General features: G+C 45.3%; 1 protein-coding gene across 1 annotated transcript; it reads right to left on the bottom strand.

The window, feature by feature from the left end:
- Positions 1 to 121,586: 121,586 nt before the first annotated feature.
- Positions 121,587 to 242,077, bottom strand: CLCF1 (cardiotrophin like cytokine factor 1). Its single transcript, XM_075347345.1, has 3 exons — positions 242,010 to 242,077; positions 238,797 to 238,960; positions 121,587 to 122,406 (listed from the first exon to the last, which is right to left on the bottom strand). The coding sequence occupies exons 1-3, from the start codon at positions 242,023 to 242,025 to the stop codon at positions 121,915 to 121,917; spliced, it is 672 nt and encodes a 223-aa protein (XP_075203460.1). The 5' UTR covers positions 242,026 to 242,077; the 3' UTR covers positions 121,587 to 121,914.
- Positions 242,078 to 288,358: the final 46,281 nt, after the last annotated feature.

The raw sequence follows: 288,358 nt of genomic DNA, 5'->3' as shown, positions 1-288,358 counted from the left end.
TAGCTTACTGCTCTTAGACATTGCACCACAGTTTAGCGACTCACATTGACCCCATATACTTTGTTAATTTTGTGCAAAATCTGTACAGCACTTTAATGGACATTAGATACAGTCTTTTTCTTAATATTGTCATCAACTATGGAGGAAGTTTTGCTTGGTCGTTCACTTCTCGGTTTGCCAGCTGTTCCGTAACTTTCTTTTTCTTTCTTTATTATACCTGACACTTGACTCTGAGAATAGCTGAATTCCATGATCCTCTTTTTGAATCTTACCTGACTTCACTCTCAGAATAATAAGCTTCCTGACATCTCGTGATATCTTTGTCTTTGTCTTTGCCATGTTTTATCCGAAAAACACACAAACGAAAACAAAATGTAGGCAAAATTAGACTAACCATGACAAAATAGGCAAAACACTTGGCCCAGCAAATGTGGAAAACGGACACATAAAGGGATAAAACAATCTAAAACATAATTTTCATTCTTAGAGCTGAAAACTATTTGTTCCATTTTACTAAAATCAACAGGTAAATGGCATCACAACAACCAGGCAGAAGTAATCACACTTTAAAAAAAAAAGCAAAACTTTTGGTTTCTACTGTAAATCCAAGTGCGTCTCAATAAATTAGAATATAATCAAAGTTAATTCATTTCAGTAATTCAATATAAAAAGGGTAACACATACTGTATATATGTATATATAGAGTCATTACAAACAGAGGGATCTAGTTAAAGTGTTTACTTCTGTTAATATTGATGATTATGGCTTACGACCAATGAAAACACAAAAGTCATTATCTCAGAAAAGAGAATATTATATAAGACCAACTGAAAAAATTATTTTAAACTCAGAAATGTTGGCGCCTACTGAAAAGTATGTACAGTAAATGCACTCAATACTTGGTCGGGGCTCCTTTTACATGAATTACTGCATCAATGTGGTGTGGCATTGTCATGGTCTTTCCTCTTTTGCAGTTTTGTGACAGATATTCTGGGTCAAAATTTCACTTTATCATGTGGTACTCTGCTAATTAAATGGATTCCCTTTCCTTTGGGGAGCAGAGGGTTAATGACTGTTTACCTTCCAGCAACTCCTGACTCCTGGTCAGGAGTTTCCGGTTGGGACCACTCCCAGGTTCTATAAATACCCTCTACTTCCACCAGAGTGCCGGTTATTTTCATTCATTTGAATCTTACACAGGAGGACAAAGAAGCTAGGATGATCCATCTCTGTGAGACTCGCTTTGTGGACTGCAGCATTGGTACTTGCTGCAGCATTTCTAGGTGTGTTGGTAGTACAGTATGGGTGTTACCCAGTAGTCTGTTGTTATGTTGTTGCCCCTTGAGCACTTTTAGTGGGTCCTTTGTGTGTGGTTGCCGTGTGTTCGAGTTGTTGTCGTGGTTACCTCAGTTTTGTCTTTGTTGGTGGGGTTGTTGACTTCTGTTCTTGTCCCTTCCCCCAGGTGGTGGGTTGTGGAGGTAGGTTTTACCATCAAGGACAGGGGACAGGACTTAGGTTGGGGACCCAGACCTCCCTACCTGTAAGGTGTTAGGGTGAGCCTAGGGGTGAGGTTTTCTGACTATTTGCCTTGTTTTGTCATTTTGCTTTAATCTGTTTTTTCTTCATTCGCCATCCTGTTCTGTTGCCCTCACCTTTGCCCTCAGTCAATATGGATTCCTCAGCTTTTATGTTCCCGCCCTGTTCCCTGCCAATTACCTGCTTAAGCCATCTCAGCTGATGGACCAGTGCTTCTGAATCCTGTTTGCAGTCTGCCTGTAACCTGGTCTCCTGAATTCTTTGGAAGAACTACTTTTCTGCCATCCTCTGTTTTGGATCCCTGGAACTCGTGTCGACACAGGAACCTTTCTGCTCTGCCATGGACATTTACAAGTACAGTAAGAGAGACTGAATTATACTTTGACACTTTTGCTGAACTTTGAGGATCCATTCCTGCTTAATTTGTTCCCAGCCTCTGCACCCTGCAACTGTTTAACCCTTCATGTTTTGTTCACTTACTTGTATGAAGTTATACAAGAACTGTTTAGCAAACCTGTGTCTCTGTGTATCCCTTGTACCCTTGCACTAGACTCTATACAAAGAGTATGTAACACCTTACAAGATTCAGAAGCCAAGAATAGAGTTTGCAGGGTCTGGAAATATGGAAGCCCGTATTAGCAATCTGTGTGAAGTGACAGACACAATTCTTACTAAGATACAGGCTTTAAAGACCAGCATTGCAAGTGTGCAGGATCGTAATGAACACAATCTGCAGGTTTTCGGATAAACCATTCGAGATTTATGGACACGGATTGAGGTCCTAGAGGGGCGACTCCAAGCACCATCTTCACCCCCTGTTTCTGGAATCCTCAAGTTGCCACCATTCCACTTTGGCGGTGAACGGGAAAAATTCAGGGCATTTATTAACCAATGTAAACTCACAGTTCCTCAGTGAGCGATCGAGAGTACTAACAATAATCATGCTGCTCACCAACAAGACTCTTGCATGGGCTAATCCTCTGAGACTGATGATGAATGTTTAAATAATCTGAATGATTTCATTTCAGCCATGGGTCAGGTGGTTGATGACCCGAACCGAGGTGCTAAAGCAGAAGCAGCCATGGTAACTTTGCGTTAAGGTAAACGTTCTGTAGCAGAGTATGCCTTGGAGTTCAGAAGATGGGCCCTCGACACCACTTGGGATAGCTCCGTCAAGAAGTCTGTCTTCCGGAAAGGATTGTCTTTTGTGATTAAGGACGAACTTGCTCGTGCAGATCCTCCCTCTGCCTTTGGATATTTCATCAATTTCTGCATTTGGATCAATGTCCGTCTTACTGAGCGCAGACAGGAGAGAGTATCTGAAAATTACCGTGTTAACAATCTCCTTCCTTCTTCTCCAGTTAAGGAGTCTCTTGGTAGGAGAACTCGAGACCCTGAACCTGAACCCATGCAGGTGGACTCTCTATAAAGACGGGTCAGTGATGCACGCAAGGACCATCGACTGTAGGTAAATGTATGTTTCTATTGCGGCAAGTCAGGGCCATTTCTCTACAAACTGCCCCAACCGATCCCGTAAGACTACCGCAGTGGTCGTACACTGTGAATGCTGTGAAAGGAGATCTGTAATATCTGAATCACGGGCTCCAGTGAGATCAGCAGCTATAGACATTGATTATTTGGACTTGAACTCTGTTATTTCTGATTCCGATTCCCACATCAATGCTGCAGTTTTTCAGGTTACCTCAGCTGAGTTGTATGAAGAACAATTCTCATATATTTCTTTCCATCAAGCTCTGGGTTAACACAGTCAGGGTTTCTAGCTCTGCTATCATTGATTCTGGAGCAAACGACAATTTTATGGACATTTCCTGTGCCCAGAAACATGGGATACGTTCTGTGAAGAAGGCTACTCCTGTACAGATGTAGACTGTGGATTGTTCACTGTTAACCTCTGGACCAGTGGATCAGGAGACAGAAGCCCCTAAAGGTTCTCCTGGGTAACAATCATCAAGAAGACTGTCTTTTATGCTCATCTCTTCTTCCCATTTTCCCATCATCCTAGGATTGCCATGTCTGCAGGCTCAGAACCCTACAATAAACTGGGAAACCAAGGAGCTGCATTTTCCAGAGAAGCAGAAGCAGATAAGTCCTAGGGTTTCAGTCTGCTCAGCCCCTAAGATACCCACACCAGTCTCCGAGCTACCAGCAATATACCGTGAGTATGCGGATGTGTGTGATAAGCGGAACGCTGACCAGCTTCCCCCCCACCATCCCTATGATTGTCCAATTGAACTTTTACCTGGTGCTGAGATACCCTTTGGCAAAATTTACTTTTAATTTATTTAATTGAAGGACTGTATAGATGATGATTTAGCCAGGGGCTTCATTCGCCACTCTTCATCTCCTGCAGGCGCCCCCACCGTTTTTGTGAAAAAGAAAAAAGGATCTCTCAGGTCCTGCATAGACTATATTGAGCTCAATAAGGTCACAATCAGAAACCGCTACCCACTGCCTTTGATCCCTGAATTATTACAGTTCGGCATGCAAAGATATTTTCTAAATTGGAACTCCCTGGGGCCTATAATTTGGTCCACATTCGACCTGGGGATGAATGGAAGACGGCATTCAGGTCACGCTATGAACATTTTGAATATCTAGTTATGCTGTTCGGCCTGTGTAACACCCCAGCTACCTTCCAACATCTAGTTAATGATATTTTCAGGGATCTCTTGGATACATTTGTGGTGATTTATCTAGACGATATTTTGATTTTTTTCTAACTTCACAGATGAACATCATAGACATGTGAGGATGGTATTGGAACCATCTTTATATCAAACTGGAAAAGTGTGAATTCCATCGGACAGAGATTCAATTTTTGGGGTACGTAATGTCTTCACAGGGAATAAGCATGGATGAAAGCAAGACTTAAGCCATCAAAGACTGGCCAGCTCTCAAGAATGTAAAGGAGGTTCAGCGCTTCATTGGGTTTGCCAATTTCTATCGGCGTTTCATCAGGAACTTTTCTGAGGTAGTGTCACCTATCACACAACTTACCCGTAAGAAGTCTACTTTCACCTGGACGCCTCAAGCCCAAGCAGCGTTTTCCATTTTGAAGAGTAAATTCACCTCAGCGCCTATCTTAGTGCATCCTAACCCTGAACTTGCCTTCATAGTAGAGGTGGATGCCTTGGACTGCGCCATCGGTGCCATACTCTCACAGAGGACAGGTGAGAAGAATGTTTTACATGCCTGTGGTTTCTTTTCCCAGTGGTTGTCTTCAGCGGAAAGGAACTATGACGTTGGAAATAGAGAATTGCTGGCCATTATGCTGCCTTCAAGGAATGGAGACACTTTCTTCAGGGAGCGGCACAGCAGATAATCGTCCTGACTGATCACCGCAATCTGGAATTTATCAGGTCGGCCAAATGCTTGACTCCTCGCCAGGCTCGTTGGAGCCTTTTCTTGAATCAATTTTGTTTTGTAGTCTCCTATAGGCCTGGGTCACGCAATGGGAAGGCTGATGCACTGTCTAGGATCTTCTCGACTGACACCATTCCATTCATGTCTCCTAAGACAATTCTTCCCGATTCCAGATTCCTGGGAGTGATTCATAATCAAGACTTACTCAATGACATCAAGGAGGCATATCATTCAGATTCCTTGCTAGCACGTCCATCTGATGAAGTAAGTTTGGTCTTCAAAAATGGTGTGTGGTTTCAAGGGCAACATATGTACATACCTGAGGCAGTCAGATTAAGAGTACTGCAACTCGTTCATGATTCAAAAATAGCTGGACACAGAGAAATTCTTAAGACTCAAGAGTTCCTTTCTCGTTTCTTTTGGTGGCCCACTTACAGAAGGGACGTTCAAAATTACGTTACTTCATATGAAGTCTGTGCAAGATTCAAGACACCACGTTCTTCACCTACAGGTTTATTACAGCCCCTACCTATTCCATCCCATCCATGGGGTTCCATTGCAATGGACTTTATTTTAGAATTGCCAACCTCTCAAGGGAAGAACACTATTTTGGTGATGGTGGACCGTTTAACGAAAGCAGCTCATTTTGTCCCCTATGTCGGCTTACCCACTGCAAAACAGACATCTGACCTAATCATTCAAAATGTGTTCCGTCTGCATGGAGTACCAGATGGTTATTTCTGATCGAGGGGTGCAATTCACTTCAACGTTCTGCCAGAATTTTTGTACAGCATTAGACATCAAAGTTAATCTTTCTTCTGCCTTTCACCCCCAGACAAATGGACAAACTGAGCGGACCAACCAGTTCTTGGAACAGTATCTCCGCTGTTTCATCTGCCATCTACAAGATGACTGGGTAGATCTACTCTCACTGGCTGAGTTTTCATATAACAACTCTCAGAGCGCCTCCACTAAACAGTCTCCTTTTTATGCTATGTAGAATAGACCTGGCTCAACCACCTTAGTTAGTTAGGTGCTCTGGAGAAAAATGACAGATCCTATATAAATGTACTCCGGCACACTAATGAATATATGAAAAAGAGTCCAATATGGTGCTCAAAATTTTTTTTTTTATTTTTTGTGTGTTCATATACTGTCTAATGTTTCAACCCAAACATCAAGAGAGCGACCAGGTGGGGCAAGAGGAAAACCGTACACACCCCATCATGTACAAACTCGCTCATAGGTATGACAAACTTGGTATTTAACATTTCCTCATATAATCTTTCTTTTACTGAGACACAGGTATTACAAAAAGGCCTTACATTTTGCCCCACCCCATCATTTGACACATTCCTATTGGACCAAGAGCTCAGACGCTTTTATAGGACTCTACGACTCAAAGTCCACTTTTCCACCAGGGATACTGACACGACATCTTCCATCACTAACACCGACCCTGGTACTATCTCACTACAGTATCTCAACCTTAGGCACCCCAGTAAATTCAACCCTCCCAAACATTACCACCCTATCGAGACATACATCTCATTGGTATCCAAAGATGTCGATATGACACTCAGGTCCATTGAAAAAGGAGACTATAGAGTGAAAAGCAATATTACATCAGAAGATAATAAGGCCATACGCGCATTAAAGAACAATACCAACATCATCATAAAACCAGCTGCCAAGGGGGAGCTATAGTTGTTCTTGACAAGACGTATTATATCTCTGAAATCCACACACAACTTGAGGATAGAACTACATATCTGCCCATCCCCAGGGATCCCACCAAGGAAATTCAGATCAAAATTAACGATATAGTTGATTACCATCTGCAACATAGAACCATTGACAACAAACTAGAGTTCTTGATTAAATCTGATCCGGTTACACCGGTTTTTTACACTCTGCCTAAAATTCATAAAAACCTGCAGTCACCCCCTGGCCGTCCTATTGTTGCGTCCACGGATTCCGTATTATCACCTTTGGCTATCACTATAGATAGGATACTAACACCATTGATTCCCACAATACCATCATATTTGAGAGACAAATCAGATTTCCTAAGTTGCTTGCGTCAACTATCGACCATTCCAACTAACTGCCTCCTCGTTACACTTGACGTGAATAGTCTCTACACTAGCATAGAGCACACTGATGGCATCAGAGCGGTGGATTGGTTTCTTGATCTAAAAGGTTCCTTCACCACAGCCCAACATTCTTTCTGCATGGACTTGATCCATTTAGTCTTGGACAATAATTTCTTCATCTTTGAAGACCAATTACCAATTACCAAGACCAAGACCAATACAGCGTAGGGGCACTGCCATGGGGTCCAACATGGCACCCCCTTATGCGAACATCTACATGGCGCATTTTGAGGCTATTCACATCTACGAGAATTCCCTATTGAAAAAACACTCTGTGTTATGGAGGAGGTTCATTGATGATATCTTTATGATATGGCACGGTGACTCCTCCTCCTTGAACGCATTCTTTCAAAAGATCAATACATATAGAACAGGCTTGACCTTCACTCTTCATCATGACCCCTGCTCTATCAATTTCCTTGATACCCTTGTCCAACTCTCACCTACAGGCCTGATAAACACGGACCTGTATGTGAAGCCGACTGACAGGAACAGCCTGCTTCACTTCACCAGTTGCCATCCAGCACACATTAAAAGAGCTCTTCCTATATCCCAACAAACGAGTGGAAAAAATTGTCTCCAATTCTGCACAATGGGAGCTAAGACTCCAGGAAATGGGTTCCAAGTTCATATCCAGAGGCAATCCAGTCCACATAGCTAATAACCGCACATCACAACAGAATACGGTACGGGCCAACACACCACGTATAGCGTGTGTGAACACTTATCATCCGTTTTCACCACTGATTAAGGGTATCATTACGAAACACTGGCCACTACTACAAACTTCATATCCCACAGTGTCTGAGTTCTCCCAACCTCCCTTATTCTGCTACAAAAGACCTAGGAACTTGAGAGACAATCTGGTCAGAGCTGACATTGGAACCTCCACCAGGACGTCATGTCAGACCTTCCTAGGGACCCCCAAAGTAGGCAACTACCCCTGCTTACATTGCCTACAATGCAACAACTTGACCCGGGGAAAAACGTTCACCCATCCACACACTGGCAAAATATTCCACATTCGTGACTACCTGACTTGTGACTCTTCATTTGTGGTGTACCTTATAACGTGTCCTTGTGGTCTCGGATATGTTGGAGAAACCACCCAACATATCCGAGACCGAATTAACAAGCACAAATCCACGATCCGCTGCCAGCAGATCTTACTACCCATCCCGCACCACTTTGTGACACATGGGCACACTGTAGCCCACCTCAAATACCAGATTATTGAACATGTACCTCCAATTAGAAGAGGTGGTAATAGAATCAGAATCCTCAAACAGCGAGAAGTCTTTTGGATACACACATTAAGAACCCTAGAACCTTATGGGTTAAATCGAGAATATGATGTGATTATATAAATTCTCTGCTTTACACCAATCACATTAATTGTGTCTTACATCCATTTATTTTGCAATTGACTTAATCTGTTTTTGTCTATAATCTTGTATGATATTTTGTTATGGAGCATGATATATGAAGACGCATTAATCCCAACTTTTTTTTTTCCCTGATTAGCAGATTATATTTTATATTTTTGCTTGTTTTTCCCATCTAATTCTTTTTTACCTTTCCCTAGGTTTCTATAGCCACCTGACAGCACCATTCCTCCAGCACGCCACCTAGCTATTACCGGCACCGTCATCCCTCACTCCATTACTATAGGTTTATATACAGTGAAGGCACCGCCCCATACAGGTCTCTCCAGCTACTCGCGACACTTACTCCTCACTGCGCGTGCACGGGGCCCCCTGCCCTAAGCGCGCTCACGTGGCGTGGCATCAATCACCTGGCGCTTCGCCCTGCTGGGCTTGCGGTGGTCATGGGGCTCAGCGCGCACGGGCCCAGGCCTCAAAACCAGATCGCACCACGCATGTGTGGGACGTTCGGCCTTCCGCGCATGTGTGGGGCGGTGCGCTGACATTGCGGCGTCCCGTTATACCACGCATGTGCGGGGCATTGCGTCCTACACGCATGCGCTCACATGCGGGTCACAGATGCGTTCCACTCCTAACAGGAAGTGGACACTCCCCCATCACCACTATATAAAAAGCCCACGGCCACCCATAGACTCGTCTCCTGATGCTCCTCCACAGGTCATCCATCTGCATAGGTATGTACTTAGGCCTCTTACACTTTGGGATTACACCCAGGTATATTTAACCCCTTCTATACCTTTGTCTCACCAGAGCCTTTGGCCAGCTCCACATATAGTGAATTTTCATGTAATGCCTAATAGGGAGGTATGTGGTTTTCCTTACAAATTGTACTACTTTTTGTACTCTTGGTGTTTAATGCTTCCTATATTTTTCATCTTCACCCATATATAGCTGTATCTGCTTTTGTCTCTGTTATCAGCCAGCACCACATAACCTTTGTGGATTCACCTCAAGGCTGATTTGAGTCTCATTTAAATGGCAATTAACTCTCATGCTATGCCCACTAGGGAGGTATGTGCCTATCCCGACAAAGCATACTTTTTGTACCCTTTGTGTTATTTAATGCTTCCTATATTTTCATCTCCACTCATATGTCGCGGGCGGAGGAGGTGCGCTGCGCTCACCCACTGCTCGGGTCCGGCACGGCTACTGCTGCTGCTGCTCGGTGGTGGCTCGAGCGGTGGGCCGGATCCCGGGGCCTCGAGCGGCGCTCCTCGCCCGTGAGTGAAAAGGGGATTTTGATTGTGGGGATTGGATATATTGTCCGTGACGCCACCCACGGTTGTGGTGATATTGGTGACACCACCGCTGCTCTAGACGGGGATCCCGGAAGCAGTGACAGGGAGCAGCTTTGATGGTAGTTCCCCCCTCCGTGGGTAGGGGGTTGGTTGTCCTGGGGCCCGGTGATGGGGTAGGTAGGGATGGATGGCAGGCGGGTTACAGGGTCTGGTGAGGTGCAGGGTCGCGGGGGCAGCGCTGTGCCAAACGGCACGGTGGTACTCACTCAGCCAATGATGAGGACACAGTTCTCGGTAAAACACACGGCTGGATGGACAGGTCCCACAGGTGGCTGCGGTGTTGTTTCTCCCAGCAGGTTGGTGGTGACTGCCTTTCCCTGCACCTGTGTACTTGTTTAGTTCCGATGGGTTCCCACCGGTAACCCGCTCCCCGGCTTGGATATGGGCCGGAGGAGCCCCTCTTACCCGCAGGCGCTGGCTCTGGGAAACGGTTGCCCTTGGCGGTGGCGGTGTCTCTCTCACACGGTTGGACTGTTGCCTTCTGTCGGGACTTGACTGCTAGGGAACCCAGGAGGTTCCCTTCGCTAACGGATTTGGCAACTTCACGGCGACTCCTAGCCTTGCCGGGGTCCGCAAGCCCCTGCCAGATGGTGCTGACTTCTCTTTGCGTACCGGTCCGGTACCGCCGGGCCAACGCCCGTCCACGGTCCTTACGGTAAACTCTGATAGGTCTCTCCTGCAGACGGTCACCACCATCTGCCAACCTTGCTGCTCCGTCCGGGCCACACACCCGGACTAACTTCAGTCTGCTCACTTGCCACTTCACTACTGCTCACTTGCTACTTGACTCCTCACACTTGCTCCTCCACAACTACACTGACTGTTTTTCCCTCCTCCAGGACTGTGAACTCCTCGGTGGGCGGAGACCAACCGCCTGGCTCCACCCCCTGGTGTGGACATCAGCCCCTGGAGGAAGGCAACAAGGGTTTTGTGTCTGACTTTGGTGTGCCTGCTGGGAGTGTGGGGTGTGTTGGTGTTACTCTCTGTGGCCCCTGGCTTGTCCAGGGCGCCATATTCCCCCTTAGTTAAATGCAGACCGTCCGCGGGCTGCCCGTCCATCACCGGTTTTATTTTCGCCAACTGAAAAATATAGAAAAACGGTAAAACATAATACAATTAAAATAACATCTTCCCACATCGGGAGGTACTCTTATTTAAACGTTACTAACGGTATGGCTTCCGCTCTCTCCCACCCAAGCAACCTGGCCCTGATGCTACCTCTAAGCAAACAGGCAGCACCCCTTGACCCCAGTGCTGCACAAGTTGCCCGAGCGGGTTCTGTCCTTTTCAGGGGACCCACGTCCATGGGGAACCCCTGAACCCCTCCAGAGGATCGCCACCGGTTCCGGTGGTGGCTGGGCCCCAGCCTGCTCCACTGCGGGCCCTTCCTCCAATCTGCCTCTCCGGAGGCAGTCACGGTTAAGCCAACAAAACATAATTATTTACAGGCCACAAGTTTGTGGTTGCCCTGCCAGTTCTCGGGCTTGTTCATAAAGAGTTCCTTATGTAGGGGTTTGTAAAGGGGGTCCCAACGGGGACCAGTTGCCCTTGGCGGTGGCGGTGTCTCCCTCACACGGTTGGACTGTTGCCTTCTGTCGGGACTTGACTGCTGGGGAACCCAGGAGGTTCCCTTTGCTAACGGATTTGGCAACTTCACGGCGACTCCTAGCCTTGCCGGGGTCCGCAAGCCCCTGCCAGATGGTGCTGACTTCTCTTTGCGTACCTGTCCGGTACCGCCGGGCCAACGCCCGTCCACGGTCCTTACGGTAAACTCCGATAGGTCTCTCCTGCAGACGGTCACCACCGTCTGCCAACCTTGCTGCTCCGTCCGGGCCACACACCCGGACTAACTTCAGTCTGCTCACTTGCCACTTCACTACTGCTCACTTGCTACTTGACTCCTCACACTTGCTCCTCCACAACTACACTGACTGATTTTCCCTCATCCAGGACTGTGAACTCCTCGGTGGGCGGAGACCAACCGCCTGGCTCCACCCCCTGGTGTGGACATCTGACTCGCCCACACCAGGGCTATGGGACACCCGGTGCCAGACCGGACTAGTCCGGGGTTCGTCAGTGGTGGCGGGGCCCGGCTCCGTGGCCCTGGTGGGTGTCAGTTAAATATGGCAGGCGACTTGGTGTGAATAAAGTTTATGTTTGTCGTGACGCCACCTGTGGTTTGCGGCTATTAAGCCGTCGCTGCTGTGTGAGGCCTCCGGGGTGATGATATGGCAGCAATGGTGGTACTGCTCCCCACAGGTGGAGCGGTGCCCCGGGGCACAGTTGGTGCTCGTGAGAGTCTATGGTGTTGTGTGCATAATACGGTGCAGGGCCGACAGGCAATGAAAGAAACAGGCACAAACAACAGTCTCTTTACCTTCTCCTCTTTTACTTCCCAAACGGTTAGTCCTCGGAGACCGTTACAGGTGGTAGAGGGCTCCGGACGGCCTGGAAGTAACTGAGATGTCGTTTTGGCCAGATGAGTATGAGGCCTACTCCTGTTCTTTTCTTTACTGGGATAGGACCCTGCTCTCTGGATTTAGCAATGGCCCTCTTGCTGCTGGGACCGGTGGTACGTCCCTTTCCCTCTGTGGTAGGCTGCGCAGGCCCTCTCTGGTGCTTCTCTGCTGGAGTCCGCACCGGGCCCTGGTGATACAGCTGTACCTTCAAGCTGTTTATGGGCCAGGTGCTTGCAGCTTTCCTGCCCTTCGGATTCGGCTACCAGGGAGTATTTTAGGCCCTGATGGCCACAGACTCCGATGTCCGAGTCTCTTCTGTGCCTCTCTGCTCCTCCTGCTTCCCTGGGCCAAGCTGCTCCAGCTCTAGTCCCCAGATCCACAGGACAGCACACTCTGCGTCTGCTTGCTATCACTTCTCTCTACAGACTGAACACTAACTCCTCCCTCAGGCCAGACTTAAGGAATGCTCCCTGGAACTCCAGGTTCAGAGCTCCCCTGCTGGCCTGAGGGAGAACTGCGTTGGATGTTAAACTTACTGGCCAATAGACCTCCCAATTACCTCCAGGCTCAGCATTAACCCTTTGGAGGGCAATGCTGTTGTGGTGACCAGGTCCTGGGGCGCCACACATCAGCCCCTGGAGGAAGGCAGCAAGGGTTTTGTGTCTGACTTTGGTGTGCCTGCTGGGAGTGTGGGGTGTGTTGGTGTTACTCTCTGTGGCCCCTGGCTTGTCCAGGGCGCCACACATACATAAGCTGTATCTTCTTTTGTCTCTGTTATCAGCCAGTACCATATGATTCTTGTGGCTTCTCCTTTTGGCTGGCTTGAATCTCATTTGCATGGTAATTATGATTCTGTATGTACCCCGTTGTCTCAATATGACATCTTTGTGCCAATCATGACCAATGCAGGGCAGCAAGCCACTTTTGCACAGCTCCCTTTTTCTTCCTTTTTCTTCCTTTTTCCACTGCATTGACTACAATTGACATATTATTCCACTCTCACATATGAGATCTCTAATATAACAACACACCTCTTCTTTTGTTTTTGCTTTAAGCATAATTGAACACGGACCTATACAGGTAGCTTCACATGTTAGTCATCTAGACATTGCAGTACTTCCAATTTTGCCATTTAAGGTACGCCCCCTTGAGGTATTCACACTTGGCTAGTCATATAGCATATCTTCATGTATTGATGATTGTACCATTCACTCCATAGATGGTCTTGGACCTCATCCCCACCACATTTCACAATAGATAAGGTGTGATACCGAACATTTGATATTAGATCAAATACCGCCACAGGTATGCCAAAAAAACAAAACACTTTTCCTCTCTTTCTCCATATTTTTTTCCCCAACATACTGACATATATTGATATTACTTTATATCTCATCATTCTAGTGATATGTGGACGCTAGAATTACTGTACTTATCTGATCCGCTTTGGGTGCTAATTTGAAAGTCATTCTTGTTATATATAGGTATGTCGTAATCTTCTGCTCTATTATATATCATGTTTTGTATCATCATGCTGGACACCACATATATGGGAGATTTTTACTTGTATTCCAATGGAAAGCTTCTTATACATGTTGAAATTATCCTGTTAACAGGATTTCTATGATCATAATATGTTTCCTTTCCTGTAACCATTCATGTATATTACATTGAAACTGACATTGTACTTTTTGTTGTTTTTTATTTTTTCTTTGTATATAAAAACTAGTCCTTGAAGAAAACCCCCACAGGGTTGAAACGTTGGACAGTATATGAACACACAAAAAATAAAAAAAAACTTTTGAGCACCATATTGGACTCTTTTTCATATTTGCACTAGTGTGCCTGAGTACATTTATATAGGTCCTTTTTATGCTAATCTGGGCTATCACCCTAATATTCTTCCTCGCCTTCCCATAGATTCGCCCTCCTTGCCAGCTGTGGCTGAAAGAATCTCTTCGCTACAGCAGAATCTTGATCTTCTAAGCAGCTGATAAGTTTCGTAAACCTGCACCAGCCTTCAAGGTAGGATAATTGGTCTGGCTATCAACCAGAAACCTTAAGTTGAGAATTCCATCATCTAAATTGAGACAAAAGTATGTTGGACCCTACAAGATCACTAAGATTGTAAGTGCTGTGGCTTGTCGTCTTCAACTGCCCAGAACTATGAGAATCCATCCTGTGTTTCACGTTTCTCTCCTAAAGGCAGCAGTGCCTAATACATTTCCTGGACGTTCTCCTTCCCCTCCTGATCCAGTGTTAATTGATGGTCAGGAAGAATTTGTAGTGGAGAAGATCGTGGACTCAAGGTTGCACAGAAATCAGCTACAATACCTGATTAAGTGGCAGGGCTACTCATCGGAAGACAACTTTTGGGAACCAGTCGACAACCTCAATACTCCCCGCTTACTCCGCCAGTTCCAACAGAGGTATCCAGACAAGCCTGATCTGGGGCCGTCCAGTGGCCGTCCCTAAGGGGGAGAAATGTGAGGTTTTCTGACTTTTTGCCTTGTTTTGTCATTTTGCTTTAATCTGTTTTTTCTTCATTCGCCATCTTGCTTCCTGTTCTGTTGCCCTCACCTTTGCCCTCAGTCAATATGGATTCCTCAGCTTCTATGTTCCCGCCCTGTTCCCTTCCAATTACCTGCTTAAGCCATCTCAGCTGATGGACCAGTGCTTCTGAATCCTGTTTGCAGTCTGCCTGTAACCTGGTCTCCTGAAGTCTTTGGAAGAACTACTTTTCTGCCATCCTCTGTTTTGGATCCCTGGAACTCGTGTCCACACAGGAACCCTTCTGCTCTGCCATGGACATTTACAAGTACAGTAAGAGAAACTGAATTATACTTTGACACTTCTGCTGAACTTTGAGGATTCATTCCTGCTTAATCTGTTCCCAGCCTCTGCACCCTGCAACTGTTTAACCCTTCATGTTTTGTGCTCTTACTTGTATGAAGTAATACAAGAACTGTTTAGCAAACCTGTGTCTCTGTGTTTCCCTTGTACCCTTGCACTAGACTCTATACAAACAGTATTTAACACCTTACAAGGGGCCTCAGCCTTAGGGCCAGTATAGGTTCTCTGGGTTCCCTCATCACCCATGACAGGTATGGAGGTGTGATGCCCCTGAACTAGTCAGGGTGTCACAGGGTATTGCACTCTCTTTATTCTGTTGTGCAGGACTCAACCCCTCTTGGTTCCGGGTTCCCAACTTATGGTACTGCCTCCATCCGCATCCAAATCCCAACCACACCTCACACCACTGTCCGACACACCAGTGGGCTGCTTAGCTGGAATAGGGCCGCCCACCTAGCGGTCAGGTAGGCTGGTGGGAGGGAAGTGAGTGAGAAGAGTGTTAGCCCTCAAAGTGAGTGGCTGAGGGAGTAGTGGCTCCCTGTATGTAGTTGGTTGGGTCGCAGACGGTGGTCTGGGCCTGATGGAGTCGGAGACTCAGGGTATTGAGGCTGGGTGCCTAGAGCCGGTCTTGGAGGACAGACAGCATCTCAAGCCTAATAACCGGGGGACCGAAAGCATGGCGGGGTACAGGACCCTAGGTCGGGGAGTAACTTCAGGCAACCTGGCAATTAGCCTGTGGAGAATACTGTCTTCATGTACTGTCCCCAAGAAGCCCAGAGATCGGTGGCACTAGCGCAACGAGGGGGATAGTGCTTTCCAATTGATGCAGCCTGTAAAAATCCCAATCGTGAGCCCCTGAGAGCATAGCTCCACTACCAACAAGTAGGGAGCAAGACCCGGATAGCTTTAAGCCAATGAGCCACCAAAGCATTCTAAAATTAGTGCACGGAGGCAGGCTCCGGACCATCCGGCAATACCAAAGGAGACGGACACTCGGACGGGCTCCCCCAAGAGGGCAGCGGCACCCAGAGACTTGGTTTACCTTTGTGTCAGAGTCTGCTTTGCGGTTGCAGCACTGCCAACACTACCTGAGTGAGTATGCTGTCCTCCCCTGCTTCCCATCTGCACCACGCTCCCCACCACCTCAATCATGCAGAGTCCCGGGGCCTCCCCTACCTGTGGAGGGAACGTCATCTGGCTGTCCCACTCCATCTCCCCCTGGTACTCCCATCGGCAGCGGCGGTACTCCCCTACCTTAAACCACTGGTGGCGTCACGAACTCTTATTCCCTGTAAATACCCCCTTTTCATTTGAAGTTGCCATGAGCCCCCGGGTCCGGAGACCCTCGAGCCACAGCAGCAACCCCCGGATCCGAGCGGTTCGACCGCTGCAGGGGTGGCACAGAGGCATTCAACCTGGGGAAATGCTGAGTTATGGAAGCCCAGGTTGTGGAAGCCCAGCTCATATGCATTCTTGGATTTGGTGTCTCTCATCTTCCTCTTAACAATACCCCATAGATTCTTTCAATGGGGTTTAGGTCAGGCGAGTTTGCTGGCCAATCGAGCACAGTGATACTTTGGTTATTAAACCAGGTATTGGTACTTCTGACAGTGTGGAGAGGTGCCAAGTCCTGCTGGAAAATCAAATTTCTATCTACAAAAAGCTTGTTGGCAGAGGGAAGCATGAAGTGCTCTAAAATTCCATGGTAGACGGCTGCACTAACTTTGTTTTTAATAAAACACAGTGGACCTACACCAGCAGATGACATGGCTCCCCAAACCATCACTGAATGTGGAAAATTCACACTAGACCTCAAGCAGCTTGGATTGTGTGCCTCTCCTCTCTTCCTCCAGACTCTGGAACCTTGATTTCCAAATGAAATGCAAAATTTACTTCTGAAGACAACACCTTGGACTACTGAGCAACAGTCCAGTTATATTTCTCCTTGTCCAGATTAGACACTTCTGACATTGTCTATTGGTCATGAGTGGCTTTACATAAGGAATGTGACAGTTGTAGCCCATGTCCAGGATACGTCTGAGTGTGGTGGCTCTTGAAGCACTGACTCCAGCAGCAGTCCACTCTTTGTGAATCTCCCTCAAATTTTTGAATGCTATCAAGGCTGCCATTATCTTGGTTGCTTGTGCACTTTTTCTACCACACTTTTTCCTTCCACTCAACTTTCCATTAATATGCTTAGATACAGCACTCTCTGAAAAGCCAGCTTCTTTAGCAATGACCTTTTGTGGCTTACCCTCCTTGTGGAGTGTGTCAATGACTGCCTTCTGGGCATCTGACAAGTAAGCAGTCTTCCGCATGATTGTGTAGCTTACTGAACCAGACTAAGGGACCATTTTAAATGATTAAGAAGCCTTTGCAGGTGTTTTGTGGGAATTGTTCTAATTTTCTGAGATTATGACTTTTGGGTTTTCATAGGTTGTAAGTAGAGCTGATCGAATGCCCAAAAATCCGGTACCGGCGGACCACTGCCAGATTTTAAAAAGAGTCTGATCCGCTCTGGAATCTGGTGCCCATATAAGTCAATGGGGACCGGAATCTGAAGGTTAAAAACATTTGTGGAGGGGATAGGGGGGTAGGAGCAAGCGCGATGTACTCACCGAGGTGCTGTCATGGCGGCACACTCCTTCCGGGTCACGCTTTTACCTTCCGGAGCCGACAATTCAATATTCATTGTTTTGCCCACCCAACAATGCGTGTAATTGGTTGCAGCTAGATGCGCCCCCACCCTGAGTGCCAGTGTGTCAGTTGACTGCAACCAATCACAGGCGCCAGGATGGCCGGTGGGCGGGGAAAGCAGTGCAAATGTCTACCGGTCAGCATGGTTGTAAAAAATAAACAATCGGCAGCACAGATATAGCGCGCGGCTGCAGCCCCAGCTGTCAGGCCGTATCTGTGCTGTGTATTCAGTGCCCAGAGTCACATGTGCGAGGCTTTGCCAGGTGATGCTATGGCAGACTCGCGCGAGTCATTCACATGTGTGATTGAGGTGAAACTGCATGCAGCGCTTTTTTTTTATTATTTAAATAAATAAATGAAAAAAAACGACGTACGGTTCCCCCTAATTTTCATCCCCAGCCATGATAACGCAGGCTGTGGGCTTGGTATTGCCGCATCTATTAGATGTGACAATCCTGGTGGATACCAGCTCTTCCCAGTGGCGTGATGCGGTTCCAATCGGGGTAATGAGAGGTTAAAAGCAGCGCACAGCTGCTACTAAACCCTAGGTTTGTGACGGCACAAGCGTCTATCAGATACCTGCATCACAAACCTGTAACTGAAAGTAAATAAACAAGACACAGAGAAAAATCCTTTATTTGGAATAAAATACAAACACGCCCTCCTTCACCTCTTAATTAACCCCCAACACAGCCCTCAAGCTTCGGTGTAATCCACACAACGTTCCATGACGACACATCCACCACTGCTACATCTCAGAGAGAGCAGCCATAGAGAAGACTGCCAGCTCTGAGTGTAGCCTATGACTGAGCCGAGACTGTCGAGCCGAGACTGAGCGATGACTGCAGCAGAGACTGTCACAGGCTAGGGGGCGTGTCAGCCTGCAACCAATCACAGATGAGAGGACAGCCGGTGGGCGGGGAAAACACGAAAAGCTGTGTGATTATGTGCACAGTACAGGAAGTGAAAGGGCGACCCAGAAGCAGTGTGCCGCCATGACAGCGAGTCTCGGTAAGTATTAAACTGACGCTGTTTTTTTTTGTTTTTTTTTTTTTTTTTTCTTATTTGCTGAATCCGGATCGGGCACCATGAATCCCATGCCCTGGTCCAGTACCTAGATATCATTGAAACCACGCGGATCCGGACTTTTACAGTCAGCCCTAGTTGTAAACCATATCATCAATATTAACAGATATAAATGTGACACCCCTGGACTATCGGGTCGTCACAGGGTATTGCACAATCTGCCCTCCCGTGCAGTATCCACCTCGTTCTTGGTTATTGGTCCACAACTATATGGTGTTGCCTACATCAGCTAATCAAATCCTAGCTACACTCTGCACCACACCCACCAAACACACCAGTGGACGACTTGAGTGGAATAAAGTCGCCCACCTGAGGGGTTGGACAGGGGAGGTCAGGAGTGTCAGGAGAGGGAGAGTGCATTGTAAGTGAAAGAGAGAGGAGGTCAGCAGCAGGGCTCCTAGGAAGCTATCTAGGTGGCAGACGGTGGTCTGGGCCTAGAGAAGCTTGACCCCCGGTCGCAGGGGATCGTGGCAAGGGGCACAGATCTGTCGAGGAGGACATCCGGCGGCCTTGCTCCATCACCGGGCTGGGACCAAGGCATGACGGGGTACGTGGACCCTAGGTCAGGGAGTAGCTTCAGGCAATCTGACAATTTACCCGACGAGAACGGAACCTTCAAGATCCGCTCTCCACCCACTCCAGAATCGGGGTACTAGTGCAACGAGGGGGACAGTCCAGAAAATCCCAAGCGTGAACCCTGAGAGCAAGCTCCCACACTTAGCCATAGTGGGGAGCGGGACCCGGCCAGTTCCATACTACCGGGACCAACAGAGAAGTAAACTTAGTGCCAGGAGGCAGGTCACGGATCACTTGGCAACACCACTGGGGACGGGACCCGAACTAAGCTCCCCTCAGCGGCAGCGATATCCAGAACTTTGGTTTATCCAGTTGTCTGTGTCAGCTTAATGGACTGAGTGAGTACGCAAGTGACCCCTCTTCACCCAACGGCATCCCCCTCAACTACTGAGTCCTGGGGTATTCCCCCTACCCTTGGAGGGTTGCAACACCTGGCTGCCGCATTCCATCATCCCCGGGTACTCCCCAACTGCAGCAGTGGTACTCCTAATTACCACACACCATGGGTGGCGTCACGAACTCTATCATCCCCTGTAAATATCTTCTTTCATTTGAGTGGCCGCACGACCCCCGGGTCCGGAGACTCTCGAGCCACTGCGGATCCGGATCCAAGCAGCTTGGCTGCTGAGGGGCGGCACACCCTCAAATTCCTGGCATCACGAACAGGATATGAGCAGGACCCATTTAGCTGGGTGACGTGCGCCTTAGAAGTCAAAACCGAGAGTCAAAATTCCTGTTTCCCGCCATTTCCGCCCTCTTACGTCATCTTTTGGCGCCAAAACGCTGCCTTCTCCACGAAAGCGTGCGAAACCAAAGCCCCGCCCTTCATCCTGAGAGTCAGCCCAGAAACGGAAGTTCCCAGAGGGCAACAGCACCAAAATGAGTGGTGAGCGAAAACCGAGGGGGCGTGACAGCATGTAGCAGTGGAAGAGAAGCAGGGACGCCAGAACTCTGCATAACGTTCCTGGACCCCGCAGAGAAAGATGGTGGAACGGAGCTGGTCACCGGAACGTGCTGTTCCCGGGACTGCAACCTGGATTGAGGAAGAGACGAGCAGCTTTGCAGAAGGATGCGAACACAGTTCCTGTTCATATTGGACCACTGGAGGGAAGAGATGAGGAGCCTGGCAGTGGCACTGCGAGCTCGTGAGATCGAAATCCCACGTGAAGAGAGGGTAAGTGGTTACCCAGTCCCTGATGATTGCCCTAATCCAGCCGATGCAGCTGAGTGATCCGGACCACCCCCGCTCCCGGCGAGCATTCCGCCGCCACCAACCCTGTCCTCGGCGGACGCCGAGCTTCCTGCCCCCACCATGGCAACGGAACCTTCAGCCCTCGTTTATGAAGACGCAGATGCAGAACCCCTGGTTCCGTCACCCGACCAGGTCACGACAGCGGTCACCCCGACACCGGCCCGACCAGACACGGCCGCATCACTGGGCCCGTCCTTAGAGGCGGAGCACCCGGACTCTGCAAATCCGGCTGCGGAGCAGTCTGTTCCTTCGTTCACAATGGTGGAGGTGGAGCCTGAAGAGCTGCCGATTCCACCACGCGGCATCCCAACGGCTGTTGGGACCGCAAAAAGCACAACTAAAGCCTATGCCAGCTAGGGAGTCGAGGTCGGACGCTGAGGCCCCTACTGGGAACGACACCAGCCAAAGCTGAAACTGGAGATGATAACCCAAGACCAGCGGCAACGGGAGATTGTTTCCCGTGCCCAGAGAGAGAAGGAGCATTTAAGGAAGGCCACCTTCTGTGTCAGAGGGCCATGGCACAAGGGCCATGTAAAGCGGTTTGACCCCGAAAAAGGGTGGGGTTTCCTCTGGGAAGCGAGCCTCTCGGAGTAGGTGTTTGTTGCTCGGAGAGATATAGAACAACATCTCCCGAGGGACCACCTGGGTCGTAACCTGGAGCCAGGAGAGGTGGTTACCTACACCCGGCATTGGAGTGAGCGGGGCTGGTATGCTCTGGATGTGAAGCGGCTCACTATGGTTAACGAGCAGGTTCTACCAGCCTCCACTGTGGACTACCAGCCTCCAAGTGAGCGGTACCAGTAATATGCGAATATAAACTGTTAGGTATCTGTGTTTCTTTTATTGTTTTACAAAGTTTGTTATTTTTCGTTTAGAGAAAATGTTAGGAAACAATAGTGTTTTTATCAACAAGGTTTGAATAAACAGAGAAAGTTACCTGATTGGAAAGAAGATTTTATAGTGTGTGCACCAAGTGCATGGACTTCGTTTTAATTATGCACCAATGTTTTACAGTAAAAATGGACCATGGTCATAGGACTGGTTGTGACCAACACTGACTTGTGTATTGGAAATAGTTGCACCTCCTGTGCCTACCAGAGTCGTCTTTTGCAACACCCGGGATCTTAACTTGGTCACGGACCCACAAATAGGTATGCAGCAGGTCAGGTTGTTTGGGTGGCGGGTTAATGGGATCTGGGAAATTGGGACTGGACTGTCGCAGGAAGAGGCTACAATGGAGCAGGTTGAACCTCCGCTACTAACCTAACCGGTAGCGTTCCACTGTTGGTTTGATGAACTCAAAATTATAGTAACTTTCAAGTGCCCAACTTCCCTAATGTGGGATGAATCTTGTAAATAAAAATGTTGTTGTTTTCTATTTTTGCAGTTTTGAAAAAAAAAAAAATAAACCTCTGATGTCTTGTAGCTCGAGGACGAGCTACGTTTAACCAAGGGGGAATGTGACGCCCCTGGACTATCAGGTCGTCACAGGGTATTGCACAATCTTCCCTCCCGTGCAGTATCCACCTCGTTCTTGGTTATGGGTCCCCAACTATATAGTGTTGTCTACATCAGCTAATCAAATCCTAGGTACACTCTGCACCACACCCACCAAACACACCAGTGGATGACTTGAGTGGAATAGAGTTGCCCACCTGGAGGGTTGGACAGGGGAGGTCAGGAGAGGGAGAGTGCGTTGGAAGTGAAAGAGAGAGGAGGTCAGCAGCAGGGCTCCTAGGAAGCTATCTAGGTGTCAGGCGGTGGTCTGGGCCTAGAGGAGGTGGACCCCCGGTTGCAGGGGATAGTGGCAAGGGGCATGGATCTGTTGAGGAGGACAGCCGGAGGCCTTGCACCATCACCGGGCTGGGACCAAGGCATGACGGGATACGTTGACACTAGGTCAGGGAGTAGCTTCAGGCAACCTGACAATTTACCCGACGAGAACGGAGCCTTCAAGATCTGCTCTCCACCCGCTCCAGAATCGGGGTACTAGTGCAACTAGGGGGATAGGACTTTCCACTCAAAACAGTCCAGAAAATCCCAAGCGTGAACCCTGAGAGTAAGCTCCCACACTTAGCCATAGTGGGGAGCGGGACCCGACCAGTTCCATACTACAGGGACCAACAGAGAAGTAAACTTAGTGCCAGGAGGCAGGTCATGGATCACCAGGCAACACCATTGGGGACGGGACCAAAAACTAAGCTCCCCTCAGCGGTAACGGTATCCAGAACTTTGGTTTATCCAGTTGTGTGCGTCAGCTTAATGGACTGAGTGAGTACGCAAGTGACCCCTCTTCACCCAACGGCATCCCCCTCAACCACTGAGTCCCGGGGTATTTCCCCCCCCCCTACCCGTGGAAGGTTACAACACCTGGCTGCCGACCAGAATTTTATACCCATAAAAATAACAACTTTGAAAATCTTTTAATTGATTATTTATAATCAACCAAAACATAAAACATACAGAAGTGCATGTAGTGTGAAGGTGCACACTGAGTGGCCAGGTGTAGGAAAGCTTATAGAGGGGTCTGAGGGTGGTATAGATGAAGTATTGATAATATGGACCAGGAAGGGTTATATCTGTCCCTGATCTGTGTCCTACCTACCAATGGGGCTTTAAGCACCCTAGATTTGTGGTGCCCCCATTCCACGGCGGCTCGCCCTCACTGTTCCTAACTACCTGATTGAATAACCACCACCAAGATACAAAAGTGCAATAAAATCAGTACATTATTGCCAGACACAGCAACATTTACACAGACAAAAAAATGAAGATTTCAAGCCACAGTATGTAGGAAGGATCAATGGTTATGTCCCAAGTTTTGGGACAATACAGTGTCAATGAGTCCGTACCGGCAGCATCCCCCCCCTACTCAAGTATTGAATAGATATAGTAGAAGAGGTAAACGATACTAAGGACTAACTATACTGTCCGTATATATGATAGGCACACAAAAACAGTTGTTTCTGTGTGTTTAGAGATATAAGGAGCAAAAGGAGCAAAAATAGACAAATATCAGTGCTCCACAAGGTATAATATCCTTATAAACCACCCTACCTCCTCTAACAGTATATCAATATAGTAGGAGGGGTTAGAAAAAATAATTATAATGTCCGTAAACTTGATAGACACAACAGGACAGTTTCTACTATGTATTATAGATACCATAAGGTATAAAACACGCCATAACCAGTGATCCATTGGGTATCCTACTTTTAGTTGGTAATCCTCCTGGGCTACTATATGATTAGTTACCAGGATTCTCCATTCTTAAATTCACATAGGGGTGCTGTGTCTGGTGTAGCATATAAATTCTCCCATCGTTCACCCAACGTGTTTCCCCCCACTAGTAACTGGGGTTAATCAGGGGAATTGAACTGTGGACAGCTGTTGCATTTAAAAGTTCATGCAATGCAACCTTAGAACAAATGAATGCCCGGTCACAATATCCAGTAGGGCTGATTCAGATAAGTGCAGGAGATAAGCAGCAGCACCAGAAGGGAACTCTTTTAAGGTGGTGTCACACACAGCGACGACGACAACGACGTCGCTGCTACGTCACCATTTTCTGTGACGTTGCAGCGACGTCGCTGTCGCTGTGTGTGACATCCAGCAACGAGCTGGCCCCTGCTGTGAGGTCGTTGCTGAATGTCCTGCTTCATTTTTTCGTTGTCGCTCTCCCACTGTGAAGCACACATCGCTGTGTGTGACAGTGAGAGAGCAACGAAATGAAGCGAGCAGGGAGCAGGAGCCAGCATCTGGCAGCTGCGGAAAGCTGTAACCACTGTAAACATCGGATAACCAAGGGAAGACCTTTCCCTGGTTACCCGATATTTACCTTCGTTACCAGCCTCCGCCGCTCTTGCTGCTAGTGCCGGCTCCTGCTCTGTGCACATGTAGCTGCAGTACACATCGGGTAATTAACCCTATGTGTACTGTAGCTAGGAGAGCAAGGAGCCAGTGTCGCGGGCGGAGGAGGGGACGCCGCGCTCTCCCTCTGCTCGGGTCGGGCTGCCGCTGCTGCTGCGGCCTCTGCTGCTCGGTGGCTCGAGCGATGTGCCGGATCCCGGGGACTCGAGCGGCGCTCCTCGCCCGTGAGTGAAAAGGGGGGGATTGGTTTTGGGGATTTATTGTCCGTGACGCCACCCACGGTTGTGGTGATTGTGTGGACACCACCGCTGCTCTGTATGGGGATCCCGGGGGTGATGGTATGGAGCAGCTAGATGTTGGCCCTCCCCTCCGTGGGTAGGGGGGTTGGTGGTCCCGGGGCCCGATGATGGAGAGTTAGGATGGTTGACAGGCGGGTTATGGGGCCTGTTGGGGCGCAGGGGCAGCGCTGTGCCGCACGGCACGGAGGTACTCACTCAGCCCAAGGATGATGACACAGTTCACGGTAAACAAGCGGCTGGTTGGACGGCTCCCTCGGACGGCTGCGGTGTTGATGTTCCCTGCAAGTTAGCGGTGACTGTCTCTTTCCTGCACCTAAATACGGTTGTGGTAGCAATGGATTCCCACCGGTAACCCGCTCCCCAGCTTGGATATGAGCCGGAGGAGCCCCTCTTTTGCCCGCAGGCGCTGGCCCTGAGAAACTGGTGCCCTGGCGGTGGCGGTGTCTCTCCAATATGGTTGGACGGTTGCCTTCAATCGGGACTTTGGCTGTTGGGAGACCCAGGAGGTCCCCTTTACTGACGGATTTGGCAAATTCACGGCGACTCCTAGCCTTGCCGGGATCCGAAAGGCCCCTGCCAATGGTGCTGGCTTCTCTTCATATACTGCTCTGGTACCGCCGGGCCACCACCCGTCCACGGTCCTTTCGGCAACCTCCGATCAGCCTCTCCTGCAAACGGTCACCGCCGTCTGCCAACCTTGCTGTCTCAGTTCGGGGCACACACCCGGACCAACTTCAGGCTCTTAACTGTCACTTTCTCTTCCACCTTAACGCCTCACTCTAGCTCCTCTACCACTTCACTGCCACTCTACAAACTCAACTCTCACTAATCTGCCTGGTTTTCCCGCCTCCAGGGCTGTGAACTCCTCGGTGGGCGGAGCCAACCGCCTGGCCCACCCCCTGGTGTGGACATCAGCCCCTGGAGGAAGGCAACAAGGGTTTTGTGTTCTGACCTTGGTGTTCCTGCAGGGAATGTGGGGTGTGTGGTGGTGTCATGACCTGTGACCCCTGGCTTGCCCAGGGCGTCACACCAGCGCTAAGCAGTGTGCGCGGCTCCCTGCTCTCTGCACTGTGACATGTAGCTGCAGTACACATCGGGTTAATTAACCCGATGTGTACTGTAGCTAGGAGAGCAAGGAGCCAGCGCTAAGCAGTGTGCGCGGCTCCCTGCTCTCTGCCCATGTAGCGACGTTATGATCGCTGCTGCGTCGCTGTGTTTGGCAGCTAAGCAGCGATCATAACAGCGACTTACAAGGTCACTGTTACGTCACAGAAAATGGTGACGTAACAGCGATGTCGTTGTCGCTGTCGCTATGTGTGAACCCAGCTTTAGAACGATTGAATGCCCAGTCACGATATCCCGTAGGGCTGGTTCAGATAAATGTAGGAGATAAAGTGTTCCCTGCTGCTGCTGTTGCTAACCAAAATCGGGGTACTAGCGCAATGAGGGGGATAGGACTTTCCACTCAAAACAGTCCAGAAAATGTCAAGCGTGAACCCTGAGAGCAAGCTCCCACACTTAGCCATAGTGGGGAGCGGGACCCGGCCAGTTTCATACTACCGGGACCAACAGAGAAGTAAACTTAGTGCCAGGAGGCAGGTCACGGATCACCAGGCAACACCATTGGGGACATGACTCGAACTAAGCTCCCCTCAGCGGCAACGGTATCTAGAACTTTGGTTTATCCAGTTGTCTGTGTCAGCTTAATGGACTGAGTGAGTACGCAAGTGACCCCTCTTCACCCAACAGGATCCCCCTCAACCACTGAGTCCCAGGGTATCCTCCCCCCCCCCCCCACCCGTGTAAGGTTACAACACCTGGCTGTCCCATTCCATCATCCCCGGGTACTCCCCAACTGCAGCAGTGGTACTCCTAATTATCACACACCACGGGTGGCGTCATGAACTCTATCATCCCCTGTAAATATCCCCCTTCATTTGAGTGGCCGCATGACCCCCTGGTCTGGAGACCCTCAAGCCACCGCGGATCTGGATCCGAGCAGTTCGGCTACTGACATGGGGGTGGGACATAAACACTTGAAATAGATCACTCCGTTTGTAGTGACTTTATATAATATATGCATTTCCACATAGTGGAAGACCAGCTTTACCATGCTCAGGGCTATGAGGTCCTTCATCTGAGCTCTATACCAGTTCCCGTCACCTGCATATTACGCTCCACAGAACTCTTCTCTCACTGGGCGACATCCTCTGATTTGTTCTCTTTGCAAAGCTCTTTAAGGGACACATTCTTTTTTTCAGACACTGTCCATCTCTCTGGTTGTAGATGTAACAGAAGAAGTCCACAGGGTTGTGCTGAGTGCACACCGACACTTCAGGCTCCTATCCTGAAGAATTAATCTAACAGAAAATATAGTGCCCATAGGTATACATCAATAGCATTATTGCTGCAGTCTCCTTAAAAAAACCTAAAAAAAACATTAGACCAAGCAGACATTGATAAATTAGTCACCACCATAGCATGTGCAAAATATCTTACTGTTCAACATGTGTTTTTTAGGGGGGTGTGGGTTGGGGTTGTCTATTTTCATTGGTATCTGAAATGCCTTGTTGTGGTCTGTTTTTTGTGGGACACTTACATCTGTATTTATACATACAGATGCATCTCAATAAATTACAATATCCTCCAATAGATCATTTATTTCAGTAATTCAATACAAAAAGTGAAATTCATATCTATATAAATAAAAATCTTATGTGTGTTTTGTAAAGATCTGCTTATCTCACAAATTTCCCAACCGATTGTCAAATTTTGACACAATGTGCCCTCGAGCCCCGCAAGTGTTTCGGTCTACTCATCGCAATCCACGCATCCACGCAACCGCGGAAAATTTCAACTGTTCACGGTAGACTAACAACCACACTCTATGGTTAGAACCATGGCGAAACAACGGCAACAGTATAGAGATGCAAAATGACGGTTATTTTCTCACTCACTCAATTGACAGATGATTGTCCAAAACATGACCGTCCCGTCACAGATTTTGTGTCTGTTACTGGAATGAAAAAAATGTTATATGCTGGGAGTGAGGCGACCGTCACGTCACAGATTTTGTTTCTGTGACTGGAATGGAAAAAAATGTATATGCTGGGAGCGAGGTGAAAACAATCGGTGTGCCCATTATTATCATACGAAATATTAATCAGCCAAAACTCTGCAACGGCAAGCAGCTTGTAGTCAAAAAATTGATGAGCAACATAATAGAAGCAACGATTTTGACGGACCCTTACAAAGGTGAAGATGTCCTCTTTCCTCAAATTCCCATTATTCTATCTGATATACCGTTTCAATTCAAGAGAGTGCAATTCCCTCTTTGATTGGCGTTTGCAATTACTATCAACAAAGCTCAGGGTCAATCTTTAGAATTGTGTGGTCTATATTCACATACAATTGTCCATCGCTGAAGCAATCCGTATGTTGCATGCTTTAGGGTTGGCAAACCAATCTTTTTATCTGATCAGCCGATGGTAAAACCAAAAATATTGTATACCTACAAGTGTTGGCAAATTAAACTCTTGCTGGAAACGTATCTTCTGTTTCACTTCTTATCCGTTAAACGAGAATGTGCCACAGCGAAGCGTGGTAGGGTACAGCTAGTATTATATAGAATCATTACACACAGAGTGATCAATTTTAAGTGTTTATTTCTGTTATTGTTGATGATTACGGCTTACAGCCAATGAAAACACAAGTCATTATCTCAGAAAATTAGAATATTATATAAGACCAACTGAAAAAATTATTTTAAGCTCAGAAATGTTGGCGTATGGAAAAGTATGTATAGTAAATGCACTCAATACTTGGTCATTTAATGGTACCATTTTTGTGCAGATTTTTTGTGCCGCTATGCCGTTAATCAATTAGATTAATTGATTTTGTATTTTGATAGATCGGGCATTTCTGAATGCGGCAATAACAAATGTGTATTTTTTATTTTTTTTTAACCCTTTAATTTTCAATGGGGCGAAAGGGGGGTGTTTTGAACTTTTAAGTGGTTTCTTTTTTTATTTTTTTAAATTTATTTATTTTTTTTATTTACTAGTCCCCATAGGACACTATAAGAATCAACAGTCTGATCACTCCTCCATTTCTGCTGATCACAGCTACACCACTGTGAACACCAGAAATGATCATCTCCTGTCACACAGCTCTCAGCTGGGTGAAACAGGAAGTGAGTCGTGTGAGCTACATGAGTCATCACATGACCCTGTGTGACCATGACAATCATCGGATCCACATGATCACATCATGTGACTTCCAGTGTTGGGGGTGGGTAAACTTTAATCGTGACCGCTATTATAATAGCACTGTCACATTTTGACAGCATCATTTACAAAGTTAACAGGTAGGGGCAGATCACGGATATGCTCATGCCTGCTAGGCACACATTTCAGCTGTACAAATCAGCTGACATGTGCGTGGATCCCCTCCGGCTGCCCACGTCAGCCGGGTCGGAATAACACTATGACCGCTGAGACATAATTTTACTGTCTGCAGTCTTTAAGGGGTTAAACCAGGTATTGGTACTTTTGGCAGTGTGGACAGGTGCCACATCCTGCTGGAAAATGAAATTTCCAACTCCAAAAAGTTTCTCCGCAGAGGCATGCATGAAGTGCTCAAAAATTTCCTGGTAGATGGCTGTGCTGACTTTGGTCTTGATAAAACACAGCTGACCTACACCAGCAGATGACATGGCTCCCCAAACCATCACTGATTGTGGAGACGTCACACTAGACCTTACGCAGCTTGGATTGTGTGCCTCTCCACTCTTCCTCCAGACTCTGGACCTTGATTTCCAAATGAAATGCAAAATTTACTTTCATCTGGAAACCACACCTTGGACCACTGAGCGATAATCCAGTTCTTTTTCGCCTTTGCCCAGGTAAGACGCTTTTGGCATTGTCTATTGGTCATGCATGGCTTGACACAAGGAATACGACATTTGTAGCTCATGTGCTGGATATGTCTGTGTGTGGTGGCTGTTGAAGCACTAACTCCAGTGTGGAGCCCAGGTCTGCATTACCTTCAGGGTCTTCAGGGACTCCACGTGGAGGGACAGTCTGGTCACAGGTAGGTTGTCTTCTTTAGGATCCGTGATGACACTCTCGGTATTGCAGTCAGGGTGACCGCCACTGCAGATTAAGGGATGCCTGGAGCTGATGTTGGCTGCAGCTAGACGTAGTGGCCTCACGAGAGTGAGGCTGGCCCCAGGGCCCAGTGTACAGTCATGGCCAAAAGTTTTGAGAATGCTACAAATATTAATTTTTACAAAGTCTACTGATTAAGTTTTTCCAATGGCAATTTGCATATATTCCAGAATGTCATATTGAGTGATCAGCTTAACAGCAATTACTTGCAAAGTCAATATTGGCTAAGAAAATGAACTTTAACCCCCAAAACACATTTCAACATCATTGCATTCCTGCCTTAAAAGGAGCAGCTAACATGGTTTTAGTGATTGTTCCATTAACACAGGTGTGGGTGTTGATGAGGACAGGGCTGGCGATCAATCAGTCATGCTTAAGTAAGAATGACACCACTGGACACTTTAAAAGGAGGCTGGTGCTTGGTATCATTGTTTCTCTTCAGTTAACCATGGTTATCTCTAAAGAAACACATGCAGCCATCATTGCTCTGCACAAAAATGGCCTAACAGGGAAGAGTATCGCAGCTACAAAGATTGCACCTCAGTCAACAATCTATCGCATCATCAAGAACTTCAAGGAGAGAGCTTCCATTGTTGCCAAAAAGGTTCCAGGGCGCCCAAGAAGGACCAGCAAACGCCAGGACCGTATCTTAAAACTGTTTCAGCTGCGGGATCGGACTACCAGCAGTGCCGAGCTAGCTCAGCAATGGCAGCAGGCTGGTGTGAGTGCTTCTGCACGCACTGTGAGGCGGAGACTCTTTGAGCAAGGCCTGGTTTCAAGAAGGGCAGCAAAGAAGCCACTTCTCTCCAGAAAAAACATCAGGGACCGACTGATATTCTGCAAAAGGTACAGGGAGTGGACTGCTGAGGACTGGGGTAAAGTCATTTTCTCAGATGAATCCCCTTTTCGATTGTTTGGGACATCTGGAAAACAGCTTATTAGGAGAAGAGGTGAGCACTACCACCAGTCTTGTCTCATGCCAACTGTTAAGCATCCTGAAACGATTCATGTGTGGGGTTGCTTCTCAGCCAAGGGAATCGGCTCACTCACAGTCTTGCCCAAAAACACAGCCATGAATAAAGAATGGTACCAGAATGTCCTCCAAGAGCAACTTCTCCCAACTGTCCAAGAGCAGTTTGGCGCCCAACAATGCCTTTTCCAGCATGATGGAGCACCTTGCCATAAAGCAAAGGTGATCACTAAATGGCTCATGGAACAAAACAGAGATTTTGGGTCCATGGCCTGGAAACTCCCCAGATCTTAATCCCATTGAGAACTTGTGGGCAATCATCAAGAGACGGGTGGACAAACAAAAACCAACAAATTCTGGCAAAATGCAAGCATTGCTTATGCAAGAATGGACAGCTATCAGTCAGGATTTGGTCCAGAAGTTGATTGAGAGCATGCCAGGGAGAATTGCAGAGGTCCTGAAGAAGGGTCAACACTGCAAATATTGACTTGCTGCATTAACTCATTCTGTCAATATAACCTTTTGGTACTCCTAATATGATTGCAATTATATTTCTGTATGTGATGTAAACATCAGACAAACACAATTAAAAACCAGAGGGCAACAGATCATGTGAAAATATAATTTTGGTGTCATTCTCAAAACTTTTGGCCATGACTGTAAGTGTGTGGAACCACAGGTCACAGAATGACTCACACACAACCAGAATATCTTTCAGGGTTTTCACTCACGTCAGGTGGCAGGTTGAGTAACTCAGGCGTAGCTGTAATGCACCAGTAGGGAACCAGGCTCCTTCAGGCTGACTTGTGAGGGTAGCTACTGACTCTCCTTCCTAGCCCTTGTGTTTTTGGGGTGACCCAGACTTGTAGTCCTACGGGGTCACCCAGGGAAGTTGCTGCTGCCTGTTCTCCCCTTCTTTCGGCCCGTCTGCTTGTAACCTGGACCAGGTCACTCCGGCTGCTTGCCTCTTGTGATCTATGGGGCCTCTCGTTGCTATGCGGCTCCGGACTCTGTGGTGTTATGGTGGAGGGTATGAAGTACCCCCACCTGCAGGTTTGGCAGGCCAACTGAATGGGACCCTGCGCTGGGGACCTGTAACCCCATGTGGCCTGGTCCTCTCCTGGCAGTCCCTGTACTCAGCCACCCCTTTGCACTCCAGCCTTGGGTGGATTTCGGGCGGCACTACCAGGTGACCGTTCTTCTCCGGCAGTAGCCACTGCCCTTGCGGTGTCTGACTAGTGATAGCCTGCAGGGTCTCCTCCTTGCGACTGCTCTCCCTGAGCTTCACTTCAGACTGGCTCACTACTTCCTGCCTACGCAACTTAGCAACCAGGCTCTCTACCACACCCCTTGACTAGAGATGAGGCCACACCCCCTCCTGGATTCCCCAGGGGTCCCTTCAAAGGTCAATGTGGGAGACCTGATTACTATGCGCCAGTGTAACCACACCTCGGTCAGCCTTCTGGATTACCTGTGTTGTACTGCCCCCAGCATGGGTGCAGTACTCAGTGGTGCCTGACCAGGTCAGGGGCGCCACATTATCAACAGCACGTCCTCGGGCTGCAAGACAAACATTTTAAAATGCATAAAACAGTAAAAACATTGTAAAAGCATCATAAAACACTATAAAACCACCAGGTACCACTTTTCACCCCCCCCACCCACAAGTCCGTTACCCACCCAAAACCCTCTCAGGAGGCAGGTCACCGATCCTTTTAGCAACCAGGTCTGGGCCATCTGTTTCCCCAGACCTTTCCTCCAATCTTACTTTCCTGTCGAGCCGTGCCTTCGGCCATTTCTGGCAGGATGTAGAAGCGGTTTTCTTGGTCTGGTGGTTAACAGGGTATACCCTGCCTTGTGGAGCCGCGCCTTCGGCCTCTTCTGGCAGGAATGTAGAGGCGGCATGCACAGTTGATGCAGACAGGGTACCCTCTTAGTGGTGGAGAGCCAGGCCCCATAAACAGGCGTGCTCCCTGGTCACAGGCGAGCCAGGCCTCTAAACAGGCAGGCTCTGGTGGTAACTACATACACTGCAAGAGTTTGTGGCTATAGCCAGTTCATAGCCTTACGGTTTGTATTTTTCAAAAGTGCACAATGCCAGGTGCAAAGTAGACTTGATAAACAGGGTTATCACCTTAGTCTATGTGGGCACATTTTTGAACTTTCTCTTTAAACGTTGCAAACTTTTCAAAACTTTAACTCTGCTGTACTTTTCTTGCTTTACATAGACTCTTCCTTCTTCTTAAGAACTGCTTATCTTCTAAGTCCCGTGCTGTAACATCTTGTCTGTGTCGACCTGGGGACTGCTGTATTGCTGTCTGTTTTGCTCGGGCGCGACGTTGTGCTCTGCTCGTGGGGCTCTTCTGTGCTGCGGGCTCCCAGGTTACATACATGCACGGTATTGTGATGGCCAGCGCGTCGTCTTCTGCGGGGGACGTCGGGCTCTCCTCATCCCAGCGGGAGTACGCCAGCATTTCTGGCTCTGGGCCCCTTTCAATCACACATGGTGCCGCATCCTCCTCTGATGGGGTCGACTCCTCAGCCTTCTGGCCTCCCCTCCCCCTTAAGTCTTCTGAGCACTCCTCTGGTGGCAGCGCTGGGGATAGGTTTCTCTCCTTGGACAGGGCGGTGGGCTTGTCTGAGCCGGGGCAGCTGCTGGGATCACTCCGTGTAACCGCCTGGGGATGACGTACTGGTCCACCAGGTCTTTTGGGAATCGTGCCTCCAGCTCTGCCTTGAATCTCAAGAACGCAGGGTCTTCTCCCGACGGGGACGCAGAACCTGGTTCTTCAGTCAGCGGCTGGGGTGTGGTGGCTGTCTCTGCCCTGCAGGCTGAAGCAGATGGCCTTGCGGCCTGGTCTTGGCGGGCCGGGCCTGGCGTGGCTGCGGCCTGGTCTTGGCGGGCCGAGCCTGGCGTGGCTGCGGCCTGGTCTTGGCGGGCCGAGCCTGGCGTGGCTGCGGCCTGGTCTTGGCGGGCCGAGCCTGGCGTGGCTGCGGCCTGGTCTTGGCGGGCCGGGCTGGGCGTTGCTGCTGCGGCCTGGTCTTGGCGGGCCGGGCTGGGCGTTGCTGCTGCGGCTTGGTCTTGGCGGGCCGGGCTGGGCGTCGCTGCTGCGGCCTGGTCTTGGCGGGCCGAGCTGGGCGTCGCTGCTGCGGCCTGGTCTTGGCGGGCCGGGCTGGGTGTCGCTGCTGCGGCCTGGTCTTGGCCGGCTGGGCGTCATCCCACCCGGCGTCTCTGCAGGGACCGCGGGTTTCGCAACGTTGGCCGTGGTGAGCTTCACATCCTGGGTTGCATCAGGGATCTTCACGGGCATGACAGCGTGGCGCGATGCGGGCATTGCAGTAACTGCAGGGTGGGACAGTGCCGGCGGGACTCTCACGAGGGCAGGGGCAACACTGAACTCACTAATTGGCAGCATCATCGGCGTCTGGGTGGTCGCCATCCGATGTGGCACTTGTCGCGCGGTCCACCTCTCATAGGCCCGAACCGCTGTAGCCATCTCCCGGAGCTCCGTGCGTCCTTCCCTGAGCTGTTGTACGATCCTGGCCTTCAGCCGGATGCAGAACTGGGCAAGCTCCCAGTCCCACCAGGCAGCGGAGCCTGGCTCTGGGTCTCTTTATGCAGTCGCCATGCTTCCTAGGTCGCTGCTCATCCAGTCCTCTCTTTGCATCTGCTAAGTTTCGTTTTCTGCAGACTGATAGCTTCCCGCCGTCCAGGGACAGATCCGCCTCTCATTCTCTCTTTCAAGGTCAGAACGCTTCAGGGGTTCTCTGGGTAACCTCTTCGTGGGCGGCTACTTCTTTCTGCACGGGCTGCTGTTGTTTCTTGGCGCGCTTTTCATGGTGGCAATATGGCGGCACTTCAAACTTTTTAAGCGGATCGCCAAGGCACATGGTCACCTGTCTTAACAGGTCTAGTCCTTATCCTGTTTGTGACGCCAAATGTGGAGCCCAGGTCTGCATTACCTTCAGGGACTCCACGTGGAGGGACAGTCTGGTCACAGGTAGGTTGTTTTCTTTAGGATTTGTGACGCCACTCTCGGTATTGTGGTCAGGGTGACTGCCACTGCAGATTAGTGGACGCCTGGGGCTGATATTGGCTGCAGCTAGATGTAGTGGCCTCCCGAGAGTGAGGCTGGCCCTAGGGCCCAGTGTAAGTGTGTGGAACCACAGGTCGCAGAATGACACACACACACACACACACACACACACACACACACACACACACACACACACACACACACACAATGTCTTTCAGGGTTTTTACTCATGTCAGGTGGCAGGGTGAGTAACCCGGGCGTAGCTGTGATGCACCAGTAGGGAACCAGGCTCCTTCAAGATGACTTGTGAGGGTAGCTACTGACTCGCCTTCCTATACCTTGTGTTTTTGGGGTGAGACAGACTTGTAGTCCTACGGGGTCACCCAGGTATGTTGCTGCTGTCTGTTTTCCCCTTCTTTCGGCCCGTCTGCTTGTAACCTGGACTAGGTCACTCTGGCTGCTTGCCTCTTGTGATCTATGGGGCCTCTCGTTGCTACGTGGCTCCGGACTCTGGGATGTTATGGTGGAGGGTATGAAGTACCTACACCTGCAGGTTTGGCAGGCCAACTGAATGGGACCCTGCGCTGGGGACCTGTAACCCCATGTGGCCTCGTCCTCTCCTGGCAGTCCCCGTACTCAGCCACCCCTTTGCACTCCAGCCTTGGGTGGATTTCGGGCGGCACTACCAGGGGACCGTTCTCCTCCGTCATTAGCCACTGCACCTGTGGTGTCTGACTAGTGACAGCCTGCAGGGTCTCCTCCTTGCGACTGCTCTCCCTGAGCTTCACTTCAGACTGGCTCACTACTTCCTCCCCTCTGTGCCTGCCCACACAACTTAGCAACCAGGCTCTCTACCACACCCCTTGAGTAGAGATGGAGGCCACGCCCCCTCCTGGATTCCCCAGGGGTCTTTTCAAAGGTCAATGTGGGAGACCTGATTACTATTCGCCTGTGTAACCACACCTGGGTCAGCCTTCTGGATTACCTGTGTTGTACTGCCCCCAGCATGGGTGCAGTACTCAGTGGTTCTTGACCAGGTCAGGGGCACCACACCAGCAGTAGTCCCCTCCTTGTGAATCTCCCCCAAAATTTTGAATAGCCTTTTTTTAACAATCCTATCAAGGCTGCGGTTATCCCGGTTGCTTGTGCAACTTTTTCACACTTTTTCCTTCCACTCAACTGTCCATTAAAGGGAATCTGTCACCACTTATTTGCCCTATAAGCTGAGGCCACCACCAGTGGGCTCTTATATACAGCATGTTAGAATGCTGTATATAAGAGCCCAGGCCGCTGTGTAGAACATAAACACTTTATAATACTCACCTAGAAGGTCGCTCCGATGCAGACTGGTCAGATGGGCATCTCCCCTTTTGGCCATCTTGGTCTTCCTTATTCTGAAGCCGCGGTGCATGACGCGTCTACGTCATACGTGCTGGCATTGAGGTCCTGCGCAGGCGCACTTTGATCAAAGTATTGTAGTTCGCCTGTGTGACGGGGTATGCAACAGAGCAGGCAGGGACACCAGGCCGATGAACAAGTCAACAAGATTTATTGAGGCAGGGAGCATAAAACATCCAATATCCAAATGGTTCTTTAGAGTCCACAATGAGTCTACACAAAGAAAACAGATCCGGGGCGCCACACAGCAATCCAATGCCAAGGAAAATGCAACAACAGTCCTTAGATGTGTTCCTTAAATCCAATAGCATGGCTGAGACAACACAATGCCACGTAGCAGCTGATTTTCAATGTCCCATAGTCCATACACAGGCACAAGGATCTGCCCTCAGCACAGATCCTTGCCTTTCTCCAACAAAGCATCAACTAACTCAAAATATGTGGCTGATTCTTTCACCTCACCTTTGATCCACCCCCTGGATATTTGATACATGAATGGACTAAAGGACCAGTCACACTAAACAACTTACCAGCGATCCCAACAACGATCCAACCTGACAGGGATCGCTGGTAAGTTGCTAGGAGGTTGCTGGTGAGATGTCACACTGCGACGCTCCAGCGATCCCACCAGCAACCTGACCTGGCAGGGATCGCTGGAGCGTCGATACACGAGTTGCTGGTGAGCTCACCAGCAACAAGTGACCAGCCCCCAGCCAGCAGCGCCGCGTGGAAGATGCTGCGCTTGGTAACTAAGGTAAATATCGGGTAACCAACCCGATATTTACCTTGGTTACCAGCGCACGCAGCTACACGTGCAGAGAACAGGGAGCCGCGCACACTGCTTAGCGCTGGCTCCCTGCTCTCCTAGCTACAGTACACATCGGGTTAATTACCCTATGTGTACTCTGCTACACGTGCAAGGAGCAGGAGCCGGCACTGACAGTGAGAGCGGCGGAGGCTGGTAACGAAGGTAAATATCGGGTAACCAAGGACAGGGCTTCTTGGTTACCCGATGTTTACCGTGGCTACCAGTGTCCGCAGAAGCCGGCTCCTGCTGCCTGCACATTTAGTTGTTGCTGTCTCGCTGTCACACACAGCGATCTATGCTTCACAGCGGGACAGCAACAACTAAAAAATGACCCAGGACATTCAGCAACAACCAACAACCTCACAGCAGGGGCCGGGTTGTTGCTGGATGTCACACACAGCAACATCACTAGCAACATCGCTGTTACGTCACAAAAGTTGTTCGTTAGCAGCGATGTTGCTAGCGATGTTGCTTAGTGTGACTGGGCCTTTAGACGTCCTGGCTCTGTTCTGTTTACCAAGTTGTGGATTGGAGAAGTCCCATGCTGAGAAGAACAAACAATCTCCCACCAGTAGTACATACAGCACATTCAAGGAGAGACAGACTATTACACCATGAGCACAGGCCGGGGAGGGACACGCTATTATAACCTGTGCAGGACGTCAATGCCGGCGCATGTGTATGTGTCGCGGGCGGAGGAGGTGCGCTGCGCTCACCCACTGCTCGGGTCCGGCTGCTTCTGCTACTGATGCTCGGTGGTGGCTCAAGCAGTGGGCCGGATCCTGGGGCCTCGAGCGGCGCTCCTCGCCCATGAGTGAAAAGGGGATTGATTTTGGGGATTTGATATTGTCCGTGACGCCACCCACGGTTGTGGTGAGGTTGTGACACCACCGCTGCTCTGGACGGGGATCCCGGGAGCGATGACAGGGAGCAGCTTGGATGTTGGTTCTCCCCAACCCGTCGGTAGGGGGGTTGGTTGTCCCGGGGCCCGGTGGGGGTTGGTTGTCCCGGGGCCCGGTGAGGGTTGGTAGGGAATGGATGGCAGGCGGGTTACAGGGTCTGGTGAGGTGCAGGGTCGCGGGGGCAGCGCTGTGCCGCACGGCACTCAGCCAATGATGAACACAAAGTCTCTGGTAAAACAAACGGCTGGATGGATGGGTCCCACAGACGGCTGCGGTGTTTCTCCTCCCGGCAAGTTGATGGTCACTGCCTTTCCCTGCACCTGTGTAGTGTGTACGGTTCCAATGGGTTCCCACCGGTAACCCGCTCCCCCAGCTTGGATGGGTGCTGAAGGAGCCCCTTTTGCCCGCAGGCTCTGGCCCTGGGAACTTTAGCCTTGGCGGTGACTGTGTTTCTCTTCACGGTTGAGCTGTCGCCTTCTGTCGGGACTTGACTGCTGGGAAACCCAGGAGGTTCCCTTCGCTAACGAATTTGACAAATTCAACGGCGACTCCTAGCTTTGTCGGGGTCCGTAAACCCTGCCGGATGGTGCTGGCTTCTCTTTGCTCGCCGGTCCGGTACCGCCGGGCCACCGCCCGTCCACGGTCCTTACGGTCTGCTCCAATCGGCCTCTCCTGCAGACGGTCACCACCGTCTGCCAACCTTGCTGTACCGTCCGGGCCACACACCCTGACCGACTTCAGACTGCTCCTCTACCACTTTACTTCCTCTCACTTTCTCCTCCAAACTACTCTGCACCCAACTGCTCTCCTTTTCCTGCCTCCAGGACTGTGTACTCCTCAGTGGGCGGGACCAACCGCCTGGCCCACCCCCTGGTGTGGACATCAGCCCCTGGAGGAAGGGAACAAGGATTTTTGTTTGGCTTAGGTGTGCCTAACCGGGGTGTGGGGTGTGTTGGTGGTGTTCTGTGACGACCTGGCTTGTCCAGGGCACCACATATGACGTAGACGTGTCATGCACCGCGGCTTCAGGGCTTCAAAATAAGGAAGACCAAGATGGCCAAAAGGGGAGGAGCCGGTCCCAGATAAAGGCGTCACCCATCCGATTGTTGTGCTTCTAGGTGAATATTATAAAGTGTTTATGTTCTACACAGCAGCCCGGGCTCTTATATACAGCATGTTAGAATGCTGTATGTAAGATCCCAGTGGTGCTGGCCGCAGCTTATAGTGCTAAAAAGTGGTGACAGGTTCCCTTTAATATGCTTGGATACAGCACTCTGTGAACAGCAAGCGTCTTTAGCAATGACCCTTTGTGGTTTACACACCTTGCGGAGTGTGTCAATGACTGCCTTCTGGGAAACTGTCAAGTCAGCAGTCTTTCGCATGATTGTGTAGTCTGCCGAACCAGACTACACAATGGTACATAGTGCACAGTGGTACATTAATAACAAAATTTATTAAAATAAACTTGCCCCTCTTTTTATGGGGAGGAAAAATATAAATAAATTAACCTAACAGAAAATGGACTAAATTATAAACCTAAGCCCAGCAACAAATACACAATGAGAAATCTATATCCTTCCCTTCCAGGAGAATGCCCACATATCTCTGGTCCCAGTAGGAGGGGGTATTCCCTTGGACCCACAATGCCGCTCCCTCCCCTAAATATGACCGGACCAAAACAGGGCTAGTTTCTACAGGGAAGCCATAAGTATCCTGTCTCCTGGATCACAATCTTAAGTCTATCCCAACCAATTAACCCTCCGAATTCCTGGTGTGGCCTATCTCAGCTGCGCAGTGAGGGCAAATACACATCAAATTCTCATAACAACTATAGCATTAAAACAACCGTACTTCAGTCCCTATCACAGGAGTCCGTTTATTAGCACTTCTTTTCGATCAGCAGTCTCTGCGGATGATCCAATCCGGATAGTTGGGTGCCCACTTCACCACGGACTCTGGCCTTTTGGATCTACGCACCGTGCAATCTGCGGTTGTCAACAGTGAAAACACAGTTCAGTCTTTGCTGACACACATCCATTAAAGAAAAGTTATTCTGATTAGTCCAAATACCTATCTACCCTTCAGTACAGGGGAATAAGAACAAGGTACCTTATCCTGGGTTGTAACATAGGGTACTTTGCCCTCTACAGACATTGTATCACTCCTCACAAGATGGCCGCCTTCTTCTGTTACTAACCCGCTCGTGGGCCTCTCCGCTGTCTCCACCGAATAGGGGTAGAAGTTGACTGTTCCAGGTGTCACCGTTCACAGGAGCACCAATTTGAATCCGTATGCAAGGGACCAGGATCGCTAGATCAGATCCTTCCCTTCCTTTTTCTTTCTGTTTTTCTCATGAGCTCACACGACGCACGTCCAGTCCCAGCTCCGTCTCCATAGCAACCACCAACTGCTCCCTTACATCAGCTTAAGTGACAAAGCGATGATGCATTAAAAGTATTTTACATACTACGCAACAAAGTTACATTTTCACTGCGCAACTCTTCTGTTAAATACATCACGGTTTATATAGAATTATTCATGCTTTGTTTTTCAACGCTTACTAAGTTTGGATCCATAGTGACTGTTACTGACACCTATGGCCCAGATGTAATCGTTACAGGTTTGAACAGACAACCTGAAATGTTTAGTTCTCTTCCCGCTATTAAAACTTTCCACTGTATTTATTGTTTACAGACCCTAAATGAATATGTTGATTCTGATCTCCACTTTACTTACACTGGCTTTGGCACTGGGATATATGCATCCAGTATTCAAACTCAAGTTGTGGATTTGTTCTCAAATGTATGAGATAGGGCCCTCTCAAATTTCTAGTAGAGGACCACCTGTGGGCCCTCCTAAGTGTATGAGTGAGGGCTGCCTGATGGCCCTCCAAAAATTATGGTTGAGGGCCACATGATGATTCTGCAGATATAGTGGAGGAGGAGGAAGAGGTGAAAAAAAATATGATCTACACACCCTATCTTGTGAGCTATGTGTCCATAGTTGGGGCAGAGGAGCTTGTGTGGCACCCCTGAGGCTCGGGTCGCCACTTGGGGTGTAGTGCTGATCATGGATCCAAGGGAGGTCGGTGCTAGTTTCATCAAACACAACCACATTCACACACAGGCTGCCCCTTCCCTACTGGTGACTGGGCTAGGGTCAAGTACCAAAGGGGTTGCCTACAGTGTGGCATTTACAGGATGCCATCACAACTGAGGCCTCAATCCACTAGCTTAGGACCTGGTTGTGGGGATGAGCGGCCACCAGGGGGAGTTAGGAGCAATTTAGAGGGTTCTCCAGCAGGAGTGACAGTGAGCGGATGTCTTTCCCGGTAGCTCCTGTGGGACATAGGAGTTTAACAGTCGTTGTGGAGGATACCGTGTCAGTTCCCCCGAGACCAGCACAGTTCAGGGTGCAGTACCCTAGTATGGTGCAATTCCACATTGCATCACCAGATTCTGTTGGACGAAGAGGTTCTATGCTTCTTCGACCACACAAGTTTCCAGAGCCAAGGGGCACCTAGTACTCGATCGCGGTCAGACTCAAAGGGATCCATGCTACTGGCATTGGGAACAGTACTCTACCTAGTACGGAAGGGACTCTAAGTGCTTCAGGCCACAGGGACCCGCACTACAAAGCGCAGTGAGGAAGGGTCCACAGACTACCGCACTGGTTCTGACCTCCCACGGATCTGGGATTGACCTGAGACCATAACGGTGGTGACTAGTACGACCGGGCTGGCAGCTGAAGTTGTGAGTAAACTACACCCTGAACCCGCAGACACTGTGTTGGCTTGTACTTACCGGCTTAAGCGTCAATGGCCATTAAAACCCTCATCATCCACCTTGGGCCCACTCCGCCTGTGAGGAGCAGCACCATCCTGGCTGCCATAGCACTTTCCCCGACGAGGAAATCTTCAGCGGCGACTACCCCTGACCACATACCACAGGTGGCGTCATGACAAACTTTTCCCCATTCACCTTGCTTTTCCCACCATTTCCTGTACACCTCGGGGCAACGGAACCGGACAAGGCCACCCATCACATCGCCTGACCCAACCCGCGGCTGCCTGGCGACGAGTAGGTGGACCACCTGCCTCGTGGGACGCTACACCTGTGTCATTGAAGGGAGAGATTTTTGGGCTGCATTTTTATACCTGCTGGTACAATAATGAACCAAACATCCTAATTTCAATCTAGTCTAGCGTGGATTAATACAGCTATTCATAAATTAAACAGGAGGTATGTGACCATGCCACACATACCACATGGCCAGATAAAGTACTAAAATGTTACTATTACATTTCCGGGTGAAAATTTTTCAGGTTTAAAAGGAATGAGAAAAACAAAACTAAAAACACTACGTGTGAACATAGGATAAATGGGAGGATTTGTTTACTCTTTTTTTTTATTTTGCCTTATATAGAAGTCCTTTTACAGGAAATAATGTTTCTGAACATTTTTTCTTGTAAAATGCAATTTAGATTTGGTTTTGGAGCTTTTATTGTCACTACGTAAAAGTGGGGTAATACTCTGACAATATTATTCCCAGAGACCAAATGTGAGTCAGAAATTAATCCGCACATCTTCCACATGCTGTTCCCAATCAGTTTCAGCACTTTTCAATTGCAGCATTTTTATAGCTCTCCCAGACATATGTCCAAAAATAGTCGAGCTTCCCATTGACTTGTATTAGGTTTGTTATTCGGTACAAATACACAAATAATTTCTACTATTTGGCACAAATAATTCAAACCCAAATATTTTACAATTTATCCATCACACTTGTCACCAGTGAACATGGCATTGCTTCTATTCACTATATACACACTCCTGTATATAATGGCACTGATGGGAATATTAATGTTATTATTATTGCATGTTTTATTATTGATTAGTATTGTAGTATATGATGACTATGTGGTGGTAATATGTGACCTGACCATGGTGCATCAGTTTTTCTTCCTTGTATGTGGTATTATTTGGTCACAATGTGGTGGTAACATGTGGTCTGATCATGGTGTGGCGGTATTTGTCCTTTATACAGTATATGGTACTATTCAGTCACTATGTAGTAGTAATTAGTGATGAGCGAGTAGTACCATACTCAGGTGCTTGATAGTGGACTCTTGGATGGGCTAGATTCCTGTACCAAGTATAATGGAAGTCAGTAGAGGACTCAAGCATTTTTACAGAAGATCTTCCAGAAAAATGCCCTAGTTTCCCATTGATTTCTATTATACTCGGTATAAGAGTCGAACCCAACTGAGCGTCTAATTGATAGTTACAGGTACCAAGCACTTGAGCATGGTAGTGTTCACTCATTGCTAATAGTAATATGTGGTTTGGTCACAGCATGCCAGTATTTGTCCTTTGCATGTGGTACTATACAGTTACTATGTGCTGGTAATATGTCGTCTGGTCACAATTCAGAGGTATTTTGCATATACTGCATTGGCTTGTGGCTGCTAAGGCTGGAAGTTAGATGCAGCAGACAGTTAAGGTGACAGATGGCTAGGTGCTCATCCTTTCCCATTTGAGCAGGGTTCCTTTAGTACTAATTTTCAAAACTTGTAGAAAACCCTTTAATACTACACACCATACTAAGAATTGACTGAAAGTGACTGGGACAATGTGGAATTGACAATAAGCAATAAGACTATACCTGAAGGAACAGGTGGGGTAAGAAGGGGAACGCTCTTTTACTTTTAGCTGCTGTTACTTTTATAATCAATCAGTGTTTATTAAAATTTAAGTGAAATACAGAAAACAAAGAAAGGGGATAAAAAATTGATGCATTGATAATAGAACATAACATACATATCATAATACTAGCTGTACTACCCGGCTTCGCCCGGGTTAATAACTTGTGTTAACAAAATAGAATGTATTAACAAAAATGTATTCTACACACAAAAAACACAAAACAAATAGATAGAAATGTAATTATTAAAAGGCAAAAACTAAGCTAATAGAAGCATTTCACAACATATATTTCAACACCACAGATATTCCACACAGATTTAACTAAATTGGCCAAGTAATGTGCTCCGTCTGCCTCTTTCCAGGTCTGTCTCTTTCCCCGTCTCTCTATCAAGGTCTGTGTCTTTCCCATCTATCTTTGTCTGTCTCTCTGGCTATCTCCTCCTTCCCTGTCTGCCTGTCTCTGTCCCTGTCTGCATGTCTGTCTGTCTCTTTCCCCATCTGTCTCTTTCCCCGTCTGTCTCTTTCCCCATCTGTCTCTTTCCCCATCTGTCTCTTTCCCCATCTGTCTCTTTCCCCATCTGTCTCTTTCCCCATCTGTCTCTTTCCCCATCTGTCTCTTTCCCCATCTGTCTCTTTCCCCATCTGTCTCTTTCCAGGTCTGTCTCTCTCTTTCACCGTTTGTCTCTGTCTGTCTCTTTCCCTGTCTGTCTCTCTTTATCCGTCTCCCCACCGACATCTTATTACCTCACATATAAGCTTCTTATACTATGAATGTCTTTTGTTCCTATAGCAACCACTCACAGCTCCTACTAATAACCTGTAGTTCCAGGCTCCATTTACTTTAATGAAGGCATGTTTTTTGGAGAGTAACTGTAAAGCACGGGGTTACATTTTCCTGTCAAAACATAGTCTATGACGTTCCCTGGGTCACATGAGGTGTCTGTGCAAAATTTTGTGATTGTAAATGCGACGGTTCAAGAATCTTAAGTAATAATATCCACCTGGCTCTCTAGAAGGAGGCAATGTAAATGAGACACTCCTCCTCTGGGGAACCACAAAGTCAGAGGATGTTGGGTGGAGGGAGGGGTGCGCAATTTGAGCAGAGTACGCGACAGGATTATGGGATAACTTAACATTTATTGTTGGGAGGATAGGGAATGTGCTACAATGACATTAGCCTGAAATGGAGTTCAGAAACATAGTTAGGATGAGTTACAAGATGTTTAATTTGTTTCCCTACACTGTCTACAGTTTTCATTGACCAAATTTCATAAAAATGTATAACATGAAGATTTAATAACGTAAAAATTCCAAAATTTGATCAGCTCACCTCAGCCAGAAAGAATCTCTCTGCACGGATCCTGGGGAGTAGACCAGGGGGTACACTTGTAAAGGCAGAAAGAAATCCAGCGATGTAGATTCTAAAACATCCAAGACTTTATTTTGTTTTGGGACTGACTCCTTTCTCAATGTGTGTGGTGAGTGTTATCACCTGGCATTTTAAATTCTATCCTGTGCACTAGTAACAGGAACCACCCTAGAATGTTAACCCTTCATAAGCTGTATCACAACCATTATAAAAAAAACCTTTTTAATAAAAAAAAAAAAAATCTTTACTTTTTTCAATTCCTTTTTTTTCTTTTCCTTATTTTTTTCTCCTTTTTTCCTATTTCTATTACTATTATAAGATATATATATATATATATATATATATATATATATATATATATATATATATATATATATATATATATATATACGCACAATATTTAAATGAGCTTTGATATACTAAATCTTTTTAAACACGATTATAGTCATCCCTATTTATATTATATCTTTTTAGATTTTTACATTTCTTATCCTTTTACACATGGTATGTTACATCGTGTCTGATATTCAGACCTGCTGGTGTTCGAGTATTTAATGTAAAAATCCACCATGCCTCTCTATTCAACAATTTACGTTTCCGATCCCCTCCTCTCATCGGGGTATCCGTTTTTTCAATCCCCATAATTTTGCAAGCCGAAACATCACCACCATGGCATAACGTAAAATGTCGTGATCCTGCAGAGCATTTCACCGACATTTTATTTTTAGCATCTAAAATATGTCTTCATATTGTAATTTTTAAAGCATTAGCTGTAGAACCTACATATTGCAATTTACATATCTCACATTCGATCAAATAGACTGTATATGCAGTATTACAATTAATGTAGTTATGTATCATATAATCTTTTCCCGTAGATAAAGATAGACATTTTTAGAGGGTTTTGAAACTCCATAGCATGTACATATATTATGGCCACACTTGTAATACCCTTGAACTTTAAGCCCGTTACTCCCATCTTCTCTATCTCCAGATATAAATAAAGTATAAACTAGGGGATAATGTTTGACCAATTATTGGTTCTCGACGTGCAATGAAATTAATTGGATCTTCATTTAAAATAGGTAAGTTCTTTAGAATGATTTTCTTAATTTCATTAAATTGTGGACTATTTGTTGATATAAAGGTTCATTTTAGTTCCTTGTTTTGTACCACTCTTGTAATTATTTTTAGGGAATTCTTCCAAAAGGACTTTCCTATCTTATGTAAAATCTTCTCTACTCTGTCACACAAACCCTTTGAATATTTTCTTTCCATTAGTCTTTTTTTCGCTTTCAAAAATTCCCCTTGTAATTGATTTTCCATACTTGTATTTCTTTTTATTCTAGTATATTCCCCTAGTATATTTTTGATCAAATGTCTCTGATGACATGAATTGGCTTGTAGCGTGGTATTCCTTGCAATAGATTTCCTATATGGTGAGATCTGTAATATTCCCTGTGATTTAGAAATACGATTGGAAACGAGGAGGAAACCTTGAAGAAAGATATGGAAAAACATACCAGCCACTCAGAATATGAGGATTTGAATAATAAATCGAGAAAAAACGTCTCTAAATTAGAGAATATCATTACAGAGAGAAAAAAGAAAAAAATTGAACGTGATATAAGAGACTATAATACAGGTGAAATCTATATTGGAAACGGAGAGTGAATAAAAGAAACCCAAAATCTATACTAAAACATTCTAAATCTCAAGAATACCGGAGAGTTGCGTTTTCAGATTCAGGAACGCAACCAGAGACCTCAGGGGGGTAAATTTCTATAAGGAAGAGGAGAAGAGGGGGGGAAGAAACATCACCCCTCACAGAAATCCACCCAAAAGGAAGAAATACAAGAGTAACCTGTAATCAATTTATCTTGTCAAATTATCTCAGAAGATCAAGTGAAATTATTATCCAAAGGATTACACAGCACAACAAATAAACACTTTTTGTCTGCTACTTGGCAAAAACCATGTGCGCTATACTAAATCGAATGCGCTGAATCCAAATCTGAAGTTAGTTTTTTTGTAGCACGTCAGGATATTAAGTTATTCCAATTTTTGTGAAAATTAAAATAAGCAATTAATAAAGATACAGAATCGTTATGTCCCACAGTTTCACAACATGTATTATCATTTTTATTGAAAAAGAAGTATAGGTAAATAAACAAAAAAAAAAAACTTTATTGAACACTGTCCAACAGTTGTCTGTAAATCTGGTGTCAGCACTCCCTATATATAGCCATAACTGGTTAATGCTGACATCAGCTCCCAGACATGTCTGGACATGTCTGGATAGGTCCTACATATAGCCATAACTGGTTAGTGCTGATATCAGCTCCCATACCTGTCTGGACATGCCCGGAATATCTTCAACAATGCCTGAATAGGCATATGGCCTTTTCTAAGTATAACTCAAAATCTGGACGTGCTGTGCAAATTCTGAGTTCATATTTGGAATCAGCATGTTCAAATTAGTAAAGAACACATGTTTTACCCTCAGTAGCAAAAACATTGTTGTGCTGTGTTATTGTTTGCACCAAAAATTGAATTTGATTTATATCAATCCTTATTGGATGTGAATAAGTTTGCAAGAACTTTGACTTTAAAATTCTATTTCCTAGATACAGATGAAGATCTGAAGGAAGAAACATCATTACAGAAATGGGAAAATTTACCTACATTGCAACAAATTATGTCATTCAAGGAACAATGTGGCCTTCTGGTTCTAAAAGAATTGGAAACCGAGACCCGTACTAAGGAGGGGGATGGAAATTCGATTGATTTTCAAGTTAGGAATCCCTACTTTTATCCTATACAGTCTCGTCCTAATATTCTGGATACATTCCAGGAGTTGGTAGAAAAAGATCTGGTTGAATTGAAGAAAAATACTGAGATTGAGGATAAGAGGGGGAATAACCTAACAAGAAATGAAAGAAAAGCATTACATGTGCTACATAAGAACCATACTTTAGTAATTAGAAAGGCAGACAAGGGAGGAGCTATAATTGTGATGGATGCAGGCTAATTCCATAAACTTAATATGGAAATATTGGGGGATGAAGTAGTGTACCAACAACTAAGTTGTAATCCTACAGTAACATTTCAGGGACAACTAAAAGATTTGTTAAATGAAGGTCTTTCACTAGGTGTTATTAATAATAAAAAAAAATTTGAATTTTTATATATTGAACATCTGATTAGACCAATATTTCACTCTTTTCCTAAAGCCCAAAAAAATGTGTTTCCTCCCCCAGTACGTCCAATAGTTGCAGGAATTGGTAGCCTCAGTGAGAACCTTAGTCAATGGGTAGATAGTCACATTCATCCCCTTCTAATAAATCTCTCTAGTATTTAATACTTAGGAATTTACATGAGTTTTTGAAAGAATATAGCGATTATTCACCAGAATTATGACAATTTCTCTGTATGGCCACAGAATTCCTATTGAAACATAATTTCTTTATATATAACAGTATTTTTTATCGACAAAAAAGTGGAGCCCAGATGAGGGAAGTTTTTCACCTGCCATTTCTAATGTCTTTATGTATTGCTGGGAAAGAGAATTTATTTTTTTCATTGGACAATCCGTTCCTTTCTCAGATCAATTGGTACGGGCGCTATTTGGACGACGTGCTGGTGGTCTGGGAAGGGGTACGAGTAAATATATCAGAATTTTTGAAGTATGTCAATAATAACAATAGTAATATTCTCTTTACCAGTGAGACACAGGAATTCGCCATTAACTTTTTGGACATTAATATTTCTAAATCACAGGGAATATTACAGATCTCCCCATATAGGAAATCTATTGCGAGGAATACCACGCTACAAGCCAATTCATGTCATCAGAGACATGTGATCAAAAATATCCCAGTAGGGGAATATACTAGAATAAAAAGAAATAAATAAAAGTATGGAAAATCAATTACAAGGGGATTTTTTTAAAGTGAGAAAAAGACTAATGGAAAGAAAATATTCAAGGGGTTTGTGTGACAGAGCAGAGAAGATTGTACATAATAAAGATAGGAAAGTACTTTTGGAAGAATTCTCTAAAAATAATGACAAGTGGTACAATACAAGGAACCAATAAACTAACCTTTTATATCAACAAATAGTCCACAATTTAATGAAATTAAGAATATCATTCTAAAGAACTTACCTATTTTAAATGACCCTCTAAAAAATGTCTATCTTTATCTATGGGAAAAGATTATATGATACATAACTATATTAATTGTAATACTGCATATACAGTCTATTTGATTGAATGTGAGATATGTAAATTGCAATATGTAGGTTCTACAACTAATGCTTTAAAAATCAGAATACGAAGACATCTTTTAGATGCTAAAAATAAAATGTCGGTGAAATGCTCTGCAGTATCACAACATTTTACGTTATGCCATGGTGGTGATGTTTCGGCTTGCAAAATTATGGGGATTGAAAAAACGGATACCCCGATGAGAGGAGGGGATCGGAAACGCAAATTGTTGAATAGAGAGGCATGGTGGATTTTTACATTAAATACTCGAACACCAGCAGGTCTGCATATCAGACATGATGTAAGATACCACTATGTGTAAAAGGATAAGAAATGTAAAAATCTAAAGATAAATAATATAAATAGGGATGACCATAATCGTGTTTAAAAAGATTTAGTATATTAAAGCTCATTTAAATATTGTATGTATGTATGTGTGTGTATGTGTGTGTGTGTGTGTGTGTGTGTGTGTGTGTGTGTGTGTGTGTGTGTGTGTGTGTGTGTGTATGTATGTATGTATGTGTATATATATATATATATATATTATAATAATATAAAAACACAACCTGGACATCAGTAGATGGCCAATTAAAGGAGTGACAAGGATAGTAGTAAAATACCAATCTTTATTTATTTGCATTAAAAACACTAAAATATAGCATAAAGGTACCGGGAGTAAATAGAGAGACACAGACAGTTAATATATTGAGTCCCAATAAATAATCAAAAGAATTATTTGTGTGAATCAGGGATATACACATCAAAGACACCAGGTGAATATATATTAACCCTGAGCCAAAAAACCACTCATTGAAGACAAGTGCGATTCTGTGGTTCTATCTGCGCTACTAATAGTGCATCAAAGAATAGTTAATCTTTACTAATTAGTACCCCATCCAAAGTCTCATGCCCATAATATGGAAATAAGTGAGTAAAAAAGGTATATGGATGTAAGATTCCTTACACAGGAACAAGGGCATAAATGTCTAATAAATGCATAAGAAGCGCAGAAGGAAAACACAGAAGCACAGGTCATTAACCATTCACAGTATGGAGAAGGCAAACAGGACAGTATAATAGACATTCAGATTACATCACCTGGGGACTGATGAACTGCTGTGACCCTCACACTCCGACACGTGTTTCGCAATAGCTTTTTCGAGGAGCGTGTCAGAGGTGAGGGGCGGGCTGGTTTAAAAAGGGCAGAGTGGCCAATGTGAGGACAGACCCCGATCACATGTTCTGATCGGAGCAGGAAGCGGCGTTAATCCAATTAGCGGCGCATAGCAACAATCACCACCACCGTGATGTCACAACCCACATGTTAGTGAGTCATGGCAACCACGGAACGCCATCTGACGCGACGAGAGGAAGCCAGCAGTCGGCATTGCAGTCATGCGCACTGGATTCTCGGCTGCACTTAGAAAACAGCGATGTAAGTTGCACAGAGAATTGCTTTAACTGTTGGATGTCTGGTATAGATAATTCCAAATACATGGGCACTACAGCCATTGTGACAGTTTACTTAAAGCCATACATATAAATAAATACAGTCAGATATTGTAGTGAATATAATCTACACTATATGTAATAAAACGCTACACATACAGTCCTATAGTGACTTCCAGGGAAATACCAATAAGTTACATAATAAATCATAATATGATAATACAGTACACCGGATGTCTTAAATATTAGTTTCTCCCTTCAGTCAATAGCCAGAAATATTTTTAACTATTTCATGCCTGACATAAGTATTTACAAATGGACAAGCACTAAGGCCATTATATCAGTCATTTAAGACCATGTATACAGGTATAGCAAATAAGATATTATAGTAAACTGCACCTAAATATAATTAGAGACTGCATGCACACCCTACGTCATTAAAAAATGTACATGGAAATTACATAATGCATCATAAATAGAATAACACAATAAGAACAACAATTATTTTTTCTTTATGGCCGTCACGAATGGCGTCCTAGATGGATATCCTCCTAGATGTAAAGATGACCCACTCCATAGATGGTAATAAACCAAGCAAAGGCAGCCTAATATACTGGAAAAAAACAGAAAATTAAAAACATATAAAACACAACCCACCACAAACACCAAACTAAAACCAGACATGTCAATATCGGGATGCATATAGAGAGATATATCAAAATCCAATATCAGTATGGATCCAGGACAACAGGCCCCACCGGAACAAAAACAATGATGTCATAAAAAAGCTGAAAACCCCATATTTTCATTAAGACCATTGGGAGTCAAAGTGCCCAGCCTATATATCCACTTGCTCTCGACTTGGGCAAGAAGCCTACCAAGGTCACCCCCTCTAGATCCCATAGACACCAAATCAATACCCTTTCCCTTCAAAAGGGTGGCATTACAGCCATGATACTTTTTAAAGTGTCTGGGAATAGTTTTTAACAAACCTTCATCAATAACACTTCGCCTTTTCTATATCCAAACAATGTTCACGGATTCTGATTTTTAACTCCCTCGTTGTTAAACCTATGTACGCTTTTTTTACAGGGGCACTCAATCCTGTAAATAACCCCTTTTGAGGAACACGTGATACGATGTCTAATGTTGAACTCACGTGATCCATCAAAATGATGAAATTTCTTGGCTTTAACAAGATTGGCGCACGCCTTGCATAGGCCACGGGAAAAAAAAGAAAGAAAGAATCCAAAATGGACGTTTCTAGATCTGCATCCAATCAATCCCTCAACGCTGTATCTGAAAGCATGGTGTCCACCAGTGGCTCGGAGGGTCCTAGAGATCCATCATACAACGGATATAAAGGAAAGCGTAAAGGATATGATATTTTCAATTCCAGGGATAAACGCAGGGATGGGCCACAGGTAATAAATCTTTCGCAACACAAGCTTTCAGATATTCAGACTTGTTTACTGGAGAAGGGATTAACTTTGTCCCCTTCTAATCCTTTAGACGCGTTCACGGCGTTGAAGGATGTTCACCTTTTTTCAAGAAAAATACTTCTTCAAAAATTACATCATAAGACACTGGCTCCTGATATTTTCACCACAAGGGAGGAGCAGGAGGCACTTTTGATTTTACAGTCATTGGAGGAGGAGAACTCGGGACATGAGGTTGGTAATTTCCCGTTGCAGCTTATGAACAAATGTAAAAAATTTCCAAGCCTGAATATTTGTCCGGCCTTGGAAGTTTTTACCAAACTTGTCTCAGAAGAGATTGAGGATTTAGCCGCCTTACCCTCACCTGCCCGTAATCTCAGCAGAGCTGAGTGGGCTGGTTTGAAGGAGTTACAATCTTGGCATGACATCTTAATCAAACCTGCTGATAAAGGCGGCAACCTTGTTATTTGGCCTTGTGACAGATATGAAATTGTTAGGTGATGTGAAATGCTACCGGAAATTGCCATATAATCCTACCTCATCATTCCATACTTCCTTAATTTTGATTCTTGAACAAGCCTATGAAAAAGGTATTATACCGAAAAAATTTCTTGACACTGTTAAACTCCACCCACGCCTCCCGGCATTATATCTGATTCCCAAAGTTCACAAAGATCCGACTAACCCCCCTGGCAGGCCCATAATATCAGGAAATGGTATCCTCATTGAATTGGTGTGTCAGGTTATTGATTATTATTTGAAGCCGTTGGTACGGGAGTTGCTGTCATATATCCAGGATACCACGGCCGCTCTGAGACGTCTTGATGGGATCCATCTGGAGCAGACCTGGGCAAGGGGCGGCCCGCGGGCCACATCCGGCCCGCCTGCTCTCTGTGACCGGCCCGCCCGTCTTAAGCCGGTGCAGTGGAGCCGGGCTGCAGCGTGCCGAGCAGGGAGAGATCCTGTGCAGGTCCGCACAGTCAGTGCAGGAGAAGGAGCAGCACAGCAGAGCAGACGGAATAATTCATCTTCCAGGACCTGCGGTGATGTCACGCCCATGTGACTGTGTGGGAGGAGACACAGGAGGCCGGGCAGAAAGCAAAGATAGTGAATCCTGAAGGAGATGTGGACACATGACTGGTAATAAGAAAAGAGGGGACATGAGGGGGAGGGGGGGCTGCAGGGTGAGTGCATATGTGGGAAAATGGAGCTGCAGGGTGAGTGGCATATGAGGGCTGCAGACTGACAGAAGGATGTGAAGGGGTGCAGAGTGTTTGAGAGGGGTAAGTTGGAGTACAGGCAGGGTGAGATATGTGGGCAGGGTGTGTGACATATGGGGGTGTAGTGTGTGTGATATGGGGGTGCAGGCTGTATGGAGAGCAGGGTGTGTGACATATGGAGGTGTAGTATATTACAGGTGTGCTATATGGAGGTGTATATGGGGGTATAGTGATGTAGTATATTACAGGTGTGCTATATGGAGGTGTAGTATATTACAGGTGTGCTCTATGGAGGTGTAGTATATTACAGGTGTGCTATATGGAGGTGTAGTATATTACAGGTGTGCTATATGGAGGTGTAGTATATTACAGGTGTGCTATATGGAGGTGTAGTATATTACAGGTGTGCTATATTGAGGTGTAGTATATTACAGGTGTAGTATATGGGGTGTAGTGATGTAGTACATTACAGGTGTATATAGGGGTGTAGTGATGTAGTATATTACAGGTGTGCTATATGGAGTTGTAGTATATTACAGGTGTGCTATATGGAGTTGTAGTATATTACAGGTGTGCTATATGGGATGTAGTGATGTAGTATATTACAGGTGTACTATATGGAGGTGTAGTATATTACAGGTGTAGTATATAGGGTGTAGTGATGTAGTATATTACAGGTGTAGTATATAGGGGTGTAATGATGTAGTATATCGGAGGTGTATTATATAGTGGTGTAGTATAATACAGGTGTATATGGGGGTGTAGTATATTACAGGTATATGGAGGGAGTGTAGTATAATACAGGTATAGTATATAGGGGTGTAATGATGTAGTATATCGGAGGTGTATTATATAGCGGTGTAGTATAATACAGGTGTATATGGGGGTGTAGTATATTACAGGTATATGGAGGGAGTGTAGTATAATACAGGTATAGTATATAGCGGTGTAGTGGTGTAGTTTATTACAGGTGTAGTATATGGAGGGGGTGTAGTGATGTAGTATATTGGGTAGAACTGAGGTAATTATATTAGTCCGGCCCTCTAAACCAATCCCAATTTCTCATGCGGCCCCATGGGAAAATTAATTGCCCACCCCTGATCTGGAGGATAACATGGTGATGGTGTCCGCTGACATCGAATCCCTGTATACCTCCATCAGACATCCGGATGGTCTGAGAACGGTTTCGTGGTACCTGGAATCGAGCAACATTGCACGACCAACGGCTGATTTATTTTTAATCTTATTAGAATTTATCCTGACACACAATGTTTTTACATTCAATGGGAAGGTCTACTTACAAACCCAGGGTACTGCCATGGGGGCGTGTTGCGCACCTTCCTATGCCAATCTTTTTTTGGGGGCATGGGAACGGCAGATCTTTGTGAGTGATAACAACTTGTGCACACATCAGGTCCTAAATTGGATCAGATATATAGATGATGTGTGGTTTATCTGGGAGGATGAGGTTGGAGGTCTACAGGAATTCATGCAGTGCTTGAATTGTAATGATCTTAACATTAAGCTTACCTTTGAATATGGCCGTAGAATCAATTTTTTGGATCTTAAAATTGTTGCATTACCGGATGGCCTCCTCTCTACACAAATTTTCCGTAAGCCTACGGCCACAAACTCTCTTCTCCTTGCCTCATCCGCCCACCCCAAGAGTACTATCAAAGGGATTCCTGTGGGACAGTTCCTCAGGGTCAGGAGAATTTGCTCTGATGATAGCAGTTTTCTGGCTCACTCGGAGGATCTGGCCGACAGGTTTGAATCCAGGGGTTATAGTCGGCGAATAATAAAAAATGGCTTTAAAAGAGCGGCAAGGTCAACTAGGAATTCCCTCCTCTTCTCTAACACACTAAAACCCAAAAGTAATCAAGTGGTGCGCCTCATCACCACGTATAACAAGTGGGATAAAATGAAAGCAATTATCCAAAAACATTGGAACATCTTGTTGACGGATTCTGTTTTGAAGAAAATTCTTCCACCTCGACCATATATGGTAGCCAAACGTGCCAAAAATTTGAAAGATGTACTGGTACACAGCCATTATGAACCGGCTCGGGCTGGCACTTCTAGCCAGGTGTTACCAGTTGTTTTTTTCCTCTGTGGCCTATGCAAGGCGTGCGCCAATCTTGTTAAAGCCAAGAAATTTCATAATTTTGATGGATCACATGAGTTCAACATTAGACATCGTATCACGTGTTCCTCAAAAGGGGTTATTTACAGGATTGAGTGCCCCTGTAAAAAAGCGTACATAGGTTTAACAACGAGGGAGTTAACAATCAGAATCCGTGAACATTGTTTGGATATAGAAAAGGCGAAAAGTGTTATTGATGAAGGTTTGTTAAAAACTATTCCCAGACACTTTAAAAAGTATCATGGCTGTAATGCCACCCTTTTGAAGGGAAAGGGTATTGATTTGGTGTCTATGGGATCTAGAGGGGGTGACCTTGGTAGGCTTCTTGCCCAAGTCGAGAGCAAGTGGATATATAGGCTGGGCACTTTGACTCCCAATGGTCTTAATGAAAATATGGGGTTTTCAGCTTTTTTATGACATCATTGTTTTTGTTCCGGTGGGGCCTGTTGTCCTGGATCCATACTGATATTGGATTTTGATATATCTCTCTATATGCATCCCGATATTGACATGTCTAGTTTTAGTTTGGTGTTTGTGGTGGGTTGTGTTTTATATGTTTTTAATTTTCTGTTTTATCCAGTATATTAGGCTGCCTTTGCTTGGTTTATTACCATCTATGGAGTGGGTCATCTTTACATCTAGGAGGATATCCATCTAGGACTCCTTTCGTGACGGCCATAAAGAAAAAAGAATTGTTCTTATTGTGTTATTCTATTTATGATGCATTATGTAATTTCCATGTACATTTTTTAATGACATTGTAGGGTGTGCATGCAGTCTCTAATTATATTTAGGTGCAGTTTACTATAATATCTGATTTGCTATACCTGTATACATGGTCTTAAATGACTGATATAATGGCCTTAGTGCTTGTCCATTTGTAAATACTTATGTCAGGCATGAAATAGTTAAAAATATTTCTGGCTATTGACTGAAGGGAGAAACTAATATTTAAGACATCCGGTGTACTGTATTATCATATTATGATTTATTATGTAACTTATTGGTATTTCCCTGGAAGTCACTATAGGACTGTATGTGTAGCGTTTTATTACATATAGTGTAGATTATATTCACTACAATATCTGACTGTATTTATTTATATGTATGGCTTTAAGTAAACTGTCACAATGGCTGTAGTGCCCATGTATTTGGAATTATCTATACCAGACATCCAACAGTTAAAGCAATTCTCTGTGCAACTTACATCGCTGTTTTCTAAGTGCAGCCGAGAATCCAGTGCGCATGACTGCAATGCCGACTGCTGGCTTCCTCTCGTCGCATCAGATGGCGTCCCGTGGTTGCCATGACTCACTAACATGTGGGTTGTGACATCACGGTCACGTGATCGCGGTGTTCTGGAGGCTCCTTTCATTCAGCGGTGGTGGTGATTGTTGCTATGCGCCGCTAATTGGATTAACGCCGCTTCCTGCTCCGATCAGAACATGTGATCGGGGTCTGTCCTCACATTGGCCACTCTGCCCTTTTTAAACCAGCCCGCCCCTCACCTCTGACACGCTCCTCGAAAAAGCTATTGCGAAACACGTGTCGGAGTGTGAGGGTCACAGCAGTTCATCAGTCCCCAGGTGATGTAATCTGAATGTCTATTATACTGTCCTGTTTGCCTTCTCCATACTGTGAATGGTTAATGACCTGTGCTTCTGTGTTTTCCTTCTGCGCTTCTTATGCATTTATTAGACATTTATGCCCTTGTTCCTGTGTAAGGAATCTTACATCCATATACCTTTTTTACTCACTTATTTCCAAATTATGGGCATGAGACTTTGGATGGGGTACTAATTAGTAAAGATTAACTATTCTTTGATGCACTATTAGTAGCGCAGATAGAACCACAGAATCGCACTTGTCTTCAATGAGTGGTTTTTTGGCTCAGGGTTAATATATATTCACCTGGTGTCTTTGATGTGTATATCCCTGATTCACACAAATAATTCTTTTGATTATTTATTGGGACTCAATATATTAACTGTCTGTGTCTCTCTATTTACTGCCGGTACCTTTATGCTATATTTTAGTGTTTTTAATGCAAATAAATAAAGATTGGTATTTTACTACTATCCTTGTCACTCCTTTAATTGGCCATCTACTGATGTCCAGGTTGTGTTTAAATTATGCTGGTTGGAGTGCTATGCGCTAATATATTTGGACATGTGGTTGCTAACTATATATAATTGCCTTATTCTGTCTGTCTGTCATGCTCCAAAATTGTGTACTTACGGTGACACAAAGCTGATTGGCCGCTGGGCTCGCCATGGCCCCGCCCCCCCACACGGATTGGTCTCTCGCCCCGGCTCTCGGCAGGCCCCGCCCCCCTCACGCAATGCACGCTCGCTCTGGCCCAACTGACACGGAGCTCCGACTCCCAGGTGAGTACACACACACACATCAGATCACACTCACTCTCACACACACCTCACACATCACATCCACACACTCACAACATCCTGGGATATCGCTTGCTTCTACACCGGCTCCGTCACGATCCCAGCAGCGCCAGACATAACCTTGTGATGCTGGGATCTTGACGGAGCCCGTGAACGCTGGTAACCATTATACACATCGGGTAACTAAGGTCCCTTGGTTACCCGATGTGTATCATAGTTACCAGTGTACACCGGCTCCGTCACGATCCCAGCAGAGCCAGACATAACCTGGTGATGCTGGGATCTTGACGGAGCCCGTGAACGCTGGTAACCATTATACACATCGGGTAACTAAGGTCCCTTGGTTACCCGATGTGTATCATAGTTACCAGTGTACACTGGCTCCGTCACGATCCCAGCAGCGCCAGACATAACCTTGCGATGCTGGGATCTTGACGGAGCCCGTGAACGCTGGTAACCATTATACACATCGGGTAACTAAGGTCCCTTGGTTACCCGATGTGTATCATAGTTACCAGTGTACACCGGCTCCCGGTACACATGTGCAGGGAGCCGGCATTATACTCCTCTCCCCCCAGGACTACTCCTCCTATTACAGTCCTCCTATTATACTCCTCTCTGAGTATAATAGGAGAACTATTATAGCATGGGGATGGAGCACAATGGGGAGTGCGCAGCATGGGGGATGTAGCACGATGGGGAGTGCGCAGCATGGGGGATGTAGCACGATGGGGAGTGTGCAGCATGGGGGATGTAGCACGATGGGGAGTGTGCAGCATGGGGGATGTAGCACGATGGGGAGTGCGCAGCATGGGGGATGTAGCACGATGGGGAGTGCGCAGCATGGGGGATGTAGCACGATGGGGAGGTGCGCAGCATGGGGGATGTAGCACGATGGGGAGTGCGCAGCATGGCGGATGTAGCACGATGGGGAGTGTGCAGCATGGGGGATGGAGCACGATGGCAGGTGCGCAGCATGGGGGATGGAGCACGATGGGGAGTGCGCAGCATGGGGGATGGAGCACGATGGGGGATGTAGCACGATGGGGGTGCGCAGCATGGGGGATGTAGCACGATGGGGAGTGCGCAGCATGGGGGATGTAGCACGATGGGGCATTGCGCAGCATGGGGGATGTAGCACGATGGGGGGGTGCGCAGCATGGGGGATGTAGCACGATGGGGGGTGCGCAGCATGGGGGATGGAGCATGATGGGGAGTGCGCAGCATGGAGGATGGAGCACGATGGGGAGTGCGCAGCATGGAGGATGGAGCACGATGGGGAGTGCGCAGCATGGGGGATGGAGCACGATGGGGGGTGCGCAGCATGGGGGATGGAGCACGATGGGGAATGCGCAGCATAGGGGATGGGGCATGATGGGGGGTGCGCAGCATGGGGGATGGAGCACGATGGGGAATGCGCAGCATAGGGGATGGGGCATGATGGGGGGGTGCGCAGCATGGGGGATGGAGCACGATGGGAGGTGCACACCTCCCCCTCAACACACACACACACACACACACACACACACACACACGGAACCACAAACACCGCCATACACAGACACCCACACACACAGACAACGCTGCACACACACAACACACAAACACCGCGGCATACATAAATATACGCACATACCGCACAACACACACATTGCACAAAACATACCTCCCCCCAAAACACACCACACCCACACAAACCGCGCAACACACACACACACACACAACGCGACAGACAAACAGCGCTCCACAGACAACGCAACACACATACAACACCGCTCTCACCCCCCCCGCCACACCCAGACAACACCCAGAACATGTACAGCGCCCTACACAAACACTTGGTAACTACACACAACAACATATACACAGAGACAACCGTGGCATAAATTTTGAATAAAACATAATCTTTATTATATCATATTAAAATTGATACAGCAAATGAGTCCTCAAAAGGGTTAGCTGGACTGCTGGGGTAGGTCAATAACCGTAATAGTGGATAGTTTACAATTTGATCACAATTACAGACTGGAAATATAATATAATGATTTGTACATAGGCACATACTATACTTTCCTATCAGTGCTGTTTAGTGATCATATATCCCACTAACAGTTTATTAATTGCGATCACAATTTCAATTATCATACATCTATGGTCATTGTGATGTAACCAGAGCTTCGCCCATGCGGCAAGGGGCACCTAGTAATCAAACGGCATTGCCATAACTTGTAAATTGTCCCCAACCGCCGCGACACTACTAGTACATCACAGCAGATCCATACAACCATTTATCCCGTATTGGTTAAACTGTTGGAATCGGGTTAGCAGTGGCAGCCCGTAAACAGTCTACACCATGTACCCTATGCAATTGGATCGATTCCAAAAGTAGCTATCAAGGATGCAACACAGTAAGTTATACATAAATTCAAGTCATAATTTCCCATTGATACTACTCCAAAATGATGTACTCAACCTCACAATAACCAGTTGCAACCATAGTGTCAAGTGTCAAGACTATATAATGGTTATGATATAACCTAAGCTTCGCCCATGTGGCTATATAGGATGCCACATGGGCGAAGCTTAGGTTATATCATAACCATTATATAGTCTTGACACTTGAAACCATGGTTGCAACTGGTTATTGTGAGGTTGAGTACATCATTTTGGAGTAATATCAATGGGAAATTATGACTTGAATTTATGTATAACTTACTGTGTTGCATCCTTGATAGCTACTTTTGGAATCGATCCAATTGCATAGGGTACATGGTGTAGACTGTTTACGGGCTGCCACTGCTAACCCGATTCCAACAGTTTAACCAATACGGGATAAATGGTTGTATGGATCTGCTGTGATGTACTAGTAGTGTCGCGGCGGTTGGGGACAATTTACAAGTTATGGCAATGCCGTTTGATTACTAGGTGCCCCTTGCCGCATGGGCGAAGCTCTGGTTACATCACAATGACCATAGATGTATGATAATTGAAATTGTGATCGCAATTAATAAACTGTTAGTGGGATATATGATCACTAAACAGCACTGATAGGAAAGTATAGTATGTGCCTATGTACAAATCATTATATTATATTTCCAGTCTGTAATTGTGATCAAATTGTAAACTATCCACTATTACGGTTATTGACCTACCCCAGCAGTCCAGCTAACCCTTTTGAGGACTCATTTGCTGTATCAATTTTAATATGATATAATAAAGATTATGTTTTATTCAAAATTTATGCCACGGTTGTCTCTGTGTATAAATATTATATAAGTGGTATTTTGGCACTTCAAAGGAGGTTGAGATATATATATATATATATATATATATATATATATATATATATATATATATATATATATATATATATATATATATATATATATATATATATATATATATATATATAATTATAATTATAATATGTGTGTATATATATCTTATAGTTCCTATTACTAGTGCACAGGATAGAATTTAAAACGCCAGGTGATAACACTCACCACTAGAGATGAGCGAACCGGTCGCGGTTCGGCTCGAGGTTGGTTCGCCGAACGGACCTCCCGTTCGAGTTCGGTTCGACGAACCGAACTCGAACTGCATAGGAAACAATGGCAGGCAATCACAAACACAGAAAAACACCTAGAAAACACCCTCAAAGGTGTCCTAAAGGTGACAAACAACTCAAACACATTGGAAAGTGACAAGGACATATACTCATGCGAAAACAAAACAGCTGGACAAGGAAAAAGAGGAGGACACACAGATATAGGCATGGCACGCCCTTCTAAAATCATGTAAAACACCGCAAGGTGACTCCAAGCGGAGTCTCCATTTTTTCCAAAAATTGGGCCACACACACACCCACCCCTTAAGTGGCAGCAGTTGTGCCCCAGTTGTACACTTCACAGCTACATTTGCATCAAGCACATTCAAAAATACGCCATTCTTATCCATCCCCAGGATGACACCGGGGTAGGTAGCAAAGTCTTTGCTGACCCATGACTTGTTCATCTTGGCTTCTTTTAAAAACAATGTAAGCAAGGGTTACTCCAAGCGGAGTCTCCCTTTTTTCCAAAAATTGGGCCACACAGACACCCACCCCATCAGTGGCAGCACTTGGGCCCTAGTTGCAAACAGGATGTTTTGATTTGCATCAAGCACATTCAAAAATACGCCATTCTTATCCGTCCCCAGGATGACACCGGGGTAGGTAGCAAAGTCTTTCCTGATCCCAGCTCTGTTCATCTTGGCTTCTTTTAAAAACACATCAAGCAAGGGTTACTCCAAGCGGAGTCTCCCTTTTTTTCCAAAAATTGGGCCACACAGACACCCACCCCATCAGTGGCAGCACTTGGGCCCTAGTTGCAAACAGGATGTTTTGATTTGCATCAAGCACATTCAAAAATACGCCATTCTTATCCGTCCCCAGGATGACACCGGGGTAGGTAGCAAAGTCTTTCCTGATCCCAGCTCTGTTCATCTTGGCTTCTTTTAAAAACACATCAAGCAAGGGTTACTCCAAGCGGAGTCTCCCTTTTTTTCCAAAAATTGGGCCACACAGACACCCACCCCATCAGTGGCAGCACTTGGGCCCTAGTTGCAAACAGGATGTTTTGATTTGCATCAAGCACATTCAAAAATACGCCATTCTTATCCGTCCCCAGGATGACACCGGGGTAGGTAGCAAAGTCTTTCCTGATCCCAGCTCTGTTCATCTTGGCTTCTTTTAAAAACACATCAAGCAAGGGTTACTCCAAGCGGAGTCTCCCTTTTTTTCCAAAAATTGGGCCACACAGACACCCACCCCATCAGTGGCAGCACTTGGGCCCTAGTTGCAAACAGGATGTTTTGATTTGCATCAAGCACATTCAAAAATACGCCATTCTTATCCGTCCCCAGGATGACACCGGGGTAGGTAGCAAAGTCTTTGCTGATCCCAGCTCTGTTCATCTTGGCTTCTTTTAAAAACACATCAAGCAAGGGTTACTCCAAGCGGAGTCTCCCTTTTTTTCCAAAAATTGGGCCACACAGACACCCACCCCATCAGTGGCAGCACTTGGGCCCTAGTTGCAAACAGGATGTTTTGATTTGCATCAAGCACATTCAAAAATACGCCATTCTTATCCGTCCCCAGGATGACACCGGGGTAGGTAGCAAAGTCTTTGCTGATCCCAGCTCTGTTCATCTTGGCTTCTTTTAAAAACACATCAAGCAAGGGTTACTCCAAGCGGAGTCTCCCTTTTTTCCAAAAATTGGGCCACACAGACACCCACCCCATCAGTGGCAGCACTTGGGCCCTAGTTGCAAACAGGATGTTTTGATTTGCATCAAGCACATTCCAAATCCACAAGCATTTACTCTCCCCAGGATGACACAGGGGTAGTAAATTCCTTCTGGATCCATGACTTGTTCATTTTGATGAACGTCAGTCTGTCCACATTGTCACTGGACAGACGCGTGCGCTTATCTGTCAGCACACACCCAGCAGCACTGAATACACGTTCAGAGACAACGCTGGCAGCTGGACACGACAAAATCTCCAAGGCGTAACTGGAGAGCTCTGGCCATTTTTCTGTTTGAAGCCCAAAAGGAGCAAGGCTCCAGTTGCACAGTCATGGCATCGATGTTCATTTGGAGATACTCCTGTATCATCCTCTCCAGCCGTTGAGTATGTGTCAGACTTGTTGTCTCTGGTGGCCTTGCAAAAGAGGGTCTAAAAAAATTATGAAAAGATTCCATAAAATTGCTGTTACCGGCACCAGATACGGTCCTACTGGTACGGGTAGACTGGTGAAGATGACGAGACCGTCCCATGTTTGTCAAGTTACAACTGGGAGATTCCCTCCCTGCACCTGCACGGTTGTTTGGTGGAAAAGCCGAGCTAAGATCGAGTAACAGCTTCTGCTGATACTCCTGCATACGTGCGTCCCTTTCTATGGCTGGAATTATGTCACAAAATTTGGACTTGTACCGGGGATCTAATAGTGTGGCAATCCAGTAGTCATCATCACTTCTAATTTTGACAATACGACTGTCATGTTGGAGGTAGTGCAACAAAAAGGCACTCATGTGTCTTGCGCAGCCATGCGGACCAAGTCCACGCTGTGTTTGTGGCATAGAGGTGCTACCCGTTCTTTCTTCCTCTGACATCTCCCCCCAACCTCTTTCAACTGAAATTTGACCAAGGTCTCCCTCATCCGCTGAGTCTTCCATGTCCATGGACAGTTCGTCCTCCATTTCTTCATGTTCTCCTGCACCTTGCTCAACATTTCGCCTGCTACTATGCGCCCTTGTCGATCCCTGTTCCCCATGGTCCCATGCCTGCTGCGTTGGTGATGATGAACGTCTGGACCTTGGTGATGTTGTTGTCCCTTGCACATATGAATCCTCCTGTAGTTCCTCCCCTTCATGTTGTCCCACCCCCTGACTCCGAATAGTGTTTAGCGTGTGCTCCAGCATGTAAATGACTGGAATCGTCATGCTGATAATGGCATTGTCAGAGCTAAACATATTCGTCGCCATGTCGAAACTGTGCAGAAGGGTGCATAGGTCCTTGATCTGAGACCACTCCATCAGGGTGATCTGCCCCACCTCTGCATCTCGTTGGCCCAGGCTATACGTCATGACGTATTGCACCAGGGCTCTGCGGTGCTGCCACAGTCGCTGTAACATGTGGAGAGTTGAATTCCAGCGTGTCGCCACATCGCATTTCAGGCGATGAACCGGCAGGCCGAAAGACTTCTGTAGCGATGCAAGTCGCTCAGCTGCGGCGCTTGAACGCCGGAAGTGAGCAGACAGTTTTCGTGCCCTGTTCAGAAGGCCATCTAGGCCGGGATAGTGTGTTAAAAATTGCTGCACGACAAGGTTCAACACGTGAGCCATACAAGGTACGTGTGTCACCTTGCCCAGGCGAAGGGCCGCACCCAGGTTTGCAGCATTGTCGCACACGGCCTTACCAGGCTGCAGGTTGAGTGGAGACAACCATTTATTAAACTCGGACCGCAGAGCTGACCACAACGCCTCAGCTGTGTGACTCTTATTACCAAGACATGTCAAGCTAAAGACCGCCTGATGCCGTTGCGCTCGGCTGCCAGCATAGTAATGAGGCGTGCGTGATTCCTTCTGCGCAGTGAGAACGCTGGTGGCCTGACCAGGCAGGCTTGGGGCGGAGGTGGAGGACCCAGATGAGGTGGAGGATGCAGAAGCTGTGGCGGAACTTGGACAGACAGAGGATTGACACACAAGTCGTGGGGACGGCAAGACTTGTGCAGCAGACCCTTCACCATCTATCACCATAGTTACCCAGTGCCCAGTCAGCGACATGTAACGTCCCTGTCCATGCTTACTGGTCCAAGTATCGGTGGTGAAATGCACCCGTTCACACACAGTTTCTCAAGGAAGCGGTGATGTTGTGTGCGACATGCTGGTGTAGCGCGGGCACACCTTTCTTAGAGAAGTAGTGGCGACTAGGCATCTGGTACTGGGGCACAGCGACAGACATAAGGTCTCTAAAATCCTGTGTGTCCACTAGGCGGAAAGGCAGCATTTCGGTAGCCAACAGCTTACAGAGGGATAGAGTCAACCTCTTAGCTTTGTCATGGGTCGGAGGAAGTGGCCTTTTATTTGACCACATCTGAGGGACAGAGATCTGGCTGCTGTGTGTAGACGGTGTTGAGTAGGGTGTCCCTGGAAAAATGCAGGTTTGTGAGGAAAGTGCAGGCGGAGACATGATGTTGCCTTCATCCAACGTTGGTGCTATCGATGTCTGAGAGAGCTGTACACACTCACTTGTTTCCCCTTCCAAACCAACTGACGACCTTACAAGCAAACTGCCTGTTGCGGTTACAGTGGTGGAAGTTTTGCGTGGAAAAACAGGTGTGACAGCTGTCCCCACAGTCCTAGAAGATGAAGAGCGCGCGGATGCACTGGAAGGGGCGGGCGGTGGATGGTTCGCTCCGCTAGCCGGCATTGCAGCACGGTGAGCTTCCCACCGGGACTTATGATATTTATTCATGTGACGATTCATGGAAGAAGTTGTCAAACTGCTGAGGTTTTGACCTCTACTAACAGAATCATGACAAATGTTACATATCACATGAGTTGGGCGATCTTTTTCGATGTGAAAAAAGGCCCAGGCTAGGCAAGGCTTAGAGGCCATGCGACCTGTTGATCCACCCCGAATAATGCTCATAGGCAGAGTGGTGGCTGAGGATGCAGTTGTAGACGTGCTACCAGTGCTCCGACTCTGTCCAGGAAGGCGCAAGGTAACTTCGTCGTCGGTTGCATCCTCCTCCACCGCCTCTGTTGACCTCCTCGAGTGCCTGACTGGGGGTTGACAGTAGGTGGGATCTAGAACGTCATCATCAATTGTTGTGTTCGCACTCCCCTCCCCCTCAGACCGAGCCTCTTCTTGCCCTGACCGAATATTTAAGTTGTCATCCCAATCGGGTATCTGCGTCTCATCTTCATCAGTATGTTCCTCATTGTCTATAACCACAGGTGTTACAGTTTGTGACAAAGGGTCAACATTATGCTCAGAAACTTGGTCCTCACGGCCTGAATCTGAGTCACAAAGGTTCTGGGCATCACTGCAGACCATTTCCTGTTCTGTACTCACTGTAGCTTGGGAGCAGACCTCTGATTCCCAGGCTATAGTGTGACTGAACAGCTCTGCAGACTCAGCCATCTCAGTTCCACCATACTGTGCAGGGCTGATGGAGACTTCAGAGCTGGGAGAAATCAAGTGTGATTGGGATGACAACTCAGAGGAATGGTGTTTTTTGGATGCGGTACTTGAAGTGGCTGAGAGGGCACTTGTTGGACCACTTGAGATCCATTCAAGCATTTTCCTTTTTTGCCCATCATCTACCTTTGTTCCTCTTGTTCGTGTCCGTAAAAAAGGGAGCACATCGGATTGTCCACAATAAGTAGTAGACATCTTACTTTTGCTAGTAGATGGTCTATCTTCAGCAGATGATAATGGAGCTTTGGCACCTTCCCCACTGACAAAACCTTTTTTGCCTTTTCCACCACGCCTCTTCCCCTTTCCACCAGCATCTGTCATTTTGCCACTCATGTTGATTGCGACAAGATTGTGGACTGAAAATGTGGTAGTAAAAATTGAGAGGTGGTGAAGATTGCAGTGGTGGTCTAGCTTTATTAACAGCAGAATAATAAAGAATAAATATCCCTGACAATGTAACTTAGTTATAATTCGTTGGAGTGTGCAACGCAGGCAGACGTGCTGCAAATGTCTTGTCTTGGCACTAGTGGGACTATAGCAAAGTCCAATAGCCACGTATAGGATGCCACTAGGTACACTGAGTGTGTGCTAGTATAATGGCTTAGTTATAATTAGTTGGAGTGTGCAACGCAGGCAGACGTGCTGCAAATGTTTTGGCACTAGTGGGACTATAGCAAAGTCCAATAGCCACGTATAGGATGCCACTAGGTACACTGAGTGTGTGCTAGTATAATGGCTTAGTTATAATTAGTTGGAGTGTGCAACGCAGGCAGACGTGCTGCAAATGTCTTGGCACTAGTGGGACTATAGCAAAGTCCAATATCCACGTATAGGATGCCACTAGGTTCACTGAGTGTGTGCTAGTATAATGGCTTAGTTATAATTAGTTGGAGTGTGCAACGCAGGCAGATGCGCTCTGCAAATGTCTTGGCACTAGTAGGACTATAGCAAAGTCCAATAGCCACGTATAGGATGCCACTAGGTACACTGAGTGTGTGCTAGTATAATGGCTTAGTTATAATTAGTTGGAGTGTGCAACGCAGGCAGACGTGCTGCAAATGTCTTGGCACTAGTGGGACTATAGCAAAGTCCAATAGCCACGTATAGGATGCCACTAGGTACACTGAGTGTGTGCTAGTATAATGGCTTAGTTATAATTAGTTGGAGTGTGCAACGCAGGCAGACGTGGTGTGTGCTAGTATAATGGCTTAGTTATAATTAGTTGGAGTGTGCAACGCAGGCAGACGTGCTGCAAATGTCTTGGCACTAGTGGGACTATAGCAAAGTCCAATATCCACGTATAGGATGCCACTAGGTTCACTGAGTGTGTGCTAGTATAATGGCTTAGTTATAATTAGTTGGAGTGTGCAACGCAGGCAGATGCGCTCTGCAAATGTCTTGGCACTAGTAGGACTATAGCAAAGTCCAATAGCCACGTATAGGATGCCACTAAAAAACACTTAGTGTGTGCAAGTATAATGGCTTAGTTATAATTAGTTGGAGTGTGCAACGCAGGCAGATGCGCTCTGCAAATGTCTTGGCACTAGTGGGACTATAGCAAAGTCCAATAGCCACGTATAGGATGCCACTAGGTACACTGAGTGTGTGCTAGTATAATGGCTTAGTTATAATTAGTTGGAGTGTGCAACGCAGGCAGACGTGCTGCAAATGTCTTGGCACTAGTGGGACTATAGCAAAGTCCAATAGCCACGTATAGGATGCCACTAGGTACACTGAGTGTGTGCTAGTATAATGGCTTAGTTATAATTAGTTGGAGTGTGCAACGCAGGCAGACGTGCTGCAAATGTCTTGGCACTAGTGGGACTATAGCAAAGTCCAATATCCACGTATAGGATGCCACTAGGTTCACTGAGTGTTTGCTAGTATAATGGCTTAGTTATAATTAGTTGGAGTGTGCAACGCAGGCAGATGCGCTCTGCAAATGTCTTGGCACTAGTAGGACTATAGCAAAGTCCAATAGCCACGTATAGGATGCCACTAGGTACACTGAGTGTGTGCTAGTATAATGGCTTAGTTATAATTAGTTGGAGTGTGCAACGCAGGCAGACGTGCTGCAAATGTCTTGGCACTAGTGGGACTATAGCAAAGTCCAATAGCCACGTATAGGATGCCACTAGGTACACTGAGTGTGTGCTAGTATAATGGCTTAGTTATAATTAGTTGGAGTGTGCAACGCAGGCAGACGTGCTGCAAATGTCTTGGCACTAGTGGGACTATAGCAAAGTCCAATAGCCACGTATAGGATGCCACTAGGTACACTGAGTGTGTGCTAGTATAATGGCTTAGTTATAATTAGTTGGAGTGTGCAACGCAGGCAGACGTGCTGCAAATGTCTTGGCACTAGTGGGACTATAGCAAAGTCCAATAGCCACGTATAGGATGCCACTAGGTACACTGAGTGTGTGCTAGTATAATGGCTTAGTTATAATTAGTTGGAGTGTGCAACGCAGGCAGACGTGCTGCAAATGTCTTTGCACTAGTGGGACTATAGCAAAGTCCAATAGCCACGTATAGGATGCCACTAGGTACACTGAGTGTGTGCTAGTATAATGGCTTAGTTATAATTTGTTGGAGTGTGCAACGCAGGCAGATGCGCTCTGCAAATGTCTTGGCACTAGTGGGACTATAGCAAAGTCCAATAGCCACGTATAGGATGCCACTAGGTACACTGAGTGTTTGCTAGTAAAATTGCTTAGTTTAAAAAAGTTGTAGTGTGCAATGCAGGCAGACGTGCTCTGCAAATGTCTTTGCACTAGTGGGACTATAGCAAAGTCCAATAGCCACAGATAGGATGCCACTAGGTACACTGAATGTTTGCTAGTATAATGGCTTACTTAGAATGAGTTGGAGTGTGCAGAGGACAAGAGGGTACAGTGGCAGGATTGTGGTGCTCTGGGTAGAGGAATGGAAGCCTGCCTTTCTATTCCCTCCTAATGGTGAAATGCAGGGAGGAAATCCCTGACCTGGGCTACACAGACGCTGTTGCTGTTTGCAGGACCTGTCACTTATGGCTCTCTGACCCTGCCGCTTTGAGCCCTTAAAAGGACTGCTAGAATGTGCTCTCCCTAAGCTGTCTAACGCTGTGTATGCAGCGCATACAGCTGTATCGGCTATAGGACTCAGGAGGACGGAGCTGCGACACTGATGTCTGACACCAAAGACGCAGAAGGCAGATAATGGCGTTCGTGAAGAAAATGTCCGGTTTTATAATGCAGGGACATGTGACATGCAGATCCTATCACACATGCCGTTGCTTCTCTGGCTCAAAGTCCACTTAGGTGTGTGTGTGTCTGTGATTGGCTGACATGCTGGCCCGCCCCACAAGACGCGCGCGCTTAGGGAAGGAAGACAAGAAAAAAAAAAAAAAAATGGCGATCGCCATTATAGAAACAGCAGTGATCTGAAGGCGCTGTTCACGCACACTATACACTGAAATGTGATAATAGTTTGATTCACAGAGTGACTTACACTATTACAGCAGAAACCAAGCTAGGATTTAGCTGTTTTTTGGCTGCTAGAACCGTTCTCGAACGTTTCTAGAACTATCGAGCTTTTGCAAAAAGCTCGAGTTCTAGTTCGATCTAGAACATGCCCCAAAATCACTCGAGCCGCGAACTGGAGAACCACGAACCACGAACCGCGCTCAACTCTACTCACCACACACATTGAGAAAGGAGTCAGTCCCAAACGGTGCTCTGTGCTCTCAGTGCTCTGAAGGACCGTTCAGTCATCTGTCCAGGTGACTAATTGCGGTAGCTTCTTTTTGGTGAGGTCCGTCAACGGCTTAGCAAGGGCACTATAGTTAGGAACGAACTTCCTATAGTACCCTGCCGTACCCAAGAAGGACATCACCTGATTCTTTGACTTGGGGGTAGGCCAGGAGGTGATGGCATCAACCTTCCCTGGCTCTGCTTTCAGGGTCCCGCCACCCACTCGGTGTCCGAGGTACTGTACCTCCATTATGCCAATCTGATACTTCCCTGGCTTTATAGTCAGACCAGCGCTTTGGATCCGCCTGAGCACCTGCTCCAGCTGCCCCAGGTGTTCCTCCCAAGTGGGACTAAAGATGGCAATGTAATCCAGGTAAGCAACTGCAAACCCTCCTAGTCCCTCAAGTAGCTGGTCGACCAATCGCTGAAAAGTGGCAGGAGCATTTCTCATGCCAAAGGGCATGACGAGGGATTCGTACAGCCCGAATGGGGTGATGAAGGCGGACCTTTCTTGTACTTCCTTGGACATAGGAATCTGCCAGTACCCTCGACTCAGGTCCATGATTGTCAGGTACCAGGCCCCGGCTAAGCAATCCAGTAGCTCATCGATGCGTGGCATTGGGTACACATCGGGTGCTGTGATTGCATTTAGCCTCCTGTAGTCCACACAAAACCGGGTTGTCCGGTCCTTTTTTGGAACCAAAAATACAGGCAAAGCCCATGCACTTTTGGACCTCTGGATCACTCCCAAGACTAGCATTTCATCGATCTCCCTTTTTATGTCCTTTTGTACCTCTAGGGAGACACGGTATGGGGGTTGACTGACAGGGGAATGACTCCCTGTGTCCACCTGGTGGGTGGCTAGGGATGTTTTCCCTGGGACATTCGTAAAGGTCATCAGGTAGGGCCGGAATACCTCCCGCAGCTGGGACTTTTGGTCCATGTATAGCTGTGGGTTGAATGCCGCCTCCTCGATAGACCCTCCATCCCGGGCCGAGGTGAGCAAGTCCACCAAGACTTCACTTTCGCCTTCCTTGGGAAGGCTACACACAGGAAGGGCAAAGGCTTCCCTGTCATGATGAGCTTTCATCATGTTGACGTGGAAGACCTTTTGCTTCTACCTGGCATGGTTGATGCTGAGCACGTAGTTTACGTCATTGAGGCGCTGATGCACAAGGTATGGACCCTCCCAGGCTGCCTGAAGCTTGTTTTGGGTCATTGGGACTAGGACCTTTTGACACGCTTCGTACACCCGCTCTCGAGCGTGTTGGTCGTACCATCGCTTCTAGCTGGCCTGGGCTTGCACCATATTCTCGTGCACCAGCCGTGTCATTGACTGCATTTTGTCACGGAGCCGAATGACATACTCTACAATGGACACTTCTGGGGAGTTCAGTTCCTCTTCCCAGGATTCCCTTACCAGACCAAGAGGCCCCCGGACTCGTCTGCCATACAGGAGCTCGAAGGGGGAAAACCCCATTGAGGCCTGTGGTACCTCTCTGTAGGCAAACAGCAGGTGTGAGAGATACCTCTCCCAGTCGCGTCCATGTGACTCAACCAGCATCTTAAGCATCTGCTTAAGGGTACCATTAAATCGCTCACACAAACCATTGGTCTGTGGGTGATAGGCGCTTGATACCAGATGCTGCACCTGCATTTTCTTACAGAGAGCCTCCATTAGATGAGACATGAACTGAGTCCCCTGGTCGGTAAGCATCTCCCTGGGAAATCCTACTCAGGAGAATACGGCCAGGAGGGCATCTGCCACCTTATCGGCCCTAACTGAGGACAGAGCCACTGCCTCCGGATACTGGGTAGCAAAGTCTACCACAGTAAGGATGAAATGTTTTCCAGAGCTGCTGGGGACGGCCAGAGGCCCGACGATGTCCACAGCGACCCTCTGGAAAGGCTCCTCTGTCACCGGAAAAGAGATCAGGGGAGCTTTGGGAGCAGGCCCTGACTTTCCCAGTCTTTGACATGTGATACAGGAGCGGCAGTAATTGGCAACATCTGTCCCCATTTTGGGCCAATAGAAGTGGTGAGACAGCCGGGCCTTGGTTTTGCTGACCCCCAAGTGTCTGACGAGTGGGATCTCATGGGCAATCTGCAGCAACTCACTCCTAAAGCGGTGAGGCACCTCCAGCTGTCTTTCCTTCAGCCACTCTTGTTGGGGGTTACAGGGAACAGTCTCCCGGTACAACCTCCCCTGGTCCCAGAATACCCTCTCCTTATTGGTCTCGGGGGAGGGCTTTTCTGCGAGGTCCCTTAACGTCTCTAGACTGGCATTGGTTTGTAGAGCCACCTGGAACTCTTGGCTAGAGGCAGCCAAAAGTGACGTTAAGGTTCCAACCTCACCGGGACCCTCTGGGACCTGCTCTGGGTCCGTAACCAGTTCCGTTATCCCTCTGGGTGAAGAGGATCAGAAGGCAAGGTTTCATTTGCATTCTGGGCACTCTGACTGCGGGTGACAGCACCGATGAAGGCTGTCTCCCTGGGGGATAACTCTTCCCCATCAGCCTGACCGGCTCTGGGTGCTACTTGCTCCTTATCCCGTAGTACCTTAGGAGCAGTGCCACCGGCTGTGTCCCTGTCCGCTGTGACACTGGTCAGCTGCATTTGACCACTTTCCTCGTGGTTCTCATGTCTGCCTCCATCTCTGTCAGCACAGACACTTACTACCTTGGGGTTGTCCTCAGCCACGTCACCCTGCAGCGTGGCATGGCTGAGTTCCCCTGTACAAACCTCCACTCTATTACCATGCACAACATTTGTAATCACATTCTGGGTATCCACGTTCGGGTCACATGACTTATCAACAACATTTGTATCACATGATTTAACAACATTTGCATCACATGACTTATCAACAACATTTGCATCACATGACTTATTGGATTATCGAGGATCATCAGGGAGAAATTGTGCAACCAATCGCCCCAGATCAGTCTCCAATAAAACATTGGTTGGTAGATGTCCAGACACCCCCACTTCCCTCCACCCTCTCCCAGCACCCCAGTCGAGGGAAACCCGGGCCATTGGGAAGGATTGGCGAACACCCCCAGCCACAGTGACAGTCAGGAGTTTTCCCGGGATAAAGTTTTCAGGAGGCACCAGTTCGGGGCAGATCAGTGTTCGGTCGGCCCCAGTGTCCTTGAGCCCCACAGTGGGGGTTCCGCCCATGGTGACAGCGTGTAGGTTTTCGCTGGTCCTACCACCTGTCTCCCCCACCAAAAGGACAGTTGCAGTGGGCCCTTGGGCCTTGGATGTGGGGTTCCTCTTCTGCCTCTCTGGGCAAGCAGAGCTGAGGTGTCCAGGCTAGTTGCAGGAAAAACACCTGCGAGTGTCAGAGGTGGGCTGGGCACTGGTGGATGACACAGGACCTACGGGAGGTCATCTGGTAGGGGTGGTCATAGTTGTCATCTTACCGCCTTTCCAGCTTGCTATGGACGGCTTCCGCACCCCCGATGCACGGTTGGCCTCATAGGCGTCAGCAATTTGGGCTGCTTTTGAGGCCTGCTTGGGTTCTCGGTCCATAACAAACTGTCGAACCTCCACAGGACAAAGATGTAGGATTTGGTCCTTTTACCATTAGGTCCCTTAGCTCCTCAAAGGTTGTAACGGACAGTCCTTGGATCCACTGGTCAAAGGTGGTTTGGAGCCCACCCACCAAATCACTGTAGCTGTCATGAGGTCCGTGCTGGAGGGTCCGGAATTTTTTTTGGTACACCACTGGAGTCAGCTGATACTTATATATTTAATCTGAAAATAGGCAGTGTTTTAAAAAATATACAAGAATTTACAAAAGGGAACAATACAAATACAGTATAGAAAGTTACATTAAAAATAAAAGGTATAAATGTGAAACTTACTAAGCTCATGCTATAGAAGTGACGTCCAAACTTAGGGAGAGGAGGGGCTCCAAGAGAAGAAGATGTTACTATCGGCCAGCATCACCCTTTCTGATGCCCTCCAACTGACTGACTCACCCCCCTCAAGGAACCAGTAGCTTTTATCCTTTAGCTAACCCCTCTTCTCTGTGACCTCATTTTACAGTCTCTTGTGGGCTGTGCTGAGATGGTTATACAGTTGCTTATTTCTGGGGTTTTTCATATCTTTGCCCCTGGGTCACATAGGTGCAAGATATTAGCGTCATATTTTATATCTCGATTTTGCATTTACATAGACACCAAACACAACGCCTCTAGTACGATTTTACTGGCCAATACTAATTTGTCGTGATAACGGCGATCTCCCCGTCAAGCGAAACGGTGCGCTGGGTTCAGCACAACACAGGGATTCTGGCAATATGTTTTTCATTTTTCTAGCATTAACGTAGCACTTAAAAACTGCTTTGGGAAGTTTTCCCTCCAACAGCACAAAGGATTGTCTTTCTCTACACTTCTTACTCTGTAGTTCTACCATCACCCAATCATAAATACCTAGGTTTCCAGGCCGATCAGATAATCGTCATGACGATCTGTGGCTGATGTCAGAGAGGAGGGGGGTGAAGACTCTTCAACAGTTTTACATGACACTACATATGACATCTTTCAGGTAGGCGGGGTCTGCAGATCTCGGGCCCAGGGCCCTATATGCACAGTCCATTTCCAAAGGGGTGTCATTGGGGACCCCTAATATTGAGTTAAAGAGGTGACGCAAGGTTTTGTGCAGCTCAGACGGGGTCACTGTTTCCGGTAAGCCCCTGACTCTTACATTGTTTCGTCGGCCCTTATTTTCAGCATCATCTAACATGTCAGCCAAATATTGTAGCTGGTAAGTATGGGCTGAAAGCTCAGAGCCGTGCAAATCCAATTTCACAGCCATAGCTGATGTAGAGGCCTCCGCCACCCCCACCCTTTCGCCTAAGTGCTGCACCTCATCTCTTAGGACCGTTAGCTCTGCTTTGTATGAGGTCTCCAGGCGTGTTACATATTACTCCATGTTCATTTTTGTTGGAATGCTCTGGATATATGCATTAAGACTTTGTATATCCAAGGATAGGGAATCCCCCACACTTGCAGAGGTAGATGCTCCCAGCCATACCATTCCATCTCCATTTGTGTATGGGCCTCTGTGTGATGGATTTGGCACTTCACTTATGCTTTCTTCACAAGAGGTCCCAGGGTTCTTATTTAGGTATGCTCCGTTACTTGAAGGGGCATTAGATGAGCAGGAGGGGGTGCTTGGGGACTAGGGACTTGTGACTAGTGCTATGTTATTTTGAGCCTGTATCCCGTTTCCCTCCCCCTCCATACCCTGTGCGCTCTCCATGGCGCCGGAATATTGGGTCTGGGACTGCCTTCCAGCTCCTCTTCCCTCCTCACCTTTTAGTGTGCACCCGTACGCTGCCCTCTGTCTTTCAACCTCTGCCTCTGATCCATCCAGCCACCCCTCCATCTGAGCTCACCGCACTCTCTGTAGCTGTGTACTCCAGCTTCTCCCCGTTCTGATTTCCAGCACCATCTTGCCAAGAGGTCTCTGTGGTGTCTCCGCTCACAGGTTCTCCCTCAGCGTCAGAGCTCCCCTCAGGTATGGCTGCCACCGCGATCTTGTTCTGTGTCCTCCTTCTTATCCCTCCCTCCTGCCAGTCTTGGGGTCTCTACTGCTGTTACGAACCGGCACCGCCATAGCCGCAAGCAGCCTGCTGCGGTTCCTGTTGTGCCCAGGCGCTGGCTGTCGTTCTTGGCCGTGCCTCGGGTCGTCCAGTTGGCTGCTCCTTCCACCACGTCTAAGTGTGGAGAGGCAGCTAGTGCGTATGCGTGCGCCGATTTACTACAGCCAGAGTCTAAGCCCGGTGTTTTGCCTAGTGAGCATGCTCAGCCTGATTGTGTTATGTCTGAGACTAAGTCCTCAGTTCAGGCTACTGAGCATGCTCCCACAATTAACCCTAACAGCCTCTTTGCACAGGTACTTGGACTTCGTGCTGTGTCTAAGTTCTGGGATGTGCCTACTTAGCATGCTCAAACTGATAGTCTGCTTTCTGAGCCTGTTGCTCAGGCTACTGAGCACGCTCAGGTACTTAGTGCATCAGAGGCTAGGTCTGGTAAGGACCTCACTGAGCATGTCCCTGAGGTGGCAGGCCCTGGTAGGGCAGAGGGTGTCAGGTGTCCTGATGACGTGGCAACTCCGGACTGGCTCGCAGAGGCCCGCCCCTATGATCTGGCACCTCACCATTGGTTGTCAGACTATGACTGGTGAAGTGTTTGGGGTGTGGCTGCCATGAGGTCATCAATGACGTGGCGGTTCCGGATAGGTCGCATGTGACGTCACTGATGACATGGCACTCTGCTCTTGGACCTTGGTGGTTCCACCCTGGGTTTGGGGCAGACCCAGGTTATAAAAGGGGCTGGAGACAACATGGAGGTGCGCAGTCTTCATTTAGAGTTCTTGGTGGCATAAGCCTTGTTGGAAGCGGTAGGTAGGGCTAGACTAATGGTGTCTGTCACGCCAAGATTCGTGGCTCAGCACATAAGGGTCAGGCGCCGTGCTTCCTTGCTACCGTTCCTGTTGTGCTAGAGCAGTCCAGTGGCATTAACTAGGCTGCGGCTGCTGCGTCACCTGTTCAGTTGTGCCTCCTACGCACACGGACAGAATATCTGTTGCGTCACCTGTCCGAGAGTGCCCTCTACGCACACGGACAGTGTACCTGCTGCGCCACCTGTCCGGTTGTGCCCTCTACGCGCATGGACAGCGCACCCCAGAACCCCTGTGAAGTTAACAGGGTGTTTCTGGATTGGGTGTGTGAACCCTATTATCCTTCTCGGCTTCCCAGTCAAATGCTACTGGTGTGACTACCTGGTGTGACGTGTCCTTTACACACGTGGCCAGTCGAGTGGTGGCTAGAAACGCTAATCGGAGGACCGCTCGGCCTGACGTATCTTACACACGTGGCCGACAGGGCGCTGTCGCAGCGGTCTTCTCGGTCAATGCTAACTGGTTACCATCCGGCCTGACGTGTTGTTACACACGTGGTCGGAGTAGCGTCCGCTCCACCGAAATGCTAACTGGGTTGTCGTCCGGTCTGACGTGTCCCTACACACGTGACCGGTTCCTTGAGTTATCTCAGAGCCATCCAGCTCTATAGTCTCTGCCTAACCCACAGGCTGCCAACAGCTCCATTACCATCTGGAGCACGGTGGGCCCCGACTGGCGATTGGGATATATACCCCTGGTCCTAATCTGCCAGTTCCCCCATAACAACTGCGGTCTGTTCCCGCTACTCCTCTCCTGGCCGGCCTGGCCCGACCAGAAAGCGATCCATACTTTCCTGTGGTGGTGGTCAGATCTGGGCACCGCTGCTGTATTTTTCTTTCTTGCACCCATGAATGATATTAGAGATGGTTGTCAGATGGGGCACTGTTATTTCACCGGCTCAGAATGGGAGCGAGACACTGACACGTCCTCACTCTCCCATGGCCAAGCTCCGCCCTGCTGTTACTTTTTATATAAATAGAGTTGTAGTAAAGTGCATCAAAATGGTGTGGCTAACAAAATAAGTATGGTATTCAAATGGGCATTTTTTTAAAAAAATAATCGTGTTGTGGCACCCTGGACAAGCCAGGGGCCACAGGTAACAACACACACACACCCCCACCCCCAGCAGTTCACAGCAGACATCCCCAGTGAGACTTGATTTCTTCCTCGGGTTCAGACAGACACACCAGGTGGGCGGAGTCAGGCAGATGGGCACGCCCACCGAGGAGTTTAGCTGGCCTGAGGCAGGAAAACAAGGGGAGACAAGTCCAGGAGAGGAAGAGAGAGGAGGTCTGCAGAGAGGCAGACGCAGACTGGGGCCTAAGTTGGAGCCTAGGTCCCTCGTGTAGCCAGTCAGGCAGACGGTAGTGGCCGTCTGCGGGAGCCGGGAAGACAGTCTGGTGGAAGCGTAGGTAGCCGGGGCTGGGCGTTTGTTTGACCAGAGACACTGTGTGAATTACTGACTGAGTGAGTACCACTGTGCCGTGCGGCACAGCGCTGCCCCCGCGACCCTGCACCTCACCAGGCCCCGCAACCCGCCTGCCATCCATCCATCCCTTTCCATCACCGGGCCCCGGGACAACCAACCCCCTACCCACGGAGGGGAGAACCAACATCCAAGCTGCTCCCTGTCATCGCTCCCGGGATCCCTGTCCAGAGCAGCGGTGGTGTCATAACCTCACCACAACCGTGGGTGGCGTCACGGACAATATCCAATCCCCACAATCAAAATCCCCTTTTCACTCACGGGCGAGGAGCGCTGCTCGAGTCCCCAGGTCCGGCCCACCGCTCGAGCCAGCAAGCAAGCAAGCCGCAGCAGTAGTGCCGGACCTGAGCAGTGGGTGAGCGCCGCGCGCCTCCTCCGCCCGTGACAACTTGGCGTCACGAACAGGATCTTACCGCTCTGCCGTCTGGTAGAGGTGCGCATTGTGACCGCCGGAGGTGTCCGGCCGAAAATTTTGAGAAGCCACAATCTTGGGCGCGAAAAATTCCCGCTCAGGCGTCTCCTCGAGCAGTGGAGACGCGAAGGCCTAAACCCCGCCCCTGTAGAGGAGGAGCCGGAAAAAGACTAAGGGGGACGGATGGCGTCTCGCCGCATGTGAACCGCGGCTGTGGAAGCAGGGATGCCAGGACTCTGCCAGTATTTGGTTCCTGGAGCACCGCTGCACGAGATGTCCCGTCCGTCCGGCACCACTGATGACGACGGCCCCGGCAGTCCGCCCGGCCGCAACGGCAGCGAAGTACCCATCCCGTTAACTAATCTGGGCAGCCTGGTTCTGGACTGGGGTCAAGGGGTGCTGCCCATTTCTTAGGGGCAGCATCAGGGCCAGGTTGTTTGGGTGGGTAACTGAAGGACCCGTTCCGTTGCCGTTATTAAAAGTGTTTATTGTTGTTGCAATGGTTGAAGTGATGTTCCTCCCGTTGTGGGAAGATTGAAAAAAAAAAATGCATGTGTGAAAATGTTTAAAAATGCTTTATTCTTTTCCAGTTCGTGAAAAATAAAACCGGTGATGGACGGGCAGCCCACGGACGGTCTGCATTTTACTAAGGGGGAATGTGGTGCCCTGGACAAGCCAGGGGCCACAGGTAACAACACACACACACACCCACCCCCAGCAGTTCACAGCAGACATCCCCAGTGAGACTTGATTTCTTCCTCGGGTTCAGACAGACGCACCAGGTGGGCGGAGTCAGGCAGATGGGCACGCCCACTGAGGAGTTTAGCTGGCCTGAGGCAGGAAAACAAGGGGAGACAAGTCCAGGAGAGGAAGAGAGAGGAGGTCTGCAGAGAGGCAGACGCAGACTGGGGCCTAGGTTGGAGCCTAGGTCCCTTGTGTAGCCAGTCAGGCAGACAGTAGTGGCCGTCTGCGGGAGCCGGGAAGACAGTCTGGTGGAACCGTAGGTAGCCGGGGCTGGGCGGTGGCCCACCGGTACTGAATCGGGGAGCCAGCTGGAAACCAGAGCGTAGGAGGAGCGTACACGAAGGGGCAGGAAAGGACCAATCAGGGGTCAGGGGAAAAACACTGCAGCCGCCTGTGGGACCCGTCCATCCAGCCGTTTGTTTGACCAGAGACACTGTGTGAATTACTGGCTGAGTGAGTACCACCGTGCCGTGCGGCACAGCGCTGACCCTGCACCTCACCAGGCCCCGTAACCCGCCTGCCATCCATCCATCCCTTTCCATCACCGGCCCCGGGGCAACCAACCTTCTACCCACAGAGGGGAGAACCAACATCCAAGCTGCTCCCTGTCATCACTCCCGGGATCCCCGTCCAGAGCAGCGGTGGTGTCACAACCTCACCACAACCGTGGGTGGCGTCACGGACAATATCCAATCCCCACAATCAAAATCCCCTTTTCACTCACGGGCGAGGAGCGCCGCTTGAGTCCCCGGATCCGGCCCACCGCTCGAGCCAGCGAGCAAGCAAGCCGCAGCAGCAGCACCGGACCCGAGCAGTGGGTGAGTGCCGCGCGCCTCCTCCGCCCGCGACAGTGGTCTCCTAACAAAAACAGAGAATATGTTGTTAAAAATTTCAAACCCTCCCCTGCATGGAGGTGATGCACAGGGGAGAAAAAATAGCCCAAAGCGAGTGTCACTGATGTATGTCACTGATCAACGGCTTAGCGGCTGCAGGATGCATGCCCAGAAGTGATGCATAGGGTAAAAAAAATCAACAGGAAAAAAAATTCCTAATCCAAAAATGAGCACGGATACTTAACAGTGATGTGTGTCACTGATCAGCAGCTGGGAAACACATGGTGGTCTTGCACAGGGAAAAAAAATGACAAAAACGAGCGATCAAGTACTGATTAGCGCTAGCCTGAACACAAGGGTTTGGGGAAGGAGTAGGGAGAGTGAAAGGGTGGAACAGGGGGGTGAGATGGATTGGAGTGGATTAGAAAAAAGCAAGAGACAGGAACAAGTCAGGAACGTCTTCAATCTTCTATTCTTTGGGTCTTCAATCAGCAGCAGTAGTAGAAGTGGTGGCACAACCTAAAATAGTCTGTGCCACTACAGGTTCCAAACAAGACGGCAGTTGATCAACACAATGAACGTTCTGCACACGTCTCCCACCTCGAACGAGGTAGAGCAGAACTGTCATTAAGAGGTCAAACTGCCCTCCGGTTCACTGAATGAACGATCGGATAATGACGTCCAATCGCACTAATCAGAAATGAGGCTGCTGACGCTGCTGTTCCATAGCACCATTATATGATGTGTGCTGGTATAGCACTGATTAAAGCTGGACATCAATGTTTCAAGCAATTTCTTTTGTCGAAACATTAAAACTGCTGTGATTGTCTGTTCAGAATTGAACAGCAGCTGGGGCGTGGCCTTGGCTTAAGCATGTAAGACATGTGTGACACCCTGGCAAAACCAGGCAGTCACAGATAGGTCCCTACACAACACCATCCCCCACTTAGGAAACACACAGACGACCTGAAACCCTAGTCACCCCCCCTTAGGGAAAGATAGACACACCAGTGGTCATGACCAGGCTGTTGGACACGCCCACCCAGGGGTTTAGACAGCCCGGGGCGGGAAAACAAGCAGTCTAGTTTGGAGAGGAGTGTGGGCTGGAGCTAAGTGTAGCTCCAGCATTAAAAGTTCAAGTTGAACGGTACCAGGGTAGGAGCCCTGGTGCCTTTGGCTAGGAGGCAAACGGTGGTCTCCGTCAGCAGGAGATGGGAAGACTGGTCCGCAGAACCGAGGTGGACCGGGACAGGGTTGTAGCCCGCCGGTACCGACACGGGGAACCGACCCAGAAACTGGAGCACAAAGGGGGGTACTCGGACCCTGAAGCCAGGACCGGAAACAAGCGGCCTGGTTAATTAACCGATTGAGGCCAGGACTAGAGGTTCTGTGCCACCCAAAGTCCCTTTATAGAGGACAACAACCCACCAATAGGGATAAGAGGTCACCGCCAGGGCCCATAGATCCCACGGGCCAGCGTCTGCGTGCACGGCTCCTTAGGCACATCCAGCCAGGAGCGGACTCCTGAGTTTCAGACTAGGAAATCCATCTACACAAAGTCAGTGCAGAGGAAAAGGATAGAGACCACCAGCCTGGGTGGGAGACCCGAATGCAACCGGCCGCGGCACCGGCCACCAGCACCTTGGTTTACCAGAGACTTGTGTGATTTATTGACTGTGAGTAAACAAGCATTCGCCCGCCGTCGCTATACCCTGCACGAGACACTGGGCCCCGGGGCAACCATTCCTAGCCACGGAGTGGTTAACACCTAGCTGTCGCTACATCTCCCCCAAGTGCCCCATAACAGCAGCAGGGGTGTCCCAGCTCACCACACACTGTGGGTGGCATCACGAACTTAATACGGCCTAGCCCGTACATCTACGTCCCCCCCATTTATTCAGCATGTCCGCGAGACCCCCGGGTCCGGAGACCCTCGAGCCAGCAACCCAGAAGGCCCAGATCCTGGCAGCGACGGCTGCTGGCACGGGGGCGGCACACATGAAGTGCTTGGGATCCCAGATAAACATCCTAAAAGCAATGGATTATTGATCCCCCGTGGGCTTCAAACCATTCACCTAAGCAGTGGATCTATTTAAGATCATCAACAGATCAATTTTAATCCATTTAAACTAAATTTATTGGACTGAAATTACCACAGACACTGTACCTGAGGTGAAGAACAGGGCCCTCCCTCACAGCTGTGCTGCTGACAGGATTTATTATTATTATTATTATTTATTTATTTATAGAGCACCATTAATTCCATGGTGCTGTACATGAGAAGGGGGTTACATACAAAATACATATACAAGTTACAGTAGATAGACTAGTACAGAGGGAAGAGGACCCTACCCCTGCGGGCTTACATTCTATAGGATTATGGGGAAGAGACAATAGGTGGGGTGTAGGTCAGGCGGCAGCTCCGCACGGTGATAGGGCGGCAGCTCCGCACGGTGGTCGGGCGGCAGCTCCGCACGGTGGTTGGGCGGCAGCCAGTTCATTGTAGATTGTAACAGAGAGCAAAAGAGAAGGGTGTTTGATACTGCGCCAAAGGATCACAGGAACAGATGTTTAGATTAATGCATCTTTATTTCATCCAGGTCTACGCGTTTCCGGAGCCACTGCCCCCTTCCTCAGGACCGTCAGGAAAGACAAAACATCAAAAAGATTTGATGTTTTGTCTTTCCTGACGGTCCTGAGGAAGGGGGCAGTGGCTCCGGAAACGCGTAGACCTGGATGAAATAAAGATGCATTAATCTAAACATCTGTTCCTGTGATCCTTTGGCGCAGTATCAAACACCCTTCTCTTTTGCTCTCTGTTATCTGCCAATTGGGTGGCTGCAGCCTTGGATCAGATTCTACATGCGAATACAGTTGTTGTGACTCTCACAACGACATCTGGTGAGTAGTTTCACCCTCCTCCCACCCCTTATATACTGGGGTAAGACCCTATATGCGCTTTTCTCTCCACAGATTTCTTATCTCCATTGTAGATTGTAGGCATTTCTGAACAGGTGGGTTTTCAGGTTCTGTTTGAAGTTTGCAAGGGTAGGGGATAGTCTGACGTGTTGAGGCAGCGAGTTCCAGGAGACTGGGGATGCTCGGGAGAAGTTTTGGAGTCGGTTGCGTGAGGAGCGAATGAGAGAGGAGGAGAGAAGGAGATCTTGGGAGGACCAGAGGTGACGTGTTGGAGTGTAGTGGGAGATTAGTTCGGAGATATACGGAGGAGAAAGATTATGCACAGCTTTGTAGGTCAGTCTAAGTAGTTTGAATTGGATACGGTGGAAGATTGGGAGCCAGTGGAGGGACATGCAGAGGGGAGAAGCGGGGTAGTATTGAGGAGAGAGGTGGATCAGTCAGGCAGCAGAGTTAAGGATGGACTGGAGAGGGGCGAGAGCGTGTTGGCAGGGAGACCACAGAGGAGGATGTTACAGTAGTCGAGGCGGGAGATTATGAGGGCATGCACTAGCATTTTAGTAGATTGCGAATTGAGGAAAGGGCGGATTCTGGAAATATTTTTGAGTTGAAGACAGCAGGAGGTGGTAAGGGATTGGATGTGTGGTATGAAGGATAAGGCAGAGTCAAAGGTCACTCCGAGGCAGTGAACTTTGGGTACTGGCGAGAGCATGGTGTTATTTATTGTAATAGATCAGGTGGAGAGTGTAGGTGAGACGGAGGAAAGTTGATTAGTTCAGTTTTGGCCACATTGAGCTTTAGGAAGCGAGAGGAGAAGGAGGATATAGCAGATAGACATTTCGGGATTTTGGACAGCAGAGATGTGGCATCTGGGCCAGAGAGGTAGATCTGGGTGTCGTCGGCATATAGGTGGTATTGGAAGCCATGGGAGTTTGAGTTGTCCCAGGCCAAATGTGTAGATAGAAAAAAGTAAGGGTCCTAGGACAGAGCCTTGAGGGACGCCAACAGAGAGATGGCGGGATGAAGAGGTTGTGTGAGAGAGAGACACTGAAAGTGCGATTTGAGAGGTATGAAGAGATCCAAGAGAGGGCAAGATCTCTGACACCAAGGGAAGAGAGGGTCTGTAATAGGAGGGAGTGGTCAACGGTATCGAAGGCTGAGGACAGGTCTAGAAGTAGGAGTATGGAGAAGTGCTTGTTCGCTTTGGCAGTAAGCAAGTCATTCGTAATTTTAGTCAGGGCAGTTTCAGTAGAATGATGTGGACGGAAGCCGGACTGTAGGTTGTCTACAAGAGAGAGTTAGAGGAGAGGTGGGAGGAAAGTTCAGCATGGACATGCTGTTCCAGGAGTTTTGAGGCAAGTGGGAGTAGTGATATGGGGCGATAGCTGGTAGTAGAGGTTGGATTGAGGGAAGGTTTCTTTAGGATAGGTGTGACTGTTGCATGTTTGAAGGCAGAGAGGAAGGTTCCAGTCGTTAAAGATAGGTTGAAGAGATGGGTTAAGGCTGGAATAAGGATGGTGGTGAGGTTGGGGAGGAGGTGGGATGGCATGGGGTCAAGTGCGCAGGTGGTGAGGTGCGCTTTTGAGAGAAGTCGTGCAAGCTCTCCTTCGATGATGGTGGGGAGGAAGTTTATGGGAGAGGGGCAGTGGTCAGTTATATGAAGGGGTTGTGGTGGCTGAGCAGAGAAGACTTGCCTTATTAGGTCGATTTTTTTTCTTGGAAATAAGTGGCAAAGTCTTCTGCAGAAATGAGGGAGGTTGGAGGGGGCAGTGGTGGGCGAAGGAGTGAGTTGAAAGTGTTGAATAACTGTTTGGGGTTGTGTGTTAGAGAGGATATGAGGTTTCTGAAGTAATCGTGTTTAGCGGAGGTGAGGACTGAACGAAATGTGTGAATTGCATTTTTGAATGTGGTGAAGTCTTCCTGGGAGTGCGTTTTCTTCCACCGCCGCTCTGCAGCCCTAGACCTTTGCCGAAGTTTTTTAGTGAGGTTGTTGTGCCAGGGCTGTCTATTGATTTGTCTCACTCTGCCATGCACAAGGGGAGCGACTGAATCAATAGCTGATGTGAGAGTGGTGTTGTAGAAAGTGGTGGCACTGTCTGTGTCGTGGAGGGACGGTATGGAGGACAGTGGAAGGATAGAGTCGGCGAGGGTGTGCATGTTGAGGTGTGCAAGGTTTCTGCAGGGATGTGCTAGGTGCTGGACAGGGGGGGCAGGTGAGGAGGACAGGGCGGAAAAGGTCAGAAGATGGTGGTCAGATAGGGGGAGGGGGGAAGTTGTGAGGTCAGAAAGGGGACAGAGGCGGGTGAAGATAAGGTCTAGTGTGTGTCCATCTTTGTGGGTGGAAGAGGTGGACCACTGAGTTAAGCCAAAAGACGAAGCAAGGGAGAGGAGTTTGGAAGCAGCTGATTGGCGGGTGTCAGTGGGGATGTTGAAGTCACCCATGATGATGGTGGGAATGTCAGCAGAGAGAAAGTGTAGAAGCCAGGCAGAGAAGTGGTCGAGGAAGGCAGTGGTAGCGCCCGGGGGTCTGTATATAACAGCCACTTGGAGGTTGGAGGGAGAATAGATTCGGACAGAGTGCACTTCAAAGGAAGGCAGGACAAGGGAGGGTAGAGGTGGGATTGTGGTGAAGCTGCAGTTGTTAGAAAGAAGGAGGCCAACTTCTCCACCTTGTCTATTGCCAGGGCGAGGAGTGTGGGAGAAGTGCAGGCCACCGTAGCATAGTGCAGCTGGGGAGGCAGAGTTGGATGGTGTCAGCCATGTTTCGGTGAGGCCCAGAAAGGATAGATTGCTGGAGGTAAAGAGATCATGAATGATGTGCAGTTTATTACACACTGAACGGGCGTTCCAAAGCGCACCAGAGAGGGGGGGCGGCGGAGTGGGTGAAAGTGGAATAGTTTTTATGTTGGATAGATTGCGGTAGTTACTAGTATGTGGACAGTGGTAGGTGAGTGATAAAGAGGGGTGTACCATCCGTGGGGGGCCAGGATTGGGGGCTATGTCACCAGCAGTGAGAAGGAGTAGAGAAAGTGAGAGCAGGTGGGAGAAGGAGAGTGGACGGCATGGTTTGCGTGATATTAGGAGCGATCTGAGGTTCAGGAGTAGGTCAGCAGATGAGGACAGATGAGAAGGCAGGAGGGAAGGGGAGATGAATATTTGTTTAGAGGGTGCTGGGGTGTGGGGATAGCGAAGGAGAGTAAGGAGGAGAGGGGCAAGGACTGTGAGGGCATAGGTGAACATGGTGGGAGTAATGTGGTAAGTATGGGATTTAACAAATAAATTGTGTCAGTGGTAAACTTAATTAGAAAGAGCTAAATTTTACCTTCTGGTCACTTCTGGTTCATTTCTGGTATATTTCTGACACTTATGAGGCACTTATCCAGAGGCACGCACAGGATGTGGAGATCTAAATGATGAGAAAAATTTTACTGTGATACTAACTCACCCTCATCTATAACTTCAACCTTTACCTCAAATTTTTACATCTTAGTCATCAATTAATTAATTACATCATAAAAAGATAATTAAATCTAGACATTAACCTCTTACCTCAGGTCCCACAGCACCGCTGATAATACACATAACTGTCCTGACAGAAAGGACTAGTGTCTCACTTAAAACCAAATAAAATGTCCCCAATTTTCTGGAAATTTCACCCCAATTCCTCACATTAATTACATCTGTGACAAAAATATCATCTAACACTTACACACCATTAGGCTATGTGCCCACGTGGCGTATTTTCATGCAGTTACGCTGCGATCTGCACCGCAGCGTAACTGCATGCGTCCTGCGTCCCCTGCACAATCTATGAAGATTGTGTATGAGACATGCCCACTTGGCGTATTAGAACACAGCGCTTCGGCTGCTGCCCAAAGCGCTGCGTTCTAAGAAGTGACATGTCACTTCTTTCGTGCGCTTTGCATGCTGTCTATAGGGAGAGGCAGTATTCAGAGCGCATGAATTTTGCAGGCACCAGGCGCTTCAGAACGGAGCTTTTCAGCTGCGCTCTGAAGCGGATCTTGTACGCTGCGGTGCAGAGCGCACACGTGGGCACATAGCCTTACTGTGGGGTGCATTTTCTGTCAGTGTCTGTGTAAATAGTGTGGGACCAGAAGTATATACCTGCATGGAAGGTGCAGCTGCTCCTGCCCTGTATTATTAAAAGACTTCTGCTCCTAAGCTAAAAGCATTATAAACTCCTACAGTCCACCAGTGTCCATATGTATATCTAAGCATCAGTGCTCCCTAATTCTGTGACTAGACCTACCGATGTCCCTCTCTGTCTGATCGTTGCTCCTTCTCTGACGCCAGCACCATTCTGCCTATAGTTTGCAATTCTAGTGAAGGAAAGGAGGCCTTCTGCAATACAACAAGCAATTACATACTAATCCAAAGATTCGACTTGTGCCCTATTTTAACCTCTTTATTTCTTCTCAGCCAGATCCTCTTACAAAATTTCAATTGACTGCCCAACCCATGGATAAGGATTTTTTCTACAACCTTTTTACCGCATTCAAAGATTCGGTGAAGGCTGATATAATTTCTCTGCAGATTGATATAGACAAAAAACTTAACGAGGTTACATCAACTATTGAATCCATGGCACTTAGGACTGAATGTACGGAGGCAGAGGTGGCGAATTTAACAAAATCTACAAAAAACATTACCAAAGACCAGGACAAACTGAAAGCAGAAATTAAAGTTCTCCAAGACAAAGTTGATTGACTTGGAAGAAAGAAATAGACGCAATAATATTAAAATTTGAGGCATCCTAGACTCGATCAAAAATGAGGAGCTTAAAAAGTACATCAAAGATTTTATGAAGTTGGCAATTCCAAGTCTTTCAGAACTAGACCTACTAATAGACCATGCACATCGACTACCTAAACCAAATTTCTTGAGCCCAGACATCTCCAGAGATGTAATTCTCAAAATACATTTCTACCATACAAAATAACAACTTATGACTTACCTAAATAAAAACAAAACATTACCATTACCATTGAGCGATTAAAGATCTTTGCAGACTTGGCACACAAAACTCTGAATCAAAGAAAATAATTGGGGAAAATTACAGAAATTCTTCGTCTGAAGATGATAAACTATAGATGGGGCTTTCCAACAAAAATTCTTTATCAACATCAAGGGAAAACTAATGTCATACAAAGCGTTGAGGATGGCCTTAAGAAGCTAAAAGAACAAAATATCCACATAACTTAACACAGGATTTACCGAATAACCTTTTAAATAAGGTACAGCATGCATCCAATTTCATAATCTACAATGGATATAAATGGGATGGCATAAACTTTCGCTCCAATAGAGATGGTGCTCTTTTACACTGTAATCACCATCCATGGACTATTCATGAAACTGTTTACAAGTTATTATAAGTTTATCTGTTGTTTGTTTGTCCTAGCCTTCTTTTTCTCTCTAGGTCATGCATTCGGATCACAAAATTTGCATGTCCTATTCATCAATATTTTAAATATTCAATATCTTTCCCACCTGAGAGTTTAACAGCAGTAAAAATGATAAAATGAGTGTTAATTTTATGTCTTTAAATGTTAATGGTCTTAATAGCCCCAATGAGAGATTCATGACTTGTAAGCTGATAAAAGAATGTAGGGTAGATATTGTAGGCATACAGGAAACAAAATTCTCACCTGTCAATACTCCCAAATTTACTAATAGAGATTTCCCACACATATTTTTAGCCTCAAATACAAAAGGTGTGAGCATTATAATAAAAAACTCGGTGACATTTGAATAATTAACAGTCCTGTCAGATGAACATGGTAGATTTATTATATTAGTGTGTAAAATAAATAATATCTTTACAATTGTTAACTTATATGCACCAAATACTTTTTTGGATAAACTACTGAAGAGAATTAGAGAATACCAGAAAGGTGAGTTGGTAGTCTTTGGAGACTTCAATGTTGTGCCTCACGGAAAATTGGAGTCTGCAACCCATACAAGAATGTTTTCACAAAATTTAGATCCATGGTTAGCAAGAGAAGAATTCTTTGATGTGTTTGTGTGTCTTAACTCTTCTTCGGTAGAATGCGCCCATTATTCAGATAGGCATAAATCTTTTGCACAAATTGACCTAGTTATTACAAATTTAACATCTTTAACCAAGTTTAAAACAATTGCAATAGAACCAAGGTCATGGTCAGATCATTCACCAATCATTTTTAGTTTTAAACTAGGACCACCCATTAGACAAGACAGACTTTGGAGAGCTAATACATATTTATTCCAGCATCCTTTATACAGGGATGAAATTGAAAAAAACATTACTAATTATTTTCAAGATAATGCCACAGAAGAGGTCTCATCACTGTTTGGAATGCCCATTAGGCAGTGTTGAGAGGCAAATTCATGGAACTGAATATTAGGCTTAAAAGAAAAAACAAAGAAAAAATAATAGCCATCACGAACAAAATTAGAGAATTAGAAATAAAACAACAGGAAAAAACAACTCCAGAAATCCACTCAGACATTTTAAAACAAAGAATAGAATTGATAAGTATATACTGTATACAGTATATCTCATCTGAACCCTCTATCCTGGTACATCTCTAACCCTGCGTGCTGTATTTCCATGTGTCCTGCAGTATAGCTCATCTGAACCCTCTATCCTGGTACATCTCTAACCCTGCGTGCTGTATTTCCATGTGTCCTGCAGTATATCTCATCTGAACCCTCTATCCTGGTACATCTCTAACCCTGCGTGCTGTATTTCCATGTGTCCTGCAGTATAGCTCATCTGAACCCTCTATCCTGGTACATCTCTAACCCTGCGTGCTGTATTTCCATGTGTCCTGCAGTATAGCTCATCTGAACCCTCTATCCTGGTACATCTCTAACCCTGCGTGCTGTATTTCCATGTATCCTGCAGTATATCTCATCTGAACCCTCTATCCTGGTACATCTCTAACCCTGCGTGCTGTATTTCCATGTGTCCTGCAGTATAGCTCATCTGAACCCTCTATCCTGGTACATCTCTAACCATGCGTGCTGTATTTCCATGTGTCCTGCAGTATAGCTCATCTGAACCCTCTATCCTGGTACATCTCTAACCCTGCGTGCTGTATTTCCATGTGTCCTGCAGTATATCTCCATACCTCCCAACCGTCCCGGATACAGCGGGAGAGCCCCGATTTTATACTCCAGTCCTGTTCTCACGCCCGGGAGCTCTGTAATCCCGCAGTGTAGTGAGAGGCAGCTGCCATGCCCCCGCACTCTGCCAACCACGCCCCCTCCGGATGCAGGCCACAATCTCTGGATGCCTTCCATGGCATCTATGCTGATGGCCACGCCCCTTTGCTGTCGTCCATGCCCCCTCTGAATGCTGGACACATACACTCCTCGGGATGCCTTCCTTGTCCCCTCCTGCTGCTCGCTCTATGCTGGCCACGCCCCCTTTGCCTGCCTCTTCTGCCCAGGATCCTCACATGTGACCGGCTCTCCACAGCGGCTGCTTCACATTGTTCTGCAACTGAAGTAAGAACAGCAGCAGGGAGAGAGCAGTGTGCCTACAGAAGGGGGGAGCAGTGTGAGTGCAGGAGGACAGTGCAGTGTGCCTACAGGAGGGGGGAGCAGTGTGAGTGCAGGAGGACAGTGCAGTGTGCCTACAGGAGGGGGGAGCAGTGTGAGTGCAGGAGGACAGTGCAGTGTGCCTACAGGAGGGGGGAGCAGTGTGAGTGCAGGAGGACAGTGCAGTGTGCCTACAGGAGGGGGGAGCAGTATGAGTGCAGGAGAACAGTGCAGTGTGCCTACAGAAGGGGGGAGCAGTGTGAGTGCAGGAGGACAGTGCAGAGTGAGTGCAGGAGGGGGGAGCAAGGGAGAGTCCAGCACTTGTGTCTTCGCAGGTCCCCCTGTACCTGCAATAGAAAAAGCAGAAACAGAGGGGACTCAGAGAAAGCAGCCAGAGGAGCCCTCAGTGCCCCCCAGTGCTGTCATCCTGTGCCCTCAGTGCCCCCCAGTGCTGCCATCCTATGCCCTCAGTGCCCCCCAGTGCTTCCATCCTGTGCCCTCAGCGCCCCCCCAGTGCTGCCAGCCAGTGTGCTCAGCACCCTCCCCCCCCAGTACTGCCAGCCTGTGCCCTCAGTGCCCCGCCAGCCTGTGCCCTCAGCGCCCGCCCGCAGTGCTGCCAGCCTGTGCCCTCAGCGCCCGCCCGCAGTGCTGCCAGCCTGTGCCCTCAGCGCCCCCCCTGCAGTGCTGCCAGCTTATGCCCTCAGCACCCTCCAGTGCAGCCAGCTTGGGCCCTCAGCGTCTTCCAGCGCTGACAGCCTGTGCGCTAAGCATCCCTAGGGACAGTATGTATGCCCCACAGGCCACCACTGTCAGTATGTAGGCTCCACAGGCCCCAGTAATGTGTGTGTGCCCCCACTGACCCCAGTAATGTGTATGCCCCCCCACTGACCCCAGTAATGTTTATGCCCCTAGTAATGTGTATGACCCCAGTAATATACCACCCGAGTAACATGGATGCCCCCAGTGATGTCTATGCACCCCCAGTAATGTGTATACCCCCTGGTGACCCCAGTAACATATATGCCCCACTCGGTGCTGTCTATACCCCCTGTGCTGTATTTGCCCCCAGCCATCACGCAGTGCGGCCTGCACAGCCACATACCCTAGAGGAGCTGAACGAAGACAAGCGGGGGAGGGGAGTAAGGCTGCTGCCGGCTTCCCCATATTAATACCTCTAATGTGTCTGTGTGTATGATGTGTGTATGACTATGTGTAGATTTACATCTGTTTATGTGAATTTTGTGAATTGTTCTTCAAATATATGTGTGTACTAGCTGTACTATCGTCGGTCAGTCTCTCTCCCTCCCTCTCTCTCTGTCTGTCGGTCGGTCTCCCCCCTCTCTCATACTCACAGCTCACGGGCGTCTCGCTGCACGGCGTTCACACTGCTCCGGCGGCTTTTCCTCTTTTGAAAATGCCAGCCGCTCATTATTCCATCTCATATTCTCTGGTTTCCCCGCCCACCAGCACCTATGATTGGTTACAGTCAGACATGCCCGCAGGCTGAGTGACAGCTGTCTCACTGCAACCAATTACAGCCGCCGGTGGGCAGGTCTATATTGTGGAGTAAAATAAATAAATAAATAATTAAAAAAAAAAAAGCGTGCGGTCCCCCCCCAATTTTGATACCAGCCAGGGTAAAGCCACACGGCTGAAGGCTAGTATTCTCAGGATGGGGAGCTCCACATTATGGAGAGCCCCTCAGCCTAACAATATCAGCCAGCAACCGCGCGGAATTGCTGAATCCATTAGATGTGCCAGTCCCGGGACTCTACCTGGCTCCTTCCAAATTGACCTGGTGCGATGGCAATCAGGGTAATAAGGAGTTAATGGCAGCCCATAGCTGCCACTAAGTCCTAGGTTAATCATGGCAGGCGTCTCCCCGAGATACCTTCCATGATTAATCTGTAAGTTAAAGAAAATAAACACATACACCCGAAAAAACCCTTTATTTGGAATAAAAGACAAAAAAACACCCTCTTTCACCACTTTATTAATCCCCAAATACCCCTCCAGGTCCGACGTAATCCACATGAGGTTCCGCGACGCATCCAGCTCTGCTACATGAAGCTGACAGGAGCGGCCACAGACCAGACCGCTCTCTATCAGCTCCACGCAGCAACTGAAGTGAGAAGCACGATCAGCGATGAAGTCACTCAGGTTACCGGCGGCCACCGCTGGATGCTCAAACTGTTATAGCAAGTTGCCCGAGTGACTGAAGTGAGCAGCGCGATCAGCGATGACATCACAGGTGAGTTGCGGTCTCAGATGGAGGACTCCAGCTGGCCGCGGGTAACCTGAGTGACGGCATCGCTGACCGCGCTGCTCACTTCAGTCACTCAGGGGATTTGCGGTCACCGGTGAGTCCTTCACGGGTGACCGCTAACCAGGACGCGACACACAGACCGAGCCGCGGGATGACAATGAAGTCGAGTGAAATTCATCCGAGTTCATTCTCATCGTGCAACTTTGTCTGTGTCTGCTGTCAGCGGGCATGTAGCAGAGCTGAATTGACGGGGGAATGCACTGCCAAAAATGCATACAAAACACATGGAAAATGCATTCAAAAGGCATGCGTTTTGGATGCATTTTTTTTGGGACAAACACAGTGTTTACATTTGTCCAGTCTGCCAGAGGGTGCGTTCTTTTCTGCACTGTGCACATACCAAGCTGAGGTCACACTGGCATATCACATGTGATGCAATATGCTAATGACCCTCGGCTCCTGCTGTGCTATGAGCGTGAGCCTTTACACTGTGATCTGATCCTGCCGTCGGATCACAGCTGAGGGGGAGAGGGAGGGATTAAGGATGTCAGGCGTTCAGTTGGGATGAGCCCTGGGCCTTGCTGTCTTTTTAAAGGCTTATTATATAGAAAACCCCGGCACACAAAAGGTGAAACTTGAAATAACTTTTATTCAGTTTTTATTCAGTTTTTTAAGTTGACGTTTCGGCAAAATTTGCCTTTTTCAAAACTAAAGAAATAAACATATATACAATTATTAGTACCATAAATACATAGAATATTATTAATCATATTCATATAAATCATGATAACATCATATATACCTAATAAAGTCATGGAAGTATATATATCTTGTGAAGAATGTCTTGAGACTTGACAAGGATATTTATCTAAAATAAAGGCCCATATATTAGAAACAAACACAAAAAGATTTTTCATTGAATATAGAGGAAATTTCCATATATATATACACATGTCAAGATCTCCCTTGTGGGACAAGAATAAAACAAGGAATACCAGAAAAGTACATCCATATGTAACAATAAACTGATTGGATTACCTTAAATGGCATAAATAAGAAATCCTAGTGAGGATATAGGAAGCAGATGCCACAATAAAGGTAAACTGAAAAGTAAAGACATAGCGGTCAAACAAGGAAAAAAGGCAATTCCCATAGAAAAACAATTCCCATAGAGAGACAAAGCGCCAAACCATTACCTGTACCCTGGGAGATCAGTGGTGGAGTGGAACGAAACAGAGCCGCAGTGAGGTTTAAATACCTAGTGAGGGCGGGCCAACCAAATTGATTAATCCACGGAGGAACGCATGATGACACGCAAGCTAGCGCATGCGCGATGAGTGACCCGGATAGAAGCTCCATGTTAAACGAAGAAACCTAATATTTATATTCATATATAGTACGCCTTAGTGTTTGATGTAATCTTGCCAATGTTATTTACAGTTTTTTCTAATTAGTAATTATATGGTTACTGTTACTTATATTTCCTTTTTTGTTTCTTTTTAGACACGATGAGGTTTCTTCGTTTAACATGGAGCTTCTATCCGGGTCACCCCGTCTCACCACTCTCTTTTTTCTAATTCACGCATGCGCGCACTTCCGTGTTGCTTGCGTCTCATCATGCGCTCCATTTCACTGGTTCTTTTGCTATTGCGCATGCGCGTACTTCCGCATTCATCGCGCATGCGCTAGCTTGCGTGTCATCATGCGTTCCTCCGTGGATTAATCAATTTGGTTGGCCCGCCCTCACTAGGTATTTAAACCTCACTGCGGCTCTGTTTCGTTCCACTCCACCACTGATCTCCCAGGGTACAGGTAATGGTTTGGCGCTTTGTCTCTCTATGGGAATTGTTTTTCTATGGGAATTGCCTTTTTTCCTTGTTTGACCGCTATGTCTTTACTTTTCAGTTTACCTTTATTGTGGCATCTGCTTCCTATATCCTCACTAGGATTTCTTATTTATGCCATTTAAGGTAATCCAATCAGTTTATTGTTACATATGGATGTACTTTTCTGGTATTCCTTGTTTTATTCTTGTCCCACAAGGGAGATCTTGACATGTGTATATATATATGGAAATTTCCTCTATATTCAATGAAAAATCTTTTTGTGTTTGTTTCTAATATATGGGCCTTTATTTTAGATAAATATCCTTGTCAAGTCTCAAGACATTCTTCACAAGATATATATACTTCCATGACTTTATTAGGTATATATGATGTTATCATGATTTATATGAATATGATTAATAATATTCTATGTATTTATGGTACTAATAATTGTATATATGTTTATTTCTTTAGTTTTGAAAAAGGCAAATTTTGCCGAAACGTCAACTTAAAAAACTGAATAAAAACTGAATAAAAGTTATTTCAAGTTTCACCTTTTGTGTGCCGGGGTTTTCTATATAATTTTATACGTGCAATTTCCCCTGAGCACCTTTACTCAGTGAGCCGGACTTTCACTCAATGTCTTTTTAAAGGCGACTGGATCAGCGTACGAGAGCACCCACTGACCCCGTGTCTCCACAGGAGAGCACCCACTGACCCCGTGTCTGACCCCGTGTCTCCACAATTGGAAGAATCAGAACAGTAAGTCGCCCGTATTCACTAATTCCTCCCATTAACCAAAAGCACAGTATTACAAATATTTTATCTAAAAGAGCGGTTCTGTCATGAAGTCTGCAGTTTTGTACATGGGGCAGATTTAGGGGAAAGATCTGCTTTAAAACAGAATTTTGTGGTCTAAAATATTCTAGTTTAAAAGTAACACGGCCAAGTTTGCATTTATATTTTAATTTACTACTTAGAAATAAATCCTATGTATATTTTTTTAATTGTTTCTAAAACAATGATTGTCACTGCTGACTGGGCGTGGTTAGAGGCGTGGTCATGGGCATTTTTTGTCCCTCTTTACATTCTTTCAAAGTTGGGAGGTATGTATCTCAACTGAACCCTCTATCCTGGTACATCTATAACCCTGCGTGCTGTATTTCCATGTGTCCTGCAGTATATCTAATCTGAACCCTCTATCCTGGTACATCTATAACCCTGCGTGCTGTAACCTTTGCTATGTCACCTTTACATTAAGTTTGATACTCACTGATGTATGACAAGTTTCCTCTTTGAAAATGTTATCTGGTGGTGGAAGGTGTGACTTGTGCAGTCTGGAGTCAGGCTGGATGTAAAATGTTCTGTTCCCTTTGATTCACTAATTACTCCCTGGTGTGATTACCTTTTGTTAATTTCCCTTAACAAGCAGGCCTCCCACAATCCCCCTTACCTATTCCTCTTGCTCTCCCTATATATTTGGGGCTTTCATAAGGGGTGCACACGTGCAAGGTGCTGCATGTGTGCCATCTATTGCAAAGTGCCAGTGTTGCTAAGTGCCTGGCAGTTATTTCAATGGCAGTTAGTCAGGGCAGGAGGCAGGTAAACTACTCTTTGACACCGTCTGTTTCCACCTTGACTATTATTCCTATCTCCATCATTCTATGTGCCTTTACTGTCCACTTTCACCGCCCTGTCCCACCCTCTATCACCACTCATCCACATCAGCCCCTCTCTCCTCCCCTCTCCTATGTATGGCTCCCAGGCTCTTTTCACCTATTTAATAAATCTCAATCCCTCATGCTCCAGGGTCTTACACAAAAAGCCATGCCACAAGTTCAAAAACCATCTGATCTTTCTCGTTCTACTACTACTTCTTTCAGGTGATATCTCTCCAAATCCCGGTCCACCCCATACTAACTTTACCCCCTCCCCCACCTCCCATAGAAACCCTGATAATATTATTAACATTCCCTGTACACCCTCACTTCCCTCTTTAAATTGTGCTCTCTGGAATCCACGGTCTGTATGTAACAAGCTTTCTTACATCCACAATCTCTTTCTCAATAACTCTCTTAACCTTCTAGCCCTCACTGAAACTTGGATTCTGGATTCTGACACTACTTCCCCTGCCGCCATTTCTCACGGTGGTTTACATTTTTCCCATTCACCAAGACCTGAAAACAGACATGGTGGTGGAGTCGGTTTACTTCTGTCCCCACTATGCACTTTCCAGGTCATCCCCCCCAGCTCCATCACTCTCATTCCCATCCTTTGAGGTCCACACTCTCAGGCTCTTCCATCCACTGTCCCTCAGAGTGGCGGTCATATACCGTCCACCTGGCTCACCCACCCAGTTTCTTGACCACTTTTCAGCTTGGCTGCCGCACTTCATGTCCTCAGAATTACCAACCCTTATCCTAGGAGATTTTAACATACCCATAAACAGCCCCTCCTCCCCATCTGCATCCCAGCTTCTATCTCTCACCAGCTCCCTTGGCCTCTCACAGTTCTCATCCACTGAGACACATGAAGATGGTAACACCCTTGACCTGGTCTTTATCCGCCTCTGCTCAATCTCTGACTTTGACATCTCACCTCTTCCCCTCTCTGACCACAACATCCTCTCCTTCAAGCTCACAAAATCTCGCCCACCCCAGCACACTCCCACCTATCACACATTGAGAAACCTACAGGCCATTGACTCTCAAACACTTACAGACTCTCTACACTCAACACTGTCCCCTATCTCCTCACTTTCCTGTCCTGATCTGGCTGTAAAGCACTACAATGACATACTCAGGAGTACACTAGATCAAGTAGCGCCCCTCACCTTCAGAAAGACCAAACACAGAGTAAAACAGCCCTGGCTCACATCCCAAACTCTATTTCTTCAGCGATGCTCCAGGAGTGCTGAAAGCCTATGGAGGAAAACTCGCACACCAGAAAACTTCATCCACTACAAGTTCACTAAACTTCATGTTAAGGACCTACAACTCTTCCCTTCACCTTGCCAAACAGACCTACTTCACCACCCTTATCTCCTCACTAGCCAACAATCCAAAAAAGCTCTTCAACACCTTTCACTCCCTCCTCAGTCCCAAAGTACAGACCCCTATCACAGACCTTCATGCTGATGACCTGGCCATGTATTTCACACAGAAAATAGAAAACATCCGCAGAGAGATCAGCTCCCAGCCACCAAGCGTTGTGAATCCCATCCCTCCCCTTATCCCATCCAGCTCACTTGCCACATTTGACCCAGTCACAGAGGAGGAAGTCTCCAGGCTCCTCTCTTCTTCTCATCCCACCACTTGCCCTACTGATCCCTTCCCTCACCTCTACTCCAGTCCCTCTCTCCGGTTGTCACCACTCACCTAACTAAAATCTTCAATCTCTCTGTCTCTTCTGGTATCTTCCGTTCCTCCCTCAAACACTCTATTATTACTCCATTATTAAAAAAACCTTCTCTTGATCCATTCTGCACAAGCAACTACAGACCAGTCTCCAATCTCCCCTTCATCTCCAAACTCTTTGAGCGCCTGGTCTACTCTCGTCTCACCCGCTACCTCTCCTCTCACTCTCTTCTAGATCCTTTACAGTCTGGCTTCCGCCCTTTACACACAACAGAAACTGACCTTGTCAAAGTGACCAATGACCTTTTGACAGCAAAACGTAACAATGACCACTCTCTGCTTATCCTTCTTGACCTCTCTGCCGCCTTCGACACTGTTGACCACCATCTCCTTCTCTCTATGCTCCATTCTATCGGCCTAAAGTACACTGTTCTCTCCTGGTACTCTTCCTATCTTTCTGGCCGTTCATTCAGTGTATCATTTGCTGGCTCCACATCTTCTCCTCTTCCTCTCACTGTTGGGGTCCCTCAAGGTTCAGTCCTCAGCCCTCTTCTTTTCTCCCTCTACACTGCCCCAATTGGAAAGGCCATCAGCAGATTTGGCTTTCAGTATCATCTTTATGCTGATGACACACAGCTATACACCTCATCCCCTGAGCTCACCCCCGCTGTACTACAGAACACAAGCGACTGCCTGACTGCAGTTTGCAATATCATGTCTGCTCTCTATCTTTTTCTTTTTCCTCCGTCCTCCAACCTTCCTAAACCTGACATCTCCCTCTCTGTGTGTGACACCACAATAACTCCTAGGCAGCAAGGCCGCTGTCTGGGTATTACACTTGACACTGATCTCTCCTTCACCTCCCACATACAATCTCTTGCCCGCACCTGCCGCTTGCACCTCAAGAACATCTCTAGACTCCGCCCCTTTCTCACAATGGAAACGACAAAAACCCTCACTGTGGCCCTGATCCACTCTCGCCTTGACTACTGTAACTCTCTATTAATTGGTCACCCCCTAACTAGACTCTCCCCTCTACAGTCCATCCTTAATTCAGCAGCCAGGGTCACCTATCTGGCTAACCGCTACTCGGATGCCTCTGCTCTATGCCAGTCATTGCACTGGCTGCCCATATATCATAGGATCCAATTCAAACTGCATGTTCTCACCCACAAAGCTCTCCACAGTGTGGCACCCCCCTATATCTCCACCCTCCTCTCTGTCTATCACCCCACCCATTCTCTACGCTCTGCAAATGACTTTTGACTAACATCCACACTAATTCGAACCTCCCACTCCCGGATCCAAGACTTCTTCCGAGCTGCACCAACCCTCTGGAACGCTCTACCCCAAGAAGATAGGACAAATCATAACTTACTCAGCTTCAGGCGCACCCTAAAGACGCAGCTTTTTAGGGCGGCCTATCACACTCCCTAATCAGATTCGTTTCACATAGTCCCTCTACAACTTCTCACAACATAACTCCACATCAGACTCCATGGCACCCAAATGCATCTCAAGGCTCTGGCCAACTAGTCCAGGAAACCATCCCCCATTTCCGTGAGATGGCTGGATTGTCATTGTAAATAAGCACTTGTACCTTGCCCTCCCCCCCATATCTCATTGTAGTTTGTAAGCTCTCACGAGCAGGGTTGTTTTTCTTTTCTTTTTTTTCCCTCTAAATATTGTATTTTCTGTAACTGTTACTTGTTTGTATATTATCCTCCTGAATTGTAAAGCGCTGCGGAATATGTTGGCGCTATAGAAATAAAGATTATTATTATTATTATAAAATTACTCAAAGGGTCAAAACAAACCACTACCATCAAATAACAAGCCTTCTAAAATGTTTGCAACTAAAATCAAACAACAAAGAAACAAAATTAGAATCTTACAAGTTAAAAATAATCTAAACCAAACATGTAAACATCCAAAAGACATAGCAGAAGCTTTTGTCCAATACTACTTGAAATTATACAACCTAAAGAGTGACCCTAATTTGTTAGATCCAACTGAGGACCTAATCAATAAGTTCCTAGACTCCCTGCAACTCCCTTCACTCTCCAAAACTGACTTGGAGTACTAAAACTTGCCATATACAGAAATGGAGGTTGCAAACACAATTAAATCATTAAAGCTAGGGAAATCACCAGGCCCAGATGGATTTCAAAATGATTATTATAAACATTTTGCCCAACTACTTTTGCCTCACCTAACAAAGCTTTCAAACAAAGCAGCTCTGGAAGGCTTGGTTCCTAAGGAAATGCTAGAGCCACGGTTATAGTCCTACCAAAAGGGAAAGGCGACCATGATGATTTAGCAAACTATAGGCCAATATCCCTATTAAACACTGATACAAAAATTCTGGCAAAATTAATAGCCTCAAGAATTCAGACTTATATCCCTGATCTAGTTAACTTTGATCAGGTTGGTTTTATCAAAGGAAGACACACCTCAGATGCAACCTGGAAAGTAATCAATATTATGAAACATATAGAAAATAATAAATTTCCCTCAGTAGTTCTTGCTCTGGATGCCGAACAGGCTTTTGATAGGGTAGACTGGGGTTTTTTATTTGCCACCCAAAGAAATTTGGGTTTAGAGACCAAATACTAAACTGCATCACAGCATTATACACGTCACCATCAGCGAGAATTTATACAAACAATCAACTATCTGACAGTTTCCCCCTCTCAAATGGCACCAGACAAGGGTGTCCCTTGTCTCCAAGTCTATTTGCCTTATTGATAGAGCCATTGGCAGAGGGTATAAGACTCAATGGGAAAATTAAAGGGATAAGTCTTAATAAGAGGCAATACAAATCTACATTGATGATATTCTTATCACTATTTCGGACCCACTGAATTCAACCAGAAATTTGATAAAAACCTTAAAAAATGTTTCTATGGTCTCCTTGTACAAAGTGAATGAACCAAAGTCACAAATCTTAGGACTTTGTCTTGATGAAGAATTGCAGGAGATCATGCAAAAGGAATTATCATTTAACTGGGAGAAAATACAAGTTTCGTATCCAGGTCTATCTAACGAAACCTGTCAAGGATATTATTCAAATGACTATGGCAAACCTATACAAAACAATTCAGCAAGACGTTTTGAAAATTAAAAAAAACAGAGCTGTCTTGGATGGGGAAAATATTAGCTTTCAAAATGTTCATTTTACCCAAATTCTTATATATAATTAGGTCAATCCTTTTAATCAGCCCAAAGAAAACGTTTCAAAAGTTTCAAAAAATTCTAACAGCCTTTGTTTGGAACAACAACAAACCAAGAGTGGCAAAAAATATATTGGTGAAACATAAAAAGAGAGGAGGTTTGGGCCTCCCAAATCTCTTTGCCTATTACCATGCTAGTATACTCAAAATGAGCCAAAGATGGCTGCAGGAAAATGACAGATCTTCATGGTTGAAAATCGAAAAGTTCTTGAATAAAAACAAATCTCTACAAGCCTTAATTATCTCACATTTAATAGTTAAAAAGAAACCTGTTCCCAAAAATAAATTATTAAAAACCACTATTCTATCATGGAAATACTTGTTAAACCTGCTTGATAAGATTCAGGATAAAACGTCTTTAAAATATATACCACTAGAAGTCTTGGATCTTATTGGACCAGGATTTAACCTTAGGGAGTGGAAAAAACAAGGAATTGGTAATCTTATTGGAATCATAGAAGAGGATATTTTAGCCCCTTTTCAGACAATACAGTCTAAGTATAAAATCCCCAACTCAGAAATTATAAACTGGGAAAATATTAATCACTATTTAATAAAAGAGAAAACTACTTTTACACTCCCTATAGACATAACCAACCTCCTAAATAATCCCTCAAGTCTTTTATTCTGGAAAACAAATATAATATATAATAAAATTAATGAGGACATGGGAATTAACAAAGGCACGAACATAACAGGATGGGAAAATGAGCTCAATATTATACTTGACAAGGATCAGCTTTGGAAAGCGTTAGAAATAACTTACTCAAATTCGCTTTGTATCACTCTCCAAGAGACTCATTACAAGGTACTTTCAAGGTGGTATCTTACTCCCTATAAATTAAACATAATAAACCCCAATTGTTCATCTGACTGTTGGAGAAATTGCGGCGAGATAGGTAATCTGTTGCACATATTTTGGTCCTGTAAGGAACTTGACCTTCTTTGGAGGGACATCATAAATTTAATTTTAAGACTTACTAAACTAAATATTAGTTTAACCCCTCAGTTAGTCCTTTTCTCAATAGGTTTGGATCAAGTCCCAGTCAAATTCAGACATATAATTTGCCACATCTTGTTAACAACCAAACTAGCCATCGCTTCATAATGGAAACAAACTCATGTGCCTTCCATAAATGATATCATATATTCGTACGTGTTATGCAAGGACACTCTGTCTAACTTTGCAATAAGAGGAAAACAAATAGGAAAATATAACATAAGATGGAAACCCTGGACTGATATCTTCACGAGTCCATTGCAACTAAAAAACATCTAGAATGATTGTTCTCTTTTCTTAAGTAATTAAGCATGGGAAAATTTTTTAGTAAAACTTAGTAAATTGTTTTAAAATGTGATCATTATGTAAACTGTTCATTCCTTTCCCCTTACTGTCCCCCCCCTTTTTTTCCCCAAAATCTTTCCGAGGTTTTCCCAATAAAGTTAACTTTCTTAAACCTTCCCCCCCTCCTTAAATGTTGGTTCATAAACTTTGAAAATCAAATAAAAACACTTTATACAGGATTGAACAGCAAATGACAGCGATTGTAGTTGCGAGGGAGCAGCGAAATCCTCTGCGGTGATGAGTCCTGGTGCCCTTCTATCAGCTACATCAGGCATTTTCATGGATTGCCATGTCTTCAGACATGGTTCCACATGATCACCATGAGCTACCTATTAGTGATGGGCAAGTAGTAAAATTCCCAGGTGCTCGTTACTCAATCCGAGAAATTTCTAACTCTCGGGTGCTCATCTCGAGTAACGAGCATAATGGAAGTCAATGAAAAATGAGCATTTTTCGGCAGACACCCCAGGAAGTCTGAGGGAGGCCTGGAAATTACTGAAATGGATTCAAACACCTTTGAAAGGGAATAGGAATAGCACGGGGAAGATGCCTGGATGCATCTCTGAATCCCAAGATGCTGCTGAAACAATGTTATCAGAGTATTACGCCACTTTTACGGACTAAAAATAAAACATACAAAACCGAAGCTAAACTGGATTTCAGTAGGAAAAATGTTAAGGAACTTTCTTTCCTGGATAAGGACTTGTACATAAAGCAAAATAAAGAAAGAAACAGCCTCCACTTTATGCTCTATGCACTGTGAAGCAGTAAAGGGGATGGTGATTAATTGGAGCTATATCCCTCCTAGTGTGTGGTCTGTGAACTGGTGAGCAGCAGTGAAGAGATTAATCCTGGCCTGAATCTTTTCTTCTAGGTCAGGTTCTGTGATGCACAGGTGCGTAATTAGGACAGCATAAAAAGGCAGCCAGAACTCCTGTGTGTGGGTGGTTGGGCTGGAGACTTTTGTTGGGAAATCTTTGGACTGGTAAGTAGTATTGAGCGGATCCAAACTGTAAAAGTCCGGATCCGCACGGTTTCAGTGTCCGATCCGGGTCCAATCTGGACCCGGGAATCCGGCTGCACGATCCGGATCTTTTTTTTTTCCTCTCTTTCTCTCTCTTTCTCTCATCATAATCAGCATCACCATCCTGCTTCTGTGTCTACTGAAATGCTGGTTGCTCATGAGGAAGCTTTGCATGTGGACTTTGTGGAGATGGTGTAAATACGCAGGATGTTATGTACTTGCATATCTTGACTGCTTGCCCTGGAATTGTTGCCGTTTAAGCTTGTGGACTCTGAGGCTTTCCGCAACCTGACGGCAGCAGCTTTCCTGCAGTATTAAGTACCCAGCCGCCAATGTATTTCCCGGTGTGCTGTCCCCACTTACACATGCACTTCTCCCATAATATCACCCATATCCTGACTGATGCAGTTAGTTTGCATCATCAGTATACCTATAGAAGACTGTAAAGCAATATCCCCTGACTATATGTCTCTAATCCAAAACTATCCCTTGTCTAACAGCTATCCCTACATGGAATGCGGCTAATAGGAACATTAATAGGGAAAAAATAGATGTAGGCCTGAAAAGGACTTTTGGTTTTAGGGTGCAGTAGGAAGGTTTGTAAGGCTAGAATCCCTGACTACAGTCTTCTAATACATTATCCCTTCTCCATCAACTTGTCCTACACGAAATACAGGTAAGACCGTTATTATTAGAGCATAGAATAGATTTTTAGGTAGCACCAGCAACGTCTGTGAGGCTGAAATCCCTGCCTACAGGCCTTTAATACACTATCCATTCTCCATCAACTTGGCCTACAAACTAAATGCAGCTAAGAGCAGTATTATTAGAGAATAAAATTGAATTTTAATGTAGCTGCAGCAAGCTCTGTAAGGCTAGAATCCCTGCCAACATGCCTCTAATACACCATCCTTTCTCCATCAGTTTTCCGTACACTAAATAAGGCTTAGAGCAGTATTATTAGAGAATAGAAAAGAGCTTTTTAGGTAGCAGCAGCAAGATATTTGTAAGACTAGAATGCTTGCCTACATGCCTCTAATACACTATTCCTACTCCGTCAGCTTTCCCTACACTAAATGCAGCTAAGAGTGGTATTAGAGTGTAGAATAGATTTTTTACTCATGAGAGAATCTTCGTGGGGTGGTTTTGAGATAAGGGGTTGATATGCAGTACAGGCCAAAAGTTTTTACACACCTTCTCATTCAAAGAGTTTTCTTTATTTTCATGACTCTGAAAATTTGAAAATTGAAAATTGAAGGCATCAAAATTATGAATTAACACATGTGGAATGAGATACTTAACAAAAAAGTGTGAAACAACTGAAAATATGTCTTATATTCTAGGTTCTTCAAAGTAACCACTTTTTGATTTGATTATTTCTTTGCACACTCTTGCCATTCTCTTGATGAGCTTCAAGAGGTAGTCACCGGAAATGGTCTTACAACAGTCTTGAAGGAGTTCTCAGAGATGCTTAGCACTTGCTGGCCCTTTTACCTTCACTCTGCGGTCCAGCTCACCCCAAACCATCTCGATTGGGTTCAGGTCTGGTGACTGTGGAGGCCAGGTCATCTGGCGTAGCACCACATCACTCTCCTTCTTAGTCAAATAGCCCTTACACAGCCTGGAGGTGCGTTGGGATCATTGTCCTGTTGAAAAATTAATGATAGTCCAACGAAACTCAAACCGGATGGAATAGCATGCCGCTGCAAGATGCTGTGGTAGCCATGCTGGTTCAGTATGCCGTCAATTTTGAATAAATCCCCAACATTGTCACCAGCAAAACACCCCCACACTATCACACCTCCCCCTCCATGCTTCACGGTGGGAAACAGGCATGTAGAGTCCATCCGTTCACCTTTTCTGCCTCGCACAAAGACACGGTGGTTGGATCCAAAAGATCTCAAATTTGGACTCATCAGACCAAAGCATAATCTAATGTCCATTCCTTGTGTTCTTTAGCACAAACAAGTCTCTTCAGCTTGTTGCCTGTCCTTAGCAGTTCTTTCCTAGCACCTACTTTACCATGAAGTCCTGCTGCACAAATTCTCCTCTTAACAGTTGTTCTAGAGATGTGTCTGCTGCTAGACCTCTGTGTGGCATTGACCTGGTCTCTAGCTTGAGCTGCTGTTAACCTGCGATTTCGGAGGCTGGTGACTCAGATAAACTTATCCTCCGCAGCAGAAGTGACTTTTGGTCTTCCTTTCCTGGGGCGGTCCTCATGTGAGCCAGTTTCTTTGTAGCGTTTGATGGTTTTTGCCATTGCACTTGGGGACACTCTCAAAGTTTTCGCAATTTTTCGGACTGACTGACCTTCATTTTTTAAAGTAATGATGACCACTCGTTTTTCTTTGCTTAGCTGCTATTTTCTTGCCATAATACAAAGTCTAACAGTCTATTCAGTAGGACTATCAGTTGTGTATCTACCAGACTTCTGCACAACACAACTGATGGTCCCAACCCCATTTATAAGGCAAGAAATCCCACTTATTAAACCTGACAGGGCACACCTGTGAACTGAAAACCATTTCCGGTGACTACCTCTTGAAGCTCATCAAGAGAATGCCAAGAGTGTGCAAAGAAGTAATCAAAGCAAAAGGTGGCTACTTTGAAAAACCTAGAATAAAAGACATATTTTCAGTTTCCCCACTTTTTTGTTAAGTATTTCATTCCACATGTGTTAATTCATAGTTTTGATTCCTTCAATGTGAATCTACAAATTTCAGAGTCATGAAAATAATGAAAACTCTTTGAATGAGAAGGTGTATCCAAACTTTTGGTATGTACTGTTCATGCTGTTGGCAGTTTTGAGACACCATTGTGCAGTAAAAACATTTGATGTCATATCATGTCCAAACTGGAGCAGTTGATAGCCTGCATCAGAAGCTGGCAGCTCAGCAAGGATCTACTTGGATACAACAACAGATTATATAATAATATAATATTTATTCATTTATATAGCGCTGTTAATTCCACAGTGCTTGCTATATTGAGTGCTACAAGTACCCCTTCTTCCACAAGAGCACCAAAGACACGGCGTTCTAAATTCCCTACAAGGCTTAGCCCCTCTTCATCACCTGTTTCTCAGCAGAGATGGTGCAGTGTCTCCCTACCTACTTGAAAAGAGGCTAACTAGGAAGGTAGTGAAGTCCAAGTCCTGCAGTCGGTGGGTGGTGCAGAAGTCTGCCATGAGGGAGAAAATCATGCCGGGAGGGCAGCTACCAGGGCACAGAGGAGAAGCTCGGGGAGGAAAAAAGTGGCTGGAATGAAGATCCCGTCAGAGAGGAGCCAAGGGGGTCGCAAGCATACTCCAGACAGGAGGGGCAGAAGTCTTTTGGTGAGTACTTCCTAGCATCTTTGATCTGGCAGTCGTGAGATGTTAGATCAAGCAGATAGGAGAAGAAGGGTCATGGCTGTGACAACGGCAGGCTACAGACAGTTTTCATCTATGTAGGCTGAGTCTCCTTGTAATCAGGCTCGAGCTTTAAGAAGTGACAGGAGTGATTTTTCAGCGCCATCTGCTGAACGGTTATTGAATATTAGCATTGCAAGAAAGACAGATGCTGCTGCTTTATCACCATCTGCTGGTGGAGTCGAGCAGCATACTGGTGTTTCTTCTGTTCTCTTTCCTGTACAGGTGGATAGTTCCGGAGGTGCATGGCCTGACTAGGTTTTATGGCAGGCACTTTGACATTTCTTTGAGGGATGCTGGACAGACGGCTCCATCAGTACTATGCGGTGGGTGCTCTTTTCGTGAGTCACTATCTTGCTTGAGTCCAGAAGTACAATCAACATTTTCAGATTTAGCAAAGGGGTAGCTAGGCCTACAATGTAATATACAACAAGCTAACATGTTTGGAGGTTTTCTTGCCAGTTTTTAGGAGCATTTGATAATATTTTGGGTTGCAGCTTATGGGGCCCACTAGTGTTTGGATGGCTAGCAAATAAGCAGTCGGGTACAGTGGGGTCACACAATGTCAGTCTGGCACTGAGGTATCAAGTGGTCCCACTAGGGAGGCAGGAGTTCAGACAGAGAAGGAAGATGGGGTTAATAAAGCATTACCGGTTTCAGATTTAGTGAAAGATAGTACATATGTTTGTTTTGAAGGAAATTTGGGGCTCCTGCTGCCTGCACATTTAGTTGTTGCTGTCTCGCTGTCACACACAGCGATCTGTGCTTCACAGCGGGACAGCAACAACTAAAAAATGGCCCAGGACATTCAGCAACAACCAACGACCTCACAGCAGGGGCCAGGTTGTTGCTGGATGTCACACACAGCAACATCGCTAGCAACGTCACAAACGTTGTTCGTTAGCAGCGATGTTGCTAGCGATGTTGCTTAGTGTGACGGGGCCTTAACACCTCAGCAGTTTTCTCAACCCAAATTGAATGATTTAGTAAGAGATTTGGGACTTTCAAAGAAATCATCTGAGTTATTAGCCTCTAGGCTTCAAGAAAAGAATGTACTTCACCGATCAGCTAAAGTATCCCATTTCAGGAAACGTGAACACATTTTTGTGGACTTTTTTTCTAAAGGCAAAAACTTTGTTTTCTGTCATATCAGTAGTCTTCTCAGGCAGCTAGATGTTACCACTTACAGTCCAACAGAATGGAGGCTATTTCTACTATCCTTTTTTTCTTCTTGTAATTAACATGTTTATAACATTTTGGGGAATTTATTTTAATGTTGTTGACATTTTTTTTTTCAGTAGATACCTTTCCTAGCTTGATTTAATTTTTCATTTCGTATTGAGATCTTTATATTCCTGAGCTATTTCTGTATTCTCAGCCTTCAAGAATTTGAATGCCCTTTGTTTTTGTCTTATTTTTACTTTGTACAGTCTTATTTATCAATAGTGGATTCTTTTTATTCCTTGACATTTTATTATCAGAGGGTATAAGTATTCCACAAGAGTCTAGAAGTATATCCTTAAACTTTCCCCATTTATGTTCAGTATCCCCAGTTACCATGACTTTGTCCCTATCTACACAATTAAGGTTTTCCCTTAATTTGTTGAAATCAACTTTCCTAAAATTCCAGGTTTTAGCATTCCCCCTTTGAAATGTTCTATTGAATATTACATTAAAGCTTACCATATTATGATCGCTGGTGCCCAAGTGCTCCCGGTCCTGTAGATCTGAAATTGTATCCGGTCTATTTGACAGGACCAGATCTAGCAAATTATCTCCCCTGGACGGTTCATCTGCCATCTGAGAGAGGTAATTTTCTTGAATAGAAGATAAGAACTTGCAGCTTTTAGCACAACCAGAAGATAATATGTGCCACTGAATGTCTGGATAGTTAAAATCCCCCATAATAAGAACCCAATTAATATTAATTAATATTATTATTTGTTGCCTTTTTATTTGTTGCAGCATTTCACCCTGTACCTGCTCAGCTAGTTTAGGAGGCTTATAGCAAACTCCAATTAGCGCTTTACATCATTGCCCTCCTCATTATCAATTAACATTTCACTATGAAAATTTAGTACAAATTAAAGGGAACCTATCATCTGATTCATACTGTCCAAACAACGGACCTTTGGAGCACAATTGCAGCCAGGTATATTTTTCTCTGCAAAACCCTGACATCTCAGAGAAAATATATTTTATAGATCGGCCAGAGACCAGACTAGTCCAGCGCCACCGCTGGCTGACTCTTCCCAGTGCTGTGGCAAGTTATAGCAAGGTCACTCCTTCATGTATAAATGAGACCTGTCATTGACCTCTAGCATCACTGGGAAAAGTTGGCAGAAGGCGACACCTGACTAATCTCATCTCTGCATCTTTAAAGTTTACTGTCTTAGGCTAGGTTCACATTTCCGTCAATTTGTATCAGTCACAATCCGCGGCTCTGGTAAACAATGGAATCCGTTTGGTGGATTCCGTTGTTCCCATGGACTTGTATGAGCGGCTGATTGTGACTGATGATGCTGCGTTGCAATCTCCGCCCGACTGATCAGTCGTGGAACGACTGACCGCCGGGCGGCAGGAACGCAGCCTGTAACATTTTTTGAGCAGCGCAATCCATAGGATTTCGCTGCGCATGCTCTCTCTGGCTCCCTGCACACTTAACCAGTGTACACATCGGGTTACTAAGCAAAGTGCTTTGCTTAGTTACCCGATATTTACCCTGGCTACGTGTGCAGGGAGCCTGACACTTCCCCGCTCGGCTCCACCCCCTCCCGCATTCGGCATGTACACACACACACACACACTCACCTGACGTCCTCAGCGCCATGGTCCCGCTCGGCTCCACCCACCCCGCACTCGACTCCACCCACCCCGCCCGCGCACATTCTCCACGGCCGAACGATCAGCTGATCACCCGGCGGCCGGCTGCTGTGAGTGATCGGCTGATCACCCGGCGGCCGGCTGCTGTGAGCGATCGGCTGATCACCCGGCGGCTGGCTGCTGTCAGCGATCGGCCAATCACCCAGGGGCCGGCTGCTGTGAGCGATCAGCTGATCGCTCTCATTAGCCGGCCGCCGGGAGATCATCTGTTCGCTCTCAAAAGCCGGCCGGCTATTGTGAACGATCAGCTGATCGCTCTCTCTTTTACAACGGAGTCCGACAATGAATTCTAATTCTTGTCATCCGTTGTACTACGCATCAGTCACAAGCGTCAAGCAACGCATGTGACTGATGCAAAACAACAGAAATGTGAACCTAGCCATAGACAAGCTGAAGTGTTTCTGAGAAATATGTACCAATAGTGAAGCCAGTGACTGATTCATGTTGCTCTAGGTGTGGGCAGCATGAATCAGATGACAGGTTCCCTTTAAGTATAGTTTCTGATAAATGACTTATTTGATTTTACCCACAGTCATTTTCCAACAAGATGGATCATGTGTACTGAAATTAGGATCTACCAGGGATTCCGATGATTCTAAGGGTGAGCAAATATCTCATCATTTGTACATAGCCAGCTATAGAGCCAAACTGGTTGTAATTTGCCCTATTTCCATGTAAAGTGTTTTCAGCATGTGCAGACAACACAATCAGTGCCTTGACTACAGTCTCTATGGTACGGTTTACAGAACCACCCTGATTGCTGCTTTGTCATTGCCGCTTCAGGCTGTTGCCGTAACAGGTCAATCACCATACATCAAGGTTGTTGTTCTATCAATTACATCATGGGCTTGATTTAATCTGTTCCAAGGGAACTTGGCTGGGTTTCAGAAACTTGACACTGGGTGGAGATTCCGTTAAGGAATGAGAAGGGCATGATTTCATTTTCTGCCTCAAATATTCATACGGTTTAATCCACACAGGTGTATACCTTACACTCCCGAAAAAAATACTGCCAGACTTACACGACCACAAAGTAAAGAATAATCAGTTTATTAAACACTCAGCCTGAGACACTTGCTGTGCCTGTATTCATACCACTAGTACTGGTGTGTTGAGTACATTATTTATACATTCGAAAACATATGTATAACTCTAAGACTTACCTCTATAATGTATGGTATGTTGTCACGTGACACAAATGTTTGGATGCCAATACAACAGATAATGAGAATGAACCATTTTAGATATATATACACAGTCCGACCTCCCTATAGGCATATGGGGGCGCTGAACAGGTGCCACCATTAGGTGCACCCCGTTTACATATGTACCAAGGGCAAAGTCATTAAGAAGCAGTCTTATACCTGTAAGTATAGTATCTCTTTGGATACCTCAATAAATACAAGGAGAAAATAAATAACATTTCAACAGTAATAAATAAATATGTACATACAATTTATATATATATATATATATATATATAATATATATATATATATATATATATATATATATATATATATATATATGTGAAAATGAGGGCTCATACACAACACCGATATACAATAAACAAGTGGCATATGGATGTGGCAACACAGGTATCTGTCTATACGCCCTCTGCATCTGCGGAGCAGGCCACAGGATGATCCTTTGGTTAAGCTACAGAAATAAGTGACCATAATCTTTGTCACCCATTATTTGGGTGCGGTAGATTAGGCTTTACTTCACCCATCACTTAAGGATTTTTTTTTTTTCTTAGGAGAAAATGCTGAAATATTTCACTGGACCATTCTTACATGTTCTACTATGTTCCTTTTCTCCATTTTTTAGCTTAAAAAATGCCTTATTTGTGAAGATGGCAGTCTAGACATCATTATAGGCACTTTTTGTGAATTATGCTCTGATTACTTTTTACAATATGATTGATAGAATTTCTCCCTGTTTGGTGATGATCATTGCATAGCTGTATTAGGACCTACCAATGACAGGCCATCTGTCACCTTGAAGCTGATAACTGTGTTAAATAGTACCTTAGGCTCTGTTCACACTTGCATTCGATGAGTCTAGTTGATGCTTAAATTTGATTCAAGGATAAATAGCCTAATGTACTGGTTGGAAAAGACAACATAGCTAGTCATCTTTGAATGATGTAGAATTATCCCAAATTGTTCATTTTAAACCTCCAAACCAATAATTACTATATTTTTTTTTTTTTTTTTATAAAGAAAGGTTTCAATGAGATTTTTGGATTAAACCCTTTATAGTTTGATCAAGTAAAAAAAAATAAAATCTGCAAAAAAAATAGATTCCTGTAGAAAGATGAACTCATAGATGAGATGCTAAGCATTTATGATTGTGCCACAATATTGTACCCTGTACCCATAAATTGTCCCTCAACACAGAAGAGATTAAGCTGGTCCGTGAGAACTGCAGTAGGACTGTATTCCGCCTGGCGATTTACATATATGGCCTAAATGTTCAGCTCTTCCAAATCACCATACTAGATACTGCTTTCTATAAGATAATGAAAATAAACGACGTACAGATAATCCCACAAAAAAAAATAGAATATTTGTACTTACAACTATGTACACATTATACACGTGTATACTGTATATCATGTTCTTAGAAATGACGCTTGAAGATGGCTGCAATGGAACAATGGAATGACTCACAATGTCCATCTCAGATATAGGAGGGGGAGGGGGGACAGTTGTATCTTTATCACAACCAAAACCCTCAAAACTCCCAACAGAGATGGGCCCAGCATTATGCATGAGTAAGATGTAACTGCTCTACTGACCACTGTCTGAGTGTAACGAAACGCGTCAGGAGGTCCAGGAGCTTTGATGACTGAGGTCAGAGAGTTGCCACTAAGGAGGGTATGGTGAGGCGGTAATATCTGAGCCTCCCCCTCTGCTTTATGGTGACCTTTTTCTTTTGCTGCTTATTATGCATATCATTCCTATGGTTGTTATTGTCATCTCTGTTGGGAATTTCTAGGGGATTTGGTTGTGATTAAAGATACAACTGTCACCCCCCCCTCCTATATCTGAGATGGACATTTTGAGTACTTAATTAATCATAGGATACATTCTATGTGTATAGCTGTTTATTTGTCCTTATCATTTTTATAGGGGCATGTTCTCACTCATACATGGTTCCAGCCTACAGACCATCTTTTTCCAGCAAATAGGCTTTGAGTGGGATAGTTTGTTTAGGCTATACTCATGAATGTGTTTTTCTCTGTTATGTGTGCTTTGAATTAAGCTATATCTCCCCCTGAATTCGTTTGGGAGGTTTATGACCACATAAAAACAGTTTATTGATAACTGTAATTGGGGTTTCCTTTCCCCTGGTTATGACTCTTATGTGAATTCTTTTTGGGACATCGCCTGTTTCTTTACAGGCTTATTTGTTGTTTGTCAGTGTACGTTTTATTATTCATTAATAAAAATTACATTTGGCACGCACATATCAGTATTGCCCTGCTATTTCTATCAAAAATTTTAGGTAATTTTACACCATCTTAATTTTCTTGCTAATTTATTTTATCTGTGGGAATCATGGGGAATCAGAAAGGGTTGTCCTAGTAGTGAACAGCCCCTTTAAAAAGGACCAACATCCAGGATTTTCATATATAAACTAAAGCCAGTGCTATACTGGTGTTATCATGCTGATTTCTGAAATATAGGCAAGTAAAGTTTGTGAAATGCACTGTTATTGATGAGAGTTGCTATGGAATATCAAATAGGTGTGTCGGGTTTTGCTACCTATTCCCGCCCCTGTCAGGCTGACAGCCTGTCCTCCCCCCACCTGTCCTTCCTCCCTCCTTCTTACCTGTGTAATAACAGACAGGGGGAGGAAGGACAGGCAGCACACAGGGGCAGTAATAACTAACCAACCCACCTATTCCGTTGCACCTCTCATCGAATAACAGTGCATTTCACAAACTTTACTTGCCTGTATTTCAGAAACTATACATCCGATCTCAAAGCTAAAGGTATGCTTAGAATCGGCATGATAGCGCCAGTATAGCACTAACTTTAGTTTATATAGGAAAATCCTGGTTGCTGGTCCTCTTTAACGCTGCGCTTGCTATATAAGTAGACTCATACTACAATAATGAAAGCTAGATTCTAAATGGTTGTTATGAGTCCCAGTGTTTCCATATATGATCATAATATGCTAGAAGAGAACAGGAACCAAGAGTGTTGTCACACAAGGCCTTTAAGTATTGAACAATATACATCAGAGATATTATCATTTCTGACTTAACGTTAAATATTGTTGAAATCAGTCTGTATGATATTTCTTACTGCTTCTTTAAAGAGAACCTGTCACCAGGTTTTCCAACTATAAACTAAAGCCTCCACCTTTACCTGATCTATTACCGCAGTCCATTACCCTGTAGAGAAGACACCAACTCATCATGTATTGTGAAAAAACTACTTTTTATAAGTCTACTGTACTATATGTTAAAACCTCTTACCAACATTAGACGAACTGGTTACATCCTAGATATTGTCGGTGTAATCACCGCCGGCTCCTGCGGTGGTGTTCCCCGATTTGATCAGAAGACATTTGTGGCTCTGTAATCCACACTCGCCTGTTAACCCCTTAAATCGTGCTGTCAAAATGTGCTGTGGTGGGGAAATTGCCTTTCTCCGCCGCCATCGGAGGCCCCGTGACACGATCACGGGGAGCCGGTGGTTGCCATGGTAGCACAGGGTCATGTGATGACTCCTGTTGATATCATGACGTAGTTCCTGTTACAGCTGACAGAGCGCTGGCTGTAACAGCAATGCAGCATTTCACCTGATCAGAACTGTACAGCTCTGGTCAGCAGAAGTGAACAAGGGATCAGATCCTTATAGTAGGACTAGTAAAATAAAATAAAAAATTAAAAAAACATTTAAAGAATTAAAAAAATGAAAAAACCTAAAAGTTAAAATCACTCCCCATTCACCCCATTGAAAATTAAATGGTTAAAAAATAAAAAATATACACATTTTTGTGTCGCTGCATTCAAAAATGCACGATCAATGAACATATGAAATCAATTAACTTGATCAGTAAACGGAATAGTGGCAAAAAAGTTCCAAACGACAAAATTACATTTTTTTAGTCTTCGCAAAATTTTGCGCAAAATGCAATAACAGGCTATCAAAACATAGCATCTGCGCAAACATGGTACCGTTAAAAACGTCAGCTCGAGATGCAAAAAAAAAGCCATCACGGAGCCCCATATCCCAAAAAATTGGAACGCTATGGGTCGCAGAAAATGGCATAAAAAGTGAACCTCATTTTTTGGACAAATTTGATATTTTTATAATCCTTTAGATAAAAGTAAACCTACACATGGTTAGCATCTACGAACTTGAACCGACTTGAGGCATCACACCAACACATCAGTTTTACCATATAGGGAACACGGTGAATAAAATACCACAAAAGCAATCGTGCAATCGCAAATATTTTTGCAATTTTGCTTCCATTTAATAGTACAACTTTTCCCGCAAAACATCAAGCCCTCATAGGGCAAGATTGATGTAAAAATAAAAAAGTTATGGCTCTCGGAAGAAGGGGAGCAAAAAACGAAAACGAAAAACTGCAAATCTCCCGGGGGTGAAGGAGTTAATTTTGTATGGTCTGGTTTGATGGGCATCGTTAGTCTGTGTTCTGCACATCCTCAGCACTTTTCTCTGCGCTCAACCTGCTGTGAATGATGCCCTATGTCATCCATGGAACATTGCGAATCTTGCACCTGTGCAGTTTCAGCATGGGCCTACAAGGCGCACTTTGCTCTACCCTACTAATGGTAATGCAAAGACCTGTAATGTGCTGGTGCTGACTTCACTTACTAGGACCAGGGCAGAGCAATATGCGCCTGTGCAGGCCTGCGCTTCAACTGTGAGGGTGCAAATGTGACGCCCTGGACCCCAGGGGTCACAGGTCATTACACTCACCACATACACCCCCACACTAGAAAGGTACCATCAGTCAACTACAAAGACCTGATTGCCTCCCTCAGAGTCAGACAGGCACACCAGGTGGGCGGAGTCAGGCGGAAAGACACGCCCACCCAGGAGTCTGCTGGCCTGAGGCAGGAAAACAGTAGAAAGTCCAGTTCAGTACAGTGGAGTGGAGAGTAGTGGAGTACAATTCTGCTTGGGGCCTGGGCTGGAGCCTAGGACCCCAGATCAGTCAGGCAGGCAGACGGCAGTGGCCGCCTGCAGGAGACCGGGAATACAACCGGTGGAACCGTGAGGGACCGGGACAGGGTAGTGGCCCACCGGAACCGAACCGGGGAGCCAACAGGATACCGGAGCACCAGACAGGGTACTCAGACCCCGAACTAGGCTATACGCCACCACCATAGTCAGATTAACTGATTGCGGTCTGGACCTCAGGGGTTCATTCCCACCAAAGTCCCGATTGAAGGCAACAGCCCAACCCATCCGGATAAGAGCCACCGCCAGAGGCCAGAGATCCAAGGGCCAGCGTCTGCGGGCAAAAGGGGCTCCTACGACACATACACGCCGGGGAGTGGACTACCAGTGCCCAGGCACAGTGGTCACACTACAAACACAAGTGCAGGAGAAAGGCGGACATTGCCAACCTGACTAGGAAGCTGCAGCCGGCTGCGGGCCCCGTTCATACCTCCGTTTGGTTTACCAGTGACTCTGTGTGGTTTAATCGTGCGTACACCAGTGCCATCCGGCCCTGCGCCCTGCACCCCGGCCCTCGCACAACCGGGCCCCGGACCAACATCCCCTACCCACGGAGGGGTCAACACCTAGCTGCGCCACTACACCGCTCCCGGGAGTCCCCGTACCTTCACCGCAGTGGTGGTGTCCACCATCACCACAACCCGTGGGTGGCGTCACGAACAATCATCCCAAAACCAAACACCCGCATTCCCCCGCGCGTAGCGCCAAACCCCCTTGCAGAGCGACGTGACCCCCGGGTCCATGACTGGCTCAAGCCACACCTGCAGTGCGAGCACGGACCCGAGCGGCTCAGCGGTCGCAGCCGAGGCCGCGGGGCGGTACACAAGATTTGCAGAGATCTATGAATGATATAGGATATCCACATCAGTAAATGCAGGAAAAAGGCAACTTTGCCAATGGCAGAGACGCAGACCGAAGACCATAGTGCCCATCTGATGAGCATATGACACGGGTAAATATTAAAAGATATGTTTTTGGATATGTACAGGGAGTTTGGGGATTATACACAGATTGATGGACTGTGGTAATAGACCAGTTAAAGGTGGTGGCTATAGTTTATATTGGGGCAACCTGGTAACAGATTTCTCTTAAATAAAATGTTTCATTATATAAATAAGACGTGAATTGGTTCTCTGGTTTACACCCATCAGTTCCATCCCTGCATGCAAGTGCAGTAAACAGACAACCAATCATATTAAATTGGTGCTGTTATGTTTATTTTATAATATTCATAGCACCTACTGTAACAGGCAACACTTAGTATCCACTTTAAAAATTCTGTACTAGTTGGAAGGATTGCCTTGAAATAGTGATCACAAATTGTTACCCGTCTTGTTCCATTAATAATGAACTATTTTGTGTGAGGATTTATGACTTTAAAGAGGTTGAACATTGATGGCCTATCCTTAAGTGGGCTTTACACGCTACAATATCGTTAATGAATTATCGTCGGCGTCTTGGTGTTTGTGACGCACATCTGGCGTCATTAACGAGATTGCAGCGTGTGACACTTATGAGCGACCTTAAACGATCGCAAAAGCAGTCAAAATCGTTTGCCGCGGAGAAGTCGTCCTGAAATAAAAAATCGTTTTCTGCTTATTAGTGATGTTGTTCCTCATTCCTGCGGCAGCACACATCGCTGTGTGTGACACCGCAGGAGCGACGAACATCTCACCGGCCTCCACCGGCTATGTGGAAGGAAGGAGGTGGGCAGGATGTTATGTCCCGCTCATCTCTACCCCTCCGCTTCTATTGGACGCCTGCCGTGTGACGTCGCTGTGACGCTGAACGAACCGCCCCCTTAGAAAGGAGGCGGTTCGCCGGCCAGAGCGATGTTGCAGAGCAGGTATGTACATGTGACGCTGCCGTAGCGATAATGTTCGCTACGGCAGCGATCACCACATATCGGCCGTACGAAAGGGGCGGGTGCTATCGTGCTCGACATTGCCAGCAAATTATAGCGATGTCGCAGCATGTAAAGCCCGCTTTAGTGTCTGATCGACCGGGGTCTGACAACCTGTATCCCCGCCAATCAGCTCTTCTCGGTGCTGCCACTGGCAGCAGATTGCCAGAAATGCACAGTTCCGGAGCTGCCCCATCAACTGATAGCGGCCACAGCCAGGTACTGCACATCTATTTCCAATTCAAATCAATAGGAGGTGGATGTGCAGTACCTTGCTGCCAACACTATCAGAAGATAGCACAGCTCAGGACCTGAGATTTTCTGGCTACCTGCTACAGCCGCCAGGACCGAGAATAGCTGATCGGTGGGGGTATGGGGTGATGGACCAATCAGACATTGATGACCTATCCAAAGGATAGGCCATCAATGTTAAAGTAGTGGACAACCTCTTTAAGAATTAAATTTCCTTACAGCACCATCAGAAGCAAACTTAGGTGTTACAAACTACTCATTCAAATCAGTGGGGTTTTTTTGTCTTCGTAAAACAGAAAAAGACAAGGAGAGAGATGCTCTTTGTAACCAATCTCCACTCTCACCAGGAGATAAGGATTAAAACAAAGGACTCCCTCCATTAACTCAGAATTCCATGTTAAAGTAAACTGGCCAACCCCATTAATAAAGTTCTTGATAGTGAAGAAGAGGTGCCATGTGTCACATCTGTCCAAATCAATGAATAAGTCAACAGCTTTTTATTACACAGTTCACCTATTGAAATTTTGTACAGCAGAGCACCTTGGCTTTGGCTGCAAATTAGAGATGAGCGGATTAGTCAAAATTCAAATTTGTGTGTTTGCATGGTTTTTCCCAGGAATTTTGATTTGCGGAGATGTTATTCTTTGCAAATTTAATGTCCCTTAAAGTTCCTTTTTATGTCTTTATAAACCCCCACAGAATAATAAATGTAATATGTATAAATTTATAAAAAATAAAATTAAAAAATCCTTATTCTCATCTCATTGCTCATCTATCTGTCCCCTCGGCTCATCACGGTTACCTGTCCAGTCCCCATTGCATTCTTTTCCATACCAAGGGTGCAAAGTTCCCTGGGCCTTTCATACAGAGCCAGGACTTCCGGCCCTGACGCCTGGGAGGGTTCTGCACAAGCATGATGTCATGATGCCACAACATGAGCCATGACCTTGTATGTACATGTAGGATCTCAGTATGAACAGGATCAGAAGGAGTAACAAACACAAGATGGGTGACGGTGAGGAGTGGAGGGGCCAGAGAGGCAAGTGGTAAGGTGGGTGTAAGATTTTTTCTATTTTTTTTTAACCTTTTTATCACCCTTTTTAGTTCAGAAAAATGATGGCCAAAATCTGTCACTTTGCTGAATTCACGACTAAAGGCCCCGTGACATGCAGTGATATCGTTAGCGATATCGCTGGTGAAAGCACCCGCCCCCGTCGTTTGTGCGTCACGCACAAATCGCTGCTCGTGGCACACAAAATCGTTAGGAGCCGTCACACGGACTTACCTGCCTAGCGATGTCGCTGTTGCCGGCGAAGCGCCTCCTTTCTAAGGGGTCGGTTCGTGCGGCGTCACAGCGGTGTCACTAAGCGGCCGCGCAATAGAAGCGGAGGGGCGAAGATGAGCGGCCGTAACATCCCACCCACCTCCTTCCTTCCTCATTGCCGGCGGTCGCAGGTAAGCTGTAGTTCGTCGTTCCTGAGGTGTCACACGCAGCGATGTGTGCTGCTTTGGGAATGACAAACAACCTCCGTCCTGCAACAATCAACGATTTTTTGAAAATGAACGACGTGTCAATGATCAACGATAAGGTGAGTATTTTTGATCGTTAACGGCCGTTCGTTGGTGTCACACGCAACGACGTCGCTAACAATGCCAGATGTGTGTCACGGAATCCGTGATCCCGGCGATATATCGTTAGATACGACGTTGCATGTAACGGGGCCTTAAGGAATCTACTAAAAATCTGCATTTTGCTGAATATGTGGTTTTTGTAAAGTTTGGCTACAATTCAATACCACTCAAATTTATTAGGTTATCTCTACTGCCAATGCTTCTTTCTATGTTTATGGTGAAGAACATTGCTTGTATGTAGTTATCAGAAGGTAATTATTTTGCCTTGTTTGAAATATCCTCTAGTGAAGAATCTACCAATGTTTTTGATGCCATGTTGGCTCACTGATTATGACAATCAGCAACTGGTACTTTTGAAATTAAGGTTACATTGAGTCGTGTTTTTCTAATACAATATTGTCATAGATTTTCAAAACTAAACTGAGGATACTAATCCCAACATCTGTCTAAAACATAAAGCTATCTCATAAAAGATTGCTTGTTAAAGCTTTTTAACCATAAATAATAAAAATGTGCACAGGTGCATGACTCCACCATCTTTCTTCAGTGCCTTTGTTTCTCTAAGTTGGGTCATGGATAAGGTTTCCATCATTTTGATGAACATCTTCCTCCTCTGCCTCTTTTATGCATTCTTAGGGGCACTTTGCACACTGCGACATCGCAGGTGCGATGTCGGTGGGGTCAAATTGAAAATGACGCACTTCCGGCATCGCATGCGACATCGCAGTGTGTAAAGGCTGGATGATACGATTAACGAGCGCAAAAGCGTCGTAATCGTATCATCGGTGCAGCGTCGGCGTAATCCATGATTACGCTGACGCGACGGTCCGATGTTGTTCCTCGCTCCTGCGGCAGCACACATCGCTGTGTGTGAAGTCGCAGGAGCGAGGAACGTCTCCTACCGGCCTCACTGCGGCTTCCGTAGGATATGCGGAAGGAAGGAGGTGGGCAGGATGTTTACATCCTGCTCATCTCCGCCCCTCCGCTCTGATTGGCCGCCTGCCGTGTGACGTCGCAGTGACGCCGCACGACCCGCCCCCTTAACAAGGAGGCGGGTCGCCGGCCACAGGGACGTCGCACGGCAGGTGAGTGTGTGTGTGAAGCTGGCGTAGCGATAACTTTCGCTACGCCAGCTATCACCACATATCGCTGCTGCGACGGGGGCGGGGACTATCGCACTCGGCATCGCAGCATCGGCCTGCGATGTCTTAGTGTGCAAACCCCGCCTTAGTTGTTGACAAGATACAAATGTAGGCTCTTTAGAGTTTAAGCTTCCATGTTTGCATAGTTATGACCTCATTTTCTATGACATGCTGTGTCTGGTGGATTTTAAATGTTCAATCTTTTGTCTCATTGACAAGGAAGCTAAGTGCCCAAGGACTATATTACTGAACTTATCAGAAAGTACATTATTGTCACACAATAAAACCATAAATTCATTCTGTGCTTTTGTTCCATCAGTCCCATATCTTCAAAAGCCACGGGATTCCATTCGAAAGGCCACAACTGCTGGTACTTTCCTTTTTAATCGATTAAAGTCCTTTGCTGACCTCCAAAGCCAAATTTGCAGCTCTTTGAGTAGCCAAAAGTCCTCCATCTTGCGTAGAAAGTCATTACCCTTCCCAAAGCCTAAACCTGGAGGAGAAGAAGAAGTGGCAAGTTCAGGTGGGGGATTGTAGCCAAGTGAAGACATTACCCCAGCAATGCTAACAACAAGGCCCTGTAAACTTGTACAGAAGCGGCCCAAGCTCCTTCGTAGCTCAGTTCGTGCTACTTCGCTATCAATGGAACGCAAATAGCAAAGTAGAACACTGTATGCCCGGTGGTTTTCTGCCAATCGCAGACTGTCATTCAGATTCCGCCACATGTGAAGGTCTACTGAAGCACTAGGAATAGTTTCTGGTCCTATAGCACGTGGAGGGTTAAAATCAGGATCGTTGAAAGGCGGACCCAGGTAATTTAGCTGAAGGAAGAAGAAAGAAAACATCATAAAATGTAGAAGACCAAGATCACGGGCTGAACTATAAATTTGTTGTCTTGACAATTGATTAAAATATATGTAAAATGAGTTATGATTTTTTCACTTACCTTGCCAACCACAGTGGATATAAAAATGTAAACATTGATATTAAAATGCCAGGTTTTTGTCATATAAAAATTTCATACCAAGAAGAATCATTTCATAACTTTTTAACCTCTAATGTAACCAATAATATGAACAACTCCATTGAGAAACAAACTAAAATCATTTTGAGGGGGGGGGGAATAAAAATAAAATACGTGTAAACACCATCTTATAATTGGGTACGGTTATGTTCAAAATTAGCCAATAACTTTTAAACTCATGTTAAATAGTAGTCAGTACACAGCTGTCTTCATTTACAATGGTTCTGATTAACCCCACATAACGTTTAGCTGTTCTAGTAGGATTTTCTGAAATTTTATTAGTTGAATTTTACAACAAATGCCATGGCCTGTAAACAGCTTGCATCAAAGCAAAGGGATCTTATTGTTGAATGTTATCAGTCTGAAGAAAGATACAAAAAATGTCCAAGGCATTAAATATACTATGGAACACTGTCGTCAAGAAGTGGCTTAAATTTTGCACAACAACGACATTACCTAGTACTGGACAACCCTCAAAAATTGATGAAAACACAAGAAAAAAAATGGTCCCGGAGCAACCAAGAGGCCTACAGCAACATTAAAGGAGTAGCAGTAATTTATGGTAAGTACTGGTTGGGTACTGCATTTGACAATGATCTCCCATATTCTTCATATGTCTGGCTTGCCAGTTAGGGTGGCAAGAAAAAAACTTTTCTTACAAAGAAAAGCATCCAATTTTGGCTACATTTCGCCAAATGCAGATGCCTTCTGGTGGATAAATCTTCTTTTATCCATTTTGCTTGGCTATGAGGAGAATGCTGCCCAGAAGATAACACTGCCTTCACCCTTTATTATTCCACTAGCTGTACTACCCGGCTTCGCCCAGGTTAATAACTGCTGTTAACAAAATAGAATGTATTAACAAAAATTTATTCTGCACACAAAAACCACAAAACAAATAGATAAAAATCTAATTATTAAAAGGCAAAAACTAAGCTAATAGAAGCATTTCACAACATATATTTCAACACCACTGATATTTCACACAGATTAAACTAAATTGGCCAAGTAATGTGCTCTGTCTGTCTCTTTCCAGGTCTGTCTCTTTCCCCGTCTCTTTCCCCGTCTGTCTCTTTTCAGGAGTCTCTTCCCAGGTCTGCATCTTTCCTCGTCTGCCTCTTTCCCCATCTGTTTCTTTCCCCGTCTGTCTCTTTCTCCGTCTGCCTGTCTCTGTCTGTCTCTTTCTTTGTCTGTCTCTATCTGTCATTTTTCTTTCCCCATCTGTCTCTTTCCCAGGTCTATCTCTTTCCCTGTCTGTCTTTCCGTCTCTTTGTCTGTGTCTTTTCCTGTCTGTCTCTTTCCCTGTCTGCCTACGTCTGTCTATATTTCTCTGTCTCTTTCCCCATCTGTCTCTATCAAGGTCTGTGTCTTTCCCCATCTATCTTTGTCTGTCTCTCTGTCTCCTCCTTCCCTGTCTGTCTGTCTCTTTCCCCATCTGTCTCTTTCCCGGTCTGTCTCTTTTCAGCTCTGTCTCTTTCCAGGTCTGTCTCTATCTGTCTCTTTCACCATTTGTCTCTGTCTATCTCTTTCCCTGTCAGTCTCTATCTCTCTGTCTCTTTCCCTGTCTGTCTCTCTCTGTCTCTGTCTATTTCGCTCTGTCTCTCTCTATCCATCTCCCCCCGACATCTTATTACCTCACATATAAGCTTCTTATACTATGAATGTCTTTTGTTCCTATAGCAACCAATCACAGCTCCCATTAATAATCTGTAGTTCCAGGCTCCATTTACTTTAATGAAGGCATGTTTTTTGGAGAGTAACTGTAAAGCGCGGGGTTAAATTTTCCTGTCCAAACATAGTCTATGACGTTCCCTGGGTCACATGAGGTGTCTGTGCAAAATTTTGTGATTGTAAATGCGACGGTGCGGATACACTTTTCGTTTCACTTTTTCCCCATTATAAAGAAAGGGGCAAAATTGATTGCTAAATTGGAGCGCATGGGGTTAAAATTTCACCTCACAATATAGCCTATGACGCTCTCGGGGTCCAGACTTGTGAGTGTGCAAAATTTTGTGGCTGTAGCTGCGACGGTGCAGATGCCAATCCCGGACACACACACACACACACACACACACACACACACACACACACACACACACACACACACACACACACACACACACACACACACACACACACACACACACACACACACACACACACACACACACACAGCTTTATATATTAGATGTATGACCTCCCACAGCGTTACTATATTCCTTTGACATCTGGTTTTCATCTTTAAATCTCGCACCTGCACATTGCCAGTGCCATGATTATTCTTTGGTGTTCCACAGAAAAGGTACAGCCCCAACATCCTTCTTCCCAACCTGCAGAGTAAGCATGTTATTTCACCTGTGTGCACCTTTTCTGCGTGTGGAAAACAGCGGCAGTGGAAGTAACTCAACTGTGCCTGCGCAGAAGCAACATGAAGCCAATGCCCAGAGAATGGTGGAGCCAATGCGTAGGCGTGAGATTACAAGATGAAAGCCCAATGTCACAGGGGCACAGTGACACTACAAGTGACAATACAAAGGATAGTGAAGTGCAGAGGCAGCATTATTATCTGGTCAATGTCCTTCTAATAGGCTGGAAGAACTCATACATAAACAGATAAAAGAGGATTTATCCACAAGGCATCTGATATGAGGCTGTATAACTTATGCCCATATTTCTAGGTTACATAGCTCAAAAATGGTGACATATGCCCTTTAACAAATCCATTTTTGCCATCAGTATTACATTATGTTAGAAAAAGCATTTTGAACAACACTTGTGCACATTAAACACACATTCAATCAAGCCTAGATGGGAGAGGTTGCCACAAAATAGCAGGACACTTACCCACTAAAAAAAAGATTCCAAGGAGGCTTGGAGATTATTTTGCATGTGGTGAGGTAGATGTCCAAGGTAATTTTTCTACGGCATTCTAACTTATATATTTAGAAAGGTCTTCCTGGTCCCTATGTAGAACTGACAGCAGTTTAGGTGGGTCACAGCTCTGACAGGTTCTTATTTGTAGGGTCTGTGTTCTGCTAGTGTTAGCTTTGATACAATCTCAGGGAGACTGGCGGGCACGTTCCCCCACTATACATACCTATTAATCTGGGAGGTGAAACATGTCTTGTCCTGTCAGCTTATGTAATATACTGCTGTTTACTTATTTATTTCCATGTTATATAAGTAGCTGGCAATGTATATATCACTCCGAGCCACTAATTCGCCAATCAGGCCTCAGGGGAGTTATGGTCTGTCCTTGACAGTTTAAAGAAAAATGTAAAGGAGGAAAGGAAAATGAGTAGGAGCGCAAGAGTGGAAGTGACCTTGAGGAGCTAAATATTTGTGAATGTGTGTGTATATGCAGAAGTAAGTGTTTATGTCAGCATGTGCATAGCTACATGGATCCAATGACACCTTGCATCTACCTTGTATATACATAGTGGCTAATTGTTGCCTCGGGGGAGTGTGTAGCTGTGTAACGGTATCTATGTGTATGCACAATGTATATGGAGATCTACACAATTAGCGGTCATGTTTATGAATTCACATTCCTGAAACAAATAAACACTAGGCTAAGTCTCATCACACAGACCGCACTGGTTCACCAGCAGTACAAATAGGAGTCTTGTGCTGGCAAACTGGTTTGTGGTTTCAGTAGAAAATCAAGGCTCTTTTAGGCCCTAGGCACAGGATCATTTATGGGCCGCAAAGTTTACTTTCCATTCTGATTCCATACTTGTTAGCAAAAATTTGACATCAGGTCTTAAAGGTGTATTTCCATCATCAAGATCCTATCTTAATATGTAGTAGGTATAGTAATAATACTAATATTAGTAAATATCTCCAATTAGAAATGTAGTGTAGTTCTTCTGATTCATTATGTCACTTACCTCATGTGCACAGCATTACAGGACCTTAGGTATCCATGGTATCCATGATTACAACCACAAATATAGCATCACTTAGTTAGTTGCTAGTGGTCGTAACCATGGGTACCTAAGGCCCTGCAATTCCCTGCACATGAGGTAAGTTACAGTGAAGGAGAAGAACTATACTACATTTCTAATTGGAGGTGTTTTCTAATATTATATTATACCTGCTACATATTAGGATAGGATCTTGGAGATTGGAATATCCCTTAAACAAAGGGCCATGCTCCAAAAGCAAAACTACATTTAAAGCTCCATTGTAACTTTTAAAAAGTTTTTCAGTTTTGATCCGGGTTCTGAAAACTTCTGAATACTTCAGATAAGGGGGATCGTGACAGGGAAGTCATGTGTTACTGTAAGGGGTAGCAAGAGGGATAAAAGTATCAGATGAAAATTTGAAGTTGAACTTCAAAAACAATTCTCCCTTTTATCATGTAGCATAATTTGTGCAACTTATTATTATTATTATTGTTATTATTATTCTAAGATTTATTGATTAAAATTAACTTTGAAATTAACTTTATTTGTCAAAAAACAAACTTTAAGGAACTAGAATACAAAGTATAAATGCACACACTGCAGATTTGATTACAGAAATGTCTGTGATTGTGAATTGCTTCCATTCATCTGAATGGGGTTGTTGCATATGACTGAAACTGTTGCAGAACAGAAATCAATATCTGCCACCAGAACAGCTTCATTCAAGTGAATGGACCATACGTGAATGCACCATAGTACATCAACATGTTTGTTAAAGTGTATGTGTCTACCTAGTCCAAACGTTTCCGTTCATTTCCATTGCCATAACTTTTTTACTACCACTATTGCTCAGTTCTTCATTGGCCTTACCTGGTATCTCCCCCACAAAATACATTTGATCAATTCATGGTTTAACAGTTCTTATAAACTAAGTGCTAATGAGTTCATGTGATAAAGGGCATAAAAATACTAATGGAATAAATTAAAGGGGTTGTGCCATGAACAAACTTCATGTTTAATCAACAGATCTTGGAATAATAATAGTTTTGACAATTGGATGTGTTTGAAAAAATATTCATGAGCCGAGTAAATCCTATACATGTGTCTATGCTATGTACTGTGTAATGGCTGTGTCTGACCGTACAGGAAGATTGTCTGATTATACCACATCTCCTGGGGTGGGGAGGAAGTAAAAAAGGGTACAAACATTACAGCATGGGATTGGAAATTATTCTTTCTTTGAGGTAAAACATTTTTTATAAAACAGACAGGGAAATGTTGTACCTCACAAAAAGAATCAGCTGCGATCCCAGGCTGTGCTATTATATACTTTCTTTTGCATCCTCCCCTGCGCAGGAGATGTGGTGTGATCAGACCATGTTCCTTTACAGTCAGGCACATCCATTACACAGTATATAGCAAGGGCACATTTATAAAAATATCTCAGCACAGAAACATTTTTTTTAAACACATCCAATTATAATAAATTATTATTATTACAGCAAGATCTATTGATTAAAGTCAACTTTAAACTAAACTTTGTTCTTGGGAACATCCCTTTAAGTATAATAAAAGGACAGAGAACTTGTGTGTGTGTGTGTATATATAGATATATATACATGTGTGTGTATATATATATATATATATATATATATATATACACACACATCTCCTACAAGTGAGATGAACAAACACATTGTGAATTTAGTACATTTTGCTGCTCTTTCAGGAAAAAGTAAAAAACAAGCAGGAAAGAGCCAGAAATAAATGAAAATGATATATGCTAACAGGTACTCTGATGTGGTTTTCCATCTACCAGAAGATTGACGGCAGACATACATAGCATTTATAAACATTCATAATAGAGCAGACAAATGTATATTCCTTTTATGACTAAGAGTCGTTGAGTTTCACCAATGATTTTCAAACTTTCCGTTCATTTCCATGTAACATTCCAGATCATTGCACAACAAGAATCCCATAAGTAAGGACAAAATTTGCATTACGGATATGCAATAATTTTAGACATAACTTTAGAATTACTTTAAAAAGATAGAGATAATGAGTGGTGGAAATTCAAGTTTTCCCCAGAACGCATTCAGTTTAATGACTGCTGGAAACTTCTCATTGTTGGCATGTCTTACTATCATGCCTCGGGTTCGGGACTTTATCCAGTGACCTTGTGCTGCTTGGTCAGATTCCTTCCTGCTGAGCCACAGTGTGGGCAGTCTCTATCCACATGCTGATTGCCTTTTACCTTTCTTCTATCCTTTTGGCTTGCGGTTATCAGGTATTCTTACTTGCTGATTTCTCTGTTCTATCACAACTTGGGTGGGGCTCTTTATACCCTCCTGATACTAGCCTTCTCTCAGGTTATATTTCTATGTGCATTACTGCTAAGTAGTTCTAGTTCTGCAGCTAAGGGATTTAAGCAGAGTCAATTTTGTTTTCTCTGTGTTTTCTCATTTGGCTTTCCTACACCTATCTTTTGTTTTCTGTTAAGTTGTTAGTAGTTTACCCTTGCTTTCATGTATTATTTCTCCTTTTCCTGCTTGTGCGTGTGTTTTATATTTTTTCACTTTAGTTCCCTACCTATCTCTAAAAGCCTTTCCTATCTTGGTTTATAGTGCTTAGCAACCTCCCCTCTGGTTCCTCATGAGGTATGAGGAACAACTCGAAGGCCTTTAAGGCAGACAGGTTTGAGTAGTGCAGATAGGGCTATTCCAGCCTGTGCAGGGGTCATTTGAGGCTGTGCAGGAATCAGTAGGGTGCAGGTGTGACTGCATTAAGATATACTTTATTTCCTCTTTTACCCATGTTGCAATGCTTACGTGCATAACATTATAGCTATCCCACTCCATTAGTGCGTCCTGAGGCGTCATTATGGAGCCATAATAGATATCTTGGCTGAATAACTATGGGCCTTGTCTCTGGATGCAGCAGCACACACTTTCTGCTGCTACAGAGGATTTGGTCCATCAGAACGAAACAGCTGAATCAATAGTAACATTTCTGGTCGGTGACCAAAGTAAATTTTCTAATTTATTTTTGCCTCATGCAAATTGTACTTTTGCCTCCGTCCTTCTTCCTCTGGGGTGACAGTCAATGAGGGGGCATTGTTTTGTCCCTGCTCTGTGGGGATTCTAAAGCTTGGCAATTCTTTTTGTCTGAGGACTCGCCATTATTTTTCTTCTGTAGAATAATTTTTCTCGTCTTTTGGTCTTATCTAAGTTGATCCTGACAAAGTCAAAGTTGCTGAATCTAAGATCCTAATTCAGGGAAACCGTAGAGTTGAGGACTTCGGCTCACAATTTAGACATTGGGTAAAGGAGCCCTCTTGGAATCACCCTGCTGTTCAGAATCAGCTCTGTAAAGGCCTTTCTGGACAGATTAGGGGCATCATGGCTTACAGTACCTGCCCGCTGTTTCTGGAAGAAGCAATGTCACTGGCTGCTATTTTAGATAGATGCCTAAGAGATATAGACACATATAAAGGCGCATAAATAGCATATTTTTCCTTATCAGTAAACACTGATGAACATATGCAAATTGGTGCTTGAAGAGTGCCTAGAGAGGGAACTGTGCTTGGACCATCTGCCTGTTTTTGTCTATACAGTGGTTATTCTGGTGATGTCATGATTCAATAATTCAAATATAATAATGGATTTCTCAAAATAAAAAAAAAGAGACTCTAAAGGTGTATGGATGCAGCTTCTAAGAGTCTAAGATTGTCTCTCATACATCTGTTTTTATTTCTTACAGGTGTCCCTGGGGACTAAATCTGTTTTTTTATTGTTACTTCTGCGTTTGTAGATTCAGGCTCTGCCTTCAATCTTATTCACTGTGATTTTGCTATAGACTGATTACTGGGAGGGGCTGGGGAGGACCCAGCGGTCATTGTACACATTGGCACAAATGACAAAGTTAGAGGTAGGTGGAAGGTCCTTAAAGATGATTTCAGGGAATTAGGTTGTAAGCTTAAAGCATGGACCTCAAAGGTGGTATTTTCGGAAATACTACCTGTGCCACGAGCCACACCAGAGAGGCAAAGAGAGATCAGGGAGGTTAACAGGTGGCTCAGGAATTGGTGTAGGAAAGAGGGTTTTGGGTTCCTGGAGAATTGGGCCGACTTTTCAGTTGGCTACAGATTCTATGCTAGGGATGGGCTGCATCTTAATGGGGAAGGTGCAGCTCTGCTGGGGCAGAAAATGGCTAGAAGGTTGGAGGAGTGTTTAAACTAGGAATGGGGGGGCGAGGGTATTCACTTTATAGAAGGGGAATGTAGTGCAGATAGTGACCAGGGCACAAGTAATGAAATTGGGGGTGGTACGGGGGGAAGGGTTAGGACACTTAATACAGTAAGCAGGAATACAGGTACAGAGCCATATGTAACGTGCATGTACACTAATGCCCGAAGCCTCACAAATAAGGTGGAGGAATTAGAATTAATATTGTTGGAAGAAAATTATGATATAGTGGGGATATCAGAGACATGGCTGGATGAGAGCTATGACTGGGCTGTTAATTTACAGGGTTATAGCCTATTCAGGAATGACCGTACAAATAAGCGAGGGGGAGGTGTGTGTCTATATGTAAAATCATCCTTAAAACCCATCCTGCGTGACAACATATGTGAGGGTACTGAGAATGTAGAGTCCCTATGGGTGGAGATAAGGGGGGGGAGAATGAATAATAAAATACTGATAGGGGTGTGTTATAAGACGCCGAATATTATGGAAGAGGTAGAGAATCTCCTCATAAAGCAAATTGATAAAGCAGCGAGTCTCGGAGAGGTAATTATTATGGGGGACTTTAACTATCCTGATATAAATTGGGGAACAGAAACTTGCAGTTCCAGCAAAGGAAATAGATTTTTGATAACAATGAAAGATAATTACCTTTCACAAATGGTACAGGACCCCACAAGAGGGGGAGCACTACTAGACCTTGTACTAACCAATAGGCCAGACCGCATATCAATTATACAAGTTGGGGGTTACTTGGGGAATAGTGATCACAAAATAATAAGTTTTCATGTATTCTTTAGTAAGATGTCTAGTAGAGGGGCTACAAGGACACTAAACTTCAGGAAAGCAAATTTTAAACGGTTAAGAGATGATCTTAGTGCAATAAACTGGGATGATGTACTAAGTAATAAAAGTACACAAAGCAAATGGGAGACTTTTATGAGCATCCTGAATAGGGCTTGTGCAGAAAATATACCCTATGGGAGCAAACATGCTAGAAATAGGAGGAAACCCCTATGGCTAAATAGAGCTGTAAGGGAAGCAATAAAAGAAAAACAGAAAGCCTTAAAAGAATTAAAGAGGGTAGGTAGTGATGAGGCATTATATAATTATAGAAAATTAAATAAAATATGTAAAAAGCAAATTAAGTTAGCTAAGTTTGAGACAGAGAGACTCATTGCGAGAGAAAGTAAAAATAATCCTAAAATATTCTTTAACTACATAAACAGTAAAAAACTGAAAAGCGATAGTGTTGGCCCCCTTAAAAATAGTCTTGGTGAAATGGTGGAAGGGGATGAGGGTAAAGCCAACCTGCTGAATGACTATTTTTCTACAGTTTTTATACAAGAAAATGCCATGGCAGATGACATGACCAGTGATACCATAAATTCACCCTTGAATATTACCTGCTTAACCCAGCAGGAAGTACGCCGCCGCCTCGAAATCACTAAGGTTGACAAATCTCCGGGCCCGGATGGCATACACCCCAGAGTACTACAGGAATTGAGTTCTGTGATAGATAGACCATTATTTTTAATCTTCTCAGATTCCTTAATAACAGGGTCGGTACCGCAGGACTGGCGCATAGCAAATGTGGTGCCAATATTCAAAAAGGGGACAAAAACTGAGCCGGGAAATTATAGGCCGGTAAGTTTAACCTCTACGGTTGGTAAAATCCTTGAGGGTTTCTTGAGAGATGCTATACTGGAGTATCTCAAGAAAAATAACCTTATGACAGAGTATCAACATGGGTTTATGAGGGATCAATCCTGTCAAACTAATTTGATCAGCTTCTATGAAGAGGTAAGTTCAAGTCTGGACCAGGGAAATGCAGTGGATGTTGTGTATATGGACTTTTCAAAAGCTTTTGATACGGTGCCACACAAAAGGTTGGTACATAAAATGAGAATAATGGGGATAGGGGAAAATATGTGTAACTGGGTTAAAAACTGGCTCAGTGATAGGAAACAAAGGGTGGTTATTAATGGTACGTACTCGGACTGGGTCTCAGTTCATAGTGGGGTACCACAGGGGTCAGTATTGGGCCCGCTTCTTTTCAACATATTTATAAATGACCTTGTTGGGGGCATGCGGAGTAGAATTTCAATATTTGCAGATGATACTAAACTCTGCAGGGTAATCAATACAGAGGAGGATAATTTTATATTACAGGGAGATTTATGTAAATTGGAGGATTGGGCTGAGAAGTGGCAATTGAAGTTTAATGTAGATAAATGTAAGGTCATGCACTTGGGTAGAGGAAATAACATTTATGATTATGTACTTAATTATAGAACACTGGGTAAAACAGACACAGAAAAAGACTTGGGTGTATGGGTGGATGGTAAACTTCACTTTAGTGGACAGTGTCAGGCAGCTGCTGCCAGGGCTAATAAAATAATGGGATGTATTAAAAGAGGTATAAGTGTTCATGAAAAAAATATAGTTCTACCTCTGTACAAGTCACTAGTGCGACCGCACTTAGAATACTGTGTACAATTCTGGTCACCGATATATAAGAAGGACATAGCTGAACTGGAGAGGGTGCAGAGAAGAGCCACCAAGATTATTAGAGGAATGGGTGGGCTGCAATACGAAGACAGGTTATTAAACTTGGGGTTATTTAGTTTGGAAAAACGAAGGCTTAGGGGGGATCTAATCACAATGTATAAATATATGAGGGGACAGTACAGAGACCTTTCCAAAGATCTTTTTACACCTAGGCCTGCGACTGGAACACGGGGGCATCCGCTACGTCTTGAGGAAAGAAGGTTTAATCATAATCACAGACGAGGATTCTTTACTGTACGAGCAGTGAGACTATGGAACTCTCTGCTGCATGATGTTGTAATGAGTGATTCACTACTAACATTTAAGCAGAGCCTGGATGCCTTTCTTGAAAAATTTAATATTACCAGTTATGTATATTAGATTTTATGACAGGGTATTGATCCAGGGAACTAGTCTGATTGCCGGATGTGGAGTCAGGAAGGAAATTTGTTCCCCATTGGAACTTGTTTGCCACATTGGGGTTTTTTTTGCCTTCCTCTGGATCAACATGTTAGGCTACGGGTTGAACTAGATGGACTTAGAGTCTCCCTTCAACCTTAAAAATTATGATGATACTATGATTATGATGATACTGTGGTTACAATGTCTCTACTTTCGGTCTTCCCATTCATGTTTCAGCGACTAATAATTGTCACTTTTTGCAAAATTATTTTACTTCTAAAGTTGAGAATGTATTTATGAAGGTTGCATCATTACACTCGGAATCCATTTCATTCATGATTTTTCCTTCTTTATCTGCTAAAGCAGTGTTAGGCGGGCTTTGCACGCTGCGACATCAGTAACAATGTGTTACCGATGCTGCAGCGATCGTCCCGCCCCCGTCGCACGTTCGATATATAGTGAAAGCTGCCGTAGCGATTATTATCGCTACGGCAGCTTTACACACACATACCTGCCGTGCGACGTCCCTCTGGCCGGCGACCCGCCTCCTTCCTTAGGGGGCGGGTCGTGCGGCGTCACAGTGACGTCACACGGCAGGCGGCCAATTGAAGCGGAGGGGCGGAGATGAGCAGGATGTAAACATCCCGCCCACCTCCGTCCTTCTCATTGCAGCAGCCGGCGGCAGGTAAGGTGAAGTTCCTCGCTCCTGCGGCTTCATACACAGCAATGTATGCTGCCGCAGGAGCGAGGAACAACATCGCACCTGTCGCTGCACCGGCATTATGGAAATGTCGGAGGCTGCAGCGATGATACGATAACGACGCTTTTGCGCTCGTTCATCGTATCAAAAAGGATTTGCACGTTGCGATATCGACTGCGACGCCGGATGTGCGTCACTTTCGATTTGACCCCACCGACATCGCACGTGCAATGTCGCAACGTGCAAAGCCCGCCTTAGGCTTGCCCTAGTTAGTTAAGCACAATCCTACTAGCAATTGGGAGACCCATGGGATTAGGTCCTGGGGTGACTCTTGGTTTTTCTGGATGTCTATAGGGATCCTTTGCTTATGTGAGTTTTCATAAGAAGCAAAATTCATTCAGGACTTCGATTTATGTTTTTAGCAAGACTGAGTGTGATTTTCTTCCTCCGCATAGGACATATTGACTTCATACCTGGTGCTAAAATGCCTATATTTTATTAGTTTAACCTCTCTCTTCCTTGGAGAAAGGAAGGCTTTGAAAGAATATATTCAAAAGAGTCTAGCCAAGGGTCACACCCAGCTTTCCTCCTCAGTCACCTTAAGATTCTTTTTTCAAAAAGTAAGATAGAGAATATCATCCAGGCTTGGATTTGAGAAAGATAAATAAGATCACGATCAGTAATCTTTATCCTTTACCCCTAAGGGGTGCTTCACACACAGCGAGCTCGCTGCCGAGATCGCTGCTGAGTCACGCTTTTTGTGACGCAGCAGTGACCTCATTAGCGATCTCGCTGTGTGTGACACTGAGCAGCGATCTGGCCCCTGCTGCGAGATCGCTGCTCGTTACACACAGCCCTGGTTCGTTTTCTTCAAAGGCGCTCTCCCACTGTGACACACAGATCGCTGTGTGTGACAGCGAGAGAGCGACAAATGAAGCGAGCAGGGAGCAGGAGCCGGCATCTGGCAGCTGCGGTAAGCTGTAACCAAGATAAACATCGGGTAACCAAGGTGGTTACCCGATATTTACCTTAGTTACCAGCCTCCGCCGCTCTCACGCTGCCTGTGCTGCCGGCTCCAGCTCTCTGCACATGTAGCTACTGTACACATTGGGTTAATTAACCCGATGTGTACTGTAGCTAGGAGAGCAAGGAGCCAGCGCTCAGTGTGCGCGGCTCCCTGCTCCCTGCACACACAGCTAAGCGGTGTGCGCTGGTAACTAATGTAAACATGGAATTAATGGTGCTCTATAAATAAATAATAATAATAAAATAATAATAATAATAAACATCGGGTAACCATACCCGATGTTTACCTTAGTTACCAGTGTCCGCAGCTTCCAGACGCCGGCTCCGTGCAAGCGCAGCGTCGCTTGCACGTCGCTGCTGGCTGGGGGCTGGTCACTGGTCGCTGGTGAGATCTACCTGTTTGACAGCTCACCAGCGACCATGTAGCGATGCAGCAGCGATCCTGACCAAGTCAGATCGCTGGTCGGATCGTGAGGTACCCTAATACCTAACCTATCTAATCAACTATCTGGAGCTAAATGCTTTTATAAGCTTGACTTCAAAGAGGCATAGATCCTCATACATGTTCAGCAGGGTGATGAGTGGAAAACCGCTTTCAATATGCCTGAAGGTCATTTTCAAAATTTGGTGATGCCCTTCGGTTGACCAATGCTCCATTGCTTTTTCAAAACTTTATAAATTATGTTTTGCTCTCTGGTGGGTAGATTTCTGGTGATTTATGCAGATGACATATTGATTTACTCGCATTCTTGGTTGGAGCACCATAAGCATGTTCAAGAGGTCCTTCAAATTCTACGTGACAACCATTTATTTGCTGAACTGCAGAAATGTCAATTTGAGATTCAGCAGGTAAACTTCTTAGGACATTTGGTCTCTGCATTGGGGTTTCAGATGGAACCCGTTAAGGTACAGGCAGTCCTTTGTGTGCAACCGAGAAACCTTAAAACATTGCAGGGGTTCTTAGGCTTTGCAAATTATTATAGGAAGTTCATTAATGATTTCTCAGTCATAGTCATGCTTTTAACTGATATGACCAAGAAGGGAACAGATTTCTCCTCCTGGTCTACCAAGGCTGTAAATGCATTTTCTGCACTCATGACAGCTTTCTCTAAGGCTTCTGTTTTCAGTCAACCCGAGGTCAATGTGCCTTTCTTGGTCAAGGTAGACGCTTGTTCAGTGGGGATGAGGGCTGTTCATTCACAAAGAAAAGATGGGCACCTTTATCCCTGTGCTTTTTATTCTCAAAAGTTTGCTGAAGCTGAGTCTAACTATGATATAAGTGAAAATGAACTTCTGGTGCGTAAAATTGCTTTTCAGGAATGAAAACATTGGTTGGAGGGAGCTAGAGATAAGGTAGCAATTCTAATGGATCATAAAAACTTGCTGTATGTTGACACCACAAAATGCTTAAACACTAGACCTTTTTTTGCCCAATTTGATTTTACTGTGACGGCCACCAAGTGACATCTCCCCAGCAATACACCGCCCGGGACTGAGAACCCCATAGCCCTGGGTGACACACTTACACCGACGATGCCAGACACTTATCTTAGCTAGAGGTTTAATGCTACTTAGTTGAGTTACATAGGAGAGTGATAGTTTAGAACAGGGACGTGAAGTGTAGGGAAAGGTGTGTGTGCCACAAATCGGCACATTTCATGATAGAAAATAGAGATTGGTACTTGTAGTGCCTGCTAAAGAGTTGCCAGTGAAGTATGTTTATAGGTATTGCTATGTATTACTGCCTGCTCAAAAGTATGTAAACACATTTATAGGTATTACTAGTTAGCAGAGCCTGGCCTAAAAAGTTGCTAGGGAAGTATGTAAAAAGTGGTTCTTGACAATTTTAATTTCCATCTCAAAATTACGCAAACACATTTATAGGTATTGCTAGTTAGCAGTGCATGGCCTAAAAAGTTGCCAGGGGAAATATTTAAAAAGTAGTTCTTGTCAATTTTAATTGCATGCTCAAAATTACGCAAACACATTAATGGGTATTGTTAGTTAGCAGTGCCTGGCTTAAAACGTTGCTAGGGAAGTATGTAAAAACATTTTCAGGCCAATTTTAATTTCCTGCTCAAAATTACGCAAACAGATTTATAGATATTGCTAGTTAGCCGTGTCTGGACTAAAACGTTGCTAGGGAAGTATGTAAAAAGTGGTTCTTGACAATTTTTGTTGCCTGCTGAAAAATACACAAACACATTTATAGGCATTGCTAGTTAGCCATGTGTGGCTTAAAAAGTTGCTAGGGAAGTATGTAAAAAGTGGTTCTTGCCAATTTTTATTGCCAGCTCAAAATTATGCAAACACATTTACAGGTATTGCTATGGCCTGCTATAAATTTTCTAGGCAACTAGCTAAAAAAAATTGTTCTTGGCAATTTAATTCCTTTCTCAAAATTCCGCAGTGAAACACATTTATAGGCATTTATATTAGTGCCTGCTGAAAATTTGCTATTGAACAAGATAAAAAGGTGAAACACATTTGAAGGTAGTGGGACTTTCTAGTGCCTTCACAGTATTGCCAACTCAAGCAATAAATAAATAATTTGACCTTTGTGTCAGGTGTCTGACGTGTGGTAGTAGGTTTGCGAAACATTTGTTTGAAAGAGAAAGGGTACAAAAACCATGAGTGGTAAATCACGACAAAGTTGTTGTGGAAAGGCTAATAAGCGGGGTGTCCGAGGTGTACATGTGGGAAGGTCTTTTAGTCAAAGGTCTAGTGAGCAAACACTGACTCATCCTATCCAAAGAGAAATGAGAACAACTTCGTACTACTGTACGATATAGACCCACCCACCAGCAGTTGTCATTGGTTGCAGTCAGACAACTGTCACTCAGCGTGGAGGCACATCTAACTGTAACTAATCACAGACGGGGGAGGAGTGAATATGTATGAGCCTAATGAGTGGCTGGCTCGGGAAGATCAAAGAGCTGCCATGGGAGCAGTCTAACATCCGTGACGATGATCGGTGAGTATGTAGCGCTTGCTCCTACCCCTTTGCCCCAGATTCGGTTCCTCATAGACTTTATATGGGGACCAGTATCTGGCCAGATACCCTGGACTGCATGTAACTCTCCTTCTGTTTTTTTGCAGCTCGCAAAAAAACCGGAAGTCACACGGATGACACACGGACCATATATGGAACAGAACGGGAAGGATGTGGTTGTCACACGAATGCCACATTGACCTCAGAAACAGAACGGTCGTGTGAATGAGCCCTTAGGCATGTTCATGGTGTTGCCAATGTGGTCTCCAGACCAATCCTTGACTATCATCAGTTCTAAAACTAAAGTGGACACATCACTAAAGAGGATTGACCTCTATTCAAGCCCCCATGGAGTCTTACCCAGCACCATGATAGTGGTGGCATGAGGTCAATGAAACATCTGTGGACGTCTGGCTAGTAGACCAATGTTTTGCCAATGCCTTCTGATCACTTGTGTACACATTGTTAGACATGATATATCAAGCCTATGATGTCAAATTTCACGTGCAATGGAGAATGGAGCAACTTGTTGCCAGTTTTCTAATATGACAAAACCATATGGGCAACACCATAAAGATGCATTCACATGGGAATATTACACTGGTCCTACTTCATAATTCTGGTATGTGGTGACATAATTTATGTTAGTATACCAAAAATAAAAACTAGAGTGACATGATCAAACAATGGAATAGCCTGGTGTTCCATTGTTTTGATCATGTCCCAAAGGTAAAGCCATTCCTCAAAGTGGCCCAGGAGTAAAGATGAGCAGATCCGTTGAAGTTCAGTTCGGCTTTTCAGCCAGACTTTATAGAAAGTTCGGTTTGGGACCTGGACTTGACCTGAATCCCAATGGAAGTCACTAATTGGGCAGTTCAAGTCGTAGCACACATGCAGCCAGTCATAAGCAGAACCCCGGGTGAGTGGGCAAGTTTTTTTTTTTTTTCTACATTTAATAACTCTGTTGTTACCCCCAGTGTGAGCCGTTCAAACACTGCAAGCGGCTTACACTGCACTGAGCACTGAGCCTTCCCGAGCACATCAATGCTCACTCTTGTGGTCAGCATAAGTAAAGCACCTGAACTCTGCGCTATTTCTTTTGGCAAAGTCTGTGTTCTGTACGAACCCCAAACATCGAACTACAGGTTTACTCATCTTTACCTAGGAGCCATTTTTAAACATAATGCTTGTTAATGCTATAATACCATGGACTGCAGCTTCTCCAGACTTGTCTCCCATCAAGGACATCTTGGACATCATTGGTTGAATATTGTAAAAGGATCTACCTGAGAATCTTGATGATTTGCGTACCCAAATGCATTCAGTGTGGCAGAGCATTCCTAAGAAAACCATTTACAACCTCATTGATAGCATGCCAATGTATGTAATTATGTGTATTTCTGCTCAAGGTGGACAAGTTGTACTTTTAGGCCCTGTGCGCACTGGAAAACGGAATTTTCTTAAGAAAATTCCGCAGGGTCTGAAAGATTACCGCACCTGCGGTAAAAAAACGCGGCAAACCGCACCCGAAAACCGCATGTGGTTTGCCACGGTTTGCTGCGGTTTTACCGCAGTATTGTTCGTTGTATTGCTGAGGTTTTGCCGCATGCGGGTTGTTACATGTGCTTTAATGCATTCAATGCAATAAAGCACATTGAAAAAAAAGAAAAAAAAAAAGTAATTTCCTTCTGAGATAGAATAGCGGACAAATAAATAGACAGATAGAAGAATAGATAGAAGGATAGATAGAGTCCCTGTGAGCACACGCTGCATTTCTCCCGAGCGGTAATGTGAGTTCACATTACCGGCCGTGGGAAATGACGGATAATTACCTCTGCTGTCTCACTGCGAGGCTGCATTCAGCGCTGTCTCAGGCCTAAAACACACATCCTTGATAACCACGCACGTGTAATACGGGCCGTTTTTCATGTCCGTAATCCGTTTTTTGGTCCGTAAATAATGCACGTGTGGTGGCTGTGTCCGGCGTATGGTAACCACGTGTGCGTGTGGAATGGCCGTGTGTGCGTGTGAAACTTAACTGATATGTGTGTGTGTGTTGTCCGTGTGAAATGTCCGTGTGTGATGTTAAATGTCGTTGATACATGCTGGCTGACAGCAGACAGAGTCGCGCGCTGAGAATGAACTCGGGTGAACTTCACCCGACTTCATTGTCATGCCGCAGCTCTGTCTGTGTGCCGTGTACTGATTAGCGGTCACCTGTGAAGGATTCACTGGTGACCGCTAATCCCCCGAGTGACTGAAGTGTCCCCCCTCTCTCATACTCACTGTTCCCCGATCACCGGCGCTGCACGGCGTTCACACTGCTCCGGCGGCTTTTTCTAATTTGAAAAAGCCGGCCGCTCATTAAACAATCTCGTATTCCCTGCTTTCCCCGCCCACCGGCGCCTATGATTGGTTGCAGTGAGACACGCCCCCACGCTGAGTGACAGGTGTCTCACTGCACCCAATCACAGCAGCCGGTGGGCGTGACACTATGGAGTATAGAAATAAATAAATAAATAATTAAAAAAAACGGCGTGCGGTCCCCCCAATTCCAACCCCCAATACCAGCCAGATAAAGCCATACAGCTGCAGGCTGGTATTCTCAGGATGGGGAGCCCCACGTTATGGGGAGCGCCCCAGCCTAACAATATCAGCCAGCAGACGCCCAGAATTGCCGCATACATTAGATGCGACAGTTCTGGAACTGTACCCGGCTCTTCCCGATTTGCCCTGGTGCGTTGGCAAATCGGGATAATAAGGAGTTAATGGCAGCCCATAGCTGCCACTAAATCCTAGATTAATCATGTCAGGCATCTTCCTGAGATACCTTCCATGATTAATCTGTAAGTTACAGTAAATAGACACACACACACCTGAAAAAATCCTTTATTAGAAATAAAAAACACTAACAAATTCCCTCATTACCAATTTATTAACCCCAACAAAGCCCTCCATGCCCAGCGTAATCCACGGACCTCCAGCGTCGCATCCAGCTCTGCTGCATGAAGGTGACAGGAGCAGCAGAATACACTGCCGCTCCTGTCAGCTCCACGCAGCTAATGAGGTGAGTAGCGCAATCAGCTGAGCTGTTAGTGAGGTTACCCGCGGCCACCGCTGGATCCAGCGGCGGCCGTGAGTTACGTGAGTGAGACACCTGTCACTCAGCGTGGGGGCGTGTCTCACTGCAACCAATCATAGGCGCCGGTGGGCGGGGAAAGCAGGGAATACGAGATTGTTTAATGAGCGACCAGCTTTTTCAAATTAGAAAAAGCCGCCCTAGCAGTGTGAACGCCGTGCAGCGCCTGTGATCGGGGATCAGTGAGTATGAGAGAGGGGGGGACACTTCAGTCACTCGGGGGATTAGCGGTCACCGGTAAATCCTTCACAGGTGACCGCTAATCAGTACACGGCACACAGACAGAGCAGCGGCATGACAATGAAGTCGGGTGAAGTTCACCTGAGTTCATTCTCATCCCGCTACTCTGTCTTCCGACATGTAGTAACGACATTTTGCATCACACACGGACATTTCTAACGGACAACATAACCACACATCCGTGCAAGAAACGTTTTATTTGGACTCCCATAGGCTAACATTATGTCCGTGTGTGCGTGCTCCATTCCAAAAACTGACATGCTTCCGTACCAAATGGAGCTAAAAACGTGGAACGCACACGAACACACGGAATAACAAATAACACGCACATGTGTCTTTTAACATAGAACAACATATGTGAACGTTTGGGCGTATCTCCAGTATGTACGGAAACGGACCAAACACGCACATTTTCAACGGATGTGTGTTGCGGGCCTCAGTGTCAGTCGCGGCTGGATGCAAGCATTGCAGGACGTGGATTACGTCAGAGCTTTGTTTTGGGAGGGGTTAATAAAATGGTGAACCAGGGGCTTTTTTGTGTTTTATTTAAAATAAAGGATTTTCGGTGTGTGTTTTATTACTTTACTTACGGGTTGATCATGTCAGCTGTCTCATAGACGCTGCCATGATCAATAAGAGAAGTAGAAAAATTGTGTCTTCAGCTCACCTGCCACCCGGACTGCTCAGCCTTGCGGGTGCCTGGGATCCTTCGGTCTATCCCAACCGGTAATCAGCACGTAAAGAAAAGGAGGATGATCCGGCACAACTTCTCCTTGTATTAAAACATCCAAGACTTTATTAAGATGTCTTAATAAAGTCTTGGATGTTTTAATACAAGGAGAAGTTGTGCCGGATCATCCTCCTTTTCTTTACGTGCTGCCATGATCAAGCCTGGACTTAGTGGTGGCGATCCGCTGTCATTTAACTCACTATTACCTGGATAGCCACCGCATCACGGCATATGGAAGAGCCGGGGACACTCCGGTCCTGCCGTATAATGCATGGACGGTAAAAATACGGCGGAGCTCACGTGTTTTTTTTTGCTATATGTCCGTTTGCTTTCTATGTGTATTCTACGTGTATTCTATATGTCTGTGTGTGAGTATGATGTGTGTGTATTCTATGTCTGTGTCTGTGATCTGTGTGTGATGTGTTTGTGTTTACTCTCTGCTCTGCTTCCTCTTCCTGTCATAATGACATCACTTCCCTGCAAACCGCAGGCAGCAATGTACATTACCGCAGGTAATGTGCGAAATACCGGAGGGAATAACGCAGGAAAACGCAATGAACCGCACAGAATTTGCTGCCTGCGTTATTCCCTGTGGGATTTTACGATTACATGGCAGTCAATGGAGTGAAATCCCGCAGCGACGTGCGGAAAAGAAGTGACATGCAATTTTTTTTGCTGCGGGAATCCCGCAGCAAAACATGCAGCTGTCAAAATCCGCATAGTGCGCACAGCATTTTTTTCCCCATAGGTTTTGCTGGTGAATCACTGCAGAGATGTTATAAATATTACATGCAGAGAAACATGCAGCAAATCTGCAGGAAATCTGCGGCAAAAAACGGCAAGTGCGCACAGGGCCTAAAATGACATAATTCACTTTACCAAATAATGTACTGAAAAATGTGGGAAAAATTTCAAGTGTGATGAATGGTGGTCTAAAATCTATGCAATTGCGGCAGTGCCTTTTGGAGGTTTATTTTTACAGGTTACAAATAACCTGGCAACATGATTATCTAGGTCAGTACTAACATAGCAATAATACGTTTCTATAAGATTTTTTTAATTTAAGTGATGAAAAAAATCCAGAAATTTGTTAACCAAAAAAAGACCTGTAACGTTTTTACTTCTCTGTAAATTGAGTGGTGTGCGTCATTGCTTATTACATGACAAGTTGATGTAGTACCAATTTGTGGTAAATACAAAGGCTGATCACTGTTTATTGTACTTTTAAGGGCTCTCACACATAAAAAATCTGGTCCGGTTTGGCTCCTGAAAAGTTGGGTATCCTTTTGTCATGCTTGTGCCTGCAAGTGTGTGATTTTTTTTCTCACCTAGCATTGGTATGACATCCGTATGCTGCCATCAGCGGCCCCGTGTCACAATCACGGGGCACCAATGGATTGCCATGGCAATGTGTGGTCAGATGATGACCCCTGTTGCTGCCATGACGTGTTTGCTGTGAATGCCGACAGAGTGCTGGCACTCACAGTAAGGAAGGCGTCACACTTGTGATTGACCCACATGTGACTCATGCGAGTCTCGCAGTGCATCACCCAACACGGCAGCTGCTCTGGACAGGAGCGGGTCACCTTCATGTATTTGGGGGTTTTGCTGCATCCTGCTAGTGCATTAGTTCCTTGGCCTGGGCAGGTTATAACTGCTGCCCTCTATTTGCTGTAAGTAAATGCTACATTTTTGGAGGAGATTTTATCCCTCTTTTTGTTGCTTTTTTATTTAGATATCGGTATAGGGACCCACAAACATGAGGACCCATGAAGTGGGTTTTGGGCTACCGTATTTTGGCCATAATAACAACCAATGCCTCATAATATATTTTATATATGTTTTTGCACATAACAGGATGCAGCCAGGCCCCTTAATGTTAGGCCTTGTATATTGGAGTTCCCGTCCCTGTATGGTATACTTAGATAGTACTGACGCAGCCTGCCTGTTCGAATAGTATGGACGTAACTAATAGGCTGCTAACCAGTTACTGTGCACTTACATGTGTGAACGTCGCTCTATACAAGCCACTTGTGTGCAATTTCATCATCCAGCAATCGCCCTCTCCATGAATTGGAAGTGTGTGATTTGCTTTGTTTGCACCTGTGATGCCTCCACCTCTTTGGGGGTTTTGCTGCATCCTGCTAGTGCATTAGTTCCTTGGCCTAGGCAGATTATAACAGCTGCCCTCAATTTGCTCTAAGTAAATGTTGAATTTTTGGAGCAGCTTTTATCCCTCTTTTTGTTGCTTTTTTATATCATATAGTACAATAAATAAATTTGAAAAAAAACCAGCATGCTGTCCCCCCAATTTTGATACCAGCCAAGATAAAGCCTCACAGCTGCTGGCTGGTATTCTCAGTCTGGGGAGACCCACGTCATTGGGAGCCCCCCGCAGCTGGCCGGAATTGCTGTATCCATTAGATGTGACAGTCCCAGGACTTTACCCGACTCATCCTGTTGCCCTGGTGCGGTGGCAAATGGGGTAATATATGTGGTTGATACCAGATATGTAATGTCACCTGACATCAAGCCTAGAGGTTAATGGTATCACGGCATCTATCAGATACCTGACATCATAACCAGTCAGTAATAAAAAAAATAGGTGTCAAACGTATTTTTTTTAAAAAACACTCTCCAACACATTCCCTCTTTCACCAATTTATTGGAAAGAAAAAACAAATCCGGGTCCCACGACGATCCATACTCACTGTCCCAGTCAATGAAGAACACGTTCCACAATCGTTGGGAAAGAAGTGCTTTGACCTAAGCTAACATCATGAGGTCAGACCAAGGTCACTGCAGGGCATGACCAGCGCTGACTTCAGGAGGTTAGCTAGGTACATTACCTGGGTGATGAAGTCTGCTGCACTCCTGACATCAGTGCTCGTCACTGAGTTTAATGACTGCCGCTTTCACAAGAGAAGTATCGCGAGTGGCCTGTGACGTCACCACTAGTCACAGTCTCAGGCCTCCCGTGAGAGGTGATCTAATAATGCGGCAGGCATAGAAGTCAGTTACAAGCGCTGACGTCAGGAGTGCAGGACTTCATCATCGCAGGTAATGAACTTTACTAACTTCCTGACGGCAATGCTCATCATCCCCATCGTCAGTGCGGGTAGCTACTGACACTGCAGTGCAGGCAGATGCTGACACACTGCAGTGCGATCAGCCATGGGGCTAATGCGGGAGCGGGACACAGACTGCAGGGGCACCTGATGAAAGTCCCACAGAAGTGCTTCTGTGTGGCTTTCGGGGATTTTGCGAACCCATTGACTTGTATTGAGTCACGGTCCGGTATTACAGAACCTAATAGGACATGTTCCATAATAACGGAACGTACATACGGCATCTGATGTGTTCTTTTGTAGAATCAGATGCACACGGAAGTGCTTTCGTGTGCCATCCGATCCTATACAAGAGACAATGAATAGATGTTCCTGTCAGTAGGTCCACAAAATAAAAGGAACTGACCAGGACAAACTGAACGGTCGTCTGTATGAGCCCTTAATGATGGAATAAGAAAGTGTTCCAAGAGACATTTTTTTTTCTCATGCTACTGTGAGCAACCTACATGGTTTAAATATGCTACTATGGTCTGCAATATCTCCAGACTTGTCTCCCATCAAGCACATCTGCAATGTGATTGGTAGGCAATTGCAAAGGCAGCTCCATGCAGCTTATACTTGATACTGAATAAATCGAGATGTTTAGAAAAAATGTTTAATTTTTTTTTCAGTATTAACATGTAATTAACTTGTCTATTGATCCTGTGATTTCCATAATTCCAAGACTTTTCTTTCTTTGATTTGTAATTTCACTATTGAGGAGTTTACCAATGATATGGCTTTTGGAAGGCAGGATAAAAAAAAACTAAAATTGTCTGCAGTGGGAAGGGCTTAAAGTAAAGAGCAGTGTGAGTGACAGCAAGTCTTCTGGAAAATGGAGAAATTCAGTGACGTAAGATTAAGTCTGTTTACACAGACTGACCAGCGGCACAATCTGACAGCACATCAGTAAACATTAACAATCAGCAGTTATTTGAATGCCTGACAGGGAGACCAATGTAAAAGATGCACACTGAGTGGTCTATGCTTGATAACTCAGTGCAGATAGGCTGCCATAGTTCTGTTTACACAGGACGACGCACAGCTGAGAACAATGATATTTTATGCTGCAAAAAAAAAATATTCCATTGAATGTGTTTTGCTCGTTCATCAGGTGATCGACAGCCTGTTTTCACAAGAAGATAATTGTGAAACGAGCCTTGTTAACAACGCTCGTACATAATTATCTTACAGAGTAAATGCCCTTTTAGGCCTCCTTCACACGTCCGTGTCTCCGGTACGTGTTTGGTCCATGTCCTCACGTACCGGAGACACGTGCACAGGTAGACCCATTAAAATCAATGGGTCTGCACTCAAATGCGTGTTTTGCCATGGACCGTGTGTCCGTGTGGAGCATACGTGTGCCCGTGTGCTCCACACGTAGACATGTCTGTTTTTCTCCGGCATCACGGGTGTCACATGGAACACAAACGGACCACACGGATGTGTTCCATGTGACACGCACCGGAGAAAACACACGTGTCTGAGAAAAAAATAAAAAAACTTTACTCACCTTCTCTAGCCCTGCTGTCTCTGCCATTGCTGTCACTTGCTTCCGACTGCCGCTCATTATGCTGATTGCACATTCACTTCACTGCAGCTGGAAGCAGCAGCAGCGGGGAGTCGGCAGGACCAGAGACCGAAGATCGGCACCACGGACAGCAACGCCAGGAACAGATGAGCAGAAAGTTCCCGTTCTTCATGTGTTATCACGGATAACACACGGAGAACACACGTGTGCCATAAACAAGGCTCATGGAAGGCAATACGCATCTTTGACACGTCCGTGAAAAACGTGCGTGATTTTCACGGACGTGTGAAAGAGGCCTTAGTGAGAGGCACATGAAGATTGAAATGAGCACAGCTAAAGTGTAGAGCTGGTACTTAAGGAAAGGCCCCAAGAGAAGCATCAATGGAGCAGAACTGCAAGAAAGGAATTCAGAGACTGCAGTGGATTTGAGTGTAATACCTTTTAAAAGGAACGTGTCAAGTGAAAAAAATGCTATTAACCTGCATATATAGAGTTATTCTGCAAGTTAATAGCGTTTGAAACTTGCCCCGTGCCATAACATTAAACCCCACTTCCGGGAGGAAATTAACTTTAACTCCTTAACGATGGAGCCAATTAAGACCTTCATGAACAGGCCCAATTTTACAATTCTGACCACTGTCACTTTATGAGGTTACAACTCTGGAATGTTTAAACAGATCCCAGTGATTTCGTGACAAATTGTACTTTATGTTAGTGGTAAATGTAGGGCAATATTTTTTGTGTTTGTGAAAAAATTTGACATTTGGTAAAAATTTTGAAAATTTAACAATTTTCAAATCTTGAATTGTTAGGCCCTTAATTCAGACAGTTATATCACACAAAATAGTTCATAAATAACATTCCCACATGTCTACTTTACATCAGTGCAATTTTTTTAAACATCATTTTTTTTGGTAGGAAGTTAAAAGGATTAAAACTTTAGCAGCAATTTCTCATTTTTCCTGCAAAATTTACAAAGCTAATTTTTTTAGGTATCACATCACATTAATTTTTTTATCTCTACTGGCTAACACGGTAGAAAGATATATTTTACTTGTATCACATTTGAAGTGACTTTGAGAGACCTAGGTGACAGAAAATACCCAAAAGTGACACCATTCTAAAAACTACAGTCCTCAAAGAACTCAAAATCACACACAAGAAGTTCATTTACCCTTTACCCTTCAGGTGCTTTGCAAGAATGAATGCAAAGTGAAATGAAAAAAAAATACATTTTACATAAAAAATGTTCCTTAAGCCCCAATTTATTCACTTTTACAAGAAATAGCAAAACAAAATGGACCCTAAAATTTGATACCCAGTTTCTTATGAGTGTGCTGATACCCCACATGTTGTCAGAAATGTTTGTTTCCCAAGGAAAAGAGCACCATTTGAATTTCAAAACACAAATTTAAATGCAGGCAGCATGTCGCATTTGCAGGGTCTGTAAGGTACTTAACCCCATAGCGACAGCCTAACGTCTCAAGACGTCGGAAAAACAGGGTACTTATTCTGTTCCGACGTCTTGAGACGTCAGGCCGGAAAAAGCTTGTAGCGCCCCCCAGTGCCGAAAATCTCCCCCAAGATTATGAATCGGGGTGTTTTTTTTGGACCCCGATAATGTGATCGCCGGTATACACCGTATACCGACGTACACATAAAAAAAAAAAAAATGACAAATAATACTGATTTCTTTCTCATCTGACATGATCAAACATGTCAGATGAGAAAGAAATATAAGCCCCTAGTGCCCCCAAAGCCCCCGGTACCAGAGAAATCAACCCTTACCACCCCCACCCCCACCGGACATCCAAAATGGCGCCGACGCGCGCCGAAAACTGCCGCCGCCGCCGGCTTTGCATTCATTTCCCTCCGATCTGAAGTGATCAAACATTTCAGATCGGAGGGAAATGTCCTCCCCCTGATCCCTCCACCGGTACACCGGAGCTGTCTGGTCCCCCGGAGCACCCTCCGGTTCTCCAGAGCCCCCCTCCGGAGCATGCAAGATAGTGCCGACGCGCGCTGAAAACTGCTGCTGCCGTCGCCGGTGCATTCATTTCCCTCTGATCTGAAATGATGAAACATTTCAGATCGGAGGGAAATGTCCTACCCCTGATCCCTCCACCGGTACACCGGAGCTGTCTGGTCCCCCGGAGCCCCCTCCGGTTCTCCAGAGCCCTCCCTGCGGTCCACCAGGGTCCTATCCGCTATTCCCGGTATCTCCCACCCGATCTGGGATCCCCCGTTCCCCCACCGCCCCTGCACAGTACCTCAATAAAGAGTCGTTGAACCCCCCGGTCCCCCGTGGCCCCCCTTCCTCCCTTCTCCGGGAAAATGGCGGGCGCATGCGCAGTGTGCTTGGCATAATCTGCCTCCTGCACCCGGCAACAAAAAAAAAAAAATCTGATTGGCTGTTGTGATTTGAATACTGTGATAGATCCTATCACAGTAGTCAAATTCCCAATATTTGATAAATATGGCAGCATTTAGGTCTGCCTTTCTCCTCTCTCCCTTGTAGTTGATCTGGGAGAGAAGAGAGAGAGACTACGTGCTGCCATATAGAGAGAAAAAGTTATAAATCTACAACATTTCTGATAATCAATTCCCAATTTTCTGATCACCTCCCCGTGATCATCCCCCCCTCCGTCATTCCGTCATCCCTTCCGTTCCCCTAATCAATATTTTTTTTTTATAATCATTATAAATCTTTTTTAGGGTTAGGGTTATAAAAAAAGAATAAAAAAAAATAAAATACTAGTGTTAGATTAGGTTCAGGTTTATTTTTTGTTAGGCAGGGATACATAAAAAAAAAAACCCCAAAAAAACATGGCCCGCAGGATGTTTACGGCAGAGCAAGCGTACTCACTGCTTGCCTCTGGCAGTTCTGGGTCGGAGACCGAATCAGCCTATCAGCCTCAGAAAGAGAGGTGTTTTCGGATAGCGGTGACGATTCGGCTTCCTCCATGGGGTGCCACACCCCGCTAGTTGCCGCTGCTGAAGCGTCAGGAGCAGGACCTAGTTCTGCAGTCCCCCATCCTCCCTGGTATCCCAACCCGTCCTTTACCCCACAAATTCCCCCTTTCATAGGAGACCCTGGCATCAAAATAAATGTCACCAATTTTGCCCCACTGGATTTTTTCCAAATTTTTGTTACCCAGCATGTGCTTGAGCTCATCACCCACCCCACCAACTTGTACGCCCGTCAATATATTGCCCAAAAGCCGACATCTGTCCATTCCCGGTCCTGGATCAGCACAAGCATCTCGGAAATCAAAAAATTTTTAGGCATTACCCTCAACATGGGAATAGGGAAAAACCCAGTTTACGCTCCTATTGGGCAACTAAATCTGTCCACGCCACCCCTGTATTTGCAGCCGTAATGCCCAGAACCCGATATGAGACCCTATTGAGATTCCTCCATTTTAGTGATAATTCTCAAGTCCCCCCAAGAACTGACCCCAATTATGACCACCTTAATAAATTGAAACCCCTAATATCCCTCCTGAAAGAGTCCTTCCTAACTTCCTACAGCCCAGAGGAGAATGTTTCGGTTGACGAGTCCCTAATGAGTTACAAGGGCCGTCTCTCATTCCGTCAGTTTATTCCCTCCAAAAGAGCCAAGTATGGCAAAAAATTATATAAAGTGTGCGAAAGCACCAGCGGGTACACGTGTAACTTTATCATTTATGAGGGTAGGGACCGCCAAATAAGCCCACCCAACTGTCCCCAGACAATTAGCATCCCAGGAAAAATTGTCTGGGAGCTAATGACGCCATTTCTTGGTAAAGGTTACCACGTGTACACCGACAGCTACTACACCAGTATCCCCCTATACAAATCCCTCCATGCTGCAAATACAGGGGCCTGTGGAACAATAAGGAAAAACCGTGTTGGTTTGCCGGCACAGTTAGTGTCCAGACGTCTAGAGAAGGGGGCGTCATGCGCACTGGCAAGTGACAAACTGCTTGCTGTAAAGTGGAATGACCGCAAGGACGTCTACATGCTCACCACCCTGCATGAGGACACCACTGTGTCGGTCAGAGAGAGGGGAGCCACCAGGGACAAACAAAAACCCTTCTGTGTGACACAATACAACAGGTTTATGGGTGGCGTGGTCCTGTCTGACCAGGTGCTCCAACCATACCTGGTAAAGCGGAAAATGAGGACCTGGTACAAAAAGGTAGCAATCTACCTACAACAGTTTTGTACTGTATAAAAAATCACAAGGGGCCCTCACAATTCTGCAATACCAGGAAAAAATTATTGAGTCCCTCATGTTTGATTCAGCGGCACCAGAGGCAGCCTTTGAGTCAGAAAATGCCCGGAGACTAACAGAACGGCATGCGTCTCATGCCTCCTACTCCCACCCAAAACCGTCCTAAAAAAAGGTGCCGGGTCTGCAGCAAACGGGGCAGTAGGAGCGAATCTAGATATTACTGTCCCATGTGCCCTTCCCAGCCAGGACTTTGTGTTACCCCTTGCTTCGAAATCTACCACAAATCTCACAATTATTAGACATCATACACTATTCCCAAATTGTGTGGTAGGGTTTTTCTTTCACATTTATATTTTCTATGTAGTGAGCCCCTGTGTTACTTGTCAAATAAAATTTACTATTTTTATCAGTAAAACACATTTTACCCCATTTCACAAATAATTCCAGGACTTGATCACTCACATACCGAAGTGTTATGCAGCCTGCTGCCATTGCTGAGCTAGCTCGGCACTGTTGGTAGTCCGATCCCGCAGCTGAAACAGTTTTAAGATACGGTCCTGGCGTTTGCTGGTCCTTCTTGGGCGCCCTGGAGCCTTTTTGGCAACAATGGAAGCTCTATCCTTGAAGTTCTTGATGATGCGATAGATTATTGACTGAGGTGCAATCTTTGTAGCTGCGATACTCTTCCCTGTTAGGCCATTTTTGTGCAGAGCAATGATGGCTGCACGTGTTTCTTTAGAGATAACCATGGTTAACTGAAGAGAAACAATGATACCAAGCACTAGCCTCGTTTTAAAGAGTCCAGTGGTGTCATTCTTACTTAATCATGACTGATTGATCGCCAGCCCTGTCCTCATCAACACCAACACCTGTGTTAATGGAACAATCACTAAAACAATGTTAGCTGCTCCTTTTAAGGCAGGAATGCAATGATGTTGAAATGTGTTTTGGGGGTTGAAGTTCATTTTCTTAGCCAATATTGACTTTGCAAGTAATTGCTGTTAAGCTGATCACTCTTTATGACATTCTGGAGTATATGCAAATTGACATTAGAAAAACTTAAGCAGCAGACTTTGTAAAAATCATTATTTGTAGCATTCTCAAAACTTTTGACTGTAGATAGAAGCCTTGAGGCCTAGATGACAGAAAATACCCAAAAGTTACACCATTCTAAAAACTGCACCGCTCAAAGTACTCAAAACTACATTCAAGAAGTTTATTAACCCTTTAGGTGCTTCACAGGAACTAAAGCAATGTGGAATGAAAAAAGCAAAAAATAAAATTTTACCTAAAAATGTTGCTTTACCCCAAATGTAATCAATTTTAGAAGAAATAACAAAACAAAATGGACCCCAAAACTTGTTACCCACTTTCTCATGATACCCCATATGTGTAAACAAGACCCCTCAAGGCTTCTATCTAGGGGTATAGTGAGCATTTTGGACCCACAGGTACTTCACAGATTTTGATAACGTTACGTTGTCATATTGAAAATTTTCATTTTTTTCTCAAAATTGTTGCTTTAGCATTCATTTTCTTACTTTTTCAAGAGGTAATTCCAAAAATTGGACCCCAACATTTGTTACCCACTTTCTTATGAGCGCGCTGATACCCCACATGTGGTCAGAAACCTCTATTTGGACAAATGGGAGGGCTGGGAACACAAGGAGCAATATTTGAAGTTTGGAAAGAAAATTTGGCTGAAATAGATTGCGGGCACCATGTTGCATTTACATGTCCGCTAAGGTACCTAAACAGCAGAAACCCCTCACAAGTGATGCCATTCTTGAAACTAGACCCCTCTCAAAATCACTTCAAATATGATGTGGTCCCTAAAAAAATGGTTTTGTAAATTTTGATGTAAAAATGAGAAATTGCTGATGAACTTTGAACCCTTCTAACTTCCTAACAAAAAATATTTTTTTTTCCAAAATTGTGCTGATGTAAAGTAGACAAGTGGGAAATGTTATTTATTAACTATTTTGTGTCACAGAACTCTCTGGTTTAACGGTAAAAAAATTCAAAAGTTGAAAATTTCAAATTTTCAAAAATTTTGCCAAAATTCATTTTTTTTCACAAATAAACGCAAAAAATGGTGTCCAAAATTTGGTACTAAAATGAAGTCCATTATGTCACGAAAAAACAATCTCAAAATCACTGGGATCCGTTGAAGCGTTCCAGAGCTATAACCTGATAAAGTGACACTGGTCAGAATTGCAAAATTTGGTCTGGTCATCAAGGTGAAAATTAGCTCCGTTACTAAGGGGTTATACTCCAGAAATCCCCCACAATTAAATCAATTTTGGAAACTAGACCCCCTCACGGATTTTATCCAGGGGTATAAGGAGCATTTTGAACCCACAGGTATTTCAGAAAATGTGATAACATTAGGATTTAGGATGTCATATTGAAAAAAAAATTTTATTCACAAAAAATGTTGCTCTAGCACCCCATTTCTCACTTTTACTAGAGGTTTTACCACGTTTGTTACCCACTTTAATACGAGCGTGGGGATACCTCACATGTAGTAAAAAGGTTCTATTTGAACAAACAGTAGGGCTTGGAACGGAATAAACAATATTTGAGTTTTGGAAAGCAAATTTGGCTGAAATATATTGCAAGCACCATGTTGCATTTGCAGGACCCCTGAGGCACCTAAACAGCAGAAACCCCACAATTGACCCCCATATTGGAAAGTAGACCCATAAATGAAGTTATTTAGAGGTGTGCTTAGAATTTTGAAACCATAGATGTTTCACAGAACTTTTTAAAATGTGGATATGGAAATGATAGTTATTTTTTTTTTCAGCTAAAATGTTATTTCAGTCCAAATTTGTAATTTTGACAATGGATAATAGGAGAAAACAGTTCCATAATTTTATACAAAGTTTCTCCCAAACACGATAACCCATGCATAGGCAAAAATTATGGCATGCCTTGGAAAGCAAACAGCACTATTTGATTTTTGTAACACAAAATTGTGACAATGTGTTGCATTGATAAATCCCCTGAGCCACATGTTATAATGAATTCATCTGTTGGTGTGGGGTGTATTTTTAACCTACAAATTACTCAGAATTTTATTGGATTGGGCAGTGAAAATGGAAAGCATAGGGTTTTTTCGCAAAACCTTTACTTCAGCATCAAAATTTTCATTCACACAGAGGGTAAGAGAAAAAAATAGACAAGACCATTTGTTCGGCGATATTTACCGAACGTGGCAGTACCACACATGTGGATGTACATTACTATTTGAGTAGACAGAGGGAATCAGATGGCAAAGACCTTGATATTTAGAATGCAGATTCTGTTTGAATAGATTGTGGCCTCCATAATCCGAGCCCCTGAGATGTCAGTTCAGCAGAAACCCACAATTGACTCCATAGTGCAAACATCACTGTGTAAGGAATTCATCTAGGAGTGTAGTGAGTATTTTGAACCTACAGATGCCTCTCCTGTTCTCCTGAATTTATAACATTGATTTGTTTTAGGACCAACATACTCTGAGAACTGTAACATTTTTAATTTGTTCCCAAATGAGCCATATTAGGGCTTGTTTTTTTACAGAATGGTTAGATGTTTTCATTTCTACTCTTTTTTTTTTTTTTTTTTACATATAACTTTTCAATTGCTTTTTATTCACTTTTTTATGTGTCAGTATGATGAAAAAAATGGAACTTTTGGCATTTTTTAATTTTAATATTTTTACGGTATTCGTCATACGGAATAAATAGCATGACATTTTTATACATTGACACATCAATACTAATTATGTGTACGTTTCTTAGTTTGTCTAGTTTTTAATGACGAGTAGGATTTCCTTGATTTGTGTGCACTTTTTTATGTCTGTCAGTGGTCATTGTCACTGTCAATCAGTGTGTATGAGGGCGTGGTTACACTCCGTACGCAGCGGCTCCGCAGTGACTGAAACATGAACACTACCGGGAGGAAAAAGATTAATTTCCTCCCAACGGCAGAGTTCAATGTGCAGGCACCAGGCAGGTTTCGAACGCTATTAACTTTCAGATTAACCCCATATTTGCAGGTTAACTGCATTTTTATATGTGACAAGTTCCCGTTAACATGGAATGGCACCTATTGGTGCTGACATGGTGAGGGTGCTTAGAGATAACAGTCCAAATCTTGACTCATTGAAGTAAGTGAGAGAGACAGTAGTTGCTCTAGCTGGATTGCTAGGAATGTCAAGGAGTGACATGCAGGTGTCGGATCTGCATCATTGTGAAATTAAGCTGAACGAACCATGTGCCGCCATGTGTAAACATGAAGCTGAAACCACTAGTATTGTCAGATGTAAAGAATATCAAGAATTGTCTTGTTGTCTTTTATGTCTGCTCACTGCTGAAAGTGAGAAATGGATTTTGACTCTGGATACTTTGGTCCCCAGGTGACTCAGTGAGTCCGTAAGCTATTCCCCATTTTTGTGAGCTCATATGCATATGTGTGGGTATCCACACATATATGCAAATTTTAAGAATATTTTGATTGATTGGTCTCTGTCTGAATTTGTGGTGCTGGTCTCTCCCTCTCATCTGTGTCCGTTTATTTGTAACCATTTTATATGTCTATCTTGGTCCCCTAATGACACTGCATTTATTTATTTGTTTTCCTATTCACAGGCAATAATAATGTGCACTAATATTGAGATTCAAACGAAAAATAAAGAAAGGATAAACATTGAATAGAAAATGAAAGATTACAATGTACGGAGAAGAAATATATTATGAATCCTGTATACAGCGGCACATTTGTAATTCAGTTTATTATGTATTGGTACTTGAGTTGAGCGCGGTTCGTGGTTCGAGGTTCTCCAGTTCTAGGCTCGAGTGATTTTGGGGCCTGTTCTAGATCGAACTAGAACTCGAGCTTTTTGCAAAAGCTCGATAGTTCTAGAAACGTTCGAGAACGGTTCTAGCATAAAAAAAACAGCTAATTCCTAGCTTGGTTTCCGCTGTAATAGTGTAAGTCACTCTGTGAATCAAACTATTATCACATTTCAGTGTATAGTGTGAGTGAACAGCGCCTTCAGATCACTGCTGTTTCTATAATGGCGATCGCCATTTTTTTTTTTTTCCCTTGTCTTCCTTCCCTAAGCGCGCGCGTGTAGTGGGGCGGGCCAGCATGTCAGCCAATCCCAGACACACACACAGCTAAGTGGACTTTTAGCCAGAGAAGCAACGGCATGTGTGATAGGATGTCCATGTCACATGTCCCTGCATTATAAAACCGGACATTTTCCTCCAGGATGCCATTATCTCTTCTGCGTCTTTGGTGTCAGACATCACTGTCGCAGCTCCGTCCTCCTCAGTCCTATCGCCGATACAGCTGTATGCGCTCCATACACAGCGTTAGACAGCATACGGATAGCACTTTCTATCAGTCCTTTTAAGGGCTCAAACCGGTAGGGTCAGAGCCATAGGTGACAGGTCCTGAAAACAGAGACAGCGTCTGTGTAGCCAAGGTCAGGGATTTCATCGCTGCATTTCACCATTAGGAGGGAATAGAAAGGCAGGCTTCCATTCCTCTACCCAGAGCCCCACAATCCTGGCACTGTACCCTCCTGTCCTCTGCACACTCCAACTCTTTTTAACTAAGCCATTATGCTAGCAAACAGTCAGTTTACCTAGTGGCATCCTAAACGTGGCTATTGTACTTTTGTCTAGTCACACTATTGCAAAGATATTTGCATCACGTCTGCCTGCATTGCACACTCCAACTCTTTTTAACTAAGCCATTATGCTAGCAAACAGTCAGTGTACCTAGTGGCATCCTAAACGTGGCTATTGGACTTTTGTGTAGTCACAGTAGTGCAAAGATATTTGCAGCACGTCTGCCTGCATTGCACACTTCAACTCTTTTTAACTAAGCCATTATACTAGCAAACAGTCAGTGTACCTAGTGGCATCCTAAACGTGGCTATGGTACTTTTGTCTATTCACACTTTTGTAAAGATATTTGCAGCACGTCTGCCTGCATTGCACACTCAAACTCTTTTTAACTAAGCCATTATACTAGCAAACAGTCAGTGTACCTAGTGGCATCCTAAACGTGGCTATTGTACTTTTGTCTATTCACACTATTGTAAAGATATTTGCAGCACGTCTGCCTGCATTGCACACTCCAACTCTTTTTAACTAAGCCATTATACTAGCAAACAGTCAGTGTACCTAGTGGCATCCTAAACGTGGCTATTGTACTTTTGTCTATTCACACTTTTGTAAAGATATTTGCAGCACGTCTGCCTGCATTGCACACTCAAACTCTTTTTAACTAAGCCATTATACTAGCAAACAGTCAGTGTACCTAGTGGCATCCTAAACGTGGCTATTGTACTTTTGTCTATTCACACTATTGTAAAGATATTTGCAGCACGTCTGCCTGCATTGCACACTCCAACTCTTTTTAACTAAGCCATTATACTAGCAAACAGTCAGTGTACCTAGTGGCATCCTAAACGTGGCTATGGTACTTTTGTCTATTCACACTATTGTAAAGATATTTGCAGCACGTCTGCCTGCATTGCACACTCCAACTCTTTTTAACTAAGCCATTATACTAGCAAACAGTCAGTGTACCTAGTGGCATCCTAAACGTGGTTATTGTACTTTTGTCTATTCAAACTATTGTAAAGATATTTGCAGCACGTCTGCCTGCATTGCACACTCCAACTCTTTTTAACTAAGCCATTATACTAGCAAACAGTCAGTGTACCTAGTGGCATCCTAAACGTGGCTATTGTACTTTTGTCTATTCACACTATTGTAAAGATATTTGCAGCACGTCTGCCTGCATTGCACACTCAAACTCTTTTTAACTAAGCCATTATACTAGCAAACAGTCAGTGTACCTAGTGGCATCCTAAACGTGGCTATTGTACTTTTGTCTATTCACACTATTGTAAAGATATTTGCAGGACGTCTGCCTGCATTGCACACTCAAATTCTTTTTAACTAAGCCATTATAATAGCAAACAGTCAGTGTACCTAGTGGCATCCTAAACGTGGCTATTGTACTTTTGTCTATTCACACTATTGTAAAGATATTTGCAGCACGTCTGCCTGCATTGCACACTCAAACTCTTTTTAACTAAGCCATTATACTAGCAAACAGTCAGTGTACCTAGTGGCATCCTAAACGTGGCTATTGTACTTTTGTCTATTCACACTTTTGTAAAGATATTTGCAGCACGTCTGCCTTCATTGCACACTCAAACTCTTTTTAACTAAGCCATTATACTAGCAAACAGTCAGTGTACCTAGTGGCATCCTAAACGTGGCTATTGTACTTTTGTCTATTCACACTTTTGTAAAGATATTTGCAGCACGTCTGCCTGCATTGCACACTCAAACTCTTTTTAACTAAGCCATTATACTAGCAAACAGTCAGTGTACCTAGTGGCATCCTAAACGTGGCTATTGTACTTTTGTCTATTCACACTATTGTAAAGATATTTGCAGCACGTCTGCCTGCATTGCACACTCCAACTCTTTTTAACTAAGCCATTATACTAGCAAACAGTCAGTGTACCTAGTGGCATCCTAAACGTGGCTATTGTACTTTTGTCTATTCACACTATTGTAAAGATATTTGCAGCACGTCTGCCTGCATTGCACACTCAAACTCTTTTTAACTAAGCCATTATACTAGCAAACAGTCAGTGTACCTAGTGGCATCCTAAACGTGGCTATTGTACTTTTGTCTATTCACACTATTGTAAAGATATTTGCAGCACGTCTGCCTGCATTGCACACTCCAACTCTTTTTAACTAAGCCATTATACTAGCAAACAGTCAGTGTACCTAGTGGCATCCTAAACGTGGCTATTGTACTTTTGTCTATTCACACTATTGTAAAGATATTTGCAGCACGTCTGCCTGCATTGCACACTCAAACTCTTTTTAACTAAGCCATTATACTAGCAAACAGTCAGTGTACCTAGTGGCATCCTAAACGTGGCTATTGTACTTTTGTCTATTCACACTATTGTAAAAATATTTGCAGCACGTCTGCCTGCATTGCACACTCCAACTCTTTTTAACTAAGCCATTATACTAGCAAACAGTCAGTGTACCTAGTGGCATCCTAAACGTGGCTATTGTACTTTTGTCTATTCACACTATTGTAAAGATATTTGCAGCACGTCTGCCTGCATTGCACACTCCAACTCTTTTTAACTAAGCCATTATACTAGCAAACAGTCAGTGTACCTAGTGGCATCCTAAACGTGGCTATTGTACTTTTGTCTATTCACACTTTTGTAAAGATATTTGCAGCACGTCTGCCTGCATTGCACACTCCAACTCTTTTTAACTAAGCCATTATACTAGCAAACAGTCAGTGTACCTAGTGGCATCCTAAACGTGGCTATTGTACTTTTGTCTATTCACACTATTGTAAAGATATTTGCAGCACGTCTGCCTGCATTGCACACTCAAACTCTTTTTAACTAAGCCATTATACTAGCAAACAGTCAGTGTACCTAGTGGCATCCTAAACGTGGCTATTGGACTTTTGTCTATTCACACTATTGTAAAGATATTTGCAGCACGTCTGCCTGCATTGCACACTTAAACTCTTTTTAACTAAGCCATTATACTAGCAAACAGTCAGTGTACCTAGTGGCATCCTAAACGTGGCTATTGTACTTTTGTCTATTCACACTATTGTAAAGATATGTGCAGCATGTCTGCCTGCATTGCACACTCCAACTCTTTTTAACTAAGCCATTATACTAGCAAACAGTCAGTGTACCTAGTGGCATCCTAAACGTGGCTATTGTACTTTTGTCTATTCACACTTTTGTAAAGATATTTGCAGCACGTCTGCCTGCATTGCACACTCAAACTCTTTTTAACTAAGCCATTATACTAGCAAACAGTCAGTGTACCTAGTGGCATCCTAAACGTGGCTATTGTACTTTTGTCTATTCACACTATTTTAAAGATATTTGCAGCACGTCTGCCTGCATTGCACACTCCAACTCTTTTTAACTAAGCCATTATACTAGCAAACAGTCAGTGTACCTAGTTGCATCCTAAACGTGGCTATTGGACTTTTGTCTAGTCACACTAGTGCAAATCTATGTGCAGCACCTCTGCATGACACCCTCCTGCTCTGTTTTTAATAAGCTATAATGATAGCAAAAAATACTGCCATTTAGTGGCATCATAGAACTGGCTGTTGTATTCCATTAGTGCCCCACTGGTGCCAAGCTATTTCTAGCACCTCTGCATGACACCCTCATGCACATTTTGCTACGCTAATGTTATAGCAAACTCATGGAATTCATTGCTGCATTTGATAATTCGGAGGGATAGAAAGTCAGGCTTCCTTTAGCTTTTCCTTCTGTTCATAGACAGCATCTCCAAGAGCAATTTCCCCTCCACGTCTAAGTGTGGAGAGGCAGCTAGTGCGCATGCGTGTGCCGATTTACCCCAGCTGCAGCCTAATTACAGTGTTTCGCCTAGTGAGTATGCTCAGCCTGACTGTGCTATTCATGACGCTAAGTCTTCATTTCGGGATACAGCGCATGCTCCCACACTAAGTGTGAAAAGCCTCTTTGCACAGGTGCTTCCATTCCGTGCCGGGTCTAAGTCCTGTTTTGTGCCTAGACACCATGCTAAAGCTGATAGTCTTTTTTCAGAGACTGTATTTCATGCTACTGAGCATGCTCAGGCACTTACTGCATTAGAGACTAGGTCCGGTAATGAACTCTTTGGCCCTGCCCCTGATGTGGGGGGGCACATATAGACCACAGGGCATCAGGTGTCCTCCCAAATGGCTTGCAGAGGCCCACCCCTATGACTTGTCACCGCATTATTGATGGTCAGACGATGACTGGTGAGGTGTTTGGGTCATGGCAGCCATGAGGTCATCATTGAAGTTGCGGTTCCAAATAGGACGCTAGTTATGCCACTCATGACGTGTCACTCTACTTTTGTCTCCAGGAGGTGCATTGTGGTTCACCCTGGTTTGGGGCGAACCCAGGTTATAAAAGGGGCTGGAGCCAACAAGGAGGTGCGCAGTCTTCTATTATGCTCCGAAAGAGCACACCTCCATGTGTTGAACCCATTGCGGCTTTAGGCCAGAGGTAGGCAAGGATAGGGTGTCGATGCAGGCCACCACCACAGTTGGTAACGCAGAACGGTTAAGACCAGCTCCTGTCCTACCAGTCCTGCTTGTGCAGCCCAGTGGCATTAACAGGCCTGCTGCTGCTGATGCGCCTGCTGTCCACAGGTGTGCCCCTACGCACACGGTCAGTGTACTCAATGGCCCCTGTGTTGTTAACAGGGAGTTCCTGGGCTGGGTGGGCATGTGGACCCTGTGACGCTAACAGGGCTCACAGTCTCCAGATCCGAATGGCGTCTAACTCGGTTCAGGCTACTATTAGTTTCATAGCCACACAGCTCTGTATCCTCCACCAAACCTTCCAGTTGCCAACCTCTCCTTTTCCAACTGGGAGCACGGTGGACACTGACTGCTGATGGGGATATATACCTTTCTCTTTCTTTTCTTATTAATTTTCGTTATATAGCGGTAACATAGTATATACCCCTTTATCCAAATCTGCCAGTCCCACTGTAACAGATGGTGTTTCTTCAGCAAATGTTACTGTTGCTTAACCACCAAATCCACGGACCAAAACTTTTTTCCCCTTTCCAACACACCTGTTCCCCTTTCCACCAGCATCTGTCCTTTTTCAACTCATTTTGGTATATGACCAAAAGTGCAACTCTGCAGGGACACCGTACTCAACGCCATCTCAGCACAGCAGCCAGCCCTCGGTCCCTCAGATGTGGACAAGTAAAAGACCATTTCCTCCTATCCATGACAAAGCGTTGAGATTCACTCTGTGCAGCACTGGTGTTTAGTGGAAAAGTAGATCTAAGATTGCGTACCACATTCTGCAGATACTCCTGTATACGTGCGTCCATTTCTATGGCAGGAATTATTTTGCCAAATTTTGTCTTGTACCGGGGATGTAACAGTGTGGCAACCCAGTATTCTGGATTACTTTGAATTCGTACAATCCGAGGGTCATGTTGTAGGTAGTGCAGCAAGAAGCCGCTCATGTGTCTTGTGCATCCAGGAGGACCAAGTCCTTGGTGTGTTGGTGGCAGAGAGGTGAGAATCGTGCCTCCTTCCTCTGCCCTCTCCCCACAACCTCGCACAACCGAAATGTGAGCAAGCTCTCACTCATCTGCTGAGTCTTCCATGCCCATCGCCAGTTCGTCCTCCATTTCTTCATGGGCTCCTGCACCTTCCTCAACACTTTTTGCTGATACTATGCGCCCTTGTTAATCCCTCTCCCTCACCATGACTGCCGCATAGGTGCCGCTGACCATCTGGACCTCGTAGATCTTGTTATCCCTTCCGCATATGACTCCTCCTGTACTTCCTCCCCTTCCTCTTGTCCCAACACCTGACTCCGAATAATAATTACAGTGTGCTCCATCATGTAGATGACCAGAATTGTCACGCTGAGAATGACATTGCCAGTGCTAAACATCTTCGTCGACATTTGTAAACTGTGTAGCAGGGTGCATAGGTCCTTGATCTGACACCACTCCAGCAGCGTGATCTGCACCACCTCTGGATCAAGTTATCCCAGGCTATATGTCATAACGTATTGCAGCAGGGTTCGGCGGTGCTGTCACAAACGCTGCAACATGTGCAGATTCAAATTCCTGCGTGTGGGCACATCGCATTTCAGGCGTTTAACCACCAGACCTAAAGACTTCTGTAGCGACGAAAGTTGTTGAGCTGCTGTGTGCGCACGATGGAAGTGAGCACATAGCGAGCGTGCACGCTGCACAAGGCCATGTAGGCCGTGATGATGTTTTAAAAATTGCTGGAGAATTAGGTTCAACACGTGAGCCATACAAGGCACGTGTGTCACATTGCCCTGACGATGGCCCGCAGCCAGGTTTGCATCATTGCCGCACACGGCTGTTAAGTCACCAACGGAGTCCACTCCGTCAATTTGTACTCCGGTCGCCAGGTGACAACGTGTTCCTTTCATGAATAGTGCTGATGATGGGAGAGGAGTCGATGCCAGCGGCGCAGGTGGACGCAGGTTATGCTCACCCACTGGGCTGCATTACCTTGACAGATGCAGAATCTCTGGCTGAATGTAGCTGGTGGGTATCTCACAGATGAAATACCATCATTCAGCTACAACCAATGGGAAGACACCACACCCTTTTTTATGCCCATCCTGTCTGCAGACCACTGCCAGACATAGCTATGACCTCTGGTTACTTTTACCCCCAGTTCAGTTTTATGATTTTGTGTGCTTGTTACCTGACTACTTTTCCTGCTTGCTGTTTATGTACCTTGTTGGCCGATCCGCATTTCACCTCTGCTTGTTTTCTGATTAAGTCCTGGCCGTCCCATTCTGTTCCTGTTCCTCAATTAATGTTTTGACCCTGCCTGACTACTATTCTCTGGAACTGCAGCCTTCCACAGGTATTAATCACCTTGGGCCCTGTGCAATTCCTAATCCCTGTATAGGGGTTAAAGGGTTTCAGGGTTCTAGGGGTCCTGCTTGGTGAGTGGCTTCCCTCTAGCCTATCATTAACAGCCCATCTGAGTGTGTGGATCAAGGAAGGCGTTACACCGTGCTCTCTGCAGAAGGCCATGTGGGCCAGGATAGTGCTTTAAAAATTGCTGGACAACCAGGTTCAACACGTGAACCACACAAGGCATGTGTGTCACATTGTCACAGCGAAGGGCCGCACCCATGTTTGCATCATTGTCGCACCCGGCCTTCCCTGGCTGCTGGTTGAGTGGAGACAACCATTGATGAAACTCGGTATCCAGAGCTAACCGTCCACAACTTCTCAGCGGTGTGACTCACATTTCCCATACATTTCAAAGTAAAACTTTGACCGCCTGATGGCATTGAGCTCTGCTGCCAGCATAGTAAGGAGGTGTGTGGTAGTCCTTGTGCGCAGTTACAAGGAAGGGTGGCCTGACCACACAGGGTTTGCGCCAAGGTGGAGGACCCACACGAGGTTGAAGAGGCAGAAGCAGTGTATTAACTTCTACATACAGAAGAAGGATTGAAACAACTCGTGGGGACGGCAAGACTTGTACAGCAGACCCTTCTCCATCTCTCACCATAGTTTGCCAGTGCCCAGTCAGTGACATGTAATGACCCTGTCTATGCTTACTGGTCCAAGTATCTGTGTTGAAATGCACCCTGTCGCACACAGAGTTTCTCAAGGAAGTGGTGATGTTGTGTGCGACATGCTGGTGTAGCGCGGGCATGCTTTTCTTGGAGAAGCAGTGGTGATTGGGCATCTGGTACTGGGGCACAGCGACAGACATAAGGTCTCTAAAATCCTGTGTGTCCACTAGGCGGAAAGGCAGCATTTCGGTAGCCAACAGCTTACAGAGGGATAGAGTCAACTTCTTAGCTTTGTCATGGGTCGCAGGAAGTGGCCTTTTATTTGACCACATCTGAGGGACAGAGATCTGGCTGCTGTGTGTAGACGGTGTTGAGTAGGGTGTCCCTGGAAAAATGCAGGTTTGTGAGGAAAGTGCAGGCGGAGACATGATGTTGCCTTCATCCAACGTTGGTGCTATCGATGTCTGAGAGAGCTGTACACACTCACTTGTTTCCCCTTCCAAACCAACTGACGACCAACCAAGCAAACTGCCTGTTGCGGTTACAGTGGTGGAAGTTGTGGGTGGAAAAACAGGTGTGACAGCTGTCCCCACAGTCCTAGAAGATGACGAGCGCGCGGATGCACTGGAAGGGGCAGGCAGTGGATGGTTCGCTCCGCTAGGCCGCATTGCAGCACGGTGAGTTTCCCACCGGGCCATATGATATTTATTCATGTGACGATTCATGGAAGAAGTTGTCAAACTGCTGAGGTTTTGACAGTATCTCTACTAAGAGAACCATGACAAATTTTACAGATCACATAATTTGGGCGATCTTTTTCTATGTCAAAAAAGGACCAGGCTAGGCAAGGCTTAGAGGCCATGCGACCTGTTGATCCACCCCGAATAATGCTCAGAGGCAGAGTGGTGGCTGAGGATGCAGTTGTAGACGTGCTACCAGTGCTCCGACTGTGACCAGGAAGGCGCAAGGTAACTTCGTCATCGGTTGCATCCTCCTCCACCGCCTCTGTTGACCTCCTCGAGTGTCTGACTGTGGGTTGACAGTAGGTGGGATCTAGAACTTCATCATCAATTGTTGTGTTTGCACTCCCCTCCCCCTCAGACCGAGCCTCTTCTTGCCCTGACCGAATATTTAAGTTGTCATCCCAATCGGGTATCTGCGTCTCATCTTCATCAGTATGTTCCTCATTGTCTATAACCACAGGTGTTGGAAAGGCAGCATTTTGGTAGCCAACAGTTTGCAGATGCTGAAAGTCAACCTCCAAGCCATGTCATGCCCTTCTAAAAGCATGTAAAACACAGCGAGGGGACTCCAACCACAGTCTCCCTCGTTTCCACTAACTGGGCCACACACACCCCACTTGACTGGCATCAGTTGACCCCCATTTTCAAGATGAAAAAGATGCTTTGCATGAAGCACTCTCAAAAATACGCGTGCCTTTGCCGTCCCCTGGCTGACCCAGGGGAAGAAAAGTCCTCTGAGAGCCATGACTTGTTCATCTTGGTTCTTTTAGAAACACAGCGAGGGGACTCCAACCAGAGTCTCCCTCGTTTCCACTAACTGGGCCACACACACCCCACTTGACTGGCATCGGTTGAGCCCCCTTTTGAAAAAGAAAAAGATGCTTTGCATGAAGCACTCTCAAAAATACGCGTGCCTTTGCCATCCCCTGGCTGACCCAGGGGAAGAAAAGTCCTCTGAGAGCCATGACTTGTTCATCTTGGTTCTTTTAGAAACACAGCGAGGGGACTCCAACCACAGTGTCCCTCGTTGCCACTAATTGGGCCACGCACACCCCACTTGACTGACATCAGTTGATGCCCCTTTTCAAAATGAAAAAGATGCTTTGCATGAAGCACTCTCAAAAATACGCGTGCCTTTCCCGTCCCCTGGCTGACCCAGGGGAAGAAAAGTCCTCTGAGAGCCATGACTTGTTCATCTTGGTTCTTTTAGAAACACAGCGAGGGGACTCCAACCACAGTCTTCCTCGTTGCCACTAATTGGGCCACACACACCCCACTTGACTGGCATCAGTTGACCCCCATTTTCAAGATGAAAAAGATGCTTTGCATGAAGCACTCTCAAAAATACGCGTGCCTTTGCCGTCCCCTGGCTGACCCAGGGGAAGAAAAGTCCTCTGAGAGCCATGACTTGTTCATCTTGGTTCTTTTAGAAACACAGCGAGGGGACTCCAACCACAGTCTCCCTCGTTGCCACTAATTGGGCCACACACCCCCCACTTGACTGGCATCAGTTGACCCCCATTTTCAAGATGAAAAAGATGCTATGCATGAAGCACTCTCAAAAATACGCTTGCCTTTGCCGTCCCCTGGCTGACCCAGGGGAAGAAAAGTCCTCTGAGAGCCATGACTTGTTCATCTTGGTTCTTTTAGAAACACAGCGAGGGGACTCCAACCACAGTCTCCCTCGTTGCCACTAATTGGGCCACACACACCCCACTTGACTGGCATCAGTTGACCCCCATTTTCAAGATGAAAAAGATGTTTTGCATGAAGCACTCTCAAAAATACGCGTGCCTTTGCCGTCCCCTGGCTGACCCAGGGGAAGAAAAGTCCTCTGAGAGCCATGACTTGTTCATCTTGGTTCTTTTAGAAACACAGCGAGGGGACTCCAACCACAGTCTCCCTCGTTGCCACTAATTGGGCCACACACACCCCACTTGACTGACATCAGTTGATGCCCCTTTTCAAAATGAAAAAGATGCTTTGCATGAAGCACTCTCAAAAATACGCGTGCCTTTCCCGTCCCCTGGCTGACCCAGGGGAAGAAAAGTCCTCTGAAAGCCATGACTTGTTCATCTTGGTTCTTTTAGAAACACAGCGAGGGGACTCCAACCACAGTCTCCCTCGTTGCCACTAATTGGGCCACACACACCCCACTTGACTGACATCAGTTGATGCCCCTTTTCAAAATGAAAAAGATGCTTTGCATGAAGCACTCTCAAAAATACGCGTGCCTTTGCCGTCCCCTGGCTGACCCAGGGGAAGAAAAGTCCTCTGAGAGCCATGACTTGTTCATCTTGGTTCTTTTAGAAACACAGCGAGGGGACTCCAACCACAGTCTCCCTCGTTGCCACTAATTGGGCCACACACACCCCACTTGACTGGCATCAGTTGACCCCCATTTTCAAGATGAAAAAGATGCTTTGCATGAAGCACTCTCAAAAATACGCGTGCCTTTGCCGTCCCCTGGCTGACCCAGGGGAAGAAAAGTCCTCTGAGAGCCATGACTTGTTCATCTTGGTTCTTTTAGAAACACAGCGAGGGGACTCCAACCACAGTCTCCCTCGTTGCCACTAATTGGGCCACACACACCCCACTTGACTGGCATCAGTTGACCCCCATTTTCAAGATGAAAAAGATGTTTTGCATGAAGCACTCTCAAAAATACGCGCGCCTTTGCCGTCCCCTGGCTGGCCCAGGGGAAGAAAAGTCCTCTGAGAGCCATGACTTGTTCATCTTGGTTCTTTTAGAAACACAGCGAGGGGACTCCAACCACAGTCTCCCTCGTTTCCACTAACTGGGCCACACACACCCCACTTGCCTGGCATCGGTTGAGCCCCCTTTTGAAAAAGAAAAAGATGCTTTGCATGAAGCACTCTCAAAAATACGCGTGCCTTTCCCGTCCCCTGGCTGACCCAAGGGAAGAAAAGTCCTCTGAGAGCCATGATTTGTTCATTTTGGTTCTTTTAGAAACACAGCGAGGGGACTCCAACCACAGTCTCCCTCGTTGCCACTAATTGGGCCACACACACCCCTCTTGACTGACATCAGTTGATGCCCCTTTTCAAAATGAAAAAGATGCTTTGCATGAAGCACTCTCAAAAATACGCTTGCCTTTCGCCTCCCCTGGCTGACCCAGGGGAAGAAAAGTCCTCTGAGAGCCATGTCCACATTGTCAGTGGACAGACACGTGTGCTTATCTGCCAGCAGACCCCCAGCAGCACTGAAGACAGGTTTCAAGAGAACGCTGGCTGCAGGACACGACAAGATCCCCAAGGCGTACGTGGAGAGCTCAGGCAATTTATCCAGATTGGAAGCCTAAAATGAGCAGGGCTCAAGTTGCACAATAATGGAATCGATGTTTCCTTGCATATACTCATATATCTGTGTGTCCTCCTCTTTTTCCTTGTCCAGCTCTTTTGTTTTCGCATGAGTATATGTCCTTGTCACTTTCCCATGTGTTGTGAGTTGTTTGTCACCTTTTGGACACCTTTGAGGGTGTTTTCTAGGTGTTTTTCTGTGTTTGTGATTGCCTGCCATAGTTTCCTATGCAGTTCGAGTTCGGTTCGTCGAACGTTCGACGAGCCGAACTCGAACGGGACCTCCGTTCGGCGAACCGATTTCGAGCCGAACCGGGACCGGTTCGCTCATCTCTAATTGGTACAGAGGATTCTTATATTTTTATATTACATTCTGCATTACCTGGTTGTCTCTGCGTGAACGTGGCGACTCTGGGACTTGTGCTGCTTTGCGTGACTGCTGCCGTCTAGACGTCTCGTGCCTGCGCGGGAACCATGGTGACGCGTCCTTGCTCCCGCGCATGCACGATGATGACGTGACGGCTTACGTCTTGCGGGACTTGATGGACGTGTTAGTGCGAGTGCCATTCCGAGACGTCCGGGTACTTCTGAGAGTTACCGCTGCTACTTAAACCCGGTGTATCGGGGATACAAGTATGATGCCTCTCCCCTGATGAAGATTTACCACTAATATATCGAAACGTACATTGGGCGTTTACTCTGAGGTCCTCCAGTGACCGGTCTTCATATTTAACCTACCATCGTTACTGGTAGATATTTCACCCTCGTCACTATGTCTGCATGTCTTAATTTTTCATATGGGATTTTGTGATGCCATGATTACTATGGATACACTCCAATATGGAGTTATTATATGGTGATATTGTCCCATGTTGTGATTCCTATAATATGTATTTTGAATCATGAATCTCTATAGTGATATACATGAGGGGCCTGGTTTTAGTATTTTAACATGTTTTTATTGTTAACGGATGTTCAACTTGTGTTTCAATAAACCTTTTGTATCAATTTGCACTATAAAAACTCTATGTTCTTTTTTTATATTATATTTAATATTTGTATTTCTAATGTTTATTAGTGGTCATGTTCTCTTTGAAGTTTATCTCCCTGTAATGTATTGATAGCTAAGCTATATATAGAGATAAGCGAACCTAAAAGCCCCGTCACACACAACGAGATCGCTAATGAGATCGCTAACAAGATCGTTGCTACGTCACCGTTTCCGTGATGCTGCAGAAATCTCGTTATGTGTGACACCTACCAGCGATGAGGCCCCTGCTGTGAGATCGCTAGTCGTTGCTGAATGGTTGGGACCATTTTCTTCAAAGGCGATGTCCTGCTGGGCAGGATGCATCGCTGTGTTTGACGCCTACCAATGACCTCCTATACAGTCCCAACGCCCGCCGAGATCATTATACAGGTCGCTGATCGTTACTGCATCGTTGGTAAGATCTGACTGTGTGACATCTCACTAGCGACCTCCCAGCGACTTACCAGCGATCCTTATCAGGTCACATCGTTTTCATGATCGCTGGTAAGTCGTTAAATGTGACGGGGGCATTAGGCTCGGAGCTCGGGGTTTGGGCTTGAAAAATGACATGAAAATCAGCCAGGTGAGTATCGCACTGTGCTCGGGTCTGCGTGATGGCCTGCATTGTGCGTATTGCAAGTACTGTTTCTTCAGCTCAAATTAGGCTTACATTCAGCATACTAAGATGTGTAGTTCACAAACAATTAAATAAAAAAAATAACACTGCCCACACACCTCCAGAAGTGTTTTTCTATGGGCCAAAAGCAAAACACTTCCTTTGGTGTGTGGGCAGTGTTATTTGTTTTTAAAATTCTCCCTAAACTACACATCTTAGTATGCTGAATGAAAGCCTAATTTGAGCTGAATAAACAGTACCTGCAGCATGCACAATGCAGGACATCACTCAGACACGAGCACAGATCGATAGTCACCAGGCTGATTTTCACATAATTTTCTGAGCCCAAACCCCAAGCTCCAGTAAAGGTCAAAACCTAACTCTGCTGTTATGTAGCATAGCTGCTTTGCATTTATTGATTGTACCACCAATTCTGAGTCAGTTTAATAAAGGTCTATAAGAGAGCGAAACGTCACTGACTGTCACACTTTTTGTTTTTGGATAAAAATAAAATGTAATGTCTTTTTGATTTATCCTTCTGTAAGGCTATGTGCCCACGTTGCGTTCTGTCCCTGCAGAAATTTCTGCAGCGATTTGAACAGCACATGTGCGCTTCAAATCGCTGCAGAAATAGTCCGAACTGAAAAGACGATTTCATGCGCTATGGATGCAGCCTCTCCCATAGACAGAGCGGGGGCTGCATGCAAAGCGCACGAAATAAGTGACATATCACTTCTTAGAACGCAGCGCTTTGGCAGCAGCCGAAGCGCTGCGTTCTAATACACCACGTGGGCATGGATAATGCACAATCTTCATAGATTGTGCTGGGGACGCAGGACGCATGCAGATCGCAGCGTAACTGCATGAAAATACGCCACGTGGGCACATAGCCCAAGCCGTATCTTCTTTACTACATTTGTATGGATTGGGATCCTGTCCGTGCACCAACACATACAAGAGGAGTGACGTTTTTCATTTCATACTATAAAGTCTGCAACAGTCAGCTTGGCATCTGAAGCAGTCTGCTGCTGGCCAGAGGAAAAAAGTCTGAACATTTAGTTGAAAGTCTGAGCAGTTTTGGAGTTGGGAAGAAGCCATCAAATCTGGAGCATACTGGCCATTGGTGTGGAGTCTAAACTACAGTTGAGAAAAATCCTGACACTGATGGCCCTAAAGTGAGAGCTTGGCATTCATCTGTTGGACACTTATCTGCTGGACATTTATCTGCACAGGTGACCTTGCTCTGTGAATATACTTTGTGGACTGTTTTGTTTCTGGTTGTTTGCTGAAGGTTTATGTTGCATATTAAACCATCCTGTTTTGCACCAAGCAACTTGGTGCTTGTGCTTACCTCCAGTGCTGCCATAGTGAGTGAATCCCTACAATCTCTACATTTTATCAGATGATGTACAAGACAAAATTATATTGTGGTATTTTGCTAGCCAGAAACAAATACCGTATGTTTCGGACTATAAGACGCACCTGACCATAAGACGCACCCTGGATTTAGAGGAGGAAAATAGGAAAATAAAATTTTAACCAAAAAATATGGTCATGACACACTGTTATGGGGCGAGGATCTGCTGCTGATACTGTTATGGGGGTAATGTCCCCAAATTCTCTACTAAGGTACCCCATTCTGGTAAGGATCCTCCTGCCTTGTATATGATCCTGCTCATATACCCCCATCGTGCTCATAATATACCCCCCTTCCATCTTGCTCATAATATACCCCCCATCCATCCTGCTCATAATATAACCCCCATCCATCCTGCTCATGATATACCCCCATCCATCCGGTTCATGATATACCCCCATCCATCCTGCTCATGATATACCCCCATCCATCCTGCTCATGAAATACCCCCATCCTGGTATATGGCCTGTATCCTGTGGCACAGAAAAAAAAATAAACGTTTATACTTACGTTTCCTCACTCCCTGAAGCACCGATCTCTGCCTCAGCTGCAGCGCCGCTGTGTGGAGCCGTCACCGTGTGTGGAGCCGTCACCGTTGTCTGCAGCATCGCGAATCGATGTCTTCCTGTCTGAGCCCGGTCAGCTAATCTGGTGGACACTAGCGGTGCGCACAGCGATGACGTCCAGTGTCCAGATCAGCTGACCGGCACAGACAGGAAGACATCGCGCGATGCTGCAGGGGGACGGCTCCACACACGGTGACGGGTGAGTGTACTTATTCACTGCTCCCCGCGCTGATAATGATGCACGGGGGGGCAGTGAATACAGCCGCACATGATCACCTTAGTCTGTAGTTGCCAGGGGTGATAATGACCGGCTGTTAATTATGCGTGCACCCCCCTGCCCATCACCCCACCCACCTGTCAGCGCCGGTTTTGCTGAGAGATGATGGGCGGGAGGATGGGCCACCAGCATATGTAATGAGCGGGCCCACGTGGTCACGGCAGGCGCTGCTGCTGCCTGCTCGTGCCCCCGATGGCCTGCTCTACCGCAGCACCCTCATTCCCGGCCGCAGCCCTATAGTCAGACCATAAGACGCACCCCCCACTTTCCCCCAACATTTGGAGGAAAAAAAGTGCGTCTTATGGTCCGAAAAATACAGTAGATGTAAATACTTTTATGCACAAAAATGAACATAAGTATTCTAGGAATGATACAAGTGCATCTCAATAAATTAGAAGATCATTAAAAAGTTAATTTATTTCAGTAATTCAATACAAATGGGAAACATATATTATATAGAGTGATTACAAACAGAGCGATCTATTTCAAGTGTTTATTTCTGTTAATTTCTGCCAATGAAAATCCAAAAGTCATTGTCTCAGAAAATTAGAATAATTACCAGGAAACACTTGAAGAGGCTTCATAAGCATTTAAAATGGTCCCTTAGTCTGGTTCAGTAGACCAGTAAACCACAAAATGTCATTACTAAAGAAGCTGGCTGTTCTCAGAGTGCTGAATCCAAGCAAATTAATGAAAAGTTGAGTGGAAGGAAAAAGTGTGGTAGAAAAAGGTGCACAAGCAACCAGGATAAATGCAGCCTTGTTAAGATTGTTAAGTAAAGGCCACAAGTTTCACAAGGAGTGTCGTGCTGCTGGAGTCAGTGCGTCAAGAGCCCTCACACAGACGTATCCAGTAAATGGGCTCCAACTGTTGCATTCCTTGTGTTAAGCCACTCATGACTAATAGTCAATGCCACAAGTGTCTTACCTGGACCAAGGAGAAAAACAAACTGTTGCTCAGTGGTCCAAGGTGTTGTTTTCTGATGAAAGTAAATTTTGCATTTCATTTTAAAATCAGGGTCCCAGAGTCTGGAGGAAGAGTGGAGAGGCCACAATCCAAGCTGCTTGAGCTCTAATGTGAAGTTTCCACAATCAGTGATGGTTTGGGGAGCCATGTCATCTGCTAGTGTAGGTCCACTGTGTTTTATCAAGATCAACGTCAGCGCAGCCGTCTACAAGAAAATTTCAGAGCACTTCATGCTTCCCTCTGCCAACAAGATTTTTTAAGATGGAAATTTAATTTTCTAGCAGGACTTGGCACCTGTCCACACTGCCAAAAGTACCAATACCTGGTTTATTAATCACAGTATCACTGTGCTTGATTGACCAGTACTCACTTGACCTAAACCCTATAGAGAATATATGGGGTATTGTTAAGAGGAAGATGAGAGACACCAGACCCAACAATACATATAAGCTGAAGGCTGCTATCAAAGCAACCTGGGCTTCCATAACACCTCAGCAGTGCCACAGGCTGATCGACTCCATGACACGCCGCATTGATGCAGTGATTCATGCAAAAGGAGCCCCGACCAAGTACTTAGTGCATTTACTGTACAGACTTTTCAGTAGGCGCCAACATTTCTGAGTTTGAAATCATTTTTAAAGTTGCTCTTATATAATACTCTAATTTTCTGAGATAATGACGTTTGGGTTTTCATTGGCTGTAAGCCATAATCATCAACAATAAAAGAAATAAACACTTGAACAGATCACTCTGTAATGACTCTATATATATATATATATATAATAAACACATGAAATAGATCACTCTGTGTGTAATGATTCTATATGATATACAGTATGTTTTTTCCTTTTAGCATTGTATTACTGAAATAAATTAAGTTTTTGATGGTATTCTAATTTATTGAGATGCACTTTATTGAAAAAAATAAATTGCAAGCTTTCAGAGCACAAAGGCTCCTTCATCAGACAGGTTTACAAATGAATTAGTGACAAAGGCACAACATTTAACTGATATTACAACAGATGCACAAATGTCCTGTTGTAACATCACATAAATATTGTGCCTTTGTCTCTAAATCATTTGCAAACCTGCCTGACTAAGGAGCATTTGTGCTCTGAAAGCTCTCAGATACCTTTATTGGCTAACCAGAAGAAATATCACTCCTGGAACACTTTTGTCATCCATTTTATCAGGAACTATTTTCAATACAAGGAAGCCATTCTGCTGTGCTCAGGTCTGTGCACTATGCTCTTTGCCACAATTTGCACTTGCTAAACTTCTCACATACGTTTATGAGTTCCATTGAAGTGCACTATATGAATAAAAGTATTGGGACACCTACACATTACATTTACAGAAGTCTTTCTAACATACCATACTAAATTCATAGATATTAGTATGGAGTTGGCTCCCCTTTTGCAGATAAAACCATTTCCACTCTTCTGGGAAGGCTTTCTAAGATATTTTGGCGTGCAGAATGTTGGCCACTCATCCAGAAGAGGATTGATAACTAGGGATGAGCGTAACCGAGTTTGGGTACTGTTAGTATGCTAATGAGGTTGGATGTAAGGCTGCAGCACAGCCAATTAACTAGCTTTATTGCATGTGGAAGATACCTGTTCGCTGCTGTGAATAATAAAAAAAACTTAAGTAGGCTCCCACCTATTTTTGATATCCAGAGGGCTTGGTTCTGGTTATCAAAAATAGATGGAATCCCAAACCGTTTTTAAAATTATTTTCAAAATTATTCTCAGAATGGGGCTTCATATGTCACTGCTGGTCAGTGACAGCCTGCAATTTCTCAAACTCGTGAGAAATTCCGGGTCTGCCGCTGACTGGGAATGAGCTATGGAGCCTTGTTACATAGTTACTTAGGTTGAAAAAAGACCTAGGTTTATCTACAGTAGTTCAACCTTCCTCCACCATTTCTACATTTGGTCACAAAGTCATTTATAACCAACAATGTTGTGTGTATTGAGGAAATCATCCAGCCCTTTTTTAAAAGCTGTTATAGTATCTGCCATTACTACCTCTTGTGGTAGGGCATTCCACAGTCTGACTGCTCTAACTGTAAAGAACCCTTTCCTATTTAGCTGTCGGAATTGCTTTTCTTCCACTCGCAGTGAGTGCCCCCTGGTCCTTAGTATTGTCTTTGGAAGAAATAAGTCATGTGCCAGTCCTTTAGATTGACCACACGTGTATTTATACATATAAATGAGATCTCCTCTGAGACGTCTTTTTTCTAAGCTAAACATATCTAACTTTTTCAACCTGTCATCATATGGGAGGCCTTCTATTCCATTCCTTGTAGTAGTCTAGTTGCCCTCCTTTGAACTGACTCTAACTTCTGAATGTCCTTTTTAAAATGTGGAGCCCAAAACTGGATCCCATATTCCAGATGTGGCCTTACAAGTGATTTATAGAGGGGTAACAATACGTTGGGATCACGGGATCTAATCTCTCTTTTTATACACCCTAAAATCTTGTTTGCTTTAGCAGCTGCTGCTTGACATTGAGTGCTGCTGCTCAGCTTATTTGTAATGAGAATACCCAAGTCCTTCTCCTGTTCTGAAGTCCCGAGCTTACTTCCATTTAATGTATACGCAGTTATAGGATTACTCCGTCCTAGGTGCATTACTTTACATTTATCAAAAAAATTGTTTAAAAGAACAGAGAGTCCTCAGTGGTTGATACCTTTTAATGGCTAACTGAAAAGATGGTAATAATTGCAAGCTTTCGAGACTACTCAGGTCTCTTCATCAGGCATGGTATAACACAAAATCTGAAGAGTCACGTATTTATACACAACAGGACTTAGAATTTTTTTTTTTTTTTTTTTTTTTTTACTGCACTATTCTAAGTCCTGTTGTGTATAAATACGTGACTCTTCAGATTTTGTGTTATACCATGCCTGATGAAGAGACCTGAGTAGTCTCGAAAGCTTGCAATTATTACCATCTTTTCAGTTAGCCATTAAAAGGTATCAACCACTGAGGACTCTCTGTTCTTTTAAACAATTTTTTTATCTCTACTGGCTAACACGGTACAAAGATATATTTTACATTTATCAACATTAAATCTCATTTGCCAAGTATCTGCCCATTCTGACATCTTATCCAGATCTTTTTGTAATATTGTACTATCAAGCTCAGTTTTTAATATCCTACATAGTTTGGTGTCATCAGCAAAGACTGACACTTTACTATCAATCCCATCCACAAGGTCATTAATAAAGAGATTAAAAAGAATTGGTCCTAGCACAGATCCCTGCGGCACCCCACTGCTGACTATGGCCCATTTAGAGAATGTACCATTTATGACTACTCTTTGTTTCCTATCTTTTAGCCAATTCCTTACCCAGTTGCATATAGTTTCCCCTAGTCCTTGCTTCTGAAGCTTTAGTATAAGGCTATTATGTGGTACAGTATCAAATGCCTTTGCAAAGTCCAAATAAATCACATCAGCTGCATTACCAATATCCAGGTTTGCACTTACCCCCTCATAGAACCCCAACAGGTTGGTTAGACACGACTTATCTTTCATGAATGCATGCTGTTGGACAGTTATTATATTATTTTCTGCAATATATTTTTGCATGTCATCCCTTAAAATGCCCTCAAAAACTTTGCATACTACGGATGTCAGGCTTACTGGACGGTAGTTGCCTGGATCTACCCTCTTACCTTTCTTAAATATCGGTACCACATCAGCAATCCTCCAATCCTGAAGCACCAACCCTGTTACAAGAGAATCTAAAAAGATGAGATACAACGGTCTGTCGATTACGGAGCTCAATTCCATCAATATTCGTGGATGAATGCCATCTGGCCCTGGGGATTTGTCAATGTTTAATTTACTCAGACGTAGGCATACTTCATCTTGTGTTAAATGAATTATATCGGGTGGTGAACTTTGATTTTTCACTTGTTGAATGATCCCTGGTACAGTCAGTTCCTTGGTGAATACAGATGAGAAATGCCTATTTAATATCTCAGTCTTTTGTTTGTCCTCTATAACTAACATGTTATTATATTTTAAGGGGCCGATACTATTCTTTGTTTTCCTTTTGGCATTAATGTATTTATAAAAGATTTTGGGATTTATTTTAATGTCATTGGCGATTTTTGTTTCAGTAGCTAGTTTTGCTTGTTTGATTTATTTTTTACATTTCCTATTGATATCTTTATACTTCTGAAATGCTATTTCTGTATTCTCAGCCTTTAAGATTTTAAACGCCCTTTGTTTTTGTTTTATTATACTTTGTACAGTCTTATTTATCCATAGTGGTTTCTTTTTATTCCTGGACATTTTATTACCAGAGGGTATAAGTTTTTTACAGGACTCTAGTAGTATATCCTTAAACTTTCCCCATTTATGTTCAGTATCCCCAGTCATCATGACTTTGTCCCAATCTACACATTTAAGCTCTTCCCTTAATTTGTTGAAATCAGCTTTCCTAAAATTCCAGGTTTTAGCATTTCCCCTTTGAAATGTTCTATTGAATATTATGTTGAAGCTTACCATATTATGATTGCTGGTGCCCAAGTGCTCCCGGACCTGTAGATCTGAAATTGTATCCGGTCTATTTGACAGGACCAGATCTAGCAGAAAGTTGAAGTCCCCGTTGGGACCCACCTGCAAGTCACCGTTGGGACCTATGTTTACGGTAGCGGACCAGCTACTGAAGCGCCTGTTCGTTCTGTTGGGACTCTTGTTGCCCCCTGTTTGTTTCACATGAGATATCATGAACATGGCTGAGAACTATCAAGCCACCCAAAAATTTTGGGCTTGTAAATAGTGCCCTTATTGCCCTTCCCGCAACTGCCGGTCTACAGAGAGGCGGGTTGGAGGGAGGACCCGCAGCAGAGCAGGCTGGGGTCCGGTCACCACAGGAACCGGTGACCATCCTCCGAGTCAGGGGTCCCCTAGACGTGGGGCATCTGAGTGACTGCTGGGTGCGAAGCACCGTACCCGTTCCCGCTTGGGTTGCCTGGCCAAGTTCCTGATCTGGACTGGGGAAAAGGGGTGCTGCCCACTTCTTAGAGGCAGCATCAAGGCTAGGTTGCTTGGGTGGGGAAGCGGAAGGACATGGACCCGTTTCTATTAAAAATAAATGTTTTGCAACGTTAAAGTGATGTGCCTTCTGTAAGGGAAGAAAAGAAATCTTGTTTGACTATGTAAATATGTTATTATGAATGTTTATGTGTTTTTACCTTTTTGCAGTTAACAACAAAATAAACCGGTGATGGACAGGCAGCCCGCGGACGGTCTGCATTAAACCAAGGGGGAATGTGACGCCCTGGACTATCCAGGTCGTCCCAGGTAGACACAACAACACTACACACCCCCCCTTCCCAGTTAGGTAACAGCAGTCAAACTAAAAGCCTTGTCACCACCCTCCAGGTTTGATGTCCACACCAGGGGGGGTGGAGCCAGGTGGTTGGCTCCACCCACCGAGGAGTTCACAGGCCTCGAGGCGGGAAAAACAGTGAGTCTGAGTCAAGTTCAAGTCCAGAAGCACACCTGTGCTCAGGCCTGCCAAGGACTGCTCCGGTGGCTGGGTTGGAGCCCAGTCACCATTGGCAAGGAGGCAGACAGTAGTAGCCGCCTGCAGGAGACCGGGAATACGACCGGTGGAACCGTAAGGGACCGGGACAGGGTAATGGCCCGCCAGAACCGAAACGGGGAACCAACTGGATACCGGAGCACCAGGCAGGGTACTCAGACCCCGAACTAGGCTATAAGCCACCACCATAGTCAAATTAACTGATTGCGGTCTGGATCTCAGGGGTTCATTCCCACCTAAGTCCCGATTGAAGGCAACAGCCCAACCATTCCGGATAAGTGCCACTGCCAAGGGCCAGAGATCCAAAGGGACAGCGTCTGCGGGCAAACGGGCTCCTACGACAGATACATGCCGGGGAGCGGACTACCAGTGCCTAGGCACAGGAGTAAAGATTCACATATAAAGGTGCAGGAGAAAGGTGGACATTACCAACCTAACCTGGGAAAAGCTGCAGCCGGCTGCGGGCCCCGTTCATCACTCCGTTTGGTTTACCAGCGACTCCAGTGTCTTGTGTCAGAGTGAGTACACCAGTGCCACGAGGCACCGTGCCGCGCTGCACCGCAACACTACGCCCTGCACCCGGGCCCCGGCCCACCGGACCCCGGGACCAACATCCCCTACCTACGGAGGGGTCAACACCTAGTTGCACCACTACACCGCTCCCGGGGGCCCCCACACCTTCACCGCAGCGGTGGTGTCCACAATCACCACAATCCATGGGTGGCGTCACGAAGTATCACCTCAAGTCCAAACACCCCAAATCCCCGCGTGTAGCGCCAACTCCCTTGCAGAGTGACGTGACCCCCGGGTCCGTGAGAGGCTCGAGCCACCACCCGCAGTACAAGCACGGATCCGAGCGGCTCGGCGGTCGCAGCCGAGCCCGCGGGGCGGTACACAAGCCTGAGGCAATTCTTGTAAGTTAATCTTAATAAAGATTTTTTCTATATTTTCATATATATGCCAAATTGGTTATTTGGTTATGGTAGTAATAAATGGGATCTTGCTCTTTCTGTTTAACTGAGGTTGTGCTTTCTTCATCTTTTTATAACTTGTAGACTATATGGGTAGAGAAGTGTATCCTATACAGTGCCTTGCGAAAGTATTCGGCCCCCTTGCATTTTTCAACTTTTTCCCACATTTCAGGCTTCAAGCATAAAGATAAAAATTTTAAATTTTATGGTGCAGAATCAACAACAAGTAGGACACAATTGTGAAGGTGAACGATATTTATTGCTTATTTTAAATTTTTGTAAAAAATAAAAAAACGAAAATTGGGGCGTGCAAGATTATTCGGCCCCTTTAAGTTAATACTTTGTAGCACCAGCTTTTGCTGCAATTACAGCTGCAAGTGACTTGGGGTATGTCTCTATCAGTTTTGCACATCGAGAGACTGAAATTCTTGTCCATTCTTCCTTTGCAAATAGCTGGAGCTGAGTGAGGTTGGATGGAGAGCGTTTGTGAACAGCAGTTTTCAGCTCTTTCCACAGATTCTCGATTGGATTCAGATCTGGACTTTGACCTGGCCATTCTAACACAATTGTAGATTTTTCTTTATGTTTTGGATCATTGTGTTGTTGAAATACAAATCTCCGTCCCAGTCTGAGGTCTTTTGCAGACTCCATCAGGTTTTCTTCAAGAATGGTCCTGTATTTGGCTCCATCCATCTTCCCATTAATTTTAACCATCTTCCCTGTCCCTGCTGAAGCAAAGCAGGGCCAAACCATGATGCTGCCACCACCATGTTTGACAGTGGGGATGGTGTGTTCAAGGTGATGAGCTTTGTTGCTTTTAAGCCAAACATATCGTTTGGCATTGTGCCCAAAAAGTTCGATTTTGGTTTCATCTGGCCAGAGCACCTTCTTCCACATGTTTGGTGTGTCTCCCAGTTGGCTTGTGGCAAACTTTAAATCACACTTTTTATAGATATCTTTGAGAAATGGCTTTCTCCTTGCCACTCTTTCATAATGGCCAGATTTGTGCCGTGTACGACTGATTGTTGTCCTATGGACAGACTCTCCCACCTCAGCTGTAGATCTCTGCAGTTCATCCAGAGTGATCATGGGCCTCTTGGCTGCATCTCTGATCAGTCTTCTCTTTGTTTGACATGAAAGTTTGGATGGACGGCCGAGTCTTGGTAGATTTGTAGTGGTATGATATTCCCTCCATTTCAATATGATCACTTACACAGTGCTTCTTAGGATGTTTAAAGTTTTGGAAATCTTTTTGTAACCAAATCCGGCTTTAAACTTCTCCACAACAGTATCACGGACTTGCCTGTTGTGTTCCTTGGTCTTCATGATGCGCTCTGTGCTTTAAACAGAACCCTGAGACTATCACAGAGCAGGTGCATTTATATGGAGACTTGATTACACACAGGTGGCTCATATTTATCATCATCAGTCATTTAGGACAACAGTGGATCATTCAGAGAGCCTCAATGACCTTCTGGAGTGAGTTTGCTGCACTGAAAGTAAAGGGGCCAAATAATATTGCAAGCCCCAATTTTCAGTTATCTTTTATAAAAATTTTAAATAAGCAATAAATATTGTTCACATTCACAATTGAAAAATTCAAGGGGGCCGAATACTTTGGCAAAGCACTGTATTACTGAGGCTGTATGATGAATTCATTCACTCTTGAATAATGGAGTGTGTTTACTTTCTATTTTACATAGTGTGAATTGGTGGGACCCACATGTTGTCTTATGTTGTTTTATGTATCAACTTCTAGGCATATCCATTGATTTTGGTATCCTGATTGATAAGATTTTATATTGCTATCTGGGGTGCTCGGTGAGTTTCCTTTCAACCCCCTCCTTTTTTTTTTTTATATATTTATTGACATTGAATATGTTACTAAGGGTGTGTTGCCTAATTACCACTTTTTTGCATTTTATCTAGTCTCATAATCTGTTTTTTTGTTCAGAAAAAAATCTTTTTCTTGGCTCACTGACAAATACATCTAATTACCAAAGATTTATCAACAGGTATTTTCTCCGTCCCATTAGTTTCACAGTTACTCACTTATATACATATGTAACCGTCTTTCACTAATTTTGCGAAACTATAATAGTCCACAAGCTACTTGGCTATTCACCCTTTTGTAAAAAACACTGAGATACATGCATTTCTTTTCTTTATCTAAATATTGTATTATCTAGATCCACTTTTGTTATATAAAAATGTCATGAATATAACTTTGCTTATTTTTCTGTTTATTGTATTTTATAGACAGCTTATTGAAAAAGGCCTATGATGTAAATAGTCGAAACGTTTTGTTCAATTCTCGATTACCAAAGGATCTTTTTGTTGTGAATAAAGTGATACAGAATTTTTACACGAAAAATCTTGTTTTTTCCTTTTTGAGTGCCGAAGTATGTGAGACTGTTTAGAGGATGCAGAACCACAGGTGGGAAAGAGTGATGCTTATGGACTATATTGTGATGTTGAGCTGGGTGGTGGTGGAACAAGTAGGACTAGCGAGGACAGGAATAACTGAGATGGAAGGAGTAGAGAGACTGTTTATGGAGATACTCTGTGTCGCTGAATAAACGAGCAAAAAGTTACCTGCGCACTATCTCATGTACAGTGAAGGAAATAATTATTTGATCCCTTTCTGATTTTGTAAGTTTTCCTACTGACAAAGACATGAACAGTCTATAATTTTAAGGGTAGGTTAATTTTAACAGTGAGAGATAGAATATCCACATGGTAGCCTATGGCCTGCAAGGGTATACCGCCCTCATAACACAAGTCCACACACTCAGCCAGGACCCCAACTTTCATATAGTGTGCCGGGGCATAAGAGAACTTACACTTCACCCACGACTAATGCTCTATGCCACGCTACAATGCTATTAACCTTATAAAGCAGTATTATTGATACTATTAGTTTTCCAGAAAATTTTGATTTCCTCCAACTTTATGTAGGATTAAATTTATCATAGAGACTCCATTTGGGGAAATGTATGTGGGGTGTGGCTTGGGCCTGTATGCTTTGAAATGCCAGGGTTGAATTTCAGTCCCAATCTGACCCTGGGAAATAGAACAAGTGGAATCCCTTATAAGGAGAATATTACTAGTCAAAAATCTCCAAATATAATTGAATCAGCTGAAAATCCACCAATCTAAATAGATAAAACTGCAAATCATAAGAAAATAATTATGGAGGAATTCTTAAACCACCAAATTATTCAGTAAGCAGAGACCTGCGGTTCTGAATAATGACACTACATTTTTCATAATATTAAAACGCAAATATAGACAGTAAAGATTAAAACTGAGAGAATCATTGCAAAAGAAACAAAGTTCTTATACTACAAAAAGAATAAGAAACTTAAAAAAAACAGTGTTGGCACTCTCAGAAATAATGTGGATTAGTGGAGGAAGATGAAAGTCCTGTTCAATAAATGGTGTCTTTTCTTCCGCAAATGCACCAGACAATCCAATCACAGACTAGTAAATTAACTAATTTAAGTGCTGTCCCCCTAAAAAAATATAATAGGGAGTCATGGTCTGTCTATGCCCTGGGGGACAAATGTAGAATAACTGCGGCTATCCTTTAAGTTCTACAGCTAATATAACTCTCCCCTAGGGCAGCCACTTTATATCAAATAAGGGCAAGAGCAGTAGGGAACCTTTACCTAGCAACTGAGATACTCCGGTGTTTTAAGCAAAATCGCACAAGCACAGCAGGAAGGACATATAACCTATTACTGCTGTAATTCCCATGCCTCTCTAACAGTACAGAGACACAAAGATTAAGAGATACCTGCTTGCAACCAAGGCTTAAATGAACTGTAAAATATCACCAGCACCAGTCCAAGGAAGGAAGGGGTATTTAAGTGGCAAGAGATTACTGATGATTAGCTAGGTGGAAGTGAGCTCCTGCTGGGTCCAAAAGGGAGAGATATGACAATCCAACAGGAAAGCTACCTATTCTAATGAATACTGACAGCAGGAATAGTGGAAAGTCAGGGAGTATTTTGCTCAGCCAAACGCTGTGACCTTCTATGGCCAAAAACCACATGACTGTCTCTCACCCGTGACACACCCGTGGCAGCCGATGCAGACAGCACATGACTCTAGAGTATTCAACTAGTTAACGTTTGAATTCTCTTTGTGACTCTGTGGCCAATCTGCAATCAAGAACCCTGAAATCAAGAACTCTGCTGCAAACCCAACTGTACTACATTTTAAGTCAACTCTGATAAACCTATAAGCCAGCTCTGTAATTAAGGACTCTGTTACAAACCCAGCTCTATTTTATTGGCTTTCTAACTCTTCTATTGTGCCTTGCTACAAATCCAGCTCTGCTACATCATTGGGTAAGCTTTGCAGAAGCCCCTTTCCAGTTCTTCAAAAAGCACTCTGCTGCAAACACATCTTTCATATATTGCTGTGTTAAGTCTGTTTTTCTTTTGTACCTTGCTGCAAACACAGCTTTATTGCATTGATGAGTCTACTGTGCTATGTCACTGTGACATTCATGCCTTGGAAATGACTTCAAACTCAGCTCTGATACATCTGTACCTATCCTCTAAGTTATCTGTTATATAGCTGGTCCAGCTCTGTGCTTGAGCTCTGCTATATCACTGTGCCAGCTAGACTACCCCGAGTCATCACCCGCTATATTAATAAGACTAGCAATTTGTTTTGTGGATTCCAACTTTGCTATGTCTGCTGACATTTCTTCTGCTTAGTTACTCCAATTGCAGTATCTACGTCTTCCTCTTCGGATCTGCTTTGCTGCTCTAGCGCCATCTGTCTGTGCTGCAGTAGAACTACCGTTCCAAACTCAGGGCTTTGTGGATCCACTATAACTCTCCAAAGCTTCAAGTGAAAAAAGGTGGTCTATTTACCCATTAAATACAATATTTTAGCTCTACTAGTGACTTTTTTCATGCTTTGCGTTAACCATACCTTTTTTCTGATATAATTGAGTGCTACCAGTTTCGTATTGGCTATACAGGGTGTACTTTTTTCCTAATTGTTATGTTTTGTTATAGGTATATGATGATAACCCTTGAGTCCAGTCTACCATTTTTGCTTTTGTATATTTAGACTTTTGTACATCCATCCTGACTTTCATTTCAGAGGCACTTATTGAAATCTTGGAGGATATCGTGTTATTGTTTTTTGACTGAAACTCTTTTTTGAGCTCATAATGACCTCAAACTTTAGAACAGGGGTGTCAAACTCAAGCCCTGCGGGCCACATCTATCCCGCCACATCATTTTATGTGGCCTGCGAGCTGGGTTGCCAGTAAAACACGGAAGCTTTTCCCTACCATCCATAGTGTCCAACACAAAAAAGCACCAGCCATGATTTTTAAAAAAAAATTCTGCCAGCTTGTACTGTATATGAGGCTGCCATGCACGGTACAAACCAAAAATGCTACAATGTATGGGCTTCTTGTAGGTGTGACATCATTTCCGTCATGTGTTGTCAGCATCACTTTTGGTCCGCAGTGCAGTGCACCATTCTAAAGAAAAGAGCTGACCCGGGCCGCTCGGGTGCCACTCTCCTTCGCCAAGGAGCTTCTCTGTTCAAACATTACTTCTGGCATGGGTGCACGACACTTACTTGCTGCTTAGACCTAGTGCTTATCACCCCTGCTGCCAGTTGTCGATGCCATCGAGTAGTAAGATATAGCGCCCTGGAAAACCAGATAGTTGCACACATAGGCCCCCTTATAACACCAATCCCACGAAGGGTTAAACCAGATGACCTGAAACCCTAGTCACCCCCCTCAGAGAAGGAGAGACACACCAGTGGGCGGGACCAGGTGGTAAGGGAACGCCCACCTAGGGGTCTGGAGAGCCCGAGGCAGGAAAACAAGAAGATCAGTTAAGGTGGAGTTTAAGTGAGGAGGTGAAAGTCTGACAGGTGCCAGGGTCGGGGCCCTGTCACCTCTGGTAGGTGGCAGACGGTAGCTGAAGTCTGCAGGAAACGGGAAGACAGCTGCCGGAGATCCGAGGTGGACCGGGACAGGGTTGGAGCCCGCCGGTACTGACACTGGAGAACTGACCCGGAAACCGTGTGCACAGAGGGGGTACTTGGACCCTGAAGCCAGGACCGGCACCGACGGCCTAGCTAATTAACCAATTGAGGGCAGGATTATAGGTCCTGTCCCAACCTAAGTCCCGAAAAGCAGACAACCACCCACAGAGAGGGATAGGGCAACCGCCAGGGCCCATAGATCCCAAGGGTCAGCATCAGATGGGTACGGCTCCCAACCAAAGAACCGGGGGCGGACTCCCGTGTTTCACATCGGGAAGTTCTTTCTACAAAACACTGAGTGCAGAGGAGAGAGACTTTAACTACCGATCCGGGTGTGGGACCAGATACACCCGTCTGCGGCAGCCGGCCACCATCTCCTTGGTTTACCACAGGACTTGTGTGCTTTATTCGACCATGAGTAACATCCCCGGCCTGGCCGGGTGCGCCGGCCCCTGCACTCACCATCCTCAACATAGAGACACTGGGCCCCGGGACATCCATCCCTACCCACGGAGGGGTTAACATCCAGCTGCCAGCCCAACGTCCCTGGGAGCCCCACAAAGGCAGCGGTGGTGCTACATTTCACCACACACGGTTGGTGGCGTCACAGACATTACACAACCAATCCCGTATAAATACGTCCCCTTTTATTCGGAGTGCCCGCGATACCCCCGGGTCCGGAGAACCCCTCGAGCCGTACCGCAGATCCGGATCCGAGCAGCACCGGCTGCTGGCACGGGGGAGGCACAAAGACATGCAACACCACAGTTCTTTTGGTCAAACAATTTTGTTTATTTTAAATTTTCCTGGAATTATGGTACACATGACCTTCCTCTCTCTCTGTGGGGTAGTACTCTTCGTTCTATTACCCGCTATTTCGGTCCTAGCCCTCAATACTCCGAGGTCTGCTCCTCCTCCCCCCTAATACCACACACCTTCATCCTCTTCTGAGCCCCATCTCTAGCCAAACAACTCACTATGCCTGTCAGAGTGAGCCGTAGGCTCTGGACCTCCAGAGGTTATCTCGGGGTTCCCTTGAGAAAACACACATTAAAGCTGCACACCTATAACCAAATAATGAAAGATGGTGCTCCATGCTAGTAAAGAACATGCATAAACAGAGAGAACAGACTAAGCATGAATATCAGCACACCAAATCAATATAAAAAAAGAATCATTATTGCAAGTATAAGTGCAAAAAAAGCCACCAAGTAAAAAAATCTTTAAAAACAAGGGCTGAATAAATGGCAACAAAGTGCTAAAGCCATGAATCAGTAAATATAACAAGGAACATTCAATGAAGGTCTAAATGCAGAGTCATAAAGATGTATTTGACTAAAGTAGTATGCAAAGCATATACAGTTAGGTCCAGAAATATTTGGACAGTGACACAATTTTCGCGAGTTGGGCTCTGCATGCTACCACATTGGATTTGAAATGAAATCTCTACAACAGAATTCAAGTGCAGATTGTAACGTTTAATTTGAAGGTTTGAACAAAAATATCTGATAGAAATTGTAGGAATTGTACACATTTCTTTACAAACACTCCACATTTTAGGAGGTCAAAAGTAATTGGACAAATAAACCAAACCCAAACAAAATATTTTTATTTTCAATATTTTGTTGCGAATCCTTTGGAGGCAATCACTGCCTTAAGTCTGGAACCCATGGACATCACCAAACGCTGGGTTTCCTCCTTTTTAATGCTTTGCCAGGCCTTTACAGCCGCAGCCTTCAGGTCTTGCTTGTTTGTAGGTCTTTCCGTCTTAAGTCTGGATTTGAGCAAGTGAAATGCATGCTCAATTGGGTTAAGATCTGGTGATTGACTTGGCCATTGCAGAATGTTCCACTTTTTTGCACTCATGAACTCCTGGGTAGCTTTGGCTGTATGCTTGGGGTCATTGTCCATCTGTACTATGAAGCGCCGTCCGATCAACTTTGCGGCATTTGGCTGAATCTGGGCTGAAAGTTTATCCCGGTACACTTCAGAATTCATCCGGCTACTCTTGTCTGCTGTTATGTCATCAATAAACACAAGTGACCCAGTGCCATTGAAAGCCATGCATGCCCATGCCATCACGTTGCCTCCACCATGTTTTACAGAGGATGTGGTGTGCCTTGGATCATGTGCCGTTCCCTTTCTTCTCCAAACTTTTTTCTTCCCATCATTCTGGTACAGGTTGATCTTTGTCTCATCTGTCCATAGAATACTTTTCCAGAACTGAGCTGGCTTCATGAGGTGTTTTTCAGCAAATTTAACTCTGGCCTGTCTATTTTTGGAATTGATGAATGGTTTGCATCTAGATGTGAACCCTTTGTATTTACTTTCATGGAGTCTTCTCTTTACTGTTGACTTAGAGACAGATTCACCTACTTCACTGAGAGTGTTCTGGACTTCAGTTGATGTTGTGAACGGGTTCTTATTCACCAAAGAAAGTATGCGGCGATCATCCACCACTGTTGTCATCCGTGGACGCCCAGGCCTTTTTGAGTTCCCAAGCTCACCAGTCAATTCCTTTTTTCTCAGAATGTACCCGACTGTTGATTTTGCTACTCCAAGCATGTCTGCTATCTCTCTGATGGATTTTTTCTTTTTTTTCAGCCTTAGGATGTTCTGCTTCACCTCAATTGAGAGTTCCTTAGACCACATGTTGTCTGGTCACAGCAACAGCTTCCAAATGCAAAACCACACACCTGTAATTAACCCCAGACCTTTTAACTACTTCATTGATTACAGGTTAACGAGGGAGACGCCTTCAGAGTTAATTGCAGCCCTTAGAGTCCCTTGTCCAATTACTTTTGGTCCCTTGAAAAAGAGGAGGCTATGCATTACAGAGCTATGATTCCTAAACCCTTTCTCCGATTTGGATGTGAAAACTCTCATATTGCAGCTGGGAGTGTGCACTTTCAGCCCATATTATATATATAATTGTATTTCTGAACATGTTTTGGTAAACAGCTAAAATAACAAAACTTGTGTCACTGTCCAAATATTTCTGAACCTAACTGTAAATATATTAAATAGTCAGCAAGCAGAGCAACAGTGATACATAATCCCTGTAATAGGGAATCACATGCAAGCAAGATTGAAAACACACACAGAAAAATATAAAGTAGTATAAAATGTATACAAATATAACTTCAATATTACCAAAGAGGTCCTCAACTGCAGATAACAACCATGATAAATGTCTACAGCATAAAAAACTGATCATAGGGAAGCATATCCCACTCGTATCGCCGCACGAAGGCAGCTTTGTCAGGGAGGGATTACTGTGGTGCGATTTAGGGGATATAATACAGCGGGATCGCTTTGGTGTGATTTGGGAAGGTTATAATATGGAGTATGCATGTGGTGGGTTTTGGAGGTTGTACTATGCTGGCGATGCCTGTGGTGGTATTTTAGGGTCTATAATGCTATGGGGATACCTATATAGGGATTTGGGGGGGGGGTGCAATCCTGTAGGGATGTCTGTCTTGGGATTTGTGGGGAATACAAAGCTGTCAGGACTCCTGTGGTGGAATATGTTGGGGTGTAAGATGCTGGGGGTTGCCTATATTATGATTTTGTGGGTCTGTATACTCTGGATATGCCTGCTGTGGAATTTTGGGGGTCTATAATTCCTGTCATGGGATTTGGGGTATGTGCAATTCAGGGGGGGGGAATGCTTTTGCTGGGAAATTATGGGGTATGTGATTCAGGGTTTAGGCCTGTGGTGGTATTTTAAGGGTTGTGTAATGCTGGAGGATGACTGGGTTTTTTGGGTATATAATGCCTGTGGTGGGATTTATACCCCATGGACAGCACCTTTAGCCCTACAACCCAAGGACAACACACTTTGCCCTACAAATCAGAGACAATTCCTTTAGCCCAACAACTCAGCTCTTAAATAGCCCTACTACCCTAGCCCTTGTTCCAGGGAGAACTCTCATACAGCCCTAGTACCCAGGGACAGCTGTCGTATAGCACTACTATCCAGGGACAGCTCTCGTATAGCGCCTAACCAGTTTGTCCATTGCAGTTCATGCTCATACCGTGCTGCATGGAGATCTGCATGAGCTCTTACAATTAGGTTCACAAAGCCAACAATCTTGGAATAGTCTCAAAGCCAATTAGCAATAGTACATTACATATCCCTATTAAACATTTCTTTTGTACTTCAATGAAAATCGCCCGGGTAGACAGATAAGTACCAAAAATAAGGGGGACACAATGTGATGTGAGGTAGTTATAAACCTTCTGAGGCTGGGGCATTAGGGTAAGTGCCAATTAATATTGGATTATCATTTCCCTATTAATTCCCTGTTGTAGCCCCTGCCTACCAACGGAGGGTATGACACCCTAACTTATCTGGGCGCCCCAGTTCTACGTCGGCTATCCCTCACTCACTCCTGGATCACCCTAGCAACATAGAAACACCAAATACACACAATGGTGACAAATATTAATTATTCTGGAGTGGGGTTATTGTGTCTCTTATACAGAGACTACTTGCTAATGTTCATGCATAACAGTAAAAAACTGTCACCTTAAAAGCTATATCTCAGGTCCCAGTCCTCTGTTAAAGAGACCAAATTATAATGCCTTTTCACAGCCTTTGATTGCTGTATACTTTACACAGGGACAAAAAAGCAAAGGTAAACATACATATATAATACCCTGGCGATAAAGTGACTGGGTCCGTACTGGTAGTGACAGAAACCACATCAGCTCAAAATGCTTCCCCTTAACTCCAGAAAAATGTAATATACATCATAAAGCCAGATAAGCATATTAGTCATAATAAACCATAAAGAAGAATCACTTCTCTTGAGATGAGTGCTATAAGCACGGCCTCGACGTGTTTTCCCGCCCCTTTTCGGATCATCAGGAGGCCCGGGGGACAATAAGACAAGAGGAAGATTCAGGTAGGGATTCTGGTAGGGAATTAGTAGGGAAATGATAATCCAATATCAATTGGCACTTACCCTGCTGCCCCAGCCTCAGAAGGTTTATGGCTACCTCACATCACATTGTGTCCCACTTATTTTTGGTACCTATCTGTCTACCCAGGCGATTTTAATTGAATTAATAAAGAAATGTTGTATAGGGATATGTAATGTAGTATTGTTAATTAGCTCTTACAATTACAAGCGGCCCTTTGAAGGTGACCATAATGCTGATGTGGCCCTTGGTGAAAATGAGTTTGACACCCCTGCTTTAGAAAATACTTCCTAAGATTAGGTTGCTTTGTTCTTCTGATGAAGTTTGATATCTTAAATTCAGTTGCCACTTTTTAACTTACAAGGGCATCTCAACATATTAGAATATCATCCAAAATTTCATTTACTTTAGTAATGCAATACAAAAAAGGCAAGCACATATATTATATAAAGCCATTACAAACAGAGGGATCTATTTCAAGTGTTTATGTCTGTTAATGTTGATGATTATCGCTTACAGCCAATGAAAAATCAAAAGTCATTATATAATATTATATAAGACCAACTGAAAAAATTACTTTAAACTCTGAAATGTTGGCCAACTGAAAAGTATGTAAAGTAAATGCACTCAATACTTTGTTAGGGCTCCTTTTGCATGAATTATTGCATCAATGCGGCGTGGCATGGAGGTGATCAGCCTGTGGCACTGCTGAGGTGTTATAGAAGCCCAGGTTGCTTTGATAGCAGCCTTCAGCTTGTCTGCATTGCTGGGTCTGGTGTCTCTGATCTTCCTCTTGACAACGCCCCATAGATGCTCAATGGGGTTTAGGTCAGGTGAGTTTGCTGGCCAATCAAGCATAGTGATACTGTGGTTATTAAACCAGGTATTGGTACTTTTGACAGAGTGGGCAGGTGCCAAGTCCTGCTGGAAAATGACATTTCCATCTCCAAAAAGCTTGTCAGCAGAGGGAGGCCTGAAGATCTCTACAATTTCTTGATAGATGACTACGCTGACTTTGATCTTGATAAAACACAGTGGACCTACACCAGCAGATGACATGGCTCCCCAAACCATCACTGATTGTGGAGACTTCACACTAGACCTCAGCAGCTTGGATTGTGGCCTCTCCACTCTTCCTCCAGACTCTGGGACCTTGATTTCCAAATGAAATATAAAATTTACTTTCATCTGAAAACAGCACCTTGGACCACTGAGCAACATTCTAGTTATTTTTCTCCTTGACCCAAGTAAGACACTTGTGGCATTGTCTATTGGTCATGAGTGGCTTGACACAAGGAATGCGACAGTTGTAGCCCATGTCTTAAATAAGTATTTGTGGGGGCTCTTGAAGCACTGACTCTAGCAGCAATCCATTCCTTGTGAATCTCCCCCAAAGTTTTGAATGGCCTTTTCTTAACAATCCTGTCAAGACTGCGGTTATCCAGGTTGCATGTGCACCTTTTTCTACCACATTTTTTCCTTCAACTCAACTTTCCATTAATATGCTTAGATACAGCACTCGGTTAACAGCTAGCATCTTTAGCAATCACCTTTTGTGGCCTACCCTCCATCTGGACATCTGTCAAGTCGGCAGTCTTCCCCATGATTGTGAAGCCTACTGAACCAGACTAAGGGACCATTTTAAATGGTTAGGAAGCCTTTGCATGTGTTTTGTGGTAATTAGTCTAATTTTCTAAGATAATGACTTTTAGGTTATTGGCTGTAGCTATAATCATCAACGTTAACACAAATAAACACTTGAAATAGATCCCTCTGTTTCTAATGACTCTGTATAATATATGTGTTTCCCTTTTTGTATTGAATTACTGAAATAAATTAACTTTTTGATGATATTCTAATTTATTGAGATACACTTGTAGGTTAAGGGGGTTGCTACCTTTATTTCAAGTGTTGATGAGTTTCATTACATTTTCTACTATTCCAATTTTATATTCTCTAGCCATTTTTTTTTCCTTTCACTATCTTGTTTATTCTTCCTCTCATTCCTTTTTTACTTCCATCTACATTCCTTTTTCTGTATCATCTCTTAGACTTCCATATTCTAACGTGTACGCTCTAAAAATTACTTCACTAGCTTCCACAAGCTCAATATTCCAAGGCTCAATAACCCCAAGAGACACGCTTAAATACTTTAAAGCATGCGTAAAATAGTATTCTTATTTTGTACTTAAAAGGAACCTGTCACCCGATTTATACCCTATAAACTGCAGTCACCACCAGTAAACTCAGCAATATAGAAAACTTGATATAAGTGCCTAGGCCGCTGTGTATAACATAAAAAACAGCTTTTATTATACTCACCTGTGAGGTTGTCCGGTCCAATCAGCATTGCTGGTCTCGGTCCGGTCCGATCGGCGTTACTGGTCTCGGTCCAGCGACTCCTCTCTGCTTGTGATCACTGTCCTCCTTCCCTGCACCATGTGGATGATGAGTCCTACGTCAACCACACAGAGTCCTCCATTGCGTTCCTGAGCATGCACACTTCTCTCTGCCTTGCTGCAGGCAGAGCAAAGTACTGTAATAAGCAGGTGGGGGAAAGGTCAAAGATGCATGTGCACTACAATACTTAAATCACATGGATTTAAGTTTTGAAAAGCAGCCAGTCTAGTATAACATAATCCATTTTGGTCTTAAGTTCAGAACTTCATCAGTTAGAACATACTGCATGTTCTAACTGATAAAGGTCTGAACTTAAGACCAAAATGGATTATGTTATACTAGACTGGCTGCTTTTCAAATTATAAATCAGTTTGATTCACCATATTGGAGTTCATGGTTAAACTGATACATACCTCCCAACCGTCCCGGATACAGCCGGACAGCCCCGATTTTATAGTCCAGTCCCGTTCTCACGCCCGGGAGCTCTGTAATCCCGCAGTGTAGTGAGAGGCAGCTGCCACGCCCCCGCACTCTGCCGACCACGCCCCCTCCGGATGCAGACCACAATCTCTGGATGCCTTCCATGGCATCTATGCTGCTGGGCACGCCGCTTTGCTGTCGTCCACGTCCCCTCTGAATGCTGGACACATACACTCCTCGGGATGTCTTCCTTGTCTCCTCCTGCTGCTCGCTCTATGCTGGCCACCCCCCCTTTGCCTGCCTCTTCTGCCCAGGATCCTCACATATGACCGGCTCTCCACAGCGGCTGCTTCGTTTGTTCTGCAACTGAGGTAAGAGCAGCAGCAGGGAGGGAGCAGTGTGAGTGCAAGAGGATAGTGCAGAGTGAGTGCAGGAAGGGAGAGCAGAGTGAGTGCAGGAGGGGAGAGCAGAGTGAGTGCAGGAGGACAGTGCAGAGTGAGTGCAGGAGGGGAGAGCAGAGTGAGTGCAGGAGGGGAGAGCAGAGTGAGTGCAGGAGGGTAGAGCAGAGTGAGTGCAGGAGGGTAGAGCAGAGTGAGTGCAGGAGGACAGTGCAGAGTGAGTGCAGAAGGACAGTGCAGAGTGAGTGCACGAGGACAGTGCAGAGTGAGTGCAGAAGGACAGTGCAGAGTGAGTGTAGGAGGACAGTGCAGAGTGAGTGCAGGAGGACAGTGCAGAGTGAGTGCAGGAGGACAGTGCAGAGTGAGTGCAGGAGGACAGTGCAGAGTGAGTGCAGGAGGACAGTGCAGAGTGAGTGCAGGAGGACAGTGCAGAGTGAGTGCACGAGGACAGTGCAGAGTGAGTGCAGGAGGACAGTGCAGAGTGAGTGCAGGAGGACAGTGCAGACTTGTCTTCTCTGGCCCCCCTGTACCTGCAATAGAAAAAAGCAGAAACAGAGGGGACTCAGAGAAAGCAGCCAGAGGAGCCCTCAGTGCCCCCCCAGTGCTGCCATCCTGTGCCTTCAGTGCTGCCATCCTGTGCCCTCAGTTCCCCCAGTGCTGCCAGCCTGTGCGCTCAACACCCTCCCCCCCAGTACTGCCAGCCTGTGCCCTCAGCGCCCCGCCGCAGTGCTGCCAGCCTGTGCTCTCAGCGCCCCCCCCCGCAGTGCTGCCAGCTTATGCCCTCAGCACCCTCCAGTGCTGCCAGCTTGGGCCCTGAGCGTCTTCCACCGCTGCCAGCCTGTGCCCTAAGCATCCCTAGGGCCAGTATGTATGCCCCACAGGCCACCACTGTCAGTATGTAGGCTCCACAGGCCCTAGTAATGTGTATGCCCCCCCACTGACCCCAGTAATGTTTATGCCCCTTAGTAATGTGTATGCCCCCCCCCACGGACCCCAGTAATGTGTATGCCCCCTCCACTGACCCCAGTAATGTTTATTCCCCTAGTAATGTTTATGCCCCCCCCCATGGACCCCAATAATGTGTATGCCCCCCTCACTAACCCCAGTAATGTGTATGCCACCCGAGTAACATGGATGCCCCCAGTGATGTCCATGCACCCCCAGTAATATATATACCCCCTGGTGACCCCAGTAACATATATGTCCACCCAGTGCTGTCTATGCCCCCTGTGCTGTATTTGCCCCCAGCCATCACGCAGTGCAGCCTGCACAGCCACATACCCTGGAGGAGCTGGACGAAGACAAGCTGGGGAGGTGAGTAAGGCTGCTGCCGACTTCCCCATATTAATACCTCTAATGTGTCTGTGTGTATGATGTGTGTATGACTGTGTGTAGATTTACGTCTGTTTATGTGAATTTTGTGAATTTTTCTTCAAATATATGTGTGTACTAGCTGTACTATCGTCGGTCGGTCTCCCCCCCTCTCTCATACTCACAGCTCACTGGCGTCTCGCAGCACAGCGTTCACACTGCTCCGGCGGCTTTTCCTCTTTTGAAAATGCCGGCCGCTCATTATTCCATCTCATATTCCCTGCTTTCCTCGCCCACCAGCACCTATGATTGGTTACAGTCAGACACGCCCCCACGCTGAGTGACAGCTGTCTCACTGCAACCAATTACAGCCGCCGGTGGGCAGGTCTATATTGTGGAGTAAAATAAATAAATAATTAAAAAAACAACGTGCGGTTTACCCCCCCAATTTTGATACCAGCCAGAGTAAAGCCACACGGCTCAAGGCTGGAATTCTCAGGATGGGGAGCTCCACGTTATGGGGAGCCCCCCAGCCTAACTATCAGCCAGCAGCCGCGCGGAATTGCCAAATCCATTAGATGTGCCAGTCCTGGGACTCTACCCGGCTCATCCCGAATTGACCTGGTGCGATGGCAATCGGGGTAATAAGGAGTTAATGGCAGCCCATAGCTGCCACTAAGTCCTAGGTTAATCATGGCAGGCGTCTCCCTGAGATACCTTCCATGATTAACCTGTAAGTTAAAGAAAATAAACACACACATCAAAAAATCCTTTTATTTGGAATAAAAGACAAAAAAACCCCACCCTCTTTCACCACTTTATTAATCCCCAAATACCCCTCCAGGTCCGACGTAATCCACATGAGGTTCCGTGACGCATCCAGCTCTGCTACATGATGCTGACAGGAGCTCTCTATCAGCTCCACGCAGCAACTTAAGTGAGCCGCACGATCAGCGATGGCGTCACTCAGGTTACCCGCGGCCACCGCTGGATCCTCCAACTGTTACAGCAAGTTGAACGAGTGACTGAAGTGAGCAGCGCGATCAGCGATGACATCACAGGTGAGTTGCGGTCTCAGATGGAGGACTCCAGCTGGCCACGGGTAACTTGAGTGATGGCACCGCTGATCGCGCTGCTCACTTCAGTCACTCAGGGGATTTGCGGTCACCGGTGAGTCCTTCACCGGTTGACCGCTAACCAGGACGCGACAGACAGAGCCGCGGGGTGACAATGAAGTCGGGTGAAGTTCATCCGAGTTCATTCTCATCGCGCGACTCTGTCTGTGTCTGCTGTCAGCGGGCATGTAGCAGAGCTGAATTGACGGGGGAATGCACAAAAATGCATGCAAAACACATAGAAAATGCATCCAAAATGCATGCGTTTTGGATGCATTTTTTTTTTTACAAACACAGTGTTTACATTTGTCCAGTCTGCCAGAGGGTGTGTTCTTTTCCGCACTGCGCACATACCAAGCTGAGGTCACACTGGCATATCACATGTGATGCGATATGCTAATGACCCTCGGCTCCTGCTGTGCTATGAGCGTGAGCCATTACACTGTGATCTGATCCTGCGATCGGATCACAGCTGAGATGGAGAGGGAGGGATTAAGGATGTCAGGCGTTCAGCTGGGATGAGCCCTGGGCCTTGCTGTCTTTTTAAAGGCGATTGGATCAGCGGACGAGAGCACCCACTGACCCCTGTGTCTTTACAATTGGAACAATCAGAACAGTAAGTCGCCCATATTCACTAATTCCTCCCATTAACCAAAAGCACAGTATTACAGATATTTTATCTAATAGAGCGGATCTGTCATGAAGTCTGCAGTTTTGTACATGGGGCAGATTTAGGGGAAAGATCTGCTTTAAAACAGAATTTTGTGGTCTAAAGTATTCTAGTTTAAATGTAACACGGCCAAGTTTACATTTATATTTTAATTTACTACTTAGAAATAAATCTCTGTATATTTTTTTAATTTTTGTCTCTAAAACAATGATTGTCATTGCTGACTGGGCGTGGTTATAGGCGTGGGGATGGGCGTGGCCTAAAAATTTGCCGCGGCGCGCTCCGTGCGACGCAAACTTTATCCCTCTTTCCATTCTTTCAAAGTTGGGAGGTATGCTGATATTAACACTGAAGATATACTATGAGTTTGGATTCTACCAGGGCACCCTGACATACAAGGGCCGTGGTCTGTATATCACAATATCTTCAGTGTTGTCCCATGAAAAGATATCATAAAATATTTACAAAAACGTTAGGGGTATATTCACTGCTGTGATATACTGTAGTTATATAGGTTGAAAAAGACATAGGTCCATCTAGGTCAACCTTCCTTCATCAGTTACACATTCTTTAACGCCAGATTGTTTATACCCAAAATGCCATCTATTGTGAGAAAAGCATCCAGGCCTTTTTTAAAAGCTGTTTTAGTGTCTTCCATTACTACATCTAGGCAGTCTGACTGCTCTAACTGTAAAGAACCCTTTCCTATTTAGCTGCCTGAATCGTCTTTACTCCACCCAAGGAGGGAATAAATCATGTGCCTATTGTATTGACCATTATCTTCCACTGATCTTAAAATTTACCATTTGACTACCGCAGCGATCACCAGGGATCCTTAAGATAAAGCAAGAAAAAAGTTTTTTTTCAGCTCACCCACATAATAAATCTAACTGGCTCCAGGATTCCAGGGCGGTGCAAGGACATAAACTCCGTGTCCGGGAGTGCAAGGCAGCAAACTGTGGAAAGTCCTTTCCTGATCCAGCAACACGTCCGAAATTGGTATAAATTAAAAGTGCATTTTATTGAAATATTATTAAAACTAACATTAGAAGGATATCCAGACATTTAAAAGAAGGCGTCTTACGCGTTTCAGGCCGGTGTGGCCCTTAGTCATAGACATGCATTATCCATGTGAAACACATAATATATAGAAAATATATATTATGTGTTTCACATGGATAATGCATGGATATCCTTCTAACGCATGTTAGTTTTAATAATATTTCAATAAAATGAACTTTTAATTTATACCAATTTCGGACGTGTTGCTGGATCAGTAAAGGACTTTCCACAGTTTGCATCCTTAAGATAAAGCCTTCACTATTTGAGACCACCATTCATACTGATGTCACGGGCGGAGGGGCTGCGCTCGCTACGCTCGGGTCCGGGGCTTCTGCTGCTGCTCGGTGGCTCGAGCAGTTGGCCGGACCCGGGGTCTCAAGCAGCGCTCCTCGCTCACGAGTGAAAAGGGGGTTGGTTGTTTTGGGAGATAGTTCGTGACGCCACCCACGAGTCGTGGTAATAATGGGAACCACCGCTGCTGGTGACGGAGATCCCGGGAGCGATGGTAGGGAGCAGCTAGGATGTTGTCCCCTCCGTGGGTAGGGGTTGGTGATCCCGGGGCCCGGTTGTGGAACGGGGAGGCTGGATGGCTGGGGTGCAGGGTTGCAGGGGCAGCGCGGCGCGGTGCCGGATGGCATTGTGGTACTCACTTAGGTACAAATTCACAGAGTCTCTGGTAAACCAAACGGCTGGATGGACGGGTCCCGCAGCCGGCTGCAGTGTCTTTGCTCTCACCGGACAGGTTGATGGTGGCTGTCTTTCCCTGCACCTGTGTAGAATGTGTTGACTCCGATGGTTTCCCAACGGTAGTCCGCTCCCCGGCGTATAGGTACCAAAGGAGCCCGTTTTGCCCGCAGGCGCTGGCCCTTGGATCTCTAGCCTGTGGCGGTGGCTGTGTATCCTCACGGTGTGGACTGTTGCCTTCTGTCGGGTCTTGGGTGTTAGGAAACCCCTGGGGTTCCGGTCACTTTCGGATTTGACTGTTGTCGGTGGCTCCAAGCCTAGTCGGGTGTCCGATGGCCCTGCCTTTGTGCTTAGCTTCACTCTACTCCCCGGTTCGGTACCGGCGGGCCACCACCCGACCCCGGTCCTACGGTTCCTCAGAGATCCACTAACTCCTGCAGATGGCCACCAACGTCTGCCAACATTGCTGACAGTGCCTGGGCTCCTACCCAGACACTAACAGGTTCTGTCATCTCACTTTCACCTCCAAACTGAATCTGTCTCTTTTCCCGCCTCCAAGCCTGTGAACTACTCGGTGGGTGGGGCCAACCGCCTGGCTCCGCCCCACCTGGTGTGGACATCAGACCCTGGAGGGAGGCAACAAGGGTTTTTGTTTGACTGGTGTGAACTATCCAGGGGAGGGTGTGTGTGTGTTATGTTTGTGGCTACCTGGCTAGTCCAGGGCGCCACACTGACAGTAACCCCTTCTCTGTTCTAGATCACCATGCATAGTAATATTAATCCCATAACTAATTACACTGTTGCGGGCGGGGGCCAGACCGTAGCTAGGGGGCTGCTCGTGAATGCTCGGATCCGGGGCTTTATTGCGGCTTGAGTGGGAACCGGACCCGGGCTCAAGCAGCGGTCCGCCGCCCACAAGTGAAAAGTGAAAAGGGGATATTTACAAGGGAGATTGTCTGTAACGCCACCCGTGGGTTGCGGTGATGAGATGGTGGCACCGCCGCTGCCTCTGGGGACCATGTCCGGGACTGATGGTGTGGGGCAGCAAGGTGGGATTCCCTCCACGGGTAGGGGAGTTGTAGTCCCGGGGCCCAGTTGGGAGTTGTGGTGGTGGCAGGGATTGCAGGGATCAGCACACTTACAGTTCGGTTGTCCTGGTACTGGATGAGGCTGTATTGATGTGGAGGGTCAGTAAACACAGAGTCTTTTGTAAACCAACTTGCCAAATGGCCGGTCACCTTTGGCGGGTGTCTTCGAGTCCCACACCCAGATGTACAGCCAGGGCCCTTCTTTCCTCACTCTCTGTCTGTCTCTTTCTTATCTGGACTAGTCCGTTTGAACGGCCTCTGGATCGGGTCCCTCTCCCAGCACCGGCGGGATACAACCCTGTCCCGGTCGCCTCAGGATCCCCACAACCGGATCTCCATCGCCTGTGGCCCTCACTGCCATTTAGTCCGATAGTCCAGGGCTCCAACCCCGGCTACCACCTTCTCCCGGGGAGCTCCAAGCTTCCCCTGTTAGCTCTTCACTGACTAAAGCACAACTTAAACCTGACTCCTCTCTACTTCCTTAGCTCCTCTCGCCGCCTCCCTTTTCCTGGGGAGGGGGTGAGTAGGGCCTGATTGGCTGGTGTACATCTGTGTGGGGATTGTGTAGCTGCCAGGGAGAATTAACTCTTTCTGTGACTACCTGGTTTTGCCAGGGCGTCACAACACCACTGGAGATTTTGACAATAACTCCTTTAATTCCTAGATCAACATCTTTTCTGACCCCTCATTACAGAAAAGCACCAAGAATTCCCCAAAAATATACTTGGTTCCATTTTACACATTGTAGAAGACTGCATATGTCATAGAAGGCTCACATGAGCTCAGGTGCATGTGTGTGCCTTCCCCATAATGTCTTTCAGGTATCACATCACATGGTATAGCACACGGATGGCATCCGAGTGCTGTCCGATTTGTTCACAAACCCATAGACTTGCATTGGAGAGATTGAATTGATAAGAATCAGACGTGATTTTGTGCAGACCACTCAGTCCACTAAAATACACATACAGTGGTGTGAAAAAGGGTTTGCCCCTTCCTGATTTGTTATTCTTTTGCATGTTTGTGACACTTAAATGTTTCAGACCACGAAACAAATTTAAATATTAGACTACGATAACACAAAGAAAAATAAAATGTAGTTTATACTGTAAATGAAGGTCTTTGCTTTTAAGGGAAAAAGAAATCCAAACCTTCAGGCCCTGTATAAAAAATTGATTGTCCCCCTTCCCCCTTAAAACATAAATTAACTGTAGTTTATCACATATTTGGGAAGCAGAGTTCAAGTACCCTAGCCACACCAAGACCTGATTACTGCCACCCCTGTTCTCAATCAAGAAATTGCTTAAAGAGAATCTGACCGACAAAGTGAAGTAGACCAAAAGATCCTCAAAACCCAGACATCATGCCGCAATCCAAAGAAATTCAGGAAGAAATGAGAAACAAATTAATTGAGATCTATCAGTCTGGAAAAGGTTATAAAGCCATTTCTAAAGCTTTAGGACTCCAGTGAAGCATAGTGAGAGCCATTATCCACAAATGGATAAAACATGGAACAGTAGTGAATCTTCCCAAGAGTGTCCAGCCGACCAAAATTACTCCAAAAACACAGTGACGACTCATCAAAGATGTCACAAAAGACTCCACAACCACATCCAAAGAACTGTAGGCCTCATTTGTCTCAATTTAGGTCAGTGTTCATGACTCCACCATAAGAAAGAGACAGGGCAAAAATGGCTTGCATGGCAGAGTTTCAAGATGAAAACCACTGCTGAGCAAAAACAACATAAAGGTTCATCTCAGTTTTGCCAGAAAACATCGTGATGATCCCCAATACTTTTGGGAGGATACTCTGTAGACTGCTGTGACAATACTTTTTGGAATGTGTATCTCCCATTACATCTGGCACAGAAGTAACAGCATTTCAGAAATGGAACATCATACCAACAGTAAAATATGGTAGTAGTAGCGTGATGGTCTGGGGCTGTTTTGCTGCCTCAGCAGCTGGAGGACTTGCTCTGGTAAATGGAACCATGAATTCTGCCGTCTAACAAAAAATCCCAAAGGAGAATGTATGGCCATCTGTTCATGACCTCAAGCTGAAGCACACTTATGCAGCAGGACAATGATCCAAAACACATCAGCAAGTCCACCTCTAAGTTGCTTAAAAAAACCCCCAAATTAAGACTTTGGAGAGGCCAAGTCAAAGTCCTTAACCCAATTTAGATGCTGTGGCATGACCTTAAAAAGGTAGTTCATGCTCAGAAACCTACCAATGTGACTGAATTATATCAATTCTGCAAATATCAGTGGGCTAAAATTCCTCAAGAGCGTTGTAAAAGACTCATTGCCAGTTATTGCAAACGCTTGATTACAGTTATTGGTGTGACGCCCTGGGCAAGCCAGGGGTCACAGGTAATGACATCACCACACCCTACACCCCAGTTAGGCACATCAAAGCTAGACCAAAAACCCTTGTTGCCTTCCCCAGGGGCTGATGTCCACACCAGGGGGTGGAGCCAGGCGGTTGGTCTCCACCCACCAAGGAGTTCACAGTCCTGGAGGAGGGAAAACTGGCAGATTAGTTTTGGAGGAGGAAGTGAGAGGAGTTTGAGAGGTGAAAGTGGAAGGAGGAAAGTGACAGCTTAAGAGCCTGAAGTTGGTCCGGGTTTGTGCCCCGGACAGAGACAGCAAGGTTAGCAGACGGCGGTGACCGTCTGCAGGAGTGGCCTATCGGAGGTGCCGTGAGGATCGTGGACGGGTGGTGACCCGGCGGTACCGGACCGGTACACAAGGAGAAGCCAGCACCATCGGCAGGGGCCTTTCGGATCCCGGCAAGGCTTGGAGTCGCCGTAAATTTGCCAAATCCATCAGTGAAGGGGACCTCCGGGTTTCCAAACAACTAAGTCCCGATTGAAGGCAACAGTCCAACCGTATGAGAGAGACACCGCCACCGCCAAGGCACCAGTTTCTCAGGGCCAGCGGGCAAAGATGGGCTCCTCCGGCCCATATCCAAGCCGGGGAGCGGGTTACCGGTGGGAACCCATCGCTACCAACATTACACAAGGTGCAGGGAAAGAGACAGTCACCGTTAACTACCGGGGAAAAGCAACAGCAGCCGTCCGTGGGAACCGTCTTTCCAGCCGTGTGTTTTACCGAGAACTGTGTCACCGTCTCAGGCTGAGTGAGTACCACCGTGCCGTGCGGCACAGCGCTGCCCCCGCGACCCTGCACCTCACCAGGCCCTGCAACCCGCCTGCCATCATCCCCTACCCCATCACCGGGCCCCGGGACAATCAACCCCCACCCACGGAGGGAAGAAGTAACAACAAAGCTGCTCCCAGTCACCGCTCCCGGGATCCCCGTCCAGAGCAGCGGTGGTGTCCACACAATCACCACAACCGTGGGTGGCGTCACGGACAATAAATCCCCAAAGCATTCCCCTTTTCACTCACGGGCGAGGAGCGCCGCTTGAGTCCCCGGGATCCGGCCCATCGCTCGAGCCACCGAGCAGCAGCGGCCGCAGCAGCAACGGCAGCCAGACCCGAGCAGTGGGAGAGCGCAGCGTCCCCCTCCTCTGCCCGCGACATTGGTACTAAGGGTGGCCCAACCAGTTATTAAGCTTAGGGGGCAATCACTTTTTCACACAGGGTCCTGTAGGTTTAGATTTATTTTTCCCTTAATAATATAGACCTTCGTTTATAAACTGCATTTTGTACTTACTTATATTTGTCTAATATTAAAATTTGTTGGGTGAGCTGAAACATTTAAGCGTGACAAACATGCAAAAGAATAAGAAATCAAGAAAGGGCAAACCCTTTTTCACATCAGTATACAGTGTGTCCACCCATATCCTGTCCACCGCCATTACCTTGAGAATGGCGGCAGCTACAGTGCTGGCCAAAAGTATTGGCACCCCTGCAATTCTCTCAGATAATACTCAGCTTATTCTTGAAATTATTGCAATCACAAATTCTTTGGTATTATTATCTTCATTTAATTTGTCTTCAATGAAAAAAAAAAAAATTGTCATAAAGCCAAATTGGATATAATTCCACACCAAACATAAAAAAGGGGGTGGACAAAAGTATTGGCACTGTTTGAAAAATCATGTGATGCTTCTCTAATTTGTGTAATTAACAGCACCTGTAACTAACCTGTGGCACCTAACAGGTGTTGGCAATAACTAAATCACACTTGCAGCCAGTTGACATGGATTAAAGTTGACTCAACCTCTGTCCTATGTCCTTGTGTGTATCACATTGAGCATGGAGAAAAGAAAGAAGACCAAAGAACTGTCTGAGAACTTGAGAATCCAAATTGTGAGGAAGCATGAGCAATCTCAAGTCTACAAGTCCATCTCCAAAGACCTGAAAGTTCCTGTGTCTACAGTGCGCAGTGTCATCAAGAAGTTTAAAGCCCATGGCACTCTGGCTAACCTCCCTAGATGTGGAAGGAAAAGAAAAATTGACGAGAGATTTCAACGCAAGATTGTGCGGATGATGGATAAAGAACCTCGACTAACATCCAAACAAGTTCAAGTTGCCCTGCAGTCCGAGGGTACAACAGTGTCGACCCGTACTATCCGTCGGCGTCTGAATGAAAAGGGACTGTATGGTAGGATACCCAGGAAGACCCCCCTTCTTACCCCGAGACATAAAAAAGCCAGGCTGGAGTTTGCCAAAACTTACCTGAGAAAGCCTAAAATGTTTTGGAAGAATGTTCTCTGGTCAGATGAGACAAAAGTAGAGCTTTTGGGGAAAAGCCATCAACATAGAGTTTACAGGGAAAAAAAAGATTCATTCAAAGAAAAGAACACGGTCCCTACAGTCAAACATGGCGGAGGTTCCCTGATGTTTTGGGTTTGCTTTGCTGCCTCTGGCACTGGACTGCTTGACCGTGTGCATGGCATTATGAAGTCTGAAGACTACCAACAAATTTTGCAGCATAATGTAGGGCCCAGTGTGAGAAAGCTGGGTCTTCCTTTGAGGTCATGGGTCTTCCAGCAGGACAATGTCCCAAAACACACTTCAAAAAGCACTAGAAAATGGTTTGATAGAAAGCACTGGAGACTACTAAGGTGGCCAGCAATTCGTCCAGACCTGAATCCCATAGAACACCTTTGGAGAGATCTCAAAATGGCAGTTTGGAGAAGGCACCCTTCAAATCTCAGGGACCTGGAGCAGTTTGCCAAAGAAGAATGGTCTAAAATTCCAGTAGAGCATTGTAAGAAACTCATTGATGGTTACCGGAAGTGGTTGTTCACAGTTATTTTGGCTAAAGGTTGTGCAACCAAGTATTAGGCTAAGGGTGCCAATACTTTAGTCTGGCCCATTTTTGGAGTTTTGTGTGAAATGATCAATGATTTGATTTTTGTTTCATTCTCTTTTGTGTTTTTTCATTGCAAGCAAAATAAATGAAGATAATGCCAAAGAATTTGTGATTGCAATCATTTTCAAGAAGAAACTGAGTATTATCTGACAGAATTGCAGGGGTGCCAATACTTTTGGCCAGCGCCATATAGGCATAGAAGTGGTGTCTAGGTATAGTAAAGTAGCCATGCGCTACGCAATGAAACCACCTATTGCGCCACCTGGTGGAAAGCAACGGAGTTAGCATTTTTATCTTGAAAACGGAACGAGATAGAGAAAAAAGTGAAATAAAAAATTGTAGTGCATCATGAATTCAATACGAATCGACACCTTGCATACAGAAATGCTATGATGTGAAACCCATGACCCCCCCCAAAACATTGCATGATGGTCATGCATATTGCGCTCATTTAACTTTGATGCTCAAAGTGGCCACCGTCAGCTGCAATGCAGATACAGCATACTGTATCTTGCTGCATGGTGTGCAATATGGTAGGTGACACGTTTGCACAAGCATCTGTGATACGTCGTCGTAGGTCCTGCAATGTTGGTGGAAGGGTCGCATACATCTGCTGTTTGATGTGACCTCACAGAGAAAAGTCCAATGGGGTCAGGTCAGGTGAGCGTGGAGGCCACTCCAGACAGCCACCATACCCAATGACTTGTAGGAAGGTTTCCATGAGGTATCGCTTCACGTCCGCAGCCTTGTGAGTTTTACACGTTCTAATCATAGCATTTCTGTATGCAAGGTGTCAATTCGTATTGAATTGATGATGCCCTACAACTTTGTAATTCACTTTTGTTCTCTATCTCGTTCCGTTTACGAAATAAAAAAGCTAACTCCATTGTTTTCCACCAGGTGGCGCAATAGGTGATTTCATTGCGTAGCACATGGCTACTTTACTATACCTAGACACCACTTCTATGCCTATAGCTGCCGCCGTTCTCAAGTTAATGGCGGTGGACAGAATATGGGTGGACACACTGTACACATGAACAGCTCCATGGATTAGAACAGGTACAAGTTTTATCTGTGAAAAACATGGATACAAGCCGTAAAAGAAAAACTAATATCTGAAGGAGCACTTACAGATTTCTTCATCATCCTTTATCCTTAGAAAGCAGCAAGCCATTTAGCTTAATGTTTTTTACAGAAAAAAAAAAGCATAAATCAGTCTCAGTCAGAAAAAGTGTGCTATTTGTCACAAGAGACTGTAGTTCGCTTTTGCTTTTTCTTGTGCATATTTGATATCTCCCATGACTTGGGAATCATACAGAATTGTATTGTCATTGTGTTGCTATTCAATAAGGTTTGCACTTTTTAGGTTTGCCCTGTAGCTACTCATTGTCAGTAACCCCTCCCTTCTTCCCCAGTTAGTGTTGGTCAGTAGTCATGGGTGAACCTGAACTGTAAAGCTCGGGGTCCGTACCAAACACATAGTGTTCGTGCACACGATCCCAAACATGAGTTTTCCTGGGAAGCTCATGTTACTGTTCGGGTCCAGTTCTGGTCCAGGGGCTGTCAAAAAAAGCACGTTAGTAAAAACATTATGATTATACTTACTGTTCCTGCGATGTGTCCTGCAGACTCGCTCAGCCACTGTCTCCCGGCCACTTTTGCTTCCGGGTCCGATCATTAACTTCCGGTGGTATTCACTTCACTGCTTGTCACTCGGCAGTTTTCGACATTTTTGGCTGTTTTCACGGTGACGTCAGGGTTCATCCGAGTCCATGAGCCATGGACTCGATTGAATTTTCACTGTGCGAGTCTCGCATCGGTATCACCCGGAACGGCGTACACTCTACTTACAGGTGCGGGTCGGCTGCATGTATTTCCATGCAGCTGAGTCGCTCCTGTCAGGAGAGTGTGCGCCATGCTGGGTGATACCAATGTCAGACTCGCAGGAGTCATACGCAAGCTTCAGCTATGCACACTGATGACTTGTCTGACAGCTCTCAGCAGAGTCTGTGTGAGCAGACCTGTGTTTGTCTTCTCGCACAGATGTATCAGAGCTGAAGATCCTCGCTCGCCTTTGGACTACGTCGACAATTCTTATAAGGTAATAAAGATGGAGTCCTAAATGTTTACTGTTTTATTTCTAATAAAATGTTTTTTTTCTGTTGTTTTATTTTACTGTTAAAATAAGAGACAATCACAGATGCTGTCACAGAGTGGGTGTCTGTGATTGGAAGCTGGAGTAACCTGAAACAAACCCATACATTCTAGCAACTAGAATATATGTGCAGATTTCAGGTTACTCCAACAGCTAATCACAGATGCCCATTCTGCGTGACAGCGTCTGAGATTGGCTGTTGTGTCCCTCACACATATAGTAGTGTAAAAATAAATAAATAATTTAAAAAAGATGACGTAGCAATCCGCGATACTTTTGATTTTCAGCACAGATAAAGCGGATGGCTATGGGCTGCCACCCCCATCTGCCTGGCTTTAAGGGCACTTTACACGCTGCGATATTGGTATCGATATCGCTAGTGAGCGTATCCGTTCCCGTCGGTTGTGCGACATGGGCAAATCGCTGCCCGTGGCGCGCAACATTGCTTAAATCCGTCACACGGACTTACCTTCCCTGCGACGTCGCTGTTGGCGGTGAACCGCCTCCTTTCTTAGGGGGCGGTTCGTGCGGCGTCACAGCGACGTCACACGTCAGCCATCCAATAGAAGCGGAGGGACGAAGATGAGCGGGCGGAATATCTCACCCACCTCCTTCCTTCCTCATTCCTGGTGGACGCAGGTAAGGAGATGTTCGTCGTTCCTGCAGTGTCACACGTAGCGATGTGTGATGCCACAGGAACGACAAACAACCAGCATAATGCACCACCAGCGATATTATAAAAAGGAGTGACGCGTCAACGATCAACGATTTTTGACGTTTTTGCGATCGTTGATTGTCGCTCCTAGCTGTCACACGCTGCGATGTCGCTAACGAAGCCGGATGTGCGTCACAAACACCGTGACACTGATGATATATCGTTAGCGATGTCGCAGCATGTAAAGCTCCCTTTACCTTGGCTGGCAATGAAAATACAAGGAAGGCCAATATTTTTTTTTTAATTATTTAAAAAAATAATAATAAAAAAAAATTTGTGGGCTCCCGCTGTATTTTGATCACTAGTCAGGTAAAACCAGGCAGCTGGGAGCTGGAATTCTTCGCAGCCCGCAGCCGCCCTTGGAAATGGCACATTGTTTCTTAGTGCCATTTCCAGACGCTTTACCCAACTCGTCCAGCATCCCTGATGGCAGTGGCCTGCTGGGTAATAAAGGGGTTAATATTAGCTTTGTATTTTCAGCTGGTACTAAACCTGAAATTCATGGTGTTACGCCAAATTAAAGATAGCCACCATGTATTTTTAGTAAACAGTAAAAAGAAAAACACAACACATTGAATTTTTTTTTTTAGAAATAAAACAAATAAAACATTTAGAGACTCTATCTTTATTATAAAAAAAATCCTTAGTCCGATGTAGCCCACAGGTAGAGCAATGTCAGCTCTGTTTCATCGCACTGTACAGACAAACATCTAAACAGTGCGAGAAGCAGGCTGACAATGAGGGTATGATTCCACTTGCGTAACACTCTTGCAAGTCTCGCATCGGTATCACCCAGCAAGGCACACACTCTTCTGACAGGAGCACCTCAGCTGCATGGAAATACATGCAGCTGACCCGCTCCTATAAGGAGAGCGTGCACCGTGCCGGGTGATACCAATGCGAGACTCGCACAGAGGCAGTCAAAGTTCAATCGAGTTCATGGCTCATGGACTCAGGTGAACCCTGACATCACCGCAAACATGGCTGAAAACAGCTGAAGACTGCCGAGTGACGAGCAGTACAGTGAATATCCCTGAAAGTTAATGATCGGACCCGGAAGCAGAAGTGGCCGGGAGACAGATTCTGCAGGACGTGCCGTAGGAGAGGTAAATATAATGACAATGTTTATAATTAACTATATTTTTTATTTTACAGACCCCTCCGCCCAATCCCATAACTGTAAAGTCCAAGTTCGGGGCTCGGACACAAGTTCGCTTTATCTCAGAACTAGAGATGAGCGGTGTTTGAATCGAACCATTCGCCAATTTCAAATTCGAGTAGTTTTGGTCGATGTTCGAGTCGTTCGATGAACTCAATCGATTTGCTTCACGTTCGAGTTAACGTTCGATAACGGTCGATCACCAAAAGCTTGGCTTTTCACAGTAAGGCTATAAGCGCACGTTGCGTATTTGCATGCATCCTGCATCCCCAGCACAATCCCTCTCTCTTTCCTACTCACCGATCAGCTGCACGGCTGTCACAAAGCTCCGGCGGCTTTTCCTCTTTTGAAAATGTCTGCCGCTCATTATTCAATCTCGTATTCCCTGCTTTCCCCGCCCACCAGCGCCCATGATTGGTTGCAGTCAGACATGCCCCCACGCTGAGTGACAGCTGTCTCACTGCAACCAATCACAGCCGCCGGTGGGCGGGTCTATATCGTGCGGTAAAATAAATAAATGATTAAAAAAAAACAAACTGCGGTCCCCCCCAATTTTGATACCAGCAAAGATAAAGCCACACAGCTGGAGGCTGGTATTGTCAGGATGGGGAACACCACGTTATGGGGAGCCCACCACCCTAACAATATCAGCCAGCAGTCGCCCGAAATTGCTGCATCCATTAGATGCGACAGTCCCGGGACTCTACCCGGCTCATCCCGAATTGCCCTGGTGCAGTTGCAATCGGGGTAATAAGGAGTTAAATGGCAGCTTATAGCTGCCACTAAGTCCTAGGTTAATCATGGCAGGCATCTCCCTGAGATACCTTCCATGATTAATCTGTAGTGAAAGTAAATAAACACAACGAAAAATCCATTATTTGGAATAAAAGACAAAAAAAACCCTCATTTACCACTTTATTAATCCCCAAACACCCATCCAGGTTCGAAGTAATCCACACGACGCTTTCAGCTCTGCTGCATGAAGCTGACAGGGAGCGCCGTAGAAGACAACCGCTCTGTGTCAGCTCCACGCAGCAACTGAAGTGAGCCGCGCTGTCACCGGAGACTTCACTCAGGTAGCACCGATGTGTGCGGGGATGACGGGGGCTGGTGTGTGCCGGGATGACGGGGGCGTTGTGTGTGGGGATGATGGAGGCCGATGTGTTCGGGGATTACGGGGGCCGGTGTGTGCGGAGATGACGGGGCCGGTGTGTGCGGGGATGATGGAGGCCAGTAACTTCAGTAACGGCAATGCTGATCGCGGCTCACTTCAGTCTCTCAGGGGATTTGCGGTCACCGGAGCGTCCTTCACCGGTGACCGCAAATCAGGCTGCGACACAGACAGAGCCGCAGGATGACAATGAAGTCAGTTGAAGTTCATCCGAGTTCATTCTCATCACGCGACTGTCTGTGTCTGCTGTCAGCGGGCATGGAGCCGAGCTGAATGGCAGAGCAAGCATCCAGCACGCATACATTCTGCATCAATTCTGCAGTCACAATACCTTCACATGTGCTGCCAAATCGCTGCTGAATTATATGCATGGACACTATGCAATGTGCGCAATGTTAATAATAATATCCAAATTCAGTGTATAGTGTGCGGGGGGGGGGCGGGGGTTCCTGAAATAATGGCGATCTTGATTTTTTTTTTTCCTAACCGCGCGTACAGTGGGGCAGTGCAGGCTGTCAGCCAATCACACACACACACACACACACACACACACTCACACACACACAGCAAAGTGCATTTTTTGCACACAAGCAAGGGCATGTGTCATTGGCTGTATATGTCACATGTCCTTGCCCTTTAAGGACTTCTGAGTAGTTTCACTTTTGGACACCGTAGAAGGAGTTTACTCTGTGTATACGTACGTCATACCAGAACTGGCTCATCTGGATCGATCCGTGCACCTCCCGATTTGTCCTGTGGCTTCTATGCTGGTAAGCTGAACCTTTTTTTTGTGTTTTCTATGTGTTTGCATGTGTTTGTGTTTGCCTGCCATTGTTTTCAATAGGGTTCGAAGGTGTTCGTCGAACGTTCGACAAACACACCCGCCGTTCGACGAACACACCCGCCGTTTGACGAACCGAACCGAACTCGAACACTAGGGGGGTGGCTCATCTCAACTCAGAACCCGAACTCAAGCTTTACAAAAAGTTCGGGTGAGTCTCCTGAACACGAACATCGGGGGGTTTGCCCATCACTATTGGTCAGTCATCTTGCTAATGTCATATCTATGCAACTCTGGTTCAGAATTGTCTTTTTTACCAACTATAACTGTGCACAATAGAAGAATTCAGCTGGAAAATAAACCACTTCATATGGAATCTTCATACATGCCTTTGCAGTTGTCTCTAAGTGTAAGTAGTGGTATAGGAGACAGTCACAAAAACAGGGTCTCAAGCACCCTAGACTTGCAGCTTAGTTATGGAGTCAGAATATAATCATTTTTGTGAAGATGGGAATAATAATGTTTATTAAAAACCACCGTGCGGAGCTGCCGCCCCACCACCGTGCGGAGCTGCCGCCCCACCACCGTGCGGAGCTGCTGCTCCACCACCGTGCGGAGCTGCCGCCCAACCTACACCCCACCTACTGTCTCCTCCCCAAAATCCTTTAGGATGTAAGCCCGCAAGGGCAGGGCCCTCTTCCCTCTGTGATAGTCTGTCTATTGTAACGTGTATATGTATTCTGTATGTAACCCCCTCATGTACAGCACCATGGAATCAATGGTGCTCTATAAATAAACAATAATAATAATAATAATAATAAAAAGACAAAAGAAATTGCCCAGAATGCAAACATTTAAATGCGACTGTCTACCTTACAATGTCACAATCAATTTTTCTTTGTACATCTACAGTTGAAAACAGAAGTTTACATACACTATCCACAAAGACACATATGCATGGTTTCACTATCTGACATGAAATCAGAATAAACGTTTACCGTTTTAGGTCAATTAGGAAACAAAATTAATTATATTTGCCAAATGCCAGAATAATGAGAGATAGAATGTTGTAAGGCATTTTTATTACTTTCTGCAAAGGCAAAGGTTTACATGCACTAAGAGTACTATGCCTTTAGACAATATGGGACAGCCCAAATGATGATGTCAGGTCTTTGGAAGCTTCTGATAGGTTTATTGGCAAAATATGAGTTAATTAGAGAGACACCTCTGAGGAAATGCACACCTGAAACACATTGCTTCTTAGTGCAGCATTATAGGAAAGTCAAAAGAAATCAGCCAAGATCTCAGGAAGAGAATTGTGCACTTCCACAAGTGTGGTTCATTCTTGGTTGCAATATCCAGACACCTGAAGGTGCCTCATTCATCTGTACAAACAATTATATGCAAGTATAAACAAGATGGGAAAGTCCAGCCATCATACGCTCAGAAGAGATGAGTTCTGTGTACAAGAGATGAATGTGCTTTGGTCAGACATGTGCATAGCAACCAAAGAACAAAAGTAAATGACCTTGTGAAGATGCTGGTGGAAACTGGTAAGATTGTGTGATTATCCACAGTGAAACGAGTACCGTATCAGCATGGGCTGAAAGGCCATTCTGCCAAGAAGAAGCCATTACGCCAAAAGAAACATAAAGCATAAAAAGCCAGATTAATGTTTCCAAATGCACACAGGAACAAAGACCTTAATTTTTGGAGACATGTTCCTGTGGTCTGACAAAACTAAAATTGAAATGTTTGGCCATAATGGCCATCATTACATTAGGAGGAAAAAGGGAGAAACTTTGAAGCCTAAGAACACCATCCCAACTGTGAAACACGGTGGTGGCAGTATCATGATGTTGGGTTGTTTTGCTGTAGGAGGGACTGGTACACTTCACAAAATAGATGGCATAATAAGGAAAGAAGATTATGTTGTAATACTGAAGCAATGTCGCAAGACATCAGCCAAGATTTTAAAGCTTGGGCGGAAATGGGTCTTCATAATGGACAATGACCCGAAGCATACTGGTAAGCTGGTTACAAAGTGGCTTAAGGAAAACAAAGTCAATGTTTTGGAGTGGCCATCACCAAACCCTAATATCAATCCTATTGAAAGTTTATGGGCAATGCTAAAAAGGCAGGTGTGAGCAAGGCGACCAACAAACATGGCTCAGATACACTAGTTCTGTCAGGAGGAATGGGACCAAATTCCTACCAACCATTCTGAGAAGCTTGTGGAAGGATATCCTAAAGGTTTGACCCAAGTCATACAGTTTAAAGGCAATGGCACAAAATACTAATGAGATATGTGTAAACTTTGCATAAAGTAATAAAACTGCCTTAAAACATTCTCTCTCTCATTATTCTGGCATTTGGCAAATATAAATAATTTTGGTAATTCTAAATGACCTAAAACAGGAAAGGTTTATTCTTATTTCATGTCGGATAGGGAGAAAAACATGCATATGTGTCTTTTTAGATTCATGCAAACTTCTGGTTTCAACTGTATTTTACAAGTCAAATTTTACATTCATAGATGCCACACCAAGACAAGAAATTGTAAGCTATGTCCTTCTTAGGTATTAATTTTAAAAATTATTTTAAAATACACATATTTAACCCTTTCACGACCAAGGACATCCTAGTACGTCTTTGGTTGCCTCCCTCCAGTTACCGTGGGCTCCGGCAGCGAGCCCACAGTATTTCTCACACATGTCTGCTGTTATGATCAGCAGATATGTGTGGCTAACAGGCACAGATGAATGTTCGATTCACCCGCACCTGTTAACTCCTTAGATCGCACTGGCAAACACTGACAGCGATTGTGCCATTCCCCGTAGCCAGTGGTGGCCCCATGACGTGATTATGTGGTGACAATGTGCTGTCATGGTAGCGCAGGGACAGCTGATAACCCCAGACGATCCCATGACTCACTTCTTGTAAGAGCCGACAAAGCGCCGACACTTACAGGAGATAAGCATGTCTGCTGATCAGACCGGTGCTGCTCTGATCAGCAGACATGCACAGGCGATCGGACTGTGTAGTAATAAAGTCCCCTAGGGGGACAAGTAAATTAAATAAAAAATGTAAAAAAAAATTAAAAAAGATATGAAAAAATAAAAAACCTAAAAGTTCAAATCACCACCCTTTTGCTCCATTGAAAATAAAACAGTTAAATAAATAAAAAAAAATACACATATTTGGTATCACCACATTCAGATCAAAATATATCAAATATAAAATAAATTCCATCAAAATATAAAATCAATTAACCTGATTGGTACACGGTGTGGCAAAAAAAAAAATCCAAATGCCAAAATTAAGTTTTTTGGCCACTGGAACATTTCTTTAAAATACAATAACTGACGATCAAAACATCACAGCTACACAAAAATAGTATAATTAAAAACACCAGCTCAAGATTCAAAAAATAATCCATCACTGAGCCTCAGATCCCAAAAAATGAGAGCGCTGAGACTTGGAAAATGGCGACAAAAGCGCTATTTTTTTTGGACAAACTTCAGAATTTTTTTAGCACTTATATAAAAATATAAGTATACATGTTTGGTATCTATGAATTCGTACCAACCTAAGGTGTCATACTGACATTTGACATTTACCATATAGTGAACATGGTGAATAAAAGAAAGAAAACTATCATGCAATTTCACTTTTCCACTATTTCACCACATTTGGATTTTTTCCCGTTTTCTAGTACACAACACCGTGTGCAGAATTATTAAGCAAGTGGTATTTTAGCAGATTTTTTTTATTATTGATCAAAAACTATGTTCTCAATCAACCCAGAAGACTATTAAATATCAAAGCTTAATATTTTTGGAAGTTGGAGTGTTTTTTTTTTTAGATTTGGCTATCTTAAGGCCCCGTCACACACAGGGATAAATTTATGGCAGATCTGTGGTTGCTGTGAAATCATGGACATATTGTTCCATTTGTACAGAGCCACAAACCTGGCACTGATTGTCCACAATTTCACTGCAGCCACAGATCTGCCGCAGATTTATCTCTGTGTGTGACAGGGCCTTAAGGAGGATATCTGTTTTTGCAGGTAACTATTACTGTGCAGAATTATTAGGCAACTTAATAAAAAAACAAATATATTCCCATCTCACTTGTTTATTTTTACCAGGTAAACCAACATAACTGCACAAAATTTAGAAATAAACATTTCTGACATGCAAAAACAAACCCCCCAAAAAATTAGTGACCGATATAACCACCTTTCTTTATGATGACACTCAACAGCCTACCATCCATAGATTCTGTCAGTTGCTTGATCTGTTTACGATCAACATTGCGTGCAGCAGCCACTACAGCCTCCCAGACACTGTTCCGAGAGGTGTACTGTTTTCCCTCCCTGTAGATCTCACATTTTTTGAGGGCCCACAAGTTCTCTATGGGGTTTGGATCAGGTGAACAAGGAGGCCATGTCATTATTTTTTCATCTTTTAGACCTTTACTGGCCAGCCACGCTGTGGAGTAGTTGGATGCATGTGATGGAGCATTGTCCTGCATGAAAACCATGTTTTTCTTGAATGATACCAACTTCTTCCTGTACCACTGCTTGAAGAAGTTGTCTTCCAGAAACTGGCATTAGGTCTGGGAGCTGAGCTTCACTCCATCCTCAACCCGAAAAGGTCTCACAAGTTCATCTTTGATGATACCAGCCTATACCAGTACCGCACCTCCACCTGGCTGGCGTCTGAGTGGGAGTGGAGCTCTCTGCCCTTTACTGATCCAGCCTCAGTCCCATCCATCTGGCCCATCAAGAGTCACTCTCATTTCATCAGTCCATAAAACCTTTGAAAAATCAGTCTTAAGATATTTCTTGGCCCAGTCTTAACGTTTTAGCTTATGTTTCTTGTTCAAGGGTGGATGTTTTTCAGCCTTCCTTACCTTGGCCATGTCTCTGAGTATGGCATACCTTGTGCTTTTTGATACTCCAGTAACGTTGCAGCTCTGAAATATGGCCAAACTGGTGGCAAATGACATCTTGGAAGCTTCATGCTTGATTTTCCTCAATTCATAGGCAGTTATTTTGCGCCTTTTTTGCCCAACATGCTTCTTGCGACCCTGTTGGCTATTTGCCATGAAACACTTGATTGTTTGGTGATCACGCTTCAAAAGTTTGGCAATTTCAAAACTGCTGCATCCCTCTGCAAGACATCTCCCAATTTTGGACTTTTCAGAGCCAGTCAAATCTTTCTTCTGACCCATTTTGCCAAAGGAAAGGAAGTTGACTAATAATTAAGCACACCTTATATAGGGTGTTGATGTCTTTACACCACACCCCTTTTCATTACAGAGATGCACATCACCTGATTTACTTAATTGGTAGTTGGCTCTCAAGCCTATACAACATGTATAAAAATTATCATGTGATCAAAATACTTATTTGCCTAATAATTCTGCCCACAGTATGTATGGTGAAAATTATGGTTTCATTGAAAGTACAATTTGACCTGCAAAAATAAGCCCTCATATGGCAATATTGAAGGAAAAATAAAAAGTTATGGCTCTTGAAATAATCGGAGGCAAAAACGAAAATGAAAAAAGGAAAATTGCCCAGTGGTGAAGGAGTTAAATTTTAAAATGAAAAAAAAAACTGTCATTAAGAACCCAAGTATAACTGGTACTATACTCAGAATTTATATGTTAATATCAGCTTTCAGCAGAAACTGTCATCTAAAAAAAGAGTGATTGCACATTGTCCCTTATAAAATCATCAAGTTTTAGTAGGTGGCAGTAAAAAATGCTATACAAAACATAGGGCAAGTTAACCCGTTTAAGACCCTGGGCATCCAAAGCCATCATAGTGCAATCACCTGTGGCTGCTGCAGGCAGCCGGCAGTGATTCGCCGGCATGTGTGTCTCACAGGCACAGGTGGATCCACAATCCACCTGGGCCTGTTAACCCCTTAAATTGCGCTGTTATAAAGTGACAGCGCCATTCAAATGCCCTTCGCGATAAATGTTCACTCACTCGGCTCCACCAGCGGCTCCATGACGTAACCACTGTGAGCCTATAGTTGCCATGGTAGCACAGGGTCATGTGATGTGATGGCTCCTGTAGCTCACATAACTCACTTCCTGTTTCAGCCGACCGAGTGCTGCCTGTTACAAGACATGAGCATTTCGGCTGATCTCAGCTATGTATCTGTGATCAACAGAAATTAATGAGCGATTAGACTGCTGATCCTTATAGTTCCCTAGGGTACTAGTAAAATAAAAAAAGTAAAAAAAGTTTTAAAAAATTAAAAAAATAAAAGTTCAAATCACCCCCCTTTCACCCCATTGAAAAGTAAAGGATTAAAAAAATAAAAATATACAAACATTTGGTATTGCCGCATTCAGAAATGCCTAGTTTTTCTATTGCCCACTAGTTGAGGAACCCGGGAGGCGAGGCCCCATCAGGGGTAGTTAGGAGCCATCACACACATAAGTCAGTCGGATCTGGGCGCAGGACGCGCTAGGTCGCACTCAGGAGGAGAATAGCAGAGACACGGACAGTTTGGGACCCGTGGTCTGGAGGTGGAGGCACGACCCGGGTTCTTAGGAAAGAAGGGGGATCCAAGGGTTTGCAGGGGGCGCAGAACATACCCATGACCCATTCCATGGCTCAGGAGTTGAGGTGGACGGATACCATCGAAAGGAGACGCACAGAAGGAAACACGACTTCTGAAGTACCCGGGATCGGCTGAGGCCCATCACAGCGTAGCTCGGTGCTCCAGTGGCAGTTTGCTTCCAGGGATTAAAGACCTTGAATGGAACCATCTGTGTCGTCCCATTACTGCCGGCGCTTCCAACATCATGTCCCTTTGCCATCGGCAACTACAACAACCCCTACCATCCACCCTGGAGTCGAGCTCTAACTGTGGAGAGGTGAAACACCCAAGCTGCGCTACCATCCGCACCAGAAGAGAGAGAGAGAGACCCTCTGCAGCAGCGGCTCCCATATTATCCGCACACCACAGGTGGTGTTACGAACAATTACTCCCATCATCCCCATCCCTTCATCTTTATTGATACAGCCGGTCTCACGGAACCGGGCGGGGCCAACGTGGCGCCCCAGGAGAAGAACCGTGGCCGGGTGACGGGTAACCTCAGACGAGTAACCCGGTGGCAGTGTCATAATAAGTGCATGAAGAATGTGCCACTTTTTTATGAGTTTACCTTGTCTCAATTTTTGTATGAAATTTTAACTACTTTGGGCTGTACTTCATAACATAGCAATTTTAATTATGGCATTTTTGTCAATGGGAGATTAAATAATGTTTAACCTATTTGTGACTTTGGACGTACTGGGTACGTCCAGATAGTTAGTGCGTTCCAGACCAATGACGTACCCAGTATGTCATGACTATTGCAGGGATTCAGGCTCTGTGCCACATCAATCACTGCCAGATCTCAAGTTTACGTTAAAACCGAGACCCAGCTCTCACTGCCAGGAGTGATGTCCACAATTTAACTGTCTAAATGCTGTGATCAATAGCGTTTGCAGCATTTAAGGAGCTGGAAAAGAATTGTAACACAATCACAGGGACCCGATCGTTGCCATGGCAACCGGGGTCATCGCCATGACAACCCCGGGATCACTCACCTACGGAAAACCTCGCACACCATGCCAGATGCATGATGTTAAAGGCGAACTGTCAGTGCTGTGAGTGCACCACTGACATATAATCCAATGCAATGATCGTGCAGTGCAATGGATTATATGAATGATCAGAGGGATAAAAAGCAATGTCCCATAACGAAACTAAGTAAAAAAAAAAAAAAAATCTTAAAAATATTTTTTTTAAAAAAATCCGGAAATAAGGAACAAAATAAATTGCAATCAATATTTAAATTTAATTTAAAAATAAAGAAAAAAGTACCCATATTTGGTATTGTCGCGTCCGTAACAACCAAATCTATAAAACTGTCATGCTAGTTAACCCTTTCAGTGAACAAAGTAAATAAATTAATTAAAAAAATAGCAAAAACTGTGGAATAAAACACAATCAAAAAGTTTTATATATATATATATATATATATATATATATATATATATAAAAATATATAATTTATATATATATAAATTGTACTGCTGAAAACAACATCTTGTCATGCAAAAAAACAACCCCTCATACAGCTCTGTTCGCCAAATAAAAAAGCTATAGCCTTCAGACTACGGCAATGAAAAACTATTTGTTTTTCTATAAAATAGTTTTTATGGTGTAAAAGCAGCAAAACATAAAAAAATATATAAATGTGGTATCGCTTTAATCGTACTGACCTGAATATTAGAAATGCTTCATCACTTTTGTGACACACTGAACAGCGTAACAAAAAAACAAACAAAAACAAATCCTAAATTGCTGCTTCTTCATGATTGTGCCTCACAAAAAGTGGAATAGAAAGCAATAAAAAAATATTATGTGGCTTAAAATGATTCCAATAAAAACTCTGACATTCCACAAAATCAAGCCCTCATAAGACTCTGTCGGCAGAAAAATAAAAAACTATAGCCTTCAAAATTTGGTGATACAAAAAAAACTTTATTTTGAAAAAAGCATTTTTTAGTGTGATAGTAGCCAAACCTAAAAAAGATGTAAGCCTGGTATAATTGTACTGACCTGAGGAATAAAGCCACCTCATCACTCATGCCACATGATGTATGGCATAAAAAATAAATAAAGGCAATTCTTCAACTGCTGTTGATTTGTTCATTCTGCCTTCCAAACATTGAAGCATGGTGCGACTTACATTTAACCTGAGCTCTACACTGAGCGCTTAAACCAGGGATTATGTATAAATCTCTGAAAACTGTCAATCAGACAAAAATTCCCAATGGAAAATTCACTGGAATGAGGCAGAGTCACTTTTGAACTCCTGTCTGGCCTGTGGTCCAGCGGTGTCCATCTTTTTAGGCGTGCACAAAAGTGCAGTCAACAACAGTTTTGTTCATCTTTGAAAAGTGGGGCACCTCTGAACAAAGGCCAAACAGAGTCCAGAGTAATTCTGCTGCCTCATTTTAGTGAATGGATCCGTTGGGGATTTCACTTGAATCACTTATTTTGGAGATGCAGATGGAAACCCTGATGTATGTACTCAGTATAGAGTGAACAGATCCAAAATGTTCTGTACCCAAATTGCCACCAAATAACATTCAATTGAATCAACAGCAATACAAATCCCCGCTAAGGTCCTTCATCTGTTAATGAAAATATAGGAGCCTTCCTTTTTACTGGTAGCACATAGACTCTGGAAAAATCCTAAGGTTCCCCCCTCAAAAATGAAATCCAGGAAAATTTGCACTCCCAAATCTAAATGGCTCACCTCCCTTCTGAGCACCATAATGTGCCCAAACCATAATTAACGTTCACATGTTTGGTATTATTTTAGTGAGCAAGGCCCACAATTTTGTGGTTAAATATGTATTTTTTACATTTTCTCAATGTTATAAAATTCTGTGAAGTACCTGGGGGTTCAAGGTGCTCACCAAACATGTGGGCAAATAATTTGAAAATGGTGTCAACTGTGGGGGATTTCCCCTGTTTAGGCAAATCAGCGGCTCTCCAAACGTGACATGGCATCCGCAAGTATTTTAGACAATTTTGCGCTCTGAAACTCAAATGGCGCTCCTTCCCTTGTGAACTCTGTTGTGCGCCCAATCAGTAGATTTCTACTACATATATGAGCTAGGAGGTATTAACATATTCAATAGAAATTGCACAAAAGATTTTATGGTGCATTTTCTTTTGTTACCATTGTGAAAATGTAAAATTTGGGGTTATAATAATATTTTTGTGGGAAAAAGAAAAATGTTAATTTTTTTTCCTTCCACAATGTTTTAGTTCCTGTAAAGCACCTAATGGGTAAAAAAAACTGGTGGTCTTGAGCAGTGTGAGAGGTGCAGTTTTTAGAATGGTGTCACTTTTCGGTATTTTCTGACACCTAGGCCTCTCTAAAAAAATGGTTTTGTAAATTTTGTTGGAAAAATGAGAAATTGCTGTTAAACTTTGAACTCTTCTAACGTCCTAACAAAAAAATGTTGCTTCAAAAATTGTGGTGATGGAAAGGAGAGATGTGGGAAATGTTATTTAGCAACTGTTTTGTGTGACATACAGTAACTCTCTGGTTTAGGCTACATTCACACGACCGTCCCGTTTTTGCGGTCCACAAAAAACGGTCCTGTTTTTTTCATGGATGCATCCGTATGGCATCCATGTGACATCCGTTCTGTTCCGTATATGGGCCTTGTGTCATCCGTGTGTCGTCCGTTTTATTTGCGGACTGCAAAAAATGGAAACAGCTGTATAGATAAATAGATGGATAGATACAGATAGATAGAGAGATAGATAGATAGATGGATAGATAGATAGATAGATAGAGGGATCGATAGATAGATAGATAGATAGAGGGATAAATAGAGAGAGAGAGGAATTAGTTAATGAATGAATGATTGAATAGAGGGATAACCAGAGGGATATATAGATAGTAGATGAGAAAGATATATATAATGTGGCATAAAGGGTGCTTCGCCTTGCATTTAGCTAAAAAATAAATTTAAAAAAAAAAAAAGACGTGGGGTCCTCTCTATTTTTTGTAGCCAGCTCGGGTAAAGCAGACGGCTGCAGCCTGCAGACCACAGTTGGCAGCTTCAGCTTGGTTGGTAATCCAAAACAGAGGGCACCACACGGCTGCTATTTTAAATTAAATAAATAATTTAAAACAAAAAACGTGGGGTCCCACCCAAATTGGATATCCAGCCAAGGTAAAGCGGACAGCTTTTGTCAGGTATTCTCAGACTTTGGAGGTCCGCGGTTCTTGGACCCTCCCCAGCAAAAAAATAGGAGGCCGCAGCAGTCCCAGAAGTGGCGCATCCATTAGATGCACCAATCCTGATGCTTTGTGCCAGCTCATTCCAATGCCCTGGTGCAGTGGCAAACGGGGTAATATATGGGGTTGATACCAGCTGTGTAATGTCACCTGTCATCAAGCCCTGGGGTTAGTGATGTCACGGCGTGTATCAGATTATCTGATACCCGACATCACTAACCCAGTCAGTAATGAAAAAAAATTGACGACAGACACATTTTTATTTGAAAAAATGCTCCACGAAACATTCCCTCTATCACTAATTTATTGGAAAGAAACATCAAATCCGATTGCAGCGTAATCCAATGAGGGGATCACGTGACGATCCATACTCACTGTCCCAGTCAATGAAGAACAGAATGTTCCCCATTGGCAGGGAGAGCTGTGCATTGACCTGAGCTAACATCATGAGGTCATCCCAGGTCACTGCAGCGCATGATCAGCGCTGACTTCAGGAAGTTAGCGAGGTACATTACCTGCGGTGATGGAAGCCGCTGTACTCCTGACGTCAGCACTGATCACTGAGTTTAATGACTGCTGCATCCACAAGTATCACAAGCGTCCCATGACGTCACCGTTAGTGACAGTCTTGGGCTGCCCGCGAGAGGTGATGTGAGAAGAAGTCAGTGACGTACGCTGACGTCCGGAGTGCAGGACTTCATCACCGTAGGTAATGAACTTTACTAACCTCCTGACGGCAACTCTCATCATCCTCGCGGCTGCTCACACTGCAGTGCGGGCATCTGCTGACACACTGTAGTGCAGACATCTGCTGAGACACTGCAGTTCGGGCATCTGCTGACACATTGCACTGCGGGTATCTGCTGACACACTGCAGTGCGGGCATATGCTGACACACTGCAGTGCGGGCAGATGCTGACACTGCAGTGTGAGGAGCCACGGGGCTGGTGCGGGAGCGGGACACAGAATGCAGGGGCATCTGACGGAGATCACACAGAAGTGCTTCCGTGCGGCTTCCAGGGATTTTGTGGACCCATTGACTTGTATTGAGTCACGTAAAAAAGCGATTGACAGCGTCCTCCTGAGTGCAGATTTTTTCTTTCTTTATTCCATCATAGTGCAATAAACATGCAACGTTTCGACATCAGTTTGTCTTTTTCAAGCATAGCATTCAACTACCTAATTATTTCGGAAAAACAAGCTGGCTAGCAAAATGAGCAGGACTCAAGTTGTCCTCCTTCCCCTTCTCCTTACATTCAACTTTATGGAAGTCAGGGCGCACCCCAAATAGTACCTGGCCATTGTCAGTTTCATCCACAACCACTGTTTCTAACTACTCCTCCATCACACTGCCAGATTTTCATCCCTAATTATGTGTCACAGGAACAGGCAAACACTTTAAGTCATTTACTTATGCACGAGGTCATCTCCCAACTGGTCAAATTGCTGATGGTGCAGTCACTGCCCATCCATTTCATTGGAGGATAACGAGCCACCATTATTTCTTGCAAAAAAAGGTGCCTGCTTTATACTCTTTCATGCCAATGTGGGACTCTCTCTCAACTTATCTTTAACGGGAATTTGACAGGTCCCCCATGCCCCAAGCGCACCAGCATTTGTATATTCCTTTTTACCTACCCTGCTTAAAAGTGCCTTTGGTAAGTTTTGTTTTTTTTTTTCAAAAAAACCTTTTAATATGCCAATTTCCTTTTGACGGGGTGTTTTTCCTACACTAGTCATCCCATTCTTCATGTTATCACGCCCCTGTGGACGTGATAACATGATTTGCAAGAGCTGGTGTCATTTGCATTTCATTGTGCACCTGTAGCCGCATGTATGCTTCACGGCTCCAGAGGCGAACTGCTCATGTCCATAAAGCAAAGAAGACAGCTGACGTCCACGGAGAAGCCAAAGATTAGTCACCGGAACAGATCTTTTTTACTGCTGGACATGCACAGTGCACCTCTGAGGCGGAGAAGCGTACACCAGGCTTCAGAGGCGCAATGATATGCAGGCAGGAAAGTTGCACACATGTATGAGATTTGCAGAGAGCTGGTGATGATAATAGTGTGGCGCCCTTGACCTGGTCAGGCACTACTGAGTATTGCACCCATGCTGGGTGAGTACAAACAGGTAATCCCAAAGGATGAGTAGGGTGTGTACGCACAGACACATAGTGACCAGGTCTCACACACATCATAGAGGGGACCCCTGGGCAGACCCAGGAGGGGGCGTAGCCTCCACATCTCCACATCTCAGCTGTAAACTAGTGATGCAGTGGCAGAGTGAGTGAGAGGAGCAGTAGAGGAGGACGCAGAAGCCGAGTCTGAAGCGGAGAGGGGGCACGCAGACACGCTAGTCAGACCCTGCAGGTGTAGTGGCTGTTTGCGGGGCTGGCAGACGCTGGCCCGTGGGATGTCTATGCCTGGGTGGTAGCTTTCTATCCCTATGGTTGGGCTGTTGCCTTCAGTCGGTTCTTGGGTGGGAAAGGACCTTAAGTCCAGACCCCAATCAGTGAATTCGACTCGGTCCACTGGCTTCTGGGCCTCATACTGGGTCTGAGTACTCCTCCTGGTGCTCTGGTTTCCAATCGGTTCCCAGGTTCGGTACCGGCGGGCCACCACCCGTCCCCGGTCCTTACGGTTCCACTGGCTGTAGTCCCAGCTCCTGCAGGCGGCCGCCACCGTCTGCCTCCTGGCCAAAAGGGAATCCGGGCTCCGACCCAGACCCCTAACACACTTTACTCCGCTCTCCTTCACTCCTGTCACTAAACTCTCTGTTTTTCCCGCCTCAGGCTCTCCGAACTCCTCGGAGGGCATGGCCAACCACCTGGCTCCGCCCCGGGTGTGAACGTCAAGTCCTGAGAGGGGTGACTCAGGGTTTTAAAGTTGGATGCTGGTACCTTTTTAGGGAAAGGTGTTTGTGTAAGGGACTACCCCTGACAACCTGGCTAGTCCAGGGTGTCACATATACATATGCTGGTGGGTTGGAGGGCATAGGGGACCTTTCAGGTTCCCTATAAGCTCCAAATTGCATTGAAACATATAGACGCCAGATAAAGACACCTATTTCACAATCACAAAATTGAGCAAAGCAGCAATGCTGAGTGTCAACACCAACAAAAACTAATATGCAAGGACACCTAGCTGACCCTCCTATGTAGTAATATAATAAAGTAGTAACACCGGACCAAAAAATATATATCAATATGCATGCTACTCCATATTTAACATGTCTGTTATAATTAATGATCAATGAGTTCACCTGAGGTGAGTTCACTGAGTTCAATGAGTTCACCTCAGGAGAGTTCACTGAGTTCAATGAGTTCACCTCAGGTGAGTTCATCTGAGGTCCATTGGAACCAACAGCTATGACCTCAGGTGCACTCATGGATGTCACCTCTCTCACTATAGCCCCGCAGGCCACTGTGATCTGTCACATTTTCTAATGTAACCGCATACTGCGACTTCAGGATGTAGCAGAGCCGGGATTGTCATGGGACTTTGTGGTGTGGATTACATTGGACCTCAGGGGTGTTTTGGGGGTTAATAAATTGGAAAAAGAGGATTTTTTTTTTTTTTTAAAGAAAATATTTTTCAGGTTTTTTTTGTTTATTTTGCCTTAGACTATTAGTAATTGGGGTCTAATAGACCCTTATCTATTACTAATCCAGGGCTTTGTGGCAGCTCTGATTTTTTTTGACAAATTACAGCTGTCATTAATTCCTTATATTACCCAGACTGCCATTGCTGCTGGGCAATCCGGATGAGCCCTGTAAAAAAACAAGATTAGCGCATCTAATGGAGGCGCCAATTCTGGAGCAGATGTGGGCTGCTATTTTTAGGCTGGAGAGAGCTCAATAACCATGAGCTTCCCCACCCTGATAATAGCCCCTAGCTTTCTGCTTTATCTGTGCTGGGTATTAAAATTGGAGGGAACCCCATGCATTTTTTTAAAAATTATTTATTTAAATAATTTAAAAAAACAAACACTAGAGGTCCCTTGTATTTTAATACACACCCAAGATAAAGCACACGGCTTGGGGCTGCAGCCTTTAGCTATCTGTTTTATCTGCACTGGTTATCAAAATACTGGGGATCGCATGTAATTTTTTCCAATTTATTTTTACACTCCACTTTAGGGACCCAGATAGCTAGTGTGAGGACAACCAATCACAGATGCCACCACAGAGTTTGCGGGCGCAGTTTGACTGCAACCAATCACATATGCTGTCACAGAGGTTTGGCAGGAAAAGTATTGAATAGGATGATATAATGAGTGGACCCGGAAGCAGTGTGACAGCCATGCAGAAACTCGGTAAGTATAATTGTCCTACTTTTATCCCCATTTTGCTTCCTTTTGCAGCCCCCTAGCCCTTACTAACACCATTTAATAGCCATTTTACAGCACTAAAGTTTGGGCCCCTATAGACTTATATGCTGTTTAGGGTCCAGGCTCAAGTTCAGATCAAGTCCAGTCCCAAACCGGACTTTAAAAAAAAAAAAGTTGATGAGTTCAATCTATAATATACATTGAGGAGCAAAAGGGTAACAAAGTATTGAACTTTTGACTTTCAGGCTCCATACAGTCAGGGCCAGAAATATTTGGACAGTGACACAAGTTTTGTTATTTTAGCTGTTTACAAAAACATGTTCAGAAATACAATTATATATATAATATGGGCTGAAAGTGCACACTCCCGGCTGCAATATAAGAGTTTTCACATCCAAATCGGAGAAATGGTTTAGGAATCATAGCTCTGTAATGCATAGCCTCCTCTTTTTCAAGGGACCAAAAGTAATTGGACAAGGGACTCTAAGGGCTGCAATTAACTCTGAAGGCATCTCCCTCGTTAACCTGTAATCAATGAAGTAGTTAAAAGGTCTGGGGTTGATTACAGGTGTGTGGTTTTGCATTTGGAAGCTGTTGCTGTGACCAGACCTCATGAAGCCAGCTCAGTTCTGGAAAAGTATTCTATGGACAGATGAGACAAAGATCAACCTGTACCAGAATGATGGGAAGAAAAAAGTTTGGAGAAGAAAGGGAACGGCACATGATCCAAGGCACACCACATCCTCTGTAAAACATGGTGGAGGCAACGTGATGGCATGGGCATGCATGGCTTTCAATGGCACTGGGTCACTTGTGTTTATTGATGACATAACAGCAGACAAGAGTAGCCGGATGAATTCTGAAGTGTACCGGGATATACTTTCAGCCCAGATTCAGCCAAATGCGACAAAGTTGATCGGACGGCGCTTCATAGTACAGATGGACAATGACCCCAAGCATACAGCCAAAGCTACCCAGGAGTTCATGAGTGCAAAAAAGTGGAACATTCTGCAATGGCCAAGTCAATCACCAGATCTTAACCCAATTGAGCATGCATTTCACTTGCTCAAATCCAGACTTAAGACGGAAAGACCCACAAACAAGCAAGACCTGAAGGCTGCGGCTGTAAAGGCCTGGCAAAGCATTAAGAAGGAGGAAACCCAGCGTTTGGTGATGTCCATGGGTTCCAGACTTAAGGCAGTGATTGCCTCCAAAGGATTCGCAACAAAATATTGAAAATAAAAATATTTTGTTTGGGTTTGGTTTATTTGTCCAATTACTTTTGACCTCCTAAAATGTGGAGTGTTTGTAAAGAAATGTGTACAATTCCTACAATTTCTATCAGATATTTTTGTTCAAACCTTCAAATTAAACGTTACAATCTGCACTTGAATTCTGTTGTAGAGGTTTCATTTCAAATCCAATGTGGTGGCATGCAGAGCCCAACTCGCGAAAATTGTGTCACTGTCCAAATATTTCTGGACCTAACTGTATCTACTAGAGCCTCAAACGTGGGACTAACATCATTTTATAGGAAATTATCTTGGCTATCTCATACATATATTTGACTTTGCAAATATTTAGCATATGATGAGTTATGCAGATTCTTGTCATGTCACTGCATTGATACTGTTTTGCTGCTAAAAATCTAAATTTTAATTTTTATTATTGTGGTAATATTTTATAAATCCATCTTTTGCTTTCAACACTGCCTGAATCCTCTGGGCATGCGCTCAATCTGATTAAAGCATGTCTCAACCAAAATATGATCAGAGATCTCTTATACTCATTCCCAGTGTTGGTGTATACTGGTCGACTCACTTGGGTATTTATACAGCTTTTTCTTCAACTCTACCCACAAATGTTCAATTGGGCTGAGGTCTGGGGACTGTAGTGGACATTTGAAAACTTCATTGTCTTTGAACTAATCTCGATGTATAATTTGGGTCATTGTCTTGCTAGAAAATTATGTCGTCCTTTTCATATCCATAGTACTTGAGTATACAAAGTAACTCATCTTGTAGGATGCTCGAAAATAGGTCAGTATTGAGTCCACCATCGATCCTGGTCAAGTATCCAACACTTTTGGCTGTGAAACAACTCCATCGATTTCTCGATCTGTTAGGCAGTTTTTCCCTTGCTTCTTCCAGACCCAGTTACACCCATTGGAGCCTAGCCTTTTGACTGTTGTCTCTTTTTTCCAAATCACCCACTTACAATCTTCTAATGTTCACTTTTTGTACTTTTTTGCAAACTGGAGCCAACAACTCATAATAATATTGAAATCGTAGCTTCTTCATCTCTTTACGGCCACCATTCCAGACTTATATAACATGCGGTGCACGGTGGTTGCATGGACATTTGTGATCTCAATATTACTAAGCATATGACCCACTTACATTGCAGTGATTGTCGTGTCAGAGCTTATACACCTTGTGATGAGCCGACATGTTGACTCTGATATTTTGCCTTGATGTCCACATCTTGGCTTTTGAATGGATGGACGATGTTTTTAACTGAATTTTAAAATTTTTACTTTAAAGTAATTTCCAAAATGGCTGCAGTGTGAATCTACACCAACACATTGTACTTATACCAACATTTTGTCATGGTTTGAGTTGGCAGTGTCCGAATACACTGTGTGACAGCTGTGCTCAGACCCATGGAAGTCTGGTACACTACACGACAACACACAACAAACAAGGGGGATAAGGGTGCACTTTTACAATGTTGGGCCCTACAGCTAGGGAGAGGGTTCACCTTCTGGACTCACCTCAAGCTGTCTACTAGGCTCCCTACTGTCCCTATATAGGGTGTTTCAACCCATTAGCGATCCAAATACTTAATCCCTCACTAGCCCTATAAACACCCTTACTAGTGAAATGGCAGGTGAGAGACACTAGCCCCACCACTGTACTAATAAACAGGCAGGGACAGGTAGACAGACAGGAATATGACACAACATAAACTTGATAGCTGCAACAGCATGACTCCCACAACTGAAAAAGCAGCAGAAATCCAGGAGCTCCGAGAGATGTGCAGTCACCTAGGTGGTCAGGAACAGAAGATTCTGTTTCCTACGGAAGCTGAAAGATGGAGTAGCTACTTAAAGGAGATGGGAGTGGTAACACACTGGCTGCACATAAGGTGATTAGCTAGTAGCTGCTAGCAGGAAATACATTTAATATGCTGAGACACCCAAAAATGAGTGAAGCTCAGATCCCAGGACTGTCACATACCTCTCAACTAAGAGAGACACTCATGACACGTGTAGCGGCTCTTTTCTTTGGGTTTTGTTTTAGCCTTTTTGTACTTTGGACATACGAAGGCGTGGCTCCTTCTTTTTGGGCTGTGCCTCTCATCTATAAAGCTTTCAATGGACAGGTGGAAAATAGTGAGGTCTGGGTCTTGCTCTGCCCCTGTCTATTTTGAGGTCTGTAGATACATAGTGAGGTGAACTACAAGAGTTAGGCACCATCTTCACATGGCTTTTATGCTCTCTTGGTGAAAATGATGTCAACAAAGTACCCTATGTTATTTACATGTACTATTACTATTACATTATTTACTTACTGCTGGTTATTTGCTCATTTTGTTTTTATACTAGGTTATATTTGTTAATGGCAACAGGCACTTGCCAACATGTGTTCCATAGCACATGCTGTTAGTTTGTTGCTTTTCAAGAAGTGTCTAAGATCATTTTTAAAAGCTTTTAAAGGGAACCGGTCAGGTCCCCTCTGCCCTCCAATCCAGCAGCATTTGTGGCGCCCCTGAGGCTTCCGTCGCCACAGGAACATTGCACCCCAGCCAGAGGTGTGATGTCCCATCCTGGGTAAGTAAAGGAGTGAACGCCGGTCCACAGGCAAATCTGCACTACACCCATTGTTAGGTACACACAGGGACCAGGGATAGCGGCAGCAAGACCCATCCCTGCTTCCATAGGGTAGAGCTTAGCAACTGGGTGGGTGGGAGGAGCCAGCCGAGAGAAGAGTAGTTACAGGAAAGTCAAGTCAGAGAGTTTCAGTTTACCTCAGGGAGTGAGAGAGTGAAGACTGTGATGAGAAGGAGAAGGAGGTAGTTACCTCAAGAAAAGTCTGAAGAGAGCTGAGTTCCTGGTGAAGACCCAGGTGACACCACAGCAGAACAACAGAAGGGATTCCAGGGCCACTGAAAAAGCTTCCAAGCTGGTGGCCTGTTCCACAAAGTCATTCGGTGGAGGGATCAAGCTGCACACAGGGGACGGTCCCTAGAAACTGGAGGAAGAGAAGTCAATTCCAAAGGTAAAAACCGAGGTCCCGGGTGGCTGCAAGCCCCCAGGGCCACAGCCCACAGCAGAACCTCTGGAAAGGGGGTAGAACACCCACTAGGAGAGCCCCCGGCCTGGAGGCTGTAGTGGAGGCCAAGCCAGGTCCATCCATAAAAGGCGAGGCTTAGAAGACGACCGAGAAAAGAGACACGTTAGAGGGGTGCACCGGCTTTTGCCCCCAGATCTACCCAGGATCGGCGGAGGTCCCTGACAGTGGGTCTCAGCAGTCCAGAGGCAGCAGTGTGCACCAACCAGGAACTGTGAGTAAACACCTTGAAATTGCACCCTCTGGAGTTGCCTCAGTTATTTCGCCTGCATAGACTTCCATCACTGCATAGACACTTACAAGCACCAACTGTGCCCCGGGGTATCGCTCCACCTGTGGGGAGCAGGACCATCCAAGCTGCAATTCCACCAGCCCCGGAGGCCCCATACAGCAGCGGCGGCTTAATAGCCGCAAACCACAGGTGGCGTCACGAATATTATAAACTTTAATCACCCCCACTGAAGCCATATTAATTGACTCCCGTCAGGATCACGGAGTCGGGCCCCGCCACCACTGACTATCCCCCGGACTAGTCCGGCCCGGCACCGGGTGTCCCATAGCCCTGGGGTGGGCGAGTCACCTTCATAGCTGTATGACTAAATTCCCTGCCTAACCAGCCCTGTATGATGTTATTCTCTTAACTCAGTATTTAAAAAAAGGATTTATAAGCCCTGCTTTTCCCTAATTAATTAGGGCGTTGACTAGTTAATGAGGCATTTGTTCCTCAGACTAACCAGTCCTCTTTTCATGTTATCACGCCCCTGTGGGCATGATAACTTGATTTCCACAAGCTGTTGCATTGCCAGCTCCTGGAAATCTTGCGCATTTGCTCTGCTCATTTTGGCAGTATCACTGTGCTTCTGAAGTGTGGGGTATGCTTCAGAGAGGCACACTGTATGATTGGAAGAACAGCTTCTGCACTTCTGATTATGCATAATGCACCTCTCTGAAGCTGGGACGCAAACACTTGGCTTCAGAGGCGCAATTATGCTGCTGAAATGAACCGCGCGCATGCGTGAGATTTCCAGTAGCTGGCAATGATGCTGGCTCATCGAAATCATGCTCACAGGGGAGTGATTACATGGAAAGTGGGCAAACTGGTCTGGTAAACTAACATCCCATCAACTAGTCAAGGCCCTAAATAGCATAGGAATAGTGGAGTTTTCAAAGAGTTTTTTTAAACATTGAGTTAAGTAAATAACATTATACAGGGCTAGCTAGGCAGGGAATTTAGTCATACAGCTATGAATGCTGCTGGGTTGGAGGGCATAGGGGACCTGACGGATTCCCTTTAACACTTATAGCCTAATAATTATGAATTATATTTATGATCCTCAGGAGGAGAAATTCCTTTTAATCCAGAGTTTATAACAAAGAATTGTAATGCACAATTATTAGGAACGCTGGTGTGTTCCAAAATCAAATTTAGATTTATTATTGACACTACCAATGGTAGAGATACTCAATATCTACCTAATAATATAATATCTACCTGAAACAGGTGGATTTGGTACTTATTTGCCTCATTAACAGAATTTATTTTTTTGTGCGTTTTTGAATTTTTTTTCACAGATATTTTTTTTCCATATGATATTTTTTCTACATTGACTTTATTGTAGTGAGATGCTGCATGAAAAATAGCAAGAAAAATCCCAAAGTATTATCTTCCAAAAAAGTTGCAAAATGTAGCAGATTGTGAAAAAAACTACATATATATTTCTTTTACATGTTAATCTAGATTTATTTGGTTCCTCCAGGCCCTACCCCCGGCAAAGAGGTTCAGATCCCATAAAGCAGGATGTTACTGTAATTTGTACCAAAGCCCAAGGCAGTACAGATATAATTACATGACAGGAAAGGACGGCGCACGGTGACAGAACTGTGCACGGGAAAGAAAAAAGAGAAGTAAAAGGAAAACGTGAGAAAAGACAAGAAGAAGACAACAAAGTAAAGAATAGAAGAAGCAGGCGGTGGGGGAAGCTGCAGCAGGGGGAGAATGGAAAGAGAGAGAGCCAAGTTAGAGAGGGCCATGAAGAGAGACAGACAGGGAGCGCTGCCTTTAATCACACAAAGTTTATACAGTGTGTAGAAAGCGAGACCGCTGCCATTTCTCATATTATAATCAGGCTTTCTGAAAGCCAAAACACAATTGTCTCTTACTTCAGTCAAGTCCTCAAAACTTCAACCACTTTTGGATTTTTCCTGACACTATTACTTTACCTAAGAATGTTTCTTTTCTACGCTGACTTTGCTATGTACATCTGTCTCTCTTTTTCGCACCCTCTTTTGGCTCAGTGTAACGGAAGCGGTCTCATTTTAGACCGCACCGAGCCAAACATCTTGAGAACTGGAGAGAGTGAAAAGCGTGGAGACGAGAGGGTCTTATAAAGCAATGTATACTGATCTGCACCTGTGTTTATGTGTACACACCACTAAGGACATGTATGCAGCAGGGTTTATGTGCCTCTAGCTCCACCCATCCCTTTATATAACCGACTCGCACATTTCCTGGTATTTTCCAATAAAACCCTTTTACGTATATCTGTCTAATTCTCCAAATAGCTTTTCCATCTATAATCCCTGGAAGTGTTTAAAAAGATTTAACTATATCCAGCCTATCAGGATTAAAACTATTTTTTTCCTCATTTATTTTTGTAGTGCATTACCGCCCAAGCTACAAATCTGTTAAATTGATCCACTACTTTTTTTTCCCAAAGACTGTAAATAGGCTGCAATCCATGTACAGGTCCGAATATTAGCTTTTTACCATAAGTCACTTCTTCCTAGTAGTCTTAAAGGTCTAGATAAATGCTAATGAGCAGCATTAATTGGATCCATATCACAAATCCCATCATAGGCCCTTAGAAATCCCTTTTATAAAATAAAAGCTTACTTGTGCAAGACATATCTCAATTTATAGTCTCCAGTAAACTTCTTTCAGTTTTTGTTAAATTTGTTCCGAAGGCTGCATATTTATATGTTTATTGTGAACAGAGGAGAACATTTAGCATATTTTTAATTAAAAGTGTATCATTAAACCCAGCAGGAAAAAAGCCTAAGGGAATAATGTTATTTCTTCACTTATATGGGCTTTCTGGGATTTAGTTCAATTTCTGCAGTTACTCTATGTCACTGCAGATTGCTGAATCCTGACAATGTGCAATATGCACACTGTCAGGATTTCACTCTTAATGCCTGCTCAAATGGTTGTTGTCATATAACTGTAAGTATGCAATTTACATATTTATGGTCATGTTCCGATTAATTCTCATCTGCTTTTCTGAAAAGAACATTGCATTGAGAGAAACAGGAAAATATGTTTGTTGACACATGATAAAAACTATGCAAATTGCATATTTACAGTCACATGATGAAAGCAGCAACATAGTGGAATTCTGATAATGTGCATGCTGCACACTTTCAGGAATCAGAAATTGGCAATCATAAAGTGACTGCAGAAATTTAGTAGAAGCCCAGAAAACCCCTTTACAGTTAACTAATACTATTACTACTACTATCACTACTACTACTGCAACCTTAGTTTATCAGTCAGCACTGGACAACTCTTGGATCAAGCTGAAAATGTGTTCAGAATGGCAGATGATGGTCTAGAGTGCTCACAGATGCTCTCTAGGATTGGCCATGGCATAAAAGGTAATTTACAAATTCTTGTATCTGCTTGAAAAAGAAAAATATATAAGCAGATGTTTCAGTCACTGCTGGAGTCATTAAGATGACGAAATCATATATAACGGTATACAAGTCCAGTTTGTAGAAAATAAGACCCAAAGCAAACAGTAAATAAGCCCACCATGCAGCTAATAATGTTAAGGTAGATTTTATGTTAGTTTCAAAATAGTATGCCTAAGCAATACCATCAAACAGTATCCAAATAGCACTACCGTATAATGCCCTCCCAGCAGGGATCCCCGGATATAAGAGGTCTTATGCATGTTTAGTTTTCCACTCCTTTAAATCAGCCATGGCAAAATACCAAGTACAGTGCACTATAGGAATCTTTAAGTAGGATCTAGCAATGTAATCTGATAGCAGCATGAGGTAGGGACAGAGAGCGTCATTACAGCGATGTATCACTTTGTTTTCTCAACGCAGCTATGATAGAATCACCATTTTTCCCCTCACCCATGACAGCACCACGTGAGAGAGGGATCCGCCCAGCAAGGACAGGAAACCATTCTGAATAAAAGGGCGGTACTTCTCCCCTTCGTCAGTTGGTTTCCTGTCCTTGATGGGAGACCCCTGTTCTGAAAACCGGCGCAGCGTATCTCCCGAAGGTTGCCTCTCATTTTCATAGAACGCAAGAAATAGTCCTGCCCTCATTCTGCAGCCGTCCCACTAATGAGGGGGAACGTAGATTTCACACGCTAGATGTACGAAGGGCCCTCCTACACTATCTTTCGGTCACACAGGCAGTGAGGAAGACACAGTCATTATTTATCTCCTTTCAGGGTAGTACCAAGGGTCAGGGGGTGTCCAAGAGTACTATCGCTAGGTGGATTAGGGAGGCCATTAGTTTGGCCTACTCCTCCAGTGGAGCGCCTGTTCCGGAGAACATCCGGGCCCATTCCACCAGAGCGGTGTCTACCTCCTGGGCTGAGCGTGCACAGGTATCTATTGAACAAATTTGTAGGGCCGCTACCTGGTCCTCACAATCTACTTTTTTCCGACACTATCGGTTGGACCTATCCTCCTCGGCTGCTCTTTCGTTTGGTAGAAGGGTGCTTGAGGCGGTGGTCCCTCCCTAAATGGGTTTCTCTGGAAATCTCTCACGTGGTGCTGTCATGGGTGAGGGGAAAACACAACGGTTACTTACCGGTAGCCGGTTTTTCCAGAACCCATGACAGCACCCTTATATTCCCTCCCTTTTTCATCCTTGGTGTGCACTTTTTCGGTGTGCTTGTGTGTGTTTAGTGGTGGTGGAGTAAGTTCTAACAATTGTTGGAGGTCCTCTCATTCTCGGTAATCAACTGACGAAGGGGAGAAGTACCGCCCTTTTATTCAGAATGGTTTCCTGTCCTTGCTGGGCGGATCCCTCTCTCACGTGGTGCTGTCATGGGTTCTGGAAAAACCGGCTACCGGTAAGTAACCGTTGTGTTTCTCTGCTGCAAATCTAGCAGAGCTCTGAATGTTGAGCCTTTTGTAACCCCGCCCACACCACTGATTGGCAAATTTCTGTGTACACTGTATATGGACAGAAAGCTGCAAATTAGTGCTGGGGCAGAGTAGGACTAGTAGGCAGCTGTCCTGTAATGATTATCTTCTGCTGATAAAACACTGATTGTATTAAAACAGCAAAACATGCCTAGTAAATGACATATCCCTGTAATCAGGGTCTCTCCTCCCACATTATGGTGCTCTCAGAACCTGCTAACAGATTCTCTTTAAATATCAATATTGCAGTATTTTAATGGGATCACAAGACATTTCTAGATCTAAAAACTTGAGTCTATCTGACGTGAAATATTGGCTAGTTAGGTCTAAGGAGTAACGAGCATTTTCCCTTTTTTACAATAAATCAATAATACATGTGAAAAAAGGAAACTGTAATATATCTTATCAGGCAAATATTTTTTTTCAACAAAGAAATATATATGTTTGCTTCTAGAATTGCATTTCTTTCAATTTCAAGAGCCAAGACCATTTTGTGCATAATTTGGGAGTGCTGTTTCCACAATATTCCCCATACATTCTTGACAATCATTCTGTAACACACAAGGCAGTGTAACACCAAGTGGATGCGAATCTGCAGCTTATACACAGCGGTAATTATGTAATCGTATAAAATGTTATTATGAGTCACAGTGCGGATTAGCGCACATGAAAAAGTCTATGGAGGGATATTAATATTACATGACATTGCGCAAAGGAACTGTTGTAAAACCTTAAAGTCTGCACTGAGATTGAGCCCACCTTCATGAGCTCATCCTACATAATTAACTGGTGTGCGATTTATCAAAAGATCCGGTTTGAGATGGACACATTACTAAAATGGCTGAGAACACTCCTGGGTGATTGGAAGTTGAAATGTGATTGAACGCTAATAACTAGAGTTACTTGATACAAGAAATGCATTGTTTTGTACAAATACTAAGAATTTAGATACACCCACAGTGCTCCGGTCTGCTCACTAGTCACAACAACTCTTCCCACAGTGCAGTACAAAAAAGGAGCTTAGATGCTCAAAATTTGGGAAATGTTGTACAGTTTATTGTAGAGAATAAGTGGGTTTAAGACTGTTATAGTTGATACATAGAATTGGAGGAGAGACTAGAAATACAACAATGTAAGTTACCCAAATTTCCATGGTCACTCCACCTGGTTATAGGTATGGATAGGTTTAGTCACTCCACCTGGTTATAGGTATGGATAGGTTACATAAGGTCAGAATGAAGACTGAAGAGCAAGCAGTAAAGATGAGGCCTTGTCCTTGCGCCACGACAAGGTCCAAAGTTTGAAAGCCTCTGTTTAGGGCACATGAAATGTAGCCTGTTCCTCCCTCTCTTTTCAGAATAAGGTTTCTGACCAACCCTTTGCCATGGATTGTGAGAGCCAAGGGGAAACGACTATGCAATATATGACATTTATTTTTTATTTATTGCATATGACATTGGAAATATCTACTGGTTCATATGTGTTGGATACAGGGTAAGTGCCAAGAACCAAGACAAATAATTAATAGTGTAATATTTAATACATTAAATATTGAAGTTTGCTTCCAATGTTTTTCATGGCTACGATAAGTGGGTAGTATAGCTCCACCTGTGCTTTAGGCTACAAAATAAATCCTGTGGGGCTGCAGGCATGATTGCTAAATCCAGGAAGGGTTTTCCCATCAAAGTGACAGCATTGGCAATGCTGCCAGATTGAGCTGTCAAGGTTTAATGAGTAAAAACAGTTGTTATAAACAAATCTACGCTTTTAAACAAACTTGTTAAAGGGGATGCCCAGAACTGGCTTTTTAATAACTCTGCAGTACAGGACAAAGCATAAAAAACATTGTAACTCATCTCTTGGGCTGGCAACGTTACTGCTATGTTGGCCCTGGGTCTTCTGCTCTGACAAAATATTGAAAGGCTGCAGTCAATCAGCGCTTGATGACTGGCTGCAGCAATTACATGGCATAAATGTCACATGACTGGTGGGAGACAGCACCCACACCGCAGGGATTTTTTATTTTGTTTTGTATAGAGGAGCTATTTTGTGTTGTGGGAAGCCTCTTTAAAGTTGAAGACCATGCTGAGTTTGTGCGCACTCCATACCCTATTCTGTAGCATAGACAAAGCCATAATGCTATCTGGTAAAGTGATACAACGACATAACACCCTACTGTAAAGGTCTGTTCTCCACTAAGTGGGTAGGGCATACCCATCATAGTCTGCGTAGGAGGTTGTGTGGTTGTCTTCACACCATAGAATAAAGGTTACAGAGGTTTCAACAATACTTCTTCCCTAGTCAACTTGCTTTCAGCCAAGAACCTCTTTAACACGTAATGCTTTAAACATACAACCTTTTTAGTTTTTAAAAGGTATAATTATGTTTATAATTTCTAAATAGTATTTATATTTTGAATTATTTTTATTGGAATTTTATCCATTAGTTTTTGTCCAGCTATATTTATACACAGTAAAAAAATCAACAATGACAACTTTGCACTTTGAAAATAGCTTTCAATACGAGGACGTAGATCAGGTCCTTCCATATTGAGATAATATTTCATTTTCCTTTCACCATCAACTATCAAAGGAGTTTAAAAATAAAGTCAGGTTAGAAGACAACTCTCTATGAACAAGACTTCATATACCACTAGGTGGAAAATAACTGAGAACAAACTGGTAAAAGAATATGGTACTCACATATGGCCCAGCTAGAGAACGTAGTTGATGTTCCAGATATTTTGTAAGGTCGTAGCTTTTTTGAATTGACGTTCGTGCAAGAGGATCTGTTATGTTTAGACAATCAATTGAAACAGCATGCAAGAGGGACACGAGTATAGCACATAGGACTCTTTGGGAGCCCTCTAAAGATACAGATGGTTACAAAAAAGAATTAGTTATAGGAGTGGCAAGTGCAGGTAACAGAAAAAATGAAGAAAACACACAGGAATGACAGTAAAGGGAAAAAAAACATAAAGAAAGAAAAAAAAAGAAAATTAATATCACTATTTAAATGGCTAGTAAATGTCCAGTATGAAATGTAATATATACTAGACTACATATTAACATATATGGAAATTATATTAGTCTAAGTACGAAGCACATTCAAAATTAATACCTGAGATTATTATTGTGAAAATTAGCATTTCTCAAAAGCTCAACCTCTTTGACGGTGACTATTATACTCGACAAATAGCAAAATTGTTTTAGGTAGTATTTCCTGCAGCATGAATTTTAATTTCCGTTTCTTAGCAAGACGCATGATTAATTTTTAAAACATGTATCTGCCATTATTTTTTTTTACAATTCTTATTTCCAGGGACGGAAAGTCACATTGGAATAGAAATATTCATGACTGCCAAGTATGGGGCCTATTATTTGGTAATTATCAATTCAGTTCCGTGAAAACAGAATTGATGCTGAAAGGTCATGTAGGTTACTCATTTATTAACCCCTAAAAACACACGAGCAATTGATACTAATAAATAAAATGTCTTGTATTGAAAAGTTGTGGAAATTCTTTTCTTTTATCGTGTTTTATCCCCTTGTAAAAGAATGGACTGATAAGAAAACCGTCAGCTAGTGATGAACTATTTTTTTGGGGAAAATAACGTCCGTATTATATTGCATTTTCAGTCATAAATATCTGACCATACTGTTATTATTTGTACTCATAAGTCCAACTCTGAGTATTTCATTGTAGATTTATATAAAAGTTATATATAAGTTATTTTATTGAACCGAGAGGTATTTTCGCCTAATGAAAATATAATCACATACACTCTTGAACTCTAGCTCAACCATACATATCTACTCTATGTAACCAGGGTGTGTGGCTAAACGTGAAAGTCAGTCTGAAAACAACTAACGTTATATTTAAAGGAATTTTGAAAATAATTAAAAATAAATAAGTCCTGTTGTTGACCTGTTTTCTCATTACGTATTTTTTTGACACCTCTATCTTACTATTTTGGTTCCTTATTCTCTGTTTTTATTTGTAATAGGAAGCACATGTGAGCTTTGTAGAAATGAGAGGAAACAGGCTAAAGTAGGGACAAGTAAAAAAGCAACAATATATACAAAACTTTCAACAAACGACAATAATCATATCTAGGGAGAAAAAAAACAGAAGGTCTGTAGGAAAGGATAAAAAAATATAAAAAGATAGTATGTGGATGACACTCGAATAAGCGCAACCAAATATACAAAATTGCCCCAAAACCTTTTATCTTCAGTTATAGAAAAATTAAGGAGCCTTTGGATGAACAACAAGACCATTTTAGATGACTTCAAAGAAAAGAGTTGAACAAGAGGTCAAGACAAATACACAAATACAGTGCTGGACTAATACATGTTTTTAAGATACAAAGTTAGATGCAGCTTCATTTTTAAGAAATTCCAAATTTTCTGACAAATATTGTACATTTTAGACAAGGCTGGTATGTTTCTCTGTTTCTCTTAACTTTTTTGTTCTCAAAGTTCTCTTCTGGAACATCTCCAGAATTTTTCACACATTGAAAGACATAAGAAGACATTTAACCTAAGGTTCAAAGTAGCAACTAAAGATAGAAAAATGAAATGTTATTGTGTATGTATCCAAAAATTAAAAGGAAACCAAGAAAGGAAAGAGAATATTTTAAGCGAATGTTGAAAAATGGGAAATTAATTACAGATACAGTATTTGTCATAATGGTGACAATATATGATTCTAGAATAAAATCCAAATGAATACTAAATGTATAAATGAAAAAAGAAGATACCGAGGGTGATGAAACTTAAAAAGGTGAATTGACTTCAGCAAGAGGCAAAAGAGGCATTTCAGATAAGAAAGAAACAAGCTTACAGAAATAGGATATCGGAGCTATAAAAGAAAGGAATAAACATAAAAAAGATATATTCAGGTAGAAGGCTAAACAAAGATGAGAAGAAGAGTTCCAAAGAACAAAGGGTGACCAGACGATACAGGGAGATTATCGGATGGAATGAACTACAGTAAAAATTAATTTAAGGTATACCATGAGTAGACTGAGAGAAGCATACAATCCGGATAAGACGGGGGGGGGGGGTGGTGAGCCCAGCAAGTCAGACGAGCTGCATGCTAGAGTGTTGTCTGTCAATGCTCTGGGTGGGGAACTATGAGAGATGTCACAATCTGTCTTTGATATTGACACTTTTCTACAAGTGTCTGTCTCTAGGGCCCTTCTCATGTTTCACCCTCAAATGACAAAGTTGAAGTTGTTACCCATTTCTTACACACACCTTTTCTTTTTTCCTTTTCAGACACTTTGATTCCTCAAGTGTGTTTTTTTTCTAATTCATTGTATTATGTCTTGGTATGTTTACTAAGCCACCATGTATATTATTTCTATGTATGATGTCTACATGCACACTAATATGTCAATGAAGGCGAGAATGAAATATTGGTGATAGAAAGCGCCAAACTTTAGTTTTGATAACACTGCTTAGAAATGAGAGTAAAAATAGCATACACAACAGTACAAATAGACTGTAAACTTATATGGGTAGAATCTCAATATAATCTCATTGTGCTATATGTTGTCCGTATTGTGTCCTGATTCCCCTAACTGTACAACACCATGGGACATGTTGCCTCTGTATAAAGTAAAATTGATAGCTGATTGACCACAAGAATCAGCATAAAAATGATATGTTAGGTAAGCTAAAGAAGGGCATACTCCAAACGCAATGGATAAAACAATCAACAGGTTCAGATAGTATATGTGATTTATATAGAGAGAACATTGATGAAGGAGGAAGAGATGGGTGTGAAAGACAGGTCTACAAGAGAGGAAGAAGGAATGAGTGAGCAAGTCGGAGGTATAGATTGAGACGGCCCAGCCAGATGCACAGCAAGGAAGAAAGATGTATAGAAAGTTTCAGGAAGTTGGGTACCTGTGATAAGCAGCATGTCGAGGCCCAGGAAAGTTATTGGCTGTTGGTTGCTGGCAGCCCAGCTCTCTGTTTTCTAGCCAGGGCACAGAGTGCCATTTCTTGTTCCTACCTTCCTTTAAAGCCAGACTGGGTGATCTGTGGGAGGGGGAGGGAGAGGAGGAGAGAGCGAATGGAAGAGAAAGGAGGGGGAGCAGGAATTTTTGGGAGGGAGAGAGAATTGGAGCCTCTCCCCTGACGTCATATAAGTAACCACAGAGAAAAAGAGAGTGAGAGGAAGTGAAAGGGTGAAAGGGAGGGAGAGACATAGAAATAGTTATCAGTTTATAGGAGGATAAGAGGTGAAAGCGAGGGAGAAGGTGCGACAGGCCTACCTCTACCTAAGAACTTGCTTTCTTGTTTTATCCATGATTTACAAAAACTTGTTGAAACCTGATGATAGATTTGTCTTTTAAAAACTCAATGCCATGATGGGAAGACATGAAAACATGGACCTTTTTTCCCAGAGGCATAGCCTGGGTTGCCAGCACATAGGGCAAGGCAAGTATTACGCCCCTAATACATGGACCATTAGCACTCCCAGTCTCTTCCACAAGCCCAGCATTTGAACCACTTATTTCCCAAGCATGCAAAATGCTGATTTTATTTTAAGCAAATTATAATGTAAATAAAATAAGGCTAAGTTAATATTTCCATGCATTCTTTTAAAACTCAGTTCTGATTAGAAGAAAAAATTACATTTCTGTAATGTAAGTATACCCATTTGAATTAGTCAAGTAAAAGTAATCAAATGAGCTCCATTGAAAATTATTAGGTCCATCTGGGTTCTGCTTTGTGCCATGCAGAACATGGTGCAGACAAGTTCCGTCATACTGAGCGCTACAATATCTTGATCGCTGCTTATGTTGAGTGCAGCCCATAATTATATCATCTGTACTGTTGTGCTCTGCATAGGTACTGCAGTCTGCAGCGGACAGGCTGCCTTAGGCCCTGTGCTCACTTACCGGATTTTGCCGCGGATTTTCTGCGGATTTGCTGCATGTTTCGCTGCAGAAAATGTTCATAACATCTCTGCAGTGAATTACCAGCAAAACCTATGGGAAAAAAAATCCTGTGCGCACTAGGCGAAATTTGACAGCTGCATGTTTTGCTGCGGGATTCCCGCAGCAAAAACAATTGCATGTCAATTCTTTTCCGCACGTCGCTGCGGGATTTCACTCCATTGACTGCAATGTAATCGTGAAATCCCGCAGGGAATAACGCAGGCAGCAAATTCTGTGCGGTTCACTGCGTTTTCCTGCGTTATTCCCTGCGGTATTTCGCGGTTTACCTGCAGTAATGTACATCGCTTGCCTGCGGTTTTGCAGGGAAGTGATGTCATTATGACAGGAATAAGAAGCGGAGCATAGAGTAAACACACACATATCAGACACAGACATCACAGACATAGAACACAGACACAGACATATAGAATACAAATAGAAAGCAAACGGAAATATAGAAAACAAAACACGTGTGCTTTGCTGTATTTTTACCTTACAGCCGAGGTAACCACACAGCGGTGGCCCGGTATTCTCAGGCTGGGGAGGGAGAGGGGCAGGGTTAATGTCCCCCGCCTCCCTCCCACCTCCCGCAGCCGAGAATATTAGCCGCAGCTGCCCCGGGACTGTCGCATCCATTATGCGGCAGTACCGGAGTGTCCCCAGCTCTTCCTGCTGCCGTGATGCAGTGGTAGTCAGGGTAATACAAGGAGTTAATGGCGACGGATCACCGCCACTAAGTCCAGGCTTGATCATGGCAGCGTCTATGTGACAGCTGACATGATCAACCCGTAAGTAAAGTGAAAAAACACATACACCGAAAAATCCTTTATTGTAAATAAAACACAAATAAGCCTCTTTCATCCTTTTATTAACCCCTCCCGAAACAAAGCTCCGACGTAATCCACAGCTCCGACGTAATCCACAGCTCCGGCGTAATCCACAGGTCCTGCGCTGCTTACATCCAGCTGCGACTGACACACAGCGCTGAATGCAGGCTCGCAGCGAGCCAGCAGAGGTAATTACCGGTCATTTCCCACGGCCTGTAATGTGAACTCACTACCAACCGTGAGAAATGCAGCGATCTGTCCTCTATCTATCTATCCTTCTATCTATTCTTCTATCTGTCTATTTATCTATCTATCTACTATCTATCTCAGAAGGAAATGATTTTTTTTTTTTTTCAATGTGCTTTCTTACATTGAATGCAATAAAGCACATGTACCAACCCGCACGAGGCAAAACCGCGGCAATACCGCGAACAATACTGCGGTAAAACCGCAGCAAACCGCGGTTTTCGGGTGCGGTTTGCTGCAGTTTTTTACCGCGGGTGCAGTAATCTTTCAATGCCTGCGGAATTTTCTTGAGAAAATTCCATTTTCCAGTGCGCACATAGCCTTAGTCTGAATGAAGCTAGTGCTTGTTGGGCTTCAGGCACTCACTGCTGTCATGTATAGCATCTGATGTGAGAGAATCGGGTGCTATATGCTAATGATACCTGGCTCAAATTCTGCTGCAAGTGTGATCCGAGTGTCATTATACTATGCTCTGATCACATATGAGAATCCGGTGACAGGTAAGTAGAAGATGGAAAGATTAATCCCTCCATTATCTGTCTCTGCGTATTTTGGACTGCATTTGGATGTTATCAGTGCAGACCGAGGTTTCACATGCACCTTATATGGATGCTTGTGATCCGGCACACTGCCAATCGCAGCATCCACTGATTTTGTTACTCAGTGTGATTAGAGCTGAAGAAAAACTTGCAGATCTGTCCTGCCTCATTGACTAACAGTGGTCTGAGTGCAGATTTTCTTGCATTGTACACCTCCGCATTATATGCCAGTGTGAGCGAGCGCGTATACTCAGGTACTACTCACCCTTTCTTAAACCAGGACAGGATTAACAAGGTGAAAAAAGGGACAGAATGACCTATTGTTATGTGGACCTGAAAGCCATCTTTTTCAGTATATGGATTTTTGTCAGTCATTTAGATGTAACAGTCATGTTGTCAGAACTTGAAGATAACACGTTTTTGAAACAAAGGGTTCATTCCGATGTCTTATTTTTGCATGCGAGCGATACTCATATTTTTCACTTATGGCATTTGTACCTATAATAGAGAATGGGGCCTTTCATATGTACGTTCGGCCTCACAAAATATTGGAGACATGTCCGATTTTGATCGGATCAAGATTGGCAGTGCAAGCTTATGGGTCCATGAAAAATTTGGACAGCACTCGAATGCCATTTGTTTTCAAAATAAATATAGAGAAACTTTTTTTCTTCATCCAGGAAAGAAAGATGAAACTGGGACCAAACTCTGATTGTAAAAACTGACACTGATCAAAAATCACTGATGAAACTTGGGCCACTTTTCTTGGACAAAAAAAAATCACTGACATCTGAATGAGGCATTAGGTATCAGAATGGAACAGATCTATCCTAAAACAATGAAATATTTTAATAGCTGGACTCATGTTACATTCTCTATATAAAAAAGTATATTTGCCTTGCAGCATGGGTGCTCTGGGTCACTGGGGCGCTCTCCCTGCTGGTGAGATATCGCTTTGGCGGTGGTCGACAGAAAAGGCATTACAATTTTCAGGTTAGGAATTAGGAACGCACTGAAGGGCTCACCATGATGTAGCAGTGGGGTCCACACAGTCTGATCAGAATGTTAAACCTAGCGGCATTAGATCAATGTATGTTTTTTTAATGTGTTAGTCTTTTTATTCAGTTTTAGCATCAGTATAATTACCATAGTCTCCTATAAAGCCTCACAGCAGAGCTTCTCATGCTGTTCAGCTCTTATGGATCCCAGAAGAACGCTTATTTTAACAGCCAATTCCACTTATTTCAATGATAAGCAAAACGTCTCATAAATATAAACTGGTGCCACTAAAACATGTCACCTAAAGAAATTAAATCACAGTTTCTACTAGTTTTAATAAATTATGTCCATGGCTCTCAGTAAAGGCTAACAGAAGGGAAAAAGCCTAATGTTGCCTAGTGCAACTAATCCAATGTTCCATGCTGCGGTTTGACCCAGTCATTTTATTCCGGAGCTTAAAACAGACCATCGACTCCACATTTCACTTTCTCACCTTCTAATATACATGTAAATCTGGAGCAGTGCGTCGGGCAATATATTCTATATTAATATGTCGTGAGGTAAAAGAACATGATACTCTAACACAAAAGAATGTTATTAAAATAAAAATACAGTAAAAGAAAAATCCAAGGTTAGCTAGGGCAATACCAAAATCAAAGACTAACGAGAACACAGACAGGTGCAGATAACAAGTAACAAGCATGAAGCACATAGATATCCCGAGTAATAGAGGAGCATTGTTACATTATTATTATTATTTATTATTATAGCGCCATTTATTCCATGGCGCTTTACAAGTGAAAGAGGGTATACATACAACAATCATTAACAGTACAGTACAGACTGGTATAGGAGGAGAGAGGACCCTGCCCGCGAGGGCTCACAGTCTACAGGGAATGGGTGATGGTACAATAGGTGAGGACAGAGCTGGTTGCGCAGTGGTCTACTGGACTGAGGGCTATTGTAGGTTGTAGGCTTGTTGGACTTGTTGTTGTACATTCCCACAATGAGTCGCTAGTGAGGTTTTACAGTTCTAGGAAAGTGGATGGGATTAATAAAAATCTTATGTACACTTTTATACAATGTAAAGTGACCTGCCGTTAACTTTTAAATCCAGAACAAGTCAAAATGTCTTGTGAGTATGCTGAGCTTTATGTGTAGATTTTCCCCATACAATTGCATTAGTTGAGCGTTTCTCCTGTGGAAACATCCTAAAGACGCATGTAATCCACACATTATTGTATCAATAAAGTTTTGTCAAAGCCAAATACTAGGGTGTATCTTAGCAGCTTGATTTAAAACATGACATACCAAAAAAAGACAAAACCACAGCGTCAAAAAATGGAATAAGAACACGTAGAAAAATGCACACAAAAACATAATGAAAGAAAACAAAAGTAACCTAATTTACTAAATTAGTGCCTAAATGCTGCACAAAATCTGCAATATCAAAAACTCACCAAAACTAACCTTCATCGTGGGAACTTGACCCGAGGCTACTTGCCCACTGACAAAAGGGTAATACTCGCACCTATGTTCACAGCATGAATTGATATGCTGTGGATCACAAATATGCAATTGTACGCTATCTTTATATTTCAGAGCATGTGTATAAGATTTCTTAAATTCCCTTGCACTTTCCTGGTGCGGAAAATCGCAGCAGATTTTCTGCAAGCAAATACGCAGTGGAAAATGTACTGAGTTTTCACACTGTGGGAATTTAGCCTAAAGGGGGCTTTACACGCAACGATATCTGTAACGATATCTCGTCAGGGTCATGGAATTTGTAAAGCACATCCGGCGTTGTGAGCGAGTGTTAACGATCAAAAATAGTCACCTAATCGTTGACATGTTGTTCATTTTCAAAATATCATTGCTTTTGCTAGATACAGTTTGTAAGTCGTTCCTGAGGCAGCACACATCGCTATGTGTGACACCCCGGGAACAATGAACAGCAGCGTTCCTGCGTCCTCGGGCAACAAGGTGGGCGCGTTGTTAATGCGGCTGGTCTCCGCCCCTCCGCTTCTATTGGCGGGCCGCAGTGTGACGTCGCTGTGAACCTCCCCCTTAAAAAAGAGGTTGTTCGCCGCCCACAGCGACGTCGCTAGGAAGGTAAGTACGTGTTTCGCGTCCTAGCGATATTGTGCACCATGGGCAGCGATTTGCCCGTGACGCACAAACGACGGGGCAAGTGCTTTCACGAGCGACATCGCTAGCAATGTCGCTGCGTGTAAAGCAGCCTTAAAGACAAGAAAAAGACTTGGGGATTAGCAACCCTCCTCTTTTAATACTACTTTTTGCAATTTTTGTAACTTTTTCTTCATTTTCTGTTTCAGATTTTTTTTTATGCCATTTTTCCTATACTTTTTTCTTTAACTTACTTTTTTCCCAATTTTATTTATTTTCTTTCTTTCTTTCTTTCTTTCTTTCTTTCTTTCTTTCTTTCTTTCTTTCTTTCTTTCACTGTCCTCTTCTTTTGCTACAGTTCATTTTCTGCTTTTTTATATGTTTCCTTTCTTTTGTCTATTCTTATCTCATCTATTCCGGGAATATATAACAATGCTCTATAGGTGATTTTGCAAAAAAGAGAAGATAAAGAAAAGCATTATTTTCATGTCAAAGGAACAAGCAGTTAAATGCTGTAAATAAGCCAAAAAAAACCCCATGCGATACATAGGGCAATCAGATAGATGACAAATGATAATCGGGGAGACAATGGCTGGCTAATGACTAACAAGGCAATAATTATAGTGTCCTCAATGTGCATGCTGAGAAAGATCGTATTTCCTGGATTTGTATTCAGCCCTTGGTTGGATAACCTGTTAGTCATTTGGCCCAGAGGGTGGCTATGGCGGCAGCGGGTGTGAGAGCCATTCATAAATATCTAGCCAGCCATCCTGACTCAGAGGACAGCCGGGAACTGGCAGACTTTCCATGTGGTGATGCTGTTGCATTGTGTGTCACTCAACCAGTGCAATGCATGTTATGAATTCACAGACTAGTGAGTTTCTTGAATTGTATTGGTATGTGTAGGATGAAAGTAATAAAAGTGAGAGTGTTAAAAATTACACACTGTTCTAATTTCAGAGGGACCTTAGTTTAAAACATGTTTTAGGGTTAATCAGAGGAGTGTGTAAGTAGCAGTTTCCTAATATTATCAGAATCTTCCCTTTAATTCTGAGCACAAATCCTACGGGAAATTTTAAATTTCCTCTGTCTTTCTTTTTCACCAAGCTACACCGGAAAGTCTATTACTGACTATATTGAAGACATCACATGTCCCAGCACACATTGCACTGTCTACAACTCTACGGATGAGGGGCAGAAACCACGGCAATTGCCACGTGACTACTCATCTTTCTATTGTTGATATCACCAAAATCTCAATAGACCCATTTGAGGTATATAAATCCTTATGAAGGAATTCCATGTCAATAGATAGGACAAAATGCATCCACCTACTGTAGATGTATCTTTCCTAATATAGTCTGTGTTAATTCACTTCTTCATTTTACTCTCTAAGAGAGAATGCAGCTAAAATGTTAAAACCCAAATTTTAAGTTATGTATCATCTTCCACTCCTTACTTTCTCACAGTCTCCAAAACAGTCCTTTGAATAGCACTTCAATATTTTAGTCCTACTTGCATTTACATGCATTTAGATTTCACACCAATTTCTACACAATACTGTATATAATTTTTGAAAACACTTGATATCATTTTGAAGGCTTTGAAGTAACCTGTGGATAGATTTTTATGTACTGGCCCTTGTGGTAGAACAATAAAATAACCTTAAATCAATCGCTGGATTGGAGGCTCGACAATCTCTTCCCTTCCAGAATACCTGTTATGTCACAACATTAACGTTACACCTGTCCAGGTAATGAAAAGCCACATCAGCTATCCCGGAAGGTAAGATATCCACGAGCCTGCTGTCCAGTGGCTATAGACAGACAACAAATCGATCCGCCCAACACTATTAAGCACCTACAAGTGCATCTCAATAAATTAGAATATCATCAAAAAGTTAATTTATTTCAGTAATTCAATACAAAAAGGGAAACACATATCTTATATAGAGTCATTACAAACAGAGTAATCTATTTCAAGTGTTTATTTCTGTTAATGTTGTTAAATATGGCTTACAGCCAATAAAAACCCAAAAGTCATTATCTCAGAAAATTAGAATAATTACCACAAAACACCTGGAAAGCCTTCCTAAGCATTTAAAATGGTCCCTTAGTCTGGTTCAGTAGGCTACACAATCATGGGGAAGACTGCTGACTTGACAGATGTCCAGAAGACAGTCATTGACACACTCCACAAGGAGGGTAAGCCACAAAATATCACAGCAAAAGAAGCTGTCTGTTCACAGAGTGCTGTATCCAAGCATATTAATGGAAAGTTGAATGGAAGGAAAATTGTGGCGGATAAAGGGGCACAAGCAATCGGGATAACCGTAGGCTTGATAGGATTGTTAAGAATAGGCCATTCAAAAATTTGGGGGAGATTCGCAAGGAGTTGACTGCTCCTGGAGTCAGTGCTTCAAGAACCATCACACACAGACATATCCAGAACATGGACTACAACTATCACATTCCTTGTCTCAAGCCACTCATAACCCCGACTGTGCACGGCCTCCGGACCGGATTCCTGCTGTCGGGACCAGTGGGCTACAACCTTGCCCTAGTCCACTTTAAGTCTCCCGCAACTGGATCTCTGTCACCTGTGGCCCTGCTCTGCCATCTATCACCTAGTCGGCTTAGGTAGTCCGGTAGTCCAGGGGCTCTAACCCCTGACCACCACTTCACTCTCCTCTCCACTCCACTCAACTCACTAACTTCGACTTCAACTCTAACCAACTGAAGTGTACCCTCCCCTGACACCTCAGGACCCCTAGGTGGGTGTTCCCATCCGCCTGGTCCCGCCCACTGGTGTGTCCATATTGTCCCGGGGGGTTGACTAGGCTTTTGTGGCTGGTGTTACCTATGTGTGGTGTGTTGGAAGAATCACAAGGAGAAGGTGATTCCTGCACCCTGGAGGGGGGTACAGTCATCTGTGACTACCTGGTTTTGCCAGGACGTCACACACCCCCTTGGTAAGACACAGCCCGTCCTCGGCCTGTCCGGCACCGGTATTTATTTTAACTGCATCTAAAAGGGATATAATAAAACAGTAAAAGCATAACATTTCAAAACATCAACATTTCTTCCCTAAGAGGGAGGCACATTTTCTTGAACGTTGCAAAGATTATCTCCTTCTCCCTTCAACCCACCACCCAAAACACCTGAACCCCCCCCCCGGTGCCACCGCTAACACAGGTGTCACACCGTTCCGAGCTCCTGCTGGTGTCCTTGATGACCGGGTTGAAGTCTCACCAGTCCACCCCAAAGGGTCCCAAAGTTCCGAGACCCTCTGGCCTGGAGGTTAGTCACCGGTATTGCTGGTGACTGGGCCTCGGCCGACTCTACCGCAGGCTCTTCCTCCAACCAGTCCTCTCCAGCGGGTGCCGCCGTCCTGGCGGTGGGGTAACAAGAAGGTAGATGGGGGTTATGTACAAAGACCCAAGAAAGTTTTTGGGTAGCCTCTACCAGTCCAGAGGCCTTGGTCCATGAAACAGGGGGAAAGCTGGGTTTAACTGGGAAAAGGGGGGTAGCTGGGATCCGCTACCAACTTATTCTTTTTCCTCATACAGGTGATGGTGGGAGGCGAGGTATGGCTGCTCGTTGACCACGATCCACTTTTTGATGTCAAGAGCAAACCACCCCTACTCTCCACAATGCCTGGGGTAACTGACCATGTCCTCAAGTTCCAGATTCCGGTCTAGATGGCCAGTTGGCAAATGAGGGGCTACATCCCTCCGGAACACGAACATTTCTGCATCTAGTCCCGGTTCGTAGATGAACCCCCACCCCTTTTGGGGGTCAAAGTGGCGGACTTGCCCTCGGTAGGTCGGGCCCCGGACCCGGAAGGTGGCTTGCCGCAGACAGTCCTTCTCTTTATAGGTGTGGGCCAGCACCTCAGCTTTGCGCTTCTCCTTGGCAGCTATCTCCCTGCGTAGCTGCTGCTGCTGCCGCTCCCAGTACGGAGCACGGGTTCTGTGCTCCACCTTCTGCTCAGGAGCCAGGCCCACTCGGATGCCCTCGGCGCCAGCTACAACCGGCCTCACATACTGCCATGGGCCCCACCGATCAGTGGCCTGCTCCGCTTCCCTGCAGGTACACTCTGGCTGCTCCTCAGCCGGGACGGAATGCTTGGGAGTGGCTGGTGCTGCCGCCGGGGTAGACTTTAGGTTGAATGTCGCCTCTGCTGCAGCCGGGCGGATAGCCGGAGCCGTCGTCATCACCGGTGCGGCCAGACTTGGTGCCGGGGATGATGTCATCAGGGTTGCGGTCTGACTCGGTGCCGGACAAGATGTCATCGGGGTTGCTGCCTGGCTCGGGGCCGGGACAAGTGCCGAGATGGTGGTAAGTGCAAGGTCCCAGTTGCTGGGCCTGGTGTCACTGCACTTTATCTTCTCTGGTCACATGCTGCTTTTTCCGCCCTCCCCCTTGGTTTTCCAGCAGCAGTCTTTTTTGCTCAGGGGATCTCCGGGTTCCACCCGCATTCTTAGGGGGCAGGGCTTAGGACTCGCGCTCTTTTCAGAGAAGAAGATGGTGAAGTTGTTTTTGGCACCAAATATGGCGGACAAGATGGCAGAAGTCCACAAATTTTTAGTGTTTCACGGTTTACAGTCCAGGAAAGGCACACTTCACCCAGGTTTGTGGATGGGATAAGAATCCTGTTCGTGACGCCAAGTTTTGTCGCGGGCAGGGGGGATGACTGACCACGTCAGGGAAGGCTGCCCGAGGCGCTCGGATCCGGAATCGTGGCTGGGGCTTGAGTGGCAGCTGGATCTGGGGTTCGTGCAGTGGCCCGTCGTCCACAACAAATAAAAGAGGTTATTTACAGGGGAAGAGTTTGTCAGTGACGCCACCCGTGGCTTGCGATGAGGGTTGATGACCCCACCACTGCCTTGGTATGGGACGATCGGGGATGATGGAGTTGGGCAGCAAGGTGGAATCCCCTCCACGGGTAGGGGAGGTGTAGGCCCAGGGCCCAGAGGATGGGGCGGGATTGCAGGGAGCAGGTAACTCACAGTTTGTTGTCGTGGTGCTGGATGAGCTGGTGCTGATTTGGACGTTCAGTAAACACACACAGTCCGTATTGTAAACCAAGGCCGGATGCTGGGAGCTTCTGGAGGGATGTGCTGGTCCCACACATGGGCTGAAACTTGTAGTTTCTTGTGTGTTGACTTAACCCGCATGAAACGAGAGAAATCCTCTCCCCTGTGTTTTGAATCCAGTGAGAGCTGTTGCCCGCAAAATCTGACCCTTGGGATCTCTGTGGGTTCTGGCGGACACCCTATCCCCCGCGTTGGGCTTCCGTTTTGCTCTCTGGGCTACTTGTAGGACAAAGTCTGGAACCTTGTCCCCTGCTGGCTAATCGGTAAGGTGCGTGAAGCGGTCCTTGCCCTGGGGTCCAGGCACCCCGACTGTGCACGGCCTCTGGACCGGATTCCTGCTGTCAGAACTGGCAGGCTACAACCCTGCCCCGGTCCACTTTAGGTCTCCCGAGACTGGCTTTCCGTCGCCTGTGGCCCTGCTCTGCTGTCTACTACCTAGTCGGCTCAGGTAGTCCGGTAGTCCAGGGGCTCCAACCCCTGACCACCATTTCACTCTCCTCTCCACTCCACTGAACTCACTAACTTTGACTTCAACTCTAACCAACTGACGTGTTCCCTCCCCTGACACTTCAGGACCCCTAGGTGGGCGTTCCCATCCGCCTGGTCCCACCCACTGGTGTGTCCCTATTGTCCCGGGGGGTTGACTAGGCTTTTGTGGCTGGTGTTACCTATGTGTGGTGTGTTGTAAGAATCCCAAGGAGAAGGTGATTCCTGCACCCTGGAGGGGGTACAGTCATCTGTGATTACCTGGTTTTGCCAGGGCGTCACACTTCCATAACTAGAAATGAGAGAACTTGTAAAGTAAAGGTTCACCAATTTCAAATTTGGTACGAGCCTTATTATGTTCGTTCGGGCTTGGTGACCCCGAGCCCCTCCCCCAAAAGTCAGTAATGTTCGCTTTTGTTCGTTTTCTGTCCCCGAACGCTGGCCGAGTTGGCAAAAATGATTTTTTTAATAGCTGTTTTTACTTTTGGATATGATTGTGGTGCTGTTTGATGTGGGGATGTGTAAAATCAGTTGAGGAGGCGGGAACTCTGGCCCGGAAGCACCCAGATGCGCGTGGTCCATTTTTTTTTTAACTTTGTGGATGTTGCTGCAGCCAATCACAATGCAGCAAACATCCACGAGGGTCAGACAAAAGGGCTTCTGTGATTGGCTGCCTAAGTCACATGTCTGTGTGCATATAATTCACGGACATGATGCCTCGGCGCCATTTTGTGAATGTGAAACATTAGGAAAGCTACTGCCACTGGTGCTGCTAGACAGTGAGCTTAGCTAGGGGTCTAATGCTAGGCAGTTCAGATAGATAGGAGAGCACTAGTTTAGAATAGGGACATGAAGTGTTTGTGACCTTAGCTAGGGGTTTAATTCTAGATAGTTCAGATAGATAGGGGAGCAATAGTTTACAATAGGGATCTGCAGTGTAGGGAAAGGTGTGTGTGTGTGTGTGTGTGTGTGTGTGTGTGTGTGTGTGTGTGTGTGTGTCAAACATCAGCACATTTCATGATCAAAATAGGGACTGGTACTTGTATTGCCTGCTAAAGAGTTGCCAGTGAATAATATAAATAAGTATTGCTACATATTACAGCTGCTTAAAAGTATGCAATCACAGTCATAGGTCTTGTTACTTGTTAGTGCCTGGCCTAAAAATTTTCCTAGGGATACATCTAAAAAGTAGTTCTGGGGAATTTTAATTCCCTGCAGAAAATTACACACACACATTTATAGGTATTCGTAGTTAGCTGTGCATGGCCGAAAACGTTGCTAGGGAAGTATCTAAAAGTGATTCTTGGCAATTTTAATTGACTGGTTAAATTTCTGCAAACACAGTTATAGGTTTTGTGTTTTGTGTCATCCGTGTGTCACCCGTGTGCCTTCCGTTTTTTTGCGGACCGCAAAAAAGCAGAAGCAGCTAGATAAATAGATGAATAGATATAGATAGAGGTATAAATAGAGGGATAGATAGATAGATAGATAGATAGAGGGATAGATAGATAGATAGATAGATAGATAGATAGATAGAGGGATATAGAGGGATGGATGAATGAATGACTGACTGAATGAATGAATGAATGAAGGGATAGCTAGAGGTATAGATAGATGATAGATGAGAAAGACACATATAATGTCACACTCCCCAGCATTTTGTAATCTTGCACCACTTAGTGCCTTTCATGGGGCACTAAAGGGTGCTTAACCTTGTATTTAGCCAAAAAATAAATAAATAATTAAAAAAGAATGACGTGGGGTCCCCCCTATCTTTTGTAACCAGTTTGGTTAAAGCAGATGGCTGCAATCTGCAGACCACAGATGGCAGCTTCACCTTGGCTGGTAATCCAAAACAGAGGGCACCCCACGCTGTTATTTTAAATTAAATAATTAATTTAATGCAAAAAACGTGGGGTCCCCCCCAAATTGAATCACTAGCCAAGGTAAAGCGGACAGCTGTGGGCTAGTATTCTCAGACTAGGGAGGTCCGCGGTTCTTGGACCAGCCTAAAAATAGCAGTCCGCAACCACTCCAGAAGTGGTGCATCCATTAAATGCACCAATCCTGGTGCTTTGCCACAGCTGATTCTGATGCCCTGGTGCGGTGACAAACGGTGTAATATATGGGGTTGATACCAGATGTGTAATATAACCTGGCGTCATGCCAGTGTTTAGTGATGTCACGGCGTCTATCAGATATCCGACATCAGTAACCCAGTCAGTAATGAAAAAAAAATGACGACAAACAAATTTTTATTTGGAAAAAACACTGCCCAACAGATTCCCTCTTTCACCAATTTATTTGAAAGAAAAATCAAATCCAGGTCTGGCGTAATCCAATAAGGGGGTCCCAAGACCATTCATACTCACTGTCCCAGTCAATGAAGAACAGAATGTTCCCCATTGGCTCGGACAGCAGTGCAGTGACCTGAGCTAACATCATGAGGTCAGCCCAGGTCACCGCAGCGCATGATCAGCGCTGACTTCAGAAGGTTAGCGAGGTACATTACCTGCGGTGATGGAAACCGCTGCACACCTGACATCAGCGCTGACTTCAGTAGGTTAGCTAGGTACATTACCTGCGGATATAGACGCCGCTGCACTTCTGATGCCAGCGCTGTTCACTAAGATCAATGACGGCCGCGTTCTCAGATCACCTCTCGCGAGCGGCCCGTGACGTCACCGCTAGTCACAGTCTCGGGCCGCCTGCAAAAGGTGATCTGAGAATGCGGCGGGCATAGAAGTCAGTGAGAAGCGCTGCAATCAGGAGTGCAGGAATTCATCACCGCAGGTAATGAACTTTACTAACCTCCTGTCGGCAGCACTCATCATCCCCGCTGCTGCTGACACTGCAGTGCGGGCAAACGCTGACAAACTGCAGTGCGATCAGCCACGGGGCTGGCGTGGGAGTGGGACACAGACTGCAGGGGCACCCAACGGAAGTCACATGGAAGAGCTTCCATGTGGCTTCTGGTGATTTTGCGGACCCATTGACTTGTATTGAGTCACGGTGCGTTATTACAGAACAGAATAGGACATGTTCGATAATAACGGAACGGACATACGGCATCTGATGTATATTTTTGTAGGATCAGATGCACACGGAAGTAGGTCTGCAAAAAAATAGGAACTGACCAGGACAGATGGAACAGTCATCTGAAAGAGCCCTAATACAGTTATAGGTATTGTTGCTTGTTAGTGCGTGGCCTAAAAAAAGTGGTAAGTGTTAGGGCCAGATGGACGGGTAGACCCTGGAGGTGGATCCACTGGGCCGAACTCCCGGATGAGGGAAAGGAGTCCGGTAGCCGGAGCACTGTAGGTAGCAGGACAGTCCGTGCACTGGGAGAAAATGGAGAAGTCCCTGGGACCACGAGGTCACTGATGGTGGTCCGGGTGACGGAGCTCAGGTTCGGAAGCCGTGATGGTGTCAGGCGGGGTCCGGAACCGTTGGAGCGAGATGACGGGTCACCGCAGGGATCCGAGATGGTACGGACTGTCAGGATGGCAGATGGGCAGCGTTCGGGGTTCGAGGTACCGCAGGACCGGATGGCGATGCAGGATCGGCTCTAGAAGATAGAGAGGTGAGTATCTCACAAAACACAAGGAGACCTGACTCCTAGCTTGGGAAAACACGAAGAACAGGCCCCGCTCCCTTGGACATTAACCCCCTATATACCCTGTACCTATGTGCATCATTTCCTGTAATTTGACACTGGCCCTTTAAGAAAGGGTCAGTGACCGCGCGCGCGCCCTAATGCGCATGCGCGCGGCCCGGGTGCCAGAAGCCAGGGAAGGAAGCTGAGAGGAGGACGCAGGGGAGCCGGCCAGGACCTGGGAAGCCGTCGGGCGCCGGGAGCGGAGACCAGGGGGCCTGGGAAGGACGGGCACCGGAGGTTGGAGAGCGGGGAGCATGGCAGGTGAGCCGGGGAGCGGAGCTGAGGACCCGGGGAGCGGAGCGGAGGACCCGGGGAGGGGAGCCGAGGACCCGGGGAGCGTGACAGTAAGGAAGTATGTAAAAAGTATTTCTTTGCAACTCAAATTGCCAGATCAAAATTACGCAGTGAAATATATGTATAGGTATTGTTAGTGGTACCTGCTCAAAATTTGCTATTGAACAAGCTAAATAGGTCTTCTTGGCACTTTACTATGTCTGCTCCAAATTATGCAGTGAATTGCATTTGTAGGTAGTGGTACTTTTTAGTGCCTTCACAATATTGCTAACTCAGGCAGGAAATAAATAATTTATCTTTTGTGTCTGACAGGTGTGGACGTAGTGTTGTGAAACATCTGTTTGAAAGGGGAAGGGTACATTAACCATGAGTGGTAAATCACGCCGAGGTTGTCGTGGAAGGGGGACTAGGCGGGGTGTTGTAGGTGTACATGGGGGAAGTTCTGTTAGTCAAATTTGCCATGGAGCAAACGCCGGTTAATACTATCCCAAGAGAAATGAGAAAAATTTCCATTTTCACACAGAATACTCCACTCAATTTCTTTGCCATCCACACATCCCTTCAACTTCAAAATGAGGCTGATAAACAGCAGGTGCTGGAGTGGATGTCAAGCGCTGCATCAAGTGGCCTCTCCTCCTCTTCCTGCACCTCAACATTACACACAGTTCATTTCTCAGAGGTGCCACCCCAATTACACTTGCTTGCGCCCATGTCACAAATCGTTTACCAACAAACTGACTGTGAGGAACCGCACATGGGCGAGTCTCAAGAACTGTTCATATAGTCTATCCCATGGGCATCACAGGTCCACTCCAAAGATACCCAGACTGAAAAGGAGGAAAGCATCTGCACCGGACAAAGTAGGGTCTTAGCAAAATCCCGACCCTCGTGAACTAATGATAACCCCTGGGGGTGGAGGAAATGATGATGATACTCAGATACCTGAGGCACACGCGTACTGTCCTGTGATGTCAGGTCAGGAAGAAGAGGAGTGGGACAACATACAGCCTCATGATGAAGTTGTAAAACCCACTTAGTGTGAACCCAGAGGCACGCAACTGTGTAGCTCAGCAGATGAGGAGGATGAGGAAGGTGAGGATGTTATGTTGGCGATTCCCGCACAAACACATAGGAAGAGTGACCTAGCTTGGATCTTTTTTGAGACAGCAAGGGATGACCCAACTTTCGTTATCTGCCAACGTAGTAAACAACGACTCAGTAGGGGCAAAAACTCCAATAATTTGACTACTACATTCATGAACAGGCACAGGTGCAACTGTGATGCCCCAGGGGTGCCGATCCTGTTCAGGGAAGCCACAGGGCTTATTTCATTTAGGTAATGAAAGTTATAGGTCGTGATGCCACTCACGGCTTGTGGTCAGGGATATGGATGACCGCCGCTGCAGGATTTACGAACGTCTGGGGCTGATGGGGTCTGCAGCCAGATAATGTAGCCTCCCATGAGTGAGGCAGGCCCCAGGGACTCGGGTGAGCAGGATAGCGGGTCTCGGAATAACACAGGCTGAGTCCAAAAAATCTTTCAACTGGTTTTTACTCACTCCAGATGTTGTGGTGTGCTCACCCGGGTGTTGCTGTGATGAACCAGGTAGGACCAGGGCTCCTTCTGGCCAGTCTGAGGGTAACCTGTTAGCTCGCCTTCCTAGCACTCTGTGTTCGGATAATCCCCTGACGTGGAGTACCATGGGGGTCTATCCAGGGAGTCGCTACTGCCTTTTCTCCCCTGTGGTTGGCCCCTTTGCCGGCAGCGTGGACTAAGTGAGATGGCTCCAGGCTCTGTCCCCTTATGGGTCCCTGAGTTGCTGCTGAGGCTCGGACTCTGTGTGGTTGGTGAGGTACCTGTAGTTCCCCTCACTGGCAGGTTTAGCAGGTCGTTAAACTGGAGTCTGCTCTAGGGACCTGTACCCCGTACGTGCCTAGTCACCGGCAACTACGTACTGACTGACCAGGTAACCATTCTCCCTCGCTAACGGTTACTACCTTGTGCAGGGTCTGACTAGTGGCCGCGCGCGTATCTACCTCACGACCGCCGCTTACCACCACCAGACTGGCTCTCTCCCTCCTCAGAACTCCACTCTCCTCCTGACAACCTCTGCACTCTAGCTCCCAGCCCCTTCGCTACACCCCTTGATAAGATTTGAAGGCCAGCCCCTTCCGGAGACTGCCCAAGGGTCCCGTCTACTGGTGTGGGAGAACTAGTTGCTATGTGTCTGTGCATACACAACTCGTTCTGGCCCTTAGGATTACCTGGAAGTACTGTCCCAGCATGGGTGCAGTACTCAGTGACGCCTGACCGGGTCAGGGGCGCCACACAACCAACATGCAATACTGTGGGAATCTCAATAAACTGAAAGGATGGGGTTTGTAGTTACCAGGGTTACTTATAAGCAATAGCAAGGTAATACCAATAAGTGTGTGTAAAAATATAAAACCTAACTTTTATTATTTCATTTAAAAGATGAGCACACTAAACAAACAATTAAAAGACTGTATATAGATACAGTCGATGTCTCACTGAGAGAATTCACAAAGGAGAAAAAGTCCCAAATATAGTTATTAATAAAGAACTATTAAATCTCCCAACATCGATTCACAATAGGCTTAATTTGAAGCACTAATTTGAAATATAGCAGAGTAGATGTATTATTATGAGTGTAATCTGAAAGGACCATCCTGCTTTAAGGTATCTATATATATAATTGCCTTATTCTGTCTGTCTGTCTGTCTGTCTTGCTTCAAAATTGTGTCCTTACAGTGACAACCGTCGGATTGGCCGCTGGGCTCAGCCTGGCCCCGCCCCTCTACACAGATTGGCCGCTCGGCTCGGCCTGGCCCCGCCCCCCACATGGATTAACCGTTTGGCCAGGCCCGCCCCCCGCACGCGATGCCCGCTAGGCCACACACCCCGCACACGATGCCCGCTAGGCCACATCCCCCGCACGCGATGCCCGCTAGGCCACGCCCTCCGCACGCGATGCCCACGTTGGGCACCTGTACACCTCCCCCCAGGACAACTCCTCCCATTATACTCCTCCTATTATAATCCTCCTATTATACTCCTCTCTGAGGGGTTTGCAGCATGGGGGATGGAGCACGATGAGGAGTGCAGCATGGGGGATGGAGCAAGATGGGGGGTGCAGCATGGGGGGTGGACCACGATGGGGGCTGCCCAGAATGGGGGGATGAAACACGATGGGAGGTGCGCAGCATGGGGGATGGAGCACGATGGGGGGTGCAGCATGGGGGATGGAGCACGATGGGGGGTTCAGCATGGGGGGATGAAACACGATGGGGGGTGCACAGCATGGGGGATGGAGCACGATGGGGAGTGCAGCATGGGGGATGGAGCACGATGGGGGGTGCAGCATGGGGGATGGAGCACGATGGGGGGGTGCAGCATGGGGGGTGGACCACGATGGGGGGTGCCCAGAATGGGGGGATGAAACATGATGGGGGGTGCGCAGCATGGGGGATGGAGCACGATGGGGGATGCGCAGCATGGGGGAAGGAGCACGATGGGGGGTGCAGCATGAGGGGTGGACCACGATGGTGGGTGCACACCTCCCCCCAAAACACACACACACCGCCACACACTGGGAACCACAAACACCGCCCTACACAGACACCCACACACACACAGACAACGCCGCACACACACACAACACACAAACACCGCGGCACATACAAATGTATGCACATACCGTGCAACACACACATTGCACAAAACATACCTCCCCCCAAAACACACACACGCACCCCACACACACACACACCCACACAAAGCACGCAACACACACAGCCCCACACACACACAACGCTACAGACACACAGCGCTCCACAAACAATGCAACACACAACGCAACACACAAACAACACCGCTCTCACCCGCCCACACCCAGACAACACCCAGAACATTTACAGTGCCCTACACAAACACTTGGCAACTATACACAACAACATCTATATATATATATATATATATATATAACAAAAATCATACATTAACTACACAATACGTAAATTCTAGAATACCCGATGCGTTAGAATCGGACCACCTTCTAGTTTTATATAATCGCAAAACTTCAAGCTAAACAATAATTGACATAGTACCGCTGCATTGCCAAATGAACAACTCACACATAAAGCATGACTTATGGTTCAGGAGTTAATGACTCACAAAATGTCAAAGTGTCATGTTCTGAAAAATGGAGGATGATAATGATATCTTATAGTTTCATAGTTTTTAAGGTTGAAGGGAGACTCTAAGTCCATCTAGTTCAACTCGTAGCCTAACAAGTTGATCCAGAGGAAGGCAAAAAACCCCAATGTGTCAAATAAGCTCCAATGGGGAAAAAAATTCCTTCCTGACTCCACATACGGCAATCAGACTAGTTCCCTGGATCAACACCCTGTCATAAAATCTAATATACATAACTGGTAATATTATATTTTTCAAGAAAGGCGTCCAGGCTCTGCTTAAATGTTAGTAGTGAATCACTCATTACAACATCATGCGGCAGAGAGTTCCATAGTCTCACTGCTCGTACAGTAAAGAATCCTCGTCTGTGGTTATGATTAAACCTTCTTTCCTCGAGACGTAGCGGATGCTCCCGTGCTCCAGTCGCAGGCCTAGGTGTAAAGAGATCTTTGGAAAGGTCTCTGTACTGTCCCCTCATATGTTTATACATTGTGATTAGAAACTCCCTAAGCCTTTGTTTTTCCAAACTAAATAACCCCAAGTTTAATAACCTGTCTTGGTGTTGCAGCCCACCCATTCCTCTAATAATCTTGGTCGCTCTTCTATCTACCTGTAAGATTATGCTATTTATAACCTTCTATACTTTTGCTATCAAGAAAAGCATCCATTCCTCTCTTAAATTCTTTCAGTGAGTTGGCCATCACCACTTCCTCAGGAAGAGAGTTCCAGAGCCTCACTGCTCTTACCGTGAAGAACCCTCTTCTATGCTGATGTAGGAATTTCCTTTCCTCCAATCGAAGAGAATTCCCCCTTGTTCTTGTCATAGTCCTTGGTACAAACAGATCATGGGAGAGATCTCTATATGGCCCTCTGATATATTTGTACATATTTATTAGGTCTCCCCTAAGTCTTCTCTTTTCTAGAGTAAATAGACCTAATTTTGATAACCTTTCCGTGTATTCTAATGCACCCACTCCATTTATTATTTTAGTAGCCCGCCTCTGAACCCTTTCAAGTTCAGTAATGTCTTTCTTGAGCACCGGCGCCCAAAATTGCACACAATACTCCAAGTGTGGTCTGACGAGTGACTTGTACAGAGGGAGAATGATGTTTTCATCTCGTGACCCCAGACCTCTTCTAATGCATCCCATCACCCTATTTGCTTTGGTGGCTGCTGCCTGACACTGGGCACTCCAATTTAGCTTCTTATTGACTAAAATGCCTAAGTCTTTTTCCATGTCTGATTTCCCCAGCGGTTTCCCATTTAGTAAGTAATCGTAGCATCTGTTTGTCCTTCCCATGTGCATAACCTTACACTTATCTGTGTTAAACCTCATTTGCCATTTTTCAGCCCAATTCTCCAATTTACTCAAATCCATCTGTAGTTGCAAACTGTCCTCCTTTGTGTTAACTACCTTACATAGTTTTGTATCATCTGCAAATACTGATATTTTACTCTGTAAACCATCCACCAGATCATTAATAAATATATTAAATAGTAGGGGGCCCAATACAGACCCCTGTGGCACCCCACTAGTAACCCTGGCCCAATCTGAGTATGCGCCATTAATAACCACTCTTTGTTTTCTACCACTAAGCCAGCTACCTACCCATCTACACACATTTTCCCCGAGCCCAAGCTTTCTCATTTTACTTAGCAGTCTTTTATGTGGGACAGTGTCAAATGCTTTACCGAAGTCGAGATAAATGACATCCAATGATTCTCCTCGGTCCATGTGAGAGCTTACATCCTCATAGAAGCTGATCAGGTTAGTTTGACAGGAGCGATCCTTCATAAATCCATGTTGATATCGAGTTAAACAATTATTAACATTGAGACATTCCATAATAGTATCCCTTAAAAACCCTTCAAACATTTTACCCACAACAGATGTTAAGCTTACCGGCCTATAGTTTCCAGGTTCCCTTTTACACCCTTTTTTGAAAATTGGTACCACATTTGCTAGCCGCCAATCCAGTGGAACAGACCCAGTTTCTATAGAGTCTTTAAATATAAGGAATAGAGGCCTGTCTATCACATTACTTAACTCCCTTAATACCCGAGGGTGAATGCCATCAGGGCCTGGTGATTTGTCAATTTTAATGTTACTAAGTCGGTTCTGCACTTCTTCCTGGGTTAGGCAGGTCATACTTAATGAAGCGTTTACGTGATCACTCTGCATTTCCCGTGGCATATGCTTTTCCTGTGTGAACACAGTTGAGAAAAAAGTATTTAAAACATTTGCTTTTCCCACATCGCTTTCTATGATTTTACCCTCATTATTCTTTAAAGGGCCAACACCATCAATTTTAATCTTTTTTCTGTTTATATAATTAAAGAATAGTTTGGGATTTGTTTTGCTTTCCTTAGCAATGAGTCTCTCAGTTTCTACTTTTGCTAAATGTATTTGTTTTTTACACATTTTATTTTTTTCTCTATATATTTTTAATGCTTCTTCGCTGCCTTCTTGTTTTAGCTTTTTAAATGCCTTTTTCTTATTATTCATTGCCCCTTTTACATCCTTATTTAGCCACATTGGTTTTCTCCTGTTCCTAGCCCTTTTATTTCCGTATAGTATGGCTCGCTCGCAGTGGGTGTTTAATACCGATTTAAAAATCTCCCACTTATTTTTTGTGCTCCCATTTTTGAGGACATTGTCCCAATCAATTTGGCGAAGGTCTTCTCTAAGCTGATCAAACTTTGCTTCACCATAACAAAAGCTCATAGAGAATACTGACAGACATAGTATTGATAACCATAGGAAAATTCATTAAACTGCACAAGAAGCATTGAAAAAAAACCAAACAATTGGTGTTACCATATTTTTGGGAGGTCCAGGAGCTTGTGTCATTGAGGTTAGAGGGTTGCCGCATAAGGGAGTATGGTGTGGCCAAAAAATGTAAGCCCCCCACACACAGGCTGTGGGCTGGCATTTTCATTTGAAAAATTGAGACCTGCTACAGTGACAGGTGTAGGCCTCTTGGTCCCAGAAGCCTGACACTACCCACAACACATTAGTTTCAGACCTATTTTGGAGTCTTGACCTTCAAAATCCTTTCAGGCAGACAGCAGTACAGTACCATCAATTTCCCCCTCCACATAGGGCGTTAAAACAGCACGGAGGTATGGTCCATTCGACACACAGGCTGGGACGACATTTTAATTTGAAAAATGAAGGCCTACACTAGTCACTCAGGCATGTCTTCATTTTTCAAATTAAATTACTGTCCCACAGCCTGTGTGTTGCATGGACCGTACCTCCCTACTGTTTTAACGTCCTATGGGGAGGGGGGCAATTGTTCCTACTGTACTATCTGATGTACTGTACTGATGCTGTCTGTCTGAAAGGATTTAGAATGTTGAGACTCCAAAATTGGTCTGAAAGTTATGTCTTGTGGGTAGTACCAGGCTTCTGGGAGGGACAGGCCTACACCAGTTAAGGTAAGATAAACCTGGCTCACTCAGTAAGTGGGTGCATGGATAAAAATGAATTGTCAAATATAGCACAAAGCTCCGGCACACTCCAAAAATTAGAGAGGAAAGTCGTATTTCTGAGGTATATTTTATTTAACTTGTGTATAGAAAAAGTCCAACGTTTCAACCTTAATTTAGGTCTTTGTCAAGGACATTCTGATAAACAATAATAACAGAAAAGAAAAAACATTATTTTACACAGTGTACATAAGAAATGTGTTCACACAATTATAATTACATACATGATATGTTCACTAGAGAATATTTAGCACGTGATTCATGCATCCAGGAAGGTATTTATATGTACATGATTAGGGGTCACAAATTAAATATTTTAATGTGAGAACTGAGATATCCTAGTATTTCAAGTCTCGATACATCAATCCGTATTTCCAACAGAAAAAAGACACACAACATAAGAAGAGACATACACCATAAAAAAGAGAGAAAAAAAGAGAAAAGTACTGCAGTACAACCCACCTAAAACACAGTCAATAATTGAAGTTTTGCTAGGCAACGGTTGTTGCATCAAATAAAGGCAGCTTATGAGGTGGTATACCTGAGAGACATAAAATAATGTAAGAATACAAACAAAATAGTTCAACATAAACAGGACATGAAAGATCAGTCTAGGTCCACTGGGGGGTACGGGGACCAGGAGGGAACCCAGAAGCTCCCAGGGCACAGGATAAATATCTACCTTGCAATACTGTATATCGGAAATAAGGACATAATGGTCCAAGGAAGTGATAAATTGGCTCTTTTTATCTAGACAAAAAGAATTTTTTGCGTAATCGCATCATTAGTATTAGTGAATGTAAATATAATGATCAAGAACTTTCTATATAATTTCCAGTACCTTATATCAAGAATTAGGATGAATATCCAGCAAAGGGAAAATAAGTGAGAGCGCTATATGCGCGTGTTAAACCACTCCCCAGGCTCTTCAAGAGTCTATAGGAATAGATTGAATAATACATGTTATAGGAATTGCGTACAAAGAAGTGCAACATCAGTGAGGTGACAGGTGAACGTACTTAGATTAGATCTGAATGAAATGAAGGTGCTCTGGCTGCAGAGAAATTGTATAAGGAAATGCAAGAGTGCAACTACATGTTCAACCTGGGGATCATAATAAGACAAACAAATGATTCCAAAGGGAAATACAATAATAGTATTACTTGGGCTAAATGCTATAGGAGATTACAGGTGCTAATACCAAAATCTACTGGTCAGCTAGACTGCACATATAGGCAATATGATTATAGGAAAAAACTACATGAAACATAAAGGGATATTTATTCCCAGGAGCCTCTAAGGATCCATAAGTGCATGTGAACAACATTAGTTAGTCGCATATTGCAGTAAGAGCTGTGTCAGAACATGAGCGATAGCCAATACTAATTCCCAGGAGCCTCTAAGGATCCATAAGGGCATGTAAACAGCATTAGTTAATCACATATTGAAGTAATAGCTGTGTCAGAGCAAGAACGATAACCTGTACATACCTTCAGTGGTGGTTCAGGGTGTGACATCTAAGAGAGGGGAGTGTAGGTCTGTAGGTGCTAGACCTATTTATATCATTGCGGTGAGGAGCGTCCACTTCCCATTTCCTGGGAGTGGAACGCAGCGATCCGGTCGGTGAAACGCAAGCCGCGCATGCGCAGAGAGCGCCACCGCCAGGCGCATGCGCGGCGCGCGGCAGACCGACCGGATGCATGGATAAAACAAGGTGGGGGAACCATAGGTGCACATTTCCTGTTTCCGGGATGTGGAACACAGCATACTGCTCGGTGAGACGCACGCCGCGCCTGCGCAATGCACATTACTGTGCGGCGCATACGCAGCACACGGCAGACAGACCAGAAGCAGAGAGGGGATTAACAGTGAATCAGTGATCTCAATAGGATAATATAGACGCCGATAGTGTCCTGTAGTGATACTGGCAAAGGGTGTACACGGTGACAATGCCAGTCAATAGTGCCTGATGAGCGGAACATTATTCAGGTGACAAGTGGAGCCTGGAGAAGGGAAAAATAAGGAATTAGTAAATGAACACAAGGATTGAAAAAAACTTAGTTATAAGACTAAGTATAAAATTGCATGTAGATACTCATACAGGTGCCTACAGGGGAACTAAGCTGGTTTGCAGAAATACATGCTATGAACATGTAAACACACATAAGTACAGACCATGAGCATCCTAATGACATAGTAAGAACATGTAAATATATTCAATAAACCCAGACATGGGATATATATAAAAAAGTCATTTAAGATGCTCAACCTATATAGTCCAAAACACATTACCGGCAAAGGGATACAGATCAATTGTGTGTTGTCTAAACAAACACCTCGTATTCCCTATTAAGGCCCCTTGGCTCCAAGGTCTTCAGTGTATGTATCCAATACGCTTCTTTCTCTTTTAAGATGCGTATCCTTTTGCCACCCCTGCACATGGGGGGCACATGTTCTATTATCTGATATTTCAATTGGGCAATAGTATGGCCAAGCGTGATGAAATGATGGGGTATCGGGAGGAGGGTCTGTTTACATCTTATCGTAGATTTATGTTTGCTGATTCTGTCTTGGATATGTTGGGTAGTCTCCCCAACATATCCGAGACCACAGGGACATTTTATTAAATACACAACGAAAGAAGATTTGCATGTAAAAAAACCTTGAATCGGGAACACACGTCCCGATAATGGATGGGTGAATGTATCACCTTTAGTCAAATTATTACACTGAATGCAATGATAGCAGGGAAAATTGCCCTTCCTGGGTGTACCTAGAAATGTCTGGCGAAGGACTCCTTTTTGGGAACCTACATCAGCCCTGACTAAATTATCTTTGAGATTCCTTGATCTCTTGTTACAGAAAAGAGGAGGTTCGGAGAACTCGTTTATCATAGGATAGGCTTTGTGTAAAAGTGGCCAGTGTCTGAAAATAATATTTTTGACTAAAGGCGAGAATGGATGGTATGTATTAACACATGGTATCTTTACCGAGCCCTGTGTGACGTTAGACCGACGGGTATTGTTGGACCTGGCAACATCCTCAGGATAACCTCTGTTTAAGAATTTCAAAGTCATCTCATTAGATCTGATGTTACGTACATCAGGATCGGATACTATTCTTTCCACCCTTTTATGTTGAGAAATGGGTAAGCCGTATTTCGTTTGTTTTGGGTGACAACTAGTGTAATGAAGAAGATTATTCCTATCTGTAGGCTTCACGTAAAGGTCTGTTTTTATGCATCCATCGTCCATAAGGATGACCAGGGTATCAAGGAAGTTGATCTGATGAGGGTCCGAATGAATCGTAAATTTAAGGCCTGCTCTATAAGAGTTAATTTCATGATGGAATTGGTTCAATGAGCTTATGCTACCATGCCAAATCGTGAAAATGTCATCTATATATCTATACCAAATTATGGCATGGCTGGTCCATAAGGGATGATTATAGATGAACTCATCCTCAAAATGCGCCATATAAATGTTGGCATAGGGAGGCGCTAGGTTTGATCCCATAGCTGTGCCTTTTTTCTGTAAGAAAAATTGATCCTGGAAAAGGAAAAAATTATTTTCCAGAACTAATTGCAGAAGTTCTTTACAGAAAGATTTCTGATTAATAGAAAGGGAGCTGAATTCTCTCAGAAACCAGTCCACTGCTAAAAGGCCATCATGATGCTCGATGCTAGTGTATAGACTATTTACATCAAATGTGACAAGGAGGCTGCCTGGTGGAATAGACTCTAAATGATTAAGATGGAACAGAAATTCTGAAGAAATACGACTTTCTTCTCTAATTTTTGGAGTGTGCCGGAGCTTTGTGCTATATTTGACAATTCATTTTTCTCCGTGCACCCACTTACTGAGTGAGCCAGGTTTATCTTACCTTAATTGACTATTTTTTTCACCTGAGCTCCTTGGAAACTCTACATCTTGAGTCCATATGTCTTTTACGACTTTCTCCTACAACACCGAGGAAGTGACGAGTATCTTGTCTAAGGTCAATATACCTAATGCCTTCCTATCAGTTCCCACTGAGGAGGTGCGTTCTCGGGACTATGAGAGGGAACTAAAGAAGCAGATGGCACTGGAGTTACATTGTGCAACGTTAGCGGAATATCATAAAGTACAGAGGATACCCAGGGGATTAAGGGTGTCCTTAAGACCCACCCTATTTTCTGATAACTCCGAATATTGTGGTAAATTCGAGAGCATCGTCAACAAATGCTCAATGGATATTATCATCCTAACCATTGAATATTTACAGAAAGAAATTGAGGAGTTGGGCTCTAAGGTGCGATCAATCGAAGAACAATTGGCCCATACCATTCCTGTTTCTGATTGGGAGAGGATCAAAGCCAAATCTAAAGAAACTATCACGGAATACAAGAAAGTACTTCAAGAAAGGAAAAGAACCAAATTTTTACGTGATCAAGAGGATTATTCTAAAGAACGTGTATATCGGTGGAAATTTGCGGATGACATTCCCAGACGACCCACTACATATAGCCGATATCCTTCTTCATCTAGCTCAGACGGTGACCGTTATTCCACCCGCCAGACTCGTTTTTTAGGCCAAAGACAAGAGCAGCGAGGAAGACGCGTCGCAGTAAGAGGAAACCCAGGAACCGCAACACCTTACCAGATTCAGACGCGATCGCAGGTACAACAAACCTAGTTTATAATATATCTGCTTATAATTTGTCTGCAATTGAATCGCAGGTTCTCCAAAAAGGGTTATCCTTTTGCCCTACACCTACTTTCAATTCTTTTCATCTTGATCAGGAATTGAGAAGGTTCTTTAGAACAATTAGACTAAAGGCACATTTTGGTATTGAGAATACCACACCAACCCAATCCATTGCTATACCACGTGAGGATATGTTTCAATTAAGACGGTTGAACCTGAGGAACTCTAGTTCCTTTAATCCACCTAGAAATCACCATCCGATTGAAACATATATCTCGTTAGTAACAAATGATAGTGATAAGACCATCAAATCGATTGAGGAAGGCAAACTTAAAGTTAGACACAATATCTCGTCGGAGGAGAGTAGGGCCATCCAGGACCTTAAAAATAATTCACGCATCGTTATCAAACCTGCGGATAAGGAAGGGGCCATTGTGGTGATGGACAGAACTTATTATATCCAGGAAATACTAAGTCAATTGGCAGATAGGGACACATACCAACCCATTTTCAGGGACCCTACATCCCATATAGAATCGCTTATTAGACACTTGGTTGATTTATATCTGCACAATGGAACAATTGATGAGAAATTATCTGAATACCTCATCAAAGCACATCCCATTACGCCTGTCATATATACCCTTCCTAAGATCCATATGAATCTTCAGCAGCCACCAGGTCGTTCTATAGTGGCCTCGACAGATTCCGTCCTCTCCCCTCTGGCCATTACTGTCGAAAAAATCTTAACTCCAATGCTTCCCAAAATCAAATCTTTCTTGAAAGACACTTCAGAATTTCTGTTCCATCTTAATCATTTAGAGTCTATTCCACCAGGCAGCCTCCTTGTCACATTTGATGTAAATAGTCTATACACTAGCATCGAGCATCATGATGGCCTTTTAGCAGTGGACTGGTTTCTGAGAGAATTCAGCTCCCTTTCTATTAATCAGAAATCTTTCTGTAAAGAACTTCTGCAATTAGTTCTGGAAAATAATTTTTTCCTTTTCCAGGATCAATTTTTCTTACAGAAAAAAGGCACAGCTATGGGATCAAACCTAGCGCCTCCCTATGCCAACATTTATATGGCGCATTTTGAGGATGAGTTCATCTATAGTCATCCCTTATGGACCAGCCATGCCATAATTTGGTATAGATATATAGATGACATTTTCACGATTTGGCATGGTAGCATAAGCTCATTGAACCAATTCCATCATGAAATTAACTCTTATAGAGCAGGCCTTAAATTTACGATTCATTCGGACCCTCATCAGATCAACTTCCTTGATACCCTGGTCATCCTTATGGACGATGGATGCATAAAAACAAACCTTTACGTGAAGCCTACAGATAGGAATAATCTTCTTCATTACACTAGTTGTCACCCAAAACAAACGAAATACGGCTTACCCATTTCTCAACATAAAAGGGTGGAAAGAATAGTATCCGATCCTGATGTACGTAACATCAGATCTAATGAGATGACTTTGAAATTCTTAAACAGAGGTTATCCTGAGGATGTTGCCAGGTCCAACAATACCCGTCGGTCTAACGTCACACAGGGCTCGGTAAGGATACCATGTGTTAATACATACCATCCATTCTTGCCTTTAGTCAAAAATATTATTTTCAGACACTGGCCACTTTTACACAAAGCCTATCCTATCATAAACGAGTTCTCCGAACCTCCTCTTTTCTGTAACAAGAGATAAAGGAATCTTAAAGATAATTTAGGACTCAGGGCTGATGTAGGTTCCCAAAAAGGAGTCCTTCGCCAGACATTTCTAGGTACACCCAGGAAGGACAATTTTCCCTGCTATCATTGCATTCAGTGTAATAATTTGACTAAAGGTGATACATTCACCCATCCATTATCGGGACGTGTGTTCCCGATTCAAGGTTTTTTTACATGCGAATCTTCTTTTGTTGTGTATTTAATAAAATGTCCCTGTGGTCTCGGATATGTTGGGGAGACTACCCAACATATCCGAGACAGAATCAGCAAACATAAATCTACGATAAGATGTAAACAGACCCTCCTCCCGATACCCCATCATTTCATCACGCTTGGCCATACTATTGCCCAATTGAAATATCAGATAATAGAACATGTGCCCCCCATGCGCAGGGGTGGCAGTAGGATACGCATCTTAAAAGAGAAAGAAGCGTATTGGATACATACACTGAAGACCTTGGAGCCAAGGGGCCTTAATAGGGAATACGAGGTGTTTGTTTAGACAACACACAATTGATCTGTATCCCTTTGCCGGTAATGTGTTTTGGACTATATAGGTTGAGCATCTTAAATGACTTTTTTATATATATCCCATGTCTGGGTTTATTGAATATATTTATATGTTCTTACTATGTCATTAGGATGCTCATGGTCTGTACTTATGTGTGTTTACATGTTCATAGCATGTATTTCTGCAAACCAGCTTAGTTCCCCTGTAGGCACCTGTATGAGTATCTACATGCAATTTTATACTTAGTCTTATAACTAAGTTTTTTTCAATCCTTGTGTTCATTTACTAATTCCTTATTTTTCCCTTCTCCAGGCTCCACTTGTCACCTGAATAATGTTCCGCTCATCAGGCACTATTGACTGGCATTGTCACCGTGTACACCCTTTGCCAGTATCACTACAGGACACTATCGGCGTCTATATTATCCTATTGAGATCACTGATTCACTGTTAATCCCCTCTCTGCTTCTGGTCTGTCTGCCGTGCACTGCGCATGCGCCGCACAGTAATGTGCATTGCGCAGGCGCGGCGTGCGTCTCACCGAGCAGTATGCTGTGTTCCACATCCCGGAAACAGGAAATGTGCACCTATCGTTCCCCCACCTTGTTTTATCCATGCATCCGGTCGGTCTGCCGCGCGCCGCGCATGCGCCTGGCGGTGGCGCTCTCTGCGCATGCGCGGCTTGCGTTTCACCGACCGGATCGCTGCGTTCCACTCCCAGGAAATGGGAAGTGGACGCTCCTCACCGCAATGATATAAATAGGTCTAGCACCTACAGACCTACACTCCCCTCTCTTAGATGTCACACCCTGAACCAACACTAAAGGTATGTACAGGTTATCGTTCTTGCTCTGACACAGCTATTACTTCAATATGTGATTAACTAATGCTGTTTACATGCCCTTATGGATCCTTAGAGGCTCCTGGGAATTAGTATTGGCTATCGCTCATGTTCTGACACAGCTCTTACTGCAATATGTGACTAACTAATGCTGTTCACATGCCCTTATGGATCCTTAGAGGCTCCTGGGAATAAATGTCCCTTTATGTTTCATGTAATTTTTTCCTATAATCATATTGCCTATATGTGCAGTCTAGCTGACCAGTAGATTTTGGTATTAGCACCTGTAATCTCCTATAGCATTTAGCCCAAGTAATACTATTATTGTATTTCCCTTTGGAGTCATTTGTTTGTGTTATTATGATCCCCAGGTTGAACATGTAGTTGCACTCTTGCATTTCCTTATACAATTTCTCTGCAGCCAGAGCACCTTCATTTCATTCAGATCTAATCTAAGTACGTTCACCTGTCACCTCACTGATGTTGCACTTCTTTGTACGCAATTCCCATAACATGTATTATTCAATCTATTCCTATAGACTCTTGAAGAGCCTGGGGAGTGGTTTAACACGCGCATATAGCGCTCTCACTTATTTTCCCTTTGCTGGATATTCATCCTAATTCTTGATATAAGGTACTGGAAATTATATAGAAAGTTCTTGATCATTATATTTACATTCACTAATACTAATGATGCGATTACGCAAAAAATTCTTTTTGTCTAGATAAAAAGAGCCAATTTATCACTTCCTTGGACCATTATGTCCTTATTTCCGATATACAGTATTGCAAGGTAGATATTTATCCTGTGCCCTGGGAGCTTCTGGGTTCCCTCCTGGTCCCCGTACCCCCCAGTGGACCTAGACTGATCTTTCATGTCCTGTTTATGTTGAACTATTTTGTTTGTATTCTTACATTATTTTATGTCTCTCAGGTATACCACCTCATAAGCTGCCTTTATTTGATGCAACAACCGTTGCCTAGCAAAACTTCAATTATTGACTGTGTTTTAGGTGGGTTGTACTGCAGTACTTTTCTCTTTTTTTCTCTCTTTTTTATGGTGTATGTCTCTTCCTATGTTGTGTGTCTTTTTTCTGTTGGAAATACGGATTGATGTATCGAGACTTGAAATACTAGGATATCTCAGTTCTCACATTAAAATATTTAATTTGTGACCCCTAATCATGGTACATATAAATACCTTCCTGGATGCATGGATCACGTGCTAAATATTCTCTGGTGAACATATCATGTATGTAATTATAATTGTGTGAACACATTTCTTATGTACACTGTGTAAAATAATGTTTTTTCTTTTCTGTTATTATTGTTTATCAGAATGTCCTTGACAAAGACTTAAATTAAGGTTGAAACGTTGGACTTTTTCTATACACAAGTTAAATAAAATATACCTCAGAAATACGACTTTCTTCTCTAATTTTTGGAGTAGGCCTACACCAGTGACTTAGTTATGTTTTAATTTTTCAAGTTGAAATGCCGGCCCACAGCCTGTGTCTTGCATGTGTGCCGCCCCCTCCCCCCCCTGTGCCAGCAGCCGGCGCTGCTCGGATCCGGGCCTTTTGCGGTGGTGGCTCAAGGGTCTCCGGACCCGGGGATCTTGCAGACACGCCGAATAAAAAGGGGGACGTAGATGTGTACCGCCCCGGGGCTCAGCTGGCAGCCGAGCTGCTCGGATCCGGGCTCGTCGGTGGGTGGCTCGAGCACCTCCGGACCTGGGGGTCACGTCGCTCTGAAGGGAAGCTGGCGCTACGTGAAGGGGGGTGGTCTTCGGTGGGAAGGTTCACAGCCGGGGCCGTGGTGTTTTGGGATTGAAGTTCGTGACGCCACCCACGGGTTGTGGTGAGTGTGGACATTACCGCTGCCGTTAACTAGGCTCCCGGGGACGGTGTTGTGCAGCCTGGTGTTGTTGACCCCTCCGTGGGCAGGGGGTGATGGTCCCGGGGCCCGGTGGTTGCAAGGTGTGGGCGTGTTAGTGCGGTGCGGTGCGCGGCCCGAGGGCACTGTTGTACTCACTATGACAGATACACTGGAGTCTCTGGTAAACCAAAAAGATGGTGGTCGGTGCCTGCAGCCGGCTGCGTCTGGTCCCCCACCCGGTTCGGTGGTTCCCGCCTTTCTCCTGCACCTTGTTTTGTAGATTTTGACTGCCTATGCTTCAGCGACGGTAGTCCGCTCCCCGGCTTTGTGTGTGCCGGGAGAGCCCGTTTGCCTGCAGACGCTGTCCCGTTGGTTCTCTCTGCCTGAGCGGTGACTTTCTATCCCCCTCGTTGGGCTATTGCCTTCTTTTGGGTCTTGGGATGGGAAAGGACCTAAGGTCCAGATCTCAATCAGTGAATTCGACGTGATCCAGTGGCTTCTGGGCCTCGTTCTGTGTCTGAGTACCCCTCCTGGTGCTCCGGTTTCCAGTCGGTTCCCCGATTCGGTACACTACCCTGTCCCGGTCCCTTACGGTTCCACCAGCCATCTTCCCGGCTCCTGCAGGCGGCAACCACCATCTGCCTCCTCGCCACACGGTATCCGGGCTACGACCCAGATCCCTGACAGACGTTTACTCCTACTCCTTTCCAACTACTCCACTCTCCTCTCCCTCCTAATGGATCTGTTGTGTTTTCCCGCCTCCGGCTATCCAAACTCCTCGGTGGGCGTGGCCAACTGCCTGGTTCCGCCCCCTGGTGTGAACGTCAAGACCTGAGAGGGGTGACTCAGGGTTTTTTAGGTTGGCTGCTGTTACCTTGTTAGGGGATGGGTGTTTGTGCAAGAGCCTGTCTGTGACTACCTGGCTAGTTCAGGACGTCACAGATGTACGGGCTAGGCCATATTAAGTTCGTAATGTCACGCACGTTGTGTGGTGAGGTGGGACACCACCGCTGCTGTTGTGGGCACCCCGTGGGAGATATTGTGGCAGCAAGTTGTTAACCCCTCCGTGGGTAGGGATGGTTGCCCCGGGACCGGGTGTCTCAGTGCAGGGTAAAGCGACCCCAGGGAATGTTTGTTTACTCACAGTTAATAAACCACACAAGTCTCTGGTAAACCAAGGTGCTGGTGGCCGGTGCCACGGCCGTTTGCATTCGGGTCCCCCACCAGGCTGGTGGTCTCTATTCTTTTCCTCTGCACTGTTTTGTGTAAGGTGGTCTTCCTAGTCTGAAATTCAGGAGTCCGCTCCCGGCTGGATGTGGCCTAAGGAGCCGTGCCGGCAGATGCTGGCCCGTGGGATCTATGGGCCCTGGCGTTCACCTGCTATCCCTATCGGTGGGCTGTTGTCTTCTATGAGGGACTTTGGGTGGGACAGGACCTATAGTCCTGGCCTCAATCGGTAAATTAACCAGTCCGCTTGTTTCCGGTTCTGGCTTCAGGGTCCGAGTACCCCCCTTTGTGCTACGGTTTCCGGGTCGGTTCCCCGTGTCGGTACCGGCGGGCTACAACCCTGTCCCGGTCCACCTCGGTTCTGCAGAGCCGTCTTCCCGTCTCCTGTTGACAGAGACCACCGTCTGCCTCCTAGCCAAGGTACCAGGGCTCATACCCGGGCACCGTTCAACTTGAACTTCCTCTGCTGTAGCTACACTTAGCTCCAGCCCACACTCCTCTCCAAACTGAAATACAAACTAGACTGTTTGTTTTCCCGCCCCGGGCTGTCTAGACCCCCTGGGTGGGCGTGTCCCAACCCACTGGTGTGTCTGTCTTTCCCTAAGGGGGGGTTACTAGCGTTTCAGGTCGGCCGTGTGTTTCCTAGGTGAGGGATAGTGTTGTGCAGGGGCCTATCTGTGACTACCTGGTTTTGCCCGGGCGTCACACATGGACTGTATCTCCCTGCTGTTTTAACGTTCTATGAGGAGGGGGGCAATTGATGCTACTGTACTACTGTGTGCTTGAAAGGATTTTTAAGATTTCTATTTTCATGTTTTATAAACAATACAAACATTAACAAACGGTAAAAATAATAAAACCATCTTTTCAAGTACTCTGTCAAAGTTTTTATTTTTAACACCGTTGACATAAATATCCTTCAAAACAAGAATAATGATTTCTCCAAACGAAGTCTAAAATCTTGAGAAATGTGGTACAAACCTAAAGGTATATTGCTTTTGGAAAGTAGAAGGGTTACAGCCAGATGGACCACACATAGTCGATGGATCAAAAATGCCAACAGGATCATTACCAAAATAAACAGGTGCTATGGGATATGATGGTCAAACAGGTGCTGCTGCTGGTTTGGAGGCAGAGCCTAAAAAAAACATTGTTTTGTTTAGCAATACCCTGCATGCTATTTGACTGAAAACACAGATCTACATCAGCTTTGGCATACCCCCTTCTCCTACTACAGTGATCTACTGCCCCATAGGTAGGTTCTCCCATCTCCTTCTCCTTTTCCACATCTACTATAGAAGTGAATATTTCATCAGGAATATCAAGGTGCTCCTCTCTCAGTACTTTGGTGACCAGGTTTGATGAATAGCTGGCTCCACGGAACCTGGAGCTAATGAAGGCCATGTGTGATTGGGGTGCAAACCTAGTGGTGACTGGTACGGTTGCTGCGAGCACTGGAGACTATGTCCAGATTTCTTGCTACTGCACATGTGCGAGTGCTGGAGACTAAGTCCTATCTTGGAGCCTTTGCACATGTGCGGGTGACATCATCGCTAACACGAGGTCACATGTCTCTGACACCTTCTATGCCGATTGGTCGCTGGTCATGTGCTTGTGATACCTTGCTCGGTGATAGGCCAGCATGACGTCACTCCTGTCGTTATGGCAGCGGATTGGCTCTGGTGTCCTCCATCTTGGATGAGGCACAGAGTCTATATAAGACCCTGACACACGCCGCATGGCGCTCAGTCCTCTTGGTTAATGCATAAGAGTAGACGCTCTGTGCGCGTTCCTCTAGGCATTCCTCTGTCTATGCTAGGTGAGCGCTACCGGCAGGGTAGCGTTCTTATACCTTACAGCTTCGGCTGCTGTCCGTATCCTTACCTTTTAGGGGAGCGGACATAGGCAGGTGCCTGAGGCACATGGTCTGGCTGGGCCTTGTGATTCGACTCGTAGGTGGACGTTGCCGCTAGGGTAACGTTCCTTATACTGCGTCTGGCAGTTGTTCGTATCCTCGCACACTAGGGGAGCGAACAGAGGTAGGAGCTTTGTGCGGCTTACGCTGCTGTTCGTCTCTTTTGCACCACTAGAAGAGCGGACCTAGGCAGGTGCCATATCTAGTGGTTCGTGTCCTCGCACACTAGTGGAGCGAACGCAGGTAGGAGCTTTGTGCGGCTTACGCTGCTGTTCGTCTCTTTTGCACCACTAGAAGAGCGGACCTAGGTAGGTGCCATTTCACACACATTGCCTTTGTCTCTGTGATTATTAACAGAGATCATTCCACACACCCTCCAAGTAAGGGAGGAATTGCTTTACTTACTTATTATATCCTTCTGTGAGTTAACAGAGGTATTGCACTCTGCCATAGTCTGCAGCAGAGTCTTTGCACGGTGGACCCTGACTGTCTGATACTCCTTTAGGTTATTATCAGACAGCCCCCCGTAACATTAGGACTGAGCCTAGGATCTGGCAGTTATGGCAGAATATCAGCAGTTACACTGTTACATACAAGTACTTGAGTCACGGCTCAAGAGTATAGAGGATAAACCTCAGACCATGGTGACATCTGCACATGATCCTCGACTTGCTCTGCCAAACAGATATTCTGGCGATGCCAGATCATGTCGTGGTTTCATTAGTCAGTGTCAGATACACCTAGAGGTCAACTCTTCTCGCTTCTCTACGGAGAGGTCCAGAGTAGGCTTTATCATCTCCTTACTTCAGGACAAAGCCTTAGAATGGGCGACTCCCCTATGGGAGCGCTCTGATGTGGTTACTCTGAGACATCAAGACTTTCTTGATGCTCTTAAGGCAATATTCATGGTTCCGCAGGTTACCCATGATGCGGCCCTGAGACTGTTAGATCTATCTCAGGGTTCGTTATTGTCAGGGCCAGGTGGACGGGCAGACCCAGGAGGTGGATCCACTGGGCCGAACTCCTAGATGTTGGTAAGGGGTCCGGTAGCTGGAGCACTATAGACAGCAGAACAGTCCGTGCACACGAGGATAACGGAGAAGTCCCTGGGACCACGGAGTCACTGGTGGTAGTCCGGGTGACGCAGCTCAGGTTCTGAAGCCGAGATGATGTCAAGCGGGGTCCGGAACCTTTGGAGCGAGATGACGGGTCACCGCAGGGATCCGAGATGGTACGGACTGTCAGGATGGCAGATGGACAGCGTTCGGGGTTCGGGATTCGGTCAGGACCGGATGGCGAGGCAGGCACGGCTCTACAAGAGAGATAGGTGAGTATATCACAAAAACACCAGGAGACCTGACTCCTAGCTTAGGAAACACGAAGATCAGGCCCCGCCCCCTTGGACAATAAACCCCTTTATACCCTGTACCTGTTTTGCATCATTTCCTGTTAATGGACGCTGGCCCTTTAAGAAAGGGTCAGTGACCGCGCGCGCGCCCTAATGCGCATGCGCGCGGCCCGGGTGCCAGAAGCCAGGGAAGGAAGCTGAGAGGAGGACGCAGGGGAGCCGGCCAGGACCTGGGAAGCCGTTGGGCGCCGGGATCGGAGACCAGGGGGCCTGGGAAGGATGGGCACCGGAGGCTGGAGAGCGGGGAGCGTGGCAGGTGAGCCGGGGAGCGGAGCTGAGGACCCGGGGAGCGGAGCAGAGGACCCGGGGAGGGGAGCCGAGGACCCGGGGAGCGTGACAGTACCCCCCCCCACGCCACCCTCCCCGCAACCGGGACATGAAGGCACGGATCAGAGGAGTGCCCACGTTCTCCCTGGGCTCCCAGGACCTATCCTCAGGACCATACCCCTCCCAGTCCACCAGGAAGAACTGTCGACCCCGTACGGTCTTCATGGCCACGATATCCCTTACCGCATAGATGTCGTCATCGGCAATAGGTGGAGGAGCCGGACTGGCAGCAGCGGAGAAGGGACCAAGGACAACCGGCTTGAGCAGGGAGACGTGGAATGAGTTGGGTATCCTCATCGTGGCCGGGAGCTGTAGCTTGTAGGAGACCTCATTGATCTTGTTGAGGACTTTAAACGGCCCGATGTAGCGAGGACCCAGCTTGTATGATGGTATCTTCAAGCGGACGTACTTGGAAGCAAGCCAGACGAGATCTCCAGGAGAGAAACACGGAGGGTCCAGACGTCTCTTGTCTGCGTGTCGTTTCATCCGTAGGGAAGCACGCCCAAGGGACGCCTTGACAGAGTCCCAAATGGTTGCAAAGTCACGGGCTACAGTATCAGCAGCAGGGACATCCGAAGAAGGGGATACCGGCAATGGGACGGAGGGCTGGAGTCCGTAAACGACATGGAAGGGAGAGCTGGAGGACGACTCACTGATGTGGTGGTTATGGGAGAATTCAGCCCAAGGAAGAAGCGTGGACCAGTCGTCGTGATGGACGTTGACATAGTGACGTAAAAAAGAGGTCAAGATTTGATTGACCCTCTCCACTTGGCCATTAGACTGAGGATGGTATGCAGATGAAAAGTCCAGAGTCACTCCCAGATGTTTGCAGAGAGCCCTCCAGAAGCGGGAGGTGAACTGAGTTCCTCTGTCGGATACGATGTGTAATGGAAAGCCATGCAAGCGGAAGATGTGATGTATATAGGCATCCGCGAGTTCTTGAGCAGAGGGCAGTCCTGCCATAGGGACGAAATGAGCCATTTTGGAAAACCGATCCACCACGACCCATATGACTGTGTGCCCGGAGGACAATGGCAAGTCCGTAATAAAGTCCATCGCTATGTGTTGCCACGGAACTGAGGGTATCGGCAGAGGCAGAAGACGGCCATATGGCAGGTGTTTGGGCGTCTTGTTCCTGGCACAAGAGGAGCAGGCAGAGACAAAAGCAGCGACGTCCGTGCGAAGGGATGGCCACCAGTAGTGACGTACAATCGCACTCCAAGTTCTCTTCTGACCAGCATGACCGGCTGTTTTCGAGGCATGACCCCAGTGTAACACTTTTTGCCTGTCTGTCTCAGAGACATAGGTCTTCCCGGGCGGTATCTGGGCCAGGGTGACAGGGGCCACCGGAATGATTTTGCTAGGACAGATGATGGGTTGGGTAGTCTCTTCTTCCTGCTCCATGGGCATGAAAGACCTGGACAAGGCATCAGCACGTACATTCTTGTCCGCGGGTCGGAAATGGAGCTGGAAATCAAACCTGGCAAAGAATAAGGACCACCTGGCTTGCCGTGGGTTCAGTCGCTGAGCAGACCGCAGGTATTCCAGGTTCTTGTGGTCCGTGTAAATGATCACGGGGTACACTGCTCCCTCTAGAAGGTAGCGCCATTCCTCCAGAGCCAGTTTGACTGCCAAGAGCTCTCGGTCACCGATGGTGTAGTTGCGTTCAGGCGCTGAGAAGCTCTTGGAGAAGAATCCGCAAGTCACCATCTTCCCGGAGGAGGACTTCTGCATGAGCACTGCTCCGGCTCCTGAGGAGGAGGCATCCACCTCCAGGGTGAACTGGCGGTTTAACTCCGGACGGTGGAGTACAGGAGAGGAGGCAAATGCCCGCTTCAGAGAGCCAAACGCGGCGTCGGCCGCCGGGGACCAGTCCTTGGGATTAGCCTCTTTCCTGGTCAAAGCGGAGAGAGGAGCAGTCAGAGCAGAGAAGTGAGGGATGAACTGGCGGTAGTAGTTGGCGAATCCCAGGAAGCGTTGGATTGCCTTCAGTCCAGAAGGAGGAGGCCAGTTGAGAATGGAGGAGACCTTCTTTGGATCCATCTGTAGTCCAGTATCAGAGATGATGTACCCCAGGAAGGGGAGAGAAGACTGCTCAAAGACACACTTCTCGTACTTGGCGTACAGGCGATTCTCTCTCAGTCTTTGTAGAACCAGTTGTACGTTCTCTCTGTGGGTCTGGAGGTCCGGTGAGAAGACAAGGATGTCATCCAGATACACTACTACACAGACGTAAAGAAGGTCCCGGAAAACGTCGTTCACCAGTTCTTGAAAGACGGCTGGGGCGTTACACAGGCCGAAGGGCATCACGCAGTATTCATAGTGCCCATCGCGCGTATTGAACGCGGTCTTCCATTCGTCCCCAGAGCGGATGCGTACCAGATTGTAAGCACCCCGAAGATCCAGCTTGGTGAACACACGAGCTCCTCTAAGCCGGTCAAACAATTCGGGGATGAGCGGCAGAGGGTACTTGTTTTTTACGGTGATTTGATTCAAACCCCGGTAGTCTATGCATGGGCGTAAGTCGCCCTCTTTCTTCTTGACGAAGAAGAAACCTGCTCCAGCAGGAGAGGAGGATCTCCGAATGAATCCCCTTGCCAGGCTCTCTGTGATGTAAGTAGACATGGCCCTTGTTTCGGCTGGAGACAATGGATATATCCGTCCTCGAGGTGGTGTTGTTCCAGGGAGCAGGTCGATGGCACAATCGTAAGGACGATGTGGCGGAAGTACCTCGGATTCCTTTTTATCAAAGACGTCTGCAAAGGACCAATAGGCCGAGGGCAGCCCCGGTAGGTTCTCTGGAACCGGAGGTCGTCGGATGGGTTGTATAGTCTTCAGGCACTTCTCATGGCACGAAGAGCCCCATCGGGTGATTTCGCCAGTGCCCCAGCTGACTGACGGTTCGTGTGTCCGTAACCAGGGAAGTCCCAGCAGGATCTGATGGGACATGTGTGGGAGGACGTAGAAAGCGATGTTCTCGGTGTGCAGGGCACCGATACGCAGTTCCACCGGCTTGGTGATCCAGGAGATGGTGTCAGAGAGGGGTCTCCCATCCACAGAGGCAATCACGAGGGGCTTGTCGAGTGGAGTAACAGGCACCTGGTACTTGTCCACCGTGGCCTGCTGGATGAAATTGCCTGCTGCCCCAGAATCGAGGTATGCCTCAGCCGTGAACCGCGTCTCTCCCGTTGTCACTTGCACAGTCCACGTAACCGGGTCTGAGAGAGTCCCAGCACCTAGGGTGGCCTCTCCTACCAACCCTAGGCTTTGGAGTTTCCCGGCCTCTCTGGACAGGAGCGTAGCAGGTGTGTGTCCTCTCCGCAGTAAAAGCAGAGGCCCTTGGCGAGCCGCTCAGCTCGACGTAGTTCAGACTGCCGCACTCTGTCGATCTGCATGGGCTCGTGAATGGGAAGCCCAGCTGTCGATGACTGAAGTACGGCGGGCTTCTGCGGAGGAGAGGAATGTCGTACCGGACGTCTCTCACGGGACACTTCCTTGGATCGCTCCTGAAAACTAATGTCCACTCGAGTCGCTAGGGCGATCAGGGCATCCAGGGTGGTCGGTACGTCACGACCCGCCAGCTCGTCTTTAATTCGCCCCGAGAGTCCTTCCCAGAAGGCGGCGGTTAGGGCCTCGTTGTTCCACCCGAGTTCCGAAGCCAAGGTGCGAAACCGGATGGCGTATTGGCCCACCGTCAGAGTCCCCTGACGTAACCGGAGAAGAGACGAAGCGGACGCGGAGGCGCGTCCGGGCTCATCAAAGGTGCCACGGAATGCCTGCAGGAACTCCTGGATGTTCGTGGTCACAGGATCCCCCTTCTCCCACAAGGGGTTCATCCACGCCAGTGCCTCACCCTCTAGATGGGACATGATGAAGGCGACCTTGGCTTGATCGGAGGCAAACAAATGCGGCAGCTGCGTGAAATGAAGGGAGCATTGGTTTAAGAATCCCCTGCAGGTCTTGGGGTCTCCGGCGTACCGGGGTGGTGAGGCCAAACGAAGTCTGGAAGTATCTGAAGATGTCGCCACGGGAGCTGGAGCCGTGGACTGACTAGTGGAAGCCCGGGATGCTGAAGACGTAACTGCCGATTGTAGCGTGTTCAGGCGGGCGTCCACAGAAGACATGAATTGCAGCATGCGGGTCTGAGTCTCACGCTGGCGTTGGAGTTCCTCCTGTACGGCTGCTAGTGCTGCAGCGGGATCCATGGCCTGATCTTACTGTCAGGGCCAGGTGGACGGGCAGACCCAGGAGGTGGATCCACTGGGCCGAACTCCTAGATGTTGGTAAGGGGTCCGGTAGCTGGAGCACTATAGACAGCAGAACAGTCCGTGCACACGAGGATAACGGAGAAGTCCCTGGGACCACGGAGTCACTGGTGGTAGTCCGGGTGACGCAGCTCAGGTTCGGAAGCCGAGATGATGTCAAGCGGGGTCCGGAACCTTTGGAGCGAGATGACGGGTCACCGCAGGGATCCGAGATGGTACGGACTGTCAGGATGGCAGATGGACAGCGTTCGGGGTTCGGGATTCGGTCAGGACCGGATGGCGAGGCAGGCACGGCTCTACAAGAGAGATAGGTGAGTATATCACAAAAACACCAGGAGACCTGACTCCTAGCTTAGGAAACACGAAGATCAGGCCCCGCCCCCTTGGACAATAAACCCCTTTATACCCTGTACCTGTTTTGCATCATTTCCTGTTAATGGACGCTGGCCCTTTAAGAACGGGTCAGTGACCGCGCGCGCGCCCTAATGCGCATGCGCGCGGCCCGGGTGCCAGAAGCCAGGGAAGGAAGCTGAGAGGAGGACGCAGGGGAGCCGGCCAGGACCTGGGAAGCCGTCGGGCGCCGGGATCGGAGACCAGGGGGCCTGGGAAGGACGGGCACCGGAGGCTGGAGAGCGGGGAGCGTGGCAGGTGAGCCGGGGAGCGGAGCTGAGGACCCGGGGAGCGGAGCAGAGGACCCGGGGAGGGGAGCCGAGGACCCGGGGAGCGTGACAGTTATCCACTAGTTCTTATGCCATTGCTTTTAGAACTCTGGTGGCAGAACTAGATTGGCCAGAGAAGGTGTTGATTCCTATCTTCTGGAGAGGGTTGGCAGGCTATGTCAAGGATGCTCTTGCTACTCGTGAGGTCCCTGCTTCTCTGGAGGACTTGATCACAGTAGCAACGAGGATCGATGTACGCCATAAGGAACGTAGACTCGAGGTCTCTTCCTCACGCCCTAAGCATCGGGCTATTCCAGTTGTTGAGGGTCCACTACCATCTTCCTCAGCATCTGAAACATCTCCCACTCCTATGGAGTTAGGTCATACGTCTTCGAGACTACGCAAGTCTGGTCCTCCTATATGTTACGTATGTCGTCAGGCTGGGCACTATGCCAACAAGTGTCCTAGTCGTCAGGGAAACTCCCTGGCCTAGTAACCATTAGAGGGGGGTTACTAGAGACGTCTTCTGCACCCTCTAAGTGTTGTATCCCAGGTCAGCTCTCGTTATCTGAGGATACATGGCCTATTATGGCTTTTGTGGATTCCGGAGCTGACGGGACTTTTGTGTCCTCAGGATTTGTAAAGGGACACAATATTCCCTCTATCATGTTAGAGGCGCCTATTCCTGTCCGTGTTGTTAATGGAACTATGTTGTCTGACTCCATTACATTGAGGACAGTTCCCTTGCGCCTTTCCCTGTCTCAGGGTCACATAGAGGAGATTTCTTTTCTTGTTTTGCCTGAGGGTATAGACGACGTCCTTCTGGGTCTCCCATGGCTTCGGACTCATGCTCCTCACATTGACTGGGAGTCTGACAGCATTATTAGTTGGGGTTCGAAATGTCAGTCCCGATGTCTTCCCTTACCACCTAAGGTCATTGCGGTTGCATCTACTGATCTCTCTCCCATACCTACACCCTATCTGGATTTCGCTGACGTGTTCTCCAAACAGGGTGCTGAGGTTCTTCCACCCCATAGGCCGTATGACTGTGCCATAGACCTTATCCCAGGTTCGGTTCCACCTAAAGGCAGGGTTTACCCCCTGTCGATTCCTGAGTCGGAGGCCATGTCGACCTATATAAGAGAGAGTTTAGAGAAGGGGTTCATTCGTAAGTCTGTCTCTCCCGCGGGAGCTGGGTTTTTCTTTGTTCGGAAGAAAGAGGGTGATTTGCGTCCCTGCATAGATTACAGGGGTCTCAACGCAATCACAATAAAGAACAAATACCCATTACCTTTAATTTCAGAGCTCTTTGACAGACTGAGAGGGGCTCAAGTTTTTACGAAGTTGGATCTGCGGGGTGCGTATAACTTGGTACGAATTCGAAAGGGTGACGAATGGAAGACCGCTTTTAACACCCGAGACGGTCACTATGAATACCTCGTCATGCCTTTTGGGTTATGTAATGCACCCGCAGTATTTCAGGACTTCGTAAACGATGTGTTCAGGGATTTACTGTTATCCTCAGTAGTGGTGTATCTGGACGACATCCTGATTTTTTCTCCTGATCTGGAGACTCATCGTCAGGATGTCGTTCGTGTCCTTTCCCGTTTAAGGGAGCACTCATTGTTTGCTAAACTCGAGAAATGTGTATTTGAGCAGTCCTCATTGCCTTTTTTGGGTTACATTATCTCACAAGAGGGCCTGGCTATGGATCCTGCAAAGCTCTCTGCTGTCCTGCAATGGTCCGAACCTCATTCCTTGAAGGCGGTGCAACGCTTCTTAGGATTCATAAATTATTACAGGCAGTTCATACCCCATTTTTCTACTTTGGTGGCCCCTTTGGTGGCCTTGACTAAGAAAGGTGCTAATCCCAAAGCCTGGTCTACTGAGACATCTCAGGCTTTTGAGGCAGTAAAAAGACACTTTTCAACTGCTCCCGTTCTTCAAAGACCCGATGAGAGTAAGCCCTTCCTCTTAGAGGTTGATGCCTCTTCAGTGGGTGCTGGTGCGGTCTTGTATCAAAAGAACGGTGCAGGTAGAAAAAGGCCGTGTTTCTTCTTTGCTAAAACCTTTTCACCGGCAGAGAGAAACTATACCATTGGGGATAGGGAACTGCTCGCCTTGAGATTAGCCTTGTAGGAGTGGCGTCACTTGCTGGAAGGAGCGAAACATCCCTTCCAGGTCTATACAGACCATAAGAATCTGACGTACTTACAAACCGCTCAGCGTCTGAATCCTCGCCAAGCCCGCTGGTCCTTGTTTTTCTCCCGCTTTCACTTCTCCATCAACTATCTGTCTGGGAGTAAGAATAACAAGGCAGACGCCCTGTCTCGCTCTATGCTTTCTACCCGGGAAGAGATTGACGAACCTCGTCTTATCCTTCCCTCCAGGGTTTTTCATACGCTCTCCCCTGTGACGTTAGACCAAATCCCACCGGGCAAGACCTTTGTTCCGCCTGATCGACAGAATGATATACTGTCATGGGCCCACACCTCAAAGGTGGGTGGGCATTTTGGTATTAGGCGGACACGAGAGTTACTGGAGAGGTGGTATTGGTGGCCACACTTAGCCAGCCACGTCAAGAGATATGTCGGTTCCTGCTACTCGTGTGCTCGCAACCGTCCATTACGGCAGAGACCGGCTGGGCTCTTGCATCCTTTACCAGTGCCAGATAGACCATGGGAGGTGGTAGGCATGGACTTTTTGGGTGATCTTCCATGTTCACAGGGACATAGATTTGTGTGGGTCATTACGGACCATTTCTCCCGGATGGTTCATCTCGTACCGTTATCGAGAATCCCATCTTCCAGGGTACTAGCCAAACTATTCCTCAAGCATGTCTTTAGGCTTCACGGGATGCCAGATCGTATCATTTGTGATAGAGGCCCGCAATTTGCTTCCCGTTTCTGGCGAGATCTTTGTAGCCTTCTGCAAATTGAGTTGAATCTCTCTTCGGCATACCATCCGGAGACCAATGGTTTAGTTGAGCGTACCAATCAATCTATGATTATATACCTTCGACACTTTGTTGCTGAGAACCACGATAACTGGTCCTCCCTCCTACCCTGGGCAGAATTTGCCCTTAACAATTCGCTGGCTGAGGCCACTGGGCAGACACCGTTCGTACTCAATAATGGGCAACACCCTAGGGTACCGGTACCGTTTCCCGCTGCTGCACCTCCTCCTCTTGTGGCCGACTGGGCAACTAATGCCAGAGAGGTTTGGGATCGGACTCAAGAGTCGATCCAAGCAGCTAAGGACCGTATGAAGACGGTGTCCGATCGGTTTCGTCGCCCGGCTCCTGTCTTTTCTCCAGGGGACTTTGTGTGGCTCTCTGCAAAACACGTGAGACTTAGAGTGAGCTCTGTCAAATTTGCTCCTCGCTTCCTGGGTCCTTATGAGGTTCTTCGACAGGTAAATCCTGTAGTCTACCAATTGAAGTTACCCGTCCATCTTAGGATTCATGACAAATTCCATGTCTCACTGCTAAAGCCGGCTATTTTACCTCACGCTCGTGAAGTGCACTCTCCTGCCTCTGATTCCTCTCGCTCTAGCTATGAGGTACGAGCCATAGTTGGTTCTAAGATGGTTAGAGGGCGCAGGTTCTTCTTGATAGATTGGGAGGGTTACGGCCCGGAACATCGCTCTTGGGAGCCTGAGGAGGCTGTCCATGCTCCCGACTTAGTTGCCGATTACCTGCGTCGCCGGGAGGGGGGCCCTTGAGGGGGAGGTACTGTTACGGTTGCTGCGAGCACTGGAGACTATGTCCAGATTTCTTGCTACTGCACATGTGCGAGCGCTGGAGACTAAGTCCAGATTTCTTGCTACTGCACATGTGCGAGCGCTGGAGACTAAGTCCAGATTTCTTGCTA

The sequence above is a fragment of the Anomaloglossus baeobatrachus genome, chromosome 5 (assembly GCF_048569485.1).
Source record: "Anomaloglossus baeobatrachus isolate aAnoBae1 chromosome 5, aAnoBae1.hap1, whole genome shotgun sequence".
NCBI classification, from domain to species: domain Eukaryota; kingdom Metazoa; phylum Chordata; class Amphibia; order Anura; family Aromobatidae; genus Anomaloglossus; species Anomaloglossus baeobatrachus.
This window is presented reverse-complemented; position numbering and strand designations above follow the sequence as displayed.

What these genes read in the sequence shown, in the direction of transcription:
- CLCF1 (XM_075347345.1), bottom strand. An exon ending in GTTCTCTAGCTGGGCCATAT is followed by an intron (nt 122,407 to 238,796) that starts GTGAGTACCATA and finishes TTCTTCCTTCAG; the next exon opens with CTAAATTACCTGGGTCCGCC.